Genomic DNA, 262536 nt, shown 5'->3' with positions numbered 1-262536 from the left:
CAGCATGATAGGGGGTTCATAATTGAATGCGATTATTGTGCGTGGTCAGTGAACTCACACGCGTGAACACTATTTAAGATGAACACTTTCAACGTTATACTTGATGTTTTTATACAATATCCAATTACCAGCAATGCCTAACTCTAAAACAATGTCAAAAAGCAGGATCTTGAGAACTGGGGATTCTCTGTCTAGCCAACATACTTATTACATACTTAAGCTGAAAAACAGTATTCTGCTCAAGTAATCAAAAAGCACTTTACATAACGCGCTATCGTTGATTAAAAGTTCAAAAAGATGAACTAGCGGGGGGTATTCATAATTTGTTTGTTTCTTGATGAATTATGTTGAAATTTTCAGAACTTGCTGGCAAACTCATCTTGATTGTGGTCCAATGAATTTGGAAATATGGACCAAATAGTTCCGAAGTTATTCCTGAATGTGTCATGGGATTTGAGAACCTCTGACTGCCCAAACCTACAGTAATAAATTAACCCATAGGCCATCAGCCGCAAACCGATCAATGCACTCGAAAAGTGCAAGAGAATGAAATTACATCCATATGCGACACTTATAGCTCAACGCTAGCAGCTATCCATCGTTCTTCCTTTGCCCCGCTTGCGATCCGTACCCAAGCGCACTTGAAACGAAAGGTTTCAAATTGCGCAACCCGGTAGGTCCCAAAATGCACCAAATGTGCGCCTGAATTAACTGACCTAGCAAAGAACATTTTTAGGTGTCACTCCTGCCGTCTCGCTCACCCATATGCAAACCATAGATTAGGAACAATTGCACGGGTAAAAATGCGGCACTCGAAATAAGGAGAATGAGTCATGATTTCGGGAGGAAAGTGTGTTTTTATGATATGAAAATACACCATGACCAAAAGTCATGAAATCATGAAGCATTTTACTGTAACGCCGGCTGTACGTTACGTTTTCAATTTAAGGCGATGAAAAAGGTCAGCTGGAATCCTCAAATCATGAAGCATGTATGCTGGAACCATGAATAAAATTCATGAAAGCATAAGCACTATCCATGTATTTAGATGGCTGTCATTTATGATTCCGATTTTGGTGCTGAAAAGTGGAAAGTTGAGTCATGAAATCATGAAGCAGGATCCCTGAATCATGAACTCATTTCATGAAAACGGAACATTATACGTCAATTTAGATCCCAGTCTATATTTGCTATTGGTAAACAAATGAAATGAAAATTAAAATCGTTGCGACTTTTGTGCCGATAGTTTCATAATAAACCGCGAACACATTCTACAATTGTCAACCTAACGAGTGCCAAATCTTTAGCAGGAACGCGAACATTCAGTGGTTAGGTTTGTACGCAAAATATTGTTTCGAACATCAATTGATTGGTCCCTGGGCTCACAAAATGCTGGTGGATTGCATGAGTAAAGGAACACTCATTAACAACACTGTGGATGTGGAAAGTGAACTCGAACATCCGGCTGCCGAAGGCTTTTTGTGAGCTGCACTGCTATAGGACACAGGGAAGGCATCACATTCGAGCAGTTAAAATCGCCGACGAGTTTGTGAAGCGAAATCTTCGATCAAAGTCAAACATTGCCCGGTTCTGCAAAATCAGGATGAAGGCTTGTAAGTATATTTTGGAACATCTAACAGCTCCGGTAGATTGATTGTGTCGTGACAAAATGTGGAAACTTACGGAAATCTCGCCAAGAATGTCATCGATACGATGTCAAGGTTCCGAAGAGCAGTGTCTTTAATTTAAAGTTTTTCAAAAACAAAACTTTTTTTTTATTATTTCACTTAAAAAAATCACCGATTGCCATGAGACGCGTTGACTAAGATGAAGAAAGTGACAGTTAGATTTGTGTAACGCCCTGAGCATACAAATTCTTGCATAGTACTCACGATTTTATGACATTTAGTCATGATATCATGAAACATAAAATTTTATGAATTCATGACTTTTTGTTCATGAATCCGGCAACCGATTTTTTTCCGTGTGTAAAACCCTATATAAATGAGTGACTTACTTGAATAAAAAACAATCTTTGACTGGAAGCTCACTCTAGCAGTCCTTCGGTCTGAACAGAAGGTTACTTTTCGAAGCCCTTCTCAATTCTCAATGATGAAAAGAAAGCCCTTCTCCAAATCAAAGAACCACGGCGCCCAACACAAATGTCTTGGGGTACAAAAATTGACTCAACGGAAATCTCTAGATGGACTAGATGGTTGGTATCATTGGAAAAGTAGTTTTTAATATCAAGGGCTATCAGACAGTGATGAATCCAATAGTGAATTCATTCGCTGCCCAAGTAACCACAAGCATTATAACATTGCACGTATTCTACTGCATATCAACACCATTGATGCAACATTGCTTTTATTCAACAAATTTCAAGAGCTGTCAAGCAATAAAGCATTAACCCTACATTACAAATGTACCAATGCACTAACATCACTTTATAAATTGTACTGCTGCATTAATATTACTTTATAAGTTGCCTCATTGCTTTATCGTCCTTTTGCATTAATTTAACTGTAAAAGTGCCCTTTTCCACTTTTAAACTACTTTAATGGTAGGCTTACGGCAATGCAGCTGCATTATATATGCAATTATATAATGCTCCAGACGAATTCCATCCAGAATGAGTCGAAGAAAATATAAATCGTGCTCGATAGTCTTCGATTTGGATTAAATTTTGCACATGTATTTGGTATGTTAGAATAAGTGTTTTCCATAGAATAATTGATCATTTTGGCTCAAGTGTAACTTTTGAAAATGGCCTATAATTTTTTGCATGCAACTTATTTGAAAAATTCTAACTCCAATACTGTTGTTTTTAGAGAAAAATATTCTATGAAGAAATTGTAGTGAACTATTTGGACTATAAGAAAAAATATACACTGAAAAAATATTTTATTTATTTTCATAAAATAATCAAAAATAAAACTAAAATTTTAAATTACACAAAAACCCCATTTTTAACAGTTTTTAAATTTTCACCATAGAATCTTGATAGTAAAAAGATGTTTGTGACATCGTTTCATGATGGAAAAATTTTTAATAAAAAAGTTTTTCTAAGAACCACTTTTAGTCGATTTTCAAATTTTTGATTTTTCGTCAAAATAAATACGTTCTGATGATACAGTAAGCATCCTTAAACGATTCTAAGCCATAATGACTATATGAATAATTTCTCTACAAGTAGCCATTTTCACATTATATCGAGTTTAATGCAAAAAATATTGTTTAAATATTAAAATAGGCCATTTTCATTAGTTATAAGCGTCGGCATTCTAATTTAGTGCTTCGCTTTTATTGGTGCACAATATAGGCAATGACATGCCGCCTTTACCTAAAATCGGATCGCCGTTGACAAAACTTCACAATTCAGAAAAAGTGACGCATTACTATGAAGAATTGGGAAAATGCTTACCTTTAGACGAATTCCGCAGTCAAGGGTGTTTTTAATTTTAAAATATCTCGAGAAGGATATGACTTCTAAGAGTTTGGCCTTCATATTTGGCTTCAGAGGCTAGAGGAATCTTTACATTGTCAAAACAAAATTTTAAGATGTACAAAACAGGATATACACTGGAAATTAAAGTTCATACAAACATCTTTTATCTGCGATCTTTCACTTCACTTCACTTTAGTAATCACCCTGTATTTCACCATATATGAAAAATTAAATGTTTCCGTATTTTAGAAGATTTTATGTATGGTAGCAGTAAGGTTAAAGATATATCTTGATGTTGAAATATTTAATAGATTAAAAATGTGAAAGTAAACGTAATTTCACATGTGGCCAAACAGGGAACCACTATGGCTATAACTGGAACACTTTCCCTAATTAAAACACCTTTACTGGTAGGTGCTTGACAAAATAATGAATAATTTTATTTTCTATCGAATCTACATCTAGATAGCGTAGGTACTTAAAATCCCGCCTCAATTGATCAATCCCAGCATCGATCGCAACTTACCAAATCTCAGTGCGGGAAGCCCTTTCGTCATCAGGTCCGCTATTTGATCTTCGGTTGACTGATACTGTAGTTTGATTTGCTTCTGTTGAATCAGGTCTCGTAGGGGAAAATACTGGATATCGATGTACTTCATTCTAGGGTGCTTCCTTGGTTCTTCACAGATGGCTATACGTGGCTGATTGTCCTCATGGATGATCACCGGTTAGGTAACTTCCACATCGATCATCTTCAAGAAATTTACCCCCCACATCGCCACGTAACTGGCTTGACAAAGAGCCATGAACTCCGTTTCAGTGGTCGACAATGCTACCAAAGTCTGTTTCCTTATAGCCCACGAGAATCTCACATATTCCGCTTGAATCCAATGCTTTTGATGAACGTGTGAATCGCATACATTCCAACTCCTGGATGCTTGCTTCAGCCCGTAAATTGCCTTGCTGAGCTGGCAAACCAGATCGTTTCCTGCCTCAAAGCCTGATGGTTGCCGCATTAGACTGATGCAAATTTTAAAGTTTTTGCTCCCCTATGCTTAAACGGTGTCAATTATGATGAAAATCATTCTCCCAAAATATGAATTGATTTGGAAGAAATTTGGTTATGCACACGCCATTTGAAGTTTATATGGAAATTACTATGGAAAACCCAAACCTTTTGTGTTCAGTCCTCCATCTGCTCGTCATAATAATATATGAAAAAGCAAACACACTCTACCCATGTAAAATCTTCCCAGCTACAACTTTGCCTAAGACGCCATCTTTCTAATTGGTCAGGCTACTGAGCTATGCGCAAAACAAAAATTCCATGCTCACTAGCGCCGCCTGGTGGCGTATTTCCTTATCAGAATGACCACCGCATGTCAGCCCTTGAGCTACTGAACAACTTTTCCGAAGAAACCAACCTTCCAAAACATCAGGATCTAGAAATATCATATGTTACATAATTTTGCATTCTGATCCCTCATGGTTCATATAGTGCAAATCAGAAAAAGTGCCCCTACCGGCCAAGTTATCAACTAAAAGGATGATCCTCAACTTCTAGAGGTAGATCGTACTTAGCACTGAAACTTCGCCGAAGACAGTACTGTGCTATCTCTTTTGGCATACGAGATATTCAACAACACCCCCAAAGTGATGAAATCCCATAAGCCCTGGGTCTCCTATAACGTTCTGGCGTGCCTTAAAGGAGTGAGCGTAATAGGAGTGCACGTTATAGGAATGCGTTTAATAGGAGACCCGACTGTACTCCCCAAAGCACGGTCCTCCGTGCGGCGTCTTCTGATGGCTGGACGGGTTTTTTTGTGGAGGGGCTGGGAATCGAACCCATGTCTTTCCGCTTATGAAGCGAAAGCGTTACCTCAAGGCTACGGACCCCCTAGTAGTAGAGCCACTCATCGAAAAAAAAAGCATTCGATCTATATATATCTGTATATATTACAGAACACAAACTCAGTGCAACTGCGATCCAAATGTCCATAGAGGTAGCCATAAAAAAAAAACAACTTTTACTGTGGTTCTAGAAGTAGCCATGTCAGATTTATGTCAGGTTTAGTGTACTTTTTTTATTTAAATAATAAAATAGTCTATTTCCATAATTTACTAGCAATTCTCCATCCAAAGTACAATTGACTCTGAACAACAGCGTTTACTCGTGAGCACGGCATATGCAAGTAAATCATCACTCTGATACTCGAGCATTTTGTAGTGTTATTGTTCCGGATCAACAAACATGTTCAATACTTCCCATCATTGCATAAACATAAGAAATGAATGCTTTTTACTTCGTTGTATAATGGTAAATGCCTATTAGTACGAAGAAGCGACTAGATAGCTGTATTATACCCAACATAAACATATGAGTAGATTAATAGATATAGAATGAATAGATATATCCTGATACCAACAACCTAATTTTCAGAGTCACGTATCACGTATGACCTCTAGATATGCCTGAAGAAAAGCATTCCATTCGTTCATAATTTGGACGCTGGTGGAAATGGTCGACCTTTATGCATGCGTTGTCTGCTGATAGTTTTCAATCTTGAATAATATCTCTCATCACCAAAATGATATATTCCATCCATCATATAGCATCAGTCACCTGGGGAGATCAGTAGCACTTGATTTAATTAATATCGTGCGAATAATCTTGTGGCATTTTTTGCCGTATTATATAATGGTTCAGGAACTGGTGACAGAGCTTTGTAGAACAGTTATGCTGCCGTTCTACGCATATTTGTCCCGTGGTACATAAGGTTTACACAGAACATGGGACAAGTAAGCGTAGAAGGGCAGTATGCTACGTTTCGAGAAGTCGAGTGGTTTCTTAGATATTTTTTGCCACGTGGATACTGACGAGCATGTAGAATCCACAAGAGCTCCCAGTATTATTTATCCTCTGAAAAAAAAAACGGAAAATGTTTTCCTTTTTCAATGAATTTCTCCTGTACATTCTCCAAAAGTTATTTATGGGATTCATAATATTTTTTTAAGTATTTGGATTTTCTGCTATAATCATGAGATCTGAACCATGCTGGATGATAACCTTCAAGCATTCTTTGGTCACAGCCGAGGAGCGAGAGAGACGGCCATGAAACAAGTCAATCAGCGAAATATTGTGGGTGAAGTTTTCTTAAGGTTATTGAAACAAAATAAAAAAAATAATGTGTTAATAGCTCCAGAAATTCAGCCAGGTTTCATTATTTAAAACGCCCATTTCACACCATGTGCATCGAAGCCTGCAAGAGGCGGTAGTACCGTTTTATCTCAAATTCAGAACAGACTCATATTCCGAACACTCGGTTTTTGTATGTCAATTTGGTTGAAATGTTTCGCTGAAATATGTCACCAAATAACAAGGAAATGGCAGTCAATTGCAATTCAATTTTAACGTCTCCAATATAATTTATACCACTTGAGTAATGATGATTCTCTAGTTTGAGACCAGTAGAACAAGCTCAGATCAATTTGTTTGCGAAATTACTAATCTGATTATGATTTATATGAGACAGAATAAACACAGTGTTCGGCATTTGAATCAAAATGTTGTTCCATACTTTTACGTGAAAACAATACTAAAACTAATTAAATCAACATTATTATTGGTACACCCAAAAGCTAACAGTTAGAAATTGCGAAGAAATTTAAATTTACACAAATATCAGCCAATTTATGCCAATCAGATGCATTTGAAGTCATTGTTATCCTTATGTGTTCGGAATATGAGTCTAAACGGTATGAATCGTCAAACACGAGAGAAAACGATGCGTGCGCCACTGGTTAGGGTGTATGGATCATTAAAAATTTAAGAAGATCGCTTAACGGCCGATAGAAATTTCGTCAGTGTTTCGTCCTTTTAAGTAATTAATGGTGGTGCCCTGGACGGAACTACTGACAAAAATGAATCACTCAAGAATGTGCGAACCCTCCAGGCAATTGATTGTCACGAAATGATAGAATAATCGTTTTGTATACTTTATTGTTCTTGTCTTATTTGATAAGTACCAATCCACAAACAATGTTTAAGACAATCAGATTGATTCACTGAATACTAGCTGATAAATACAGATAACTTAGCGAAAGATGTAGACATAGGCATTCAGCGAATTGATGATTTCCTGAAGATTACGCTCATCCTGCTTTTCGTTCATTTGCTTCTCTATTTTACTTTATTTATATCTAAGATAATCCTGACAACTACCACACTTTGACTCCATTTATTTGATAGAACTGTTTCACCATGCCAATTCCCAATTGTAGAGAGAAAATTTGATTTTAAGTCGATATTACCGTTTTGTCTCAAATTCCGAACAGACTCATATTCCGAACACTCGGTTTTTGTATGGCGATTGGGTTGAAATGTTTCACTGAAATATGTCATAAAATTACAATGAAATGGTAGTCAATTGCAATTCAATTTTAACGTCTTTCAATCTATTTTATACATCGGGAATAGTGATGAGTCTGTAGTTCGAAACCAGTAAAACTAGCTCAGATAAATTTATTTGCGAAATTATTAATCTGAATACGATTTATTCGCGCTGTTCGGAATTTGAATCAAGGTGTTCGGAATATGAGACAGAATGAACACAGTGTTCGGCATTTGAAGCAAAATGTTGTTCCATACTTTTACGTTAAAACAATATTACACAAGTTTAAATTAACAATTTTATCGGCACACCCAACACCTAACAGTTAGGCTTTGCGGAGAAATCAAAATGTTTACAAATATCGGCTAATTTATGCCCACCAGATGCATTTGAAGTCACTGTTGGCCTTAAGTGTTCGGAATATGAATCAAAACGGTATATGATGTATGATATGCACGGAACACGCAATTTAATTAAATTGTTTCCAGGATCTTGGTCGTGAAAAAACATTACGCTTCAATCGCTATCACTAAATAGAAAGCCGAAAAATCCCCCGGTGATCTTGTTAACTTGCATCCATTTTCGTCATATATGATGTGGATAAATTTCGTCAATGTATGCAAAACAACGGCCAAACTTTTCGATAACACATTCAATCATCGTTGTTCCACTTGACACCCGGTACAATAGATTAACGAAAATCCGTCCGGTTACAAGATTGTTATCATTGTTGGTTTTCTGATTAACATGCTTCCGCCGTCACCGGAACATAGTGTTGAAATTGAAATCAAAACATTCGCACCAGCTGTAGCTGGAGGCAAACCGTCAATCGAACGTCAGACATTTGGCGGCACTTGTTCCATCAGTACTTAAATGTCCCACTGTACCTATAGAGAGAACCCACCGGGCATCTTATCTTATCGAGTTGAGTCCACAGCAAGCGATGAATCACCTGTATAACCCTATATCAGCAATTTATTGTCCATATACTCGCGGAAATCACATGCACAAATATCGCCCAATCGATTGATTGAACAGCTCCAGAGCGCGCTTTGTGAATGTATGGCACTGCGGGGTATGTGGCCTTCCCTCAACTTTATAACAGTGTGTAATTAACGGAATCTCCTCTTGGACACCGTCTTGAGAAAAAAAAAATCTGTTTAAAGGTTACTTCTTCTTTCGGTTATTCACTGAACATGATTGCAACCACGAATAAAAAGAAGGTTGAATCTCTGAATTCACAACTTCCTTCCAATAAAGTGGGTTTTAAAACTGTCACTAGTTGTTCCAAATTTGCAGAATTTAGGCAGGAGATATTGAACTTCAATAGGGGTATCAAGGTTTCCTTCCAAATAGCAAAAAAAATAGTTTTAGATGAATGTCTTTTTTTACATAATAGAAATAAACAAAATCACATTGTACACCTGGCCACGTCCTAACAATCGCTGGGGAAGGGAAGGAATGTTAGTTCAACGTCTACTTAAGAAAATACAGGGAACCCAAACTATCTTCATAGACGTCATGGGATAGGGATATTGTGTTAGTAGAGTAGGGTGCATAGGAGGATGTGCTCGATTCGACAATTTAGAGTATTATTGGCAGTTGCGCTGCTAGGGGGATGTGGTGGGTGTGGTCCGCACCTGGCCCCGAGTTCATAAGGGCCCCGAAATCGTCGAAAGAATTTCCTTTAATATTATAAATTTGATTTCCAGAAAACCAACACGTTAACAAACAGATAAAAATTCAGTTTGAAGGTAAAGCTTCTTCTGACTGGAAAGGGAAGGATGGTGTACTGCGTTACACTTACAATGCGTGTGAATTACTGCCGCCGTTAGCGCACGGTCATCGGTTTTTCAGTTCTGGCGCCTAAACGGTAAAAGATACCACTTTGACAACTATGGACGAAGTATGGATTAATGAAACAAAAAATACTTTTTCGAATATTTTTCATGATACAGACAATATTTTTTCCGCTATTTTTCCGACAATTTTCTCCATGGTGAAATTTTTTTGGGAAATGTTTTTATTTTTATATTTTTAATGAATTGCTGAGGAAATTTCCTTTCGATTTCACCAATAGACATTTGTTCTACAATGCATAGTTCAGGAGATATGAATTTTTAATGTTTGAGGTATATATGGAAATCGTGAAAATTAATCTAGAGTTTTCTGGGAAAATAGGCCACTATAATTGTTTTGACGTAGAACTACGTCTTTCATCTCTATACAGAAGTGAAATTGGAATTTCAAAACCAAGAGCGTTACGTTGGCCCAGATAGCCGTAGCGATAAACGCGCAGCTATTCAGCAAAACCAAGCTGAGGGTCGTGGGTTCGAATCCCACCGGTCGAGGATCTTTTCGGGTTGGAAATTTTCTCGACTTCCCAGGGCATAGAGTATCTTCGTACCTGCCACACGATATACACATGCAAAAATGGTCATTGGCAAAGTAAGTAGCTCTCAGTTAATGACTGTGGAAGTGCTCATTGAACACTAAGCTGAGAAGCAGGCTCTGTCCCAGTGGGGACGTAACGCCAGAAAGAAGAAGAAGAAGCGTTACGTTGGCATGAAATATTTAAAATGTTTATAACTTTTTGCTGGTTTAACGAGATTCCTTGATTTTCACCTCAATCGCAAGACTAGACATCAAAGGTTCATGTCGTTCACTTTCTGAATCCCACATACCTGTCCAAATAGTTTAATAACTGTTTCAAAAGAGAACGTTGATTTCAAACAAATCTATAAATAGGGGTGCTAGAGAAAAGTTGACGTCATTTACTTTTCACTCTCCACTTAGATCGCATCTCAGCAGGCAACAGATCGGCTTGCTCTGACCGGGCGTGCTTCTCAGGCACAGACATCGATAGCGAAGGAACCTCCCGTTTCTCTTGCTTCGCTCAAATCAAACTGTCGAGCAAGCGAGAGAAGATGCCGTCCGTAGCCAAAGCCAACACTGCTGCCGCCGCCAAGAAGAAGAAGAGGGAGCAGTCCACCAGGAGAATTTGCGGTCGGGCGAGTTATTCTCGCTTTGTGGTTCACCGCTTGTTTGCGTTCACCCAGCCATCGTCATCGCCGCCGCAAATTTCATCGGCCGAGGAGTTGTTGATCCGCGCTTCAAGATTTCGATTCGTGATGAAATCAGCATTGGTGGTCAAGAAACAATCCCGTTAGGAACAAATACCAGAAGCCCCCTGAGTTTTGCTGGTCCGAGGAGCTGCTAACCGAGCGTTGGACTAGTGAAATCGCTCAAGATTTCAGACGAGAGCAACGTTTCCAGATTTCGACCCCACACCGAAAAAATCTTAGATTTGCACGTAACGTAATTTTAGCCTCAATCATGCAAAGCCATTTATCATGTATTATTCAATGATAAAACCTATAAACACATCTATTATACACAACATTGTTACCAGAATCCTTAATATTGAACGCGAAACGTCTTCTCTCGAAGAATGTTGCATGCAAAACGGCTCGGTTTACATGATTATCACGCTGAAAATTAAATCATAAATAATGCACATCACATGACAAGCCGTCGATTCATCTATGTGCTTTTTTTGACAGAATATTCAGCGTAGAATCATGTAAACCGAGCATTATTGTTTGCAATTTCACTTTCAAGGTGCAAGAAAGCATGCTGTATTGGCGAATGTTGGATGCAAGATCATGAAATGTTTCAATTTCACTCAAGATTGCAAGCATTTTCGAATGCAATAAGACAGTTTACATTAATTATCGTTGAGTGTTCAATTGCAACTCCTCTTACATGATTATCATAAAAAATTAAGTGCCATGTAAATTTGAGTTTTTTTTTTTTGCTGTGCATCCAAGCCACGAAAGATTCAGCTGGTTCGTCGTATGAGCAAATACCCGAGTAGCACACATGTTATAATTGAAGAAGATAACTCTTATATGACCAGATTTGGTCATATAAGAGTTATTCTGCCTCAATTATAACATGTGTGCTACTAGGGTAACTTGCTCAAATTTATACATTTGAGTTAAGGATTCCACGTTTGACTATGACATTCAACTGATAACATCCCGCAGTGTTATTTATCTGTAAGAGCATCAAAGCTAACAAATCCATCGGCCCTTTTCAGGGCCATCAAATTAGTGGAAAAGAGTTTAAAGAGAAATATTTCCGACTTAATTCCTAAATCAATTTCACAGTTTCATACAAAATTTAATTTGTCATTTGTAATTTATGTCTCAACATTTTGAGACAGTACTCGCGGGTGCTTCTGTAGTGCCGTCGGGGTGAGTGCTCAACATTCCACAACAATTGTGAAATAGAGTGGCATTTCCAACAGCGTCTATGATGTTCCATATTTTATTGGAACACTTTGATTAGCAAAATTATCACATGTAACAAAATTGCGACATATTAATAATGCTTTTGAAAAGACATTCTCATTCAACAATTGTAATAATTTTGGCACCCATGGATCAGAAATTTTCCTTCATAATAAAGAAAACTATTGATTATCAATAGCTCGTATTGAATATTTAGGGAATGTCAACCCTTCCAACAACTCATGTTCGACCAATTTCTTACGCATTAGCATTCTCCGCAATTTTCAAGTAATTCTAAGCCCAACACATTATTGGCACATACCCATTTCCCAGATTGGTCGATCAGAAAGCGAAGAGCACAAAAGGGAGGAGCATCATTTGCTATTCTAAGGTTATAAAACATGCTTCCTTCGTCGGATTCAGTTTCATTCTATTTTCGCTTTCGAGCTGGTAAGAGCTCCTCCGAACTTGTTTAGCGAGAAGTACCTCGCTGCTAGAAACCTGCTGAGCTGTTAATCTTCAAGCTGCCAATCCAGCATCTGGTTTGTGAAATCGCTAAAGATTTCTAGGTTGACGGACCCGCGCTGCGGAAATGCACTCAAGAAACAAGCCCTCTACGCACCAATACCAGAGTCCCCTGAGTGGTTGATCCGAGGAGCTGCTTATCACTGGCTTGTGAAATCGCTCAAGATTTCAAGATTAAGCAACGTTTCCAGATTTCAACTAATTCCCTGTGATCCGGTACCCTGTTGCTGTTGTGAACCCATGAAATATTCAGCTGGTTTGTCGTATAAACAGAGAACTTATTCACATACACTTTCGTTGGGGTTTCCCTGTTTAACCATGGAAATCAACTGACAACATCCCGCAGTGACAGCATACAAGCTCAATCGGCCCTTTTCCGGGCCAACAAACGTTGTTAAAAGGGTTTATCAAATAATATTTCCTGATTTATCTATCATGATCTTAATCTAGCGGTATTGTACAAAACTTGATTTGGTTTACATAATTTATTCCACATAATCTCATGAAATTTAAGAATTAACTCGTGCAGCGTCGTTGGACCGTAATAACATCATAGTACTCAGCATTCTATGGCATTTCTAACAGCATCGTTGATCTATCATATAATGGGGGAACACTTCCTAAACATTCTAGTACGGAAAGTGGGAAATGTATTGAAATTGCAACAGATTTTAAATACTAAGCATAAGCATAAGCATAGATGACCGTACAATTCGTAGTTGCTACTCCGTGATTGACCAGAATAATCAAAATTGTACAGGGAACCAACAGGTGCAGCTTGGGAGTAGCTTACATCTTCAATGTACAATTTCGAGAACTCCAATAATAGTAATGTCAATAACGGCGCCGGCCACGTCCTTACGGCCATCGGGGAAGGAAAGGAATGATAGTGTGACGTCCATTGCTACTAGAGACCGAGATCACCTCTGCATCTCCATGGTTTTCACAGGAAGGAGGATTGTTAGTGGGAGGGTTAAAAAGCTACATAATCAGGATTCACCTTGGTTAGTGATGCGATTAATGTAGCCTCAATTTGAAAAAAGTTATCTATCTGTCGTCGACAATTTTATTGTCGAACTATTCAAAGGTTATTTTTTGGTTATTGCGACCAATATATAAAATAATATGCTCGTGTAGCTCAGAATTTTTAAAACAGGGATAAGGCCTTATGCCGACACTTACAGTGACGAACCATCCATAGTTTGTTTAGTGATTAAATAAATGAAGCAATGCCATATAAATATTAATGAAGCAATGCCATGATACAAATTTATGTTATCACAAGCATGAAACGAACTGAAATGCGGAATAATAAAAAGGTTTTGCCAAGGGATTTGCAAACAATACAACTAACTTCTTCAAATGCTATAGAGTAGAATGATAAAAGGAAAGTTCTCACCGAATGTCAGAGCATGTCTTCATGGGAAGTTCGTCCATTGAAGCGGCCGGAGCTACTCCTCTTCAGCTAGTGAAATGTAAAAGAAACCCAACTCGAATCCTGCTCTTCTTTATCTTGCGAAGACTTCGATTTCACAAATCTTGACCGATGAGAAACACTTTTTCTTTTCTCAGTTTCAGTTTCTTCAGATTGGAATAGTTGATCTTTTTCCCTGCAGATTTACGGCAGAGACGTTTCACTATCTTTACAAACTTTTTAAATGACAACAATAAATGCTTCTTTAACAAAACTGGAAAACCAAGTCACTTTTAAATGGCACAATCGTCAGCCAAATATCAGCCAAAACGCTAAAATTATAGAGTGAAAATTCGTGACAGGAACAATTTTTCTGGAATAGTCGAAAAACATTTCTGTGAACAAAGTTAGAATGTTTTCAACCAAGTTTTGTATGCTCATGAACAACACCCAACTGTAAATGGCAACTGTATTTGCCTTTCTCAACTTTTTAATCTTTAGTTAGGATTAGAGTGAGTTAAAAAGTTAAAATAAGGATGCAATTATCTGTACATGTTTTGTGTTGGATAAATATAAATCGTTTAAAAAATTGAGGACCGGACAATCGAAAATATCCAGTAACTTCTTGACAGCGGCGCAGCTGAAAATTTTTATGATTGAAAAGATTTTCTGTCACAAAAAGGACATATTCTACCTTGTTTTACTGATTCAAAAAAATTTCCCTGATTATGGCCGAAATTCCCTGAGAATTCCAGGTTGAATAAAATTCCCTGATAGTTCCAGTCCAGGTTTTCCAGGTTTTCCGGGTAGTAGACACCCTGTAGAAGGCAGCCTAAACTGTTCCTCTATGTGAATACTGATACTCGATACCCCGCTAACTCTATGATCCCTTCAATATCGAGTTATGTAGAGTTTACTGTATTAATGATTCCTAATCATGCCTTGAAGTGGTATATTTATTCAGCTCTATATTATTATTAAATGAATTTTTCATAATTTTCTTCAAGAATGTCCCTCATGCTCTCCCAAAATTTCATTCAGACACACTGAAAAAAAGGGACGTATGAGGGATATACGATTTCTCTATGAAATGATGACGTAAGGAGCATTTTGTTTTCAATTCGAGAATACCATAAATACCCTCAACAGACTTATGAAATAACAAGCAAAATTTAAAGAGACATAATTTCATGAAAACTCTTCAATGTAATCAAACGTATTGGTCATTTATTCTAATAATACAATCCAATGGTACTGGTTTTTTGTAACAATTTCGTATAGAAAAAGAATGAATTACGAAATTTGATTTTGTTAAGATGAAGATGCAGTGAAGCCACAGCTCGAAATGGAATGGAAAATCAATGGATCTCTAATGAAAATGACAAGAATTAAATGCGAACATCGTACGTTTTGTGTCTCATGAGAACCTTACGAAGGAGAAAAAACTAGTCAAGAAATCAAGTCACAATCGTTTTCACATGAAATTCTTACGTAGCTTTTGCTTCAATGTATTTTCCAATAGTTCATTAAGCGATTTTGTTTTACGGACTTCCTAAGTAATTCCTCCAAAAATTGCGTTCAAATTATCTGAAGAATTAAACCTACATTTTTTTCTAGGATAACCCCAGAAATTACTCGAGAAAGTCTCAAAAAATGTCTAGCTCTGATTTTGGTGCTGGTCAGCGTTCCTTTCAGATATGGGCAAATAATAAATAGGCCTAATGTATTGCTACTAGTTTTGGACGATTTTCGACCGGCTATTAAATCATTTGGTGATACCAAAGCGATAACACCAAACATCGATAGGATAGTTAACAATGGATATTATTTCACCAACGCTTTTGCACAGGTAAGTTTTAATTAGATTAGTTTGAGGAAAAACTTTTGAAAAATGATTCCATTTCGCATTGCAGCAATCGATATGTGCACCGAGTAGAAACTCATTTCTCACCGGCCGTAGACCGGATACTACAAAACTGTATGACTTCTACAGCTATTGGAGAGAATCTGCAGGCAATTTCACAACGCTACCTCAATATTTTAAGCAAAACGGTTATCTAACTAAATCGATTGGAAAGGTATTTCATCCTGGAGTATCTTCAAATTTCACCGATGATTATCCCTTAAGTTGGACCGATGAACCTTACCATCCTTCAACAGCGGAATACATGAATGAACCAACTTGTATCGATATGGCAACTGGAAATATGACGAATGATTTACTGTGTCCTGTCGTACTACCACTACAGCCAGAAGGAACTCTTCCTGACATACAGAGCACCGAAGAAGCTAAAAACTTTTTGAAATCTCATCGAAACTCCAGTTCACCATACTTTCTTGCTGTAGGATATTATAAGCCCCATATTCCTTTCAAAATACCGATGGAATATTTGAAGCTACATGAAAACACTAATTTTAGAACTCTGGATTTGGACTATCCGCCATATGGACTACCGACTGTAGCATGGAACTCCTACTTAGATGTTAGGAGTCGGGATGACATGATGGCTTTGAACATTAGCTATCCATTTGGCCCGATTCCAGAGCTGGTCAACACTACTATGCTGCTGTAACTTACATTGATACATTGATCGGAGAACTGTTGAAGGATGTTAACTTCGAAAACACTATAATCGTTATAACATCAGATCACGGATGGGCACTCGGTGAACATGCCGAGTGGTCAAAATATAGCAACTACGACGTTGCTTTGAATGTGCCTCTCATCGTATACAATCCACTTGTGAAACTGAGATCCGAGAATAAAATCGAAACGGTAGTTGAACTGCTAGACCTATTTCCCACTTTGGTGGACTTAGCTGGACTACCACCGATTCCAATTTGTAAGACCAATCGGATAGTTGAGGAAACATGCGTGGAAGTCCAATTGCAACAGATTTTAAATACTGTTCACTAAACTGATTCTTGACCAGTTGTAATAAGCATCTATTGATCTGAAATTTTTCTACATGTTAGTTTCAATTAAAAAAATCCATTGCAAATGTCATATTATAAAGCAGAGCATTCATATTAACGCTTGTATTGGGTTTAGAATTCCGATTTTCATAACTTTTACGCACATTGATCAGAAATATTTAAAATTTGCTTCGTGTTTTTTCATTTATTGTAAATTATTGAAATAATGTTTTATTGTCCATCCGAACGCGTTCATGAATTTTGAAAGATATGTGAATCCCTAACCAAGACATCAACTTCATATACCTTATACCCCAGATTGGTCGATCAGAAGAAGGCGAAGAATACGAAAGGGAGGAGCATCGTCTGCCATTCAAATTGTGTAAAACATTCATTTAAACTTTCGAGCTAGTAAGAGCTCCTCGTGATAATCGCAGCATCGGTACAGTCAAGATATAATCCCATTAGGCACCACTACAAGAAGCCTCAGAATCGGATGATCTGAGAAGCTGCCAATCTTTGGGAACATGGAATCGCTTAAGATTGAGCTACGTTTCCAGATTTTGACTCAATCCCTGTGGTTGTCATATAGCCTATTTCCCAGATCGGAAAGCGAAGAAATAAGCTAAATAGGATATAAGCTATATGAAATTGATGTCTTCGCAACGGATATACGAGATGAGCATTATGCTGTTATTGCATCCCGACGGCACTGCAGCAGCGTCCTCGGAAACATCCTAAATTATCGTCGATTATTAGTAATAAATCAGATATTGTATGATGCTACGAGATGAATTAAGAGATTAAAGCAAGTATAGAATTTACACATTAGGAAATATTACACAAATAACTCTTTAGTACACACTTGTTGGCCCTGAAAAAAGCCGATTGAATTGTTGAATTCGAGGAACAAATTTTGACGGAAATTTAAAATATGTCATGCCAACGGTACACTATTGATTTTGAAATTCCAATATCGCTTCTGTATAGAAAGCTATTATTTTAGTATCAAACTGACCGGCATAATCAAATGCAAACGCATTCAGTTTCCGGTAGTTAGTACCTGACCCAGAATTGATCGAAGTTGTGTCCATAGTAGTTCTACGTCAACCCCGCGGTAATGTAACAGACATTACCCACCCCATTTTTTTTTTAATATAACGTTTGGTCATATATCCACGAGCTTTATCTTTGGTGAAAATTTCATTCAAATCTGGAAACCTCCGGTTGTCCGTAATTTAAAAAATTCCCTATATAAAATTGATCTAAATAACAGTAAAGCTTTAGAAAAAAGCAAGACTTATGTTCGATGTCCGTGTGACTATTTTTAAAACCTGGAGGAAATTTCCAGAACACCATTCAGTGCCGTCGGTGCCGAAAGTGGGGTCACAGTACCAAACGTTGCCGCATGGATGCCAAATGCATGGTTTGCGGAGAATCTTCTCACGCTGAGGACATCTGTTCCAAAGAAGGTAGCAAGTTTGTATGCGCACATTACGATGGCAGTGAAGGTAATAAATTTCCCTTAGCGCAAATGAATCGTCGAGGCTCGTATCATGAATGGCAATGTGTTTCATAGTCGGGACTCTCCAGGCAGAATATCCAACGATTATCATTTTAAGTTAACGATCGCTTGCTTAATCATACCGGTAAATTATAATCATGCTCATTCACCAGCTAATTTTCTTTCGTCGGGTAACCATCAGAATATGTTGAATATGAATGGAAATACCCAACAAATTTATTTTCTTCGGGTAACCGCTTAAATTGTTGAAAATACCCCTGGCGCCGCAGGCAACGTCTGTTTCGTCTCTTCATCAACGGAAAATCCTAACAGGAAACCAACAACCTACATTTCAATGGCATAAAATGACAAGCATCAAGGAGGAAAAAAATGAGAGGCTGAAATGTTTCAGTCTATGTAATATTTCAGATACAGGGATAGTTCAATTTAATACCAACATACTACCGGCCACCTTTTGCAAACTATTTGCGATAATAAACTAAACGTAGCTCAAAACTATTGCTTATGAAAATATTATGTTCATTAGACCTGTTCACTATTTGAAAAAGTTCTCCGACATGCCACATCTAATTCTGAACTTTTTTATCGAAACAAGATATCTGTCCAAAAATGAGCCAACTTTGGTAAAGTTTTAGAGGTGTATCAAATCGATTTTGTGTTTTTTTGACCTTTCCATCGAAATGCGTTCCTAAAACCCAAAAATATCTTTGACAAGCCTTTTGCTAAGATAATAATCTACCACTTTGCCGAAGACACTAGGGTGTTTTTACCGCTTCTTCATTATGCTATTAACGTAATTAGTCAAAAAATCTCGAAAAAAGGCAATATATTTTTCCGGTTTGCCGTATAAATTCCGATGAAAATCTTATTATATTTTGTATCCAACTCAACTATCTATTTCATCTGAGTGTTACGAACATACCGTTCATACATCATTTTCATGTTGAAATTATTTCCCACTGTGAAATAGTTGAAAGTGTATCACTCTATAAGCCACGACGTCAAAATCATCATAAGAGACTAAACGCTCAGGTTGGCCAAGAGGAGGAGTTCAGATAGATTATTGGAAAGTTCAGCGCCCACCGGCTGACGAACGAAAACGGCTTACGACTAATCGATTTCGCCGCCTCCAAGAATATGGCCATTCGTAGTACCTACTTCCAGCACAGCCTTCCATACCGATACACCTGGAGATCACCACAGCAGACATAATCACAAATCACTATCTGGTGATGGTTAAACTGCGTCCAAAACTCTCCATCGTTAACAACGCACGGTACCGACGGCTGCTCCGGTATGACCTAGAGCGGCTTAAGCAATCGGATGTCGCAACTGCATACGTGCAGCACCTCGAGGCTACATTACCGGAAAAGGGTGAACTGGATGAAGCCCCTCTTGAGGACTGCTTAAAACAGTGGAAGCAGCCATCAACGTTGCAGCTGAGTGCAATGTTGGGTACGTGGGACGGTAGCAATGGAACGATTGGGTCGACGAGGAATGTAGGCAGATTCAGGAGTTATAGTTGGAAGCGGCAACAGACCCGCCTCTTTCGGGAGAATAAACTCCGCCTGGAGGCGACGGAGTGCGAGGAGATGGAACAACTGTGCCGGTCTTACGAAACATGTTAGTTCTATCACATACTCAACGCATCTCGCAACGGCTTCGTGCCGCGAGCCGAGATGTGCAGGGATAAGGATGGGAGCATCTTGACGGACGAGCGTGAGGTGATAGAAAGGTGGAAGCAGCACTTCGACGAACTGAATGGGGCTGGGAGCACAGGCAATGAAGGTTGAGACAACGGAATAAATGTCTCGCCTTCTTTCGTTTATTCACTAAACATGGTTGCAACTACAAACAAAAAGAAGGGTAAATTCTGAATGCACAATTTCCTTCTAAAAAAATGGGATTTAAAACTGCACTAAACGTGGCAAGAATGGAAGAGAGGACGTTTCTCTTGAATGTGCGCTTTCTTTCAAGGGTGAAATGAATAATGTTGATAATTGCATCGAAATGAGCAATCAGTTCGACGCTCTAGAAAAATTTTCCGAACACCAAATCGAAGCAGCCTCTAGCCCAGGCTCTTTGATTCAAGTAAGGAAACAAAGAATGCCGTCCATCGTGGATCTTGAACTCCATTATGGTAATCAAGGTTTTCTTCCAAATCGCAAAGAAAGGATACTGTCACGTATTGCCGGAAATTCTTAAAGAACGCGAACTTCTCCTCAAACATCTTGAAGAGAAAAAGAACTATTTTTTACTAATGACGACAAAACTTCAAAGACGTCTTGACAGGTCTCTCAAGTGACTATAAGTCACCTGAAGACATCAAATATGCACTAAACGATTTATTTGGATTTCCCCAGTCCAAGCAATCATTATGAAAAAGAGAACCTAATCTGGCGTTCCACTTTCTCAAGAATATTATATAGTTCAATTTACCAAAATTTGTTTCATTTGTTCGATGTCCATGTGACATGGGAACATTTACAGAAATCTGGAGGAAATTTCCAGAACTCTACTCAGTGTCGTCAGTGCCAAAAGTGGGGTCATTGAATCGAACATAGTCTCATGGCTGTTAAATGCATGATTTGCGGAGGTTCTTCTCACGCTAAGGACGTCTGTCCTGTGAATGAAGATACAGAAAAGTTTATCTGCGTAAACTATGGGGGCAACCATAAGTCTAACTTACGGTATTGCCCTTCGCACAAATGTAATTCCCCAGGCAGGATCTCCAACAATTTTCATTTTTAATTTAACGATTGCTTGCTGAATAATCATACCCATAGGGTAAATTATAATCATGCTTATTCAAAAGCTTTTTTTTTTTTATCTTGAGTAATGTCAAGTCATACCCTCTCATTTTTCCCTACGGGTGACTGTTCGAATTGTTTCAACTAAAATGGTAATACCCAAGCTTATGCCGCCTCAGGTAACTTCTATTCCGGCTCTTCATCAATGGAAATTCCCATCAACATAATATCATCAGAACATGTACCTACTTGCAGTAAAATGTCTCCTTCTGATTTTGCTTTTTTTCTAATTGAACAATTGAAATAAACGATTGATGCAATGTTAAAAACCATCACACTGGCTGGAGCAGTCCAAGTTGGTGTAAAATTTACTAATAGAATTGTAATTGCATTACGTTTCTCCAAAGGATCCAAATAATAATTTATTTAAATTGGAATGCTCGTTCTTTGAATGGTAAAGAGGACGACCAGTTTAATTTTCTTACAGATTGAAATTCAAAAAAGATCCAAAGATTTTTGTTTATCGTAAAGATTGACTTGATGGGGCATGTTGGGGGAGTTGCAATCATCATTCATAGGCGTATAAAACATCAACTTTTTTCGTCATTTGAAACTAAAGTTTTTGAAACTTTAGGTGTTTCTGATGAATCACAGTTTGGTAAATATACTTTTATAGTTGCCTATAAATATTTATAATTTCATAAACTATTTGCCTTTTTAAAGCACTGGGCAGCAAGTTAATTTGCTTCAAACCGACTTGCGGAAATTGATTCGCAATAAGTTAAAATAAATTGTCTTTGGTGACTTTAATGCAAAACATCGCTCATGAAATAATTTGCAAAGCAATTCTAATGGCAGAATTTTATTTGATTAATGCTCTTCAGGATATTCCTTAATTCAAAACCCTGATAGTCTCTACTTGTTTTTCCTCTTCTACAAACTCTACTACGATTGAATTGGTCTTAACCTAACTCTAGTCACCTTTGTAGCCGCTGATTTTGGTTCTGAGCATGTTACATTTCAAATATCCCATGCAACGATGCTCAATCCTGTCAGCTCCGGAAAAAATCCTCAACCGGTGGAATTCGAAACAGCCATCATCAGCATCGTTTTGCTGAATAGCTGCGCGTTTATCGCTACGGCTATCTGGGTCAAGATCAATTCAAATGATGAATTAGTTAAATTATCTCGTAAAGTACTGATGACACAGTAAATCATAAGAGTTCGCACCAAACTACCAAAGGCTCCCTTCTCTCAAACCATTCAGCTTGTTCAGGCAATTGAATAGGGAATTTTATCAACCCGCTGATACGGAGCCACTAGATCGATCGAGATTACGGCCTTTCGAATGGGGGAAATGACGACGACAGACAATTTTGATTGAACGTCTCATTCGCCAGTCGAGACGGGACAGCCGACCAGGAATCCTGCTCTGATCGAAATTCGCAGTTTTCTGTTTTGTTTTTACGCGTAGACAACCGAATTGTAATCCTTCCGTCGCGTTTCTGTCGTGTTGGACAAGTTTCTTGGCGAGGCGTTTAGATTGATTGATGGACAGTTCTCAGGCGGTAAAGGCTATTGTCGTGTCGGAAGACATCTGGGTGAAATCGATAGCACATGCGTGATTAGTGACAGCTGTAGTTTTGTGAGATAAAAGTTGAATTTGCTTGAAAATGCTTGATCTTAATATTTTTGCTTTTTGAAACAAGTCACAATAGAAGTGAATTTTTTTACTGACCAAGAAAGGCAAACTTTAAGTAAAGATTATTCCAAGCCACCTCAACTTTTCAAGAGCACAAATCTAAAAAACTAAACAGCCCTTCAAGTTGCAAACTTGAACGATTGGTACCTCGGTGGTAGTGACCAATCGATCAAATTTTCAGTTGGATCCTCTGTCTAGTTCTATAGATTTATGCTCTTGAAGATTTTAGGTTTTGCTTCGATTTATCTTCACCTTAAAAGTATATCAAAAGTTTGTTTTTCACTTTATAATTTAAAGCTAAAATTGTTGTTTTCTATATCACAAAAAGATTGTTATGATGAGATCTCATAAAACTGGAAATGATAGTGGTATTTTGAGAGTATTTTTTGCTAAAACCTCAAGATTGTTTATCTATTATAACGAATGCCCAGAAACTAAATAATTACTCATATTCTTCAACCTACCGTAACTACTCAATACTTTGTTTTTTGCAATCAGTGGGACAAACTACAAAGAAACTCTGCTCAAGTTCGACAGAATCAGTTCGAAAGTTTCAACAACATGTACTCCTATCTCACTCGAGTACTTCCGATTGGGATCGCTGAAAGTCGAGGAAGATAGCAAATATTGACCAGTTTGGCGTTTGATTGGGCTATTTGTTCAATACGGAGTCAAGTGTACGGCGGTGCCTAGAGATAAGATCAAACCATATCAGCCGAGATAAGGGCGGAAGGTACCCACTGAACGATTGTGTACTGGACGTAAAAGCATTCTTTGCCGTTGATGTGTCCGATGAGCGGTTCGCCGATAGTTGTTGAATAAGAGTGTTGTTGAATTTTTTTAAAGCAATAAGTTAGGAAGATCCTAAGGGATCGTTTTGGCAAAGAAAAAAAATTAAAAAGGTGCATTATAAATCGGTGTCGAATGTATTGATTTCATAAGTGCTTGAAGAAAATGAAGACGTGCCTACGGTAATGTTACAGAACTACAATATCTGTGAAAATTATTTCTCTGTAGAATAACTCATCAATGAAGAAAAATTTGAAGAGGTGATGCAAAAGTATGCTGTGATAATAATCTACAGATTACTTGAAAACATCAAAAAGTGCAACTAATCAGAACAATCTGAACCAAAAGATCTTAACGGTGCCTCATGCTACATTCCATTCGTTATGGATAGGATGATGTGTAAAACTATGGTGAGTTACATTGTCTGTACTTAATGGTCAATAGGTATATAACTTCAAGTTTTGCTACCGATCTTTTAATTATTATTCATAACTGTTGTTTTCTGTTTTGACGTAGAAGTACGTCTCTCTTCTCTATACAGGAGTAAAATTGGAATTTCAAAACCAAGAGCGTTACGTTGGCATGAAATATTTTAAACGTTTATAACTTTTCGCTGGCTTAACGAAATTTCTTGATTAGCATCTCAATCGAAAGCCAAGACATCAAAGCTTCATGTCGTTTACTTACTGAATCCCACATACCTGTCCAAATAGTTTAATAACTGTTTTAAAAGAGAACGTTGATTTCAAGCAAATCTATAAATAGGGGTGACTAGAGAAAATTTGACGTCATTTGCTTTTCACTCTCCGATTGGCTCGCATCTCAGCAGGTGACAGATCGGCTTGTTCTGACCGGGCGTGCTTCTCAGGCACAGACATCGATAGCGAAGGACGCCCCCGTTTGTCTTGCTTCGCTCAAATCAAACTGTCGAGCGAGCGAGAGAAGATGCCGTCCGAAGCTAAAGCCATCACCGCTGCCGCCGCCTAGAAGAAGTAGAGGAAGCAGTCCACAGGAGAAATTGCGGTCGAACTGTGAACACGGTCGGGCGAGTCATTCTCGCTTTGTGGTTCACCGCTTGTTTGCGTTCACCGCTTGTTTGCGTTCACCCAGCCATCGTCATCGCCGCCGCAAATTTCATCGGCCGAGGAGCTGTTGACCCGCGCTTCAAAATTTCGACTCGTGATGAAATCATCATTGGTGGTCAAGAAGCAATCCCGTTAGGAGCAAATACCAGAAGCCCCCTGAGTTTTGCTGGTCCGAGCAGTTATTCGTAACAACATCGAAGCTAACAAAGCCATCGGTTCTTTTCAGAGCCAACAAATTTGTGGAAAAGAGTTAAAAGAGAAATATTTCCGACTTTATTTATAACTTCTAGTATTCCTAAATCAATTTCACGGCCTCATACAAAATTTCATTTGTCGTGAATAATTTATGACTCAACCATTTGAGATTGTACTCGTGGACGCTGCTGCAGTGCCGTCGGGGTGAGTGCTCAACATTTCACAACGATTGCAAAATAGAGTGGCTTTTCCAACAGCGCCTTTTATGTTCCATATTTTGTGGGAACACTTTGATTAGGAAAATTATCCCATGTGACAAAATTGCGACATATTTAGAATGCTTTTGAAAAGACATTCTCATTGAACAATTGTAATAATTTTGGCACCCATGGATCAGAAATTTACCGTCATAATAAAGAAAACTATTAATTATCAATAGCTCGTATTGAATATTTAGGGAATGCCAATCATTCCAACAATTCATGTTCGACCAATTTCTCACGTATTAGTATTCTCCGCAATTTTCAAGTAATTCCAAGCAAAACACATTATTGGCACATATTCATTTCCCAGATTGGTCGATCAGAAAGCAAAGAGCACAAAAGGGAGGAGCATCATCTTCTATTCCAAGGTTATAAAACATGCTGCCTTCGTTGGATTCAGTTTCATTCCATTTCCGCTTTCGAGCTGGTAAGAGCTCCTCCGAACTTGCTTAGTGAGAAGTACCTCGCTGCTAGAAGCCTGCTGAGCTGTTAATCCAGAATCTGGTGTGTGAAATTGCTCAAGATTTCAAGATTGAGCTACGTTTCCAGATTTCAACTAAATCCCTGTGTATGTACTCTGTTGCTGTTGTGTACCCATGAAATATTAGGTTTGTTTGTCGAATAAACAGAGAACTTATTCACATCTTCTTCTTCTTCTTCTTCTTCTTGGCATTAACGTCCTCACTGGGACAGAGCCTGCTTCTCAGCTTAGTGTTCTTATGACACTTCCACAGTTATTAACTGAGAGCTTTATTTGCCAAGGTTTCCATTTTTGCATTCGTATATCGTGTGGCAGGTACGATTATACTCTATGCCCAGGGAAGTCAAGAAAATTTCTATTACGAAAAGATCCTGGACCGACCGGGAATCGAACCCAGACACCTTCAGCATGGCTTTGCTTTGTAGCCGCGGACTCTAACCACTCGGCTAAGGAAGGCCCCAACTTATTCGCATGCATTTGCAACTCTTTCGATTTTCCATACAAAATGACCAACTTTGGTAAGTTAGATCTCAGTTATTTATGGAAATATTTTCGAATGAAACATTCACAGAACATCAGATGTAACTTGAATTTTAACATATATTTTTGAAAATTTTTCCAATCACAAGTTTATAAGTAATAACGGTTTGACTAAACTGTAATTTTCGACGAAAAATTCAAAACTTTTTATCTTAAAATCTGATAGCCTTACACAAAAACTGTCTTCAGCAAACTTATTCATCTCGTCAAAATCTACAACTTTTCTGAAGATACCATGAAGCTATTCCTTCAATATATTTAGTTATGTCAATCATAAAAAATCGTCAAAAAATTCGCTTTAGTCAAACCGTTACTGCTTTTCAACGTGTGATTGGAAAAATCACTCAAAAACATATGGTAAAATTTAAGTTATTTCTGATATTTTGTTAAAATTTCATTCAAATCAGTCCATAAATAACTGAGATATAGTTTATCAAAGTTGGTCACTTTGCATGAAAAATTAAAAGAGTTGAAGTTTTTATTTCTCAGCGAAGAATCACACCATCAACGAAAATAGCGCGAAAGCAATAACCAATCGCGTGCGAGTAGCGAACGGAGTGACGAAACAACCAAGCGAGAGCCCCACCACTCGCCATCGGTGAACGAAGCTCGAGCAAATAAAACCACTGGTTGTTCTGCTCCCAGCTCATTCACAAATCGAACGGCATAACGAACGGATCAAGCAGCGGAGCAGCAAAGAAGAGCGCGTGAAAGCCACAGCAGTGTGCGAGTAGCGAACGGAACCAGAGAGCGAAAGCAACAACTGAAAATCATTCAGTGGACGGATTAGCAGTCAGCGCCAACCGGCGACCTGTTGGAAAGTAACGCCAGCAAAATATACACCATCTGCCTCTCCTTACCATTCATATTCTTGTACTTGATTAATTCAATGAAATGGTTTGGTTTGGCGATGGAGCAAAGAGTTATTAAGGATGATTTTACTTAACAAAGAGTTGTTGATAAATATTCCATGGGCCCAAATAGCCGTAGCGGTAAACGCGCAGCTATTCAGCATGACCAAGCTGAGGGTCGTGGGTTCGAATCCCACCGGTCGAGGATCTTTTCGGGTTGAAAATTTTCTCGACTTCCCAGGGCATAGAGTATCTTCGTACCTGCCACACGATATACACATGCAAAAATGGTCATTGGCATAGTAAGCTCTCAGTGAATAACTGTGGAAGTGCTCATAAGAACACTAAGCTGAGAAGCAGGCTCTGTCCCAGTGGGGACGTAACGCCAGAAAGAAGAAGATGATAAATATTCCAATCAATAAGAGTTGTTTTGAAAAAGTTCACTTTTATCAGAAATTTCTGCTTTACCAAAGAGTTGTTAATGAAATTCCTGCATCAAAGGGTCGAGTTTCTCCCCACGAATATTTCCAGCCAGGACCAGTCATGGAGGACAATCCATCCCGAGCATCACGGCCCCCGCTTCCAAAATTCTCGAGTACGGAAATTGGAAAATTAATACATAATGCTCATCTTGTACATCCCTTGCCAAGGCATCAATTTCATATAGCCTATTTCTCAGATTAACGCAATAGACTAACATGTAGAAAAATTTCAGATCAATAGTTGCTTATTACAATTGGTCAGGAAACAGTTTATTGAACAGTATTTAAAATCTGTCGCAATTTTAATACATTTTCCAATTTAATACTCGAGAATTTAGGAAGTGTCCCCCATTATATGATAAATCAACGATGCTGTTAGAAATACCATACAATGCTGAGTAGCATGATGTTATTACGGTCCGACGGCGCTGCAGTGGTAAATTCTCAAATTCATGTAATTATGTGGGGTAAATTATGTGAACCAAATTGTAGTATACCGCGATATTTAGATCATTATAGATAAATCAGTAAATATCATCCAATAAACCGTTTTATGAACGTATGTTGGCCCTGAAAAGGGCCGATTGAGCTTGGATGCTGTGACCACGAGTTTACCACGAGGCGAAATCTAGAAGCGCGGATCGGTCAACCTAGAAATCTTGAGCGATTTCACAGACCAGATGCTGGTCGAAAGCGGAAATGGAATGTAACTGAATCCAACGAAGGCAGCATGTTTTATAACCTCAGAATAGCAGATGATGCTCCTCCCTTTTGTGCTCTTCGCTTTCTGATCGACCAATCTGGGAAATGAATATGTGCCAATAATGTGTTGGGCTTAGAATTACTTGAAAATTGCGGAGAATGCTAATGCGTGAGAAATTGGTCGAACATGAATTGCTGGAAGGGTTGACATTAACTAAATATTCAATAAGAGATATTGATAATCAATAGTTTTCTTTATTATGACGGTAAATTTCTGATCCATGGGTGCCAAAATTATTAAAATTGTTCAATGAAAATTTCTTTTCAAAAGCATTCTTAATATGTCACAATTTTGTTACATGTGATAATTTTGCTAATCAAAGTGTTCCCACAAAATATGGAACATCAAAGACGCTGTTGGAAATGCCACTCTATTTTACAATTGTTGTGGAATGCTGAGCACTCACCCCGATGGCACTGCAGCAGCGTCCTGTGGACTGGTTCATATTCTTCTTCTTCTTGGCGGCGGCAGCGGTGATGACTTTGGCTTCGGACGGCATCTTCTCTCGCTCGCTTGACAGTTTGATTTGAGCGAAGCAAGACAAACGGGGAGGTCCCTCGCTGTCGATGTCTGTGCCTGAGAAGCACGCCCGGTCAGAGCAAGACGATCTGTTGCCTGCTGAGATGCGATCGAAGCGGAGAATTGAAAGCAAATGACGTCAAATTTTCTCTAGCACCCCTATTTATAAATTTGCTTGAAATCAACGTTCTGTTTTAAAACAGTTATTAAACTATTTGGACAGGTATGTGGGATTCAGTAAGTAAACGACATGATTCTTTGATGTCTTGTCTTTCAATTGAGGTGCCATTCAAGGAATTTCGTTGAACCAGCAAACAGTTATAAGAGTTCAAAATATTTCATGCCAATGTAAGGCTCTTGGTTTTGAAATTCCAATTTCACTCCTGTATAGATAATTTTTATTTTACTTTCAAACTGTGCGGCATAATCAAATGCAAACGCATTCAGTTCCCGATGGTTAGTGCCTGTGCTTTAACTGTTCATAAGTCGCAAGGTGGAACTTTCCCCGAGGTCGTGTACGACTATGACAAAAGCCAGGATCAGCAATTGGTATATGTTGGTTTGTCGCGGGTTACATCACTGCAAGGACTATTTTTGACAAACTCTACCAATTCTTCCCAGTTCCATCACGCCAAAGGCAGCAATTCCAAGGGTTGACTTGAGGAATGAGCTGCAGCGCTTAGGCAATCATCGATTAGTGACGCTTTGAGACGAACTGCGTGAAATACTGGATCATAGCGGCCAAGCCTGCATATTGATGAGTATCAATGTACAGAGCCTAAATGCTCATGCAATGGATATTGCTACAGACCAAAGCACTGGACCGATTCAATCGATTACCACGATCGAAGCACCCGAGCTATCAAACATCTAATCTACTGGAGGAGTTTGGTGAACTACAGCTGGAGCCAGAAACCGATCACCCAACCAAGCAACACAAGGAAGCAACGACCAAACAAACAAATTCAATCATCTGGCATTATTCCTGGAACACCATACACTGGTTCTCGAAACCACAGAACGACAAATGGTTCTTTTCAGGACTACCAAAATGAGTCCAAAAAGAGTTAACTTCTGAAAACTTCATCCGATCAATAACAACACAAAACTAGTACACTTACAAATTCATGCACATGACAAATCAAATTACTAATCATCGTAGTTCTACGTCAACCCCGCGGTAATGTAATAGACATTACCCACCCCAATTTTTTTTTTGAGTCATAAATAAAAATGATGTGCGCTTTTAAACTGCATCGGAAGTGTTTTAGCTTTTTCACAATTAGTTAGTAAAAATTTGTTTTCCTTTTCAAGACTGGAATTGGCTTCTGAGATTTTTTCAAAATTTCTGATAATTTCCAGAAGGGTTTAGAGCCAGGGTCCAATTAAGAAACATTATTTAATTTTTTTTTGGTTCCTACTTGTGAAAATCGTTTTTTAATTTCTTTTTGCAGATCCTTCTCTATAAATTTCATAGCAGGATCGTGAGTGCGTTGAAATTGCCTTCTTCTCACCTTTTTAAGACGGATCAAGAGTTTAAGATTATCGGCTATAATCACAGATTCAAATTTCACTTCACATTTTGGAATTGCAATGCCCCTGGCTTCAACAATGGAATTTGTTAAAGTTTCAAGAGCATCCAAACCTGGGGGACACTATTGCTACTGGAAGTTCGTGGATTGTTTATCGTGCCAGTAAAGAAAAACACCTATCCCTAACGGTAAACAAGCGAGAGAAACGGATTTTATCATCGCTCTCTCTTTGGGGCTCTCGCTCGCTGCTTCCATTTTTTTTTTTTTTAATTTCTTTATTAGTATCATTCCAAACATTACATTCATTTCTTATATCTAGGTGTTCTGTGTTATTAGACAACACTATCATCCTAATTTGGTAAAATAAATTTAAGATTTATTTAACATTTTGTTAACAACATATTACATTTCATTTGCCGTAGCAGTTCAGTTTTTTTTACAGGTGAGTTGCTTCCATTTATCAGACTTGTTACACCTTGCGATACAATGACGATCGTGGACCGCAACAGATGGGATGTTTTTCTTTGCTTGCTTTGATCGTGCTTCATACTCAAATGAGAGCGAATTCTACAATGCCTGTTTATATGTATTCCAGTCGGGGCCTTCCTTAGCCGAGTGGTTAGTGTCCGCGGCTACAAAGCAAAATCATGCTGAAAGTGTCTGGGTTCGATTCCCGGTCGGTCCAGGATCATTTCGTAATGGAAATTTCCTTGACTTCCCAGAGCATAGAATATCATCGTACTTTCCACACGATATACGAATGCGAAAATGGCAACTTTGGCAAAGAAAGCTCTCAGTTATTAACTGTGGGTGTGCTCATAAGAACACTAAGCTGAGAAGCAGGCTCTGTCCCAGTGAGGACGTTAATGCCAAGAAGAATAGCGATTGATGTGTTGTATTTTGACCACGCACAATATCACAGTGAGCCGTAAGTTGTGAGACGAATCTGAAAACTGATTGCGACAGAAATGAAAACGATACGACGAAATGAGAAACGGCAAGATGCAATTTCATTGCATTATTTCCAATAAACGATTGATATTTGCCGTTTTGGGAAAGAATTGTTTGGCATCGGTTTGTTTTAGCATCATTCATTGCAATACTGGAAAAAAATCAGGTATACGATGGATACTAGCACATCATTCTATACGGCGAATCACACAGCTAAAAAATATGTTGTAAATTTCAGTTTATTTTCATGCACATATTTGGAGCATCAAAATAAACTGAGATATCAACAACAAATCGCTTATTTTTCAATCGAATAGACTTTAAATTTACACGAACATGTAACATTCAACCATATTTAGTTGAAAACTAAACGTGATGCTGTAACAATACATGAATTTGGTTTACTTTTACTATACTGAAATTTAAATATTTTTATCTATGCAGAGGAAGGTTTGTGTTATCAGAACTTTTTGCTGCGATTCGGATGGCCGTCCGCGCTGTAAACTGTGCCGCTAGAAGGTTAAATGGTAAAATGCCCGCTTCGGCCATGCCGAGTTAATTGGACTGGTCACGAACGCTCCGGAAGCGAACCGGACCATTTTGTTTTACGCCGGGGCGAGGATCTGTAGAGATGCTGGTCCTCCTCGGCTTACCAGTCCGATCCCGTTGATTTTTCGGTTTCGGGATTGGAACGACGATGGCATTCCACCAGCTGACGGGGAACTCGCCATTTCGCCACATTTTATTGAGGAGCTAAGGAGTGCCATCTTCACAGACAGAGGGAGACGTTGAAGAAGGGGGTACCCTATAGAATCAGCAACAGTTGAGGCACCTCGCCCTTTGTCGAGAGCCCACCGAAGTTCGGCTAGGGTGATGTCGATGATATACACATCGCTGATGTTAGACGATTGCTGCTTTGCTTGGGTGACTGCTTTTTTTCGCCGCTGCTTCAGCTTCCTGGAAGCTTGCCAATGCTTCGGGTCGATTTGGATCGCGCTTTTGAAGACATCAAAGGGATCGCAAACATTTTCTCCGCCTACGAATTGCCGCCTTTACTTCAGCGCACCACCACGGGACCGATTTCTGTCCAATACGGCCGCTACGGCCAGTACTCTGTGGTATAGACCACTTCGCTGCTGCTACTATCTTCGCCGTGAAGGTCTCTACGTCCTCCTCGACATCTGGATGAATGATTTCCGCTATGAAGCGATCATACAACGACCAATCAGCTTGGCCGTACAGCCGTTTCTGTCGTGTCGTTCGACGATTGGGTATGGACACCGTTATCGGAAAGTGGTCGCTGTTGTGGGTGTCCGACAAGGTCCGCCAGGTGAACCTTCGCGCCAGACTCTCAAAGCATATTGTAACATCGATTGCTGAGGTGTTGCCCGTTGCCGGGTCGCAACGAGTAGGGGAGCCTTCGTTCAAGATCACCAATTGTCCAATTGTGTTGTTTTGGCAATGAATCGGTCAAGCGCGTTCGACTGGTGAGACCCCCATGCGAGATGATGCGCGGTAAAGTCCTCCAGAAGAAGAACCGGGCCTTCTAGCTGCTCAAACGGTTCTCCCAAAGCGGTTTCACATTGGGTTGCTGTCGGCAGGATACACACCGAAACCACGGTCAACCGGCTGTTTGGGCACGTCAGGAGTTAATCATCAATGTTAACTTCCTTTTCCCTATCAGCCTAGATAGCCGTGTAGTGTCGGTAGCGGTTGTTTCAACTGGCTAAGAATTAACACTACGGACTGCCTGTTCCGGTGGTAAAAGTCCACCTCACAGATGCGGCTTTAAGCTTACCGTGCCTAAGAATGAATGGTTAGGGGGTCTAATTAAAACCTAACCGCAAACGGAGCCTGTGGAGTACCAGGGCGCCCTCTACAGTATTATGCCCTTCCTGTGCTACCCGGAGCAATGGTGCAGGTGACCTTGTGTTTCTCCGAGATAATCGGCTGCCCTTCTTCAGTCTCAAGCCTGAGGCTAAATAAGGGTGGGTTTATTAATACGTTGTAAGTTAGTTTAAAATTTCCACCTCTATGGTTTCGCATTATGCGTATTACACAGTGCAGTCTGTGCTTTTCGCCTTTGGCGACTTTTAAGAGATACCGATCTGGTTTTCTCGCTGCTGGTCTTTTTCGTTCTGAGATTGCGAAAAGCTTAATCCTGCCTAGTTTGGGTAGTGGCTACGGTTAGGATAGCTTAGTCAGACCAATCTTCAGCATAAAATATCAGCAACGATTAATCTTTGTAGACTAATGCAAATGGTACAGTTCAAATGGCGCAAAAACCTTACTTTTGTGAACTTTTTTCTAGGTAACCTTGTGGAGCCAGTTTTTGTTACTTTCATAAACATGAAATGGCAAACTCGCGTGCCATACCTCGTGCATGCGTGCTCGTAAATAGCGCTGACGTTGCTACACTCATTTCTGAATTAACAACCTGAGATGTATGTGCTGTCACAATTGATATTTATGTTGGTGACCTCAATAGAAAATACGTCTTTCGTTTTGTGGTGTATTTACCACATGATGAACCATCCCCAATGGATGATTTCAAACGAGTTGTCGTTCACTGCCTATGAAAAGGCCTTCTGCTGATTTGTGGGTAGTGATGCTGATACTCATCACATCATCTGGAGCAGCTCAGATATTAATTTGAGAAGCTCCAGTCTGATGGAATGCTCAAGTAGTTCGAATCTTGGATTACTTATTTTAGGGAATCGCCCAACCTTCATGGTATCTGCTAGAGAAGAAGTGTTAGACATAATGCTCTGCTTGAACAGAATCAGTCACGAGTTGACGAATTGTCATGTATCAGATGATGAATCATTATCTGATCATCGCTACATTTCTATATGAACATATGAATGTAAATTTGCAGACTTTGCATTTGTTATACTCCACAAACTGGAAATTGATTGTGACCAAATTCTATGAATTCTCTCCGTCCATTGGAAATCCTAGTGATTTGAATGTTTCCATTTCCGGTGAATTGGGACACAATTGTCCTTGATTCGAGTAAAACCCACAATTGCTTGTCACTTTGTTACTCACAACTCCCTTTGCGGAACTAGTTGACGTCTGGCTATTTGTAAAGGAATATGTCAGATAGTCAGGCTGCTTTTAAAGCTCTTGCTTAGGCCAACTCAAGGTCTAAGCTTGTTATCGCACGTCGAACTCAATTTGAGGAACTGAATTCAGTGAACTCTGTTAAACTTATATGGGTCCTTGCTATTCTTCCATTGCTGGGAATGAATTGGCTTATGAATTAGCTCGCAATGGAGCATCGCATGACTTTATTGGCTCTCAGGCAGCTATTCCAATTTCGATGTGCTGGGTGAAGCTTCAGAAATTCTTGGGCGGCAACTCAGCACAAGCAATATTGGAATAATTTTGAGTCATGTCGTCAAACAAAATTGTACATTACTGAGCCATCCCAAACGTGGCTAAGTATTTAACAAATCTGTCAAAGCAGAATTGCAGTCTCTTGGTAACAACCTTGACTGGCCACTGCCGACTCAACTATCACATGGCAAATATTCAGTGTGCTGATACATTTTTTGTGTGATAGTTGTGATTCCGATTATGGAACTTCTTATCATCTGATATGTAACTATCCAATCTTCGCGTAATTGCGATTCCAATTACTTGGTTAACACTTATTAAGTGAAACTGATTTCAGAAACCTGAATCTTTAGGACATTCTGTTATTCTTAACCCGCTGTGGTAATGAGCTATAGGCTCTCTTTACGCTCATGCGTTTTTGCAGTGTCCTTTTTAGGGCAACCCATTGTGGTATGGAGCTACATGCTCTCAATTCGCTTATGCGATTTTCCCTCTTCAAGGGACCCCACTCCTATTTCCTCCCATCTTTCCCTTCCCTTTCCTCTCCCTTCGGGTAGATGATGAAATAGGCTCAAATATGGCGATGGCACAAATCTCCCAAATGGCGGGGAACGTGCCTCTGGAGCCGGCCTTCTGATACGGTCAACCGGATTGGTGCGAAGATACGTGCAGCGACGAAATGCAGGGCGGTGTCGATCTGTCACGCTCGAAGGGTATACAGTGAGAGGCAAAATAAAGTGCCCACCTTACCAGTTTTCGAATTTCTCTCATTGATTTGGTTCAAATTAAAGTTAACACACCTAAATCTTTTGTGATATTTTATTTTTGATGTTCTTTTAAAGTTGCACTTACGAAATTTTGATTAAAAAAAGAATTTTACTTAAAGAAAAAGAAAATCAATTTGTATTGAAAAAAAAGTAGTGACAAAAATAAGTGCCCACTTCCTTCTTGGCCCCAGAAAAGATGATTTAAGAAAAATAAAAAGCAATTTAATAGTTAATGTGTCCTCCTTTGGCCTTAAGGACTTGCTGGAGGCTCTTCGGCATGCTTTTCACCAGGTTTTGTAGGTGTTGTGGATCTAGTTCTTCCCAGGCGCGCTCCAAGGCTTCAAAATAATTATTTTTGTTGGTAACACCAGTTTTTTCAACCCTAGCATCGAGAATCGCCCACAAATTCTCGATGGGGTTGAGGTCTGGGCTTTGTGGAGGCCATTCCAGCGGTTTAATCCGACAAGACCGGAAGAAAGACTTGGTCTTCTTTTCAGTATGCTTCGGGTCGTTGTTCTAGAGAAATATGAATTTCTCTTCAAGGCCCGTCTGGATCAGCGAAACCTCCAGATTTTCCAGCAAGATGTTAATGTAGGAATCTGCCGTCATTATTCCGTCGATTTTCACGACGCTTCCTACTCCACTCCATGAAAAACACCCCCAGACCATCACATTTCATCACATCACACTTCCATGCGTCACCGTTCCTTGGATGTGGCGCTCCTGAAGCTCGAGCTGTCTAACCGAGAGCGGCGGGCTCGTGTGTGATGCAGAGCACCACATCCAAGGAACGGTGAAGCATGGAGGAGGAAATGTGATGGTCTGGGGGTGTTTTTCATGGAGTGGAGTAGAAAACCTCGTGAAAATCGACGGAATAATGATGGCAGATTCCTACATTAACATCTTGCTGGAAAATCTGGAGGTTTCGCTGATCCAGACGGGCCTTGAAGAGAAATTCATATTTCTCTAGAACAACGACCCGAAGCATACTGGAAAGAAGACCAAGTCTTTTTTCCGGTCTTGTCGGATTAAACCGCTGGAATGGCCTCCACAAAGCCCAGACCTCAACCCCATCGAGAATTTGTGGGCGATTCTCGATGCCAGGGTTGAAAAAACTGGTGTTACCAACAAAAATAATTATTTTGAAGCCTTGGAGCGCGCCTGGGAAGAACTAGATCCACAACACCTACAAAACCTGGTGAAAAGCATGCCGAAGAGCCTCCAGCAAGTCCTTAAGGCCAAAGGAGGACACATTAACTATTAAATTTCTTTTTATTTTTCTTAAATCATCTTTTCTGGGGCCAAGAAGGAAGTGGGCACTTATTTTTGTCACTACTTTTTTTTCAATACAAATTGATTTTCTTTTTCTTTAAGTAAAATTCTTTTTTTTATCAAAATTTCGTAAGTGCAACTTTAAAAGAACATCAAAAATAAAATATCACAAAAGATTTAGGTGTGTTAACTTTAATTTGAACCAAATCAATGAGAGAAATTCGAAAACTGGTAAGGTGGGCACTTTATTTTGCCTCTCACTGTACCTTCACGGATACCAAGTCCTACACCGTGTCGTCAGTGAGTATACCCCATTAGGCATAAGGACGTTAGGCATAAGTATGTTAGGCATAATGGACGTTAGGCATAAAGACATTAGGCATAATGGTAATTGTTATCATTCTAAAGTCCAGTTCAATCCATTTTTGTAAGTGTCCATTTATATTGACGATGTGCAAGTGTTATTTATTTCTAGCGATGTTTAGTTTGATGAGTATATGACATTTTCTGTTATATTTCTCTTACATAATTGGGTTAATTCTAAAGAAGGGAAATCTTCCATATAATTATTAGTACCTATAATAAAAATGATTAACTTGAATACAACAATCTAGAATCAATTCAAAATTTCATGTCATGGTAGGTGACATTATCTTCAACAATAATATGCTGGTAGTGTGACGTCCATAAAAGCGTCACATTTTCACTCCGAGTCTGCTCAGAAATTTAATGTGGTGGTCCTTTGGCTCGTCTGCCAACAATTTTCAATAATTTTCAAACATTTGCGATCAGCCACGTATGAAAGCATTGCCGAAAGCACCTTGTAAATATTTGATATTCGTCGAGTTTGTCAAGCTCAAATTTGACATAGCATTTAACATGACGGGCATTTTTTATGGAAATATTCCAATTACAATTTCAATAACTATTAGAACAGCAAGAATTCACAAAACAGCATATAATTGTAATAAGATCCCATTCTTACAGTCATTAAATTGACCGAGTAAGTATAAAGAAAAGCCTATGATTTAAAGAAGGAAAAATGTATGATGGAAGTATTAAGAGCAATAGTGATATACATTTTTGAATAAGTTTGTCTCGAAAGCATAGTTTAATTATAAAAGAAGACAAATTTTCTGTTTGAAAAATTAGCAGCACTAACTCCAATAATAATGTTTATAACTATAAAGAACAGCCTTCAATTTAAAGAAGGGATAATCTCTGATGAAAAATTTGCCAATAATATGTGTACAACCAAACTTAAAAGATGAGCAGCAGTTACAGCGTCGTTCATATTCTTGGCATTACGCCCCACCCAAGCTCTTAGCTGAGTGTTCTAGGAACACTTCCACAGTTATTAATCAAATGTTTGCTTTGCCAATGTGGCTATTTTGCATTCTTATTTGTGTGAGTACATTTATACTTACGCAGGGCTTTACTCTATGGTCACAGAAGTTACCACGAAGCTAATGAAGGCAATTAACAGCATTTTTATGCTAATCATTTAATCAATTATTGTCCTATAAATTGACCTCAAAAGATTCACAACTATGGGACGACTGCAGGGCAATCGTATTTTAAAGGACACACTTTAGATCTTTGATGCCCTCCACAATTACCAAAAAAGTCAGCTCACTTTTCATAAATAAAACTAGTGTATTTTTTTTATTTTGGAAATTATGCCAATCGTCCATTATGCCTAATGTCCATTATGCCAAACATCCATTATGCCAAACGTCCATTATGCCTATCGTATTTATGCCTATCGTACTTATGCCTAACGTCCTTATGCCTAACGTATTATGCCTAACGTCGTGCACCCGTCGTCAGTAGTGTACGGTGTTCTAGCTTCAGTGTATATTGCTTGCCTATGAAGTCGGGAGGTACCATGACCCCACAGTTATGGATCAAATAGTGTGGAGTCCAACCTATAAAATTCAATAAAACGACATGTAAAACGTAAAATTGTAATTTAAAAGCACGAATTGAATCGTTTCAAATTGGAACTTCGGTTAGTAAACTGTTTTGAGTGTAATAGTTACACAGGACAGCATAACAATTAAAAATTGTATCGGTTTCTGAAAACCATATTATGGATCAATTTTCATATTATGGATCAAATTGTGACACATTACGGATCAGTGCGCAAAACCAAGAGATTTTCAACTCAATGCATCTGTATTGCATAATTTGGCGAAAATTAACAATGTGTCACATATTACTGCAAAAAAATACCAGTGTTAGAGCTGAAAACAAGGGTAAAAAGCCCTTTTTTTGTGATGCTGCATTGTAGTAACTGAGACATGAACTGTTTTCGCTCCACACCAAGTTTTCCTCCCATTTTTTTCTGCTAAAATACGAAATTGACAAACCGTGATGTTGTATTAGTTTAATCCTTAGTGCTATTGTCTGAAAATGTCGAATCCAATGCTTAAAATGGCAGAAATTTACATTCTTTGGAAGTGATCCATAACCGTGGTAAACAATCATTTCCTGGTCCATATTATGGATCACTAGTTAGAAGTGCTAATATTCGGTATTTAGAATCAACAATCAAGAAAAATGTTTTCCAAAGATGAATTCATACTAAATCGAAGCGAACGAGCATGTTTTATGCTATAACATTTGAATTATGCCACCTGTGAGAGCTTATGAATGCTGACGGCACTTCTTACAGAAAACCACCATATAATGAAAGCTTTGTGGTACCAACTAAATATTTGTCAAATACACCGTAATATAGCGGTTGAATGTTGTGCTTAACATTACAAAGGGTAGAAGACAAATAGTGAAACATGGGAAAATATGTTTTACGTCAACGTTTATGTTTTGAGCGAGTTATCCGATGTTGAACGCCAAAGTGATCCGTCACTGTGGGTGATCCGTAACTGTGTGGGCATGGTACCACGTGCTGGCCGACTTTGGTTTCTTGTAGAGCTATCACGCAAGGTTCAATGTTGGCGGTAAGGAGCATCAGTTCACCGATGTTGGCCCTGAGACCACGAAGATTCCATTGAAGGGCAAAGCAGCCGTCGGAGCGACAGTCAATGTGTTTTTACCAATTTATTTATTTATTAGGCTCAAATGTTCAATTAAGACTCTACGGAGCCGAGGGTCTGAACAAAATAATTTGTCAAAAAATTACAAACTTTAATAATAAGTTTTCCGCGAACATTTTTTTTTTCTCGGTGCTGAGTTCGAACCAGAGCTAGAGCCGGAACCTGATGCTGCTGATTGAGCACGCCGCTACTTCGTCTGTGGATTAACCATTGCTCCCTGGATGGCTTGTGCCACCTCCTCTAATATCGCCACGCTTTCTTTTCTACGCCTCTCCTTATCTGATTCATCCGTTTTCTTATAATCGATATGCTGATTCTGGTTTGATTCTTCTACGTCCGTGCAATGGTCCATATTCCATATCCACTTCCAGAACTTCAATGACGTCCTCCTCGAAATCTTCCTCATTTTGCACCAAAAACGGTTCCATTTCTTTGCCAGCGTACGAAATCGATTTTTCTTTCTGCTTCCTCGCTGATTCCTGAACTTTCTTCTGCGGACAGGAGGCTTTCCGATGCCCCATTGTTTGACAGGAAAAACATGTTTCCTTGAGTCCATCGTAGAAAATATTTCCCTTCCAACCAGCAATATCGATCGATGGCGGAATCGTTTTTTTCATTTCCATATGAACAACCCCGAACACCAGTGTACAGGTGATCCAGACCTAATTCCGGTGGAATTTTTTCTCTGGTCACGCATTCCACCTTTCCAAAGTCCTGAAGCGCCAGCGATAAGGTGTCATTGGTTATTTCTGGCGGGAGATCAAACACGCGGACATACTGTATATTGGTACCCGCGGTTGACATGCGAACTTCAACCGACTTTCCACTTGAATACACGAACGGTTTCAGGTTTTTCTTCAATATTTCCTAACTTAACCTAAACATATAACGCATTAATCGTGGCAATAGAAGATTGTAACGATTTTTGCCTGAAATTATTAATTATTTTATTTGACATTTGTTCCAATGTTTCAACATTGGATATTCTATGTAACTCATACTATACCAGGGAGGAAGCCTCAGAATGATTTTCAAAATTTTATTTTGAATTCTCTGCAGAGCTTTCTTCCTGGTATTACAACAGCTAGTCCATATTGGTACAGCATACAACATGGCTGGCCTGAAAATTTGCTTGAATATCAAAAGCTTGTTCTTAAGACAAAGTTTTGATTTTCTATTAATAAGGGGATACAGACATTTTACATATTTGTAACATTTGGCTTGAATGCCCTCAATGTGATTTTTGAAAGTTAAATTCTTATCTAGCATGAGTCCTAGATACTTAACTTCATCTGACCAATTTATTGGAATCTCTCTCATCGTGACAACATGTCTGCTTGAAGGTTTCAAATTAAGAGCTTTTGGTTTATGTGAGAATATTATTAGTTGAGTTTTGGAAACATTAGGAGAAATCTTCCATTTTTGCAAGTATGAAGAAAAAATATCCAAACTTTTTTGCAATCGACTACAGATGACACGCGGACTACGTCCTTTGGCGGAGAGGCCTGTGTCATTCGCAAACAAGGATCTTTGACATCCCTGAGGTAACTCGGGTAAGTCAGATGTGAAAATATTGTATAATATTGGTCCTAAAATGCTGCCTTGAGGAACACCAGCTCTTACAGGAAGTCTTCCAGATCTGTAGTTCTGATAATTAACCTGAAGTGTACGATTTGACAGATAACTTTGAATTATTCTAACAATGTATGTTGGAGAATTAAAGTTTTTCAATTTTACATTCAAACCTTCATGCCAAACACTGTCGAATGCTTTTTCTATGTCTAGAAGAGCAAGACCAGTAGAATAGCCTTCAGATTTGTTAGAACGGATCAAATATGTTACACGTAAAAGTTGATGAGTGGTCGAATGTCCATAGCGGAATCCGAACTGTTCATTGGCAAAAATTGAATTTTCGTTGATGTGGGCCATCATTCTGTTCAAAATGACCTTTTCAAAAAGTTTACTGATGGAGGAAAGCAAACTGATTGAACGATAGCTAGAAGCTTCTGCGGGATTTTTGTCTGGTTTTAAAATTGGAACAACCTTAGCATTTTTCCATTTGTCAGGAAAATATGCTAATTGAAAACATTTGTTTAATATATCAACTAAAAATGATAAGCTACTTTCTGGAAGTTTCTTGATGAGGATGTAGAAAATTCCATCATCGCCAGGAGCATTCATATTTTTGAATTTTTTAATAATAGTACTCACTTCTTCCAAATCAGTCTCCCAGGCATTTTCGAAAACGTTATCTTGATTGAGAATATTTTCGAAGTCCTGAGTAACTTGATTTTCAATTGGACTAGTAAGTCCTAAATTCAAATGGTGCGCACTTTCAAACTGCATAGCAAGTTTTTGAGCTTTTTCGCAATTAGTTAGTAATAATTTGTTTTCCTCTTTCAATGCCGGTATTGGCTTCTGAGGTTTTTTCAAGATTTTTGATAATTTTCAAAAGGGCTTAGAGCCAGGGTCCAATTGAGAGACTTTATTTTCAAAATTTTTGTTTCCTAAATCTGCAAAAAGTCTCTTGATTTCTTTCTGCAATTCCTGCCATATAATTTTCATAGCAGGATCACGAGTGCGTTGAAAATGCCTTCTCCTCACGTTTTTAAGACGGATCAAGAGTTTAAGATCATCGTCTATAATCACGGATTCAAATTTTACTTCACTTTTTGGAATTGCAATGCTTCTGGCTTCAACAATGGAATTTGTTAAAGTTTTAAGAGCATTGTCAATATCAAGTTTAGTTTCTAAAGAAATGTTAACATCAAGATTAGACATACGTTTCATATATATTTCAGTCGGCTCGTAAATAATTGAAAGTGGAGCTGATAAGATTGAGAAACGCTTCATGGGATATTTGAAACGTAACAGAGACATGATCAGAATCAAAATCAGCATGAGTAACTAATTGGCTACAAAGATTACTAGAGTCGGTTAAGACCAAGTCAATCGTAGATGGATTTCTAGAAGAGGAAAAACATGTAGGGCTATCAGGGTATTGAATTGAGAAATATCCAGAAGAGCACTCCTCAAATAAAATTCTGCCGAAGGAATTACTTTGAGAATTATTCCATGACCGATGTTTGGCATTAAAGTCACCAATGACAAACAATTTTGACTTATTCCGAGTCAATTTTCGCAAGTCAGTTTGGAGCAAATTAACTTGCTGTCCAGAGCATTGAAAAGGCAAATAGGCAGCTATGAAAGTATATTTACCAGACTGTGTTTCAACAGAAACACCTAAAAGTTCAAAAACTTCAGTTTCAAATACGTTTCGGTAATAACTGATATATGCACGTTATTAACTGTGAGAAAATTTAACAGCTCGTCCTCTTTACCATTCAGAGAACGAGCATTCCAATTTAAAATATTTAAATTATTATTTGGATCCATTAGAAAAACGTAATCCAATAACAATTTGATTTGTAAATTTTACACCAACTTGGACTGCTTCAGTCATAGTGGTGGCTTTGAACATTGCATCAATCATTAGATTGAATTGTTCAGTTAGAAAATTTAAATCAGAGGCAGACATATCACTTGAAGTGGGTACATTTGGTGATTTCCAATTAGAATTTTCAGTAGACGAAGAAGCTGAGTTGGAGTTACCTGTGGCGGTAGGGTTTTTTTCCATTTGATTTGAAGTTAGTAGAATGGGTACTCATGGAACGAATAGGGCAGGAGTTCAAATTACCTGCTACGATATCGGCAAAGCACAGACAAACAGACGTCACACTCTCACCATTGTCCATCGACCACCTTTTTAACGGTCGATACAAAAATGTGGTAGGTGGCCAATCCGCCACCCGCAGCGCTCCCATCGTTTCTGTTCGCGTTTGACGTTTACACACTACCGCCATCTGTTGGTCCGTCGGCCATACACACTAATTTTAGCATTGGGCGTACATGTCATCGTGACTATGATTTTGACTGAGATTTGTTCGAAGTGTTACGTCTGTTTGTCTGTGGGCAAAGGATTTACCGTGGGTAGATACATTCGGAATTAAAAGATTCTAACGGCTATCGGCTATCGGATTAAAATTAGTTTGTGAATGAGCATGATTATGATCTTCCTGATGGGTATGATTCATGATCAAGCGATCGTTAACTGAAAAATGAGTATTATTCGATACTCTTCCAGGCAAATTCCGGAAACGACCGTTATCGTAACGGATATTATCTTTCATCTGCCTGGCACGAGCCTCAACGACTCTCTTGCGTGAAGGGCAATTCCAAAATTTTGACTTATGATTAGCCCGGCAATTACAGCATATAAACTTGGTGGTATTTTCTTTCACTGGACAGACGTCCTTAGCGTGAGAAGAACCTCCGCAAATCATGCATTTAGCATCCATGCGACAATTTTTTGTACCATGACCCCACTTTTGGCACCGACGGCACTGAGTGGGGTTCTGGTAATTTCCTCCAGGTTTCTGAAAAAAAAACCCAAGTCACACGGACATCGAACATAAGTTTTACTTTTTCTAAAGCTTTAATATTATTTAGTTCTTTTTTGTTAAAGTGAAATTTATAATATTCTTGAGAAAGCCCTTTCCGAACAATGCCAGATTGGGTTCTCTTTTTCATAATTATTACTTGGACTGGGGAAAATCCAAATAAATCATTTATTCCATTTTTGATCTCTACAGGTGGCTTATAGTCACTTGAGAGACCTTTCAAGACAACTTTGAACAAACGTTCAGTTTTGTCGTCATAAATAAAACATTTTTGCTTCTTCTCTTCAAGATGTTTGAGAAAAAATCCGCGATCTTTAAGAGTTTCCGGCAAAACGCGACAGTCTCCTTTCTTTGCGATTTGGAAGGAAACCTTGATTCCCCTAATGGAGTTCAAGATCTCCTGCCTAAATCCCCCAAATTTGGAACAACTGACCACGATAGGTGGCACTCTTTGTTTCCTCACTTAAATCAAAGAGCCTGCACCAGCGGCTTCGATTTGGAGATCGGAAAATTTGTCTAAAGTATCAAACTGATTGCTCATTTCGATGCAATTATCAACATCAACCACTTGCTTTCACTAAATCGAAGAGTCTGTTCTGTTCGCTTCCAAACTGTCCGCTCCGGAAACCTAACTCGTGGCAACGTCATCAACATCAACAAATCATAGCAACTGGAGAGGAATTCAAATTTGACATTATGCACGGTGTACTATATTGAGAAGGCGATATATTCAGAAAACTGACAAATACTTGACGACGTCATTCCTATCCATCTAAAACAAATTTGTGAAAAAAATGATCTAGTAGTCCGGATGGTATACGGTACGATAGAAGCTGAGAAAGAGGAGACAGCTCACTGACAACTGGCTTGTTTTTTGGCTTCTTTGATTTCTTCTTATCATGTTTGGGTTGCGCACAATGGTTCGGAGAGCACAAACTGGGCCAAAACCATTTTCATATCCTACTTGTTATCAAAAAGATCATAAAATTAAACAATTTCAATAGCAATTTGAGTCCAATCGACAATATTTAAATAATCAGCGATTCTATATGCGAGAGCACAGAAAAACAACCTGAATATTCAATCACATCCAGTTTAAGTTTGACCAAATTTTGTCGGTTTTTCACGCTCTGCCCTTCGAATGTGCGGTTTTCCAGTGACAGTTGATGACAGGTTCCCTTGACTTTTCGGAACTCGCAATCTAAGCCAGCTGTCTCCTCTCTCTCAAGAAAGAAGTGTCAAATTCTATGTTTACACCAATGAAAAGCCTGTTTTGTTAAACTTTATGCCGTGGACATTATGTATATCCATCCGTTGTACATAAGAAGCCAATCATCTAGGAATCGACGTCGTCACCATTGCAGCATCCTTCTAAAAGGGTCCAAACAACTGTTTTGGGCTATAAAACCCCCTTAAGATTTCCCTTGAGAGTTATTAGAGAAATAGTACTAAAAAGCACTGTTTTTGTAGTACTGATTTATTGTTTTACTTACTTGATACTTGATGGGCTACAATTCGCTAAGATGAATCTGCGCCGAATGGATGAGTCTTCTCCACTGGGCTCGGTCCTGGGCCAATCGCTTCCAGTCGCCCTGAACGTTAAGTGCCCTTAAGTCCTCCTCAACCGCAAAAAGCCATCGTGTGCGCCTGCCACGAAGTCGGCGGCCTCGTCCGGGTTCTCTTTGAATATTATCTTTGCCTGTCGTTCTTCCGGCATACGGGCAACGTGACCAGCCCAACGCAGCCTGCCGTGTTTTATGCGCTTGACAATATCCACCTCTTTATACACTTGGTACAACTCGTGATTCATGCGACGCCGCCAGATGCCGTTTTCTAGTTTACCGCCGAGTATTGTTCGCAGCACTTTACGTTCAAACACCCCGAAAGCTCACCGGTCGACTTCCTTCAATGTCTATGATTCATGGCCATATAGGACAACAGGAAGGATCAGTGTCTTGTATAACCCGAGTTTTGTTTTCGTTTGCAGGCTACGGGACTTCAGCTGGTTACGGAGCCCGTAGAAGGCCCGACTCGCAGCTGCAATACGTCTTTTCACCTCTCGGGTAACATCATTATCGCATGTCACTAGTGTTCCAAGATACACAAATTCTTCCACCACTTCAAACTTTTCACCACCTAGCACCATTTCGCTACCACTAACACGTCCGGACCCACGTTGACCACCAGCTATCATGTACTTCGTTTTTGTTGTGTTGATCGTGAGCCCAATCCTCGCTGTCTCCCTCTTGAAAGGCACGAACGCCTCTTCCACTGCCCGACAGTCAATCCCGATGATGTCGATATCGTCCGCAAAGCCAAGGAGCATATGAGAACGTGTGATAATGGTACCGCTTCTCTGCACACCTGTTCTCCTGATAGCACCTTCGAGCGCTACGTTAAACAGCAAGTTAGAAAGAGCGTCACCCTGTTTCAATCCATCTATGATTACGAATGATGACGAAATCTCGTCCACCACCCGCACACTTGATTTCAATCCATCAAGCGTTGCACGAATCAGTCTAATCAGCTTCGCCGGAAAGCCATGTTCGGACATAATTTGCCACAACTCGTTTCTCTTCACTGAATCGTACGCTGCTTTGAAATCTACAAACAGATGATGAGTCTGCAAGTTGTACTCCTGGAATTTATCTAGGATTTGACGCAGGGTAAACATTTGATCCGTCGTTGATCGGCCCTCTCGAAAACCAGCTTGGTATTCGCCGACAAAGGACTCCTCATACGGTCTCAATCTGTTGAACAGAATTCCAGACATGATTTTGTACGCCGAATTAAGGAGTGTTATCCCTCGGTAATTGGCGCACTCCAGTCGATGCCCTTTCTTGTACAGAGGGGAAATGAGGCCTTCCAACCAACTAGTAGGCATTTGTTCTTCCACTCACATCCTCAATATGATACGGTGAAGGAGTTCGTGCAGTTGCTCACTTCCGTGTCTGAGAAGTTCGGCCGGGAGCTCGTCCTTCCCAGCAGCCTTGTTGTTCTTCAGCCCATTGATAGCTTTTTTTTACCTCATCTAGCGTTGGAGGTTCCACAGCCTGTCCATCGTCATCGATTTGAATTCTGCTAACAGATCTACTTCCATTATCTCCGTTCAACAATGACTCGAAGTACTCTTTCCACCTGGCGGCCACCATTGTTTTATCCGTCAGCAAGTTTCCTTCGCGGTCGTTGCACATGGCGGGAGGCGACGCTGTTTTTCTCCGCACACCATTTATGGACTCGTAGAACCGTCGCATGTTATTCTGTTCCATAGCTTCTTGCGCCTGAGCAATTACTGCCTCTTCATGCTCCTTTTTCTTTCTGCGATGGATCCGTTTTTTGGCTGCCCTTACTTCCTTGTACCGCTCTCTGCTCTGACGGGTACCAGACACCAGCATCCGGCTTCTAGCCAAGTTCTTCTCGTTCGTCATTCTCTGGCACTCCTCGTCGAACCAACCGTTCTTTGGTCTCCGTTGAGCAGTGCCTACCACTTCTCGCGCTACTTACTGTGCTCACCGCTCCGTAGACTGACTCCCACAGATCGCTGAGGTTGACGCTTTCGTCGATTTCGCTAATCCGCTCGTCGAGCTTTTGATGGTAGTCCGCTGCTACACCATCTGCTGACAGGCGTTGGACATTGAAACTCAACGATTGTCGATTTCTAGAACTCGAAACGGTTGACAATCGCGCTCGAATTTTGCTTACAACGAGATAGTGGTCTGAGCCGATATTGGGACCCCTGAAAGTTCTAACATCGATGACATCGGAAAAATGTCCGCCAAACTACCAGAAAAATGTCTACCAGAACATGGTCGATTTGGTTGCAAAGTTCGCCATTTGGGTGTTGCCAGGTGTGCTTGCGGATATCCTTGCGTGCAAAGGAAGGCTCTCTTTACCAATGATAGGGCGGAAGAAGTCCTCTTTTCCGACCTGCGCATTAGCGTCGCCGATAACAATTTTCACGTCGTGTTTTGGGCATTCTCCATAGGTCTTGTAGAGACATTCGTAAAACGCGTCCTCCACGTCAGCGGGTTTGTCGTTAGTCGATGCATATACGTTGATCAGGCTGTAGTTGATGAACTTGTCCCGAATCCTCAATACGCAGATCCGCTCGTTGATCGGCTTCCACCTAATAACGCGCTTCATCTGCTTCCCGGTCACTATGAAACCGACTCCGTGTTCAGCTTTATCGCCACCGCTGTGGTAGATGTTGTATTTGAAAGCGATGTTAGCGATGGGGTCTACCGCTCTGAATTCACGTTCTCCATATCTTAGCCAACGCACTTCCTGAATTGCAGCCACGCACACGCCAACTTTTCGCAATTCACGAGCCAAAAGGCTCACTCGTCCAGGTTCATTTAAGGTCCTGACGTTCCAGGTACCGAGTTTCATAGTCCTTATTTCGTTGCCAGGTCGGTTGCCGAAAATAACGTTCGTTTCTTCTTCTTTCTCCATTTTTCGTGGTGGATAATGAATTCGGTATGCTACCTTACCGGGGTCGCGCTACCTACATCACGTTGATGGGACTGCCATCTTAGGTGTAGCTGACGTGATACAGCGTTTCATACTCAGCCGCTGGATGCCAGAACAGACGCTCAGAACGCACCTCCTCACTCTAGCTGATGTCAGAAGGACAACAGTTCCCAGGCTACACTACCAGCTAAGTACGCAACCCTTAGCTGGCGGTCTTTGTCATCATTTGACCCGTGGAAGCGCGAGGTAGGAACTTGTGAGGACCAAAGCTGTGTTGGTCGCTCCTTCCTGATTGTCGACTCATTATTTTGCAGCCATTTGTTTTAAGTAGTTTCAAAACCTTCTAAGAGCCTGATACAGCAGTTGCTGAGATGCGTCACAATGGTTCAGGTTCAGTTGCGTTACCTGCACTGTGACTTTTCGTTTATGGCTCTTTTGAAGGTCGGGCACCTTGAGCCTTCCGTTGGATGCTTGTTGTTCACGGTCTTCCCAGAACGAATCAAGCACTTGGGAGGGTTCTTGCAGCCTAGTGCCTTATGACCTTCCTCACCACATCACCTACACAACTTGGTCCTATCAGGGCCTTTACAGCCCCAGGACATGTGTCCCGGTTCCTTACACCTAAAGCATATCACCGGTTGCTCGTATATCGTCAGTGAGCATACTGACCAACCAACCTTGATCTTACCTACCTTAGCGGACTTATTTGCGTCCGTCACAGGTAGCTGTACTAAGGCCACCTGAGTTCCTGCCGGACTTTTCCGTAGCCGAACGGCAGCGGTGGGCACTTGTACCTCGCACTGTTGCCGCAGTGCCGTGACGAGCTCTTCTGCGTCAGTGATCTCGTCAAGGTTCATCACCTTCAGAGTCACTGCCTGCGTTAGAGCCCTCACCTCGACACCACCGCCAAGGACCTCTTCCACCAAGCTTTTGTAGGCTGCGCCCTTGCGCTCCTTGTCGCGCTTAAGCTTGAGGATCATTTCACCTGTACGAGTGCGTCTGACACTGCGTACGTCGGCTCCTAGATCTGCGAGCTTCGCGTGTCCATCACTGGTACTATGTGCACTGCTGCCTCCTCCTGCTTCCGCTCTCCTCAACGGAGACCTAGCTAACCCACTTCTTGCGAAGGGGTTCACTTCCCTACTACTGCTATTTTGGTTTGAATTTGTACTCATTATGGATCCCACGAGTAGCACGGGAAAAGAGGTCCACCACGCCAGAGCCCTGCATTAACGCGGTAAGGGACAAATCCCAAGTAACCACTACCCCGCTAATTCGCCTTTTTGGGCTTATAGGGCTGTTATACGGCTAATATAGGGCATGTTAGCTCTATAATAGCCCTATATTAGCACGGAGGGCGAAACGCTGCTCGAGGAGGACTTGCAAGCACTTGGAGTCTTCGAACGTCGGGTGCTTTTGACGATCTTTGGCGGTGTGCAGGAAAACGGTGTGTGGCGGCGAAGGATGAACCACGAGCTCGCCCAACTGTACGGCAAACCCAGTATCCAGAAGGTGGCCAAAGCTAATGCTTTTTTGTTTGACATATCCTATCATGACCTGCTATAATGCCTAAACTAATCTTCGCCTACAACACTTGGCCCGCCGGTTATTTTTGTACACTAGCGCACTGAGGGAGCCGAAAAAATCTTCAATGGGATGGAATTGGGGCAAATTGCTCGGGTTCCTTTCTTTCGGCATGTAAGCTGCCGTTCTACGCATAATTGTCCCACGTTACTTTTCGTCATTTTTGAGTTTTTGTAGCCAAATAGTCTATTTTATCCTATATTATTGGAAAACAATTTCAGAAAATATACTTTGTTCGAAAACTCTATGAAAAGCGTACCAAATCAATTTGTCCCACTGTTGAATTTCTACGCATAACTGTCTCGCTACTGAATTTCTACGCATATCTGTCCCACTATGTATTTCCCTGCGTCCAGCTCAAATAAAGTGATAAATTTGGAGGATTTATTGTGCTGTGTAATATTGTGTTCATATCATCTTTTTACTATGACTTTACATCCTATGTAGAGCTATACCTGTTTCACACCATAAAAGCACTGTGGTACTGTTCAGGGGATAGGCAAAATGTTTGAGATAGGAAAAATTTTGCCTGATTTTAAATGCTAATAACTTTTTGAAAAAATGATGAAATTGGGTGCATCCGGAAGCAGTTGACGGAAAATTTGGTTCAGTTTTATTAACTTGCTTGACCATGCATATAGGCCACCGAAAACCGAAGATGTTCAGGATTTTCCGAGATTATGTCCAAGTGGCATTTTTTCTGTTGTTTGTATTTTTGTACGGTGTGAAATAGTATAAATGTTTACAATTTTCCTAGAAACTGGAATCAATAGGAAATAGAATGCCGGCGGACACATTAAAATTCTTTGGAAATCTTCAGAAATATGACAGCAAAACTGGTTCGGGAAAATATTATCAGTCATGTTTGTATTTCCAATCAGGTATATTTTATCCGGAGCTGGCCAATTAGGAACAAGTTCGGAACCATAACAATATGGGCATCGAACTTCACGATTTTTGAATGACATGATTCCCGAAGCATTTCCAAAACCACCGACTACCGTGATCACTGTATAGTAGGTTCCAAGGCCCCCGGAAGATGTGGCCCTTGATTTGGAATTGCATCACCTGTCTGGAATTACATCAATATGAGTATCAAATATCAAGATTTTAAAAGGAGATGCTTCCGAAAGCACTTCCAGAACCATTGGCTGCCATGACCACTGTATAGTAGGTTAGAGTTACCCCGATGGAAGTGGCTAATTTCTCACAAGGAAGAATCATATCAACAATCTACAATATTTTTGATTTTCATGCTTCCGGAAGCAGTGAACAGTAGGTTCCATGTGCTTTGAATAATGATGAGCGGTCTCAGAACCACAATAATGTAATAACCACCACTCCATAGCAGATTCAAGGGGCCCCTGGAACCTTCTATACAGTGGTATGGCAGCCAGTAGTGGTTCTGGAAATGCTCCCGGTTGTATCACCTTCAAAAACCTGGAAGTTTGACCCGTATTGATATGGTTCCTGGAATGTTCCTAATTGGTCACTTCCTCCGAGGGCGCCTGGAACCTAATATACAGTGGTCATAGAAATAAGTTACTCAATAAATGCTTCCAGAAGCATCACCTTCAAAAATCTTGATGTTTTACACCCATACTGATGTGTTTCCAGACAGGTTTTGATTTGGCCATATACTCCGGGGCAGCTGGAGTAGGTTCCAGGTATACCATATAATGGTCATAGCAGTCGGTGGCTCTGGAAATAAGCATAACCTATGAAAAACCTTGAAGTTTGATGCCCATATTCATATGGCTTCAGATATGTGCCTAATTGGCCATTTCCCTCAAGACAGCAACATTTTGAAGTTTTATGCATAATTCGAATAGCTCCGGACAATATTTACTTGGTTGAACATATTTTCCGGAACCAGTTTTGGTCACATTTCTGAAGATTTTCAATGAATCTTAATGCGACACACGGCACAAAAAAACAAGCGACAGAAAAAATGACATTTGGACATGACCAAGCAATGGCATGGTCAAGCAGGTTCCTGAAACTGGACAAAGTTTGCCGTCGATTGCTTCCGAATGCATACAATTTCATCAATTTTTCATATCGCTATCAGCATTTGAATTTAGGAAAATTTTGCCCATCTCAATCATTTTGCCTATCCCCTGTACATACCCTCATACGGCTGCACTTTGCCAAATGCCACCTGAGCCTTCATACGGATCCTCAATATAGGCTTTACAATCCCTTTCAGTATAATACTCACGTCAAAGCTACCATCTAGAGCAGTGTGCTTGGTCAAATCGGTCTGCTACAGTTAGTGGGACTCTTATGCGTAGAAATTCCCCCAAAACTCCGTATTTCTAGGCATAACCGTCCCACTTATAATTTCATAGTAAAATTCATATTTTTTAGTTGAAACTAACTCTTGACTCTAAAGAACACCCATTTCCTAATATTATTGTGAAGAAATTTTTCAAATTTATCATAACCTCTATCAATTTAGAGCATAAATGTGCCAAAATCTTTAATCGCGTTTTTCTCTGCTTCATATTTTGGAACATGGGACAATTATGCGTATAACGGCAGTACGGTAAAACCGAAAAGCCGAAGGGTAAATTGGTATGATGCGCCCCAACCGGGCAATACGCCCCACATTTTCAAGGGATTGAGGCTTGTTTAACACGCAAATATGATTACATATCTTAAATATCCGCGGAAAAAATGATGTTGCGCATATAAGATCTTTGGGAAGTATGAACAACCAATAGAAATACCAAAAATATCGAAAATCAGCTTTTTGGCGTAAAATTTTGAGTCCGATAGGCAAGCCTCGTTGTAAATGAAGCTCATCCTTTACTATTGTATTTATTACAAAAACTGTTACCGGAAGACGACTGCTAATGGACCCCTTTAAGGTGAAGATGAATCGAAGCCAAACCTCGAATTTTCAAGAGCACAAATCTGAAGAACCGAACACCCATTTGAGCTGAAAACTTAATCGATTGGTCACCACCAGCTAGTGACCAATGGATTAAGTTTTCAGCTTAATCGTATGATTGGTACTCCAGATTTGTGCTCTTGAAAATTCGAGGTCTGGCTTCGATTCATCTTCACCTTAAGCTTAGCAAGTGGTGGAATTCTCCTTGGAAACATTTCTACAACGCTGCGGAACGTTTTTTACGGGAGGGGCATATTGCCCGGTTTGTTTTGAAACGTCAAAATTTGGATCGTTTACAGAAAACGTCTTTAGAAGCTACCTGGCAAGAGAAAGTTGCGTGCAGAGCGTGACCAACTAGGTAAATGACACTTTGACACCAAAAACTATAGAAGTAATGCATTTGCCACTGCGATAGAGCAGTTTTTCCTTAAGGGGGCGTTTATACCTGTTTACCCTACAACATGCTCGAGGAGTATTTGATGTTTTGACGTCATCTTCGATTCAACTGACTACCCCCGAGCAAATAGAAACATGCCACCCATTTTTAAGGGAGTCCAGAGAGCAATTCTCTTGGAAAGAGAAAACAATATGTTATTAATTACACAAAGGTGTTGAAATCATTCCCATTTTTTAATAAACATCCTTTATCTTTTGATGCTTTGAGTTTTGGTTTTCTTCCGATTTTTCAATATCAATGAATTTACTTAAATTTGCGTCTTCCTTTTCTCCACTTTCTTTATAGCGGTCACTATTCCTGCTAACAATCTTCTTCTGTGCGTCATCCGCTCAATCACCTCCTCCAGGGGAATGGGAGCAGCCGTATTTTGTCTCTCTAGTCCCGGAAAAGGTCACCGTAGGTGAGTACAATTCAGTTCTTCGCGAACAGGAAGTTTCAATGTGGGAAGAAATGGAAACGCCGGTTCGGATAGCGCAGATTAACTACAAAGGCAAAGACCTGCAGATTCGTGTTCAACCCGCCCATATGGGAGCCCAAGTAGTTCATGAAGATGGCAAATGGTACTTCGAAGTTAACAATCGTTTGGATTTCGAGCAAGTTTCTCAACGGCTTTCGGTAATAACGCTGGTGGTGGAAGGTGATGTCCGAAATACGGTTGGGATGGCTATAACACTGATCAATATACTGGATAACACGCCATCGATGTACAGTGAGGGACTTTGTACAATACCGGAGCATGAGGATGACTTTCTCTCCGACTGTAAGTACATGGTGCATCACGACGACGGTTTTGTAACCAATGAAATAGAAGGAAAGTATACAAATCGGTTGGAATTCGAAATGCCTGATGTTGAAACCACGTTTGTGATGGAACTGGCAAATGTTGTGGATACCTATAATCGGCAGTACAAACTGAGGTAGGTTTCTTACCCTAACGATACACACTAAATGAGAATAAACGAAGTATCCATCAACAGGGTTCTGCAAGCTCTAAACTACGCCCAACAAGCGGTGTACAACTTCGCCACCACGGTATATGACTTGAACCGTACTCATGACTTCACCCTGAATATTGTTGTTCAGGTCCGGAACGTTGAAAGCCGAGTGCCGATCTTCACACGGCCATTCACAACGCAGCGTATCATGGAGAAGACTGCTTTCAGCACAACGATCACGGCGATCGACGGAGACACGGGACTCAATGCTCCCATTTGCTATGATTTGAAAACGGAAGTGGCTGCCTGTAAGTATAAAGAGATCACTTTGTATGGGTCACATAGATGAGAAAGTTTCTCTTCAACAGATGCTAAATACTTCAGCATAGAACTGGACGAAAGTGGCAAGAACGGTGTACTGAAAGTGAAGGAAATCGATCGAGATGCTGAAAAGAACGAGTTCTATGAGTTTCAGGTATTTGAAGCAAAGGTCCAAAATATATCGCTTTGACCAACGTTCCATTTCCATTTATTAGATAATGGCATACAAATGTCACAACGAGCTATTCAACGTCACCAGTGAAGCTGCGATCATTCTCGATGATAAGAATGATCACATGCCAACTTTCGATGTAGAACCCAGCACTTTGGCATTCTGGGAGAATACCCTCATGGAACTGCCATTCGAACGATTTAGAATCGAGGACATTGATTTGGTAGGTTTAAATATGAACAATGCAACAACAAAATCATACGACAATTTGAATAAATACTTCTTGTAACAGAAGAACCCCTTTCGAATTCGGTAAGATACGATAAGATTTGGTTTTTGATTTGATTTCGCAGGAATCCCTCCTGGGATTCGCTGGAATCCCTCCTGGGATTCGCTGGAATCCCTCCTGGGATTCGTTGGAATCCCTTCTGGGATTCGCTGGAATCCCTCCTGGGATTCGCTGGAATCCCTCCTGGGATTCGCTGGAATCCCTCCTGGGATTCGCTGGAATCCCTCCTGGGATTCGCTGGAATCCCTCCTGGGATTCGCTGGAATCCCTCCTGGGATTCGCTGGAATCCCTCCTGGGATTCGCTGGAATCCCCCCTGGGATTCGCTGGAATCCCTCCTGGGATTCGCTGGAATCCCTCCTGGGATTCGCTGGAATCCCTCCTGGGATTCGCTGGAATCCCTCCTGGGATTCGCTGGAATCCCTCCTGGGATTCGCTGGAATCCCTCCTGGGATTCGCAGGAATCCCTCCTGGGATTCGCAGGAATCCCTCCTGGGATTCGCAGGAATCCCTCCTGGGATTCGCAGGAATCCCTCCTGGGATTCGCAGGAATCCCTCCTGGGATTCGCAGGAATCCCTCCTGGGATTCGCAGGAATCCCTCCTGGGATTCGCAGGAATCCCTCCTGGGATTCGCAGGAATCCCTCCTGGGATTCGCAGGAATCCCTCCTGGGATTCGCAGGAATCCCTCCTGGGATTCGCAGGAATCCCTCCTGGGATTCGCAGGAATCCCTCCTGGGATTCGCAGGAATCCCTCCTGGGATTCGCAGGAATCCCTCCTGGGATTCGCAGGAATCCCTCCTGGGATTCGCAGGAATCCCTCCTGGGATTCGCAGGAATCCCTCCTGGATTCGCAGGAATCCCTCCTGGGATTCGCAGGAATCCCTCCTGGGATTCGCAGGAATCCCTCCTGGGATTCGCAGGAATCCCTCCTGGGATTCGCAGGAATCCCTCCTGGGATTCGCAGGGCAGGAATCCCTCCTGGGATTCGCAGGAATCCCTCCTGGGATTCGCAGGAATCCCTCCTGGGATTCGCAGGAATCCCTCCTGGGATTCGCTGGAATCCCTCCTGGGATTCGCTGGAATCCCTCCTGGGATTCGCTGGAATCCCTCCTGGGATTCGCTGGAATCCCTCCTGGGATTCGCTGGAATCCCTCCTGGGATTCGCTGGAATCCCTCCTGGGATTCGCTGGAATCCCTCCTGGGATTCGCTGGAATCCCTCCTGGGATTCGCTGGAATCCCTCCTGGGATTCGCTGGAATCCCTCCTGGGATTCGCTGGAATCCCTCCTGGGATTCGCTGGAATCCCTCCTGGGATTCGCTGGAATCCCTCCTGGGATTCGCTGGAATCCCTCCTGGGATTCGCTGGAATCCCTCCTGGGATTCGCTGGAATCCCTCCTGGGATTCGCTGGAATCCCTCCTGGGATTCGCAGGAATCCCTCCTGGGATTCGCAGGAATCCCTCCTGGGATTCGCAGGAATCCCTCCTGGGATTCGCAGGAATCCCTCCTGGGATTCGCAGGAATCCCTCCTGGGATTCGCAGGAATCCCTCCTGGGATTCGCAGGAATCCCTCCTGGGATTCGCAGGAATCCCTCCTGGGATTCGCAGGAATCCCTCCTGGGATTCGCAGGAATCCCTCCTGGGATTCGCAGGAATCCCTCCTGGGATTCGCTGGAATCCCTCCTGGGATTCGCTGGAATCCCTCCTGGGATTCGCTGGAATCCCTCCTGGGATTCGCTGGAATCCCTCCTGGGATTCGCAGGAATCCCTCCTGGGATTCGCTGGAATCCCTCCTGGGATTCGCTGGAATCCCTCCTGGGATTCGCAGGAATCCCTCCTGGGATTCGCAGGAATCCCTCCTGGGATTCGCAGGAATCCCTCCTGGGATTCGCAGGAATCCCTCCTGGGATTCGCAGGAATCCCTCCTGGGATTCGCAGGAATCCCGGGTCCCTGGGATTCGCAGGAATCCCTCCTGGATTCGCAGGAATCCCTCCTGGGATTCGCAGGAATCCCTCCTGGGATTCGCTGGAATCCCTCCTGGGATTCGCTGGAATCCCTCCTGGGATTCGCTGGAATCCCTCCTGGGATTCGCTGGAATCCCTCCTGGGATTCGCTGGAATCCCTCCTGGGATTCGCTGGAATCCCTCCTGGGATTCGCTGGAATCCCTCCTGGGATTCGCTGGAATCCCTCCTGGGATTCGCTGGAATCCCTCCTGGGATTCGCGGAATCCCTCCTGGGATTCGCTGGAATCCCTCCTGGGATTCGCTGGAATCCCTCCTGGGATTCGCTGGAATCCCTCCTGGGATTCGCTGGAATCCCTCCTGGGATTCGCTGGAATCCCTCCTGGGATTCGCTGGAATCCCTCCTGGGATTCGCTGGAATCCCTCCTGGGATTCGCTGGAATCCCTCCTGGGATTCGCTGGAATCCCTCCTGGGATTCGCTGGAATCCCTCCTGGGATTCGCTGGAATCCCTCCTGGGATTCGCTGGAATCCCTCCTGGGATTCGCTGGAATCCCTCCTGGGATTCGCTGGAATCCCTCCTGGGATTCGCTGGAATCCCTCCTGGGATTCGCTGGAATCCCTCCTGGGATTCGCTGGAATCCCTCCTGGGATTCGCTGGAATCCCTCCTGGGATTCGCTGGAATCCCTCCTGGGATTCGCTGGAATCCCTCCTGGGATTCGCTGGAATCCCTCCTGGGATTCGCAGGAATCCCTCCTGGGATTCGCAGGAATCCCTCCTGGGATTCGCAGGAATCCCTCCTGGGATTCGCAGGAATCCCTCCTGGGATTCGCAGGAATCCCTCCTGGGATTCGCAGGAATCCCTCCTGGGATTCGCAGGAATCCCTCCTGGGATTCGCAGGAATCCCTCCTGGGATTCGCAGGAATCCCTCCTGGGATTCGCAGGAATCCCTCCTGGGATTCGCAGGAATCCCTCCTGGGATTCGCAGGAATCCCTCCTGGGATTCGCTGGAATCCCTCCTGGGATTCGCAGGAATCCCTCCTGGGATTCGCTGGAATCCCTCCTGGGATTCGCTGGAATCCCTCCTGGGATTCGCTGGAATCCCTCCTGGGATTCGCTGGAATCCCTCCTGGGATTCGCTGGAATCCCTCCTGGGATTCGCTGGAATCCCTCCTGGGATTCGCTGGAATCCCTCCTGGGATTCGCTGGAATCCCTCCTGGGATTCGCTGGAATCCCTCCTGGGATTCGCTGGAATCCCTCCTGGGATTCGCTGGAATCCCTCCTGGGATTCGCTGGAATCCCTCCTGGGATTCGCTGGAATCCCTCCTGGGATTCGCTGGAATCCCTCCTGGGATTCGCTGGAATCCCTCCTGGGATTCGCTGGAATCCGTCCTGGGATTCGTTGGAATGGGGATTCGTTGGAATGAGGATTCTGGTTCAGCGGAAGCTCTTCGTTGGAACACAGCGATCCAACCTTGAATTCTGTGAAATCCCTCATTGGATTCAGTGAAACCCGAACTGGAATTCTTCGGAATCCCGCCATAGATTAAGAGGAATATCGGAAGAGATTCCCCTTTCTCCTAGAATTCAGAGGAATCCTCTTCTCGTGATTCAGCATAACATCGCTCCTGAGATTCAATGAAATCTTCCTTCTGGAATTCAATGGAACTCTTTTGTGATTTAGCGGAGTTTCCCTGATAAAGTATAGCGGAATCTGCCCAGGAACTCCGGAACTTCTATCCTGGGATTAAGTGAAATTGTGGAGTGGAGAATTTAAAAGAATTCTCTTTGAGATTCATCAGAATCTCCCTTCTGGAATGTATTTCTTTTCTTTTCTGCTACTTATTGGGTTCAATGAAATCTCTACTCTCCCGGTGATTCAAAAAAAATTCATCTGAGGTTCAGTAGAATCCTCCCTGAGCTTCTTCAACAAAAGTTAACAAATCATGCAATTCTATTCTATTACTCCATTAAACACAGGGCGCACATGCAACGTACAACGTTCATCTACAGGAGCGAGTTTCAGGAGAAGTTGTGTCTGCAACCGAGTCCTTCAGTATCATCCCAAACAATGGCTATCAGCTGGGTACCTTCACGCTCACGATCGTCAATGCAGCCAAGCTGGACTACGAACTCCCCGAGCGACGTCAGTTCGATTTGATCGTGACGGCTGCGGAGGTTGCGGAAGCATCCCACACAAACCAACAGGTCGTAGCCATTGAGCTTCGCAACTGGAACGACGAAGTGCCAGCATTCGACAAAGAAATCTACGAGGTTGCCATCGATGAAACCGTCGAAGGCGGTGTTGACCTACTGACGGTGACGATCACCGATCGAGATGTGGATGACGCAGTACAGCTTCGCATTTTGAGCCGCATCGGCAGTGATCTTAAGGTTACTGCCGTAGACACTTCCGAGCAGGTACACCCAGTGCCAACATTCGTTTACAAGATTAGCACGGCGAGGGACGGTATTTTCGATTGGGACGTTGCCCAGGAGGTTATTGTCCAAATGGAGGCCAAGGATACGTTGCAAACAGATAAAGGTGAACCTCTGCATCAGGTGTTCTCACAAATTGTAATCACAGTTCGGGATATCAACAATAAACCTCCATCGATCACTGTGGTAAGCAAATGTTCAACATTGTTTAGTTTTCTGCTAAATGTCTACTTTTCGCAGCCACGGGGAAGATTTCACATCGAGGAAAACTCTGAGCCCAGTACAGTAGTCCAGATTGAAGGTACCGAAGAGGCCGCGATCCTAGTCGGAACCGATCCAGATTCTGATGCCCTACTCAAATTTAGCATCAATTGGCAGAGTAGTTATGCTGTTAAATCCGGTGTACCTGTTGGTTCAGAAGTCTTTGAAGAGTAATATCAAACCGACCCTCAAAAACTAGAGTTCCCTAATGTCTACTTTTAATTCATTACCAGCTGCCTAATCATTGACGTGGATGCCTCCGATCGGAACCGAGTGACAGGTCGAATTCGTGTAAATCCGGCATTGAACCAAACCACGATCAATCAACGGTTGGATTATGAAGCCTACGAGACGCTGTTCCTCACGGTTCGATTGGTCGATGAGAACCAGGTTATCCCTCCAGGAGACACCGAGGCGATCGTAGTGATCCAGATTGGTAACGTTAACGACAACGAGCCGCAGTTCGTTGGAAATACGTTGGAAGTAGATCGGTTCGTCATGGAAGAAGCCGAAACAGGAAACATTGTCGGCAGTATAGCGGCTATCGACCTCGACGGAGACAAAATCACCTACTCGATCACGTGGGTAGTTTTTTTTTTCTAGAGATATCTGTTTTTATAGAACTTTTTTCATCTTAGCGCAAAGAATCCTGATCATGAGGGCCTATTTTCCATTGCACCCACTGGAATGCTGACGGTAGACGCTTCCGAGAAACCCATCGGCTGTGACGTACCGATCACCTACCAAATCTCGCTTGAGGTTTCTCTCTACGATGGATTGTTCACTACCAAAGGATCAATCGCCATCAACATAACCGATACAAACAACAAAGTTCCTACTTTTGACTCAACACTCCCTGCAGTAGTGGAGATATTCGAAAAATCCCCATCCGGTACGGAATTCCTTCAATTGAACGTCCAAGATCTGGATCGCGATGAACAGTTCCACACTGTGGCATTTGAGATTGACTACAAAACGTTTCCGGACTTGCAGAAATTCTTTGAAGTCGAACGACTAGTTGACGCAACCAGTGAACGTTTGAATCAAACAGGCTTGGTTCGAGTTAAGCAGAACAACGAATTACTGGATCGCGATACCGGAACGGCTCGTTTCACCATCAACGTCAAGGGTTACGACAATCCGAACGGATACGGCCGTCAAAACTCGGACGAGGTAAGCTTTACGTTGATCTTGCTGGATATCAACGATCACGGGCCGATCTTGCCCAACCTGGCCGATTTAGAACTGTCGGAGGATGCCAATAAAGGAGCTGTGATAGTGGATCGGTTTGAGGCGACGGATTTAGACGACCGAAGCACACCGAATGCAAAGATCAACTATCGGATCATGGAAATCAAGGCAGGTGAGTGCACGTGTTTCGCAAAGTTTAGCCGTTCACTAACAGTGCAACGAACATAACATAAGTGAAACAATTTTGGACAGGGCAAGTTAAAAGTCCAACGATGCGAACAATTTAAAGATTGATATATACATTACAGTATATTCCAATACACACTTATTTGAGAATTGTGTTACCTAGTTACTACAGCAATTCGTTCAGATGATCAATCAAGAATGACTACTAGGAATTTTCCATGGAATTCTCTAAGTGTTTCCTTCAAGAATTTTTCTAAGATCTCTGAAAGAACAACTCTAAGGACGCCTCAAAAAGTTTCTTTACCTTGTGCTAAAGAATTTAGTCTAACGATTACTCCTGATATAACTTCAAATATTTTTTGCTTAACACTCTTCGAGAAATTATTATGGAATTAATTTCCCGTAACGCGGGTAGATCATTTTCTCGAGGTGCGTTGCGAGGTAAGATCTACCATATTGTACTCTTGTTGTATCTATTCTTGTTAATACTGATAAGTTATGATCGGAAGAGTTTAAAAGAGTGAAAAGTCACTAAGACCCATCGTTTGTCCTAGATGATGAGGAGGTCGAAGTGGAAATATGACTCAATCAGCATCTGAGGCGGATTTTGATTAATATTAATTAAATAATAATTAAATTTCAATATGAAAAAAGACAAGTTCTTTCCAAGATCAAGTGCTTGTTTTTGAATATCTAGGAGGTAAACGATTCCGAAACAGTGGAGTAGCAGACCACCTACATTCTAAACAAGCTTCTTGTTTTATGGAATTTGAATGTCTAATGAGATGAAACCTGTTCACAGTTACAAAAAACGACTTTGAACCTTATAGGTAGAAGCAATAATGTGATATACTAGAGTGCCGATGCATGGTCAAAATCGGTATCATTCAACCAGCATAGTAGCCGAGCCTGATTGAGGGGCATGCTTTTGAAAGTTTAATGATGACAAACTGTTTTCTCCAAACTGTTTTTTCCAAAGAGGCTCTATGCAAAATGGTGAAGTATGATAATTGTTTAAAAACGACTACTTCTTTATTTCTCAATGGTATAGTAAAGGAGTAGAACGACATGCACTAAACAAAGAACATGGGTATACCACAAAAGATCACAGAAAACTGGTTGCAGTGGTTCATCCCGAACAGAAACAGAAAAAAAACAGGAAAAAATGGAATGAATTCTACGGATTTCTGCTACAGTCTTTCTAGAAATTTTCAAAGGATTTCTCCTAGAGTTCTTACAGCGCTTCCTTCGAAAGTATATATCTAGAAAATCCTAAACGAATTGATTTAGAAAACTCAAAAAACATCTAAGTATATTATAATCTTTATTATTATATTATGTTTTAGAAAGAGAGAAAAAGAGTCTTTTGCGATGAATATACCAACATTTATTGCAATATTTTTTATCTACACAGAATAAAATGAAATGTTCAAAATTATGTCTTCTATCTTCAAACAAAAAAAATAAAAAAAAATGTTTGCAATATGGAGCAATGATCAGTAGAGCGTTTCTAAATTTGAAAAAGTGTGAAAATCCAATCTCCCATATCGTCATTTCCATAAAAATACACGCAAAAAATTGTGCGGTAAAAACTACTATTTTAGGGGTTAACTTAAGCGCTCGCACCGGCAATTTTCAGCAGACCAGAAATACGCTTGATTTTACCATGTCTGTAGTCGAAATCAGATTGTTGTTAATTATTTCTGTCAAATGTACCAGTAATGTGGTTTGATGTACCGTAAACATAGTAAATTGGTCTGAAATTGCATGGCAGTTTCAAGAATGGGCGTAGTCAGCTAAAATAGTATTTTTTACCACAGTATTTTTTCCCGTGTAGTGTTCTGTGAAATTTTCAGCTTTCTAGGTGGTGATTTAAAGGTTTCCCAGAGACAATGTAATTATTATTATTATCTTTATTAACGAGATTTGCAGCCCGAGGCTGGCTCATCTCGGAGAGACAATGTAAACGATTATATGGAAATTGCTTTGAAAGAAAAATGTTCCAAACACGGTAATACTGTATTGCAAGTATAAACTTATCATCCAATAGAGAAAAATCACTTTTGAATCCTTAATGAATGATGTTGCTGAAGGAACAAATCTGTTTTGAGCTAATGTTGTTTGGGATTTTTGAAGATGTTTGCAGAGCTCTAATCCATACGAAGCTAAATAATAGAAAACAAACTCATGAACTTCTCCTATCCGTCGGATTGAGAATATTTCTTTATTATAGTAAGAAGAATTAGTTTTCGCTATGGGAAGATAAGTTTGTAGCATGGGGCAGGACACTAGATCCAGTATTAAAATATTAATATTTATGAATGATAATAATATTGATATTGAGAAGATTATCAAGTATGCATGGAGTTTTGCTGCTTGCCTGTTGCCGGAGTTGCTAAGGCAAATCGATTATTTATATGAAAAAACAAGTTGTGTTTATCGTCAGATCGTCTGAGCAAAAAATATGAGAAATCCATCCGATGCAACGCCCTAATGATCAGTATTTTAGTCTAATCGGTTAAAGTTTGTCTTTTCAGTGCAGTTTACTATTAATGAGGGGAAACATTTTGGAAAATGATACACAGTTTACGTCTTTTTTCTGCAAGATGGCAGTTCAGTTGTAGAGGTAATTGATGACTGTCTGCTGGTATTCAGCCAAATCTCTTCACTGGAATTCAATGTTTTTTTTAGCAGTTCAACGGAATTTCTCTCTATTGAGATTCAGCAGAATCTCTCTATTACGATCCAGCGGAATATTTCTTCTTGGATTCACAGGAATCTCTCTACTGGAAAGCAAGCTAATTTCTCACTGAGATCCAGAGGAGACTCTCTACGAAAATTCAGCAGAATCACTCTACTGAAATTGTGCAATATCCTTGGCAATATCTCTCTTCTAAGATTTGTCGGAATATCTCCACTGAAGTTTAGCAGAATCTTCTTACTTAAATTTCGCGGATTAATTCTGGCATTCTTTTAAGATTAAATGGAATCTCGATTGCGATCTTACCATTGATAATCACCTCTCTACTTCCCTTAAACTCATATCAAGCAGAAACTCTCCATTGGAATTAATCGGAAGCTTCTAATTGTAGGATAAATCTGTCTTCTGAAATACAGAGGAACCCTTTTTCTGAAGAAACCTTCTTTTTATGGATTTTCTGGTCAGACGTAGTGTAAGCGGGATAGTTATGTATCTTTCAACGTTTCGGCTCGTGGTTGGAGTATTTCTCGGGGAGGTAATATGTGTACCGCTATTTGTTCATCGTCTTTTGTTAGGCGTGGATTTATCACGACGTGAGCATTGGCGTAGCTACGATTTTATTCTATAGGAAGTCTAGGGTCTCACAAATTCTTGGTTTACTGAAGTAATGGTCGCAATAATAACTATTTTCACAATTTTCGTAGTTTGCATAGCTTTGTAGTTATTTCATTTGTTTGATATTTTGTCTCATTTTGCTACACATCAATGATAATTGTAAATTTCAGTTTTCACTACGGAAAATATTAATTCTAATCCAGCATAAAAAAAATCTTCAAGAATTAACTATTCTCCATGAACATAAATTCCAATTGTTAATTTAAAATATCACGAAGTGTTTCAATCATAAAGTGTTCAGAATTAATGAGGATTACTCCAAGATATAGTATAAGCAGTTCTAGGATTCTCACATATATTGTCTCCCAGATAACCAAGCAGGGATTATTGCCACGAACTCTTCACAGAATGTATCAAAAGTTTTTTCATCTTTGCATTTGAGATTCTTCCTAAAGCTTTCTTTCAGATTCCTTTAACAAATCATTCAGAATATTTCTCCGAAATTTTTCTAGTAATATTTGAATCATACATAGCAAAAATGATCCTGGACTTCCTGCAAAATGTTTTTTTTTTTTTCAAATATTTCACAACTTCAATATTTTCTTTACGAATGCCTTTACAGATTATTCTAAGAATGACTCCATATCCGGTTTATATCAGATTTATAGAGTACCACATACCAAAATATTTTGGAAGAACTTGATAAAAGAGGTTAACTTCAGCTTAAATTGAATTCGTAAAAAAAACTGAAATCTTGTAGGAAAATACAAATAGAATGAAACTTTTCGACGAAATTCCTGGAGATGTACCTCATAGAAAATGTTTTTTTTTGAGAATTTTGTAATCAAAAATAAGTAAATAAAGTAAGTAAAGTAAATAAGTAAATACATACAAGAAAATCTATCAAAATCTTATTTAAACATTATCTTTGAAACAGAATTTCTTCTTTGGCTTCTGGATTTCAAAAGATCCTTGCTTCATGAATTTTTAAGCAATTCCCTTTTCCCTTCCAAGTTGTTTTGCAAAATGTTTCTTCAGATTCCTTTACCGTTATGGCATTGTCGGAAGCGAAAGTATTCCTGGAGTTTTTCAACAAATATTCTCTGAAGATTCGAAGGCAAGAGACATATTTATTTAGCAATTCGTCTAACACTAGAGAACGATCAGCGTCTGGTGCGTTATATACGGTTTCTAGAAGCTTTTTTTTTTTTGAATTGACCAGAACAACTTCCACTAGGATAAATTAAGTATGGGTAACATTATATCACACCTCCTCATAATCAAACTCTATCGCATCTTATTGATTGATATCCAAGTTTCGATGGTGCAAATAACATCAACATTCGCTACGACAACTATTCTACGCAGTTTATACAATTTTGATAACCTATGGGCACAAATACTCTGGCGATTGAAACAGCGAATTGAAAGATTACCAGGGTAACCAGCTGATTTCATTACTATTCCTGGTGTACACCAATTCGTGGTAGTGACAATAGAGTTGAGATTATCCATTACCAAAAACATGAGCAGCAAACTGAAAAAGGAAAAACATTTTGAACACTATACTGATAGCATGAGCATGATTGACCACCCGAAGATGCTACTCCGTTATTGCAAGAACAGCTGTACTTATACAAAGAACCAACAGGCACTACTCGGGATCAGTAGCATCCTCAATGTGTGAGTACTGGTGCTCTCATTACACAGCGTAACAAAAATGACATTTTTGCGTGTCTCAAGAATCAAATAATGTGTCTCTAGTAGATTTGGGGTTGCTGAATCTGATACCGTTCTCAGAAATGTTCCAGCACGTCACAATTTTTAGCTACAGGTCGCCAAAGTTGTACAAAACATTGGTTTCATTGATGTTTACATAAAATTTAAACAATGATTTATCAACACACAATATGATCTTATCTACCAAGCATGCAAAATAGGACTTTAGCTTTCATTTCAGATATAATTTGATCGAAATTTTACGACTAAATTGAGTTTAAATCGATTTTCCACATGCTTGCAGTCTCCATACGAAATTCTTCGTTTCTCTTATATGGCAAAATACAATACTTTTCTAAACCAACAAAAAATAAGTTTTGAGCATCGGAAGTTTTATGAACATTGATGATAAGTATTGTTATACACATGAAGTTTGAGTTCTGAGGCAAATTAAGCAAATAAATTGCCATATAAGCTGGAAAACTTGCATGCAAGTTGGCTGAAATAGTCAAATTTAGCATTTTCAACAGCCAATATCTCAAAAACTAGACGTGCTATCATATTTCTGTAAATGGCAATGGATTCAGCAACCTTTAATTAAGTAAATAGCGGTATTTTGTGCTTGAGACAAAATCGTGTTCCGCAGTGTTATTATAACAAACAAGAACGGTGCCGACTGCGTCCGAATGCAGGTCAATTTAGGGATGGGAGGGAAATGTTGATGTGTTACTTGCTTTATGGAAGCCGAGAAGTCCTCTGCACTTCCACAAGTAGACACTGGGAGTTTGGATATGGGAAAGGTTTGGGTAAAGGATTCGATTTGGTAAACGATAAATATATAATTTCAAATGAATGCACCTAACTCGATAAAAGCACTGAACGCCGACCAAAAAGTGTTCGTCACTCGCCATACAGGGGATATACTATTCCACCGTGCTACGCGAATGACGCGTGACATGTTTGATCCTGCCCTCAACGCCCGGCCCCGCAGGAGCAAGCGTCAAGGTCGATGGATCAAACAGAACTAATCGATCGCGGCACTTTTTTTCACTTTACTCGACCGACGCACGACATGTCATTTTGACCACTATACTGATAAAATAAAAAACTCAATAAACAAAAAAGAGATCCTAACTTTTTTGTTTATCGTAATGATCGACTTGATGGGGCATGTGGGGGAGTTGCAATCATCATTCATAGGCGTATAAAACATCAACTGTTTTCATCATTTGAAACTAAAGTTTTTGAAACTTTAGGTGTTTCTGTTGAAACACAGTTTGGTAAATATGCTTTCATAGCTGCCTATTTGCCTTTTCAATGCTCTGGACAGCAAGTTAATTTGCTCCAAACTGACTTGCGAAAATTGACTCGCAATAAGTCAAAATTTTTTTGTCATTGGTGATTTCATTGCCAAACATCGGTCATGGAATAATTCTCAAAGTAATTCCAACGGCAGAATTTTATTTGATGAGTGCTCTTCAGGATATTTCTCAATTCAATAACCTGATAGCCCTACATGTTTTTCCTCTTCTTGAAATCCATCTACGATTGATTTGGTCTTAACTGACTCTAGTCATCTTTGTAGCCAACTGATTACTCATGCTGATTTTGATTCTGATCATGTCCCTGTTGCATTTCAAATATCCCATATGAAAATTATATGGCAGGATTTGCAGAAAGATATCAAGAAACGTTTTGCAGATTTCAGAAACAAAAATTTTGAAAATAAAATGTCTCAATTGGACCCTGGCTCTAAGCCCTTTTGGATATTATCTAAAATCTTGAAAAAACCTCAGAAGCCAATACCGGCATTGAAAGAGGAAAACAAATTATTACTAACTGATTGCGAAAAAGCTCAAAAACTTGCTATGCAGTTTGAAAGTGCGCACAATTTTAATTTAGGACTTACTAGTCCAATTGAAAATCAAGTTACTCAGGAGTTCGAAAATATTCTCAATCAAGAGGACGTTTTCGAAAATGCCTGGGAGACTGATTTGGAAGAAGTGAGAACTATTATTAAAAAATTCAAATATGAAAGCTCCTGGCGATGATGGAATTTTCTACATCCTCATCAAGAAACTTCCAGAAAGTAGCTTATCATTTTTAGTTGATATATTTAACAAATGTTTTCAATTAGCTTTTTTTCCTGACAAAAAAAAAATGCTAAGGTTGTTCCAATTTTAAAACCAGACAAAAATCCTGCAGAAGCTTCTAGCTATCGTCCAATCAGTTTGCTTTCCTCCATCAGTAAACTTTTTGAAAAGGTTATTTTGAACAGAATGATGACCCACATCAACGAAAATTCAATTTTTGCCAATGAACAGTTCGGATTCCGCCATGGACATTCGACCAATCACCAACTTTTACGTGTAACAAATTTGATCCGTTCCAACAAATCTGAGGCTATTCTACTGGTCTTGCTCTTCTAGACATAGAAAAAGCATTCGACAGTGTTTGGCATGAAGGTTTGATTGTAAAATTGAAAAACTTTAATTCTCCAACATACATTGTTAGAATAATTCAAAGTTATCTGTCAAATCGTACACTTCAGGTTAATTATCAGAACTCCAGATCTGAAAGACTTCCTGTAAGAGCTGGTGTTCCTCAAGGCAGCATTTTGGGACCAATATTATACAATATTTTCACATCTGGCTTACCTGAGTCACCTCAGGGATGTCAAAAATCTTTGTTTGCGGATAACACAGGCCTCTCCGCCAAAGGACGAAACTTGCGCGTCATCTGTAGTCGATTGCAAAAAAGTTTGGATATTTTTTCTTCATACTTGCAAAAATGGAAGATTTCTCCTAATGCTTCCAAAACTCAACTAATAATATTCCCACATAAACCAAAAGCTCTTTATTTGAAACCTTCAAGTAGACATGTTGTCACGATGAGAGGGGTTCCAATAAATTGGTCAGATGAAGTTAAGTATCTAGGGCTCATGCTAGATAAAAATTTAACTTTCAAAAATCACATTGAGGGCTTTCAAGCCAAATGTAACAAATATGTAAAATGTCTCTATCCCCTTATTAATAGAAAATTCAAACTTTGTCTTAAGAACAAGCTTTTGATATTCAAACAAATTTTCAGGCCAGCCATGTTGTATGCTGTACCAATATAGACTAGCTGTTGTAATACCAGGAAGAAAGCTCTGCAGAGAATTCAAAATGAAATTTTGAAAATGATTCTGAAGCTTCCTCCCTGGTATAGTACCAATGAGTTACATAGAATATCCAATGTTGAAACATTGGAACAAATGTCAAATAAAATAATAAATAATTTCAGGCAAAAATCGTTACAATCTTCTATTGCCACGATTAATGCGTTCTATATTTAGGTTAAGTTACGTTAAGTAGATTCAAAGCGTTTTTATTTTCTCTTATAAGCTGGTGAAATCAACTCACCTGTAAAAAATCTGAACTGCTACGGCAAATGAAATGTAATATGTTGTTAACAAAATGTTAATTAAATTTTAAATTTGTTTTACCAAATTAGGATGATAGTGTTGTCTAATAACACAGAACACCTAGATATAAGAAATGAATGCAATGTTTAGAATGATACTAATAAAAAAAAAATAAACATACATTATTCACAAATCTATCTATATAAATAAAAATTGAGTGGTGTTTATATGTCACGACATAGCTCAAGAACGGGTCAACGGTTTGACGCAAGTTTTTTACTGTTGCCCTCCTCAAGGGATGCGACGTGTTCGTGCAAGGAAAAAGTTCAGGAAAGTCTCCGGAATAATGGGGAAAACGAAAGACGATTAAGGTATCATTTTGTATGGGGGATTTCTTGACGTTTTGATGGCAAGACGAAGTTTGCCGGACACTAGTAATCACACAAACCAGGGGTTTTCAACATTTTTGGCTCGCGGAGCACTTTTAAAAATAAAATTGCTGCGCGGAGCACCTATACCTCACCACCATTTAGTTGGAAATCTGGGCTTTTTACACGCTTAAATCAATCCTATAATTCCTACGAAAACCGCAATGTAAGATTTATGTTGGTCAAACTTTCATTAAGGGGAGATGAGCTGATAGAGACTCGCGAAGAGGAAAAATATCAACATCATATACAGCCCAGATTCGGTTGTCACGAAACGTTATATGTAGCCCATCGTTTTTATGGTTGGAAAAGTGAAAAGTATTGCATTCAAAACTAGCTGTCCCGGCATACTTCGCACTGCCCAGTAGGCTTTGGAGAAGGCCATGGAAAATCCCTGCACAAAATGTCAAATTTGTGTTCCCGGTTTCCCAATTTTCTCGGTAAGATTTTTCGCAAATATTATTCCATACAAACATGTCGCAACCCTTGAGGAACACAACTGCGAGGAAATCACATAAATCGGTTGGCACGTTCTCGATCCATTTCGTGACATACAAACACCATTCATTTTTTATTTATATAAAAGATAAACTATTTTGTAAAACCTCAGTCAGCGGAGCAGTTTTTCTAAAGATGCTGATAAATCTAAACACAAGACTAGTTATTTATAATGTCTGCTACGTTTGCTGGCATGAAATTTTACTCAAAATGCCGTTTATGCTTCGGTGTGATGTAAACGCAATAGTTTTTTGCTGAGATGATCATGTGAGAGCTTGAACGGCTTGCGCAAGATTGATATAAACACTGAGTGGAATTATAAAAAAAAACTCAGCAATCGCCGAAAGAGAAGACCGTCTCCGCGAGTCTCGTCTAAGGAGATGAATTGAAGCCAAGCCTGAAAATTTCAAGGACAATAATCTGGAGACCCAAACGTTTAAAATGAAAACTTGATCGATTGGCAAGATTTTTTATTTCAGGCTTACGCCGTGACAATAAGTCGCATAGTTTTATACATATTAACAAGTTCGCCATCCGTGAACTTCACTGTAACTCAAAAATAAGACATACATGGATTACAGAGAAAGTCTTCCGACAAGAGAGATTACTTGAAGTTTGATTATGAAGCAAAGAAATATGTTGATTTTACCCCAAATGAAAGTGTCGATCTTACCCCGAGTGGGTACATTTTTTTTTTTTCAATTGCGTTTTCAGCTGTCAAAAAACCTAAATTTACATTCTCTTTCAAGTTGTATCTACGAAATTATAGTAAAATATGATGTAGACGCAAAAAAACTAATGACATTTTAAACATTTCACATGCGAAATAGTTAAGGCATGAAAGCGAAATATTGCAACTACCGCTTCTTTTATGTTATCCAATATGATTTTGTTGTTTATTTTGACAGTTTATTGGTAGCGTCAGTTGTTATGTCATTCGAAACACAACATTTGACAAATAAAGATAGAGTGTGGTGGAAAGTGCATGAAAATCTGCTCAAAACATAAAAAATCCAAGGGTGTCGGTTTTACCCTGATTGCCCCTACCGAATGTTCACTAAAGTTGAAGGAAGCATTGGAAGCAGTACATTCTGCCGACGCACAAATGTTCATGTGGCTGCAAACACTGTTAAGGTGAAGATGAATCGAAGCCAAAGTTCAAATTTTCAAGAGCAAGAATCTGGAGAACCAAACATCCGTTTAAGCTAAAAACTTAATCGACTGGTCACCAGCTGGTGGTGATCAATCGATTAGGTTTTCAGCTCAAACGGGTGTTTGGTTCTCCAGATTCTTGCTCTTGAAAATTTGAACTTTGGCTTCGATTCATCTTCACCTTAATGAAAAAATAAAAAAATTAAAATCCCAATATTTGAGCGTAATTTAAAAAGAGAATGCTCAGCAAGATAAAAAAAAACTCTTTAATTGTAATCCAGATTTGCATGAAGACTTCAAAATTAAATGGTAGCTGGCAACACTACCGTTCTAAACATATTTGTCCTGCGTTCCATAAGGATAACATAAAACATAGGACAAGTAGGCGTAGAAGGGCAGAACAAGTAAAATCAATCATGCTCAATATATTGCTTTTTAACACAGTAACCAAAGGGTACTTAGCAACCATGATCCATATCACCGCCAACCTAGCAAAGAAAACTAAAATTTAACTTCGCCTTCCTTGTTGAAAATCTTACCGCGTTTGGTGTTCCCGTATTTGATATTTGCATTTCAAACACACACAGCAATATTAAACTTTCTGCCCGTTCTTTAAGTCGAACCTAGAGCAAAGTTTAAGTATGTATTTTGTATTAGACATTGTAAATACAATCATTTTTTATGCTGCTCTTACAAGACGCTTTGGGGCCCAGATAGCCGTAGCGGTAAAAGCGCAGCTATTCAGCAAGACCAAGCTGAGCGTCATGGGTTCGAATCCCACCAGTCGAGGATCTTTTCGGGTTGGAAACTTTCTCGACTCCCAGGGCATAGAGTAGCATCGTACCTGCCACACGATATAGAAATGCAAAAATGGTCAATTGGCAAAGAAAGCGCTCAGTTAATAACTGTAGAAGTGCTCTTAAGAACACTAAGCTAAGAAGCAGGCTTTGTCCCAGTTGGGACGTAACGCCAGAATGAAGAAGAAGCTAAGACACTTTAACAGGGGTGTTATAGGAATACGCGTTAAAGGACCCCTAGGGTCCTTTATGGGCTTATGGGGATTCATAAATTTCTGGGTGTTGTAGAATATATTGTATGCGTTAATAGATAGCACAGTACTGTCTTCGTTGAAAATTCAGTACTAAATACGATCTACCATTAGTCCTGCTGAAGATCATCTCTTTAGTTGAGAACTTGGCCGGCAAAGGCGCTTTTTTAAGCTTGCACTATATGAACCTTGTAGGATAAGAATATAAGCTTTGTAACGCATGTCTATCTACTAAAATTCACCATAACCTTTCTACTGGGAGTGATTGTTATTTTGTTATTATTGGTTTGCATATCACACGGAAAAAATCGGTTGCCGGATTCATGAACAAAAAATCATGAATTCATATAATTTTATGTTTCATGATATCATGATTAAAAGTCATGAAGTCGTGAGTACTATGCAAGAATATGTATGCTCAGGGCGTTACACAAATCTAACTGTCACTTTCTTCATCTTAGTCAACGCGTCTCATGGCAATCGGTGATTTTTTTAAGTGAAATAATAAAAAAAGTTTTGTTTTTGAAAAACTTTCAATTAAAGACACTGCTCTTCGGAACCTTGACATCGTATCGATGACATTCTTGGCGAGATTTCCGAAAGTTTCCACATTTTGTCACGACACAATCAATCTACCGGAGCTGTTAGATGTTCCAAAATATACTTACAAGCCTTCATCAATGTCAATGTCAATGTTTGACTTTGATCGAAGATTTCGCTTCACAAACTCGTCGGCGATTTTACCTGTTCGAATGTGATGCCTTCCCTATGTCCTATAGCAGAGCAGCTCACAAAAAGCCTTCGGTAGCCGGATGTTCCAGTTCACTTTCCACATCCACAGTGTTGTTAAGGAGTGTTCCTTTACTCATGCAATCCACCAGCATTTTGTGAGCCCAGGGACCAATCAATTGATGTTCGAAACAATATTTTGCATACAAACCTAACCACTGAATGTTCGCGTTCCTGCTAAAGATTTGGCACTCGTTAGGTTGACAATTGTGGAATGTGTTCGCGGTTTATTATGAAACTACCGGCACAAAAGTCGCAACGATTTTAATTTTCATTTCATTTGTTTACCAATAGCAAATATAGACTGGGATCTAAATTGACGTATAATGTTCCGTTTTCATGAAATGAGTTAATGATTCCTTCACATCCTGCTTCATGATTTCATGACTCAACTTTCCACTTTTCAGCACCAAAATCGGAATCATAAATGACAGCCATCTAAATACATGGATAGTGCTTAAATGCTTTCATGAACTGTGTTCATGATATCAGATTCTGCTTCATGATTTCATGACCAAAATTGCCACTTTTCGTATCAAAAATAGGAATCATAAATGACAGATGACTAAATCCATGAATAGTGCTTATGTTTTCATGAATTTTATTCATGGTTCCAGCATACATGCTTCATGATTTGAGGATTCCAGCTGACCTTTTTCAATGCTTTAAATTGAAAACGTAACGTACAGCCGGCGTTACGGTAAAATGCTTCATGATTTCATGACTTTTGGTCATGGTGTATTTTCATAACATGAAAACACACTTTCCTCCCGAAATCATGACTCATTCTCCTTATTTCGAGTGCCGCATTTTTACCCGTGTTTCAAATTCAAAATCACAATATCAATTATCAATTGAATTCTGAACGCTATTGTATTTCAACCACTGTTCAAAAGCACTATTTCATAAATTTATCCATTTTCAGTTCTCAAAAAATACCACGCAAGCTAGACCGCAAAGTTCCCGTTGAAACCGAATTTGTTGAGAACAGCGAAACAGCACATGTTCGTTCAAACATACCGGTGAATCTACCAAACAATGGAAACAAGTGAACGCTTTGTAGACGACAAGAGGAAAGTTTACAGCATTCTGTACAAAAAGGTAGTGAAATTGTCACGAAAAAAGCGACGCTTTTGTAGCTCCATATTAGGGTGTGGTTTAATATAAAAAAAATGATTTTTTTATGCATGTTTTTCTTCAAAGTTAAAGTTATGAAATGTTTTAGGAGCTATGGGTTTGTCTAAAACATCCACTATAATTAATTGGAAGTAGTTTATTTCCAAATTGTTCCTCATTTTCTAAAAAAAAACACTGCACATAACTTCACGCATACTCAATTTATTTGAAATCTTTTTGCACACTTTTGAAGATAAAGTTGTGTTTAAACACTTAAATTAGGAAAAAAAAAATATGGAGAAAGCCACTTTGAGCAAGTTTTAGACAAATTATATGCTATAAAGATTATTAATTAACTAAATTCCAAAGAGAAAAATGCAAAAAAGATTCAAAATTAATTAAATAATGACAAATTTGTAATAACTTTGCTGAAAGTTATATATTATAACAAAATAATACATTTCAAGTCTTTTGTTCTACTTCTAAATTTTAATATTTTTGGTACAACTTTCAAGACACAACTTTTTATAAGATTTGAATTCTATAGACAATACAAGCTTTTGGTTTTAAGAACTATTGGAAAATAATCCGCACCCTAATCCACATACGATTTTACAAATTGAAAGCACTGTCGTCGCTGTAAACCAGCCAAATGTGTGGTGTAAACACCATCCTCGGTTTTGGGAGGTGAAAACTCGATGCGACATTTTCCGGCACGGATCTTCGCTCTTCGAGTTGTACTGAGTGCACTTTTTTCTTTGAACTTTTTTTTCCAACCGGCTACGGGTTAGAATCAAAGTATCTGTATGCAAGGTAATGGATTCCAAGAAAAATAAAGTGACGCATGCACGACAGTCACTTTTTTTTTCAAGCCCGATATTTCAGCAAATTTTTCTTATTTTAACTATTTTTAACATATAAAAATTGATAATATTGTATTTGGAGTTGGTTTTAATTCCTGCTCATGTGAAATTTACTCCAAACTGCTTTTTATCCAGCTTCATTGGGTGAATGTTGGATAATATAAAGTAATTTTAATAAAATCATGATAGGCTACATTGAGTCCTTATTCCTAGAAAACTAATTGAAAAAGTTATACTTCTATACTAGTTTAACTTCACAACGATTGTTTGCATTTTTTAATTTCTCGCTAATACATAAATAATTGGAAGAATCCGTTACCTTGTATACACGCACTTTGGGCGGGAACAATGTGGACCCATCAGTAGCAGCACCCGGTTTCAATCCGCCAAGGAAAGGGCGAAATATCATCACAAAGGTTGTCGCGGAAGCGATGGAATGTGGAAACCAGATGGAAAAAGGCGGATGTTTGTTTATTGTGCTGCTTCGAGCTTCGAGAAAGTCATGACTGGAACGTGACGAAATCGAGCATGTTCAAATGAAAGCAGTTGATGCCGAATGAAAATGTTTTAACGATACACTGGTTTTAATATTTTATTCGCTAGCAGATGAGAATTTATTCTTAAAAAAAATCAAAATTCACAGGTTTGATTTTAAAATACAAGTCAGTTTTATTGGAGATCGACCACGTCCCATCCACATAATACTAAGGTTGAAATCAATCTACACTTTTTTCTCGGCATTTAAATCCAATATCGGTCCTCTTTTGTTTGAACCATATGATAAATCAGTGGGTGTCAAACGCGGAATCGAAAGAAAAGGCCGAAGCACATTTGGCTGAAGACAGATGATGAAAAGCAATATGTTTTGCTTCAACGCTTTTCCGCTCCTGACTTAGGAGCAGCTAAAATAAAAGAACGAAATTTGTTGGAAGCGTTTAATGAGACAGAGCTAGTGCTCTAATGGTTAGCGCTGATATGAGGGTGGGATCTTTCGAGCTTGCGCAACTCTACGGTGAACCCAGTATCCAGAAAGTCGCCAAAGCTGGAAGGGTACGGTGGGCGGGACACATTGTGACAATGCCGGACAACAATCCCGCAAAAATGGTGTTCACCTCAAATCCAGCCGGTACAAGACGAAGGGGAGCGCAACGAGCTAGGTGGTTTGGCCAAGTGGAGCAGGATCTTGGAAGTGTGGGGCGATCGAGAAATTGGAGGTTAGCAGCCATAGACCGAGTTAGTTGGCGTATCATTGTGGCGCAGGTCATGTCTTGAAGGACGTAGAGCCAGCAAAAGTAAGTAAAGTATCTTTCGTATGCAGACATTTCGGATTATTTTATGAGAGGGCGTATCGCATAGTTGACGTTAGGCTTTAAGGTGAAGATGAATCGAAGCCAAACCTCGAATTTTCAATAGCACAAATCTGGAGAACCAAGCATCTGTTTGGTATTAAAACTTAATCGATTGGCCACTAGCTGGTGGTGACCAATCGATTAAGTTTTCAGCTCAAATGGGTGTTCGGTTTGCCAGATTTGTGCTCTTGAAAGGTTTGGCTTCGATTCATCTTCACCTTAAGGTGACACATGTCAGAATCCTAACATCCAAAATTCGATGTTTGTGATACAATTCGGCCTTATGTCTTTCAGCCATTCGTCCCCAAACCAGTTGAAGAAGGAACCGGATGTTGAAAATACAAAAACAAAACTCATGACCAGTTCCTTCCGGGCTTCCACTCGCCACTGGTGTAGCGGAATTTGGGGCAAGTGTGCCACCTTAAGCAAATTGTTCTCTAACTTTGTCTAAAGCTCATAAAATCCATTAATTTAGCCTCATGACGTTAGTTTCACATTTTTTCATAACCACTGTGCCATTTAAAAAGAAAATTATTTCAAAAAGTATTAGTTTTGGAGCTTCTCAAATGTCATCCAAAATAACCTATTTTACGACACTATGGGGCAAGTGTGCCACCCATATGGGGCAAGACGGCCACCGAATGAACATCGCATGTAATTCTACTTGTAATGAAATTTTCTTAATTTCATATTAATATTACTTACAAAGCAGACGCTAATCGATAGTTTAAAAAATAATTTTATGTTTACCGTAATAAGGGGATGCTTTATAACAAGGTTCAACACATGCGTAACTCCCTATTATTCAATTCGAATAACTAAAATGGTTATTTTTGTCTCCATTCAATACAATATATGTATTACCCTTATATTACGGCGAATATGTATAATATTAAACTAGATCAGCACTAAATAACGGTAAAATATTGATGAAGATATGTAAAACGGTACTTAATAAGCCGAAAAACATGTTATTATTGAATATTTTGAGAAAAAAATCACTTTGTGGGCAAAAATGTCAGTTATTCCCCTACTATACCTCAGAAACTACTACTGGTGCCTCATTTTGGTTAATTATTATGATTTTGTTGATGACGTTTACATTTTTATAAATTTCACTCCAACATTTTTTGCTTATCAAATAGGTGGCACACTTGCCCCAATAAGTATACATTTCAACCGAACTGGATTTCGTATGTAAAACTAAATAATTTTTTCGTTCAAATGCCACAATAACTTACACATTTGAATAGTTTCACGATGTACAGAACGTTAGAAAAATCTGGTAATAATTTACCCTCCACCATGCTATTTTGAAACAACGAAATCTTATAAAAATTCACTCAAATTTGGTTATCTTTGCACAAGTCGATGTAAATACGTGAAAAATCGAGCAATTTTCATCATATTTTGATCATTGTATTGTGAACTATAAGGGAACATATTTTAAGCTCAAACAGAAAATAAATATTATAGTTTTTATAAAAAGCAGGGGTGGCACACTTGCCCCAAAGTCCGCTAGCATGTGATGTGGTTCCATTGATACTGGCGGAAGAACTTGCGGATGAATAACACGTGCGGTGAATTTAGAGCGCATTTGACACTTTGAAAATTACTCTTGCAGCGAAGATCTGCGACGGTGGAAGATTGGCAACTCTTGTTTTGTCCTTACGTGTGAATTTTATGGATACAAAGCGACGCCTGACCAAGGGTGGTGTATTAGTCTTGCAGCTGTTGTAATATGTAGTCTTTGCATTTAGGAAATGGGACGTGAAATGAGTACTGAACAGGTTGTACAGTTCAGTGATTTCGAGTTTCAAACAATTTCCGACAAGGTGGGATTGGACACTAATTGGAAGTAGCCGTTGAGGAAAATATGTATAAGTCGCTCAATACTACCAATCAGAGATTGTTTGTGTGATTCAGAAACGACGTGTTATAACCAAGAAATGGTAAACGACATCATAAGAAGACTATCTTTCTTTCCTAAAAAAAGGCACTAATCTTTCTCTTAGTTGAACGATCCTCAATTTACTTGATAGAAACGCATTTATAATGTGAAATACCTGGATCTGAATCCTGACAGAATTCTGTTTCATAATCCCGATAAGATTCTAGTTCACAATCTAGTTTTGATTAACAATCTCAAATCGAATCTGCATTTGCAATGTAAAATACCTAGATCTGAATTCTGACAGTATTGTGGTACAGAATCCCGATAAAATAAGGCAAGACGGGGTAATATGCGCCCCCTTGGGAAAACTAAAATTGAACTTTGAATTTCGTCGCAAAAGTCATTTGATTGAAACAATTATATGTGAAAATTTTGATTAAAAAGATATTAAACTATAATCAATGATTTTAAACATCGGTGTAGAATGCTCCACCCGGATTAAAAAAGATTTTTAGGCAAAGTCCACATATTTTTCAAATTTTGATGAATACAGCAGATATTATGCAGTGCTATGTCTCGATTGAGTTTGATTTCTTGCGTCATAATTTTAATTTCACCGATTGATTCTGAGCAACCATGAAGTATACGCATTCTACCCAACGCCATTTACTATCAAGGTTGCCAAAATTGTTTTTGATTTTTTAAATTTTTCAAAGTGGAATTTGGATTTGTTTTTAAGGGACACGTAATATTTACCTTCTAAAGAGGCACAAAAAGGTTTCATCTGTTTAACAACATTCCACATAAAATCTAAACTGGCATTAAAAGTTCAAGTGCTATAAGAAAATATTTTACCTTAAAACTACACCATTGATAAAAAAAAATTCAAATTTCAATCTTGTTTTGTATCGTTGACATACAGTATGGGGCAAAAAAAATGCACCAAAGCCGTTTTTCCATAAAAACTGGTCAACTTCAGAGAGCTATACTCCGCCGCTCCTCAACCGATGCTTGCAATTTTTGCTGAGATGAACTACAAATTACCTTAGTTTTTGATAACTAAGATGACACCAAGATTATTCGACTCAAAGTTTTTCTGCTATTTCAATTTGTGTCTTGAATTAATACTTTTATGCTTTTGAATTAATAGTTTTCACTCAACTCTATCAACTAATAATTCAAAAGTTTTAGTCTTGGTGAATTTGTATTGTCAAACCTGCCTTTTATCTTCTTCTTCTTCTTTCTGGCGTTACATCCCAACTGGGGCAAAGCCTGCTTCTCAGATTAGTGTTTTTATGAGCACTTACACAGCTATTAACTGAGAGCTTTCTTTGCCGATTGACCATTTTTGCATGTTTATATCGTGTGACAGGTACGAAGATACTCTATGCCGTGGGAATCGAGAAAATTTCCTTTACGAAAAGATCCTCGACCAGTGGGATTCGAACCCACGACCCTCAGCATGGTCATGCTGAATAGCTGCGCGTTTACCACTACGGCTATCTGGGCCCTAATTTGGGCTGCCTTTTATTGTCAAACCTTTTGAATCAATAGTTTTCACGCAACTATTTCAAAATTTATTAAAAATGTAGGTAATATGTATTTCTTTACAGCAAAAACTAAAAAAATCGGATGAGAAACGGCGTAGATATAGCTCTCTGAAGTTGATCATTTTGTATGGAAACACGGCTTTGGAGCATTTTTTATGCCCGATACTGTATATGTGTCAAGATCAATTTATTGTTTAAAATTTTACATCATTATGACAAAACCATTTTAAGTAAGTAGACACAGCTTTCATTAAGTGGAGTTGGCTTCTAAATTGCTATCATGAATATTGTATTACTTTATTTGAGTGACAAAACTATATTCTTATAATCAATTGCATTCTGGTTCAGAATTTAGATAAGATGACGTACAGCATTTTCACAAGAATCTTGTCATAATCTACATTGGTTTCTGTTCGGAATCCTTACAGAATTCTGTTTTGGATTTTTGTTCAGAATTTGATAGTTTTATAAAATCCAAAGTAAAACAAAAAATGGAAGAAACCTCAATTAAAATTTTGTGATTTTTCTTGGAATAATCAAATGGAATTTCAAGAAATATTTTGTCATGAATCTCTCATGAATTCTGGTTCAGAATCCTGACAGGATTAAGGTTTAAGATTCCAACAGTATTAAAATTCATTATATTACTTAATAAATAAGAATCCCAACAGAATTCTGATCAAGAATAGCAGCATAATTCTGATCAAAAATAGCAGCAGAATTCTGATTAACAATCATAACAGGACTTCCACAGTTATTAACTGAGAGCTTTCTTTGCCTAAATTGTCATTTTTGCATTCGTATATCGTGTGGCAGGTACGATTGTACTCTATGCCCAGGGAAGTCAAGGAAATTTCCATTACGAAAAGACCCTGGACCGATCGGGAATCGAACCCAGGCACCTTCAGCATGGCTTTAACTGCAACGCTGTTCTCAGTGTAGTCTGTATTTTTTTTGCATTGGCCCTTTCAACGTGTAGAACATAATGAGTGACGTTTAATTTCAAGCATTGTCAACAAATACAAAAAGTTACCAATACATAACCTAGTTTTTGCACAGTTTTGGATTGCCGAAGAGAACATTTTAGCTGCCGACAATAGTAATTGCATTGCCGACAAAAGAACAAGTGCCTCGTGACTTTGATGAGGAAATATAGATGATTTAGAGAACAAAGTAGTGTTTTGTGTACAATCTATATAAAAAAATGGAATGGTGTTTGACAACGCAATGGCTACCGAACGGGTCAACGGATTTGAATGATTATTTTTTCCGTTATGTTCGTCAAGTGTTCCGACGTGTTTGTGAGTATAAAAATCCCAGGGTATTCACCGGGAATGTCGGAAAAACGAGCGTGAACGGAACTGTCATTTTGTATAGGACGACTCATAGCGCTTTCCAACAGCCTACGATGGCAAGACGAAGTTTGCCGGGACCACTAGTAACCAATAAATGAAGAGTGTTTAAGTGTAGTTCAGGCGTCTCCGGCTAATTGTTGTGTTTTATTGTTCTGTATAATTGCCTTCTTAAAAGTTCAGCTGCTTAGACTGCCGAGAATACGTAAGTTCCCCTATATACATATTATCGTGTTTTCAGCATGTAAAAAGTATGCTGATTCATCCATTACGTAAGGCAAAATTGTTTAATTTTCGACCCCTTCTGTAACAGGTTGTGTATGAAAAAAATTGTGTGTGAGACTACACCCTTCCCCCTAGAGCGTTACGTAATTTGTGGAAGGCGCCTAAGTCTGCATAAATTCAGTGGTGTTGTGTATTTAATTTGACTCTCTGCTATACTAATTATAACTGCAACGCTGTTCTCAGTGTAGTCTGTATTTTTTGCATTGACCCTTTCAACGAGTAGAACATAATGAGTGACGTTTAATTTCAAGCATTGTCAACAAATACAAAAAGTTACCAATACATAACCTAGTTTTTGCGCAGATTTGGATTGCCGAAGAGAACATTTTAGTTGCCGACAGTAGTAATTGCATTGCCGACAAAAGAACAAGTGCCTCGTGACTTTGATGAGGAAATAAAGATGATTTAGAGAACAAATTAGTGTTTTGTGTATAATCTATATAAATAAAAATGGAATGGTGTTTGTATGTCACGCAATGGCTTCCGAACGGGTCAACGGATTTGAATGACTGTTTTTCCGTTTTTTCGTCAAGTGTTCCGACGTGTTTGTGAGTACCCATAAAAATCCCAGGGTATTCACCGGGAAAGTCGGAAAAACGAGCGTGAACGGAACTGTAATTTTGTATAGGACGACTCATAGCGCTTTCAAACAGCCTACGATGGCAATTGGCAAGACGAAGTTTGCCGGGACCACCAATAAATGAAGAGTGCTCAAGTGTAGTTCAGGTGTCTCCTGCTAATTGTTGTGTTTTATTGTTGTGTATAATTGCCTTCTTAAAAGTTCAGCTGCTTAGACTGCCGAGAATATGTAAGTTCCCCTATATACACTTTATTGTGTTTTTCAGCATGTAAAAAGTATGCTGGTGGGATGAAGTTTAATTGCAGTTTTGAGAATTTATTTCAAGGATACTCAAATGGTATTTCAAAAAATATTGTTCAAGGCACTTTCGTATTTTTGCAGGAATCATCGATGAATTTGTTTCTTACACGATTGGAAAATTATGTGCGGAAATAATTGAAATGTCTGTTTGAAAAATTAACAAGAAAAAAAATCTTTAAAACTCCCTCCAAGACAAGACTTTATATTAATCTTGCAGTTTCTTCTAGTAGAATGCCATGTTTGCATTTTGAATCCATATAATATTATAAAATTGCTTGTCACAAAAGGAGACAAAACAATCATTCTGCGCAAACCGAAAAATAAGAATAAATTGAAAACATAAAGAAAAATAATTAATTATTTGCATAAATAAAATTAAGGATTTCAAGCAAGTTATATCTTCTGATCCAGATAAGATAAAAAATTGGAATCTTGAATATCCAATGATTTAAACTCGAATCACTAGGAAATGAAGTGAATCACTGGAATGTGAAGTGAATCAGACCTAAAACTATTGAATATAATGTCATACCTGAATCTCTTTAATATGAGGTGAATCTGACATGATTTGTTAAAAATCAGTCTTAAATTATTTGAAGTGAATTAGTCCTAAACTGTTAGAATCGCTGGAAAATGTAGTTAAACATAAACTCGATATGTATGAGACCTGAATTACTTGAATATGAAGTAATTTAGACCTTTAAAGTTAATCATACTTGATGCACTTGAATACGCAATTAGTCCGACACGAATCACTTGGATGTGGAGCGAATCTAACATAAATCACTTGACTATGAAGTAAATCTGACCTGAATCGCTTAAATATGACGTATGACAGACCTAAAATAAATGAATAGAGCGAATCAGTCTCGATTATGAAGAGATTTCAATCTAAATCTTCGAAAATTAAAAGCATCAGACTTAATTACTTGAAAATATAGTACATCAAACCTGTATCAAATGAAAGGTATTCAGGACTAATGTACTTCAGCATTAGTCCTGAATACCTTAAATACGATGCAAATCAGATCCGAATAACTAAAATCAAACTTCAAACACTTGAGTGTAAAGCGAATCAGACATGAGTCACTTGCAAATTAATGAATCAGACCTGAATCTCTCAAAGATGAAGTGAATCAGTAATGATGTCCTCATATATGAAGTAAATCAGCCCTGAATCTCTAGTCCTGATCAACTAAAAGATGCAGTAAAACAAAACTAAATGACCTAAATTGAAAACGTGTTTTTCTCTTATAAGCAGGTGAAATTAACTCACCTGTAAAAAATCTGAACTGCTACGGCAAATTAAATGTAATATATTGTTAACAAAATGTTAATAAAATCTTTAATTTGTTTTACCAAATTAGGATGATAGTGAACACCTAGATATAAGAAATGAATGTAATGTTTGGAATGATACTAATAACGAAATTTAAAAAAAAAAAACATTTAGACCTAGACTTTAAGTGAACTAGACCTGAACTATTTGAATATCAAAAATTGTTCATACTTGCAAAAAAACAGATGAATATGAAGTAATGCAGACCTGCATCACTTGAATATCAAGTGAATCAGATCCGAACGACCTGAAAATGAAGTGAAACAAACATGAACCACTTGAAATCAACAGAACATTTTTTTTTTCTATCTTTATTAACGAGATTTTTAGCCCTGGGCTAGTTCATCTCGGGACCAACGGCTTTACTTCCCTTCCGAAGGAAGTCGTCACTGAATTTTTTAGTGACTATCTCGGCGGTGGGATTCGATCCCAGGTCCTCGGCGTGAGAGGCGTGTGTTCTAACCACTACACCAGATGAACATTAAGTGAATCAAACCTGAAACAGTTTAATATGAAGTGAATCTGGTATGAATCACTTGAATACGGAGCGAATTGAATCACTTGAAATTAATCATTTGAATTTGAAGTGTATCAGTCATGCGTCACTTGAACGTGGAGTGAATCTGACATGATTCATTTAATATGGTGTAAATAAAACCTGAATTACTTGATTATGAAGAGGTTCAGACATTCATTACTAGGGTATGGAATGAATCAACATGAATCACTTGAATATATGGACAATCAATCCTGAATCACTTGGGGATATGAGGAGCTTCTGACTTGAATAATTTGAATATGATGTGCGTCAGGTATGAACCACTAGAACTTGAAATAAAACATACCAGAATCCTTAAAAGATGCATCAGGTTTGGAACCCTTGAATATGCAATGAATCACTTGAATATGATATGATTCTGACCTTAATCCCTCCCACTTCCAAATGCAAAAGGCTATCTGAACAACGTTATGGACATTCCACTTCACGGTAAATGGCTGGGCATGGCATACCATTGGTACCTCGCGTACCTGCAGGAATAAAATAGACCCCTTTGTGCGGTCCTTAGCCTTTTGCCCAACAACTCCTACCCCTACCCAGGGTTGTTATTAGTCGCCGGATTCGACAGACAATCAGTGACGGTGACTGCCGTCACTGCCTCAGCTCAGCGCAACCATCGACACACAACTACCAGCAACTAAGCACCTCGTCGCGCCAAATGTCAGATCGCCTAGTCCCTACCAGAAAGCGAGCTTTTTTGTGGCGGCCATTAGCACTCGTAAAAAGCTGGATTGAAAGGCCGACCAGAAAAGGAACTCGCAAAAAAAATCAACGCACTTCCGGAGTTGAACAAAACACCTTTAGATTATCTGTAGCACGCGTCTACTGACAGGGCTAACACAACTTCTTGAGAATGGATTTGCCCAATTGCTAACACAAGACACCTTGTTGACTACACTGAGGCAAAAATACTTAGGTTTTCCATAAATCATGACTCATTAACCAGCCAAATTATGGTTCCATTCAACGCTTAACCGTTTCGAATATGAGATTATAAGTTTCATAAGTGAGAGCTTTGAATTATTTAAAAGCCATCACTTGAAATATTTTTTTCTAGCAATCGCTAGAGGAACTGCCCCGCTATAGATGTTGGTTAGTTTAATTTTTGAGCACGCCTAAAATGAAAGGCAAACATGATTAATTATTGATAAATTTAATTATGCTCACTGTCATTAAATTGATTACAGATTTTCATTGGTTGACTTATGAAATTCAGTAATGAAATTGTTTACCAAAATCATAAGTAAAACTTGAGAATTTCAACAACAATCGTTGTGGCGCCAGATCATAATTATTCCTTAAGAAATTATTAAGTTTTTTTGCCTCAGTGTAGTAGTTCGTAGCTCAGACTCTCTTTGTCTGCAATTGTGCGCTCGGTGACGTTTAGAAGCTCATGCTGGTTCAGTGCGGAGGGGTGACGGGAAGAGTGACGAAAAATATTACTCGTGGACTTTTTGTGGATGTGTCTCGTCGTAGTCTCCTGACTGACAAAGAAAATGACGATCTTTTACTCACTGAATATTTTTTTAAATTTTTCGTCATCGGTCAGTGACGAAACCGATGGTTACCAATCCTGTCCCTACCTCCTCGAGGTACTGGCCGGGGTACGAGTAACCTTGGAGAAGATCGGGTAACCAACCCCGCTGGGAACTTTGGTCGTATGCTGACAGGGAAAGGGAGGGTTGCTTTTGCTTCTGCAAACCTGGAGCGTCTGTACTCCATGTTAGGAGCGGCTCTTAACAGCGTCTGTTCCCTATGTCAGGGGCGGCTGATCATCGTCCGAGTGCCAGAGAAAGACTCTAAGCTAAGCTGTGCACTATGGGGTCTAGGGGGTTGGTGTCAGGCCCTGCAAGCCAACCGTAAAACGCCAACGTCAACGAGATAATACGGACCGGAACAATCGGCAAAGGCCACACCGACGAAATTGGACTAGCGATCGGAAGCACTCGCATACTCTCCAATGTACTGAAGATCCGCGGTTTCGACATCGTAGCGCTGCAGGAGGTGTGCTGGACAGGAGCAATGGTGTGAACGTTTAGAGGTAATCATACCATCTACCAGAGCTGCGGCAACACACGTGAGCTGGGAACAGCTTTTATAATGATGGGTGATATGCAAAGGCGCGTGGTCAGGTGGTGGCCGATCAACGAAAGAATGTGCAAGTTGAGGCTCAAAGGTCGGTTCTTCAACTTTAGCATCATTAACGTGCATAGCCTTCACTCCAAAAGCACTAATGATGACAAGGACGCATTTTACGCGCAACTCGAACGCGAGTACGACCGCTGCCCAAGCCATGACGTCAAGATCATCATAGGAGATTTTAACGCTCAAATTGGCCAGGAGGAGGAGTTCAGACCGACGATTTGGAAGTTCAGCGCCCACCGGCTGACGAACGAGAACGGCCTACGATTGATAATTTTTGCCGCCTACAAGAATATGACCATTCGTAGCACCTATTTCCAGCACAGCCTTCCGTATCGGTACACCTCAGCCACCTCAGCAGATAGAATAGCAAATCGACCACGTTTTGATCGATGGACAGCACTTCAAAACTATTAGTCATCAACGATGCACGGTACCGACGCCTGCCTCGGTACAATCTAGCGCGACTGAAACAACCGGATGTTGCAAATGCGTTCGCGCAGCATCTTGAGGCAGCGTTGCCGGATGAGGTCGAGCTGGATAGGGCTTCTCTTGAGGAGTGCTGGAGGGCAGTCAAAGCAGCCATTATTGGAGATCAAGATCAAGATGGGCCCGGACAGGTTGGCCGCTTGTCTGCATCGGCTGATAGTCAGAATCTGGGAAACGGAACAGCTACCGGAGGAGTGGAAGCAAGGCGTTATATGCCTTATCTGCATAAAGGGCGACAAACTGGAGTGTGAAAATTATCGTGCAATCACTATCCTAAACGCTGGCTACCAAGTGCTATCCCAGATTCTCTTCCGTCGTCTATCACCTATAGCAGACGAGTTCGTGGGAAGTTATCAAGCAGGTTTTATCGACGGCCGCTCGACAACGGATCAGATCTTTTCCGTGTGGCAAATCCTCCAGAAATCATTCTGAGTGACTAATACAACGTACTGCCAGGTGTGAAAATTTAGTGGTTATTATTTTGAGAATATCCGAGTGTTTTGCTGCTTGATATTTGATAAAGTGACATGCACTAACGGGTGAACATCTACCCTGTAAAGTGCTACTAAATTAGAATCGTTATAGTAGTTTTCTTATGAATTACATGTGAAAAAAGTTCGCTATCAATCACGGTACTTGGCGGTGAACGAAAGTGATAAGAGCGCTGGCTATTGTTCACATAGCAATATGCCTTGCGAACTCAAATCCAACGATGGTGGTGAAGCAGTAGAAGGAATGGGCAGAATAACGAGTGATATATGCGCGCGCTGCCATGGTGTAGTGTCTGAGTTGGACGAGAATACTCTCGAGTGCTTTAGTGGATGCAGAGAGACCGTCCATATGCGTTGCTTACCATGTGTCAACGAAGATGAGTGGAAGGTGCTAAAAGGAATAAAAAATGCGATGTATGTTTGTGATACATGTTTGGCTTTACACGAATATGATGATCGTATGAATATTGAGAAAAAAATTGACGTTATGCTGGAAAAAATTGGGGAGATGGAACAAAAGTTTAGTTTCTTCAAAGACTTTGACGGAAAAGTCCGAGCACTGTTTAAAGAAGAACTAAATAAATTGTGTACATCAACGAATGTGAGTGGTGAAATCTCATTGAGTGATACACCGCGATACAATTTGCGCTCAAATAAAAACAAAACTGGGTCAGAGAACACTGGGAGAAATATAGAAAATACGCCCAAAAGTGGAATCGTAAACGAGGGCATGGTTTCATATAGTGACGTTGTTAAAAATAATGTAGATTCTGTGGTTGAATCATCTTTAAGTGCCAGTCAAAAAGGTGAATGGAGGGCTGTTAGTAGGAAGGTTTATCGAAGTGCGGGTAAAACACCCCTGTCGGATATGCGACGTGAAAAATCAAGTACGAATATCGGTGTGGAGAATCACAAAGTGAATGGTCGCAATGCAATTCCAGGATCATCAAGCTCTTTTGCAACGAAAAATCGTATGAATGATTCAAATGAATCGAAAAAGAAACCAAACCCGAGAGTGATTATCAAACCGCGTAATTCGGACGATCAAAGAAATACGAAGAAAGTGTTGAGCGAAAAACTTAAGACGTGTTCCGTAAAAGTCAATGACGTAATCACTCGTCACGATGGTGCGGTAATTGTTGAGTTAAACGATGAAAATTCAAGTGAAACGTTCAAGCAAGCTGTAAAAAGCGCTATGGGAGATGGATATGAGGTAGAAATGTCTCAGCCATTTAGACCTATGGTAAAATTACTAGGTATAACTGAAGAGCTTAATAAAGATGAACTTAAGAGATCTCTCTTGGATCATAACGAAATATTGAATGATGTGAAGCACCTAAAAGTGTTGAAAATTTATTCAGTCAATGGGCTGTTCAATGCTATTATCGAAGTTGATGCTTATACATATGGTAAACTTATGGAGCGCGGAAAATTCATCTGTGAATGGGATCGTTGTCGTGTTGTCGATGGCATTGATGTGCTTAGGTGTTATAAGTGTTGTGCATTCAATCATAAAGGAGCTGATTGTAGTGCTAGAGGGATAACATGTCCCCGATGTGCTGGTTCTCATTCAATTCAACAATGTGATTCTGTAGAGTATAAATGTGCTAACTGTATCAGAATGTTGAAATCAGGTAGGCAGGGTATCTGTGTGGATCATGCTGTCTGGAGTGAGCAATGTCCAGTGTATCGAAGAATGAAAGATAAAAAGAAAGAAAAGATAGATTTTGAAGCATAGCAATCAAAAAGTGATATTTTGTATGCAAATTGTGCTATTAGTAGTCACATTGAAGAAATAAGATTGATAATACGACAACACAATCCAAATATTTTTGTCATTACTGAGACTCACTTGACAGATAAACATAATGTGAATTTGTTTGATATAAAGGGATATGATATGATCAATTGCTTGTCTAATTCGAGCCATACTGGTGGAGTGACATTTTATGTAAAAAATAATATTAAATGGGTTGTGCATTCTAATGAATCGTGTAGTGGAAATTGGTTTTTGACCATTTATGCAACAATAAGTGTTTTAGTGAGTAGCATAGCTGACAAATCGACACCTATTAGAACTAAAATCAGAAGTTGGAAAAAATATTCTAAAGTACGTTTGCAATCCGAGCTCCGTTGGAAATTGAGAGATTTTCATCAATGTGGTAATATTGACGAGTCTGCAAACATGTTGGCTGAAGCGCTAGAAGTTACTGTAAACAATATGGTAGAGCTGAAAGAGATTACTGTTACTGAGACAGCACCGTGGTACACGAGTTCATTACATGGAATGAAATTGTGTAGGGACGAAGCTCATTTTAAATTTAGAACATCGCGTAGTCAAGAAGATTGGAAAGAATACCAGAGAAAAAGAAATAATTATGTCAATGCAATTCGTGATGCTAAGAAGACGGCTATACAACAGGAGCTAAGAGCAAGTCAAAGTGACTCTAAAAAGTTATGGAAATCTTTGAAGAAATTAATAAACCCAGCTAAAGGCACGGATAATGGTGTAAAATTTTCAGATATTGATGAAGATCTTGGTGACAAAGCAAAAGCTGATAAATTAAATGAATACTTTATTGATAGTGTCAAGAAGATTCACGACAGTATTCTAGAGTGTGGATCAAGTGATACTGGAAACGACAGTCTAAATCCAAATTATAGGTGGTCTACTTTTAAACCAATCGATATGTCACGACTGAGAAACACAGTACTAAATCTGAAAAAATGTGGTGGAATCAATAACGTCAGTACATCAGTATTAATTGATGCATTCGAAGCAATCAAACATGAGTTTCTCATCCTCATTAACAAATCCCTTAGCAGAGGAGAGTTCCCATCGGGATGGAAAAAATCATTAGTTGTACCACTGCCAAAAGTTCCCAATTCTCAAAAACCCGAAGACAGAAGACCAATAAACATGTTACCAGTATATGAAAAGGTTTTGGAGGTGTTAGTGAAGGAAGACTTGATGGATTTTGTGAACAAATATGACATTTTGTTGCCAGAGCAATCAGGTTTCAGAAAACAACATTCTTGTGAAACGGCTTTGAATTTGCTACTGTTCAAATGGAAAAAAGCTCTAGAGGAAAAGAAAGTTATTATGACGATATTTTTAGATTTAAAAAGAGCCTTCGAAACAATTGACAGGAAAAAATTGATCAATACTCTAGGTAAACTAGGAATTGATGGAAAGGTTATTGAATGGTTTAGAAGTTATTTGACTATGAGAATGCAGTGTACCTTATATAGAGGACAGGAATCGGAGTGCAGAAGAGTTGACCTAGAGGTTCCACAAGGTAGCGTGCTAGGGCCGATTCTTTTTATTTTATACATAAACGATGTCAAGGATGTAGTAACGTTGGGTAATTTAAATTTGTTTGCTGATGATACAGTATTGTTTGTATTGCAGACAGCATTGAAGCAGCATACGCGGTAATGAGGGTTGAACTAAATAAATTAACGAAATGGTTGAAGATCAAGAAGTTGAAGTTAAATGTAACAAAAACTAAGTATATGGTGATAACAAACAAATCTAGGAACGGATATTTGGATACATTGTCTATTGATGGTGAGGTTGTGGAGCAAGTAAAACTGGTGAAATACTTAGGAGTTATAGTTGACGAGAAACTCAATTTCAACGAACATATTGACTACATAATACGTAAAGCAGCATCAAAGTATGGGATGTTATGTAAAATCAACAAATATCTGACATTCGATAACAAAATAATGATATATAAAACTTTAATCGCCCCACATTTCGAATACTGCGCTTCGATACTGTTTCTGGCTTCAAAACGACAAATGAGAAGGATGCAAACTGTGCAGAACCGGACAATGAGATTAATATTAGGATGTGACCGAAAGACTTCAAGTCAACTAATGAGAGAAGTTCTACAATGGATGTCAGTATCAGAGAGAATAACCTTCCGAACACTCACACTTGTTTTTAAGATAAGAAATGGATTGACACCGAAATATTTGACAGACAACGTGCAATACGGATCAGACGTGCATCGATATGCGACACGAAGAGCAAATGACTTTCGACTACCAAATTTGACAATGACGGGAACACAAAATTCATTATTTTTCAAAGGATTTAGACTTTTCAACTCACTTCCAGATGAAGTAAAGTATGAGACTAATGAGAATCGATTCAAGCGGAAATGTAAACCATTAATAAAAAATCTGATGGAAACTTAAGAAAACAAGACGATGGACATACGCGGGAGCCAGACGAATAAAAAATAAACGGATAGAAGTGGATGACACATGAGGACACTACGAATAAAATATCAAATTGATAAACCAAGTCTTGTAAGCCTCCCCTTTGCAAAAAAGCGTATGGGGTGGAGGAGTTCGAAAGTTAAAACTCCTATGGGACCATCAAGAAATGCCGTGAATACCAGGCCCCTACGCACCATTTGTTCATCGATTTCAAGGCGGCATACGACAGTATTGACCGTGTGAAGCTATGGAAGATCATGAACGAGAACAGGTTTCCCGGGAAGCTCACAATATTGATTTCGTGATGAATTTTCGTGCCTTTGAAGGTGTCATGCGGAGAGCCGGACTTAACAGTCGAGGCACGATTTTCACGATATCCGGACAATTTGTTTGCTTCGCGGACGACATGGATATTATTGGGAGAAAATTTGAAACGGTGGCAGATTTGTTCACCCGTCTTAATCGCGAAGCAACAAGAGTGAATGCGTCGAAAACAAAGTACATGCTGGTAGGCGGAACTGAGCGCGACCGGGCCCGCCTAGGAAGCAGTGTCACGATAGACGGTGATACTTTCGAGGTGATGGACGAGTTCGTCTACCTCGGATCCTTGTTGACGGCTGACAACAATGTGAGTCGGGAAATACGAAGGCGCATAATCAGCGAAAGTTGTACCTATTATGGGCTCCAGAAGAAACTGCGGTCAAGAAAGATTCACTCCCGCACCAAATGCACGATATACAAAACGCTCATGAGACCGGTAGTTCTCTATGAGACGTGGACTATCCTCGAGGAGGACTTGCAAGCTCTTGGGGTTTTCGAAAGCCGAGTGCTAAGGACGATCTTCGGCGGCATGCAGGAAGACGGCATGTGGCGGCGAAGGATGAATTACGAGCTCGGTATAGTAACCCAGTATCCTAAAGGTAGCTAAAGCTGGAAGGATACGCTGGGCAGGGCATGTTGTAAGAATACCGGACAACAGCCCTGTAAAGATGGTGTTCGCTCGGAACAAGAAGGCATGGGGCGCAGCGAGCTAGGTGGATTGATCTGGTGCACCAGGACCTGGAGAGCGTGGGTCGAAGTCGAGGAAGGAGAGAAGCGGCCACGAATCGAGTGAATTGGTGAAATATGCGAGGTTTTATCAAGCTGATTGATGTAAAACCAAATAAATTAAAATTGAAAAAAAATCGTGCAAACCTTAATTATTTCGCGGATAAAGCTTAAACTTCTACCTTATCTCATTTATTAGGATACGTGTGATTGTACTTAGTTTTACTGTAGAATATTGCGTGCTGTTCTTTTTATTTTTTTTATATTTGCTGAGTAGAATATAGTGTACTCTTTTCCAATAAGTATCGATAATACAATAAATATCCATTACCTCGAAAAGCTTGCGTCTCTTATACTTTTGGATGAAATCTCTTGCGCATCTTTACTGAAAGATAATTGTTGAGATAATTTTGTGGACCATGGATGTGAGTTCGTATGTGTCATTTCACAAGCAAACAAATATATACAATTTGTGAAAATATTCTTGCTACCTAATAAAGTGTGGAGGGGGGGTGAAATCCATACAGGCTCAAAATCCGTACACTTCATACAAATAGTAAGTGTTTCGTATGAAGTGGACTGATTCTGATTTATTTCTCAGATGTACGGAATTCGATCCAACAGTACCGTGAATTTGTTCTGGGAAAAAGAACATTTCACATAAAAAGTCAAATGGGACTTGATTTAATAATTCGACTCGTATAGCGTCAATGTTAGATACAGTAGGCATATATATTGCATAAATGACAAATTAAATTAACTTCCAAATTTGTTGAATTTTTAGATAAAATTTATTCATGCTGATAGTCAGCCAAACATAATATGTGATTATAATTATCAATTCGACCTTTTTTGCATAATTTTGGCGACAGCATTCCGTGATTGCTTTATTTAGCCAGAAACACAGAGTCAAATTAAAAAAAACATTTAAAGGTCAACGTAGGCAAATTAAAACATTTTGTCTTACAAAAATTTCCATGTTCAAAAAATTGGCTAAGTGCACTCTTTTCTACATTTTCAATAATACCCCTTTTACATGTTAGGTACGTATTCCGGATGAGAGCTAAAAGAAATAAATTTATTTTTGAATTTCCAACAGAGCTTGTGAAAGCCAATCCTTCTCTAGCAATAACTCAATCCATATCTCTGAATGAAAACCGTAATATTTTAATCCGTTTTCAACCTTTCACTTCCCGTTTCAGCTGGTGACAATTCCCCGGAGGTTGTAGAAGCCATGAACCGGCAGCAACAAGACGATACGAACGAACCACTCTTCACCCTGACTGCCCTGGACGATTTCACCGCCCGTCTTGCAGTTGGTCACGATCTGAAAACTTTCTACGGTCGCTGGACGGTTCAGATTGAGGTTAGAATTGGTTCGAATGCAGCCAGGCATTAAACCTTCGTTAAATTGTACAACCGGCGTGGTATATATTTTTCTTTGAGGGAAAAAGATTATCATGGCCTCGGAAAAGGATAACAATCAATAATCCATGAACAGCCAATGAAATGATACGGATCATGCAGTTGCTTATGTATAATTAATTTATTGGCTACTTTTTGATGAAAACACTGAGTGTCCCTTCCTTTAAATGCTTGATAATTGTGCTCCCTTTGTCTTGGCCTTCTTATTTCCAGGCTTGCGATCGAGGAGACGAGTACGACCGGCTGCCAGACAGTCCCCGGCTTTGCAGTAATGCTACCTACACCGTCCAGGTCCTTCCGGTCAACTACATGGCACCGAAGATTGAATTTCCCGGAGATGACGAACGGATTCGATTGAAGTGAGTACGGGGCGAGAAGCGGTGTAGTTGGTATAAGTGCTTTTGGAATAAGCTTCTTGGCAGGTGCGCTTTCATGCATTAGCAAGATGGACAATTTCTGGTCACGATTTTTTTTCTGTCGGAGAAGAAAGGAAGCATTTGGTTGGAACGATCCAATTAACAATCGATAAGTAGAAGTTGTCCTTCTGTGCGCCATTAAATTTCATATCGTCAGACATGGCATGGCATGAATACCCTAATTGTGATTTTCTAAAGTTAAATTTTTATCTAGCATGAGCCCTAGATACTTACCTTTACCTGAATTTATTGGAAACCCTCTCATCGTGACAACATGTATACTTCAAGGTTCCAAACAACGAGCTTTTGGTTTATGTGGGGATATTACAAGATATGTTTTGAAAGCATTAAGAGAAATCTTCCATTTTTGCAAGGATGAAAAAAATATTAATTATTGCCATTTTGAGTTACAATAATTAATATTTTCTTTCTGATCTATTAGAAGCATGATTTTTTCTACAAGTTTGTCCAGGTTGAAAATTGCTTTCAATTGAACATTTTGGAATCCAAGATAGCGGCCTAGAAAATAAGATGGCGATTTCCGGTTACCGAAAATCGTTGGAAATCTATGCATAATGGGTAAATCGGACCAATCCGTAGTAGCTGTCAAATCAACTTTGTTATCATAAATTAAGTCGCACAAGAGTACAGATTACTTCGTAATGAGAAGTATGCACTTCAACAGAAAAGTAGACGCCCATCTCGATGCGTGCGAAATTTTGTCAAGAAATGCTGAAGAAAATCATTTTTTTTTTGAACGCAGTACGCAGTTGAACTGAAATTTCCATTCAAATGGAACTCAGTAAAAAATTTCTTGGACATATCTTCAGCAGAAATTTTTACTTATCTTGAGCAGAACAGCATACCTAGTTTTTTTTTCTTTTTTTTCTATAAACCAAGATGGAGATCTAGAACTGATTGCGTCTTTGGCAAAGTTGTTCAAAGAATACATTAATACAAGTCCTAAGATTCAAAATTTCTTAAATTGGTGGCGTAGGTGAACATTAAACTCGTAAATTAATCAACTCATTACGCGTGGTAAAGATGAACAAATTATGGGTGAAATTCTGAAAAAAAATCCACGTGCCCGGCTGGGATTTGAACCCAGGACTCTTGTATGCTAGACGAGCGCTTTACCAACTAAGCTACCGAGCCACTTGGTGACCCAATAACTGAGTTGGTTACAAGTTTAGAATTCAAATCCCTACGGACCACGTGGACCCCTTTCATAACCCATATCGATCCATCCATGCGTATAAAATTTTCGGTGCTTACAAATTTTATAACTCGTTTATTCGAAGAGCTACTCGAAAGTTATATTCTAACGAAATGTTCACTGTTTCATTCTCTAAATAATCAGACAGGCGGTTTACTCATGAAGGATTTTCAAGACTATATCCGTTTTAATATTACAGTGGCTGCGTTGTTGTATTCTGTACTACACTGGAAGAAATACCTCGCTTATTGTACACAGCTTTAGCGTGCTGGAAATGTGCGCGACAGTTACAACACTAATATCTTTGATATCAATAACATTATACTATCATGCTATTGCTTCTCAGAGAAGGAGACCATTTGAACTAGAAGTAGCTGTAGTGGTTGATTGTTTGCTGTGAACAAACTGCCAATAATCCGAGCAGAACCATTTCAGTTTGCTATGAATGTAAGCTACATTGGCGACGCTTGAGCACATGTGGCTCCACAAATGCTTCGCTAAGAACGCAAAATACTCATGAGGATGTCAATAATATGAATGTTTAGAAGTAATCATACCAGAGCTGCGCGACACACTTGAGCTGGGAACAGCTTTCATCGTGACGAACGACATGCAAAAACGCCTGAAAGAAGATCGGATGGTCAATCAACAAGAGAATTAGCAGGTTGAGGATCAACGGTCGATCAACGAATGATGACAAAGACGCCGCTGGAACGCAAGTAGAATCGCAACCCATGTTTCCACGTCAAGATCATTATATGAGATTAGAACACCAAGACAAGGAATTGTCTTGACATTGGAATTGAGATGGACGATTGGGTAGATCAGTGCTCGCGGAGTGGCAAACATGAATGTCCAATGCTTCACGGATAAAAATCTGATTCCCACACCATGATTCACAAGTCATGAAATTCATAACGACAAATCATGGTTTCTGGAGTCATAATCATGATTCTTCATAAACGTAACATCCAGAGCGACAACACAAAGCGGTACATTTATCATTCATCACGATAGATTGGTACTACCAAAATACCAATGCACCAAAGCAATAAACTAAGTCGCCTCTTCACATCTCGATATCGAAGGGACCATCGAGATAGGGAGAGATCGAGACAAAGAACATTAATTTAATGAACACTAGATTGAAAAACACTCCGTTAAATAAAAAATAATAAACAAACAAGCTTCATTTCGAGTTTCCAAATTGTTTTGAATCGCTTAAATCTGGTCTAGTAACCTTCGATAATTTGATATTATATATTGGCTTTTCTCGGTGACAACAGACAAAAACAACATATTTTGTGCTACGCGTTTCGGCTTACTTCACTTCAGCCCTCATCAGACGCCTAAAATTACATTTATTAAACAGTTACAATTTACAAAGAACATTTAAATTTTCACATAAACACTTACAACATGCTGAACGCAACCTTACAGCTTGGTCTGTCACAACTATTCTACTGGTTTTCCCAAAACCCCAATTAACGAGCGCACCTTGCTCATCACCCAGTTTCATTTTCGTCAATGTTTCCTCTGTCAGTCGTCCATATCGACATAAAGAGAGAAAATTGGGAACAAAATATCAACAGCAACACATCGAGATATGGAGATATCGAGATATGGAGAGAAAAATCGTATGCAGAATTAAGGGACCGAAGCAATCATCGACATAGGGAAAGATATCGAGATGTAGAACATTGAGATGTGGAGAGTCGACTGTATTATCTTTTTACGAACAACATATATCGTATAAGTCGGTTAAAAACCTTCAGGAGTTTCGATTAGTACAATGTGGGTAGCAGGTTCTGACACAAAACTTTACTGTATATACATTTGTATTTCAAAACGATTTTTAATGTTATTAAGGTCTAACATCACCATGTATCACTATGGGGCCCAGATAGCCGTAGCGGTAAACGCGCAGTTATTCAGCATGACCATGCTGAGGGTTGTGGGTTCGAATCCCGCTGGTCGAGGATCTTTTCGTAAAGGAAATTTTCTCGATTGCCAGGACATAGAGTATCTTCGTACCTGCCACACGATATACACATGCAAAAATGGTCAATCGGCAAAGAAAGCTCTCAGTTAATAACTGTGTAAGTGCTTATAAGAACACTAATCTGAGAAGCAGGCTGTGTCCCAGTTGGGACGTAACGCCAGAAAGAAGAAGGTCACAATTGTAGTAACCGAAACCTAACTGGTCGGCCAAACTTGAGCCGAACCAACAAATAAACACACTATTCCTAACACCGTCCGTTCGCTACATAAGTTGTCACCAAACTGATCGAGTTGTTTTCAGAACTGGCTTCTTTCCCGCACAGTTCTCATTTCGCCCGTTTTGCTTTATCTGCTTTTCGTTCATTTTCGCTCGTTGTTTGACATCTCTTGTACACGCTTAGCATAATACAAGTAGAATCGAAAACAATTAACTTTGTTTTTTTTATATTTCAATCTAAACAACTCTATTTGCCACATTCGCCCTCTTCTTCACACTTATGATAATAAAGTAGTTAAACTTGATAAATTGGTTTCTTGCATCAAATTCAAATCCAATCCTTTTTTTAACCAACATTTGAGACTGATCAAATGAAAATTCATTTTTTAATTTCAATTTAAATATAATCAAAATTCAAACAAAATTCAATTCAAATTGAATTTAAATCCAAATTCATACAATTGGGTCCTAAAATGTTTAAAGCCAAGGGGTGTGACAAAATCTAAAATAAACATAGAAAAAGTTTTTTTGTACTTAAACTACCGGAAAACATTAAAAAATTGAGTAAACATGGGTTCTGATGATGATTTTTGATGATGATGATTTGGTTCTACCATCTATTGTAGCAAGGCATCTGCCTATAGCACTGGAATAATCTGAAAAGCGATTTGATCAAGATTGTATTGTTGTTTGTGATCAGTCAGTCTCCTGTATGAAGGGCCAAAAACGGTTGTGCGGACCCGCAAGCAGAGACACTTGCACGAAACCCGCGTCAGAGGAAGAGAATCTCCTTCCAGAAGAAAGTTTTCACGAACAACTGTACAATCAAGCCCTCGATTGACGGAATACTCCCAATAGATGGGGTCGAAGAGCCCGCCCTCAATCCACAAAATGTTAACAACAGGGAGGAGGCAGTCCCAAGCTCCCTGTCCAAATCGTTTCAATCGGGTGCCCTGATGGTCCCAACCCAACCCAAAATACATACAATAATAGAAGTATATGAAATATAAATATGAAATGAAACATAATCCAACATGAAAAGATCTCACCGGTTTTTTTTTCCTTGTGTGCTATACAGGAGCTCTCGTCAAAACTTTTGTCTGCTTGGGCAATCAATGATGTGCAAACCAGATAAGTAAATTCGTCAATTCGTAAACAAAGTCTCACTTGTTTTCGGCTCACTCTAGTTTTTCCTCTTCTTCATATATCACATTCGCAATGTGCACTTATACTCTTCCAATCAAAATTCATCAATTCATCGTTGATTCCACCCTAGCTGCTGATCATTACAAACGTTTTATATATTTTTTATCGTAGTTCCACCCTAACACAACACCGTTTTGGTTCTTTTCTTGTTCTTCATTTTCCATACACTTTCGCTACACGTTCTCAAGGTGGGCGCTCACTCTCAGCTCTCGCACCCTTTCGTTTTCTCGCATTATTCATTCATTATTCATTGACACCAACACACACGCACACACTATGCACGTTTCATTTCGTTACTTAAAACTTCTAGAACTTGTCTTTTTTCGTTCTATTCATTATCCATACGTGGTTCATTATTTAAAACTATCAAACATACGATTCCAAGAACACAATCCAAAACTGCACGCCATCCTCAGTATACATTCGTCAGTGTTGCACCGGCAGGAAAGTTTCACCAGTGCCTTCATCATCCATTTTCAGCTTACGTGCGCACACATCTACACCACATCCCGTATACAGCCCTTTTTTCGCATCATTTCTTCCACTTTTACATACACACACTCCAAGACGAAAAAAAATGCCTTGCGGTTTGCAAAAACGCGTCGGATGTTATACAATTGATGATCGAAAACAATCACTACAAGTATGAAAAATCTTCCTAATGCGTCTATTGCAAGTTTTTGGATCCAGAAATATATCACAGCACATTGCAGCGGAAAAACACGCCGTACTCGGGAGCACTTCACACACGCGTCCACTCGCAACCACATTTCAAACCGATCTTCATTGAGTAAACATGGGTTCTTGGCCTAAACTTAAGCGTTTGGCACTAAAATTGGGACAGGGCTTTAGGACCCTATTCTGAACCAGATGAAATCCAAATTTGATTTCACCTTAAACAAAATCCAATCAAAATGAAATACTTTCTAAATCACATTCAAATTCAATCTAAGTTGAACGAAAATCCAATCCAAATACAATCCAAATCCAATCTACTTTTTACACACGCTAAACTTCATCCGCTCAGAAATGAGTGCCGAGTACACAAAATCAGCCTCTCTTCATGCAGCACAGATTCTGTGCAAAGGGGGCTGTAGGGGAAGTGGTGGTAAAATGAACAGGGGTGGTAAAATGAACACCGTGCCTTTTACCGAGAAAAAACAAATTTCAATGAATTTTTATCATGCACGGACGATTTAGAGCATAAATCCGAGTGTTCGGATTGATACGGAGTTCAATCGTAGTGAAAATATTAATGAAAATTAAGATTTTAGAAAACCACGTTTGAAAATTGGAGCTGACGTAACTTTTGGCTCGGAGGTCTTGAGGTTTTTAAGTGATGGGAATATCGTTGTGATGTGATGTCAAATCTGAAACTTTTACATTTCTTTTTGAATGGGCTACAATCATTTATAGATATATTTTCGGGAATGTAGCGAAAATTGCTAAAAATATTAGTTTTGCTCACGTTTTTTGCATGATGTTCATTTTACCACCAACAGCTGTTCATTTTACCCACATAGTGCAGGTAAAATGAACATTTCAATTGGTTTTTGCTAGTGATAAAAATATGTGAAAATTTAGCTATTTTGGTCTGAATTCGTGTTGCTGCTTTAGCTAACATCCCTGTTTTTGATCGTGTGCGATAAAACTATACATATTCCTCGTTTTCTATCAGAAACAAGATGATACCCTTAAGGTGTTCATTTTACCAACCCTTCCCCTACACAGTTTTGTGCAAACGGTGGTAAACAAACCGAATGAGTGAAATGCGCACAGAGGAGGAACGCTTGGAATGCGGAATTCGCTTCCATGTTTGTTTTGCTTCTGAAAACATTAAAAAAACATTCCGATTTTTAAGTTTTTCAGAGATTTTTTCATTCGAATAGCCGAAGCGAAAGCAAATGGGGGAAAAACTTTCTCATTTTCGACCATCTTCCGGCTTTTCGCTGGAAAAAATCCCTGAAAACTCCCCATCTTACCAACACGCAGAAGAATTTCTGTATGTTAAGATTACAATCCTGTCAATTACTTTAACTTACGCACAAATAGTTGTTTCGAAATAAATTTAACTTACGCCAACACAAAATTAACGTCAAATCAAATACACACACTTCTTTGATTGAGCTATCCACTTGTATTTATAACAATTATAATTTAGATAATTATCACTATTCGGAAACATTCACCACCCTAGACTTCAAGTCATGCTCACGAATCTACTTACTTCTAACTTGCAAGGAATAGTGTAGGTGCTAAGATGACCACCTCTCACGCAGGAGACCACATATCAAGTTTGTCGACATGCCCTTTGTTTTCATTTTTGCAATGTTTTTTTTAGATCGATAAAGCAGCACCGAATCTTTTTAGATATGTTGATACAGCAGAACAAAATGCTGAGTAAACATTGCAAAATATTGTAAACTCAATAAAATTCTCTTTGAGTCAACTAAAATATAGTTAAATTTTGACGTTTGACGTTTGTAAATTCAATCAAAAATATAGTTTTCAACAACTATATGGTATAGTTATGTTTAACAATATACCGTCAATTCAACTATATTTTTAGTTATCTCCAAATTAATCTTAAAATATAGTTAAATTGACCGGAAAAATGATTACGAACACTATATTTTGTTCTCCGTGAACGGCCAACTGTTTGCTGCCGCGCGGGAGATGACTGACAGTTCCATTTCCATCGATCCGCGCACAGCCAATGGCCAACACATCGGTCACACATAGCATGAGTGCGACTTACACAGAATTTTCACTCAGCCAGAGAGTCCTGCATTGTTTGCCTCATTCTGTGTAATTTTAACACATGCGTTGCGTTGAGCAGGCTAAGCGTGTTTAATATTTAATAATCAACATTTAATATCTTCCCAACAATAAAAATACATTCGATGTTTATCTCCTGTAGAGATTCTAATTACATTTCCGACCATAGGGTGCGCTATATTTGATTAGTGTATTGATGTTTCGATTTAAAGATTTTTAATTATTAAATAGAAGACTGCAACAAATTGGAAGTGCTGTCTTTAAAAAAAACAAAACTCAAATGTTTTACCTATGAGAACTATAATTTGGTTTTTCCTCGAATTTAAGTTAAATGTGCTCATTATTTACAATTTACCATTTACCTGGATTTTGACAGTCCAAAAATCTCTTGTATTTTTTTTTTCTGGGGAATGGTTTTCTGCGGAATGGCGTTCTGGGGAATGTCATTCTGGGAACGTCATTCTGGGAAATGTCGTACAATCAGGTAATCATCGAAGTACAACAGTTCGCATTGCGTATAAAGTGTATATATGGACCAGTATTACTCTTCATCTACCAGGAGAATAATAATGCAACTTCTCATGAACGGGTTGAAGAAATTTTAGCCGTTACTATTTAAAGAAAATTGCTTCACATATTTTGGTGGCGATTAATAGTCAAAAGCAATTAATATGATTATATTCGTTTTTTCATAGAAACATTTTTCTTTTGCATAAAGTCTGGTTTGCTGCTGACAAGAAAAGTAATCGCCTATCTAGATGGGTGGAAAATTTCTTCCAAGAAATGGTCAAGAAAATCTCATTTCTCTGATCGCAGTACGCAGTTGAGAAGAAATATCATTTCAAATACAGCTATATGTAGGAAATTCCTTGTCCCATTCCGTCAAGGATTTTTTTTCACTTTCTTGAGCGAAACAGCATACTTAGCTTTTTTCAAGAACCTCCAATTAAACTCAATGAAATATAAGTAACACCCTCCCATCAATTTAACCCACCCCACTTTACATTCTTTTGTGTTCTTTCTTCTTTTTTTTTCTTTTTCCTTTGGTCTTTTTTCCATTCTAATAGCATAGGAGTACTCTCCAACTACCGTCGATGGGGGTGACAATGGGTCTAGGGGGTGAGATTGGGTCAAAACGGAAAAATATTACCTATGAAATATTTCAGCTATAAACGCTGATATTACTAAAATTAATAATTCATATGTTAGGGAACACATAATAACACGTAATTCATCACAATATACATTTTTAGAAATAGTAGTTTTTGTTTACTTTATCAATAAACTTGTACGTTGAAACAAGATAAAAATTACAACATTAAATTTCTCTTTTGCAAAGTATCACGCATGAACTTTAACTTTTATCGTTATATTAGTAGAAGATTGAAAGTCTTTTCATTACACTTCACACGTTTTTTCCGGAATCTATTTGATTTTTCCACGAAAATTTCATTTTTTTCGGTACGGTGACTATAACATCTAAAATGGGGGTGAGATTGGGTCAAGCAAGAACAATAGTAAACGAAATTGAAAGTCCACTTTTTTACATTTTACGGTGCCGGGTGTTCTCTTTTTTCATTCAGATGTGTTTATGCTTTCTAAATACAGCATCTCAGAAACATCAAAAAAGTCTACTTGAGTATTCCGTGTATTGAATAACAATGCAACGCATTTTGACATCTTTTCAAACCAGCAACTGTGTTTCGTGCGCAGCAACATCGTAAATTTTTATCAAATGGATTTTTTTTTTTTTTGAAATATAATTGTTTATCAGTGTTTTCATATTATAGAAACATCACACAGAAGTACAAATGAGTTAGATCGCTGAAATACTGGGTTTATGATGTCAATATCTGCCTGAAATGTATTGATCGTGGAATGTCGCACCGAAATTCAACTATTTGCGAAGGTTTCAAATAATTACTATTTCAGTACATCTTTGGGGAAACTGAAGTGGCTCGAGACTTTGAAGACAATTTGAGGGAAAAAACAAGAAAATTGATGTAAACTTGACGATAAATGTTGGGTTTGCATATTTTTTTCTCATAGCTCTTCAATTGTTTTGTATAATCGTTCTATTAAGTGGGCTTAGCATACCTGTGAAACATCTTAGATATCTTTTCGCCTTGTTTGCATCTTATTTTATCAATATTTTTCAGCTGTGAATGGTTTTGCAATCACATTCTCAAAAACAAGTTATTTCAATTACAGTGACCCAATATCACCCCCTCTATGGGGTGAGATTGGGTCATTTTTCATTCACTTGTGGTGCCGTTGTGAATAAATATTTTTGTTTTGATTTTTTGAACAGTTGTTAATGCATTATCAAAGAACATACACATCAAATTTGAAGTTAATTGGATTAAAATTGCGATAGTTCTTCAATAAATAAATCGTACATATCTCTTTTTGACCCATTCTCACCCCCAACGACGGTATTCATATGGTTATTCAGGATCATGGTAGTCAGTTAGTGTAACCTACCTAATGGCCAACAATCTTATGCGTAGAAGATATTTCGTCAAATTTCACCCTAAGGAGTTAAATATCGCAACTCTGAGCTGTTTTTTGCCCTTAAGAGCCTAAAAATCACCAAAACAAGCTTAAACGTATACATAAAATTATGAAAGTACACTAAAAAGGGTAAAACCGCTTACGTCCTATGCACCACCTCTAAACTTTTACTAAAAATTCTCATTTTTTCACAGGATGTTATTTTGGGACCGATAATGATTTCCCACGTTGTAAATTTTGACTACGAAAAATTTTGGAAAATAAGCCACACCCTAGATTGATGAAGTTTATTGAAAATTAAGCCATTCAGCTGGTTTGCCTCAAAGCATTTACTAGAGAAATTTATAAAGATATGACTAGCTACATTCTTTGATGAATATTTCGAAGAGTTTTGAAAAACTACGGAAATTTTCAACAATTCAATAAGAATTTTATGGCGGTTTATAACAAGACAGCGCCTTCCATAACTGTTTCAATGTTAGCTCTCGTTGACCAGGATATTGATTTATATGGACAAAACGAATCTTCAATTCTATAAAGAAGCTGCCCATTAATTACTAAAGATCATTTTTACTCCCTCTCATATCTTCGTGTGATTTTTGTATGAAATATGAAAATAATTTTTCATCAATTTTTCGCATAACAATCTGAAAGTTCCCTCCCTCAATGACCCCTCAATTAATGAAGTGATGGGGAGCTCTACAGTTTCTTTCAACTTCAAGAGCAGAATTTCAAAATCTGATTATTCCAAACGATCATTATGGGAATCGGACGGTTCCAAACCAATCCATATCTCATTCCCTTGCAAAAATACAAGTAATTCAAACCGACAAAGTGTCGATTGTAATTGATTTTCCATTTGCGGTTGCCCACTCTCTATCTCTCTCTCTCGTCCCAACAGGTTTGAATCGTTGACCAACGGCCAACCACTGGTGGACACACAGGGCAACACGGTTCAGAACTTCCGGGCCACCGATACGGACGGAGGAAGCTTCGGGGTGGTCAGCTTCAGCTTGCAAAGCCAAGACGGTACGAAGGGCGCCCTCGTGAGACATGAGCCAAATTGATTTATTTCCTGAATTTGCAGTTTCGTTCCGACGGAATCTGCTATATGGACATGATTTCTTACCTTTCGCAATTCGTTTTCTTTCTGTTTCCGCTAGATTCACAGGAACCCCAGGATCATGTGTACTTCCAGCTGACGACAATCGACAAGCATACGGTGAGGTTGGAGTTGGCCAACGCTGTCGCAATCCAAGCCCGCTCCTATCGGGTGAGTAGTTGCAGTTATGGATATGTATCGGACTATTTCAATTGCGGGTGATGCTCTTTCTGGGGGTGGGTTTAGAGTGGATTATAGTTGGGTCAAGGTAGCATACGGAATTCAAGAGATGGAGAACAGAGTCCCTTCCGAAAGACAGACAAGCTTTAATAGATGTCACGTTTACATGACTTTTATCAGCTATGAATGAGAGTATATGTGACTCGAATGTGCAAGGTTCAAATATTCTTAACTATTGATCTGAAGTAAAATTCACGAGTACTTGAAACAGTTCAGTAAGCAATATTCACAATATGCACTTGGAAAATTGAATTATAACTTTATATGAACCATAATAGTAGGATGGTACCTAATGGGTTCGCATTATAAGTCTTACATTCTGCTCTTTTAATGGTTATCATCCTTCAACAACAACCGATCTATACAAGCTTCTGGAAAAAAGCTTCTTCAGAAAAGTTTCTAGAAAAAAGCTTCTTCTGAAAAGTATCTGGAAAGAAGCTTCCAAGCTTCTGGAAAGAAGCTTCCAAGCTTCTGGGAAGAAGCTTCCAAGCTTCTGGGAAGAAGCTTCCAAGCTTCTGGGAAGAAGCTTCCAAGCTTCTGACAAGAAGCTTCCAAGCTTCTGACAAGAAGCTTCCAAGCTTCTGACAAGAAGCTTCCAAGCTTCTGACAAGAAGCTTCCAAGCTTCTGAAACCAAGGAAAGCTTCCAAGCTTCTGACAAGAAGCTTCCAAGCTTCTGACAAGAAGCTTCCAAGCTTCTGACAAGAAGCTTCCAAGCTTCTGACAAGAAGCTTCCAAGCTTCTGACAAGAAGCTTCCAAGCTTCTGACAAGAAGCTTCCAAGCTTCTGACAAGAAGCTTCCAAGCTTCTGACAAGAAGCTTCCAAGCTTCTGACAAGAAGCTTCCAAGCTTCTGACAAGAAGCTTCCAAGCTTCTGACAAGAAGCTTCCAAGCTTCTGACAAGAAGCTTCCAAGCTTCTGACAAGAAGCTTCCAAGCTTCTGACAAGAAGCTTCCAAGCTTCTGACAAGAAGCTTCCAAGCTTCTGACAAGAAGCTTCCAAGCTTCTGACAAGAAGCTTCCAAGCTTCTGACAAGAAGCTTCCAAGCTTCTGACAAGAAGCTTCCAAGCTTCTGACAAGAAGCTTCCAAGCTACTGACAAGAAGCTTCCAAGCTTCTGACAAGAAGCTTCCAAGCTTCTGACAAGAAGCTTCCAAGCTTCTGACAAGAAGCTTCCAAGCTTCTGACAAGAAGCTTCCAAGCTTCTGACAAGAAGCTTCCAAGCTTCTGACAACCAAGTTAAAGCTTCCAAGCTTCTGACAAGAAGCTTCCAAGCTTCTGACAAGAAGCTTCCAAGCTTCTGACAAGAAGCTTCCAAGCTTCTGACAAGAAGCTTCCAAGCTTCTGACAAGAAGAGAAGCTTCCAAGCTTCTGACAAGAAGCTTCCAAGCTTCTGACAAGAAGCTTCCAAGCTTCTGACAAGAAGCTTCCAAGCTTCTGACAAGAAGCTTCCAAGCTTCTGACAAGAAGCTTCCAAGCTTCTGACAAGAAGCTTCCAAGCTTCTGACAAGAAGCTTCCAAGCTTCTGACAAGAAGCTTCCAAGCTTCTGACAAGAAGCTTCCAAGCTTCTGACAAGAAGCTTCCAAGCTACTGACAAGAAGCTTCCAAGCTACTGACAAGAAGCTTCCAAGCTACTGACAAGAAGCTTCCAAGCTTCTGACAAGAAGCTTCCAAGCTTCTGACAAGAAGCTTCCAAGCTTCTGACAAGAAGCTTCCAAGCTTCTGACAAGAAGCTTCCAAGCTTCTGACAAGAAGCTTCCAAGCTTCTGACAAGAAGCTTCCAAGCTTCTGACAAGAAGCTTCCAAGCTTCTGACAAGAAGCTTCCAAGCTTCCGACAAGAAGCTTCCCAAGCTTCCGACAAGAAGCTTCCAAGCTTCTGACAAGAAGCTTCCAAGCTTCTGACAAGAAGCTTCCAAGCTTCTGACAAGAAGCTTCCAAGCTTCTGACAAGAAGCTTCCAAGCTTCTGACAAGAAGCTTCCAAGCTTCTGACAGAAGCTCCAAGCTTCTGACAAGAAGCTTCCAAGCTTTCTGACAAGAAGCTTCCAGCTTCTGACAAGAAGCTTCCAAGCTTCTGACAAGAAGCTTCAAGCTTCTGACAAGAAGCTTCCAAGCTTCTGACAAGAAGCTTCCAAGCTCTCCGACAAGAAAGCTTCCAAGCTTCTGACAAGAAGCTTCCAAGCTTCTGACAAGAAGCTTCCAAGCTTCTGACAAGAAGCTTCCAAGCTTCTGACAAGAAGCTTCCAAGCTTCTGACAAGAAGCTTCCAAGCTTTCTGACAAGAAGCTTCCAAGCTTCTGACAAGAAGCTTCCAAGCTTCTGACAAGAAGCTTCCAAGCTTCTGACAAGAAGCTTCCAAGCTTCTGACAAGAAGCTTCCAAGCTTCTGACAAGGAAGCTTCCAAGCTTCTGACAAGAAGCTTCCAAGCTTCTGACAAGAAGCTTCCAAGCTTCTGACAAGAAGCTTCCAAGCTTCTGACAAGAAGCTTCCAAGCTTCTGACAAGAAGCTTCCAAGCTTCTGACAAGAAGCTTCCAAGCTTCTGACAAGAAGCTTCCAAGCTTCTGACAAGAAGCTTCCAAGCTTCTGACAAGAAGCTTCCAAGCTTCTGACAAGAAGCTTCCAAGCTTCTGACAAGAAGCTTCCAAGCTTCTGACAAGAAGCTTCCAAGCTTCTGACAAGAAGCTTCCAAGCTTCTGACAAGAAGCTTCCAAGCTTCTGACAAGAAGCTTCCAAGCTTCTGACAAGAAGCTTCCAAGCTTCTGACAAGAAGCTTCCAAGCTTCTGACAAGAAGCTTCCAAGCTTCTGACAAGAAGCTTCCAAGCTTCTGACAAGAAGCTTCCAAGCTTCTGACAAGAAGCTTCCAAGCTTCTGACAAGAAGCTTCCAAGCTTCTGACAAGAAGCTTCCAAGCTTCTGAACAAGAAGCTTCCAAGCTCTGACAGAAGCTTCCAAGCTTCTGACAAGAAGCTTCCAAGCTTCTGACAAGAAGCTTCCAAGCTTCTGACAAGAACTCCAGCTTCTGACAAGAAGCTTCCAAGCTTCTGACAAGAAGCTTCCAAAGCTTCTGACAAGAAGCTCCAAGCTTCTGACAAGAAGCTTCCAAGCTTCTGACAAAGAAGCTTCCAAGCTTCTGACAAGAAGCTTCCAAGCTTCTGACAAGAAGCTTCCAAGCTTCTGACAAGAAGCTTCCAAGCTTCGACAAGAAGCTTCCAAGCTTTCTGACAAGAAGCTTCCAAGCTTCTGACAAGAAGCTTCCAAGCTTCTGACAAGAAGCTTCCAAGCTTCTGACAAGAAGCTTCCAAGCTTCTGACAAGAAGCTTCCAAAGCTTCTGACAAGAAGCTTCCAAGCTTCCTGACAAGAAGCTTCCAAGCTTCTGACAAGAAGCTTCCAAGCTTCTGACAAGAAGCTTCCAAGCTTCTGACAAGAAGCTTCCAAGCTTCTGACAAGAAGCTTCCAAGCTTCTGACAAGAAGCTTCCAAGCTTCTGACAAGAAGCTTCCAAGCTTCGACAAGAAGCTTCCAAGCTTCTGACAAGAAGCTTCCAAGCTTCTGACAAGAAGCTTCCAAGCTTCTGACAAGAAGCTTCCAAGCTTCTGACAAGAAGCTTCCAAGATTCTGACAAGAAGCTTCCAAGCTTCTGACAAGAAGCTTCCAAGCTTCTGACAAGAAGCTTCCAAGCTTCTGACAAGAAGCTTCCAAGCTTCTGACAAGAAGCTTTCCAAGCTTCTGACAAGAAGCTTCCAAGCTTCTGACAAGAAGCTTCCAAGCTTCTGACAAGAAGCTTCCAAGCTTCTGACAAGAAGCTTCCAAGCTTCTGACAAGAAGCTTCCAAGCTTCTGACAAGAAGCTTCCAAGCTTCTGACAAGAAGCTTCCAAGCTTCTGACAAGAAGCTTCCAAGCTTCTGACAAGAAGCTTCCAAGCTTCTGACAAGAAGCTTCCAAGCTTCTGACAAGAAGCTTCCAAGCTTCTTGACAAGAAGCTTCCAAGCTTCTGACAGAAGCTTCCAAGCTTCTGACAAGAAGCTTCCAAGCTTCTGACAAGAAGCTTCCAAGCTTCTGACAAGAAGCTTCCAAGCTTCTGACAAGAAGCTTCCAAGCTTCTGACAAGAAGCTTCCAAGCTTCTGACAAGAAGCTTCCAAGCTTCTGACAAGAAGCTTCCAAGCTTCTGACAAGAAGCTTCCAAGCTTCTGACAAGAAGCTTCCAAGCTTCTGACAAGAAGCTTCCAAGCTTCTGACAAGAAGCTTCCAAGCTTCTGACAAGAAGCTTCCAAGCTTCTGACAAGAAGCTTCCAAGCTTCTGACAAGAAGCTTCCAAGCTTCTGACAAGAAGCTTCCAAGCTTCTGACAAGAAGCTTCCAAGCTTCTGACAAGAAGCTTCCAAGCTTCTGACAAGAAGCTTCCAAGCTTCTGACAAGAAGCTTCCAAGCTTCCAAGCTTCTGACAAGAAGCTTCCAAGCTTCTGACAAGAAGCTTCCAAGCTTCTGACAAGAAGCTTCCAAGCTTCTGACAAGAAGCTTCCAAGCTTCTGACAAGAAGCTTCCAAGCTTCTGACAAGAAGCTTCCAAGCTTCTGACAAGAAGCTTCCAAGCTTCTGACAAGAAGCTTCCAAGCTTCTGACAAGAAGCTTCCAAGCTTCTGACAAGAAGCTTCCAAGCTTCTGACAAGAAGCTTCCAAGCTTCTGACAAGAAGCTTCCAAGCTTCTGACAAGAAGCTTCCAAGCTTCTGACAAGAAGCTTCCAAGCTTCTGACAAGAAGCTTCCAAGCTTCTGACAAGAAGCTTCCAAGCTACTGACAAGAAGCTTCCAAGCTACTGACAAGAAGCTTCCAAGCTACTGACAAGAAGCTTCCAAGCTTCTGACAAGAAGCTTCCAAGCTTCTGACAAGAAGCTTCCAAGCTTCTGACAAGAAGCTTCCAAGCTTCTGACAAGAAGCTTCCAAGCTTCTGACAAGAAGCTTCCAAGCTTCTGACAAGAAGCTTCCAAGCTTCTGACAAGAAGCTTCCAAGCTTCCGACAAGAAGCTTCCAAGCTTCCGACAAGAAGCTTCCAAGCTTCCGACAAGAAGCTTCCAAGCTTCTGACAAGAAGCTTCCAAGCTTCTGACAAGAAGCTTCCAAGCTTCTGACAAGAAGCTTCCAAGATTCTGACAAGAAGCTTCCAAGCTTCTGACAAGAAGCTTCCAAGCTACTGACAAGAAGCTTCCAAGCTTCTGACAAGAAGCTTCCAAGCTTCTGACAAGAAGCTTCCAAGCTTCTGACAAGAAGCTTCCAAGCTTCCGACAAGAAGCTTCCAAGCTTCTGACAAGAAGCTTCCAAGCTTCTGACAAGAAGCTTCCAAGCTTCTGACAAGAAGCTTCCAAGATTCTGACAAGAAGCTTCCAAGCTTCTGACAAGAAGCTTCCAAGCTACTGACAAGAAGCTTCCAAGCTTCTGACAAGAAGCTTCCAAGCTTCTGACAAGAAGCTTCCAAGCTTCTGACAAGAAGCTTCCAAGCTTCTGACAAGAAGCTTCCAAGCTTCTGACAAGAAGCTTCCAAGCTTCTGACAAGAAGCTTCCAAGCTTCTGACAAGAAGCTTCCAAGCTTCTGACAAGAAGCTTCCAAGCTTCTGACAAGAAGCTTCCAAGCTTCTGACAAGAAGCTTCCAAGCTTCTGACAAGAAGCTTCCAAGCTTCTGACAAGAAGCTTCCAAGCTTCTGACAAGAAGCTTCCAAGCTTCTGACAAGAAGCTTCCAAGCTTCTGACAAGAAGCTTCCAAGCTTCCGACAAGAAGCTTCCAAGCTTCTGACAAGAAGCTTCCAAGCTTCTGACAAGAAGCTTCCAAGATTCTGACAAGAAGCTTCCAAGCTTCTGACAAGAAGCTTCCAAGCTACTGACAAGAAGCTTCCAAGCTACTGGGGAGAAGCTTCCAAGCTTCTGGGGAGAAGCTTCCAAGCTTCTGGGGAGAAGCTTCCAAGCTTCTGGGGAAAAGCTTCCAAGCTTCTGGAGAGAAGCCTCCAAGCTTCTGGAGAGAAGCTTCCAAGCTTCTGGAGAGAAGCTTCCAAGCTTCTGGGGAGAAGCTTCCAAGCTTCTGGGGAGAAGCTTCCAAGCTTCTGGGGAGAAGCTTCCAAGCTTCTGGAGAGAAGCCTCCAAGCTTCTGGAGAGAAGCTTCCAAGCTTCTGGAAAGAAGCTTCCAAGCTTCTGGAAAGAAGCTTCCAAGCTTCTGGGAAGAAGCTTCCAAGCTTCTGGGAAGAAGCTTCCAAGCTTCTGGGAAGAAGCTTCCAAGCTTCTGGGAAGAAGCTTCCAAGCTTCTGACAAGAAGCTTCCAAGCTTCTGACAAGAAGCTTCCAAGCTTCTGACAAGAAGCTTCCAAGCTTCTGACAAGAAGCTTCCAAGCTTCTGACAAGAAGCTTCCAAGCTTCTGACAAGAAGCTTCCAAGCTTCTGACAAGAAGCTTCCAAGCTTCTGACAAGAAGCTTCCAAGCTTCTGACAAGAAGCTTCCAAGCTTCTGACAAGAAGCTTCCAAACTTCTGACAAGAAGCTTCCAAGCTTCTGACAAGAAGCTTCCAAGCTTCTGACAAGAAGCTTCCAGGCTTCTGACAAGAAGCTTCCAAGCTACTGACAAGAAGCTTCCAAGCTACTGACAAGAAGCTTCCAAGCTACTGACAAGAAGCTTCCAAGCTTCTGACAAGAAGCTTCCAAGCTTCTGACAAGAAGCTTCCAAGCTTCTGTCAAGAAGCTTCCAAGCTTCTGACAAGAAGCTTCCAAGCTTCTGACAAGAAGCTTCCAAGCTTCTGACAAGAAGCTTCCAAGCTTCTGACAAGAAGCTTCCAAGCTTCCGACAAGAAGCTTCCAAGCTTCTGGCAAGAAGCTTCCAAGCTTCTGACAAGAAGCTTCCAAGCTTCTGACAAGAAGCTTCCAAGCTTCTGACAAGAAGCTTCCAAGATTCTGACAAGAAGCTTCCAAGCTTCTGACAAGAAGCTTCCAAGCTACTGACAAGAAGCTTCCAAGCTACTGACAAGAAGCTTCCAAGCTTCTGACAAGAAGCTTCCAAGCTTCTGACAAGATGCTTTCAAGCTTCTGACAAAAAGCTTCGAAGCTTCTGACAAAAAGCTTCGAAGCTTCTGACAAGAAGCTTCCAAGCTTCTGGAGAGAAGCTTCCAAGCTTCTGGAGAGAAGCTTCCAAGCTTCTGGAGAGAAGCTTCCAAGCTTCTGGGGAGAAGCTTCCAAGCTTCTGGGGAGAAGCTTCCAAGCTTCTGGGGAGAAGCTTCCAAGCTTCTGGGGAGAAGCTTCCAAGCTTCTGGAGAGAAGCTTCCAAGCTTCTGGGGAGAAGCTTTCAAGCTTCTGGGGAGAAGCTTTCAAGCTTCTGGGGAGAAGCTTCCAAGCTTCTGGGGAGAAGCTTCCAAGCTTCTGGGGAGAAGCTTCCAAGCTTCTGGGGAGAAGCTTCCAAGCTTCTGGGGAGAAGCTTCCAAGCTTCTGGGGAGAAGCTTCCAAGCTTCTGGGGAAAAGCTTCCAAGCTTCTGGAGAGAAGCTTCCAAGCTTCTGGAGAGAAGCTTCCAAGCTTCTGGGGAGAAGCTTCCAAGCTTCTGGGGAGAAGCTTCCAAGCTTCTGGGGAGAAGCTTCCAAGCTTCTGGGGAGAAGCTTCCAAGCTTCTGGGGAGAAGCTTCCAAGCTTCTGGGGAGAAGCTTCCAAGCTTCTGGGGAGAAGATTCCAAGCTTCTGGGGAGAAGCTTCCAAGCTTCTGGGGAGAAGCTTCCAAGCTTCTGGGGAGAAGCTTCCAAGCTTCTGGGGAGAAGCTTCCAAGCTTCTGGGGAGAAGCTTCCAAGCTTCTGGGGAGAAGCTTCCAAGCTTCTGGGGAGAAGCTTCCAAGCTTCTGGGGAGAAGCTTCCAAGCTTCTGGGGAGAAGCTTCCAAGCTTCTGGGGAGAAGCTTCCAAGCTTCTGGAGAGAAGCTTCCAAGCTTCTGGAGAGAAGCTTCCAAGCTTCTGGAGAGAAGCTTCCAAGCTTCTGGAGAGAAGCTTCCAAGCTTCTGGAGAGAAGCTTCCAAGCTTCTGGAGAGAAGCTTCCAAGCTTCTGGAGAGAAGCTTCCAAGCTTCTGGAGAGAAGCTTCCAAGCTTCTGGAGAGAAGCTTCCAAGCTTCTGGAGAGAAGCTTCCAAGCTTCTGGAGAGAAGCTTCCAAGCTTCTGGAGAGAAGCTTCCAAGCTTCTGGAGAGAAGCTTCCAAGCTTCTGGAGAGAAGCTTCCAAGCTTCTGGAGAGAAGCTTCCAAGCTTCTGGAGAGAAGCTTCCAAGCTTCTGGAGAGAAGCTTCCAAGCTTCTGGAGAGAAGCTTCCAAGCTTCTGGAGAGAAGCTTCCAAGCTTCTGGAGAGAAGCTTCCAAGCTTCTGGAGAGAAGCTTCCAAGCTTCTGGAGAGAAGCTTCCAAGCTTCTGGAGAGAAGCTTCCAAGCTTCTGGAGAGAAGCTTCCAAGCTTCTGGAGAGAAGCTTCCAAGCTTCTGGAGAGAAGCTTCCAAGCTTCTGGAGGGAAGCTTCCAAGCTTCTGGAGGGAAGCTTCCAAGCTTCTGGAGGGAAGCTTCCAAGCTTCTGGAGAGAAGCTTCCAAGCTTCTGGAAAGAAGCTTCCAAGCTTCTGGAAAGAAGCTTCCAAGCTTCTGGAAAGAAGCTTCCAAGCTTCTGGAAAGAAGCTTCCAAGCTTCTGGAAAGAAGCTTCCAAGCTTCTGGAAAGAAGCTTCCAAGCTTCTGGAAAGAAGCTTCCAAGCTTCTGGAAAGAAGCTTCCAAGCTTCTGGAAAGAAGCTTCCAAGCTTCTGGAAAGAAGCTTCCAAGCTTCTGGAAAGAAGTTTCCAAGCTTCTGGAAGAAACTTCCAAGCTTCTGGAAAGAAGCTTCCAAGCTTCTGGAAAGAAGCTTCCAAGCTTCTGGAAAGAAGCTTTCAAGCTTCTGGAAAGAAGCTTTCAAGCTTCTGGAAAGAAGCTTTCAAGCTTCTGGAAAGAAGCTTCCCAAGTAACACCGAAAACATCTTTTCAGATAGCAGATAGCAGCTCTTGTCATATAAGAGTTATAATGGTGAATATCATAACATCTTATGTTATATAAATGTTATAAAATAGCTTTCGGCAAACAAGTCATCCCAAAACATTAAAATGCAAAAATGACAACCTGACTTGGTTGATTGGATGCTCTACAAACGTACATAATAAAATGTATGTTGTAATAATGCATTTTAAACTATTTTTTTACAAGATTCAAACATCAATATACCCATCATTGTCGATACATGTTGTGTGTCATGCTAACATCGATTATTGAAGTTGGGACAAAAATGCCATAATCAAACCCTGTGGAGAAAAATTTAACGTAAGGAAATCGTTAGCGGGTGGTTTTGTAAGTTCGGTTGCTTTTCATTATCACAAAAAAAACAATCGGTTTGATACTATAAACTTCTGAAAGAGTGGTTTCAGAGTGTACTGCGAATTGACAAAATAAATATTTTTTTTAGGTGAACAAAACTTCTGCCAACTGCGTTTGCTTCTTCAACTAGAATTCGGTGTTTTACACATGCACATAACGAATTTTGATATATTCACATTAGAAAATAAACGCACGGTTTTAACACCGTGATTGGCACATCACGTAGTCCAGAGTGTTTTGTGTATATCGGCACCATAATTTCAAATTTGTTTTGGTAGCAGAAAACACATGATCCAAATGATGTATATTTCACTAGTGTTAAAATAAAGCAGGTTTCTTCTGTGCGGGCCAAAATTATTGTAGTCGAATAGGCTCTCAAATTGATGAATATCGTCGAAAATGACTAATAGTTACAGACCTCAACATTACTGCAATTTTCACATTGTTGACATTTGTAGAGTAATGTTTGACGTTTGACAGATTAAAATCTATCCACTAAGCAAGAAGCTATATTTAAGTTATTTCTGTGTTATAAACATTATTGAGAAAACAATCAAATGATTTTTCAGATAATATGTTTAAAATATGTTCTTATGATGTATTATGAACGTTATTATAAGTCAATCTAAATCCTCTAGTTAAGATGCTCTGGAGACGTTATTACAACGTAATTTCAACTCATATCTGAATCAACATACACGAACATTTCACATTTTGCTAAAAAAAATAATAAGGCTTACAGTACCGGTTGAAAGCTTGAATCACCTTACTTCGAATCTATTTAATTTCCATATCGATTATATTAAATTAAATAAATTGATTAGAAATCATAATCAATTTGATAAGTTGCGTCATTGACAGCGATATAAAACAATTGAGTATGAAAAATTTAATAAAATAATCGAACCGTTCCAATATTTTTGGACGGCGCTGTAAGCCATATTAAAAATCTGCCATCTTATTTTTTCGTGAGAATTGAAGAAAATTATACAAAACTGCTCAATTTTGGGTGGCTTCGTTATACAATTAGAAATAATTATAATGGCCCATGAATTATTGAAAAGTGAAATTGACAGTTTCACCATTAATTTTGATCCGCATAATAAACTTCTCAAATATCGTTGAACACCATCCTTTTTAATTTTATTCATCTCCGTGATGAAAAACAATCTTAGATTTTTTAGTATGGAAATATTTGTCAGGTTATGGTAGCCATGTATTTTTGGAGGCCATTTTGTGTTTTTTTTTTCTGTAAGTTCCTTCGTTTTGCAGATTGGACATTTCAAGCAGATAGTATGTAATATGATTGTGTTTTGCAAGTTATATAGCTTTCAAATAACGTCACAATAACCAGAACATTGGTCTGTAGTATAATCTAGTCATCTTGTGCCATATATATGTAGTTTGTTCTTTAAAATAGTTCAATTACAGCACATGAAGTATGTCGTTATATACACTTGAATTGTGAGTCTTTAATGCTGAAAAATAACCTAATTATAACAACAGTTCATTATAGCTTTTATTCTCATCTTTATTATGTTGAGAGTATGTTTATAAATCGTCAATGGTATGTGATTATGAGTGGTTGTCAGACCTATGAGATGTTATAAAAGCCGCCATTTTTTGCGCTGTTTTAGCTATACAAGTGTAAGGTATAAAGTAAATATCACTAGAAAAATACAACAGAATGTGTTAAAAACTGGAATTTTTAACTCTTGTATAACTAGCTGTGTTACTTGGGTTCCAAGCTTCTGGAAAGAAGCTTCCAAGCTTCTGGAAAGAAGCTTCCAAGCTTCTGGAAAGAAGCTTCCAAACTACTGGAAAGAAGCTTCCAAGCTTCTGGATTACATTTAAAGTTGATGAATATCCTTGGAACCAGCCTTTTAATAACTGATATTGCAAATATAGAATGGAAAACTTTATTATAACTCCTGCCAACCATTTCAACCCCAATCCATTGTTCTTCCCGCAGGTAACCGTACACGCCATTGATGGCGGTGGAAAGTCAGCCGAACCGGTTAATATAGTAATTGCTTTCATCAACATGACCGGTGAACCCGAATTCCAACCGGAGGATTCGCCCTGGGACACAGATTTCACCGGTAAGTTGAAAAACAACCTCAATCTTTTTCCAACAACCATTGAAAGATCATAAATCTCAAACCGTTGCCGCTCGAAACTTCTTGCAAGGGTCACCGTAAATTACCATCCTTCAAAAGTTGAACAAACCCCTCAGACAAACCGATAATTTGTAAACCAGTGTGGTCACCCGAGTAAAAAAGTTATTAATCAAAATGAGGTTGAACATTTGAACACTCCATAAGTGCGTTTGAATCTTCAGAAAGGAAACTAGCAATTCTTAATGACAACCAGAATGTACGTATAACAAAATCATCAAATTCAACTATCAAACATCACAATTGGGCCCACCTTTTACCCGGGCAGCAATGGAAGTGTACACGATTCGAGGGTCTCCGGTAATAAATAAGTTTAATGAGTAAAGTTTCCCATCCTGTGATGCGAGAGAGTGACTATGCAAAACGAGTTACTATTCGCGCGTACACCTCGGCTGTAATTAATTGAAAACTTTTTTATGCGTGCAGATTCTTCCTATTTCAAGCCTTTTCCTTCGGGTTGAACATTGAGCTCTAGCGAAGTGTTGGCTGTGTTAGCTGATTCGTGGGCTGTCGTGTTTTCATGGGAAAATAATTGCCGCAAATTGCACCGCCAAAGGCTGGCGGGTTAGGCTTGAAACTTGCGCTTCGCAAAGGAGAGTAGGGTAGAAGCACTAGATTTCGCCCCCCTAAACCATGTAATCGCAGGAATAATAAATTTCTGACTCTATTAATCAATATTAAATAATGTTATTGGGTTTACTCAACTATTCATCTGTTATTTTAGGATGATCAAGCTGCAAAGTTATCCAAAACAAAGTTTTACTATTGAAAAAAGTATAATTTTTGGATTGATGGTGTGCTTTAATTTTCGTCCCCCCAAATTCAATCTTCGCCCCACCCATGCTCTAATCTTCGCCCCCATTAATTGAAGTACAGGTTTTCGATAGTTTAATCAAGTACTTATTATCTTCTCACTTTTCATCTTCACTGGTACTTATCCTGCCTATTTCCACTATGTCTTTTTCTTTTTGGCATTACGTCCACACTAGGACAGAGCCTGATTCTCAGCTTAATTTTCAAAGAGTACTTAGTTCATAACTAAATGGTTTCTTTACATAGATTGCCATTTCTACAGTTGTACCGTGTGGCAGGCACGATGGCACTTCATGGACAAGGAACTCAAATAAAAATTCCATCACAAAAATATCCTGAACCGATAGGTAATCGAACTCAGACACCTTCAGCATGGATTTGCTTTGTAGCCGCCTACTAACGAAGGCTATGGAATGTCCTGATTTCCACTATGTATTGTTTTTATTTATTGCAAAGTAATTATTTATGCTCTTGTAGCATTTATGTGATATATGCAGGGTTCTGAATTTTCGTATCAATGATGCGAAATCTACGATTTTTCTCACGTAAGGAGAATGCTTTTTTCGCTTCCTCACGTGAACATCTTTTATCGCTCACACTAATTTTCCCTGGAGCTACGATGGTGGATAACCGAAAACTACTTCACTCCGGGGATAATTTATTTTTCACTCCATCATATTTTCGCTCACCAACTGCTCCCGAGAATTATCACTATGTGGATAAACAAAAACTAGTGCCGGCGACGGGATTCGAACCTAGAACATTGCTAAAAACAACCACGATGCGTGCACGCTAACCATGCTACCACCCCAACTTGACGAAAGGAGTGGTTAATTTGGTGCATAAAAGCAACTGCTGCTTGTGGCGATGGATACAGGAAAAGTTCTTCATGGATCGGAGAAAGAGAAAACAAACTTCTCACAGCTGCGGAAATGTGCAATTATCTATTTTCGCTTTGTTTTGTGGACGGATAAAATCGCAAGGCAGCTAATCGCTGAAAATTGCTGTGAGGGATAAATCCATTATCGTGAGAGTGAGTGAGAATTCGGAAGCCTGGATATATGTTATTATTCCCAGGAAGTCGAGAAATTTCCCAACATGAAATAATCCAATGTCAGAATATCGGAATCAACCCCGATATGTCATACATTAAAGTTCTCCAATATTTTTTAAATAATTATATCAAGTACCGTTATTTCGGGAGAAATTTATTATATTCAGCGTTTTCAATAATGTTAGCAGTGCCAAAAACTGAATGCGGAAAAAAAGTACTGCGGTAAACCCATTAACTCACGTAGTGGTAAAAATAATATTTAATATTAAAAATCGGTTGATCATATTTCGTTTCTATTCCATTCTTGCTGAATATGGTGGGTTATTTGATTGACAATAATAAGTTCAATTTGTTCTTCGTCACAGACTATCTGTATAATGATGAGCAACAAATATCATACACTGAAATGAATTTTATTGTAGAAACTACTGAATGTATGGTAAAACTAAGAACTACACCAACAATTTTCAAGACTACATAAATCTGTTAACTTTTTTGAAGTGTAGTCAACATCAATACACAAGAAAATTTATTTATTTAACCAGAGTTGCAATATTTATGACTAGAAATAAACTTGATTTGAACCACACTGTGCTGAACGGTAGGTGTCACGGATTGAAATGCTTTGTAGTGAATGCTACTATGGAAATGGTCACATTTACTGCACAGGATTTTTACCAGATTATGGTAAACTAAACAGATTTTAGTAGTCGGTTGAAAAACGTTAATGAAGTTCTTAATCCCACCTAATTCTAGTGGTAACGTCCGCGTCTACAAAGTAAAGCCATGCTGAAGGTGTCTGAGTTCGATTCCTGGTCGGTCGAAGATCTATTCTTAACGGGAATAATATTGACTTCGTTAGGCATAAAGTGTTTTTGTGCTTACCACAGAATAAAAGAATACGAAAATGGCAGCTTATGCAAAGAAACCTCTCAGCTAATAACTGTGCAAGTGCTCATATGAATACTGCTGAGAATATATAGCTAAGAACAGGCTCTGTCCCAGTGAAACGTAATAACAAGAAGAAGGAACTATTCGGTACATTTAGAAAATCCTTTAAACTTCCTGTAACCTCCTGTAAACAGTTAATAAATCAATGAGTTTGTTTTGTTTTTCGAACAATTTCGAGGAGGGGCGAAAATTAATGCACGCACCACTGAAAGAACGTTACAGGTAGTTTCGCCAGGGGCGAAGATTAGAATCGTACGAAAACGTGCTTTAGTTTTCGCCACCCTGAAAAAATAGTTTAAAACTGGTTATAATTGCTGGAATAGTTGAAAAAATCTATTCGTGTCTCTTGCTGATGCATGTCTTATCAGAACTATTCATTTTTTAAAGATGAAATAGTTATCTTAATATGTTTTCCTTGCCTTTTAAAATAGACGCTTTTCTCAACGAACGCAAAAAATAGCGTATCATTTTTTCCACATTTTTATATGTGATTATTTGGCGGTTTAGAAGATTACTTTAATTAGTAACATTTGGAAACTAAGTATATTTTATTCCAATCTTTTATATAAGTTAAAAAGTAAAACATTTTTATTTTATTACAATCTAGAACAAGCTAATGTTCTACCAGGGGGGCGAAAACTAGGGAGGGGGCGAAGATTAATACATCTACCCTATATTGTTTTGCATTTTTAATTAAAATATCCGTTTCAGTTCAGAAAATGAAAAGTGTTGGGGAACCGAGATAACTCTTATTGTTTGTAATGGGGATAAGAAATATATACGCATAGACACCCAATTATTCAACACCCCTAAAACTGAAAGGAAACCTTTCAATGGTGAGCTCCGTTAAGAATTACTCATGAACCATACACTTAAACAGACTGTGAGTGTCCGGTAAACAAAACTACCGAAACTGATCGGTAAAACATCAAATTACCGATGTTTCAGTAAACGACTACATTTTGACAGCGCGTCGTCATTGAAATTGCTGATTTTCGGTTAATCTTGATATATCTGTCAATTTTACCGACGGATCTGTGAATTTTCAATGTTGCCGAAAACTGTAAAATATTGAACCGAAATTTCGGTAATCGGTTTCATAGATTACCGACATCGGTAGTGGGGTAATTGACAGCATAAAACCGTCACGAATTTAGTTTTCCTGTTGTCGTAAGATTGTTGATGGTGTTTATTCGTTATTAATTTACTAAAGAATGTTACAACGATGAAGGTACGACATTCTAGTTTATGCGTTCTTAATGTTATAACTACAGATATCAACGACGGCAGGACGACAACCAGGACGATGGCAGTTTGTGTTCGCTAAATGCAATGTTTTCGATTGCGCTGGCACTGGCATGGCGTCAAGCAAACATCATCGGCAGCGTCCCTTTTCCTTTTTGGTGGATCCTGCGATTTATTTATGATTCTACAAAGCACGTTGAATACAAATATATCATTTATTCGCTAAAATAAAGCTTTGTGATTGGTAAAATTTATCAAGTTCGGTCTTTGTCTGAGTGAGAATATAAATTCCGAGAACAAAAACATGTGCAGACAAATTACCGTTCTTCGGTAAACAATTACCGATGCGTCGGTTGCTTTTGACAGCTGAGCTGCAATATCCGAATTACTGAACGTTTTGTAATCTATTCGTTTACCGAACGGATTACCGAACGTTCAGCTGTTGAGATTTCGTTAAACGGATTACCGACTTCGGTGATTTGAGCTGAGTGTGCAAGTGGAACTACTTGAAGGATTTTTAAAACTCATCATCGTCATTTTTTGTGTGTGTCTGATGAATGATCCTTTCTCATTTTTTCTTATCATTTATTCCAGAAAACGAAGAAGGCATGAAAGAAGAACGAATCATCCCCGAAGCCATTGATCCGAAGAATGCAGAACTTCCTCCAGGGGAGCACAACAATGTGTTTTATTTCATCGACGGTAAGTTATACAAGAACATCGCAATAACTTATTTCAGTTTAGAAAGAAAAAAGTAAGTAACATTATTCTTAGTCCTCAAATGACTTCATGGAGTACAGGACTTAGGATCTACAAGTGTAACCAGTTGTCTATTGGTATTTTTTGTCTATTAATATTTTTATGTGGCACAGACCCTTAACCATTCGTAAAAGTACAAGGATTATTATTTCAATTTGTACCCATTTGGAATATCTACCTCAGGACAGCCCTGTCGTCGTAAAATTTGAGCTTCTTAGTCGCCCTTTTTTGAGGGGGGCATTACTATAGCTCAGAGGGCGTTTCTATTCCCAGGCGTTAATGATGTCGTCTCATAAGAAATAAAACAAATTGTTTAATATATTGATATCAACTGTGATGGTGGTTATGTTGCTATCGGTTTTAGAATTTCAGTTTATACAAATCATAAACGGAAAACCGAAAACCCTTAGCAATACTTTAGTATACAAAAATTACAATTATCACAAATACTTCAAGTCAAAATTGTATATTTGACTCATATTCCTAACACGTAAGACCAACAGTAACGTCAAATGCATCTGATAAATTACCTGATATTTGTGAAAACTTAATTTCTTCACAAAGTCCTAGTGTTAGCTATTGTATGTGACGGTTAAAATATTTATTTAAACTTGTATAGTATTGTTTTTACGTAAAAGTATGGAACAGCACGAATAAATCGAATTCAAATGAATAATTTCGAAAATAAATCTACCGAGTGTTCGGAATATGAGTCAAATTTGAAACAAAACGGTACATTCCTAACAAACGAAAACCAATATGTATTTGCACGTATTTAGTTTGTGTTCCATTTATATTGAAATATGAAACGATAAGATCAAGCACATGGGCTGAAACATTATTTAGAAAAATTTGCTCATGTTAAAAGTCAATTTTATTTCGTCCTTGTATCTACCATAACAATGCCGTATATATTACTGTATACCCGACTAAGGGTACATAACAAAATTATATCAGCATATGTTATTATGTTATAATTTTTTTTCGAACATAGGTTGTTACAAACTTGATGCAGGATGTTGTTAAAATAACTAAAATTATAACAAAAAGTGTATGAATAGTAACATAAACAAAACAAAATGTGTTTTAATTCTATCAAAAACATATCAAACCAAGTTATAATGTTTGATACAAAGTATCAAAATTATAATATTGTTCGATATACGATAATATTGTATATTATTGAAATGCACAACTATCCATTTATTTTGTTATAAAGTTGTTAAAAATGAACAAAAAAATATCTTATAGGGAAACAAAACACATTATGTTATATTTCTGTTTTATTATGTTGTATGGATAACGGAGCCTAACAAAATTATATCATAATATGATATGCATATCATATTCTGATAAAATTTTATTATACTTTTGTTACAAGCCTTTAGTCGGGTATGCTATGTGACTATTTCCCAGGTCTAACCACTAATACTGTTACGATGTGCCCTTTAAAAAGAAATCTCAATCCATGAAATAAACTCAGTCTTGTAGAAGCTATCACTCAGTGTAAAACGAAGCGTCTAGAGCCAATCCTAAAACCCCATCTACATCTTTCCTCCATGCGATGCCCCTGAAATAGCTTTGTGTTTCAGGGTATAAGGACTGTTCATTTTATAAAGTGGACAGCTTGTGCATGCTGTATATTTTTAATTTATCGATGAAATTTCAATCAGTTTTCTGTACATCGTTCGACTAGTATTGTACAATGTTGTGATAATAAAAAAAACTCCAAAATAATTAAATTTCACACGAATATGGAACAACGTATAGAACGGTCGATATTTGGAGGTTATCAAAATCAACAATTATTAGAAATTGGCTGGAAAATTCGACATTATATTTCTTTTATTTTCAAAAAAGGCTTGATCTTCGAAAGCATCATCAATCACTTGCCTGATGGAAGAAATAAAGTTATTTTTGGAGCAACAATTTTACAGATATAATAAAATCATTTTTCCCCGATATTTTCAGAGGAAAATATTTTAAATTTGGAGTGAACTGATATGAGCAGAGTTTTTTGGTTTAAAGTACATCCCTGATAGAAGTTCTAATATAGTATTAATATAAAAAACCTATTTATCGGGTTACTTATTTAGCCCCCACGTCACATTTAAAGCACAATAGAAAAACGATTGCTTTTTTGTAGAACACTTTTCAAAGTACATGACAATCATCAAAATTGGCAACACTGCTGTAATAAAATCCATTTTATTTTCCGCATATAATTTTCATAATGTGTTTTTTCTGAGATTACCGATTGAAACATTCGAAGAAAAATCTTCACAATTTGATGTTGATCGATAAATATGCGTACAAGATTTTAAAAGTATAAGACTTTTTAGTAAAACGACCATAAAGAGTAAAATTTATATATTGTATTTTTACCTATATATACCTAAGACTGCGGTTTAAACTCACTATTTTGCTTTCGTCTATACAAATGTAGTTTCGTTAGTAAACTAAACTAGTTTTGAATACGCTTTTTACTTTTCTTTTTTGCTGGGAGTGAAAGGATGGTGTATCAGCAAATTTAGCCATAAATGGATAAATCAGTAAAGTTACCTAATGTCAGAGGATGGTGGAATATAATTGATTTTTTGAAGCTATACAAACATACAATTTATTCATAAATATGAGAATTTTGGTTTTGCGAAAAATAATGTTAAACTTCGACGATCAACTTTTCTTAGGAGTTTTTGGAAAAACTATTTAGCTCTTCAACTAAAAGTATTTTCTAAGATCTTATATTCACATAGCATTGTAGAATAATAGTTGAACGATGCACAGAAAACCGATTACGATTTTAGTATCCGACCGGGGAACAAACAGCAGTGGACGAAAGCAGCAGAGTAGAGTAAGGGTGAACCAAGATGAATTGTCTTTCTTAGACTCGATTAAAACACTTTAAGTTTTTGAAGGCTGAAAGCCAAAAGAGACCACTCCGATGGCAGCTTTTATCTTTTATAGTTTTCATGATCGATACAAGGCGTTATTAATTTCACATTTGATATCTGATTGATTGTATTGGTGATCAGAGGTTTACATAATTTATAGCAAGCTACACTGAACGAATTCTATTCGATGAAGTCATTACATTACAACTCCTTCACCTTTTAGATATTTCTTATCCTAGTATTGAAAAAAAAAAATAAAATAATTCTGATCTGTTTTTACTTGACAAAAAATTAGAAATTATTGTGAATTCGATGGAAATGTTTTTTCCTTAAATATTCATTCTGATAGGGTATTTACCTCACTTAGTGTACACAAATGCATTATCTCTTTTTGTTTTTCTTTCTCTTTTCGAACGCCGAAGTGGTTCGTCCACACAGTCGGCAGGGTTTTTCCTTTTCTTAGAAGAATTTTCTTCTTTCTGGTGGTATTTATCACTATTGCACTCATTCATTTCAAAATCTACAGGGTCGGAAACTTGATCTCTCGGCCTCTCGTCCACGTTCATAGATTTTTGCTTGGATACCACCACGTTCGGCCTTATCTCTCCTCGCGTTACTCCAGTAGACCTAATCTGTGCCCTGTGTGCCGTGGCCACAACGCTTCTAATTAGCACCTGGAATAAGTTTTGAGAGATTTGTTTTAAGTAAATTGCCTTAACCCATTTGGCTAGATGGCCAGGCTTATGATTCTGATACCAAATAGCATCGCATTCCATCAGATCATCTAAAGGATCTTTTCGTTTCAACTTGGAAACGACCTCTAGTTGATTATCGTCATTGAAAGTTTTAGCTGGTTTTAGTAATAGCTTTTTAAAATGCTTTTTTGGGTTTAAAAGGTCAATTAATGTTTTTGGTATATATGCAAACACTTTTTTGGATGGAAAATGTCCATCTGCCGATATAGAATTATTTCTGTAATTGATTAAAAATAAATTAATCTGATCCTCCAGTTCAAGATTTAGGAACTCTGGTTCCAATAAGAATTTTTTCAATACATCTTTTACCGTTCTCACAAACCGTTGCGCTTGACCATTGCTGGCTGGATGGTATGGAGGGCTTTTGAAAACTTTAATTCCTTGATTTTCTAGGAAACAAACAAATGCAAATGAGTTGAATGGAGGACCTCCGTCGGAAACTAACACGTCCGGGAGACCGAACCTGGCAAAAAAGGCTACCAATTTTTTGAGGACTTTTCCACACTCAGTACCGGTTTTCATCCATTCTATTTCCACCCACTTTGAGTAGCTGTCAACTATCAATAAAAATGTGAGACTGGAGAAATGGAAAAAGTCCACATGAATCCTACTGAAAGGCCTTGTAGTAGGAATCCATTCAGATTCTACTTTTCGTTTAGAAACAACTGCCATACTATTACACACTTCACATTCTTTTACAAGTTCTTCTATCTGTGAATTGATACCGAACCAATAAACGGATTGTCTGGCCAGTCTTTTCATTTTAACAATTCCTGAATGGTTCCCATGCAAAAGATTTAAAACTAGTTTTTGTAACTCTTTTGGAATTACCACACGGTCCTGATACAATAAGCAGTCATCAATTATCTCTATATCGTGATGATTAGCAAAAACGTTGAAAAAATATTTGTCTATTCTGTCAGGCCAGCCATTCTTCATGTAAGAAATCACTTTGAGCAAAAATTCATCATTCTTGGTTGCATTGGCAACTTTAACATAATCCAACGGAATGTTTTTACTAAAATTAATGCTTCTGACAAAGTCTGTGTGTATTTCATTAGGAATCAATTGAGGCAAAGGAAAACGGGAGCAGAAATCTGCATTACCCATTTTGGCAGAGGGCCTATAGCGAATTTCGAAGTCGTAAATAGATAAATCTAAAACATATCTTTGAATTCGCGTAACAAAAATTGAATTTTTCCCTCTTTGCCGAAAATCCCTACAAGTGGCTTATGGTCTGTGAAAACTAGAATTTTTTTTCCATAAAGGTATTTATGAAATTTTTTTATTGTGCAAACTAAAGCAAGAGCCCCCAGATGTAAAATAGGGTACGATTTTTGACATTTATCAAGAGAAAATGAAGTAAAACTTACTGGTTTTTCAATACCGTCTACTATGTGGGCAATGACTCCTCCAAGACCATACCCCGAAGCGTCAGACACTACAATTATAGGTTTGTTTGGATCATAAAATTCAAGAAGATCGGTTTCCAAAAGTGCATTCTTAGAATCATTAAAGGCTTCATTGCATTTACTGTCCCAGACAAATTTCACATCTTTTTTCAATAGATTGTACAAGTGATACAGTTTAGCTGAGAGATTGGGTATAAATTTGTGATAATAATTAATCAATCCCAAAAAAGATTTTAACTCGGTTACATTTTGTGGCACATTTGCGTTTTTGATTGTAGAAATTTTGTCGGGACATGGCTTCAAGCCCTGTTCACTTATTACATGGCCAAGGTAATCTAATTTGTTTACAAAAAACTTGCATTTGTCTAAATTTATCTTAATATTAGTTTTAGATAATCTTGATAAAACTTCACGTAATTTGGAAGCACAATCTTCAAAGCTTTTTCCGGAAATCAGCACGTCATCCAAGTAAACGTAAACCCCCTCAATACCATGCAAAACTTGATCCATTATTTGTTGAAATATAGCAGCGCTTGATGTTGCACCTTGTGGTAGTCGATTATATGTGTACAACCCTTTAGTTGTATTAATTACCATAAACTGTTTTGAACGATCTGTTAACTCTAACTGGGTATAAGCGCCTTCCAGATCAAGGGCACAAAACATTTTACTCCCCGCTAATTTTGCAAACAAATCATGTGCCGTTGGAAGTGGGTAAGTGTTAGGTATCATCATTTTGTTAATCGATACTTTGCAATCTATCACAAGTCTAATTTGATCGTTCTTCTTTATAACAACTATCACTGGGGAAGCCCACTCACTAGTTTTTATTGGAGTTATCACTCGCTGATTTTCTAACTTATCCAAGTAATCGTCAACTTTTTGTTTCAATCTGTATGGTACATCGTACGCTTTTTTGAAAATAGGAACTTCGGTTCTCAAAACTAAGTCAGCTTTGAAACCTACTATGGGTGTTGAAAAATCCTTAAAAACTGTTGTTTCAAATCATTAATCACTGCTTCTTTGCTTTCGTTCATCAAATTGTTTATCAAGGTATGATTCGAGAAAAAATTTCGCCAGTTTGGGAACAAAACGTCCAACCAAGAACGGCCCAAAAGTGGAATGAAATTATTGTTACAATCGAGTACTAAAAGCTTCAAATTTGCTTCTTTCCCTCTCAATTTGACCGAAACAATCACTTCTCCGAGCACATCTAATTTTAAACCATTAACAACTGCTAAGTTTTTATTGCATCTCTTCAAAGGTTTGTCAATTATAGAAAAATATTGTCGCTTGTTTATCACAGTCACAGCAGACCCACAATCTATCTCCATGCTAAGTAATTTACCCTCAATAAATATGTCTAACAAACAGGGATTATTAATGTTGTTAATAGAGGTGATGTTCATGCATTCAAATTCTTCACTACCGTTCTCGCCTTCGTCCATATCGTCGTCTTCGGAATCTGAATCATTTGCAGTCATCCTGTTCATTAGCTCCTGCAGGTCCTCATCTACCGTTGGAATAGGGTTCAGGTTCTGCACCATGTTGACGGCATTTCTTTTCAAATTCTTCAGTTTGAAGCAGCGTTTTTGACGTAGAAGTACGTCTTTCTTCTCTATACAGGAGTGAAATTGGAATTTCAAAACCAAGAGCGTTACGCTGGCATGAAATATTTTAAACGTTTATAACTTCTCGCTGGCTTAACGAAATTTCTTGATTAGCATCTCAATCGAAAGATAAGACATCAAAGCTTCATGTCGTTTACTTACTGAATCCCACATACCTGTCAAAATAGTTTAATAACTGTTTTAAAAGAGAACGTTGATTTCAAGAAAATCTATAAATAGGGGTGGCTAGAGAAAATTTGACGTCATTTGCTTTTCACTCTCCGATTGGCTCGCATCTCAGCAGGCGACAGATCGGCTTGCTCTGACCGGGCGTGCTTCTCAGGCACAGACATCGATAGCGAAGGACGCCCCCCTTTGTCTTGCTTCGCTCAAATCAAACTGTCGAGCGAGCGAGAGAAGATGCCGTCCGAAGCTAAAGCCATCACCGCTGCCGCCGCCTAGAAGAAGAAGAGGAAGCAGTCCACAGGTGAATTTGCGGTCGAACTGTGAACACGGTCGGGCGAGTCATTCTCGCTTTGTGGTTCACCGCTTGTTTGCGTTCACCCAGCCATCGTCATCGCCGCCGCAAATTTCATCGGCCGAGGAGCTGTTCATCATTGGTGGTCAAGAAGCAATCCCGTTAGGAGCAAATACCAGAAGCCCCCTGAGTTTTGCTGGTCCGAGCAGTGTTATTTATCCGTAACAACATCGAAGCTAACAAAGCCATCGGTTCTTTTCAGAGCCATCAAATTTGTGGAAAAGAGTTAAAAGAGAAATATTTCCGATTTTTTTATAACTTCTAATATTCCTAAATCAATTTCACGGCTTCATACAAAATTTCATTTGTCATGAATAATTTATGACTCAACCTTTTGAGATTGAACTTGCGGAAGCTGCTGCAGTGCCGTCGGGGTGAGTGCTCAACATTTCACAACGATTGAAAAATAGAGTGGCTTTTCCAACAGCGCCGTTTATGTTCCATATTTTATGGGAACACTTTGATTAGGAAAATTATGCCATGTAACAAAATTGCGACATATTTAGAATGTTTTTGATAAGACATTCTCATTGAACAATTGTAATAATTTTGGCATCCATGGATCCGAAATTTACCTTCATAATAAAGAAAACTATTGATTATCAATAGCTCGTATTGAATATTTAGGGAATGCCAACAATTCATGTTCGACCAATTTCTCACGCATTAGTATTCTCCACAATTTTCAAGTAATTCCAAGCCAACACATTATTGGCACAAACCCATTTCCCAGATTGGTCGATCAGAAAGCGAAGAGCACAAAAGGGAGGAGCATCATCTGCTATTCCAAGGTTATAAAACATGCTGTCTTCGTTGGATTCAGTTTCATTCCATTTCCGCTTTCGAGCTGGTAAGAGCTCTTGATTAGCGAGAAGTACCTCGCTGCTAGAAGCCTGCTGAGCTGTTAATCCAGAATCTGGTTTGTGAAATCGCTCAAGATTTCAAAATTGAGCTACGTTTCCAGATTTCAACTAAATCCCTGTGATCCGCTACCCTGTTGCTGTTGTGCAACCATGAAATATTCAGCTGGTTTGTCGAATAAACTGGGAACTTATTCACATCTTCTTATTCTTCTTCTTCTTGGCATTAACGTCCTTACTGGGACAGAGCCTGCTTCTCAGCTTAGTGTTCTTATGACACATCCACAGTTATTAAGTGAGAGCTTTCTTTGCCAAAGTTTCCATTGTTGCATTCGTATATCGTGTGGCAGGTTCGATTATACTCTATGCCCAGGGAAGTCAAGAAAATTTCCATTACGAAAAGATCCTGAACCGACCGGTAATCGAACCCAGACACCTTCAGCATGGCTTTGCTTTGTAGCCGCGGACTCTAACCACTCGGCTAAGGAAGGCCCCAACTTATTCACAAGCATTTGAAACTTTTTCAATTTTCCATACAAAATTACCAACTTTGGTAAGTTAGATCTCAGTTATTTATGGAAATATTTTCAAATGAAACTTTCACAGAACATCAGATGTAACTTGAGTTTTAACATATATTTTTGAATAATTTTTCCAATCACAAGTTTATAAGTAATAACGATTTGACTAAACTGTAATTTTCGACGAAAAATTCAAAACTTTTTATCTTATTATCTGATAGCCTTACACAAAAACTGTCTTCAGCAAACTTATTCATCTCGTCAAAATCTACAAATTTGTTGAAGATACCATGAAGCTATTCCTTCAATATGTTTAGTTATGTCAATTATAAAAAATCGTCAAAAAATTCACTTTAGTCAAACCGTTACTGCTTTTCAACGTGTGATTGGAAAAATCACTCAATAATATATGTTAAAATTTCAGTTATGTCTGATATTCTGTGAAAATTTCATTCAAATCGGTCCATAAATAACTGAGATATAGTTTATCAAAGTTGGTCATTTTGCATGAAAAATCAAAAGAGTTGCAGTTTTTTTTCTCAGCGAAGAATCACACCATCAACGAAAATAGCGCGAAAGCAATAACCAATCGCGTGCGAGTAGCGAACGGAGTGACGAAACAACCAAGCGAGAACCCCACCACTCGCCATCGGTGATCGGAGCTCGAGCAAATAAAACCACTGGTTGTTCTGCTCCCAGCTCATTCACAAATCGAACGGCATAACGAACGGATCAAGCAGCGGAGCAGCAAAGAAGAGCGCGTGAAAGCCACAGCAGTGTGCGAGTAGCGAACGGAACCAGAGAGCAACGAAGCGAAAGCAACAACTGAAAAACATTCAGTGGACGGATTAGTAGTCAGCGCCAACCGGCGACCTGTTGGAAACTAACGCCAGCGAAATATACACCATATCTGCCTCTCCTTACCATTCATATTCTTGTACTTGATGAATTCAATGAAATGGTTTGGTTTGGCGATGGAGCAAAGAGTTATTTAGGATGATTTTATTTGACAAAGAGTTGTTGATAAATATTCCAATCAAAAAGAGTTGTTTTGAAAAAGTTCACTTTTAGCAGAATTTTCCTCGGAAAATTTATGCTTTACCAAAGAGTTGTTAATGAAATTCCTGCAGCAAAGGGTCGAGTTTCTCCCCACGAATATTTCCAGCCAAGACCAGTCATGGCCCCCGCTTCCAAAATTTCGAGTACGGAAATTGGAAAATGTATTAAAATTGCGACAGATTTTAAATACTGTTCAATAAACTGTTTCTTGACCAATTGTAATGAGCAACTATTGATCTGAATTGATTTTTCTACATGTTGTCTATTGCGTTAATCTGAAAAATAGGCTATATGAAATTAATGTCTTGGCAAGGGATGTACAAGATGAGTATTATGCTGTTATTGCATCCCGACGGCACTGCAGCAGCGTTCTCGGACCATCCTCAAATTGTCGTATGGTCGATTATTCGTGATAAATCAGATATTGTATGATGCTACGAGATGAATTAAGAGATTATAGCAAGTATGTGGTAAGCACATTAAGAAATATTACTAGCTATACTGTGTTTATCACGAGAAGTTCTTACTAGCTCGAAAATGTAAATGAAATGAACCGAATCCTGTTGTTGTTACAGAGGGATTTTAATCCGAAGGTCATTCGTCTCTTAAATGAACCGAATCTGTCGAAGATAGTAAGTTTTACAAAATTTGAATTGCAGACGATGCTCCTCCCTTTCGTATTCTTCGCCTTCTTCTGATTGACCAATCTAGGATAAGATACATGAAGTTGATGTCTTGGTTAGAGATTTACATATCTTGGAAAATTCACATGCGCGTTCGTATGGACAGTAAAAATATCAACATTATTTTAACAGCGCACAATAAATTAAAATCACGCATGTTTTGGTTTCGTGCAAATTTTAAATATTTCTGATCCATGTTCAATGTGTTCTGATTTATATACTATGACATTTGCAATAGACTAACCTGTAGAAAAATTTCAGATCAATAGTTGCTTATTACAATTGGTCAGGAAACAGTTTATTGAACAGTATTTGAAATCTGTCGCAATTTTAATACATTTTCCAATTTCCATACTCGAGAATTTAGGAAGTGTTCCCCCATTATATGATAAATCAACGATGCTTTTAGAAATACCATACAATGCTGAGTAGTATGATGTTATTTCGGTCCGACGGTGCGCAGCGATAAATTCTCAAATTCATGTAATTATTTGGGGTAAATTATGTGAACCAAATTATAGTATACCGCGATATTTAGATCATTATAGATAATTCAGTAAACATCATCCAATAAACCCTTTTATGAAAGTATGTTGGCCCTGAAAACGGCCGATTGAGCTTGGATGCTGTGACTACGAGTTTACCACGAGTCGAAATTTAGAAGCGCGGATCGGTCAACCTAGAAATCTTGAGCGATTTCACAAACCAGATGCTGGATTGGCAGCTTGAAGATTAACAGCTCAGCAGATTTCTTGCAGCGAGGTACTTTTCGCTGAGCATGTTCGGAGGAGCTCTTACCAGCTCGAAAGCGGAATTGGAATGAAACTGAATCCGACGAAGGAAGCATGTTTTATAACCTCAGCATAGCAGATGAGCTCCTCCCTTTTGTGCTCTTCGCTTTCTGATCGACCAATCTGGGAAATGGGTATGTGCCAATAATGTGTTGGGCTTGGAATTACTTGAAAATTGCGGAGAATGGTAATGCGTGAGAAATTGGTCGAACATGAATTGCTGGAAGGGTTGACATTAACTAAATATTCAATACGAGCTATTGATAATCAATAGTTTTCTTTATTATGAAGGTAAATTTCAGATCCATGGGTGCCAAAATTATTACAATTGTTCAATGAGAATGTCTTTTCAAAAGCATTCTAAATATGTCGCAATTTTGTTACATGTGATAATTTTCCTAATCAAAGTGTTTCCTTAAAATATGGAACATCAAAGACGCTGTTGGAAATGCCACTCTATTTTTCAATCGTTGTGAAATGTTGAGCTCTCACCCCGACGGCACTGCAGCAGCGTCCGCGATTACAGTCTCAAAATGTTTAGTCATAATTTATTCATGACAAATGAAATTTTGTATGAAGCTGTGAAATTGATTTGGGAATATTAGAAGTCATATATAAAGTCGGAAATATTTCTCTTTTAACTCTTTTCCACTAATTTGATGGCTCTGAAAAGGGCCGATGACTTTGTTAGCTTTGATGCTCTTACAGATAAATAACACTGCGGGATGTTATCAGTTGATTGCCATGGTCAAACGGGGAATCCTCAACTCAAATGTATAAATTTGAGCAAGTTAATTGCTTATACGACGAACCGAAAGTTTCGTGGCTTGGATGGCGCACAACAGTAACAAGTAGTGGATCACCGGGCTTAAGTCGAAATCTGATGATGGCGGCGATGACGATGGCTGGGTGAACGCAAACAAGCGGTGAAGCACAAAACGAGAATGACTTGCCCGACCATGTTCACAGTTCGACCGCAAATTTTCCTGTGGACTGCTTCCCCTTCTTCTTCTTCTTGGCGGTGGCAGCGGTGATGACTTTGGCTTCGGACGGCATCTTCTCTCGCTCGTTCGACAGTTTGATTTGAGCGAAGCAAGACAAACGAGGAGGTCCTTCGCTATCGATGTCTGTGCCTGAGAACATGCCCGGTCCGAGCCAGACGATCTGTCGCCTACTGTGATGCGATCCAAGCGGAGAATGGAAAGCAAATGACGTCAAATTTTCTCTAGCACCGCTATTTATAAATTTGCTTGAAATCAACGTTCTCTTTTAAAACAGTAATTAAACTATTTGGACAGGTATGAAGGATTCAGTAAGTAAACGACATGACCCATTGATGTCTTGTCTTTCAATTTAGGTGCCATTCAAGGAATTTCGTTAAACCAGCAAACAGTTATAAGAGTTCAAAATATTTCATGCCAACGTAAGGCTCTTGGTTTTGAAATTCCAATTTCACTCCTGTATTTTTATTTTACTTTCAAACTGTGCGGCATAATCAAATGCAAACGCATTCAGTTCCCGATGGTTAGTGCCTGTGCTTTTACTGTTCATAAGTCGCAAGGTGGAACTTTCCCAGAGGTCGTGTACGACTATGACAAAAGCCAGGATCAGCAATTAGTATATGTTGGTTTGTCGCGAATTACTTCATTGCAATGACTATTTTTGACAAACTCTACTTTTTTCAAGTTCTGGCGTGATGGAACTGTCAGCAATTCTCCCAAGAGGGTTGACTTAAGGAATGAGCTGCAGCGCTTAGGCAATCATCGATTAGTGACGCTTTGAGACGAACTGCGTGAAATACTGGATCATAGCGGCCAAGCCTGCATATTTATGAGTATCAATGTACAGAGCCTAAATGCTCATGCAATGGATATTGCTACAGACCAAAGCACTGGACCGATTCTATCAATTCTAACGATCGAAGCACCCGAGCTATCAAACATCTAATCTACTAGAGGAGTTTGGTAAACTACCGCTGGAGCCAGAAACCGATCACCCAACCAAGCAACACAAGGAAGCAACGACCAAACAAACAAATTCAATCATCTGGCATTATTCCTGGAACACCAAACACTGGTTCTCGGAACCACAGAACGACAAATGGTTCTTTCCAGGACTACCAAAATGAGTCCAAAAAGAGAAAACTTCATCCGATCAATAACAACACAAAACTAGTACACTTACAAATTCATACACATGACAAATCAAATTATTAATCATCGTAGTTCTACGTCAACCCCGCGGTAATGCAATAGACATTACCCACCCCAAATTTTTTTTTTAATATGCCCCTCAATTCCGCAGTAGTCACACGTGAAGTTAGCAAATCGTGATGGCCTTCTGTATTCCTGGTTTCACCATTTTTCTAGCTGCAGTGGCCTAGGTCTACCCCATTCATCACGCCGTCGCTTAAAATGTCCATGACGCTCCGTCCATTGTCTGTGACCTAAACGGCTTTTAACAGGACCTCTAGAGTGCTCACCTTGCTTTGCAAATTCAAAAGTACGAGCTATTTTTCCCATGGTGGCTCCAACTGTGTTGGGGTCTGCCATTTTCAAAGAGGCAATTTGATCCCAGCTGTTTTCCCTGTTTCCCAAAGCTTTGGCATTGCTTTCGGCAATTTGCCACGTCGTAATAATCTTTTCAGCCGATACGTGCAGTAAAGAATCAAAATATAAAATTCCAATTAGAATTCCGTTAGATTGGCAAGGAAAAAAATCGTAAAAACTCACCAGATTACTGTTCACTCACACACTGTTACGTCGGCCGGTCGTTGATCCAGTGAAGTACGATGACCTCGTTTGTTGCTTGGCTGATTATTCTTAGCGATGCCCCTAGCAACGACGCTATAGCGAGCACCGATCACTTTGCCGGGTGTGTCAAATTTCACTGAATCTGCGTTGACGCTATGGTTTTCACTATGCACTTAAACCGGATTGTGATCGCCGGCCCTCTAGCGTTGCCAATCCTATGTGGAACGGAAGGGATTTCACGAACTCCTCGAACTTTTCGGACTCCGATAGACACTTGTAGGATTTTTTTTTACGCCACCAGACCAACTCCGTATTTCTTTCTGCCGCTGTTTGCCGATCGCACGCTTTATTCGCACCGTTCTGTAAGCCGACCGCACTCTAACTGAGCTGGAACACTGACTGACAGCTTTTACTTACAGCACTGGTGCGTTGATGTCCGGTTGCCTCGTCGTCAAGTTTTAGTATCCGACCGGGGAACAAACAGCAGTGGACGAAAGCAGCAGAGTAGAGTAAGGGTGAACCAAGATGAATTGTCTTTCTTAGACTCGATTAAAACACTTTAAGTATTTGATAGCTGAAAGCCAAAAGAGACCACTCCGATGGCAGCTTTTATCTTTTATAGTTTTCATGATCGATACAAGGCGTTATTAATTTCACATTTGATATCTGATTGATTGTATTGGTGATCAGAGGTTTACATAATTTATAGCAAGCTACACTGAACGAATTCTATTCGATGAAGTCATTACATTGCAACGATTTAATTAATATATAGAAAATATATAGAATAAACAAAGTGTCCACTTTATAAAATGAACAGTCCTTATATTAGAAGAAAGATACGTGAAGAAATTCATAGAATTCATCAAAAACTGAGCTTTTTACAAAGTTTCAAGCTAGGGTCCAGCAATTTATCTTCTAGTTTTTTTTTTTAATTCAAGCCAACTACGACGCAACCAGTTATTCTAATTGTATATGCCGATGGTGGTCCCGTTTCAGCTATAATTACTCAACCATAACTCGAAATATTGTTTAACCAAATATTATGCGTATTCTCAGTCATGTCAGACTAGAAAAATAAATGTAGACTGGACTGGAATGCAAAGAAAAGTTTTAAACTTGAACATAAATAAATTGCTACCTAAGATTCCGAATGTTTGATTGTGTTTAAACGTAAAGATATATATGAAGCATACATAGAAAATTATATGATCTTTGAACTGTTCTTTTACTTTTACTTCAGCCAAATATATGGCTTGAATTCATTAAAAAAAAAATATCGCTCTTGAAAAAAGTAAGAGGTTGTTTCCGAGATACGACCGTTAAGTTGACGTTGGATAACGTTAGCCTCTTCTATTTCCTGGTTTGAGACCGTCACAAACTTATGAAACATTTCTACTGCTAAAAATCCAATTAATTTTCACACTATTTGTTGCATGTCAATTCTGATTTATTATAGACATTGTGTGTTATTATTTTGTGTTAATACAAAATAATCACTTTGCATGTATTCAGAAGCTTAGGCGATTATATTGAAGAATTGATTTTTAAGTGTATACTTCATCATTGCTAATTTGGTGCGAATAATTCAAAATAACTCTTTTGCATTGATTTTGTGGCCCTGAAAAGGGCCGTTTGGTTTGTTTGTTGGTTGGTTAACACTTCAACACTGATAGAACCGGTCGATGGAAGAAGAAGCCAGAGCGGTAAATCTTGCTCTCCAAACAAATATTCCGGGTGAACGTTAGATCCACGCATGATCCACTAAGATTGGTTGCTTTAGTGGGATCCGAAGCCAGTTTGAGGTTGAGGTACTTCTCCATGAAGTCCGCAAACTCCATGTTCATCTCTTTGCTCATATCGATGTTGAAGTTGCCTGTCACGATGATTGGCATAGTCTCCTTGTGATACTTGAACAAGTTCCGCGCCATGAAGAACTTCTTCTGCTTCTTCGTTGTATCCGGGGAAATGTAGAGACAAACCAGTAGTGTCCGACAATTCATTGTAGTGATCTCGGCAGCGCAGATGTCACCATAATCATCTGACAAGCCCAGCTCTACATTATAACTGGTGCAGAGTTTGCGGATCGTGTGCGGCACAGCCATCGTTGTTGCTGAGTTGTTTTGATGTATAGCGACACCTGCAACTCTAACGTTATTACGCTTAGCAGTTGTGATACAGGTGAATCCATTCAATACCGTGTGGCTTTGAGCACCATCCCATGCCTCGGAAAAGGCCAGGATATCCACCATCATCAGCACAGGATCGGCAGAGATATCGGATGCGTGTTCCACGAGGTTTTGAACGTTTAAGCTCATCAATCTGCAAGCAGACTTGCAGCGTTCGATGGCTTCAACGATTTCCAGGATGTCAAAGACCTCAGAAGGGCACGGTTCCTTCTCCCAAACTTCGGACATGATTGTTCACAAGTACAAAATGCAGTACACAAGCCACTTGATTTTAGATGTTGGTTCATTAATTGGCTGGATATATTGATTTGATGTCTGTGTTAGGGAAACCAATGGTATAAAGAGTGTAAAACTTGTCCAACCCTGTGTATGTTGACAATTCTCACAAGCCGAAATTTGACGATCTTTTCTTTAAATTGAGTGCATATATAGATTTAGCCACAGGTACCTATTTTCAATTTTACCAAAACCATTCTCCACGTCGAAGTGGAGGATTAAAGTGATATTTGTGATACATATAATAGGAAATATCGTTTAAGCTAACTCTTTATCAAAATGTTGGTGGCCTTGAAAAAGGCCGTTTGTTGTGAAAGATGATGTTGACGGTGTGACCGAAGGAAGGTCGAGGCCCATCAGATGACTCGACAGGACGGATTCGTTGTTGACTCTGAAAGAGTGGGAGAAAAGAGTTATAATATAAAGTTTTGCGTTAAATTATATTCACCAGATGGTTGAGCCTTATATCACGGGTTGCAAAACATCCATGATATTTTGAAGAATGCATCAACAAAAGAATCAAGCATAATATTGCGATAGGTTGGTAGCCATGATCTGATATCCAAAATTAATCGGTACTTCGTCACAGAAACAGACTGTGCACTGGGCAGAGCTCAACTGAAGTTTATGAAACCTTCGAATAGACGATGTTCCACTGTTGGTGCTGAACGATTTGGAAGAGAACGACACGAATCACATATTATGCAAAACTTACATCATCAAATTACATTTACCAGATTATCGAGCCTTGAATCGCGGGTTACGAAACGTCTTCTCTCACGATGCAAGGATTTGCCAAAGAAAGCATATCGATGGACGGGTTGGAGATTTCAAAACCAGGCACAGCAAAACGGGAGGAAAGCCGACACTCTACCGTCATGAATGCACTGGCTGCAGGAATAGTTGTCGATGGGAACCATTTACTGGACAATGTTTCACTGTTAACGCTGAACGATGTAGAAGAGAACGAAAATAATTAGTTATTTTGTACATCTTAGCCTAAAAGACTATTTACCAGATAGTTGAGCCTTGTATCGCGGGTCACGAAACATCATGAAGAAAGCGTATTGATGGACGGAGTGAGAACGAAGTCAACGACGGGAGTAGAACTCAGAATAAGGCAGAGCTCAACTGGAGGCAGGCCGAGATTCTCAATTTGCAGACCGTTCAAATCTCAAGCACTGAGAGTATCGGTCGGTGGTATGAGAAATACGCACAGTATCTCTTGCACTGTATGCGAATGTTCCGGGTGAACGTCAGATCCAGACATGACCCTCCCATGGTAGTCGCTTGAGATCGATCTGAGGCCAAATCTAGGTGCAGATATGTCCTCATGAAATCGATGAACTCAAGGTTTTCCGGCTTCAACACGTCGATGTTGAAATCCCCCGTTACGATGATTGGCATGGACGTTTTGCTGTACAGGACCAGATTACGCGCCAAGAAAAATTTCTTTTGCTTGATCGTGGTGCCTGTAAAAGAAAAGAATTTATTATGAAAATGAGAAACACAAACTCCGTTTTAGTCATACCTGGTGAAATGTACAACGAAAACAGTAACGTGCGAGTACCCATAACCGAGATTTCGGCGGCGCAGATATCACCGTACTTGTCTGCTTCACCCAACATTGCATCGTAGCTAGCACTGAGCTTGTCGATGGCGTGAGAAACGGCCGCGGTGGATGCTGCTGTGTTCTGGTAAATGGCCACACCGCCTGCTCTTGTTTCGTCACGTTTCTCCTGGGTGATGCAGTCAAATTCAGCCAGGACCGCCTGTGTGCCATTGTCCATCCATGTTTCACTCAGTGCAAGCAAGTCCACGGCACTGAGAACACGGTCTGTTGTAATGTCTAATGAGTGTGCGTTCAGGCTTTGCACATTTATACTCATCAACATAACAGCAGACGTGTTTGATGCTATTGTTGCCATAACATCCTCGCCGATGGTACGCAGACGGTGGTTATTTAAACGTCCAAGCTCTGTTCGGAGATCTCTGATTCTTGGCGTTACAGCGGCTTTTCCGTGGTGAAACTTGAAATCGTTGCTCTGGTTCGTCAGGTACAGTCCTTCGATGGAAGTAACCCTTGAAAGGCCAACGTAAACCAATTGCTGCTCCTGGCTTTTCTCGTAGTTGTACACAACTTCTGAGAATGTGCCTCCTTGCGATTTGTGTACCGTAAGGGCACAAGCGCTCACAACCGGAAATTGAACCCTCTTGCACTTAACTCCACCATTGAGGCTAATGTTCGCTGATCGCTTGGCGATTGGGGTCCACTCAGCTTTCAGAACACCAGGCTTGGAGTATACCAGTGGTCTGGCCTTCACTCTCAACATTCTTCCAATGGAGTCGTTCTCAAATTTTATCCACAACCTAGTAATCTGCTGCTGAGTATCGTCTTCGTCGCGTTCGACGAACATTAGTTCTCCGATCGCACCGTTAACGATTCCGTCTTCAACGTCGACATTGGTCGTCAACATGTACGGAGTACCCACAGCAAGCCGTAGTAGGTACGGCAGGCAACCAGTCTCTGCTACACTCATCTTATGCACCTTTGTGCGAGCACCAGCCAGCTGAGAGTTGTCCTTGAAACCGGAATAAATGTCATCCGCCGTACATTCAGCTGCCTCCCGATCCACTAATGCGATGGAATTGTATCGCTCCACGTCGACGTTTCGATGGAACAAGCGGATTGCACGCGGCACGTGTTGCTGACACCACTCCGCTGTACGGAATCTGCTCTCAATGATGACGACTTCGTCCGGAGACAACTGCTCTCCATTACCGATTTTGGTAAGGATGGTGGAGAATTGCTCATTGGTTTGTCGCATAACCTGGACCAACGGGTAGAACTCGAGAGACTGCCATAAGACGGCACCGTGCATTGAGTTGACACTCGGCTTGAAGACTGGGCGTGCGTTTACTGGAGGTAGCTGACGAAGATCACCGCAAAATACAATCTGCATTCCACCAAACGGATCATCATAATTCCCGGTGATTTCCTGGAGTCGAACGTGGACGGTGTTCAAAACATCAGCACCAAGCATGCTGGTTTCGTCGATGATGATAGCTTTCACGTTTGCGAAAGCGTTGCGGTACAACTGCAATGCCTCAAAGCTTAGCTTCGAACTTTGCCTCCGAGACATGGTGATCCGAAAGGCGGAATGCACTGTAGTTCCTCCGATAGCCACAGCTGCTTTCCCAGTTGATGCGCAAGCAACATACGCATTATTCTGGGAATTGTGTGCTTGGCTAAAGCGATTCACGGTCTCCATGAGTATTCGCAAAGTGAACGTCTTGCCACAACCTGCCGGGCCTGTGAAGAATATCTGCACGGGTTTGATACTGTCATCGAAGCTGTGCAAACTGTGAATGATGTGCAAAATCAAATCACGTTGCTCCGCATTTGTTGCACGTACCATCTCACAGTACTTCTGCTTGGACATGACGTTTGCACGCTGCTTGACGACTGCCGCCATGGGTCCATTGGGCAAGTTATTTATGTCGTCATCGTTCGGTTCCATGCTGATGGTGCGAACGTACTCATCGCGCTTCTTGTTAGCAACCTCTTGCTGTACGTCATCTTCATCAGACAGACGGATATACTCGGCTACGACCTGGTCCAAGTTCAGCTCGCAGTCGTACTCCTTGTGTTTGGCGAGTATAGCAGCCTCGTTGTCTTCATACAACATGAGGAACTTATTGCGATCGAGTACATCGCAGACTTCATTTCTGAATGGCAGAAAGAGCAGCACCATCTCCCGTTTGTACTCAACTAGTTCCGACATGTTGTATCCACACCAACGCAATATACGGGGAAATCTGCGTATCTTCCGACATCGGTTGCCTGAGCAAATACCACGCAGCTTCCTGGGCGGACATTTCCACGCTGTTGAGCATTTTGATGCTAACTTTCTTCAGCAATCCATTATAGTCGTGATCGGGATGCTCTTCCTGAAGCTTTATCAGCTCGCGGTGTAAACTGCTTATGCCCCTGTTTGTTTTGTTGACATACTCAACAACATAAGCAGCACACGAGAACTCCTCCAAGACAAACTGCAGGTCCATGTTGGAGCGCAGAATCTTACCAATCCAGGGATTGAAAGGGTTGGTCCAGAGTTCTGACATGGAGCGTTTCAGCATGACTGTCGGTCGCGGAATCGAGGAACGGATCACGTCAAGGTAGTACTCGTACGTGCAGTTGCGGTCAACAAGGAACGCTTCCATGCTATCGTATGCCTTGGTTTCGAGAGCATCCCGCATGCTCACAGCAGCTCTGCGCAACTGATCAAGTCGGCCATCTCCTGTTGTGATCGGGAGTAGTACTCTGGTCTGATCCATCGGCCAATATGGTATATTGAACCGGCACCGCTTATCATTGCGTTTGAAGCAAGTAAACGTATGCTTATGGACCTAGAAAACATTATACTCATAAGTAATAACTCATCACACTATACATACTTTCAATTTACCTGATTGCCATAAGTTTCAGTTAGGTCATCTGCACGGACGGAGCAGAGCATGTCGATCAGTTGAACAGTGGCAGGCATATTCTCTGACATGTCTTCCCGAGGATCGTTAGCCAACCAGAGAAGAATGTGAGCGTGCGGACTGCCACGGTGCTGGAATTCTATGCGTTTGAAATAATCAACAACATAGTACTTCCCAAACGGACTGTATCGTGCGGACGAGAGCAGCTGCATGATCACATTCACCAGTTTGTTGAAATATACACAACAGGTCACGGGATCCTCGCTTACGAGGGTAGCACGCTGTAGCACAGTCAGCTGCTGCATGATATCTGCTACACCGGCGTCACTGGATCCGTTTGACAGCTTATGCAGTATGGTGAGCAAATGCGGCCATCGAATTTCATTTGCGCTCAATGTGAGGAACATGGTTGGCTTCCCCAACTGGCGGATCATGGCAAAGACATCCCGCTTCCTTTGCTGCCAGTACTGGATCGAGTTAGGGATGGATTTAAGGAAGGACAGATTACGCTCGATACATGTCTCCAAAAACTCCCGGTCTTGCAGCTGAGCGCGAGTTATGTTGGCCGTACCCATGCATTTGAAAGTGTTCTTCAATCCCTCGGAAACTCGCAAGCGCATGATCTTCATCGCCATGAAGAGGATATGCTCCGGCTTTGCTCCTCGTCGATCACGGCGTCTTATTTCGCTAGTAGCCATCATGAATGGCGTTACGCGAACTTCAGGATTGAAGGATCTTGGATATCCCAGATATATGTCCGGGAAGGACAACTCTTCCGCAAATTCATCATAGATGATGGATAGTGGAGTTCTGTTCTGGCCTGGCGCAATTTCGAGACATTTGTCCTCATTCCACAACAGGGTATGCTGTTGACCAATGAGAAGCTCAACCTCGTTCGATGCGTCGATAACCTCCAAATCGAAAGATGTATTTGCCGTTTGGGGTATTCCAAGTTGCTGTACTGGCTCGATGGCCGCCAAATGTTCTTCACTAAACGTAATGCCGTTTCGCCTATACAGCGGTGTGGCGACAAGGTAGTTAAGCCAGGCCTTAACCGTACCTTTCTTGACGTACCCGGACAAATAGCTTGACTTGTGTATCATGTGCTTCTTGATGCACACATTGAATGCACAGTCGTCGTCAAGCTGCCGTGGAAGCTCCTTCACCATCGCAGACACATCCACCGGAACGTTGATAATTTGACCAATAATGGCCAAACTACCTATTTAACAAAAATTATACAGGGAAATGAATAAAATATATCTATAAATAAAAATACCACTATAAACTACAAACCTGCTGCATGCCGCAGACGGCGCAGCTGCATAAAGCAGATTCTTGGTGAAACCAGTCTGGTGGTGATTGGATCAAGTGGAGGTAGATTTGACGGAAATTTTGGATATGTAAAGCCATTCGTCTGGGACAGTGTAGGGATCAGGCCACGTTTTAAGCTGCTTCGACAAGTAAGACACGCTGAGAATCCATCAACAGTTTCGAAATAGTTCGCTGCCATCAACACGGCACCATCGGCATTACTAAGTGGTTTGAGATCATTCTGAAACCAAATTCGTGCACACACGTCACAGGCATAGCCGAACTCGTTTTCGATGAAACGTTTCTCGAATTCTCGATCAGCACGATCCAAGTTGGGTTCTTCCTGAGTTAAATACAGCGAAGGATCCTCATCTTCATACCGATCATCGCCATCGTCTTCTTCCGGGATAACAGGAACATCATTGGCTTCTTCTTCCATGGGATACGATGAGGAATCACGAAATGCGTCAAGCACTACTGGAATATCACCGACGTTTGATTGTTCTCGAACATAACGTGGTGATGGGGTGCGTACCGGAATCGTACGAGTGGTGTTGAATTCTCCTCGAGTAGAACGTGATAGGAGAATAACTTTTAGACACAGTTTTTGACAGCACAATAAATATGATAAAATTTAAAGCAATTTTTAAGAAACGATGTTATACGATGCAGACAAAACAAGCCGCATCTTCTTGAATATTTTATTTCAAAATTACTCGAATAGCTGATTAACTGAAAGTATTCAACGGCTAATGGGAGTAAGTGGTATAATCCGTGTTGTAAGCAATCACTGTATTCGCCACGTTTTCACTGATATTCGGCAGCGCTTTCCTTAAACATTCACGACACAAGCGATTAAACGGATGTCGGAAAGAAAAATGTCAATTGAATGCACCGACCCCGACCATTTCGCTAGGAAATGTTAAGGTTTAGTTTGTTTCTGACATTTTTCGTAATAGGCTGTCGTGTGTTTCTCGATGTTCATTCTACCGCTCGTGCTGTGTGTAAGAGGTGACGGTAGCGGATGAAAGTAGCAAAATAAAATGACTGCTAATCATGGCAACGAAACGAACGTCGCGCAAAGTGTCGAATGTTTGCAGCACTGGTAGGGTACAATTCAATTGATAAATTAAACAGATATAACTTTAAGAATTTATTCAGCTCTGACCCCAAATATTAATAAAATATAATTGGAATAATACAATATTTCCAAATCATTTATTCAGTATTTATATAATATTTATTCAATAAACTTATTATCCTTTACCTTTTATTACATCAGAGTGAAAACTGTGGATTGATTAGAAAGACGTGTAAATGTGAAAAGTTTTTAATCGATTGCAGCAACTAAAACAACACCTAATCGGTTGTTCCAGTATATGGGTTTCGTGATCAAGCCTCTCACTCTTCATTAACCACCCATAAGTATGTGTTCCGAAAATAGAAACGTCAAATCAATCAAAATCAAAATAAATATTTGAAAATAGAAAATATGATTGAAATTATCGCAAGTAAAGCACTTACAGACCGTTACCAGACACAGGAAAGAAAGTAACAAATAATATCGAATTACAGGGTCCTACAGTAAACAAAAAATTACTTAAAAGAAAATCCTTCAAAAATGTATATTCTTATATCATAATTTCAGCGATTAAACTTTTAACGCTTTGAATGAAACGCAAAAGCCGGAAACCCAGATTTACAGAATAACATTACACTTCAATTCAGTGAAACGAACATAAGATATATCCTTATTTATTTCTATATAATTATTAATTATACTTTTGAATATTATATGCTAGATAGAACTAGTCGGGAATTCTCAACTACCTTTTAGCGGTACGAATTATTAATAACAATTAATGATAAATAACACTGCGGAACACGATTTTGTCTCAAGCATCAAAATACCGCTATTAACTTAACTAAGAGTTGCTCAGTCTATTGCCGTTTTCAAAAATATCACAGCACGTCTAGTTTTTGAGACATTGGCTGTTGAAAATGCAAATTTTCCTATATCAGCCAACTTGCATGCAAGTTTGACAGCTTGTATGGAAATTTATTTGCTTAATTTGCCACAGAATTCAAACTTCATGTGTTAAACAATACTTATCATAAAAAATCATAATATTGTCGGCGCTCAAAAATTATTTTTTGATGGTTCTGAAAATAATTGTATTGTGCCGTTTCAGAGAAACGAAGAATTTTGTATGGTGACTGCAAACATGGCTTTACATGTTGAAAAAATCAATTGAATCTAAAATTAACCGTGCAATTTCAACCAAATTATATCTTAAATGAAAGTGAAAGTCCTATTTTGCATGCTTGGTGGATAAGATCACAAAAAAGTTTGATGAATCATACTTTAAATTTTATGTAAACATCAATAAAACCAGTGTTTTATTCATCTTTGGCGACCTGTAGCTAAAAATTGTGACGTGCTGGAAAATTTCTGAGAACGGCATCAGATTCACCAACCACAAATCAACAAGAGACACACAATTTGGTTCTCTTGACAAGCCTAAATGTCATTTTTGTTACGCTGTGTAATCAGAGTAACAAGCGAATTCCCTACCTTGTCGCGAAGTCCCTTCACCAGCATCCCAAGCAGCAGATGAAGCAGCGTCGTCCTTGGCCATTCTCATTCTGGCTCGATAACACCGAGCCCTTTCTGCATCAGTTTTCGGTTGTTTCTTCGGTGCTTCGTCCGGTTGCTGCTCCTTTATACGCTTCCGCGAACTGCGCATATACTTCGCAGCCAAATGATCAGACATAGTTTTCTGAATTCACTACTCACAGTTTCACAAAACTACACTTGAAAAAATATCACGCAACTTTGAATGATACTATCACGAGAACATTCGCAACAAATTGTACGAAATAAGGTGAAATACAAATCCTTTATTGATATGGTATGTGAATTTGATGTCTGTGATAGGGAATATGCCTTTTGCGTGCAATAGATTATGGTAAAATAGTTCTACTTTTATGTTATTTATTGTTCAAGAGAGGCAGATTTGGGAGCTGTTAATAATCACATTGAACTTTTAGGCAAGAAGAGGAATGTATGACATTTTTATGATTCGATCCACTACGAATTTTATGAATGATATCAATATTTATTCAGTAATTTGATAAATGCACCATTTACACTGGCTCTGAGTGAAAAGCAGCCAAATTGGCGCTTCGCGCTAGGGGAAGATTCAAATTTGACGGCCATCGTTTTTCGGGGTTTCACCCTCCCTCCCCCAAATGATTGACATCATTTTTGAATGACCCCTAGTGAAATTATTAAATTTTATGGTCGCATAAACCAAATTGTATTTGTATTGTACGCCATGTAAAAATTCCATCAATGATCACTATTACCAAAATTTTAGCAATTTTCAATAGTGTACCTATAACAAGTAATCCATAGTTTTTTGCATTGGCATTGACACGTAGATAAATATGCAATCAATTTGAAGGATTAGTTTTCTAATTAACAAGGTAACAAATGCATTTGATATTTTTTTTTTTTTTAAATACAAATAAATCGCACTACCAAAGATTCAAACTGGAGCAGTGTTATGTGATCAGAATTCTCAGTTATGTCAATAGTAGAGAGAAATTTGCAATAAAATTGGCTTCCCCGTTTTTGCCCGTGTGCCTTAATGCTAGCGGATGAGTTAAATCTGCTTCTCCGGCAATTGATTGTCTGCTGGTTCGCGCCGGACCGCAATTTAGTCAGTTTCTCGTCGTCGCGATTGGCCAACTCAAGATGCGAAGAGTGATGCTGGTTTTCTTGTCCACACACTAAGGGTGAGTCACGAATTTCGATAATAACTCAGCAGCGGAACGTTCGGTAAACAAAATTTGTAGATATTGTTGGAATTTTACTGATTTTGGTAAAATGTTTACCGCAAATCACTAAAAATTTCACCAAAACTATTATTTTTGATTCACCGACAGTTCTGTTGCTGTGACTATTGCCAATAATGTTGCGTGAAATATTTTCGAAACTCTTTCAAAATTAAATTGTCGTCCTGAAAAGGACGGTTGGGTGAGGATATCGTCGATCGCCATTTCATGCTCAGGTTTTGTGAATTCAGTGGTAGTTTTGCTGTCGGTGATGGGGACGATTTAGCTTCCAAATCTGTACAGCGTATGGCCCTGCCACTTCAGAGCGTAGCCGACAGAATTCTGGATGACTTCAGCTCAGCACACCGCGGGTTTCCTCGTAGATGAGACCGGAGGTACGATTGACGTCGCCACGGCGAGCCAGACGGCGGATGGCGGGCTTGGTGATGATGCACTGGATGTTGTCACGCTTGGCGCTTCCTTTTCCGAGGCCGGTCTAACTTCGGCAACGATTGTAACAAAACTGATGCTCGGCCGCCGGCTCGGCTGCTTTTATGCGGTACGCGATGGATGAATTCTTCTTGCTCGCTCGCTGTTCGCTGTTCGTCTCGCTCGCTCGCAAGAGAAGGTCATAAAAGGGACCGGCAGCCGCGCAAATTCAATCATTCGTTTGTTTCAATCCGTCCAGAGAACACTACTACGACGATGGCTGGAAAGCAGTCCCTCGCAAGCAGCCGGTCACGAAAGTCGCTCGCAAGAGCGCCCCAGCCACCGGAGGAGTCAAGAAGCCGTATCGCTATCGGCCAGGAACGGTCGCTCTGCGTGAGATCCGTCGCTACCAGAATTCTACGGAGCTGCTGATCGACAAGTTGTATTTCCAGCGCCTGGTCCGTGAAATCGCTCAGGACTTCAAGAGCGATTTGCGATTACACAGCATGGCGTCATGGCCCAGCAGGAAGCGAGCGAGGCCTATCTTTGAGGGTACTAACATGTGCGCGATCCACGCCAAGCGTGTCACCATCATGCCGAAGGCCTTCTAGCTGGCTCGTCGTATCCGTGGCGAACGAGTTTAAATTGAATTAGGACGCAATTTCAAGCAAAACGGCCCTTTTCAGAGCCACAACAATGAATTCCACGTAAAAGAGTTACGGCTTAAGATATTTCACCTATTATTAATTAATTAATTTATTTAATTGCCAATTTAAATTTCGGATGATTAGTTTTTCAACGGCAAACAAAGTTTTAGCTAGGTTCCCGTCGGGCGGCGGTAGCATTTTTGCAGTTTTCTCTGTGCGCTTATTTGGTTTCGATCGACAATTTATTACCAAATCAAATCATCAACAAAGCTGTTGCTGATAAGTTTTAGCTTTCAATTCGACAAGTTTATACTGATTGCTTTGGCATGCATGTGACAAATGACTGACCGAAATATGAATCCATTCACCAGTAATGTCGCTCTTCACGGTGTAAAATTCTCATAACTCTCTTTCAAAATTAAATTGTCGTCCTGATAAGGACGGTTGGTGGTAGTCACAATCCATCGAACAGGGTTTTCATTCCATTCTTAGACAGAAACACACCAAAAGATTACCGAAGACGATTGAATTAAAATGCGGTCGTGCGCGTGCGCGTGAAGTGGAATTTGATTGGCTTCGACTGAACACGAGATAATAAAGAGAAGTAAGAAGAAGATCGAAAGGGGCGTTTCCCTTTGAATGACGAAAGTGGTTAAGATATCGCGCAATGATGTCTGTGTCAGGAATACACAAGAAAAATGTGCTTTTCTAGGAAAAATAAGACATGCTTCGATATTTCTCAATTTTTCAATAGTTTAGCCATGAGAATCAATAGTTTTCATTGTTGGAGTAGATTCGAAGAAAGATTTTCAATCGATTGATGCAAGAATCTAGAAAATCTATCCGGGCGTTAGTAAGTCATAAACAGTCAAAATCTAACACTTTTCGCGACACGAGCGATTTTCGCCTTTCGGAATTGTACCCCAGTATGTTTCCGTGAGACGTCATCCTACGTCAAAAGATATAGCTTAAACAAAGTGTCCGCTTTAAAACGTGAACAGTCCTTAACTGATTAATAATATAATCACTGAAATCTGTCCAACACAACTCTTTGATCGTAATTTTGGCCCTGAAAAGGGCCGTTTTTGAAAGCTCTTCTTAGACTCTTCCGTACGTGATAGTAACAAGGATGTTACTACCGCGTCGGAAGACTGTCCTGTCGATACTTACAAATTGCATTTGTAAGTATTTCTTCCTTTTCCGTTGGCGTGCCTTCCTTTTGATCGTAGAAAGATTTCTACGATCAAAAGTCACGCGCTTCTTACGGACGGGACCTCCAGGTTGCGTCATCTCGGACGCTTGAAACGAAACTGATGGCAAACAGATGATGTCTGTATCTTTTATACACCCAAAATTTGGACCTAGGCTCCTCCCCTTCTATAGCCTATCATAGACATCATTAAAGAAGATTAATTGGCGAGATGGACCGTGATCGGTCTTAGCCGTCTAACTAGACACCCCAATGAAAAAAAAAGGAGATAACTTTTGCGTCTGCTAAGAAGAAATTGCATCTGGCGGTACTGAGGAAAATTTTATCTTGGCTTTGGCAATGACGGCGCATCACAACGGAGATTGGAAAACATGCGAACGCAGTGACGACATCAGGCCTTATCGTTCAAATATATCGTTCCGTCACAGGGGGAGGGAGAGGGTCTTCCATAGTGTTACAGCCCTTATACACAATTTAAATCTTCCATACAAAAGTTGTTACGTGGGGAAGGAGGGGGTCTAGAACTGGCACATTTTGGGTTATGTAATATTTGAATCATTCCTTAACAATAGAAAATATATTTATTGCATTCCGACAGCACGACTCGGAAACATTCTTGATTTGTCGTTTTGTCAATTATTCATAACTAATCAGATATTGTATGATGCTACGAGATGAATAAATGTAAGAATATGGTAAACTCATTAGCAAATATTACACAAATAACTCTTTAGGACACATTTGTTGGCACTGAAAAGGGCCGATTGAACTGTGAGAATCGAGTAACGCGGACACATTTTGCCAGCGAACAGGTTGAAATCCTCCTCGCCCGATAAGATTTGCGGTGGCGATGATGATGGGCGCTTGAACAAGCGGCTTGAGCTGATTTTCTTCAGCCATCTCGTAGCCAGCGATTTCACAAACCGGACACTGGATTTGCAGCAGCTTAAGGTGAAGATGAATCGAAGCCAAACCTCAAATTTTCAAGAGCACGGATCTGGAGAACCAAACATACGTTTAAGCTGAAAACTTAATCGATTGGTCACTCGCTGGTGGTGACCAATCGATTAAGTTTTCAGCTCAAACGGGTTTTCGGTTCTCCAGATCCGTGCTCTTGAAAATTTGAGGTTTGGCTTCGATTCTTCTTCACCTTAATGATTGTAAATTATTGATGCTGGTTTTCTTGTCCACACACTAAGGGTGAGTTACGAATTTTGATAATAACTCAGCAGCGGAACATTCGGTAAACAAAATTTGTAGATATTGTTGGAATTTTACTGATTTTGGTAAAATGTTTACCGCAAATCACTAAAAATTTCACCAAAACTATTATTTTTGATTCACCGACAGTTCTGTTGCTGTGACTATTGCCAATAATGTTGCGTGAAATATTTTCGAAACTCTTTCAAAATTAAATTGTCGTCCTGAAAAGGACGGTTTGGTGAGGATATCGTCGATCGCCATTTCATGCTCAGGTTTTGTGAATTCAGTGGTAGTTTTGCTGTCGGTGATGGGGACGATTTAGCTTCCAAATCTGTACAGCGTATGGCCCTGCCACTTCAGAGCGTAGCCGACAGAATTCTGGATGACTTCAGCACACCGCGGGTTTCCTCGTAGATGATTCATCAATGATGATTGATGATGAAATCAGTTGGCGCTTCCTTTTCCGAGGCCGGTCTAACTTCGGCAACGATTGTAACAAAACTGATGCTCGGCTTTTGTTGTTGTTGTTGTTTGAGAGGGACTTTAACCCGAAGGTCATTCGTCCCTTGATGCTCGGCCGCCGGCTCGGCTGCTTTTATGCGGTACGCGATGGATGAATTCTTCTTGCTCGCTCGCTGTTCACTGTTCGTCTCGCTCGCTCGCAAGAGAAGGTCATAAAAGGGACCGGCAGCCGCGCAAATTCAATCATTCGTTTGTTTCAATCCGTCTAGAGAACACCACTACGACGATGGCTGGAAAGCAGCCCCTCGCAAGCAGCCGGTCACGAAAGTCGCTCGCAAGAGCGCCCCAGCCACCGGAGGAGTCAAGAAGCCGTATCGCTATCGGCCAGGAACGGTCGCTCTGCGTGAGATCCGTCGCTACCAGAATTCTACGGAGCTGCTGATCGACAAGTTGTATTTCCAGCGCCTGGTCCGTGAAATCGCTCAGGACTTCAAGAGCGATTTGCGATTACACAGCATGGCGTCATGGCCCAGCAGGAAGCGAGCGAGGCCTATCTTTGAGGGTACTAACATGTGCGCGATCCACGCCAAGCGTGTCACCATCATGCCGAAGGCCTTCTAGCTGGCTCGTCGTATCCGTGGCGAACGAGTTTAAATTGAATTAGGACGCAATTTCAAGCAAAACGGCCCTTTTCAGAGCCACAACAATGAATTCCACGTAAAAGAGTTACGGCTTAAGATATTTCACCTATTATTAATTAATTAATTTATTTAATTGCCAATTTAAATTTCGGATGATTAGTTTTTCAACGGCAAACAAAGTTTTAGCTAGGTTCCCGTCGGGCGGCGGTAGCATTTTTGCAGTTTTCTCTATGCGCTTATTTGGTTTCGATCGACAATTTCTTACCAAATCAAATCATCAACAAAGCTGTTGCTGATAAGTTTTAGCTTTCAATTCGACAAGTTTATACTGATTGCTTTGGCATGCATGTGGCAAATGACTGACCGAAGTATGAATCCATCACATCCATTCACCAGTAATGTCGCTCTTCACGGTGTAAAATTCTCATAACTCTCCTTCAAAATTAAATTGTCGTCCTGATAAGGACGGTTGGTGGTAGTCACAATCCATCGAACTGGGTTTTCATTCCATTCTTAGACAGAAACACTCCAAAAGATTACCGAAGACGATTGAATTAAAATGCGGTCGTGCGCGTGCGCGTGAAGTGGAATTTGATTGGCTTTGACTGAACACGAGATAATAAAGAGAAGTAAGAAGAAGACCGAAAGGGGCGTTTCCCTTCGAATGACGAAAGTGGCTAAGATATCTCTCAATGATGTCTGTGTCAGGAATACACAGGAAAAATGTGCTTTTCTTCGAAAAATAAGACATGCTTCGATATTTCTCAATTTTTCAATAGTTTAGCCATGAGAATCAATAGTTTTCATTGTTGGAGTAGATTCGTAGAAAGATTTCCAATCGATTGGTGCAAGAATCTAGAAAATCTATCCGGGCATTAGTAAGTTATTAACAGTCAAAATCTAACCACTTTTCGTGACGCGAGCGATTTTTCGTTTTTCGAAATTGTACCCCAGTATGTTGCCGTAAGACGTTATCCAACGTCAAAAAAAGTTAATAATTGCTCTGGATTTCAATATATTTTAACATGGTTTTATCTTTTGCAGTTTTACGTTAGATGTATTAGTGAATCTTGGAATTGCCAAGTATTAATTACAGAATTACAATAACAAACTAATTCCATCAAATTTAAAAACACGAAAATGAGTCTCTTGGTGCATACTTGATTATGAATGATTTTCATTATCACATGGAAATTATTGGTCCAAAACAAACACATAACCTGTCTTAAGAACACATGAGTTGAAGATATTTTCAGCGTTAAACTTTAACATATTTTATCAAACTTCGAGGCCCCTTAACGATCAAGTGCTTTTATCGAAGGATCTCTCGAGATAATTTGACCAAAATTTCTTTAAAAATACCGCATAAAGCCGTGTAGACAAATGCTTTTATTTCGTGATATCCATTTAATTAAGGGATTGTGCTACTTTGCCCTAAATATTGATTCCCCAAATGTCGTCTCCTTAAACGCCAGTCCCTTGAATGTCTGTTCTTCGAATACCCCGTTTCACAACTTCCTACAATTCAGGGTCGTGAACGGACCAATCATCTGGTAGGCACCCTGTCATTGAGAACTATTCTTGCATCTTTATGAGCTGCATCACTTCTCGAAGAGACAGGTCATTCGAAAAATAAAAGGCATTCGAGGAAAAGAGTCATTCGGGGAACAGTCGTTCGCAGAAACGACATTCGAGGAAAACTAGCACAATCAGTAGTTGAAAAAGGTAGAATTTCCAATTGATGTCCTAGAGGACGTTAAGATGTACCTAATATACGTGAGATAGGAACAAATTAATCCAGGGCGTTGATACATCTTGACAATTTCGATGACATCAATCAGAGGAACAAGATGCATCCGCTTTTCATAGGATGAAGTTAAAATTACTCCAGGGCGTTGATACTGCTATATTAAAATGCAGCTTATTTACATGGAAAAAAGTCAAATCACTCCAGGGCGTTGTTAAATCTTGGAATATTCAATTGATGTCCTACAGCGCGTTGAGATGTACTTGATCGATATTGGATTAGGTCAAATTACTCCAGGGCGTTGATAGAGCTTGTAGTTTCTATTAATTTTATACAGGGCGTCAAGATGCACTTGATTTACATGAGATGAGGTCAAATCAATACAGGGCGTTTATACAGCTTGAAATTTTTGAATAATGTCCTACATGTGATGCAGCTGATCTATATGAGATCCAATATTATGGATCCGGTAGAAATAAGGACAAACATTTTTTTCAAATGTATTTTTTCTCAATCTCCAAGCGTCGCGACTAATATTTGAATAGTGCGCTGTGTTCATAAACATCGTAAGAATGCAGCGCTACACTTAGAAGCTGATTTCAGAATCGCGCGAGTTGAGGCGCGTCGCGAGTCTCTCTGGCGCGATCCGGTTTGGTGGCGGTGCGACAATATCTAGTGAGCAGGGCTGTTAAATGTCATGAATTCCACGTGACTTTGACATTTGAATATCGCTAATATCATCGCTCCTAGTGGAAAAAGTCATCGGAAAATGTTTTTCCCGGTGACCTTTTCCGCACTACTATCGATTGCCAATATTTGCTGATGCTGTATTTCGCATTCTAGGTTGCTATAAATGTTTCAATTTTTCAAAAATTTTGACATTTAACAGCACTGCTAGTGAAACAAGGTCAAATTACTCTAGGGCGTCGATACAGATTTCAGTTTTCAATCAAAGCAGGGCATTGAGGTGCACCTGATCTACGTAAGACAAGGTCAAATCAGCCATTTTTTTAACTTTGAATTTATAAAAGGGAAAAGCCCCTTTGAGTGATAATTTTTACAAATCGTTCTCAAAAAGGCAAAACACCTCTTAATCTTATCAAAGGGCGTTTATACATCTTTACATTTGTCCCACAGGGCGTTAAGATCTAGATGATTCACATGGCATGAGTCCAAATTACTCCAGGGCGTAAAGATGCACGGTCTACATAAGGTGTGGTCAAATTACTCTAGGGCGTTGATAAAGTCTGGAATGTTTAATCGATGTTCTACAGGCCGATAGATATGGTGAAATTACTCTAGATTGTGGATACAGCTCGTAAATTTCGATTGATTTTCTACAGGGCGGCAATATGCTCCTGTTCTATGAGCGTTAGATTGTTGTTGATTTCGCACATAGTTTTCATATGACTTCTGGTCAAAAATTCTAAAAACAATCTAAGAAAAGCTTCTTAGTCGTCGACTAAGCGCGACTAAGCAGGACGACAGGGGGTGCCTCAGGATCAACGAACGTAGGTAGCTGTAAATGTATATTTTTCAATAATATAGACTATCAACCCTTCATTTCAGTAGGCTCTCAAAGATCCGCGAAAGTCCTTAAAAGTCCGCGAAGATCCGTAAACATTCGCGAAAGTCTATCCGTGTGGATCTACGAAGATCTGCCAGACGTCCTAGTCACATGTTAAACAAATTCTCCAACAACTTCTAACAATATCCCATTAAGCTCTATATCAGCATCAACAACTCTAGGCCTACATATATCTCTACCTGTAATCATGTACTTCGTTTTCATTGTCTCCCTCTTTAGAGCCTCGAAGCTCTCGTCCACTGCAATTCGATCGATTCCAACGAGCTCAATATCGTGCACAAAGCCAAGGAGCATATGTGGCCGTGTGATGATAGTGCCGTTTCTCTGCACGCCAGATCTCCTAATAGCGCCCTCGTGTGCAATGTTGAACAGCAAATTCGAAAGTGCTTCTCCTTGCTTCAATCCGTCTAACGTCATAAACGAGATGGACACCTGATCTGCAATCCGAACACTTGATTCCGAGACATCCAGCGTTGCAGGTATCAGCCTAATTAGTTTCGCCGGAAAACTATGTTCAGACATTATCTGCCACAGCTAAGTTCTTTTCACTGAATCGTACGCTGCTTTGAAATTAATAAACAGATAGTGGGTCTGCAAGTTATACTCCCGAATTTTATCTAAGATCATTCGTATGGTAAACATCTGGCCCGTTGTCGATCGACCCTTATGAAAACCAGCCAGGTATTCCCCGACGATGGACTCCTCGAGAAGTCTTAGTTTGTTAAACAAGATGCGCGACAGTATTTTGTACGCCGAATTCAGCAGGGTATTTTCTGTGTACTTGACACATTCAAGTTTGTGTCCTTTCTTGTAGATTGAGCTTATACGGCATGCAGAGCCGTAGCGTGGTCTCATGGCGCCCTTGGCGAACAACCATTTGAGCGCCCCTTATTCAAAGCAAAGTTCACAAGGTTTTCCTTTCTCTTTTTCTTCTCGGATTATCTGCCGAAGGCATGTTCATCTCAGCAAAACATTGTAGAAGTAAATGTTAAAAATTTCAGAAAAACATCAAATTTTGAAAGTTTATGGAGACTTAATGATAAAGCTTAAGCATTAACTGAGAATTAGATAATATAGAGAACCAGACAACCGTTTAAGCTAGTGATGACCTATCGATCAAGTTTCAAAACGCTGAAGTTTTAAAGTATAGCTTTAAAACATCTTAACCTTCAATAAATAGCTAATAAAATCACCGTTTATATGGTTAGAAGTGAATTCGTAACAACTATTGCATTTTTATCATCGTTAAAATCTCGGTAAAACTCTTCTTCTTAAATAAATTATTGTAGGCATTTCCAAACCATTTATTTTGCATAAGTATACCTAATACATTTGGTCAATATTCCAGTTTGAATGTTCTTAAATTTTTTAATGTGATTTATTATCGACATTTTGTTGATATGAAAAAAACTACAAGAATATTATCAATGAATTTCAACTTCTTGAAGAATGAACAATAAATAAATTAATTTCAAGATTTTGATTTTTATGAAAGTTGTACAAAGAATTTGTGCAAAAAAAAAGATGAAGTTTTATATTATATGACATACTCAAAGCGAATAGAAGGATTCTACCCTAAATTTCACAAAATTATCATTATAAATAGAAGCATGGAATTGAACAAAAAGTTTTGAAACTAATCAGTAAAACCTTTTTTAAATGTTAGAGAATTTAGCTCTGATTTCTAGAAAATTCTTGTTGAAACATTTCGATAGATTCGAACTGTTATCAGTCAGTTTGAAGCATTTGTTTGGATAAACTTAAAAGAATGATTGTTGTTACGAATAATAACCAACTTTATGTTCTTTTAATGGTAAACAATTCTCTGAGAATTATATTTACGATTCGAATATAATTGTGCTCAGTATTTCATCTAAATTTTGGCTAAGACTCCATGAGAATTTTGTACAAGTTCCATGATACTAAAGTAATACTAAAGCATCCTGTTTAAATTTATATTTTTTTATTAGGGTTATGGATTATTTGACATGGCTTTCAATGGGAATTGCATCTCGGATTGTGTGAAATTCAAGCCAAGACTTCTGTGGCGTCCGCTGTATTTAGCTTCGATTTGCCTAATTTTTGACACAGGCACCATGCGTAAACTGATCTACAAATAAATTTCATAAAGAACTATTTTAGGAAATCTTTAATACATTTGAAATTATCTTAAAATTCCTTTCAATTAAAGAATCTTCAGCGTCTTGTCGGATGCTTACAATATATTTTGTTATAATCGATTCAGAAATTTCAGAGCTTGAAATGTTCATGTTTTCAAACATTTTATTTAAAGATGTCGTTACTTTATATGTATTTCCAAAACATTGACCAAAGCGTCATTTTGGCGCCCCCCTGATTGCTTGCGCCCTTGGCGGGCGCCAACCTGGCCAACCGCACGCTACGGCACTGACGGCATGTTGCAAAGTGCCCGGTATGGGGTAGAGCAGAACTACCCAAGCGAACCACAAAACACACTGAAAGGCTAAGACACCAACAAACCCACAAAACGCAAGATTCATTTTAACAAACTGTATTGCCAAACATTTTCTTCTCACCTGTTCCTAGCCCTATTCTCTGATAGGGCTATCAACTTTGGTTTCTTCCCAAGTAACAATATTAGTTTTACGAATTACTTCCAGGGTGCTATAAATAAACGCCCATAAAACCATGGTCAAGGCACTGTTGTCTCCATCACAACCCCCAAAACCTCTTGTAGATTAGAACGTGACTAATTGGCCCACTCTGAAAGAGGCTATGAAGTGAATAATTATGTCACACGAATAAAGCAAAATAGCATTTATGGTAGCTATTTTGAGGCCACCTTTTCTAGATGAATGTCGCTTCATCTTGAAAGTGATTTTATCATAACATTGATCTTGCCGGATTTATTCCAACGTAAACAAAAGAAAATAAGATTAAAAACACGGCATGGATAGTTCGTTTCGTAGTGCTTTTTGTTTGAGGTGATTTATTTGAATCTTTAGTGCCGAGTGAGATTTACCACTACGCAATGAGAGGACTCATGAACGCAGAAGTTAACCTGAATTCGATTTCAGCTCAACAATCACGTGGTCCTTTTTCGCAAAGTGCACCTCTAAGGGAAAATTGCGAAAAAGGACCACGTGATTATTGAGCTGAAATCGAATTCAGGTTAACTTCTGCGTTCATGAGTCCTCTCATGGCGTAGTGGTAACGCGCCCCAACTAGAGATCGGGGAGTCGTGAGTTGGATTCTCACTGAGAAGACGTGTAACTTTTTTGAAAATCTCCACATCAATTTGTCCATCTAATCCAATTGCAAATTATATGTAATGTTTAGCTTTTCGGTAGTTATTAAACTTCCACTCGGCTGGTTAGCCGTAAATCAAGATTCATAATTAAAAACAAGTAATTAAATATGTTATTAGTACGAAAGTTTAGCTATTTATCGTGCATTGGTATGTGTAGGTAGGATTTAATATTTAATTTAGTAATTTTCAGGTAGAAGGAGAGGTATTTCTACAGAATATCCTGTAAGGAATAGGATTAAAATTTCACGGAGTTTTTTTATCAGTACTATCATAATAAATTTGTACAGGAATTTTCTAAGTACATACATTAAAATTTTAAATATCGCCAAGATGTCATTAGCAAATATTAAAATTAAATCTGAATTTTCTCGGAATTTAGCCAGGAAATTCTTCAATTATAATTTCAAAGAAATTTATGGGATTTTTCCTGCAATCCATTCAGGTATTAATCCAAAACTTATGGTGATCCAGGTATTTTTTCACAAATTCTTCAAGGAATGTTTCCAGTAATTCTTCAAACATTTCTCTAGATATTCCTTCATGGATTTTACTAAGATTTTTTCCTAGATTCCATAAAAAAAAACCTTCGAAAATTTGTAATTTCAAAAAAATCTTCAGGGGTTCCTTAAAATATTCTTCTTAAATTCCTCTAGGAACTACTTCAGAGGTTAAACCAGGATGTTTTCCTAGAGATTCACTAATTAACTCAGATATTTTTTCATAAACTGTATCATTCTTTTCTCAACCACATTTTCAATAATTTTTTCTAAATTTTTACCCCGGTATTTATTTAAAAAAATCCGGATAATTCATCGCAAATTCCTTCACTACTTCCATTAAAGTTTCTCATGTGATTTAAAGGGTTTCTTCATAAGTTTATTCGGGAATGCTTCCAATGATTCATTCAGGAATTCTAAGAAATGTGTAAGAAATCATCCAATTATATGGGATTCATCCAGATATTCCATAAGCAATTCCACCAGGAGTTTCTCCAGCGACACCTTCAAGAATACTTCTCAAAATTTCTCCAGGCATTTCTCCAGGGATTAAACTAGAAATGTATGTTAGATTTTTTTCGGGGATTTCTCCAAAAAAATTCTATCCGGAATCCTTGAAAGTTTTCATCAGGAATTGCTTTAGTGGCTCATTGAAATTTCCCAGAAACTCTCCCAGAACTTCTACATGAATCTCTCCAGATACTCCATTGCTAATTACTCCACCATTTTGCATGAAGCTTTACCAAAAATTTCTATAGAGATTCTTTCAACAGTCTATTTAGGGATCCTTCCAGGGTTGCTTCCAAGGGTTCTTAAAGGAATACTTCCAGGAATTCCTCCAGAGATTCTTACCACTTACCAATTCCTCCGATAATCCCTTCAAAAATTCCCCTTGTGATACTACCGGCAAATGGTGAACATTTCTTTTAAAGTTTTGCCAAGAATCCAATCGGGTATACTTCTAGGCATTCTGCCAAAAATTTCTTAAGGAACTTCCCCAATGGTATTCCAGGGATTTCACCAGGAATTCTCTAGAAAGATTCCACCAGGAAGCCTAATGAGATTGAACTAGAAATTCCACTAGAAGCATCCCTAGAGATTCCACCAGGAATTTATGTAGCGATCACACCAGGAAAATAAATCAAACCAAAAGTGATAAATAAAACCGAAACTTAGAAAAAAATATTTGAAGAAGTCCAGAAGAAATCCATGTAAGAATTCTTGAAGGAATTACTCAACAAAATTCTTGAGGAATCCTCATGAGAGTACTATGAGTATTTTCTGGTAGAAATCGTGTAGGGAATTTTTACAGGAGTTCCACATTTCTACAATTCCTCTTGGAATACTTGGAAGAATTTCTGGTGGGAACCTGTTTGATGTGGAATGCTTGGAGAAAATCCTTTTGGAATCCATGACCGTAAAGCAATGCCTATCCCTACAGGAATTCCTGATAGTTCATGGTGTGTTCCCCGAAAAAGTCTCTAAAAAAAATCCTGGTGGATTCCTTGGAGAAATTCTTGATGAAATCTTTTGAAGGTATCTATTTGTTCTTAATTTTCCGGCAACGCAGTCTTTATTAAAGTAAAACGAGGTGCTTATATTTGATATAGGTATCTATTTGATATTCATTTCTCCTCTTCTTCTTGTTATTTCTGGCGTTATGTCTCAACTGGGACAGAGCCTACTTCTCAGCTTAATGTTCTAATATGCACTTCCACAGTTATAAACTTAGTTTCTTTGCCGATTTGCCATTTTGCATCTGTCTATCGTGTGGCAGGTACGAAGGTACTCTATGCTTCGGAATTTAAGAAAATTTTCAACACAAAAGATCCTCGACCGATTGTATTCGAGCCCACGACACTTAGCTTGGTCTTGCTGAATAGCTGCGCCTTAATCACTACGGTTATCTGGTTCCGTTTGATGTTCTTTTAAAATTCTTGAGAAAAATCTTAATGGAATCTCTGCAATAATACCTAGTAGAATTCCTGTATAAATTCCGGGTAGAATGTCTGGTGAAATGAGTAAGAGAATTGCTGGTGAAATTCTTGGATGAATAACATTAGTGGAATTTCTGGAGAAACTACAGGTGGAATCCCAGGAGAAATTCGTCAGAGGAATCTCCATAGAAATTCCACATGGAATTGATGAAGGAATTCCTGGTTAAAAAAAACAGCTTCTGTTGAAAAATACGTTCAAGGAATGACGGATTCCATGTCAAATCTGTCAGTCACAGAACTCGACCATCTTCGATTTGAATCAAATTTTGCACATGTTTTGGTATGGAAGTGTTTTCCATAAAAAAAATTGATCATTAGGGCGGTTCAAAATTAAAAAATGTTTGAAAATCCAATCTCCCATATGCTCCTTACCATAAAAAATAGTGTTCTGTGAAATTTTCAGCTTTCTAGGTAGTGATTTAAAGGTGGCCCAAAGACAATATAGGTTTGTATGGAAATTACTATGGAGAAATTTTGAGATATGTTCCAAACACGGTAGTTCTGTAATATTAATATAAACTTATCATCCCATATTGAAAACTCGTTCTTCAAACCATAATGAAGAAATTTGCTGAAGAGAGAAATTCAATCCGAACGATAGCAGAAGAGATATCCATGAGTTTGATTGCTATTATTTAGCTTAATATGGGATTATAGCCCTGTAAACATATACAAAAATCCCAAACAAAATTAGCTCAAAAGGGATTTGTTCCTTCAGCAACATTCTTCATTAGGGTTTGAAGAATGAGTATACAATATGGGATGATAAGTTTCTACTTACATTACAGTACTAGAGTGTTTGGAACATTTCTCTAAATTTCTCCATAGTAATTTCCATATAAACCTATATTGTCTTTGGGCCACCTTTAAATCACCACCTAGAAAGCTGAAAATTTCACAGAACACTATTTTTATGGTAAGGATGGTAAGGAGCAAATGGGAGATTAGATTTTCAAACATTTTTAAAATTTGAATCGCCCTATTGATCATTTTGACTCAAGTTTAACTTTTGAAAGTGGCCTATAAATGTTTGCATGCAACTTATTTGAAAAATTCTAACTCCGAAACTTTTGATTTAAGAGAAAAATGTTCTATGAAGAAGTTGTAGTGAACCGTTTGGACTATAAGAAAAATAAATACACTGAAAACATATTTCATATATTTTCATAGAAAAATCAAAAATAAAACATGAATTTTAAATTACACAAAACCCCTTTTTTAATATTTTTTAATTTTCACCATAGAATCTTGATATTAAACTGATGTTTGGGACAAAGTTTCATGATGGAGAAATTTGTAATAAAAAAGTTTTTCTTAGAACAACTTCTAGTCGATTTTGAAAATTTTGATTTTTTGTCAAAATAAATACGTTCTGGTGATACAGTGAGCATCTTGAAATGGTTCTAAGCCATGATGATTTAATGGATAATTTCTCTAGAAGTAACCATTTTCAAATTTAATTCTTAATAATTCTTTAATAATTATTTAATTTAATTTATTTATACCATAGCAAAAACATGTGCAAAATTTAATCCAAATCGAAGACTATCGAGCACGATTTTTTTTCGACTCATTCTGGATGGAATTCGTCGAATGTCTTAAGTATATTTGAATTATTTTCAGATGCTCCTAGAAGATATTCCTCCTTGACACCTCCGATACTTTTCACAGAAATTCTTCCGTAACAACATCTCTCTAATTAGTTTTTAGAAGTTCATCCCCTAAGATTACTGTAAAATTCTTTCAGAAATTCTTCAAAGATTTCTCCAACGTTATTCCTGAAGATTCATCCAAAAAATCATCAAGGAAATTCCTCGTTGGTTTCTCCAGGGATTTGACCAAGAATTACCACTTAAATTATTCAATAAATTCCTACAGGAATTGCCCAGGGAACTCTCAAGAACTTTATAAGATTGAACCCGGCGAGATTCTACACCAGAAATTTTCACAACCACCGGGAACTTCACAGGAGAATCCATTGTTCCATAGATTCTGCCTCGGGAATTCCTACAGAGATTCTACCGGTGGTAGGTCATTTGGCATAAAGTCGTTTGGCATAAAGCCGTTTGGCATAAAGTCGTTTGGCATAATGGTTGTTTGGCATAATTGTCGTTAGGCATAATGAGTCTAAAACCAAGAATTTCTCAATTTTCGTTTTTCCGTTTCTACTCAATCTTTCTGATGACACAAGGCTTGTTTTGGAGTCTATTGGCACTCTATTCAACAATCATTCGCTCTTGAATAAATTTAAGCACATTAGGAAAGTTATTGCCAATAGTATTTTATTATTTATCCAGAAATTACCCTTCTTTTATATATTAATTCTTCTTTTGAGTTTCGGTATTGGAACAAATTTTTGCACTGAAGATTTTTATGTATTAAGCACACATTTACCCTTCTATTAATTGTTCTATTTTTTTCCTAAATATAATGTTACCATTATTATAGGTATGAAAACTGTTGATTTTAAATTTCAATAAATTTCTCCTTCTTTTATGCATAGGCTGTTCTTTGGAGCTATAATTTTTTAAGTATTTTTGTATAGAACTGACAAAAGGGCGGCAATCGATAACATTGATCTGCTCAAATTATCAGTGAAAAGAGAAATCGATTACTGCAGTTACTTTGATGGGTTGTGCTACTTTTCCCCGAATGTCGTTTCCCCAAATGCCATTTCCCGAATATCCCGTTTCCTCGACTAGCCCACTCCCCCGGAAAATTTTTAGCACCCATAATTGTCGTTATTATATACATTTCAGGGGGGTTAACGAACTGACCATCTAATATGCACCCTTCTTTATTTAATTGGCGGTTCTTTCGAGTTTTACCGTCTTCAGCATTTTTGCCAACATGTGTATAGACGAGTATGACAGAATACTTCCTTCTTTTGACTGTTTATCGTTCTTTCTCGTCACCACTTTTCGGGGGAACCAGTCATTGCCGCAATAATTTTTGGCGTCAATTTTTGTATTGGTTTAATTGTAAATTTTGCCTTCTTTTAAAAATAGGCTGTTCTTTATGTATGCACTGTTATATATTTTATTATTTAGTAAAGCTTATTGTGAACCATTTTTATTATCAATTCTTGCCAGATGTATTGTTAGAATTATAATTATTTCGGAACCTGCCAATATTCAATATATACTTTTTTTGGGGCAAACGCGTGATCTCTTTACGAGATATGCTGGAAAATATATTATTTCAATCACAAAATTTCCCTTTTCTCGATATTAGACGGTGTTTTTGATGTACACTTCCAAATTTAGAATTTATATTGAACCGTTGAAAAGTTTTGCCACAAATATTTTCTTTAAAAGATGTGTTGTTCATTTGAGCTGTGTTGTGAAAAGATTTTTTTTCAGACTCTTTGGCGCTTATGTTACATTGTGCATGTTACGACAGTACACTTGGTACCCAAGTTTGACATTCCGCAGTACACATTTCACAGCATTCTAGATATTGCTCTATAGCCTCAAGTGCCATATATTTTTGGGCATCTGCAAGGGACATGAACGTCTTTATTTCACCTTTGAAATCTTCAGCATTTCCAATTCTACCAGGGATTTCACCATTGTTTTCTTTAGTGATTTCTCTGAAGTTCCTACATAGATTCCAGTTAGAATACTCTCAGGAATTTAACCAGGATTTTTTCAACGATTTAACCAGGTGTCATTCTGATATTTCCTCGAAGGAAACCACTTGGAATTTCTATAGAGATTCGACAGGAAAGACCTTCAGGGATTGTACTAGGATTTTTCCAGGAATTCCACCATGAACTCCACAGGAAATTCCTACAGGGATTCTACTAGAGGGATTTCACCTGAAATTACTACCAGCAATTATTTCAGAGAGTAACATTAATACATTAATGAGTATGAGTATGAGAGTATGATGGGAAAACATTAAGCAATTTGTAGCAGCCGTCTTTAAGTAATGAGCATTTATGTTGCTGGTACCACGCTGGCCAAATAAAGATCTTGAAAACTTCAAAAAACCTCATATCGTAGTTTTCAGATATCGCTAAGAATTCTTAACCATTTTGCATGATTTTTTCAGAGTAGCTCCTTATTACATGGCATTGTATAGCCCACATTTTACTTCTTTGATAAGTTGACGTAAAACAAAATGGCCGCCAAAGACATTTTATATGGAAAATGTCGGTCCCCAAGGAACTTTGGAATATCTTTAAAACCAGATTACCAATGATCAATATCGACACGGATTCTCAAACAAGAAGAGTTTTTTGAGAACTAGTTAATAAAAAGGTGCAAAAATACCGAGAAACAAAAAATTATAACGATTTGAATTTTTTTTCTTGCGATAAAAAATTAAGCTACCGGAAGAGGGGTTAAATTAATTGTAATGTATTCTGATACAATCTTGTTATGCAAAATTGGAAATAAACTATGTCATGTCTAGATTATAACAATAGTAGATAGTTGTGCCTCAACATGGTACATTTGTGATATAATTTTAATATGATTTGCTTCTTTCCAGCCACCTACGGCAACGCGAGCCTCCTCTTCCAATTGGACAAAGAAACTCGAGTCCTACGTCTCACGCAAGAGCTGGACCGCGAGAAAATACCTTCGCACGAAATCCGCATCATCGCCACTAACAATGCTAACGGTCCGATAGCATCCCTAACGCCAGACTCGCGTTCACTGCTGATCGTCCGCATCAAGGTCAACGACGTCAACGATAACCCACCCAAGTTCCGTCAGTCTTCCTATTCGGCCGGTATCACCGTGAACGACTACCCGGGCAAGATTCTTTTCGAAGTGATCGCTGACGATCCGGACGAAGACGACGTGATCAGCTACTCAATCGATGAATCTACGCTGGAAACGCATGGTGAGAACCTGCCAACGACTCCATTCCCCTTCGGGATGAACCGCGAGAGTGGACAGCTGTCGTTGAGCGTCCAGCTCCAGGATCGCATGAAGGGCTACTTCACGTTTACGATAGTAGCCAAGGATCTGGGTAAGGTTCTATGTTTAGTGGAAGGTTTATTGTAGTTTACGTTAATTTTGATAATATTGTACAGTCGACCACACCGATACGGTTCAGGCGAAAATCTACATAATAGCTGAGTCGAATCGCGTCAAGTTCGTGTTCTTGAACAATCTCAATGACATCAATACACCGGAGATGCGAGAATTTGTAAGTTGAGTGAAAAACGAAATGCTATGGGAATCTCTTGTCAATTGTTTTGCTTTATTTTCTAGTTAAAATCTGAGTTCACAACGCACTATGGAATGGAGTGCAACATTGACGACGTGGTTCAGGGTACCATTGAGGAATCCGGTGCCGCTAGAGATTCGGTGACAGATGTTCGTGCTCACTTCATTAGCAACGACGAGGCCGTCGAAGCCGTTGTCATCCAAGAGTGAGTGACTTATCAAGTCTTAACCTAACTATAGTGGTTATCACGCTCAATGGTATGGGTGCTCTAGTGTAGATGTAGTTGTGAACCTTAGAGGAAAACAATATGCACTCTGTCTCGAAAAATCCGGGTGTAAATTTTTCAAATTGGTTAATATTTCCATATGAATTTTGATGAGTCTGGAAAGCGTGTGCAAGTTTCTTTGAGGAAAACAAAAACAAACTGTGTACGACGGGCGTATGCTAGTCTACGTGTGTTCAAATGTCACTAAGCTCTATATAACGCAATAATCGAGGCAATAAAAGATTGCAACGATTTTGTGTAAAATGATTATATTTTTATTTGTCATTTGTTCCAATTGTTCAACATTGGATATTCTATGTAACTCATCAGTACTATACCAGGGAGGAACCTTCAGAATCATTCTCAAAATTTTATTTTGCCCCTCTGCAGTGCTATCTTCCTGATGTTACAACAGCTAATTCATATTGATATAACATACAACATGGTTGGCCGGATAATTTGTTTGTTTGTTGTAAGCAAAGTTGTAAAGTTAGACAAGATGAACAAGTTTGCTAAAGTCCATTTTTGTGTAAGGTTGTCATATGTTTATAATTTTATCATAAAAAAAATCACTTTACTCAAATTGCTATTACTCTGAGACAGAAAAATGTTCCGCATCAGTAATGGTAACATGGATATTTTAAACCGTTTGTAATATCTTGGGTTTATATAAAACTTATATTGACATTGTCCCCATAATTCAATGCATTTCCAGGAAATCCAACGACCGTGTCTTCGTCACTAATCTGAAAACGGCACTGTCAGCGCGGCAGCTTTTCCTCCAGGATGTACCGGTAACCAGCATAACCGAGCAAGTGGAACAAAGTGGACTTCTGCAGAGGATACTGATTGTAGTTGCGTCGGCGCTGGCCATTCTTTGCGTCATTCTCTTGGTAGCGTTTTGTATCAAAATAAGAAGCCTCTATCGGCAACTAAAGGCCATGTCGGCTACCGATTTTGTATCAATTGCTTCGGATATGAACGTCGCTGGGGGTGGCCGGAAGGTTCCAACTAGTAACGTGTTTTCCATCGAAGGATCCAATCCGGTGTTGAACGATAAAGAGTTCACCAGGGGAGCATATGATGACGTTAGGTAAGTTCAGTAGAGTAATCCGGGGTCAAATTGATCACTGGGGCGAATTTGATCAGGTAGAAAGTTCGACAAATTACTGTTACTTTCAATGTCAGTAGTACTGACTCACAGTGGGACGAAATCAAAAAAAGTGGGACATGTGTGTTTGTGCTGAAACTATTGGTTTTAGCGTTTCGACATGTTCTACAAAGTTTCATCATTTATTGAGTACTTAATTTAGACACCGAAAAAAAATTCACTTGAAGTTACCTTTTTTATTTATTGTCAAAATTGAAAACTGTCTAAGGAAGTATTGTAAGCTACATCATTTCATGAAAGTTTGTCGAAGACGGAAAAGCTCTATCTCCTACACTGACGAAGTTAGGAGGTAAAAATGATGGGTACCCCCTAAAAACTCATATTTTCTCCATAACTTCCAAATTTGAATTTCTACATTTTTACAATGTTCTACAATGTTTAAGGTGCTGTAAAAATACACATTTTTGCCAAAGACACTAAAGTGCTAGCTCTTCACGTTGAAGATTTACGAACGATTTTCTGATTTTTTCACATCAAATTTAAGTGTGCATATGTTGTAAAGTTGCAAGTAGTAGCAGCTAATTCTAGCATCATGCTGTTCCTCAACCTATTCGCTTTTTATATGTGTATAAATGATTGCGGGGTTAAGCGGGGCTCATCGCATTTTGTTTAATTGAAAATTGTATTTCATGAAATGATGTCGCCTACAATACTTCCTTAGACAGTTTTCAATTTTGACAATAAATAAAAAAGTTATTTTTTTCTCAGTGTATATCACTTCAAGTGTTTTTTTTTTCTGTGTCTAAAATAAGTACTCAATAAATGATGAAACTTTGTAGAACATGTCGAAACGCTAAAACCAATAGTTTCAGCACAAACACACATGTCCCACTTTTTTTGATTTCATCCCACTGCATTTTTTTTTTTTTTTTTCAAATTAATGTATTATTGCTGTTTGCGTTTGACGTGCAATGCAAAATCATTTGGACTGAGCGTCAAATGCGGTAACACAAAAGCTGTGTTGTTATATTTACCAAAAATGGTTTTGATGAGTGAATTTGACGAAAAGCGCCGACAATTTTTGTTGATATAATATTCATCGAATGTAACGCGGTTGTTGCACTAGGACCTGATTCATTTCTTGAGTGAGTACACGGTTGAAATAATATTAAGAAAAAAACAGTCATTAAGTAACTAAAGTTTATGCAATAATGACTATTTTTATTCCTCTTTCATTTATTCTGGGATTCTTCCAGAAGATCATCTAAGATTATGAATAAAATCACATTAGGATTCTTCAAGAAATTCTGAAAAATCTCTTGGAATTTTTCGGTAAATATCACTGAGATTCTAATTGGAATCCCTCAACAATTCTTCCGTTAATTTCTCTGAGATTATCCCAAAAATCTCTCTGAGGTTCTTCCGGGAATTGTCATGGAAACCTTTACACGAAATCCTTCTGAAATTTATCAGGAAATCTCTCTGTTGCTCATTTATAAACCTATCTTTAGCTGTTCCGTCTAAAACCCCTTTTAGATTATTCTGGAAATGCTTCTGCGATTCCTCTTGTAATTCCTTTATAAAAAATCATTCAGAGAATCTCCCAAAAATCCCTTTGGAATTCTTCAGAAAAACCCTTCTGGGATTCTTCCAAAAATCTTTCGGAAAGTTTTCTTAGTTTCTTTCGGAAATCCGTCTGAAATTATTTAAGTTTTCTATTTGATCGCTCTATGATTCCAAAAAACTTCCTGGGACTTTCTCTTGGATTATCCCGTAAACTCCTCTTGGATTTTTATGGAAAAAAAATTTCCCTAGAATTCTGCTGAAAATGCTTCTATGATTGCTTTCCAGAGCGAAGGAATTCTTCAAAAAGATCTGGGATTTTGAATGTTTTTTGAAGATTTTCTCAGAAATCTTTCGGGGTTCCTTACAAAAATCCCACAGGATTTGTTCCGGAAATCTATCCAAAAATTATTACATTGAACCATCTGATTTTTTTCCAGAAAACCAGCAGTAATTCTATTGTGAATGTCTTGGATATTTTTGGATATCTCTCTTAGATTCTCTCAGGATTATTCCGATTCTTCTGGGATTCTCCCGGAAATCCGTCTGAAACTATAGTTAAAAATCTTTTCTTTCACCTTCCGATTATTTCGTTCTAATTCTTGGGCTTCTTCCGGAAATCCCTATGGAGTACTTTCGGAAATCATGTCCGAAAATTCTTCCAGATATCTCTCAATGATTTATTTAACAATCTTTTTTGTAGAAATCCATCCGAAATTTTCCAAAAATGTTCTAAGAAATTCTTCCAACAACTACTCAGAAATTGTTCGGAAATCCTCATAACCTTTTTCTAGAAATTCCTGTTCAATTCTAATCTTTCTGGGAAATTCTTGAATATCCGTTTGGAATTCTGGTATTCTGATTGGGAAATGTGATTCTTTGGGAAATGTTCTTGATTTTTTTTTTTTTTTTTTTGATTAATCAGGAAATTTTCTGTAATTCTTGATGAAATTTCCAGAAAATCCCTCTTGAGTTCAAATGGAAATATCGTAAGAAAACTTCGTGACAGCCTTCAATAATACCAGTGAGATTTTTACGAAAATCTTTCTACTATTCTTATAAATGTTACTTTGCTATAGTTCCGGAAATTCCGTTTGAAATTCTTCCATAAATCGTTCTGGAGTTCTTCCGGATATCGTCCTGAAATTATTCCGGAAAATTTTCAGGAATTTATCCGGATGTCTTAGTAAATTATTCCAAAAACTCTGTGAATTTCCTGAAAATCTTACAGCGATCCTTCCGAAATAACTTCTGGAATTTGTTGAACGTCACTATGAAATACATCAAAAAATCCATTTGTTATTCTTACATCTTCCCTCATGGGACTCTTTGAAGGTTTTCACAGAAATCCTAAAGTAGGGTGCAGAGCTACTTGGGCACTTCCATGATTTACTTTGGCAAAGGGGTTATTTTTCGGCCAAATTATGTGAAACTTGGCAATAAGAATCACTTTGGTACTCAATAGCTATCAAGAAACTTCACGGCCGAAGTGAATCAAAAGTGCTAAGAATAGGATCCGGTTCCATAATTCTTCCAGAAATTCCCCCAAAATTCATTCAGAAATATCTCTCTGTGATTCTTTGGCAAATTATCGCGGAAATCCTTCTACAGTACCAAAGAATCCCAGACGGATTTTCAGAAGAATTCCAGGAAGATATTTGATTCTGGATGATATGGTATTTCCGGATAAATCTCAGAAGCTCTTCGGAAGAGCAGGAATAATTTCCCAAAAAACCGGAAGAATCTTTGAAAGATATTATGAAGCCTACCAGCAAGATATCCGGATGAAATCCAGAAATATCCCAGTAGAATTTCCGAAAGATTCCTAGGGAGATACTCTATAGTAAAAAGTTCAGTAAGAATGCCCAGAAGCATCGTAGAAGTCATTCCGGAAGAACTTAAGAAACAATCTTCGAAAAAAATCTAGTAGGAAGTACAGAGGCATTTTAGAAGAATTCCAGAAGGATGCTTCGAAAGATATCCGAAAGTATTCTAAATTCAGATGATTTTTGTCAGAATCCAGATGCATTCACATAAGAATCCCAAGATATAATCTTAGAAAATTTTTCGAAACAATCTCAGAGTTCGAAGGAATTCCAGAAGATTAGAGCCCTAAGAAAACTTTGGAAGAATCCTTTAAATATATCCGGTAGAATTGATTTAACAGGATTTTCGGTAGAAACTTCCATAATATTTCCGAAAAAAATATCCAGGATTTTGATATACTGGATTTTAAAAGAAATCCCGAGAAGATGTACGCAAAAATCACAGAGGGATTTCTGCAAGAATCTCGAAAATAGGTTCAGAAGAATCACAGCTATTTCAGCAAAGTTGTTGAGCAGCTCATGGACTATCATTGATTGAGCCATGAAATTTGAAATTTTGCACCAGGTGGCGCTATTGAGCATGAAACTTTTGTTTTGCAAACATCCCTGAACTGATGGATCCCGGCTTCTCGAAGTTCGATTGACCTGAAATTTTCACCGCAGCTTGAAAATAACTTCAAATATACTAAGCTGACAACTCAGAGTTTTTCATAACCTAACTTTCAAGTTTTTGCGAATCTCAATTTTTGACAAAATTGATAAAAATTTAAATCTAAGTATATAAATAAAAATAGAAAGCTGTTTGTATGTCACGAAATGGCTTGAGAATAAGTCAATCGATTTACTGTTGCATTTGTCAAGGCTTCCGACGTGTTTGTATGAGGAGAAAGTTGTGGATTAGTCTCCGGAATAGTTGTAAAAGCGTGAGAAAACTGATCTGTCACCTTGTTTCATAGCGTTTTCATAGCGTCTTTCAACAGCCTACTTAAAGGCAAGACAAAGTTTGCTGGGACCTGGGAGGGAGAAACCCTTTACAAAATTTATGTACGTCATGTCACTGTGAGCCCAGATCTTAAAGCATGGACAAACATGATAAAAGCGCGTAATTGATCAAAACATATTTATGCATTTCAACAAAGATGACAACAATCGGTTGAAAATCAATTCCTTCATATACAATAGCAATGCCTCGAGAGCACCTTTTAATTTGGTCTAATAAAAAGTATTGAAACACGCATCTTCTTACTCTTTTCCAATCAAAATTAAAATTCAATGCACATAAAACTAAGGCCCTTTTTCCAAGTTAGTCCAAAAAAATCGAAGGTACATAACAAAAGAAAACTAGCGATTTTTCCCAAGCCTGCTGTTAATTCCACAATAATGCACTAAGTCTGAGTCGTCGGATATACGCACTTAGTTAAACTCGCGATTTTGCTACTACCGACTAGATCGAAATTTATTCGAGACACTTCACAATGCTACAAAGCATGCACTTTGGAACGGGATGAGGTTTGCTCTGATCTCCGAGATGGTTTATTTAAGACTAAAGAGGTAATACAATTCGCTTCTACTGCTGGCCGAGTCAGGACCATTTCGCTACCATCGGCCGATACTACAGTTGATCTGGACACGATTGGTAGTATTGTGACTGATGAAAAAGAAGTATATCATACATTGGTTAGAAGAGCACAACTGATGGTCATCTTCTCGGACACTAATGGTCGAGTTAGTGATCTTGTAGAGGTAACTGATAGATATAAGTATTACTAGCTCTATACATTTGATGTCTGGCGCAAACATACCGGCCGCCTTGAAATGATCTAATTTCAAAACTTCTAGCTACTTATTTCCTAGTGTGTTGGCATACATCTAAACACAAAACGGTTCACTGGTTGCTTTCCGGAATCAACGATCGGCTACTGGTGTGGGAATTTCTGCTGCTGATCTTCGTCGTCTCGTAATTTTTCGCATTCGTCTAGGCATCTATTGATCAATCGTGACGACCGTCCACGGATTCCTCCACGACTCGTCTCCGGTGGGACACTTCGACCTCGGCTGAGGGATCCCTCGAGAGGTAGCTATGAAACAGATGAGAGGCGATTTTTTAACAATAAACTAGAAATATAGAATGACTTCCCTGGGTTGCGGAGGCCGTCCGCCTCCGCAGGCGCCAAAGCACCACCGATGACCCTGTTGACCTGCCCCAAGCGAAGAAGTGATGTTCATGGCACTGCACCGTTTTTTGCTTGATGCTCGATGCGCGAACCAAAGGAAAACTAGCTCTCGTCGTCTCGGGCTCACTGCAGACGTAGGGGGTTCGTCGGATTGACCCAGTAGCGATGATATTCTCCACAAAACCTGCTGATCAAACGGAATGGTGTTTGATTGCACGAATTAACGAACAAAATACAGGACACGTAACTTTGTGTGGGGATTCCTCAACCCCCACAAAATACTTGACGCAACAACTTCTTTGGTAGACAGGTAGACTGGAGATTTGTTGATTTGAGGAACTTCTCAATTGGACATAAATCATCGGTTGACATACGGAACTTCAGGAGATCGGGTGGACGGCCCCGGCCGCCGTGGATGGACTATGGAAGATACAACATTCCCTGAGCTTTTTGATCATAATGTAAAAAACAAAAACTTAACTGGGACGCGGAGGCCCGAAGGCCTCCGCAGCGCCGGATGACGCTTGATGGAACATGAATCAATCCTCCTCGCGCGCTGCAGATCGCGCTCCTTCGTTGTCCTGTATTGGAAGGACACAAACTTTGGAGATTGCTCGCAGAAAGTCTCCATCCTTCGTACGAACTTTGACGCGGATGTTGCCGTCCTTCCCTGGGTGAATCTCGGTGACTCTGCCCATTCGCCACTTAAGAGGCGGCACGTTGTCCTCGCAGAGCAGCACCATGGTGCCGACGAAAAGATTATTCCGCTGTCTGGTCCATTTCGTACGGGCTTGCAAATTCGACAAATACTGGGTTGACCAGCGATTCCAAATGCGTTGGAGGAAGTACTGCACGCGCTGCCATTTTGAAAGCCTCGATTCGTTGATGTCTTGCAGAGATGGTTCCGGGATTAATGTGAGAGGCCTACCCACCAGAAAGTGACCGGGGGTTAGGAATTCCAGGTCATCAGCATCGCTTGAAAGTGGCGTAATTGGCCTCGAATTGAGGCATGCTTCAATTTGGGCCACAAGAGTGACCATTTCATCCGACACGAGAACTGTATTGCCTAGGGTACGCTTTAGATGTTCCTTCATCGACTTCACGGCGGCCTCCCAAAGGCCTCCGAAGTTTGGCGACTTCGCAGGGATAAATTTGAAGTTGATGTTTTCCCAGGATGTCTCCTCAGTAACCGCCTTGATGAAGTCTTGATTGTTGAACAATTTACGAAGCTCATCTAATTCACGCCGTGCTCCGACGAAATTTGTTGCGTTGTCGCACATCAGAATTTCAGGTCGACCTCGGCGAGAGACGAACCTTCTCAATGCCGCAATGAAGGCTTGCGTCGTGAGGTCTCTAACCACTTCCAAATGAACAGCCTTCACAGCAAGGCACACAAATACTGCGACGAAGCATTTTATTGGGCCGCCCTTGCTCGTGAGCCGTCGGTCGTGCGCGAAAACATCTGACGCAACGATGAATGACCTTCCGAGCCAGGTTACGTGCTGACAGTGGCCAATATCTTTCCCGCATACTGGCCACTAGGAGTTGTTGTCCAGCATGCAGATTCTTCTGATGATAGTGAACGGCGATAAGGATCGATAGTGGGTGATGATTGTCTAGGATGACAGGATGCTTCCGCCCTGCTGAAATGTTGGCATTCTGCAATCGGCCACCGACCAGGAGGATTCCATTCACTATGCGTGGAGCTAGCTTCCTCAGCCTTGACGTTGACTTAACTTCGCCAGTTCTGCGCAGCGCTTCAAGATCTTCAGGGAAGCTCTCTTGTTGCGCTAGTAAGAGAAGAAGATGCAAGGCTTCTGCTCGTTCCTCGTGTGTTAAGAAGCCAATTCTACGATCGCTAGTGTTTCTACAGTTATACGTGAATCTCCGAATAAAGGACACCGTACGAACTAGATCTTGAAGTGAGGATCGTAGACCAAAGATCGGGCTGGGTTCGACAACTTGAGTTGGAGCTGATACCGTTGTTCGTTCTTCGAGTAACGCAGGATCTAAATCGTCAGAGTTGATGGTTGCAGTTTTTGGCCAGGAAGCTTTGTCCAAGCACAGCCAAGGTGGTCCTTGCCACCACATTCCGTAGTCCTTTAGCTGATCTGGAGCCATTCCCCTTGACAGAACGTCCGCAGGATTATCTAGTCCCGCGATATGATTCCAGATGCCTCCACGGGTGATGTGTTGGATTTCGGATACTCTGTTGGCCACGAACATAGCCCAGCGCGACGGAACAGCAGCAATCCAGCACTTGACGATCATTGAGTCAGTCCAAAAATACGGTTGTGCCGTGATCTTTATGCTTTGCACGATCTTTTCGTACAAATGTGCACCAGTGAGTGCAGACGATAATTCTAAGCGAGGAATAGATGTTTGTTTTCGCTTTTTTTCTAGGTCTTCGAGTGGTGCCACTCGAGATTTTGCCGTAAGCAGTCCTGATGTAACCTTTCCGTCGAACGATGTGCATCGCAGATAAATGCAGGCACCATACGCCTTCTTGGACGCATCACAGAACATGTGGAGTTCGGCGGATATTGTGTCACTTCCAAAAGCAATCCAACGAGGGACTTGGAGATGAGTGAGGCCCTCTAAACTTTCTCGAAATTCTCTCCACCAAGTTTGAAGCTCGTCCGGTAGAGTATCGTTCCAGGAACACTTTGTTCTCCAAAGGTCCTGGAGAAAAACCTTAGCTGGAACTAAGCTAGGTCCAACCAGACCTAGTGGATCGAAGAGCTTCGCGAAATCGGACAGAATAATTCTCTTAGTAATCTCAGTAGCGGCGTTCCACTGAGGTACAGTGAACCGAAAAATGTCCAATCGAGGTTCCCATTTGATTCCAAGGGTCTTAACGGTGGGGTTTGAGAGTTCGAGATCTAATGACGAACGTTCATCTCGTAAGTAAGGCGGGATCTGATCCAGTACTTCTCGAGAATTGGAGCTCCACTTCCTTAGCGTAAGTCCGGCTGTTCCCAGAACGTGAATCAGGTCTCTTGAAAGCTGCCCTGCTTCCTCAACGCTGTCGACGCTCTTCAGCATATCGTCCACATAAAAATCGTAGATAATTGTCTCAGTGGCAGCAGGAAAGTTAGCCTTTTCATCCTCCGCCAACTTCTTCAGACAGCGCGTTGCTAGGTACGGCGCAGATGACGTGCCGTATGTGACGGTAGTCAGCACAAAAAATCGAATTGGCTTTGCAGATTCTTCTCTCCACAATATACATTGCAGTGGATGGTCCATAGGGTGCATCTTAATCATCCTATACATCTTCTCGATATCGGCTGTCATCGCGTACTTCCGCAGTCGAAAACGCAATGTGATTGAGGTGAGATCCTCCTGGACTACAGGACCCACCATTAACGCTTCATTCAATGAAACTCCAGAGGAACTCAAGCATGACGCATCGAACACGACACGCAATTTAGTAGTCGTGCTGTCGGGCTTGAGCACCGCATGATGTGGTAAAAAGTACGTGACTGGAAAAGTGCTTAACTCTCTTGGTGAAACCTCGCGCATGTGCTGCATCCGGAGGTAGTCGTCGATGAACTCGATGTACATTTTCTTCACGGCTGGATCCATGTCCAATCTTCTTTCGAGTGCCAAGAATCGACGAGTGGCGATGGCTTGCGTATCTCCCAGACGCTCAACCAGAAACTGTTTCTTCGGCAACTGGACGATGAATCGGCCGCTTGGATCTCTTTTCGTTGTTTTCTCAAAATGCGTTTCACATGCTGATTCTTCCAAAGACAGCGTGCTAGTGGTGCGACACGATTCCAGCTCAAAGAACCGCGCCAACTCTTCTTCAATTCTTTCGGTAGCGCATGCTGACACGGATGGCAGGGTGATTGAATCATTCGGAATCCCACCGGACACGATCCAGCCCAGCAGCGTGTTCTGCAGTACCGGACCGGAATCGCCTAGCTTGATATGGCGTTCGGCGATCATCAGCTCTAGATAAACTTCAGCTCCAATTATCAGATCCACTGCTCCAGATTCGTGGAATGTTGGATCGGCCAAAATCAACTCCTTCGGGACGTTCCACGAACGAATATCGATGCTTCTTGTTGGGAGATCGACAGTTACTCGAGGCAAAACGTGAAATTTAAGGTTTGTCACGTATTTTGAAACGAGCGAATGAACTTCAGCGAAAACTGCTTTAGTGGATGCAGTTCGCGCCCCTCCGATACCAGCGATCGGTAGGTGCTCACGAGTTCGTTTGAACTTGAGCTTTTGAGAGATAGCTTCAGACATGTAGCATCGCTGAGACCCAGAGTCCAGCAACGCACGAGCGAGTATTGTGTTACCGAACTGATCGCAAAGGTTTACGACAGCGGTAGAGAGCAAAACAGTGTGTGGAACATGGCGTGTTGATGAGAGAGGTGCAGTGTGGTAACTTGTACTGGGGCAGTCTGTGGCGGAAGTGTGTGAATGAGCATTACTAGCATTGGTGGAGTTTTCTGGATCTGTGCGTCCATTTTGTGTAGGCTGAGTGTTTGTTGACTGACCGTTTGGTGTTGGCTTAGCTTGTGGTGGTTGCGAGTTCTGTCCTTGTGGTTTCTTTATCGGTTGATTCCCATTTGACTGTCCAGATTTTGTTGATGAATTCGCGGTGGTCGACGAGTTCGCGTGAAGCAACGAGTGGTGACGTTAACCACAATGGAAGCACGATCCTCGAGTGCAAAAACGAGCGATGTGTCCCGATGACAGGCAATTCAAGCAGAGCGAGTGTTTCTTCACGGCATCAACCCTTTCCGCAATTCGCATTTTGGAAAACTTTGCACACTTAAAGGCGGAGTGAGCAGATTCTCCGCAAAATGGTCAGCAACTTGATGATTGCACGCCAGCATGACTAATCGACGGTCGTACAGGTTTCCTCGATTCAGCTTGGAACTGCTTTCCAGGAGTGATAGACTGCAGCACCGAACAGTGACTCTTCAAAAACTTAATCAGCTCTTTATACTTGGGAACTTCTTTAGAGTTGTAATGCGACTCCCATTGCCTTAATGTTGTGGGATGCAGACGCTTGCAAAGCATGTACTGCAACAGCGTGCTCCAACCTTCCGTGTCTTCACCAATCTTGGTGAGCATCTGAAGGTTTTTCTCAAAACCGTTCACTAGCCTACTCAACGATTCGAAATTTTCTTGTCGAAGAGACTCGAGTGCAAATAACGAATCCAAATACGTCATTACCAGCAGCTTCTTATTCTCGAATGCATTTTCCAATGCCCCCCACGCAATGGCATAATTGACAGCAGACATCTCGATCGATGCGATCTCTTGTAGTGCGTCGCCCGTGAGAGAGGTTCTGAGATAAGTGAACTTATCCATATCGGAAAGGCAATTGTCGTTGTGGATTAAGTTCTTGTAGGTGTCACGGAATGTAACCCAATCCGACATCCTTCCGCTAAAGGTAGGCAGTTTTAGCTCTGGGAGCTTGACCTTAGACTGTGGCACAGCTGCATTTTGGTACTGCTGAACCTGTTGCACGCAGCTTGGACCAGCCTGAAGTAAACTGAAAAAGCTTTCTTCAGCTGGTAAACTTCGTTCTCGAAATCCTTAATGATTCTCGCATTATCACGATCGTGCTGTTTCTGCAACCTGATGTGACGTTGCAGTTTGGCCTCCTCTGACTCCTCAGTATCAGTGGAAATATCACCATCTCCAACGTCTTCGGTCAGCATCTCGATCCTCAGTCGCACACCAACAAATTTCTCCCATATTTCATCCAGCTTGGCGATGCGGAGATCGACGTCATGTCTGTCGGCCCCTGCTTGATGGACATGAGCAAACTCCTTCATGTTCTCCAGAGAAATCCGCAGAGAACGCTCCTGCTTACACAGCAGTCGGTAATCATCATTCACTGACATAATGGAACACTATTGTATCTCACTTGCACTTCACTCGAACGTGACACTCGGATCGACCACGCGGTTTGACTGGACAATGGGGGTTTTGACTGGGAAACGGACAAAGCAAACCAACCAACGAGGTGGACAAAGCCTAGAGAAATGGTGGACTGGTCAGGGCTCAGCTCAGCGCAAAATGATATGGACGACACAATTTGATCATGCAAGCAATTGAAATAATCTTTATTGAAGGCTTGAATTCTACTCCGCTGCTCAATTCACTTTCCATCGGCTGCGGTCTCACATGCAACAAAGACCCGCGCCACAGACCCACAGTACTTATCCTGTTATCCTGGCAAATCCGTCCGGTCTCGTCTGGTAGCTCCAATGGTGTCCTTGATCCGCCGCAGCTCTTCGCATAGGCAAAGGGTAATGATGAACGAAGACGAAACACACTTAATGTTGAAGACGCCCGTGTCCTATTGTTCTCCCTCGTGGAGAATAATCAGCGACCACGCGGCAGCTCAGTAGACGGCAACTTTTTCACTTCACTTTCGCGTTTTCCGACGATCCGGTTCGATTCGGACCAAAAATGTTAATTCCACAATAATGCACTAAGTCTGAGTCGTCGGATATACGCACTTAGTTAAACTCGCGATTTTGCTACTACCGACTAGATCGAAATTTATTCGAGACACTTCACAATGCTACAAAGCATGCACTTTGGAACGGGATGAGGTTTGCTCTGATCTCCGAGATGGTTTATTTAAGACTAAAGAGGTAATACAATTCGCTTCTACTGCTGGCCGAGTCAGGACCATTTCGCTACCATCGGCCGATACTACAGTTGATCTGGACACGATTGGTAGTATTGTGACTGATGAAAAAGAAGTATATCATACATTGGTTAGAAGAGCACAACTGATGGTCATCTTCTCGGACACTAATGGTCGAGTTAGTGATCTTGTAGAGGTAACTGATAGATATAAGTATTACTAGCTCTATACATTTGATGTCTGGCGCAAACACCTGCCTTGATTGGTGTTGGTAAGCGGGAGTTATCTTGCAATTTCGAAAAGTGTTGTGTCATGTTTCGTGTGTAGAATCTGTGCCTCCCTCCCAGGCTGGGACCACTAGTTAGGAATAATTCTTAAATGAAAATATTAAAATCAATGTGTCCTTGCGCAAGAGTTTGCAAGTTGATAAGGCACACAAGTTCGTAGAATTACACTTTTCAGTAAATCTTATGGTTTTCGAAATATTTCCAAAATAAATGTATGCCTTTTTTACAAAATTAAAGATTTTCAATAATTTTAAGATTGATGATCCAAATATTGTGATTTTTCAGTTGAGTGGAATTCTTGCTATATATGAGCTGTTGTGAAAATTTTAGATCAATCCGACTACTAAAAGCCGTGATCCAGACCTCCAAACTTTTTCAGCATTCAAATCATTGCTATTGAAACATAAAACCTCAAATTCTCGATGGCATGGCGGACTGAGTTTTTTTTTATTCAATGCAAACATACTACCTATCCAATGTGACATTTCATGCTAAAAATCCTACACTAAGGGCCTATCAAGGAAAAGGGCCTATTTGATAATTTTACAACTCAAAACGGTGCATTTGATAACGATGGTGTCTTTGAAGAAAATTCAATAAAAAACATATATAATAATCTTCAATTTGATTATATTTTCTCGCAACAGTGTTCAATCCTACGAATCGGACTTCATCGGAATCGACAATGACTTGTTTGCCAATACACGGCCACAAAAGGTAGGCCCATATAAAAACCCTAAAAAGTACTAACTCAACTTTATGGCCATTTTCGCTATTTTGTTTCAGGACGATGGGCTTAGCCCCGCTATGATGGAGCACATCCGGCAGAGGTCGTTAAACCCGATGGTGAACAGTGCCGGAAACGATGATACGGAATCCACTTCGAAGCCCGAAATTCCCGCTCGACGGCAGGCGGATAACAACGATGAACTGACACATCGATTCTGAGCGATAAAATTTATCCGAGGGTGGGCAGGTTGGGGGGAAAATGCCGTTGTAAAACAGGAATCAGAACATATTGTTAGACATTTTTTATCCGTTGCATGTATATTTTCATATCTCAGGGCTCTCCACAGTTGTGTTCGATTCGGGAGAGGGTTTTATGTTTTGGCTATGACGCCCAAAAGCGAAACTCTGTGGAGGAAACATAAAAAAACCACATGATCTTTTGTTCATCTAGTATTTTACGACTTTAACTGTTATTTCATATTTATATGGCATTGCTGGGAGAATTATTAAACAAGTAATATGAGTAAGAGAGGAACGTAGTGTTTTATTGAAGTAAAAAGGAAATCCTTCTATATATTTTGAAAACTCAATGTCTTTATGAATACAAGGCAAGATTTATCATGCACAGTAAATTTTCCAAAATAATTGCACTATGGTATAAAAATCAATACACGAGTTTTGGAGCATATAAAGATAATCATAAATAAGGGGCTGGTCATAAGACACTTTTCTTCGTATGAAAATCAAAAATAAATTGTATAGCGCATCAAAATTCTCCAAACTATTTTTAGGCATTGATGTAGAAGTAGTAGAAGAAGTAGCGTAGGTGTACCAGTTATGGACATTATGGTTTCCTATTTCGCCATACGTGATAGTTTATGTTGTTTTCAAATGTTTAATTATTTTGTGTGCTTCAGTAGATTGATATCAAATAAACCTTGATGTTAAAACATTCAAAAGAATTCAAAATGTTAAGGTTTTCGAGAATTCACATTCGACCAAATAGGAAACCATTATATTATATATTATATATATTATATATTATTATAGCCATAACTGTTACACTATTATTAAAATATTGAAAGAGATGAAAACCCACAATGATGATGGAAGTTTTCGCAACCCCATAAAGATGATTCCAGAAAGTAGCGTATCAATCGTGGGTAATATACTAAAAAAAATGTTAGTGGTCGAAAAAATGAAAATGTTAAAGGTAGGAGTACCGATACAAAAAGTATATAAAAATCCTGCTAAAGCTTCTATCTTTTGCACCATCAGTTTGCTTTCGTCTATCAGTAATTTTATGAAAAAGGCTTATTTTGAACAGAATGACGCATCCGCATAATCACAAATTCATGTTTTGCCAATGATCGGTTCTGGTTCTAACATGAACATTCGACCACACATCAACTTTTACTCGTAATGATTTTTGGGCTATTGGGTCACCAAGGTGCTCGGTAGCTTAGTTGGTAAAGCACTCGTCTAGCATGCAAATCTCATGGGTTCGAATCCCACCTGAATATATGTGTCAATATTTGTTTTTCAACTTAGAACTAACGTCCTTCGTCGGTAATTCCTGGTGATTCCAACAGCTTTTTCTTCGTTATTGAGTTTTCAGCACTAGGCTTTTCACTTGGATTTCTTCATGGGATTCCATCAGGGGTTCTTCAAGGGAATCCATCAGGAATCTCAGAAGTTCTTTCAGTTCCTTCAATTATTCCATGAGGAGTTCCTTCAGGAATATCTTTAGAAATTCTTCCAAGGATTATATCAGGAGTTCCTCCAGGGATTTCGTCAGGAGTTCTTCTGTGGATTTTATCAGGAGTCACTCCAGGGATTCCATCAGGAGGTCGACCTTTTGTAATAGATTCTCCCTAGAAAGACTTCTAATGTAATATCTAGAGGAATTCCAGTTGGAATTTCTGAAGGAACTTCTGATGGAATCTCTAAAGGAACTTCTAATGGAATATCTGCAGTAATGTCCTCCTCGAGCATCGTTCACGTTTCATGTTCGTAGAGGACTACCTTATGAGCGTTTTGTACATGGTGCATTTGGGGGCCTGAATCTCTTTTGACCGCAGCCTCTTGTGAAGGTCATAGTAGGCCCGACTTCCACTGATGATGCACCTCCGTATTTCACAATGTCCATATCATCCGCGAAGCAAACAAATTACCTGGATCTCGTAAAAATCGTACCTCGGCTGCTGAGCCCGGTTCTCCGCATAACACCTTCTAGCACAATATTGAACAACAGGTACCGTAAAACGGGGTAACTTTGATAGTTTTTTCGAAGAAAACTTGAATATTTATGCATGCTGTTTCAAAGAATTTTAATTCATATTTTTAAAACAAGTACTGGTATCCTAACTATCGATTCCAGTTGATAGATTTCCAAAAGATTTATTCGTAATGGATTTATAATTTTCCATATAATCGAAAGTCGGTTTTCTGTTTTGGGGTAACTTTGATAATGGAGCATCACTCGAACAAAATTGAATGAATTACTGAACATTTGTAGGGCGTTGCATATCTTTAGGCGTTTAACGCTATATGGAAATTTCTGACTTAGATTACAAAAATAGTCCCAGTTTGTAAAAATAGTATTCGCTAAGAGTTTTGAGACCGAATTCGAGTTCTACTGTAACTAGGCTATCATGTATAAGTGACGAATTCATTATGATTTCATCAAATAGTGATCGTAGAACAGATTGTTTGAAAGCATTTCAAAATTGCTAAAATCTTATAAATTTTCCATATATGCATATAAATCCTCAAATGTACTTGATTCCAACGGAAATGGCTTTAAAATGAAGTGTCATACTAATACTCTTTACTTTTGCATTCGTTTTGCTTAACAGATTAACAGGAACTTTGTTATTTCGTTTAGTATGTTGAGAGTCTCGCATTATCAAAGTTACCCCCATTATCAAAGTTACCCCGTTTTACGGTACCGTAAAATCGGGTGTAATTGATCAGAAGGGTGAAATTGGGTCCTAAAATGTTTAATGAATTCTTGTTTTTATTCAATAATACGAAAGAGCATGTTCTTGCAACTACTTTAGCAATTTTTCCAGCTCAAATAACGGCTATAACATATTTAAAACTTAATTTTAAAAATTGTTCCAAACTGAACCTTGACAGTTTTGATCATTTTTGACGTTCACTTTGTCGACAAAAATGCCACAGGGCTTTTAGTTTTAACATTGGGGTTGTTCCTATCTGACATTTCGGAAGGGACACGGAAAACAAAATAAACCCAAAAATTTTAGTTTAAACCAAGGGGTGTGACATAATCTCAAAAACAATAAAAAAATGTTTCATTGGCTTTAACCAACGAAAATCATTCATAAATTGAGTAAACATGTGTTTTTAGCCTAAACTAAAGCGTTTGGTATCAACATTGGGACAGGGCTTTATGACCCTATTGATCATCGTATCACACGATTTTATTTATTCGTAATGGAGCACAAATATCAATGTAAGCTGCAGTAAATAAACGCTGCAAGTCGTAACTATTGTAGAATTGTATGTTGTGAAATGTTTCGCGTTAAGGAATGTTTATTACTATGAAAATAATGTAAAATTTCAAAATCATGCACGGTGCAGTATTGACAAACAGCTCATTCATTTATTCATTTATTTAGTTAACATCTACACAGATAACACTGAATCAACAATTTCACGCCACAATACTCGGTTCGTGGCCGCATCTCTCCATCCTCGGTTCTGCCCCACGCTCGCCAAATCGATTCGCACTTGATCCGCCCACCTAGCTCGCTGCGCTCCACGCCTTCTTGTACCAACCGGATCTGAAGCGAATACCATCTTTGCAGGGTTGCTGTCCGGCATTCTTGCAACATGCCCTGCCCATCGTATCCTTCCAGCTTTGGCCACCTTCTGGATACTGGGTTCGCCGTAGATTTGGGCGAGCTCGTGGTTCATCCTTCGCCGCCACACACCGTTCTCCTGCACACCGCCGAAGATCGTCCTAAGCACCCGACGTTCGAAGACTCCAAGTGCTTGCAGGAGGATGAGCATCGTCCACGTTTCATGCCCGTAGAGGACTACCGGCCTTATGAGCGTTTTGTACATGGTACATTTGGTGCGGGGGTGAATCTTTTTTGACCGCAGCTTCTTCTGGAGGCCATAGTAGGCCCGACTTCCACTGATGATGCGCCTCCGTATTTCACGGCTAACGTTATTGTCAGCCGTCAACAAGGATCTAAGGTAGACGAACTCGTCGACCACCTCGAACGTATCCCCGTCTATCGTAACACTGCTACCTAGGCGAGCCCTGTCGCGCTCGGCCCCACCAGCTAGCATGTACTTTGTCTTGGCCGCATTCACCACCAGTCCAACTTTTGCTGCCTCGCGTTTCAGGCGGGTGTACAGGTCTGCTACCTTTTCAAATGTTCGGCCGACGATGTCCATATCATCCGCGAAGCAAACGAATTGACAAATTGATAGATCTCGTGAAAATCGTACCCCGGCTGTTAAGCCCGGCTCTCCGCATAACACCTTCTAGCGCAATATTGAACAACAGGCACGAAAGTCCATCACCTTGTCGAAGTCCACGGTGGGATCCAAACGAACTGGAGTGTTCGCCTGAAACCTCCACACAATTTTGCACACCTTCCATCGTCGCTCTTATCAATCTCGTGAGCTTCCCGGGAAAGCTGTTCTCATCCATGATTTTCCATAGCTCTACGCGGTCGATACTGTCGTATGCCGCCTTGAAATCGATGAAAAGGTGATGCGTTGGGACCTGGTACTCACGGCATTTTTGGAGGATTTGCCGTACAGTAAAGATCTGGTCCGTTGTCGATCGGCCGTCAACGAAGCCGGCTTGATAACTTCCCACGAACTCGTTTACTACAGGTGACAGACGACAGAAGATGATCTGGGATAATACTTTGTAGGCCGCATTTAGAATGGTGATCGCTCGAAAGTTCCTACAATCTAACTTGTCGCCTTTCTTGTAGATGGGGCAGATTACCCCTTCCTTCCACTCCTCCGGTAGCTGTTCTGTTTCCCAGATTGTGCCTATCAGCCGGTGCAGACAAATGGCCAGCCAGCCTTTCCGGACCCATCTTTATGAGTTCAGCTCCGATACCATCCTTACCATCAGCTTTATTGTTCTTGAGCTGGTGAATGGCATCCTTAACCTCCCTCAAAGTGGGGGCTGGTTGGTTTCCATCTTCCGCAGTACTGACGAAGGCATTTCCTCCGTTGTCCCGTCCTTCATTGCCTGTGCTCTCAGCACCATTCAGGTGCTCGTCGAAGTGCTGCTTCCACCTTTCGATCACCTCACGCTCGACCGTCAGAATGCTCCCATCCTTATCCCTGCACATCTCGACTCGCGGCACGAAGCCGTTGCGGGATGCGTTGAGCTTCTGATAGAACCTACGCGTTTCCTGAGACCGGCACAGCTGTTCCATCTCCTCGCACTCCGTCTCCTCCAGGCGGCGTTTTTTCTCCCGAAAGAAACGGGTCTGCTGTTGCCGTTTCCGTTTATAGCGTTCCACGTTCTGCCGGGTCCCTTGCTGCAGCATGACCACCCGCGCTGCAATCTTCTCCTTCAAAACCTCCTGGCACTCCTCGTCGAACCAATCGTTCCGTCGACTCCGTCCCACGTACCCGACGTTGCTCTCAGCTGCATCGTTGATGGCTGCTTTTACTGTTCTCCAGCAGTCCTCAAGAGGGGATTCGTCCAGCTCACCCTCTTCCGGTAATGCAGCCTCGAGGTGCTGCGCGTATGCCGCTGTGACATCCGGTTGCTTGAGCCGCTCTAGGTCATACCGGGGCGGCCGTCGGTACCGTACGTTGTTAACGACGGAGAGTTGGGCGCAGTTTGACCATCACCAGATAGTGGTCAGAGTCGATGTTAGCGCCACGATAGGTCCTGACGTCGATAATGTCGGAGAAGTGCCGATCATCAATCAGAACGTGGTCGATTTGCGATTCTGCCTGCTGTGGTGATCTCCAGGTGTATCGGCACGGAAGGCTGTGCTGGAAGTAGGTGCTACGAATGGCCATATTTTTGGAGGCAGCAAAATCAATTAGTCGTAGGCCGTTTTCGTTCGTCAGCCGGTGGGCGCTGAACTTTCCAATCGTCGGTCTGAATTCCTCCTCCTGGCCAACCTGAGCGTTTAGATCTCCTATGATGATTTTGACGTCGTGGCTTGGGCAGCTGTCGTACTCGCGTTCGAGCTGCGCGTAAAAAGCGTCTTTATCATCACCAGTGCTTCCGGAGTGAGGGCTGTGCACGTTTATTATGCTGAAGTTGAAGAACCGGCCTTTGATCCTCAACTTGCACATTCTCTCATTGATCGGCCACCACCCGATCACGCGCCTCTGCATATCACCCATCACTATAAAAGCTGTTCCCAGCTCATGTGTATTGCCGCAGCTCTGGTAGATGGTATGGTTACCTCTAAACGTTCGCACCATTGATCCCTTCCAACACACTTCCTGCAACGCTACGACGCCGAATCCACGGTCCTTCAGCACGTCGGCGAGTATGCGTGTGCTCCCGATGAAGTTGTGAGATTTACAGTTCCACGTACCGAGCTTCCAATCGCTAGTCCCTTTACGTCGCTGTGGTCTTCGCCGATTGTCCCGGTTCGTATTCTCTCGTTGATTATTCGTTGCTTGATTTTTTTACGGCTGGCTTGCAGGGCCTGACACCAACCCCCTAGATTTCCGGAGGACCATTCCCCCTAAATGTTCGGAGGACCATAGTGCGCAGTTTAGCTTAGAGTCCTTCTCTGGCACTCGGACGATGATCAGCCGCCCCTGACATGGGGAACAGACGCTCAAGGTTTGCAGAAGCAAAAGCAAAAGCAAACCCCCCTTCCCTGTCAGCATACGACCAAAGTTCCCATCGGGGGTTGGTTACCCGATCTTCCTTAAGGTTACTCGTACCCCGGCCAGTACCGCGAGGAGGTAGGGATAGGAGTTGCTGGGCAAGAGGCTAAGGACCGCACAAAGGGGTCTATTTTATTCCTTCAGGTACGCGAGGTACCAATGGTACGCCATGCCCAGCCGTTTACCAACCAGGAACTTCTATTTATAAGCAAGGATTTGAACATGGTTTAAACCTGAAAGTTTGTGAGGATGCTTGAGATATATCCCCAAACCAGATTTCATCACCAAAACTCGTACAAATTAGCTCATATGGTTGAAATAATTGAATTTCTGTTAGATATCATTGAATTCCTAAGGAAATTGCGTGTATTTAGGCGTTTTCCACGTAATTCTTGAAATTTAACTATTCGTTATTTATATAAATATTGCATTGTTAAGAACTTCACAAGCATATTCGGATTCAGGGTGCTCAAATTTATCATATAGAGTTGTTTTGGAAACTAACAACAATGGCATTAACAAGTGATCAATTTCACCCCGAAATGAGATCCTCAGATTTTTTATTTTAGAGGTATTTGTTACCACTAGAATGACATTTGTTAGAAAATTTCGGTACATAAGTCGATGAGGCTCACCTTCGTACTTGTTTTCCAGCATTTAGTTGTTTGGCATTGTTAACATTACATAAAACAGACTAGAAAAACCATGAAAAATGATCAATTTCACCCGAAATTACGGTACGAAAGTCCATCACCTTGTCGTAGTCCCCGGCGGGATCCAAACGAACTGGAATGCTGGCCTGAAACCTTCACACAATTTTGCACACCTTCCATCGTCGCTCTTATCAGTCTCGTGAGCTTCCCGGGAACGCTGTTCTCGTCCTTGATTGTCCATAGCTCTACGCGGACGATACTACCGTATGCCGCATTGAAATCGATGAAAAAGTGATGCGTTGGAACCTGGTATTCACGACATTTTGGAGGATTTGCCGTACAGTAAAGATCTGGTTCGTTGTCGATCGGCCGTCAACAAAGCCAGCTTGATAACTTCCCACGAACTTGTTTACTACAAGTGACAGACGACGGAGGATGATCTGGAATAATACTTTGTAGGCCGTATTTAGAATGGTGATTGCTCGGAAGTTCTCACAATCTAATTCTTGTAGATGGGGCATATTACCCCTTCCTTCCACTCCTCCGGTAGCTGTTCTGTTTCCCAGATTGTGACTATTAGCAAGTGCAGACAAATGGCCAACCTCTCCGGGCACATCTTGATGAGTTCAGCTCCGATACCACCCTTACCAGCAGCTTTATTGTTCTTGAGCTGGTGAATGACATCTTTAACCTCCTTCAAAGTAAGGGCTGGTTGGTTTCCATCGCCCGCAATACTGATGAAGGCATTTCCTCCGCTGTCCCGTCCTTCATTGCCTGTGCTCTCAGCGCCATTCACGTGTTCGTGAGAGTGCTGATTCCACCTTTCGTGCACCTCATGCTCGTCCGTCAAAACGCTCCCATCCTTATCCCTGCACTTCTCGGCGGCACGAAGCCGTTGCGATATGTGTTGAGCTTCTGATAGAACTTACGTGTTTCTTGAGACCGGCACAGTTGTTCCATTTCCTCTGACTCCGTCTCCTCCTGGCGGCGTTTTTTCTCCCAAAAAGAGGCGAGTCTGCTGTTGTTGTTTCCGTCTATAACGTTCCACGTTATGTCGAGTCCCTGCTGCATTCTTCTCCTCCAGAATCTGCCTACATTCCTCGTCGAACCAATCGTTCCGTCGACTCCGTCCCACGTACCCGACGTTGCTCTCAGCTGCATCGTTGATGGCTGTTTTCACTGTTCTCCAGCAGTCCTCAAGAAAGGGCTTCATCCAGCTAACCCTCTTCCGGTAATGCAGCCTCGAGGTGCTGCGCGTACGCATTGGCGGATATCGCCTTAAGCCGCTCTAGATCATACCGAAGCGGCCGTACGTTGTTAACGACGGAGAGTTTTGGGCGTAGTTTAACCATCACCAGATAGTGGTCAGAGTCGATGTTAGCGCCACGATAAGTCCTGACGTCGATAATGTCGGAGAAGTGCCGCCCATCAATCGGAACGTGGTCGATTTGTGATTCTGTCTGCTGTGGTGATCTCCAGGTCTATCGGTATGGAAGCTGTGCTGGAAGTAGGTGCTACGAGTGGCCATATTCTTGGAGGCGGCGAAATCAATTAGTGGTAGGCCGTTTTCGTTCATCAGCAGGTGAGCGCTTAACTTTCCAATAGTCGGTCTGAATTCCTCCTGACCAACCTGAGCGGTTAGATCTCCTATGACGATTTTGACGTCGTGGCTTGGGCGGCTGTCGTAATCGCGTTCGAGCTACGCTTGAAAAGCGTCTTTATCATCATCAGTGTTTCTGGAGTGAGGGCTCCGCATGTTTATTATGCAGAAGTGGAAGAACCGGCCTTTGATCCTCAACTTGCACATTCTCTCATTGATCGGCCACCACCCGATCACGCGCCTCTGAATATCACCCATAACTTTTTCTGCTTCTTCTTGGCATTAACGTCCTCACTTGGATAGAGCTTGCTTCTCAGCTTAGTGTTCTTATGAGCACTTCCACAGTTATTAACTGAGAGCTTTCTTTGCACAAAAGAAATATCCTGGACCGACCGGGAATCGAACCCAGAAATCTTCAGCATGGCTTTGCTTTGTAGCCGCGGACGCTAACACTCAGCTAAAGAAGGTCCCACCCATTACTATAAAAGCTGTTCCTTGCTCTGGTAGATGGTATGGTTACCTCTAAACGATCGCACCATTGATCCCTTCCAATACACTTCCTGCAACGCAACGATGCCGACCAACGGCTTTACTTCCCTTCCGAAGGAAGTCGTCACTATAACTTTTTACGTCATAAGTGACTATGTCGGGGATGGATTCGATCCCAGGTCCTCGGCCATGAAGTTGAGAGATTTGCAGTTCCACGTACCGAGCTTCCAATCGCTAGTCCCTTTACGTCGCTATGGTCTTCGCCGATTGCCCCGGTTCGTATTCCCTCGTTGATTATTTGTTGCATGATTTTTTTTTATGGCTGACATGCAGGGCCTGACACCAACCTCCTAGATTTCCGGAGGACCATTCCCCCTAAATGTTTGGAGGACCATAGTGCACAGTTTAGCTTAGAGTCCTTCTCTGTCACTCCACTGTGTTTTATTTTCTCAATTTCATGCGCTTTTTGAGTAGCGCCCAAACCGTTGAATTTAGCGATATAGTTTGTTCGGAGAAGTTTCTTGGTACCGTAATCCGGGGTAACATTGATCATTTTTCTGAATTTTTCTTCAATATTTCGTTTAAAAATGCAAATGTTGCAGGTTTTATATTTTTAAAACAAGTACTGCCACCCATAGCTCGAGACTATATACTGTATTTTGTTTATTGAATGATTTAAGCATGTTAAAAAAAATGTTTTAGGCAATTTTTTGATTTAGTTGATATGGGGTAACATTGATCACCTATATAAACAACGTTCGGTAATACTGAAAATATCGTTACTTACTTAAATCATGGCCCCTGAAGCCGAATATGAAGACCAAACGCTTACAAGTCATTTACTTTTTGAGTTATTTTAAAATTAAAAACACCTCGAACGACGGAATACGCCTAAAGGTATGCAATTTCCTATGGGAATTTTACATTGCTAACAGTAATTCAGTAATGTTGCCTAGTTGAGCATACTTATAAAAGTTTTGACAACGGAATCGTTTTCGGCGATGTCATTTTTAGTAAGAACCACATTTTGCTTGCTTATATCGTTTGCAGAACTCATGTGAGACACGAATCTTCGGTAGTGTCATCCTTAACAATTAAAATAATTATTTCGAAAAGTTGACAAATTCACGCATAAGGTAAACGCAATTTTCACAAAAATATTAACTTTTATTAGCTTATGAATATAAGAAACAGAAGCACCGTTCATGATTTGAAAATGTTTCATCAATATTTGATAATACAAACTTTTGATGAGGTGAGTCATTCCGATCAATGTTACCCCGCTGATCAATGATACCCCGGATTACGGTATATTAAAGCGCAACTTTTGACGAAAAAAGTTTTGTGATAAATCCACCTAGCAGTGAGATAGAAAAACTATTTTTTCAAAACATTTAGATAGACATATGGTGTCTTCAGCAAAGTTGTAGAATTGGCAATTTGAAACAAATTTGTCGAAGACACGTTTTTTCTATCTCTTATACTTTTTGAGATATATGCCGTTGTATGTGAATGGCCCTTAAAAAACATATATTTTATCATAACTTTTTTCCAAGATTTTTAACATTTTATGTGTTTTCTACAAAGTGGTTTGTCATGAAAAAACCCGTTTTTTTGCTGAACATATCATTACCCTATCTTTTTAAGTAACAAAGTTATTCATGAATTACTCTTTTTTCAAGGGGTAGTTTAGGCCCCTATAACTGGCTTCGGCGCAAAATGGCGCAGACAACTCTTACAAATCATGAAAGTACCATGTCTCTCCTTTCGGCAGTTGATAAAAACTTTGGTCTATAAGCGTCTTTGCATGGGTTTTCACTATCAAACAAATAAGCCTTATCAAAACGAATTCGACTGATAATTATTTTAATTTAAGAGATAGAGAGGAACAATGTTCAGCAAAACCACGCGTTTTAAGATGTTAATCAATTTTGTAGAAAACATGAAAAATGTTAAAAATTTAAGTAAAAAGTTATAAACAAAAATTATTTTAAACGATTTTTTTCATACAAATTTGTGTACTTTATGTTGAAAAATTCGTAACTTTTTTTACAGATTTCGAACATTTTTTATGTCTTCTAGAAAGTTGTTAAACATCTTAAAACGCGTGTTTTTGCTGAACATCGCACCTCTCTATCTCTTAAAGTAAAATAATTATCAGTCGAATTCCTTTTAATAAGGCTTATTTGTATGATAGTAAATACCCATGCAAAGACGCTTATAGACAAAAGTTTTTATCAAACTGCCGAAAGGGGAGATATGGTACTTTCATGATTTGTAAGAGTTGTCTGCGCCATTTTGCGCCGAAGCCAGTTATAGAGGCCTAAACTACCCCTTGAAAATAAAGAAATTCATGAATAACTTTGTTACTTCAAAAGATAGAGTAATGATATGTTCAACAAAAACACGGTTTTTCTATGACAAACAACTTTGTAGAAAACACAAAAAATGTAAAAATCTTGGAAAAAAGTTATGATAAAATATATGATTTTTAGGGGTCATTCACATACAACGGCATATATTTCAAAAAGTATAAGAGATAGAAAAATTGTGTCTTCTACAAAGTTGTTTCAAATTGCCAATTCTACAACTTTGCCGTAGACACCATATATCTATATAAATGTTTTGAAAAAAATAGTTTTTCTATCTCACTGCTAGGTGGATTTATCACAAAACTTTTTTCGTCAAAAGTTGCGCTTCAATATACCAAGAAACTTCTCCGAACAAACTATATCGCTAAAATCAACGGTTTGGGCCCTATTCAAAAAGCGCATGAAATCGAGAAAATAAAACACACTGCACTCGGACGATTATAAGGGGGACCTGACATGGGGAACAGACGCTGTTATGAACCGCTCTTAATATGGAGCGTATGTCTTCCAGGTTTGCTGAACCAAAAGCTGAATCCCCCTTCCTTGTCAGCATACGACCAAAGTTCCCACCGGGATTGGTTACCAGATCTTCCCTAAGGTTACTCGTACCCCGGCCAGTACCGCGAGGAGGTAGGGATAGGAGTTGCTGGGCAAGAGACTAAGGACCACACAAAGAGGTCTATTTTATTCCTGCAGGTACGCGAGGTACCAATGGTACGCCATGCCCAGCCATTTACCGTGCCCCATTAGAACTTTCTCCAGGGATTCCATTAGGAGTTCCTCCAGGGGTTACATAACAAGTTTTTCTAGGGATTACATCAGGAGTTCCTCTAGGGATTCCGTCAGGAGTGTTGGCTTACAAAAAACTCAACGAGGGATTTCACAATCGAAAGAATAAAACACCTACGCAAGAAGTTCCTTAACGATAACTTTTTTATTAGATGTGTCTCACAAGACGATCGAATTCACACTATAACAAACATAACACATAAGCAAATACCTGGAATTCTTACAAGGGTTCTTTCAGCAGTTCTTCTAGGATTCCATCAGGAGTTCCTTCAAAGATTGCACCTGGAAATTATCTAGAGATTATATCAGAAGTTCATCATGGAATTTCTCCTAATAATTTAATAACAAGTTTCTCCAAATATATTATCAGGTATTCCTCCAAAGATTCTTTTAGGTATCTCATCCCAAGAAACATAAGTAGATGAATAATAGTTTATTCAGCTGAAGTATGCTTAAGAGTCATTTGCTCAACTCTTATTCAGCAAAAATGTTTGTTAGCATCAGAAGTTCTCCCAGAGATTCTCTTTGGAGTTGCTAGAGAGATTACATCAGAAGTTTTTCTAGGGATTACAGAAGGAGTTCCTCTAGAAATTTCATCAGGAAATTTCCTAGGATTTCATCAAGAGTATCATCTGGGGCTCCGTCCGAAGTTCTGTCAAGGATTCTATCAGGAATTCTTCTACGAATTTCTTCAGGAATTCCTCTAAGATTATTCTGGTTTCCATCTCGAAAATTATCGATGAATTCCACCATCATTTTCTCCTAGGGATTCTAGCGAAAATGTATCCAGGGAATTCTTAATTTTTGGCTCTTTTCGACATAAATTGGCACCACCCATCGCAATTAATTGTCCGATCTGAGCAATGTTTACCTGAAATGAAAGCTTGGAATTATATCTAACTAGTGATCCCGGCAAACTTCGTCTTACCATTAAGTAGGCTGTTGAAAAACTTCAAGAATTCCCCCATACAAAATGAACCTTAGTCGTTTTCCGTTTTCCCAATTATTCCGGAGACTTTCCCGAACTTTTCTCTCGCACAAACACGTCGCATCCCTTGTGAAGTGTAACGGTGAAAAATTTGCGTCAATCCGATGACCCGTTCTCAAGTCATTTCGTGACATACAAACACCACTCCCTTTTTATTTATATAAAAGATAGATAAATTGATTCATATATCAATGTTATTGCCTTGGCTTAACAGCATCTTTAGCGAAGAGTTTGATATAAAGTGAAACTTTTATATGAGGGATTATATAGATATACACTACCGTCGATGGGGGTGACAATGGGTCTAGGGGGTGAGATTGGGTCAAAACGGAAAAAATATGATTTATGCAATATTTCAGCATTGCTGATATTACTAAAATTTATAATTCATATGTTAGGGAACATATTATTAAGCATAATTCATAACAATATATATTTTTAGAAATATTATTTTTTGTTTACTTTATCAATAAACTTGTACGCTGAAACTAGATAAAATTTACAACATTAAATTTCTCCTGTGCAAAGTATTACGCATGAACTTTAACCTTTTTGTTATATTAGTAGAAGTTTGAAAGTCTTTTCATTACATTTCACACGTATTTACCGGAATCTATTTGGTTTTTCCACAAAAAAAAAATCATTTTTTTCGGTACGGTGTCTCCAACATTAAAAATGGGGGTAAGATTGGGTCAAGCAAAACGATAGTAAATGAAATTGCAAGTCCACTTTTTTGATATTTTACGGTGCCAAGTGTTATCTTTTTTCATTAAAATGTGTTTATTCTCTCTAAGTACAGCATTTATGAAACATCAAACAAGTCTACTTGAGGATTCCGTGCATTGAACAACAATGCAACGCATTTTGACAACTTCTCAAACCAGCAACTGTGTTTCGTGCGCAGCAACATCGTAAAATTTTATCAAATGTATCGAAGCCAAAGTTCAAACTTTAAAGAGCACGGATCTGGAGACCCAAACATCCGTTTGAGCTGAAAACCTAATCGATTGGTCACCACCAGCTAGTGACCAATCGATTAAGTTTTCAGCTTAAACGGATGTTTGGGTCTCCAGATCCGTGCTCTTGAAAATTTGAACTTTGGCTTCGATTCATTTTCACCTTAATCTAATATTCTTAATTCTTAATCTCTGGATGATTTTTTTGGTGAAATTCTTGAAGGAAGAATTACTGAAGAAATCCCTTGGGAAGTTTGTGGATAAATCCCTAAAGGAATCCGTAGAAAAATTACAAGAAAGAATCTCTGAAGAAATTCTTGGTGTAAATTCATATGGAATTCCTAGTGAAGTTTAACAATGAATTCTAAGTAGATGAAAAAACCGAATTTAGTACTATACCATTTAATTCCACTAGAGTTTGTATCCTTTGACAGATACGCGTATTTCGACCTCAACTGTAAGGCCGTCTTCAGTGTCGTGTACTAGACTCGACTCTCGAGTCAAGTACACGACATTGAAGACGGCCTTACAGTTAATGTCGAAATACGCGTATCTGTCAAAGGATACAAACTCTAGTGGAATGAAATGGTATAGTACTAAATTCGCTTTATTCATCTACTTATAGGTATTCTACTAAACAGCTCGAAGATTTATTATAATGAATTCTAGGAGGAAGCCCTGGAAAAAGTCCTGGTGAAAACCCTGAGAGAATTTCTGGTGATAAATTTCTTGGGGAATCCCTGGAGAAGTTTCTGAAAGAATTCGTGATGTGATTCCTAGAGTAATTTGTGATGGAGTTATTGGAACCAACTCCTAGAGGAATTCCTGAAGGAATCTTTAAATAATTTTTAGAGAAGTCTCTGGAGGAATTTTTTGAGGCAGCCTTGGAGTAAGCCCGATAATTACGATATAGTTCCAAATTTAGTTTGTTTATAGAATTTAATTACTGATTATTACCTTATTTCGCTCACTGTAAATTGTTGTGAGCCATATTAATGGATTCCGTTCTCAAATGTTTGATTGTACAAGCAAACGGCAAGACAGCGACTATACTGTCGCATAACCACGCGGTATCGCGATGCTCCTCCACGTGATACTTGACGCGACACAAACTATTGTTGCGTTACAGACACCGCGTGCTGTGTTGCACACAGCATATGCGAGAGGAAAATCTCGTAGCACGCCTCAATGTGTAGCATCCATCCGTGGTTGGTATCGATTTTTCGTACACCGAAGCGACTCACGTACACATGTTGCCGCCTTCGCTCGCCGGTCTTGTGCTCAAAATCCAAGTGCAAATCAAAGGCAAACCATGCTTCTCGTCAGTCAGTGCGCGAATAAGTGACCGAAGTCGACGCTAGCCGAAAATTTTCCCTTCTGAGTGAGTGCTTGTGCAGTGGAAAATTGCACCATTTCCTGCTCCAGAAAGACGGTCTTTCATCCGGTGAAACTACGCAGCAGTTTGATTAATTTCAGGCGACAAGATATTCGTGAACGAATTTTAATTGGTGGACACGCCTGAGGTATGTTCCTCCAGCTGAATAAAACGCCTGAACAAAATTCCATTCCCGCATGACGATCGAAACGTGATCGGAAATCGTTCATTCATTCATGACTTTGCGCTTAATAGGGATCGGAGGGTTTCGGAATAAAAAAAAATAGTGTGCCGGGGGTTGGATCGGATGCGAGGAGCGGAGAAAACAAGCCGGAGTGAGAACGAAAACAAAAACAAACGCGAGTTATGCGGCGGCGATCGATCGCACAGTGGTTTGAGGGCGGCCTAAACCTTAAAAATGAGAGTAGTTTTCTCTGATCTATAATAGTTTTCTCGACTTTCATAACGCTTTTGTGGCTTATAAATCAAAATTTTGAAACATAGGGTAAGAACTACTTGGGCATTTGAATGATTCACTTTGGCCTAGGGGGTTTTTCTCGGTCGAATTGTCTGAAGCTTAACAATAAGAAGCGCACTTCAATACGACGCATCTTGTATCTAAATATGAGCACATTATCACACTTTGAAAACAAAACTAATATTACATAATATATCGTAAATTGTTCATAAAAGCATAACAGTCCCATATGGATTTTTGAACCAACATCATTTTTGTCGCAACTTTTATTTTTTCATATATGCATTACTATGAATATACAGTCGACTCTCCACATCTCGATGTTCTACATCTCGATATCTCTCCCTATGTCGATGATTTCATAAGTCCCTTCAGTCTGCATACATTTTCACCCTCCATATCTCGATATCCTCCTTATCTCGATATCTCCATATCTCGATGTGTTTCTGTTTATTTTTCGTTCTCAATTTTCTCTCCGTATGTCGATATGACCAATATCGAAGGTTACTAGACCAAAGTTTTGGGATTCAAAACAAATTAGGACCGCAAATTGACGTTTGTTTGTGTATTAATTTCTTGGCAACGGAGTGTTTTTCGATCTAGTATTCTTTAAAATTTTGTTCTTTGTCTCGATCTCTCCCTATCTCGATGGTCCCTTCGATATCGAGATGTGGAGAGGCGACTGTAAAAGCTAACACACTTTGAACATGTTGTGAAACAATATGAAGATTGTGCAGTCTCATATTGTAAAAAAAAAGACATAACAATCTATATCTCGCGTTAAGTATCATACAGACGTATCAGCAGTGATCGATTTCTCTTCGTCGATTTTCTCTTTCGATTAGTACATGTAATTCAATCGATTTTTCTAATATTTTACGACGCTGCATGATGAAGTACGATGAGTTCTTTCTACTGACTAAAAAGAAAATAAATGAAGAAAAAATCAATCATTGCAGTTATATCCTTATGATACTCTACAGTTGGATATGATTCAATCCATTTGAGAAGCTTTATCTCCTATTTTACTCAGTTTGAAAATTAACATTGAAATGTCAAGTCTATCATATCATTTACTGAAATCAGTGTAAAGAGCCTCTACGTGGTTACCTTTATCCATTGCCATTAGGGAATAATCAACAAACTTCAGGAGGTTTGTGGTAGTTGAACGGCCTTTAAAGAAGCCATGCTGTGAATTAGTTATTCTGTGTTTAATTTGACCAAAAAATACATTTGTTAATAATTGATTCGAACATTTTTGAAATGCATGAAATTATGGCAATCCCACGATAGTTCCTGATATCAGATGTTTTGCCTGATTTGTAAATAGGTACCAAGAAAGACTTTTTGATGTTCAGCAATATTCATCTTATATTACTGAACTCGGTAGCTGTTATTATTAATCATTTAGTGATATTCCGTGATTAAGTGATTCCGAAAATGACTATTGCAATGCTCATGAGTGATTCCAAGCAACAGCACCAAAATTTGGTAAATTTTTTTAATTCATTTTTTTCTATTGAGCTGAAACTTTGCACAGTTTTCCAGTTCCATCTAAATCGTCATTTTCCGATATCAAATCTTCAAGTTGAGTCACGACTAACTTTTGAGTGATTCCAAGCAACAGCACCAAAATTTGGTAAATTTTTTAATTCATTTTTTCTATTGTGCTGAAACTTTGGACAGTTTTCCAGTTCCATCTAAATCGTCATTTTTCGATATCAAATCTTCAAGTTGAGTCACGACTAACTTTTCAAAAGGGTGTATGTGAAAATGGTTCAAAAAATATTCAAAAAGCTGCACAGCAAAAACGGTTCGTTCGATTGTTAGACAACTAAAGAAACAAAGTTAGACAACTAAATAAAGATTCCAAAAAAAAAATACACACAGTAAAAAAAATTTGTTTTTTGCATTAAAAAACATAATTTTTGACACAAAAACTCAAATATCTCAAAACCCTATCGGAATACCAACGTAATTTTTTGAGGGAAAACGGTCCATTATATTAGCTATCTACCATAAAAATTTGGTGATGGTAAACCAATAAACAAAAAAGTTATGACATTTCAAACATGTCACAATTTTTACATTTAGTAGAAAAAAAAATTTTTTTCGGTGTAAATTATTACGGGAACCGCAGTTTGTTGCTGATTTTATTGTTAAGGACCTTGCGTGAATTAAACAAGTCGTTTTCATGTATTTATTAGTATTATGTATATTATATGTATAAATATTATGTATATGTATAAATATTATATGTATATGTATATACAGTCGACTCTCCATAACTCGATATTCAAGGGACCATCGACTTATAGAATTATCGAGTTATAGAATATACCAACGCAAAAAATCCCAAAATCGAAGAAACAAATATCTGCATTTCCAATACATATATGATTACTACTGTAAGAAAGCAATAATATTTTGTTGATATTATTTTACAATCGATTATTTGAAAACTTTTTTCGAAATGTTCGAAAAATCGCATTTTTTTACCTTCAATACTTTTTTTATTTTAATGTTTTTAAACATTTATTAAAACTTGCAAGTATTTATTCACTCCCAAACAAGAATTAGTTCAAGTTTCCCCGTATAAGAAGCATTTTGAAATGGATATCGAGTTATGGAGGGAAATTTTCCTATCACGTGACATCGACTAATGGAGATATCGAGTTATAGAAATATCGACTTATAGAGAGCACGATGTATGGGAATTTGAAGGGACCGAAAAATCCATCGAGTTATAGAGTAAATCGAGTTATAGAATATCGAGTTGTGGAGAGTCGACTGTATGTATAAATTAAAATGAATTAACAGATTACACGAAAATAATTTTTTTTTTACCAGGATATTTTTTTTAGAGTTTGATCGATGAGTTTCTAAATGTTATATATAAACTTTAAAAGTTTTGGATTTGGGTATGCGTTATGAGATCATGAAAACATTTTATTAATACTTATTTATTTATTTATTGTTATTCAATTTTTTTTACAATATCGAACACTTTTGCATCATTATCAGTACAGTTCGAGTATAGTTTTGCTTTAATTTTATTTTCTGACAATGGAATGAAACAGTGAAATTTTTGGGTTCCTTGGATCGTTTTCGCGTTATTATATTGCTCGCTGAGCTCTGATGCCGTTAATTCGTACTCTTCAGTAGTAGTAAAACAAAATGATAATTTTGTTAAATCTTCTTCTTTTCTGCGATTCGCCCAATCAAATAGTTCTTTTGCAGTTTTAATTGGATGCTCACGTTCTTTGGCTAAACTTGCTCTTGTGGCCATGCGCTTTATGGTTCCTCCAATAGCATCACAAGGACCTTTGCCATGTGACGTAGCAAAGAAATGCCATTCTGCATCAATTCCGTACTTTGATTTAAATTGACATAGGCTCGAAAAATTCTTACGGTTTTTGTACTGCGATGCTGCTCCATCAGACATGAAATATATCTTTCTGATTTCTTTATCCTTATCAACGCGTAAAAAGTTAATCATTTTGGCAATGAACAAATTTACAGATACTGAGTCGTGTCTTAAATCTTCGGAAATTACAATAAAACTAAAATGTTCAATTTGCGTACTTCCATTGAAATAAATAACGAATGGATGAATTGTAGCTTGTTGTACGTTCCAGTGATGGGACTGCACTTCATCTTGCAATACAAAGCTATAGTTTTCAGAAAAATCACAAATGACTAAAAAATTCACCATCTTGTAATGTATTTTACGTATATTTTAAAAAGCGGGATTGCTCTGTTTTGATAAAGTCGTGAGGAATTAAACTTTCTAATTTCAAGCAAAAAAAAAAAATGACACAAACTCATCTACAGGTTTTACAATAGTTTCTAGGTCACACCTATCCGTGGTCACCCATTGCTCAAATGATAACTGATCAATATAATTTTCTTCAAACTCAGCGAATAAAGTATTTTCCAATGATGAAGAATCTGGACAATCCGAACAAGATCGTAGATAGCAATTTGATGTTGTATTTTCACACAAAAGACTACCAGTTAACATTTTAATATCCTTTGATAAATTGATTCTTTTCAAACTATGTAAGATTAGGTTAATATTTTCGTGTGTTGTGCACACACAAACATTATGTGTTCCTGAATTGGATAGAAGCTTGCATTACCTTGGACGAAGGCTTGCAAATGAGGAAAAAACCTACCTTAATATTTTCGTTAATTTCCTTGAAGCGTGTATACGCTTCTTTCAAAGTAGTCATCATTAATCGTTTTTGGATTGCTTGACGCTTTCCATCTTTTTTTTACAAATACATAATCTTTTTGGCCAGGCATAGCTCTACTTACTTCATCGTCTTCAAAATATTGAATTATTTTTTCTTTTGTCTCATCTGTTAATGAAGTACTCGACCTAGCATTTTTGGTTGCAAGACAGTTATTTTTGAATTGTTTTGCCTCTTTTGCTGTATTTCTATTGGTTTTGAAGTCATCAATGGCGTCTTGAATAGACCACGAGCTTGGCAGCATCGACAAAATCAATAATTTTTCTTTCCTTGTCGTGGCTAGATTCGAGAACCTTTCCTTCATATTCATAATTACCTCATCGTAGTCTGTATTTCCACATCCTCAGGTCCTAATTTGAAGAGGTTTCTTCGTACAGCTTCGTTCATTTCACGGTATATTTTCTCGGGATAATTGACGTAACCCATCTTCGTCCATTTAATCGGAGTCACTTTTATTCCAGCTATCCCTTCGTTGAAGCGTTCGATGTTGACCTTCTGGATGCACTCATCTTCTGATTGATTTGTTGAAACAGATGTCGCTGATGGTAGCGTGGCAAGACTATCTGCACTTGGTACTTCTGGTAACTCCTCAGTTGTTGTCGGTGCATCTAGTAATTCCTCAGTTGTTGTTGTTTTCGAACTTCCTGCAACCTGATCCACCGATGATGTACAGATTGCCCGTTTGTCAACGTTTAAACGGCAGGACGTACAAATGCGTAAATTTGTATTCAATGTAGACATTGGAGCATAACCAGCCGCTTTCAGTTTATCTATGGTGCTTTCGGTGAGATTTCGTAGCTCTTTCGAACACTTTTTTTTCTGCAAACGGCCTGCAACAGTTGAGAAAGCGACTACTCATGTTGCTCGTTAGATTTTAATAAACAAAATCACTTTTAAGTTTTTACTGACTAGTTTGGTGTCGTTTGCTTGACTGAAGAAAAATTTTACAATTAAATCTTTTATAACCATAGTGGTAGTATATTTTTAGCTTATTCGTGAGTATGTTCATGGTATGTACCCAGTGCCGTAGCGTGCAGTCGGCCAGGTTGGCACCCGCCAAGGGCGCCAGCCATTGGGGGGCGCCAAAATGCGTCGCACATTTAGTAAATTTTGAGCGCGATTTATTAAATAAGGGCGCCGTTCAAGTTATAATTTTAAAAGATATTCCTTTACGTAATAATGGAAAATTGAAACATTTCATGAATAGATTTCGAAGTTTATTTTATATTTTGGATGATAACATAATAGTTATTTATGCAACAAGTTGCAAAATGATGATTTTTTCAGCACGAATTGTAGATTTATAATAACCAGTGGCGCAACCAAGGGGGGGTTTTGGGGGTGAACCCCCCCCAGAGCAGATTTTTTTTTTTCATAAGAATTATCAAATATATTTTTGAAATTTAATACTAAAATCCACAAAACTGGAGCAGTTAGTTGTGTTAACAATTATTTTGTTCTAAGTTGTGGCTTTCTTATTTGAAGACCTTCGAGGAGGACTAAATTTTCTCGCTTTTTCTGATAAATAAGCTACAGGTTTTTGAAGAGAAGTTTGTCAAACAAACATATCGAAACTGATTTAAAATATGCATTTTTCATCAAAATTCGATCTTGAAAAAAAAAATCAGTTGGCTCAGCATTTAGCCGAATTTTATGACTTTCAGAGAGCACGTGAATTTCCGGATAAGCAATTCATTAGTTTTTAATGATTACAAATAAAAATCCTAGGAAAGATTAAGGCTCAAGAATCCATCATTCAATCATCAGCAATCATCAAAAACGAAAAAGCAGTTTTTTCGTTCAAATTTAAAGCAATCTTCATGAAAATCTATCATTGCAATCCAGATAGCAAGTGTAATGCAATGATAAATTTTCTCGAGCATCGCATAAATTTTGAGCAAGAAACTGGTTTTGAATATTTGTAAAACGATGATGGTTATTTTCCTCTTCATGGTTCCGTTGCTGAAAAATCACAAATTTTCGTCTGCAATCTGAAAATGCTTCAATATCTGCAATGCTATTTTACCTTCGGCAAACTGCTAATGATAGTCGCAATGCTTTTACTGCGACTTGCGCTGAAAGATCATCCTGTTTGTTGAAAAACTTGAAAAACGTATGTAAGGAACAGAACAGACGAAGGGTTATTTTCAAAGCCAATGTATGTGCGTGCCTCCAAATGTAGCCTGGAAAAACTTCAGAACAAGCTACGAAAAATGAAGATCTGAATGATATAAGAATATTTTAATCCAGTTTTGTCATCCCTATTTGAAAAGTAGAATCTAAGATAATATTTGTAAAGAACGAAATGTTCTTTGGAACCCGAAGGTTTTTCCGTGACTAACAAACGTATTTCGGAAAACTTTTAATAGATAAAACAGATTCCCTTTGAGTAGCGTTATAACTCTATTTAAAAATGTATGTTCGAGGTACAAGAGAATAGCCTAATTTTGCAAATGGTGTTAAGTTTTTTGTTTAATCTAGCAATATGTTTAATCTAGCAATATTTTGCAATTTTTCTCTTCGAATTTTTTTACACTCGTTTCATTTTACCAAAAACACATTATCTTCATGTTCACAAAACCCCCCCTAGAGCCAAATCCTGGTTGCGCTACTGATAATAACTATAATATAATAACTCGTTGGATAAATACAACGAGTGCTGAAAAAATTGAGTTTTGCAACGAGTTGCATACAACATTTTTTGCTATAACGGAAAATTCCGTTTAAGCTGGATCATTTCCAAAAGCACAAACAAACATTTCAACAGAAACCACGTGGCCATACATCCTACTACGTCATTTCAGTATTTTTCAATCGCGTAGGCTGCGACTTAGTAGTATATATCTACGAATGTCACAAATTTTCTCGCTCACCGACATATATTTCCTATGACATAACAGGTACAGTAATAGATTCTGCTGCCATTTCTACGAATCCTCTACCAGGACGATCCGTTCCCGAACCAGTATTGTTGATTAATCGTTAGAAAATGCAGTTCAAAGGTAACGGATTTTTCTCGGTATCCATGCAAGATACCCTGCATCGTAAGCAGAGTGCATTAGTGCATATCCGGATGCGAATCGAATGCACTACTTCCGATGTTAGGTATCTCGCATAGATTCTGAGAAAATTCCAACTCCGGCGAGAAATCGATTCTAACTTTTTATCACGCCGACAATATCATCAGTCTTGCATCTGTATCGCGCATCAGCTATAGAATCAGATGCTATGGCAGAATCAAGGGCAGAATAGACTGGAATATTTGACTGACGCCTCCCAAACAGTACTGAAAAGTGCTACTTTTCAGCACCGAAAACAGTGCTGAAAAGTGCTACTTTTCAGCATTGTTTTTTTGGTAGGAAAAGCAGGCCATTATGTAGTGCAAATTGTCAATGAAAAGTTGATTGATTTGCAACGGAATCGCAAAAATCAAGTTTGTAGCGTTCTGTTCATATTGAGAAGAAATGAGAAAATTTTCAAACAAATTTAAAAGGATGAAATTTAAAAAAAATGGATTTCTGAAAACACAACACAAATCAAAAGTTCTATTAAGCGTGTTATTGCTTTATATCTTTTTTTAAAAAGCAATCTTATATAGCAATCACATAGGTTGCATTCTCACCAAATCCTGAAAGAAACTTACAGAATCATTCACAGGGTTATCGTTGCACAAAATTAGCTTAGAACCCTTAATATGCTTTTCACATTATGTATGGAATGGATTTATTTTGGTAACTTCTTCACAGCTGGGCAAAATATGAAAATAAAAACAATCCGGGGAAGAAATCTCACTTAATCCTAAACAACATTTTCGGGGAATTTTGTGTCAGTGAAGATCAAGCACGAGTTAAAAATAATGAAATTATTTTTTCTCCATAGTATGACCATATTCCACACTGACTGACAAAAGTTTTTTTTTTAATCGAAAATATTTGATTTACTGCAGATGATTTAACACTAACCAATGTAGGATCACCTTATAACATTACACGGAATTTAAACCCCAAGAAGGGGAAGTGTTTGGGTTAGTAAATGCCCCAGGCTATTGAATATGCAGTGTTTAAAAACTCGTAGTGAATACTGCGCTTATTTCGAAGCATTTTTGTTCTATTTTCTGATGTTAGTATTTAGGAATTGAACTTCTAAATGATATCTTAACAAAAAACTTTTTTTTAACACTTCAGTCGTCGCGCTGTTGTATTTTGTACAACACCGTTGAAAAAACCTCGCTCTTCGTTCACAACAGCAGCGTGGTGGTTTTGACGGTGGCAAACCGCGCGACGACTGTAAGGTTAACTTTTTTTCTGATTCCACTAAAAAAATGCTTTTTTAATATTTCCATTTAACTTTATCGAATGATTTGACGAATTCGCTTTTATTTATTAGAAGCCACTTGAAAAATAACTCAAAATAAATCTTGTAGAGTCTTTCTTAGTCCGCGGCTACAAAGCAAAGCCATGCTGAAGGTGTCTGGGTTCGATTCCCGGTCGGTCCAGGATCTTTTCGTAATGGAAATTTCCTTGACATCCCTGGGCATGAAGTATCATCGTACCTGCCACACGATATACGAATGCGAAAATGGAAAATGGCAACTTTGGAAAAGAAAGCTATCAGCTAATAACTGTGGAAGTGCTCATAAGAACACTAAGCTGAGAAGCAGGCTCTGTCCCAGTGAGGACATTAATGCCAAGAAGAAAAAATCCGGTGGAGTTGTTAAGCAAAATTATAAAAAAAAAATACTGCTGAAAGTGAAAATATAATTAGCACATTGTATTCAGGAAATTAAAAAATAAATAAATAAATGGTTCAGCGGTTTCAAGAAAAAAATCTTACTCAGATGTTTCAACAGATGCGTCTCATGAAAAAACATTTTTCTAATGAATCTCTTCGAAACATTTTCTACATAATCTTCAACAGCTTCTCAAGAAAAACTCTCTTATACACGTTCTATAGATATTTACCAAATATTTTAATGTACTCTAAATCAGTGAAAGCTTAAGTCTCGACATAATGTTTTTTTTTGTCGATTTATAACAAATGTGTTATACAGTAGTCGTGCTATTATAAAAAGAATAATTTTCACTACATACAATCATAGAAACAAAATTAATTTAGGGGCGCCCAAAAGGATGTTTGCCAAGGGCGCCATGAGGCCACGCTACGGCTCTGTATGTACCTATCATGTTTTTGATGTTGTTGAAGTTACTCGCTTTCTCCCAAATATGATTAACAAAGTCTATTCTCTACCAAGGCGGGTCTATACCCAGGTGTAATCAGATTTTAACTTTGTGGAGAAAACCAGCGCCGAGAAAACCGACCTGCTTTACGTATATTAGATCACCTGGGTATAGACCCGCCTTGTTCTCTACGAGGTAAACTTTTTGCAGGTAAACTAGTCGTATACCTGTATAGAAAACTTTTTTTGTAGCTTTTGTCTTCAATATTAGATTTCTTATAGGTTTCTTTTATCAAAAGGTTTCAACACTATTGAGAGAATTTTTCTTCAGTTACGTACAATAAAAAATATGACACTATCAAGACTTTAGATCACAACACTGGATCGCGTCTGACTTTCTAATAGATGCTATAATAGTTATGAATAATTAAATAAAATATCATGAAAACAACTTGTTAACCTCATGTGGTACCCTTAACAAAAAATTCAGCAACAAACTGCGGTCCTAAAAAAAATTAACAATGAAAAAAAAAAATTTCACTAAGTGTCAAATTTGTGAAATATTTGAAATGTCATAACTTTTTTGTTTATTGGCTTACCATTGTTTATTGGTAGATAGCTAATATAATGGACCGTTTTCCCTCAAAAAATTACGTTGGTATTCCGATAGGGTTTTGAGATATTTGAGTTTTTGTGACAAAAATGATGTTTTTAATGCAAAAAAAAATTTTTTTTTACTGTGTGTATTTTTTTGGAATCTTTATTTAGTTGTCTAACTTTGTTTCTTTAGTTGTCTAACAATCGAACGAACCGTTTTTGCTGTGCAGCTTTTTGAATATTTTTGAACCATTTTCACATACACCCTTTTGAAAAGTTAGTCGTGACTCAACTTGAAGATTTGATATCGGAAAATGACGATTTAGATGGAACTGAAAAACTGTGCAAAGTTTCAGATATTTTTGAAATGGTCGATCAGAATCGACTTGCATGCCTCCGTGGAATCCCTCTCATGGAACTTGAGATTCGGATTTGCGGAAAAAGAGACAATCATACAAGTCGAATCCTTTATCACATGAATGCTATGCCTAAAATAAACAAGGATTATATCTCCACCAGTTCTTAATTTCGAGATGAATGTGATTATTATAAACAAAAGAAAAATAAGTGTAAAAGTATTATCAATTTCCAATGATTTATTCAAATTTTAGCCCTGTTCATGGAAGTAACACATAGATGACGTTTAACATTTTAATAAAAGTATATAGGGGACGTTTGTTCAGAATGCCATACGCCTCACGATGAATTCATAACTGTGTCTGACACATTTAATAAACACATTCCAAAAAAAGTAAGAGGTTGTTTCCAAAATACGACCGGCCGACCGAAGATGGATAACGTTAGCTTCTTTTATTTTAATTTCCTAGTTTAAGACCGTCACGAACTTATGAAAGATTTGTACTGCTAAAAATCTAATCAATGGGTTACATGCTAAGCCTGATTCGCTACTCACCACATAGTAACGCACTTGCGCTAGTGTCTATGCACAAAAAAAACCGCTAAAAGGCAACGCGTAAAATATTTGTATGGCGATATGCATCTAACGAAATATTTCTCAAAATTGGAAACTATTTTCGAAAAAATATTTGGTGCCAGTTGTACGTAATGATAATGACTATCACGTCTACCAAATATTTTTTCGATTAATGCTTACATTTACGAGAAATTTGAAGTTAGATGCCTCTCTCCATACAAAATTGAACGAGAAAACATCTTGAGGTACTTCTCCATGAAGCCCGCGAACTCCATGTTCTTTTGTTTGCTCATATCGATGTTGAAGTTGCCTGTCACGATGATTAGCACACGGAAAAAAATCTTATTCCCAAATCATGATTTACAAGTCATGAAATTCATAATTTGGCTAGTTCATAATATCAGGACAAAAAATCATGGTTCAAATCAAGTCATAATCATGATTCTTCAAAAGCGTAACATCTAGACTGACAACACTAAACGGGGTGCATTGCATAAATTCATTCGTTCCGATCACCTTCATCTTAACATGGTAAAATGGTAGTGTGGTATGGTACGGGACTTTCAATCAGAAGGTTCTTGGTTCGAATCTCGTTCTAGCTTATAATTTTATGTTTTTTTTTTAAATATTGTCGATCATAAACGGATTGTATTGTACCCCAGTATGTTGCCGTAAGACGTTATCCAACGTCAAAAAAAGCTTATTTGTATAATTGAATTACAATCACATCGAAATTTGGGATTGAGAATTTATTGTATGGGGAATCAGGTATCAGAAGGCCGGCTCCAAAGGCACGTTCCCCACCAGTTGGGAGATTTGTGCCATCGCCATATTTGAGCCTATTTCATCATCTACCCGATGGGAGAGGAAAGGGAAGGGAAGGATGGGAGGAAATAGGAGTGGGGTCCCTTGAAGAGGGAAGATCGCATAAGCGAAATGAGAGCATGTAGCTCCATACCACAATGGGTTCGAACAGCGCCCTAAAAAGGGCACTGCATATCGCATGAGCGTAAAGAGAGCCTATAGTTCATTACCACAGCGGGATAAGAATAACAGAATGTCCTGAAGATTCAGGCCTCTGAATTCAGTTTCACTTAATAAGTGTTTACCAAGTAATTGGAATCGCATTTGCGCAAAAACTGGACAGTTACATATCAGGTGATACGAAGCTCCATAATCGGAGTCACAACTATCACACACAAATGAGTCAGCACGCTGAATATTTGCCATGTGATAGTTGAGTCGGCAGTGGCCTGTCAACGCTCTGACCAAGAGACTGCAATTCTGCTTTGACAGATTTGTTAAATACTTCGCCACCCTTGGAGATGGCTCAGTAATGTACAACTTTGTTTGACGGCATGACTCCAAACTATTCCAATATTGCTTGTGCTGAGTTGCCGCCCAAGAGTTTATCTGAAGCTTCACCCAGCACTTCGAAATTGGAATAGCCGGCTCAGGGCCAATGAAGTCATGCGATGCTCCACCGCGAGCTAGCTCATCAGCCAATTCATTTCCAGCGATGGAAGAATGGCCAGGTACCCATACAAGGTTTACAGAGTTGACTGAATTTAGTTCCTCTATTTGAGTTCGACATGCGATAACAAGCTTCGACCTTGAGTTGGCCGAAGCGAGAGCTTTTATAGCAGCTTGACTATCTGAACAGAAGTATAAGACTTTACCCATTACGCGCTGTTGAAGTGCTGATTGCACTCCACACATAAGAGCAAATATTTCCGCCTGAAAAACGGTGCAGTTTCTACCAAGTGAGTAAAACTGATTCCGCCTTAGCTCACGAGAATATACTCCTGCACCAGCTCTACGTTCAAGAAGGGAGCCATCAGTGTAACATACTATATTGTTTGATTTACTTCTTTCCAAATAGCCAGACGTCCACTCTTCCCGTGAAGGGAATTGTGTGATAAATGTCCTGTAAGGAAAGTAACAAGCAATTGTGAGATCACTTGGAGCAAGGACAATTTTGTCCCAATTCACCAAAAGTGGAAACAACGAAGTGTGTTTAGATCTACGATTCACTGGATTTTTCTCCAGTAGATCCAGTACCCATAAACGGTAAGAGCAAGAAAGTGTTTCTTGTTTAAGATATATGTGTAGTGGCGCAACGTCGAAAATGGCCTCGAGCGCTGCTGTGGGAGTTGTAGAGAACGCACCAGACATCGCCATCAAGCACATCCTTTGGAGATGGCCCAATTTTGATTGGATTGTTCTCACTTCGCCCTTTTGCCACCACACAAGACATCCATATGCCAATATTGGTCGAACAAATGTTGTGTAAATCCATTTGATATATTTGGGTTTGAGGCCCCAAGTTTTACCAAAGGTTCGCCGGCATTGACCGAAGGCCATGCAAGCTTTTTTGACTCTGAAATCAATGTGAGGTGTCCATGAAAGTTTGGAATCTAGAATGACTCCGACATATTTTACTTGATCAGTCACATTAATCTCAGTGCCAAAAAGACGTAAAGGTCGAATTCCATCGCGGTTTCGTCTTTCCGTAAAAAGAACAATAGATGTTTTATTCGGGTTAACCGAAAGGCCATATTGGCGACACCAACTCTCGACTACCTGAAGAGCACTCTGCATCAGGTCGAATAGGGTGTTTATGCACATACCAACTATCAGAGCTAGATAGTCGTCGGCAAATCCATAAGTTGGAAAACCGCAATTATTGAGTTGCCTCAATAGCGTATCTGCTACGAGATTCCACAAAAGTGGTGACAAGACTCCCCCTTGGGGGCATCCGCAAACACTCAATTTTCGAATCGCTGCTTGACGCAATGTCGAGAAGAGATGTCGGTTTTTGAGCATTTGATGAATCCAATTGGTAATCATTGTAGGTAGCCCATGGTTTCGTGCTGCTTCCAATATGGCATCGAAAGACACGTTATCAAAGGCACCCTCAATATCCAAGAAAACACCCAAGCAGGATTGCTTCTTAGCGAATGCTTTCTCGATATCGTATACAACTTTGTGTAAAAGAGTCACAGTGGACTTTCCAGATTGGTAAGCATGTTGATTCACATGAAGAGGCATGTTTGCAAAATAAACATCACGGATGTGATGATCGATAATGCGTTCCAGACATTTCAGAAGAAAAGAGGTCAGACTGATTGGTCTAAAACTCTTCGCTTCTTCATACGACGCACGTCCTCCTTTCGGAAACTTTACAGTAATATCACGCTAGGATCTGGGAATATACCTGGTAGCAAAACTGCTAACAAGTAGCTTTTTCAAAACATGTTTGATAAACTCAAATCCCTTTTGGAGCAGAACAGGATAAATCCCATCCGCTCCTGGAGATTTGAAAGGAGCAAAACTATTAAGTGCCCATTAAATCGATTCAGTAGTTACGATACTGCGAACCGATGCCAGAGACTCGTAACTACATGAAAAGACATTTGGTTCATCCGTAGATGCTATGTCCAAACATCCGGGGAAGTGTGTATTGAATAAACATTCTAAAACTTCTTCATCGGAAGAAGTAAAGTCACCATTAGGTAAGCGAATTTCGTTCACTTGGAAATCCTTAGATTTTGCAAGAATTTTGTTCAGCCGACTGACTTCACTCAAACTGGAAACATTTGTACAAAGGTTTTTCCAGCCGGATCGTTCAGCAGAACGAAGAGCCTTCTTATAAGCTTTGCGAGCCGACTTGAACGACTCTGATCCAGCTGAACGGCGTCTGTTCCAACTCCTTCTACATTGTTTCCTGAGTCTATTCAGATCGGAATTCCACCATGGGGTCCCTCTTGTAGTCTTTACAGACCGCAGAGGACATGCTTCTTCAAAAGCTTCCATAATGTAGGATGTTGTAGTATCAACGGCATCATCCAGATCACTTGGATTTTCAATGGACGGAAAATATCCATGAAATTTGGTCGCAACCAATTCAATATAGAGTTCCCAGTTTGTTGACCGGGAATTCCTAAAACCCAAAGTCTGTGCAGTTACATTTAAATGTTCAAAGAAGATGTAGCGATGATCAGATAATGATTCCTCATCTGATACATGCCAATTCGTCAACTCGTGACTGATTCTATTCGAGCAGAGCGTTATGTCTAACATTTCTTCTCTATTAGAAACCATGAAGGTTGGGCGATTGCCTATGTTAAGTAATCCAAGGTCTGTACTACTTAAGTATTTCATCAGACTGGAGCCTCTCAAATTGATATCTGAGCTGCCCCAGATGATGTGATGAGCATTGGCATCACTGCCCACAATCAGCGGAAGGCCTTTTGTTACGCAGTGTACGACAACTCGTTTGAAGTCATCCGTTGGGGATGGTTCATCATGTGGTAAATATACCGAACAATAGACGTATTTCCTGTTGAGGTCACCAACAGAAACATCGATTGTGACAGCACATACATCTCTGGTAGTTAACTCAGAAATAAGTGTAGCAACGATTGCTTTATTAACGAGCACGCATGCGCGGGGCATGGTGCGCGAGTTTGCCATTTCAAGTGTGCTGAAAGTAGCAAAAACTGGGTCCACAAGGTTACGTAGATAGAAGTTCCCTCTACGAGTCTGCAAAGATTGATCGTTGCTGTTCTTTTATGCTGAAGATTGATCTGAGCTATCCTAACCGTAGTCACTACCCAAACTAGGCAGGATTAAGCTTTTTGAAATCTCAGCATGAAAAAGACCAGCAAGGAAAAAACCAGATCGGTATCTATTTAAAGTCGCCAAAGGCGAGAAAGCACAGAATACACTGTGTAAAACGCATAATGCGAATCCATAAAGGTGATAATTTATATTAAATGTCAGCATATTCATAATCCCACCCTTATTAAGCCTCAGGATAGAGACTGAAGAAGGGTAGCCAATTATCTCGGAGAATTTTGTATGGGGAAAGGCATCTAACTTCAAATTTCTCGTAAAGGGAAGCATTATTCGAAAAAATATTTGCTGGGCGTGATAGTCATTATCATCACGTACAACCGGTACCAAATATTTTTTCGAAAATGGTTCCCAATTTTGAGAAATAATTTGTAAGATGCTTTTCGCCATACCAATATTTTTTCGCGTTACCTTTTAGCGACTTTTCGTGCATAGACTCTAGCGCATGTGCGTTACTGTGTGGCGAGTAGCGAATCAGGTCATGCATGTAACCCATTGGCGAAATATTGTTGGCGAGGTTTTATCAAGTCACTGAACGCGAGAAGTTAAATGATGTTAAACCAAATAAATAAATAATAAGCATTTCAATGATAAGTGCTTGAGGTTTCGGTCGACATTTGTACCAGTTCGAACCACTGTGAATCGTGAGACGCGCGGTGTCTTGAACGACCTTGACCAGCAAATCGACGCGCGAGTATAGGTACCGTTTGGCCGTTGGAATGTTTACATTTTTTCTTCATTGAAGTTGAACGAGGCGTTACTCATTCTACAATTCTGCTCGTTTGAATTGATGAAAATCACAATAATGGACCAGAAAGTGGCTGCGGTGGTCCTGTGCTCTTATTTTGGGTTTGATTGAATTCGCCTGCTGAGGTCGGGTTTTCCCCCTTGAACGACCTTGGAGGGTCGAACAGCTGCAAGTTTATAAGGTGTATGATACAAGTTTGTAACTAAATTAATTACTGCCGATTAACGCATAACTGTCCCATGTTCCAAAACAGGCAAACGAGAAAAACGTGATCCAATATCTTAACATAAAGGCAGAGGGTGTCATCAGAACCACGAGATGGTTTTCAGATGGGAATATTAATTTTTTTGCTGTGAAATTTGAAGTGATACTGTATGTCCTAAAAAGGATGAACATTGGGCTAAGTTAGAAAACCAGAGCATATGACTGAACTTCTTTGAGCACTTTCTCTGCAAAAACATTCAAATTACAGACAGTCATATGAACTATATACAAACATAGAGACAAACAGACAATACATTGATTGCGAACTTTTGTACAGGGTATTTATTTGAATTTACAAATTAGAATAACGTGCAATGATTGTTGGTAGGAAATGAGATGCACGTGTGTAAAAGCATTTTTTTGTGTTCGAATGCCACAACATCTTACACGTTTGAACAGTTGCATAATACACCGTACATAAAAATATCTATTCATTATTTCACTTAGACCTTGCTAACTGAAAATAGCAAATATTATAAAAATTCACTGGTGTTTGGTCGTTTATACAAATATCGATAAAGAAAAGTGAAAAAATTATCAACTTTCTTCAGACTTATTAGGGAACATGTTGTTACACTCAAAAAAAAAAATTCAGTCATTGACGTAGAAATTAGGGTAGCCTACTTTTCCACATACTTCTTAGTACACTTGCCCCAAATTCCGCTAAAACCAAGGCCACATACCATTAGAAAATGCATATTCATTGGTTTGTTATGGTTTTAAAAAGATTCCGAACAAAGTTTGTTTTTTTGCGAATGTTTTCTAAAATTGTTCGTAAAAATGAACTATCTGGTGATATAAAATTAATATCGACAAAAAGTAACATAGGGCAGTTATGAGAATACGGCAGCCTGCAAGTTTATTAGATTTATTGTCTCTAACTGAATTAGGTGATAGGGGAAGACGGGGTAAGAGCGCTCACCGGGGTAAGACGGACCACCTTCAGTTTGGCATGAAAATGGCGGTTTTTTAAAAAGTTCACCAAGCACTTTCCATAAACACAAGATTTTTGACATTACGCACCATTTATGGTGGTATTTACATTAAATTTTTCATAACAAACATCAAAAACAAAATTTCTGCTCGTCGATATTGAATTTGATCTAAATTTAACAGATGCTCACTTAAGCGTTTCGAAAGGATTTTTTTTTGTAAAAACATAACTAATTACCCGTCCATGCATCAACAGAAATGTGAAATATGCCTCAGTGAAGTGAAATATGAATTGTAAATATTTAGCTTTGAAATGAGGTCATAGTTGTGAAAGTTGCGTAAGCGGGGTAAAACCGACCACTGTTGATGGTGTAAGACCGCCACCCCTTTTTTATTCCAAATAAAAATTTTATTTAATGACATTTAATGTCCAAACCATTTTGAAAGTTGTAACTACGATTTACATTACTATTGAAGTAAAATGAAATCAATTTGGTTATAAATACAAGCCAAATCCGTATATTTTACAAAAATATGGGTGTCTCAAGGTAAACATAAGTAAACATCTAAGCTTTTGAAATTAATTACCCCTAAAATGTTTCAATATCCCCGTTAATCAATTTAGAATTCATAAAACATTATACTTTTCAGAATCATAGGGAACTGATATATTTTTTCCCAAAATTGTGTAAGAAAATCGTGGTGGTCGCTTTTACCCCGTGGGTGGGCGGTTTTACCCCGTCGCTAAAAATAATCGTGATAAGACATCACTTTTTCAAGCGTCAAGAAATAAATATTTTTTTACAAATACAACACCTGTGATATTCTTTGATCATGCCTAAGGCTTCAAAAAACGACATGCTGCGTTGAAAAAGGATTTATTAATTCTTGATTTTGACATATGAATTAATATGCTTAGGCGGCCGGTCTTACCCCGTCTTCCCCTATGTAAAACGCTTGTTAACAACTGACAACAAACTGATTGTCATAGATGTAGACACTCAACGAATTGATTTAAATTATATTGATAGACGTAACACGTCATCACCAACATGAATAAAGATGACCGACTCATCTTGTATGCAGACGTTTGGTAAACAATGTACAGTCAACTCTGAAAAAATTCGATTCTCTATCAGTTAATGCAACTACGGATATTGAGGCTACTACGGTGGGCACCGTATTCCGCTGATTCTCAATGATAAACCCAACATGCTGTAAGTAGAAGCTCCTTTTAGCATCGAGTTAGGACGATTTTACTCCATCCGCTACGTCGCATCGTGCGTCACGCCGTTTTGGGCCACTGAGTACAGCTGCCCTCACGAGCTACAGCAACATCAAATGTTTGTCACGGTTGTTTATCTTCGAGCGGCTTCCACTGAGCCAGAATGCAACCCATGAATATGCATCATTTTGGGGAAGTGAGCTCATAGCACAAAGGTTTCACGTTTCAAAGAAACCTGTTTTTTTTTTAAATGGCGCGAGACAACTACGACGGAGGCGCCACCACGTTGCATTCTATTCTAATGTTTTTGTTTACAACTTTTCATTCATAAACGTCACACAATTAGGCCGGGTCTGAATGGTGTGGCTGGAGGCTTGGTTAGAATGGAATTTCCGAACATGAATCATCAGTGCTTTGTGGGAATGATTGCGAACAGGTTTCAGTTCCTGATTGCTGCGATAGAGATATAGAACGACATGTCACAGAGCTATGACAGAACATCATGAAGATGCTACGTCCATTATTAAATTACAGACTTGTATACTGAAACCAGATTGACAGCAACCAACAAAGAGCTATCGGCCATTATGTGGATTGATACCAACCCACATTAGCGAATCTAAGAAGATTAAAATGTTTACGCCTAAATCGTCAGTTTTAGATATACGGATATAAAGGTTGTTTACCCCTAAATTAGAACTACTTCACCGGTGGTCCAAATCACTGCTTGGTTCCAATTTTTTGGACTATGTTGAAAATTTGAGCTTGCACCGGTGTTGCATTTAATGATGTTCCAATCTTATTTTATACCTATTCTATTTTTTTGGAACAGGCTAACTGCCTGGTCCATTTTTGGTCGGATTTGGAACAAGATTTGAGCTGTTCCAAATCTGATTTGACACATGCGTTTGTTTACCAGTTCGGATTTTTCTCCCTGAGCTTGGTAGTCAAGTGAGGGTTCAAAAGTTTTCTAGGTATGTAACAGGGTTTCCACCAGGAGTTCCTCTCTGGATTTCTTCCGGGGATTTTTTTCAGGAATTCATTCAGGGATTTACTGCAGGAATTGCTCCAAGGACGAGAATATTTCCTCCAGGAATCCCTCCCAGAAACCCTACAGGTATATCCATCATAAATTTCTTCGTGGATTTCACCCAGAAATTCCTCCGGGCAATTTCTCCGGGGTTTGCTTCCAGGAATTCCTTCGGGGTTTTCCTCCGGGGATTTCGTCCAAGAATTTCTCTGGAGATTTTCACCAGTAATTCCTCGGGGATTTAATTATTAAATTCCTCCAGGCATTTTCTCCAGTAAATTTCGTCGGGAATATTTTCACAGAATTTTTCCGGGAATTTCCTCCAGGAATTTCTCTGGGGATTTGCACTAGCTTTTTGTCCAGGAATTCTTCTGGGAATTTACTCCATGAATTCCTGCTGAAAATTTGCTCTAGAAGTTCCTCCGGGGATTTTCACCAGAAATGCTTCAGGAATGTTTTTCCATGAATTTCTTCTGGAATTTCCCCCAAAAAATTCCTTCGGAAATTTCATTCAGAAATTCATTAAAAAAATCCTCCGCGGATTTTCTACATGAATTCCTTTGGGTTTTTTCAGAGAAGGGATTAAGGGATTCCTCCGGGGATTTGAAGGATTCAACCGGGATATCCCGCAAGAGCTCCACCTGGTATTTTCTCCAGAAATTCCACCGGGGATTTTATTTTTAGATAATTCATTCGGAGATTTCCTCCAGGAATTTCTGTGGGGATTTGCAAAAGGAATTTCTCCGGAGATTTCCTCCGAGAATTTTAAGGGGGTTTTCTCCAGAAATATCTCAGAGGATTTCCAAAACCAACTTCTGCGGGGATTTCGTCCAGGAATCCTCCTTTTTTCGGAGAATTCATGCAAAGATTTCCTTCAGGAATTTTTCTGAAAATTGCACCTAGAATTTGCTACAGGAATTCCTTAGAAGATTTCCTCAAGGAATTGGTCCGAGGATTTCCTCCAGGAATTCTTTCGGGAACTTCAAGAATTCCCTCGGGGATATCAAGAACTACTTTTTTCCAAGAATTCCTTCGGGATTTCAATAATTCTTCCGGGGATATTCCCCAAGTACTCCTTCGGGGATTTTCTTCAGAACTTATTCTAGGGCTTTCTTCCAGGAATTCCTCCAAAAATTGCTCCGTAGATAACCTCCAAAAAATCTTTCGAGGATTTGCTCCCTTTGAGAATTTCCCCCCAGAATTCCTGTAGGGATTTCGTCCAGGTGTTTCTCTGGAGATTTTGTGCAGAAATTCTTTCGGAGATTTCCTCTAGGGATTTCATTAAAAAAAAACTCCTCCGGGATTTTGTCTAGAAATTCTCCCGGGGATTTTTTCAGAGAATTCATCCAGGACTTTCTCTGTAAATTGCATCTAGAATATCTCCGAGAATTTCCTCCAGGAATTCCTTAGGAGATTTTCTCAAAGAATTGGACCGAGAATTTCCTCCATGAATTCCTCAGGGAACTTCAAGGATCCCCCCTACTTTTTTCCAAGAATTCCTTCGGTGGTTTCATTGATTCTTCCGCAGATATCAGACAATAACTCCTCCAGAGATTTTTTCCAGAAATTTCGTCCTGGAATTCTCCCGGGGATTTTTTCAGATAATAGGGTCCTAAAATAGTTAATGAAATCTTGTTTTTATTTAATGACACAAAAGAGCATGTTACTGCAACTATTTTAGCATTTATTCCCGCTCAAATAACGGCTACATCATATTTAAACTTTGGGTCCATAAATTAACCTTGACACTTTTGATCATGTTTGACGTTCGCCTAGTCGACAAAAACACCACAGGGCTTTTAGTTTTAACACTGGGGTTGTTCCTATCTAACATTTTAGAAGGGAAAGCAAAATACACCCAAAATTTGAGTTTAAGCCAAGGAGTGTGACAAAATCTAAAAAAAAATGTTTTTTTGGACTTAAACAAGAGAAAAACAATAAAAAAAAATGAGTGAACATGTTTTTTTAGCCTAAACTTAAGCATTTGGCATTAAAATTGGGACAGGCCTTTAGGACCCTATTCATCCAGGAATTTCTCTGGAAATTTCATCTGGAATTTCTCCGGGAATTTCCCCCAGAATTTCCTTAGCAGATTTCCTCAAGGAATTGGTTCGAGAATTTCCTTCGGGAACTTCAAGGATTTCCCCGGGGATATCAAGAACTACTTTTTTCCAAGAATTCCTTCGGGATTTCAAGGATTCTTCCGGAGATATCCTCCAAAAACTCCTCCTTGGATTCTCTCCAGAAATTATTCCTGGACTTCCTCCAAAAATTGCTCCATAGATTATCTCCAAAAATTCTTATTGGGATTTGCTTCCTTTGAGAATTTCGCCCATGAATTCCTGCGGGGATTTCGTCCAGAAATTTCTCTGGGGATATTATCCAGAAATTCTTCCGGGGATTTACTCTAGAAGCACCTCCAACGATTTCTCCAGGGATTATTATTGAGAAATTCCTCCGGGGATTTTATTCCGAGAATTTATCCGGAGATTTCCACTCGAAATTTCTCTGGGGATTTCCTCCGGGGATTTCGTCCAGGATTTCATCAGGGTGTTTCGTCCAGAAGTTTATTAATAAATTCCTCCGGGAATTTTCTCCAGAGATTTCGTCCAGGCAGTTCTTTGTAGATTTGCACCAGGAATTTCTCTGGAGATTTGCTACAGGAATCCCTCAGGAGATTTCAAACATTCCTCCGGGGGCATTTCCAAACATTTGCTTCGCGAATTTTCTCCAGGAATTCCTCAGGGAATAGCAATTCCTGAGGGGATTTCTTTCAGGAATACCTCCAGAAATTTTTCCGGAGATTTCCTTCAGAAATTTCTTCGGAGATTTCCATCAGAAATTCCTCCGGGGATTTTCTCTAGAAATTTGCCCGGAGATTCTTTCAAATACTCTTCAGGGATCTCCCAAGAACTCCTCTTAACGTATTCCATAGTTCATTAAGGATTTTTTTTTCGAAATTTCTCCAGGAGGTCTCCAGAGTTTCTCAAGTACAGTCCAACCTCCATGAGTCGATATTTGTAGGGACCATCGACTCACACTTCTTCTTCTTCTTTCTGGCGTTACGTCCCCACTGGGACAGAGCCTGCTTCTCAGCTTAGTGTTCTAATGAGCACTTCCACAGTTATTAACTGAGAGCTTACTATGCCAATGACCATTTTTGCATGCGTATATCGTGTGGCAGGTACGAAGATACTTGATGCCCTGGGAAGTCGCGAAAATTTCCAACCCGAAAAGATGCTCGACCGGTGGGATTCGAACCCACGACCCTCAGCTTGGTCTTGCTGAATAGCTGCGCGTTTACCGCTACGGCTATCTAGGCCCCTCACAAACTGAGGCTAAAAAACTGAATCATTCCTTAAGGAATAATTATGATTTTGCGCCACAACGATTATCGCTGAAATTTTTAAGATTTACTTATGATTTCGGCGAAGAAATCCATTAAAAAATTTCAAAACTCAATCAAATAATAAGCGCAATGATAATTGATTAATAAATATTACAATTGTTTATATTGTTTGTCTTTTATTGAGGGCGTGCTAAAAAATTGACGCGTTTCAATAACATGTGATCTGCTTTCGATTAACTTGTATTATTCGCACATTTGAAAACCGGAATTTTCGACACGCGAAAAACTGATTTTCTTCAAAACCATGCGTTGGAGCTACGTCGGTCAAGGTGCGCTGTGTAGCACAGCACTATTGTGCTCTGCAAGATAAATCCACGTAATGCGATTATCTGAAAATGTCGATATACCGTCGCAGTGATAATGAAAATCACCAAATGTTTCAGATTTAGCAAATTTGAAACATTTGCGTCCTTGAAGAACGAAAAAATCCAAGCCTACTTGAATTTTTACGTTGCGTTTGAATTGCGCGCATATCATCTGCGCGTTACCGCTGCCGCTGGATGTGGATTTAAAATGAGCGCCGCAATATGCCCGACGTTAGGTTCAACGCATAGATTTAGAGAAAAATCAGTTTTCGCGTGTCGATGATTCCGGCTTTCAACTGGAGACGCTATACCCAACATCGAAAGCGGAGCAATTTTTCTAGTGATTGCGATAAACATTATTTTTTTTCAAAAATAATTCAAAGCGCTCACTTATGAAACTTATAACCCCATTTTCGAAATGGTTAAGCGTTCAATGAAACCATAATTTGGCTGGTTCATAAGTCATGATTTATGGGAAACCTAAGTATTTTTAACTCAGTGTAGAAAAATCGAGCAATGAAACAGAAATGGTTTGGAAAGTTGTTTGAGTGGATTATCATAGCAGCGGAAATGCTCCGGTGTTCCTCTGAAGTTGCTTCGAAAAATTCAGTACATTCCCTCCAGGAGTTTGTCCACAGTTCCTCAGGAAAAAGTTCTCTCAAAAGTTTCTCCGGGAATTTATCAATACTTCCTCCAGAGTTCCTCTATTTTTTTTTTAATCCTATAAGAAAGGATTTCCTCCGGCAATTCTACAGCGATTCCTCGAGAAATTCTGGAAAGTTCCTCCAGAGTTCCTTCTCAACGGTGGGAATTGCTTTGAATATTCTTCTTAGTTTCTCCAGGAATTTCTCCAGAGTTCGTCAAGCAATTACCCCGGAGTTTCTCCAGAAACACATCTGGAGTTTCTCCATCAACGCTTCCTGAGTTCCTCCAGGAATTACTTCGTAGTTCCTCCAGGAATTCTTTGAGAGATTCTCTAGGATTTTGTCTAGAGTTCCTACAGGAATTCCTTTAGAGTTTCTCCTCCTGAGTTGCTCTAGAAATTCCTCCGGAGTTCTTTCAGCAATTCTTTTAGATTTTATCCAGCAAATCATTCGAAGTTTTTTCAAAGCTCCAGGCAGAACTCCGGAACAATTGCTGGACTGAGGAATTCTGGACAAAATCCCTGGAGGAATTTCTTGAAGAAATCTCCAGAAGAATTCCTGGAGGAAATCCCAAGAGGAGTTGCGGGAGAAAATCCTAGGAGGTGCTTCTTGAGGAAATCCCCAAAAGAATTTCTGGACAAAATTCCCGAGGAATTTCCGAACGAAATCTCCGTATGGTAATAGCTTATGACAATCCCCTGAGAAATTTCTGGAGAAATTTCTAGGAATATCGCCGGAGGAATCCTTGAAATCCCGGAGAAATTTCTGCAGAAATTCTAGGAGAAATTCCTGCAAAAAATCCCCGGATAAATTCCTGGTTTAAATCCCAAAAGAAATTCCTGAAGGATGTCTCCGGAAAAATTCTATGGGAAAAATCTCCGAAAGAATTTTTGGAGAAAATCCTCAGAGGAATTTCTTAACGAACTTCTGGACGAAATCCCCAGAAAAAATCCTGAACAAATCCCCGGAGGAATTGCTATCGGGAATCCCCTGAAGAATTCCTGAAGGAAATCTCTATGGAAAAATTCCTGGTGGTAACCCGCAGAGATATTACTGAAGGAAACGTCGGATAAATTCTCTGAAAAGTCTCTGAAGGAATTTCTGGAGAAAATCCTTGAGAGAGCATCTCTTGGAAAAATCTCCGGAGGAAATTCCTGCCGGAATTTCTGAACGAAATCCATGGATAAATTTTTAAAGGAAATACATACCCGAAAGAATTCCTGGAGCAAATACCCGGAGAAATTCCTGCACCAAATCCCCGGAGGTATTCCTGCAGTAAATCCCCGCATCAATGCCTAAAAGAAATTCCTGGAGAAAATCCGCGGATTAAATGGGAGGAATATCCTTGGAGGAATACTTGAAATGCCCAGAGAACTCCCTGGAGGAAATCTCCGGAGAAATTCCTGGTGCAATCTCCAAAAAGCTTCCCGTAGAAATTCCTGTTTTGAATTCTCTGAAAATCCCCAAAAAAATTACTGTAGAAAATGCTCAGAGATATTTCTTAATTGAATCCGTATAACTATTTATTGATGACATCTTTGGAGATGTTTCTAGAATAAATCCCCGGAATAATTGCTAGATGAAATCCACTGAGAAATTCCTGAATGAAATTCCGAGGGAATTGCTGTTGGAAATTCCCTTTAAAATTTCTGGAGAAAATACCGGAGGGGTTCTTGGGGAAATCCCCGGGAGAATTCTTGGAAAAATCTTCGGAGAAATTTCTGGAGAAAATCTCTGGATAAATACCTGGAGCAAATCGCCACAGGAGTTTTTGGAGGAAAAATTCCTGGACGAAATTCCCAAAAGAACTCTAAGATAAAATCCCCGGAGAAATTCCTGGTTTAAATCCCAAGAGAAAATCCTGGAGGAAATTTCTGAAAAAATCCCCGTAAGAATTTCGAAGAAATCCTGAACGAAATTTCTAGAGGAATTGCTGTTGGAAATCCCATGAGAAATTCCTGGAAAAAATCCCAGAGGAGTTCTTGGGGTAAATTTCCGGGGGGATTATTGGAAAAAATCTTCCCATGAATTTCTGGACGGCTCCACCGGGAATTCTTTTCGAGCCCCACTGGAAGCTCCTCCGGAAATTCCTTTGAAGCACCACCAGGAATCTCTTCGGATTTTTTGCCACAGTTTTAGCCGGAGTTTTTCCCCGGAATCCTCCTATGATTCCTTGGAAATCCTCCGGAGTTCCACTAGGAATTCCTTCTTACTCGGATAATTCCCCTAGATTTGCTCCGGAAAATCCTCCAGAGAAATTCTCCAAAGTTCCTCCGGGAATTTCTCACGAGTTCCTCCTAGAATTTTTCCAGAGTTTCTTAAAATTATCCAGAAATTCCTTACTTCTAAAAATTCCTTCGGAATTCCTCCAGCAATTCCTTGGAAGTTCCTCCGGAGTTCCACCAGAAATTGCTGCAAAGTTCTTTTATAACTTCCTCCGAAGCTCCTTCGAATTTCCTTCATGAAGTTACTCTAGAATTTTGTTTAGATATCCTCCAGAAATTCCTAAATAGTTCTTCCAGGATATCCTTGGGAGCTCTTTTCTTTATGGTTCCTCCAGTAATTTCTTCGTTGTTCCACCAGAAAATTCTTCCGGGGTTTCTCCAGGAATTCCTCCGAATATTTCTTCAGACTTCCTTTAGGAAATACTCCTAGACTTCCTCCGGGAAACACTCTCAGACTTCTTCCGGAAATCCTCCAGTTTTTTTTATGAAGTCCCTTTAGTAATTCTTCCGACGTTCATCTGCAGCTCCACCGGGAATTTCTAAGCAGTTCTTCCAGAAAAGTCTACAGCAGTGCTGTAAACATTCGACACTTTGCGCGACGTTCGTTTCGTTGCCATGGTCAGCAGTCACATCACGAGCGGTAGAATGAACGTCGACAAACACAAAAAGGGTCAATTGAATGTCGTCTGATATGATGAAATTTGCATAAATCATGAGTTTTGCAAAGAATTCAGACATCGGATCATAAATAACATGGATAGTTTGATCTTGTCTGTTATGTCGAATGTGACACACATAGAGTGAAAGCAGAATAAAAACAAACAAAACCAAAACGCTTCCAAAGCGAAGCTATCATGGCCAGTGGCATTCAATTGACATTTTTCTTTTCGACATTCGTTTGATCGCTCGTGTAGTGAATGTTTAAGGGAAGCGCTGCCGAATATCAGCGAAAACGTGTCGACTACCGTGATTGCTTACAACACTGAGTCTACAGAGCTCCACCGAGAACACCTTCGGAGCTCTGCCGGAAATTCTTTCGAAGCTCCGCCGCGAATTCTATCGAGATTCATCCGGGAATTCATTTGCAGTTCATCCGTGTACTCCTTCATAGTTCCTTCAAAAATTTTCAGGTTTAATCAATTCTGCTGTTCAAATCACTATTTGTTTGTTTTTTTGATCACATCCGAAATGGATCGAAAAAATACAACAACCTGTGCATGAACGTGCGTTTTGGTATATTTTTACTGGTCTATGACAGGTCCATTTTTGGTATAAATTTGGACCAAAAACTGGACCACCGGTGAAGTTCAAAATTTTCAAACGGTGACCGAAATCAATCAAGCATTCCGTGTGCAGCGGATCTTGTATGTTACAAAGAGCGATTACTGAGGGGTAGTCTCAATTTTCTCAGAATTAAACCCTTGCTTATATTGAACGGATATACGTATCAGACATCGAACTATTAGCTATGTAGTTAAAGTGATTATCCCCTTCAGAAGCTATTGTTAAAGTTTGGTTGCAGCTTAGTTGCAACTATGTAATTCAGGATTCCAGACGACGATTTTATTAGATTTATTTTGATATCTGCTTGTGGATCTTTTCAAGTCAATTCCGTTCGTGTATTAGATTATCATGGGATTATTATCCCATTCAACAAGAACAAACTTATCGATGCACCAATGAAAACACTCGCTTTTTTAAAGACTTTCATAATACGAAATTGAACTCACGTGAATAAAATAATGATTCAATTTAGGCGTTGATAATGAACCGCTCTCCTATAGCAGTCCTGACCTACATTTTTCAGCTCTTATCATAAGTTGATTGTACCTTTTCTACACATGCACAGACATGCTACCAGCGCCGGCCAGAGGCAGAGCAATAAATCGTCATTTTAATCAGAGCGCCACACTAAAGATTCAGCTTCTATAAACTCAAGCACCGAACTATTGTTTGCTTTTGCTGTAGGGTGATTTTCGTATTCTCGGCAGCCTAAAACCTTGTTTTGAACCAAATTTCCCAACGCTTCATAAGAACATCGACTCAACTAGAAGTTCTAATCAACTGCAATTCAACCGCATTTTACGCTGTACTTATTTCAATATTTGTTCAGGATGAAGGCAACAGAGCAAAGAATTATCTGAATGTTTTCATTCTAATGTTTTTGACCGGAAAATACTGTAAATTCAAAGTTTCAATTTCCGATTGCCGATAACATTCAATAGTGCCGAAGCCATGAACTACCCTATGTACTGTACATGCGTATGTCGCTTCAGCGGCCGAGTTTACCGTGAACCGTTGTGTGCATTTGAATTATCAGCTTTGATGGTGTCAACTACACAGCTGGGGTTAATAATCATTGGCGAATATCAGTGCTTGTTATGACTTCTAGAAAAATAACAACATTCTTGAGTTTGACTGGATCGGCATGCGACGGATCAATTCGCGGAGATCGCATTCCTGGCTTTGACAATCATAAGCACACGTATCAGATTAGTTATTTTCAAACATCTTCGATAACACTTTGCATAACAATAACTAAATTATAATATCGTGATATATCAGATGCACATCAATCTCGTAATCAGTACAATGTGAAATTACATGTTTTAAACGAAAAATTACCAACTGGTAGCAGTTGAAAATTAACTAACCCAGTGATCAGGGCATCACAAAGGTCGCAGAACATGACAGGCAATATGTTTATTTTGACGAATCCCAATGAAAGGTTAAATTTATGGATTCTTTGTAAACCTCAAGAGGTTCTCAAATTTGAAGAAACGCATCAATAATCTGTGCAATATTAAAGCTAAGGATAAGATAATACAACATTGGCCGAATTTTCGAGCTCTCCAGATTCCACCACGAGTTCTATCCATCATAGAAACAACAGTGCTATAGCACGCCTACAATACTTTAAAAGAATGATCCCTAAATCACCACAAATAGATTTGAACTCGGAACCCCTTGGTATTCTTCAAAACTCACAGAATGCTAAGACAGAAATCAGACACGTTTCTAGAGCATATCTATCTATCATTTATTAACTAATTTACCCCATGCACAAAGGAGAAACAAATTCGCAATGCACAAACTAGAACAAATTTGTATCCATAATTTTCATAATTCACAGAGCAGATGTATTTGATGAGAGTATATTTCGAGCATACCTGATAGATTCCTTCATATGTGGCATTATTAATAGTCGTCAAATTTGGGTTGGAACTTTTGTGCTAAATTACGAAAATTAGACATCTTTTAAATTATGCTGAGCTTTTTCAAAACACGTATTATGAAACATCCTTTTATGTTTGCAATCCAATGTTTCAACAGAACTATTTTTTATAACTATTGGAATAACTTCGGAACATATTTTGAAGAAAAAAACACATGATTTTGTTTTCTGATGTTTGAAGCAAGCCAATAAAGTGTTATTTTTTCTTGGGACTGCAAAAGATCCGGAAAAAAAATCTTTAGCAGTAAAGAGATGGATTCAAATATTGACGTCCATCGTTTTTTGAGATTTCTAGAGCCCCCTTCCCTCTTGTCACGCTTTTCCAATACCTTCTACACGTACTGTCACACTTTTGTAGACACGCCCCAAACCCTTCCCCTAAATGATGGACGTAATTTTTCAATGATCCCAAAGATTAAATATATTTACTCTCCAATACATGTTAAAACCCTTTCGTATCCGTCCGCACTTAAAATTTTAGGCGATTTGCATTTATTATCAATTGTAAGCATTTTTAGCGTGCATTACAACAAAACTGATATGTTTCCACAAATATGGCTTTTTATTCAAAGCGCTCAAAATCATAACATAGAGCGTTCTTTATTAATTTAGTAGAGGGTTGAAAAAGGACATACATTTTGATAGAGAGTAAAAGCGTCTGAACAGGTATACAGTCTAGGCAATAAATGAATTTATTGAAACGATTATAAATGCCACGCATACTACACTTACATCCCCCTAACAACTTCCGGTCTTCTCGCAGCTTTGGGTGAGGATGACTGCCGCTTGAAGATTGGGAGCCAAATGTTCCAGCTTGATCGCTTTCGGCTCTACTTGCTCACAAACGACATGGTGCATCACATCGATGTGTTTCGTTTTTGCTGAATTGCCCATTTCCTTATCAGCCTTTTATTGTCGCATTTGATAACCAGAGATTCGCCGATGTCGTCTAGCTAACGGATAAATCCTCTCCCACTTTATGTGTATACAAATCATGCGCAAGTCGTTCAATCTCTCACATGATCCTCTCAGCAAAAAATGATTGCGTTTGCATCACACCTAATCATAATAGCCTTTTGAGTGAAGTTCCATGCAACGCAAACGCTGCAGATATTAGAAATAACTAATCTTGTGTTTATTTTTATCAGCAACTCTGGAAAAAAAAACTGCTCCGCCGACTGAGGTTTTTAATAACAGTTTATTGTGAATACAATACTTTTCACTTTTGCAGCCATAAAAACAGCGGGCTGCATTTGACATTTCGTGACAGCGGAATCTGGGCTGCATATGACGTTGATATTTTTCCTCTTCGCGATTCTCTCTCAGCTCTCCACCAGACAGCCCTCTTGAGTGGCCATCGAAAGTGCCATGTAGTGTGCTTCTGTGGTCGATAAAGCAACCGAATCTTGCCTCCAGTAACTAAAACGTAACCGCTCCACCACACTCTAGAACAGTGATTCTCAACCTTTTGCAGCTGCGACCCCCTCTAAAGTTCTACAAACATCCCGCGGACCCCTAAAATAGATGGTCTCGAAATGTAAGCTTTCCAAGGATGTCATTATGAATCAATTCAGATACCCTGGCAAACACACCCAAAATCCACGTCTGTAATTTATTAAAAATAGTATTGAAACTGAGCAAATCACAGAAATTCGTTAGTGGTACATTTTTAGACAGATGTATGAAAGTTGCCCCTTTCCCTTCTGAAACTTAAGTTAGCGATTTGAGACTAAACTTCTTACTCCTGGTGCCTGACTGCTTCTAATGAAAGTTGTGCTGGCTTCCGTCCGACCATTCCGTGCAAAAGGTTGGGGTTCCCCCCTTAAAAACACATTGTACATATCTCCGTGATTATACGTCCAATTGGAAACACTCTATGGCGCAATTCGAAAACATAATGAGATATTCTTACTTTGTAGGCGTATTGTTAGTCCAAAAACCACAAAATTTGTACTTAAAGTTGGTGGCATTTTTCAAAAAATTCACTGAAAAAACATGGTCATATTCTCAGATTGACCACAATTGACAATTGATGCGTCATTAGAACCGTAATCTTATATTCTTTGAGGAGCAATTGCAAAATTTTGGGGGGAAAATCTGAAAACTATTTAAAATTAATGGAACAGTCAATCAAGTCATCGTGCAAAAAGTTTGGGTACACTCAGCCACACGCAAATAATTTTTGTCAATTTTTCTGAAATTTTCCATTTGATTTTAATAGTTCATAGCTTTTCCAACACCAAATAATGGCGCGTACATGATTGATTTGAGATTTCACAGAATGTTCGTGGGTTTTAACGTAAAGCTCAGGTGAACCCAATTTTTTGCACGATACAGCATACTGAGGGGTGAATCTAATCGCTTGCACGTGGACTTGAATGACTGTATATAGTATACTTCAAAGAATATAAAAATTATGATTGTAATGACACATTGATTAAAACTAAATTTTGTCGCATGTTTTTAGCATTCCTTTCAACTAGTACGGAGAGTTTTGAAACCAATATATTTAATCAAAATCCAAAAGAGAACATGGCTAGAGGTTGGTAAAGTATATTTGATGGGATAATAACACCAATTTTAACCAGCACAAGTATGAAAATGAGTTTGTTTGTGATGGAAAATCCGAAAATCTTGCAACACTATGTGGTCTCGGACTCAACCAGACATTACAACCAGAGCAAGTTTATGCTTAAAATAATATATTTTCAAAAGTAGTTCCAAGATTTTAATCAAATTTTCATATTAAAAAACTGAAAATTTAAAAAATGCGATTTTTTGCATAAAGGCGTATAAGCCATTTTGCAGCTAAGAGTGATAAGAGACATATTGCAAATAACTTCTTACATCATTATGAGCGTATATTATATGTCATTTATGCAAATTTTAGCTCTTTTGACCCAGAAACAACTTTCCCTTCCATTCAAAGGTGCTCAAATGGCTTAATCTTCTACCTTCGATTTTTTGTCCCGGCAACTCCATATATTCAACGTACTGTGCGACGTCTCGATTCTCAAAACTTGATTTTTCTTCGTGCGTACATACTATAGGCCTTGGAACACCGTCTTGAATTGGTGGTAGTCCGTCTTCTGTTTTTGTCACGGACATGTTTTCAGAATTGCTTTGAAGGCTTCTTGAAATTATCACTCAAAACTTAAAAATATCACTCTTCGGTTGATTGATTGGCCAATTTCTAGGTTACACCAGCTGTGACATGCCCTTTATCAACTGCAGCGATATGCAGTAGTACAGGATCTCCCGAGTTTCGATCCATCTGACAAGCCAATCGAGCCCTCTGTCACCATAGAAAATGGTGTCTCCATCGATGTCGATAGCCTGGTTACACCAGTTTGCAAACCAGCAATACTGGACCGATAACCTGATAGTCGAGAATTGAATAAATTTGTTGATAATCTGTTGTGATTAATTCAAAGAAATAAAGAAGTTATGTAAATTTGTTTGAATTTGACATGGAGTTTAACATTTTGACGTAGATAAATCGTATTAGTTGGAGCTTAAATTCTTAGGAGTTTTGAATTTATTTTTTGAGGCCAAAGTATGATGTGATGCTCTCTATATTCAGAAAACGGTTTCTCACGTTTAATCTAGAAATGCTCTTTTAGCATTCGTTAATGAATGAGTTTTGAATAAATTATTATTATTATTGTTATTTGTTATAGAGGTTTTAAGGTGAAGATGGATCGAAGCCAAACCTCAAAATTTTCAAGAGCACATAACTGGAGAAACAACAATCTGTAATAACTGAAAACTTAATCGGTTGGTCACAACCAACTAGTGACCAACCGATTAAGTTTTCAGCTTATACAGATGTTTGTTGTCTCCAGATTTGTGCTCTTGAAAATTTGGGGTTTGGCTTCGATTCATCTTCACCTTAACTAATGTCGATTCGCTTCTGGTAAAAAAATTGAATAAATGAAAAACAAAATAAATAGGATATGAAAGTCTGCCATAGCTGAAACTCATTTCAATTTGTATTGCTGCACTCGACAAATTTATGAGAGAATGCAAAACTGAACGGCGGGTACTATGTGCAGCTTAATGCTCCAATGAGATGAGATGCTCGATGAGATGTTTAAGTTTATGGAGGATGGAACTTCCAGGAAGAACCCCTGTAGGAAAGCTTAGGAAGATCTCTATAGTTACAACTGTGGAAATCATAATGGTCAAGAAAAGCTTTATTTATATAATTTATTTTAACCAAAAAATTTGGAAGAGGGAAAAACCGCCTTTGAGTGATTTTCTTTCAAAATACTTCTCAAAAGGGGGGCAAAACCTCTTCATCTTTTCATAAACGTTATAAATAAGACTAGACTACTTATAAAGTAAAGGCTCAACCGGAAATAATCCGTAACAGAGCCAAGATCTTGAAGGAGAACATTAATAGCTGTGGGGGCCAACGTAAAAAACGATGAGATAGATTTCTTGAACTCTTGAACTAATTGAAAAAGGCGGTATCATACAACATACCAAATTTTATTTAAATACTCAAAAATATTTTTCATCATAGAAAGAGATTTAATGCCAACAATATTACGAATGGATGAAGGTACAGAGTGGCCTAAATGTTTGACAATGATCAGAAATTTTCTTTCTAGGTAAAACATAATTCTTGCAATGAAAAATAATGTGGAATCAATAACTGAATAAGACTCGCCACAGTCACATAAATTAGAATCTTACAATATTAATGCGATATAAATGGCTATTGCGAATATAATGATTAGATATAAGCCTAGAAAAAAGGTAAATTAAATTTATACCAACAGATAAATACTTAAACCAGGGATTTTTACTTGACATTTGGGCAAATGGAATGAACACCAAGCGACCTTTAATCACTAGAATTCCAATCAATTTGCCAGAAGTTCATTGTGGACTCTTTTCAATTTTGAAAAATTATTCTGAAATAAAAAATATCACGATTGAAAATAATACCACGAGTTGCACCTATCTTAGCTGAAACAATCGGCTTGCTCGTTACCAAATATTTGACAATGAGCTGTAAATCCCAGACAAATTTTATTACGAATCCTTGATTATGTAAATTATACAACAAACTTCTCAACAATAATAACAAATGGTGTGTCTTATAAATAAAAATTAATGATTTAATAGCATTTATACAACTCATCCTATCAGTACATATAATGAAAACAATTGGAGAGCACTCTTTAATTAAGTTACATGTAAAATACAAGCAATCAATTCGGCAATAAAAAATGGAACAAAGGAGATTGCAATTTGAAAAAATGTGTAACGTCTACATGATAGACACCAAAACCAGCATTATTATTAATGAGCAATCCATCTGTATAAAATATTTGCTTTCTATCAAATCCATTAAATTTGAAAAATGATTATGAACATGTTTGGAATGTGTAAAGATAAATCAATCAAAGCATAGAAAGAGTGGATATTTATGTTACAATCATAAAAATATTGGAAACAATTGGAACAATATTTTCTGTAATTGGTATAATTAAATGAGCACAACATTTTACATGTGGGGTTTATTTCACGTATATCTTTCAAAATTCCCAGTTTATTGGATGATTTATTACTAAAGCTTTTGTAGTGCTTATGTATTTTCCAAAAGCAAATTACGAGGATATGGAAGGTTTTTGGGGAGACTTGGTGTTGGAATCAATAGAGAAATTTTTTGAAGGAGGTTCCAGAAGTACTACCTGAAGAGATTTTGTAAAATTCACTATCAGGATTTTTCAAGTTTTTCCTCGAGGAATCTGAAAGGAAATTCCCTTAGAACCTGTGAAAATATTTTGCTTCAACATAGGAGGACTTTTCAAGATCTAAAATAGAGCCTTGCATTATAATAGAGGCTAGCCTCTAAAAAAAGATCTCATACCAGCCCTTGATTGGGTACAAACCATGTCCCATAGATGTTTATACTGATTTCTATTTCTAAATTATAATTGAAATGAAATACGGCGAGGTCTGTAATATACCTCCCAATCAGTTTTCTGATACGATTATAGCCCCCTCACATTTAGAAAGATCCGTATGAATTACAAATTTAAACCGAGTTATCAAATAATGAATTTGTAGGTATTTAAGCTTTTCTAATCACTAATACCATTGATCTTGAGGCCCTACACATTGCGATCAAGATCACCGTTGAAACTGAGTTTTCATCTGCTTGTAACCTGTTATGTCTTCTAAGAAATCAAAATTTCATTATGTTTAGAATGAAACTGTTACCCCACGATTTGGGGGCCCCTATGAACTCGGGGCCCGGTGCGAACCGCACCCACCGCACCCCTAGCTACGCTACTGCTTACCACGTATACCTAAACGTGGTTTAACATTCCTTTAGAAGTATTTTAAAACTATCTTCCAACGCGTTTGTCGTGTACAAAAAAACAGATCTTCACTTATCGTGTCAACTGAGCATTCTGAGCAACTCCATTCCAAACAACAACAGTGCTATCAAACGTGACGCGTCACGTGCTTCCCCACCTTTTATGTATACCAACGCGGACCTTATGCAACATCTTAGCATGTCACGCTACGTTCATTGAGCGTATCGCGCAACATCAATCCACCCGGCTTTCATCTGTGACATAATTGCATCACACATTCGTAAAACATTTACCAAACTCTACGTCTCGTCGGTTTCCTACAGTTGTGTTCAGAATAATAGTAGTGTCTCTACTGTAGGGGAACGCTGGCTTTCACACAAAAGCTCAATTTTGCATGCTGTGAATTAGTGTCTGTATGAGCAATCACCATGATTTTTTGTCTTAAACTACACATATGCTCAATTTTATTAACACATAATTCTTTAATTTCATAGTTTTCAGCACTTTCCACTCTTGCATTTATAATTAACAAGCGATTTTTAACAAAATTGTGGCGGAATAAAAAGTGTTTCCCTGGTGCTTAATTTATTTCACGGTGATTTGAAAACCCTACAAATTTTGTGATTAATAAAATTAAGCATATTTGTGAAAGTCTATGCCAAAACTTCATGTTGTTTGCTCATATGGAAACGCAAGTACAGTATGACAAAGTTGAGATTTTGTATGAAAATCGGCTTTCACTACAAATTATTCTGGACACAACTGTACAACGTGTGCGCCGGCGCATCGATTCTCAGACTTCCGATCCGATCCGATCCCTTCGTCGTCGTCGTCATCATCGCGCATTCAAATCACAGATCAGAGAGAGGTAGCTATACAAAAGGGAGTAGTTCTATAGCCGCGGGCGCGGGCAGGTTTTTGTTTTATATTTAGCGAGTGGATCGCGCCGTTGACGCTCTCAGTCTTTCTAGCGCGATCAATCCACGGCGGGTCTTCGATAGAAACAACTCTCGACAGGATTCTCTAGTTTCCCGGTTCTCGGAAGAAAGTGCGCATTGAACGATTTCTGTTTTTATCGGTAGTAGTTGTTCTAATCGGTGGTAAATGGTGTAATTTTGTTTTCAGGTGCTTGTGAAGATCATTGGCATTGATCGTTTCGAAGATGACTGAACCACTATCTGAGTTGACGCCGGCCAAACGGTGATCGTGTGCAGAAAGCTTGGGACATCATCGCCAGCGAGTGGCCAGTTCAGAAGACAGTTTGCAGTCCGAGAATAAGATCACTTCCCTTTGGGAGCCAGTGCGATACAACGGCAAAGTGGCTAAGACAGTACAGCGTGGCTCCTTTACTTCGCCACGGCCCGAGGAGCGAGGTGGAACAAGGATGAACCTCTTTTGCGGTTGGACCGACCGTCGGTCTATCAGCGAAGAAGGTAAGCCGCAATATCCAAACATCTTATTACAATCCGAACCAATTGTATCTAGCCTGGTATTTGACCCTTCCCTTGTCGTGGCAAAGGTTCGGACATCACAAGCGTCACCTCTAGGGCTTTGTTACCGACAGGTTTGGAAGCACAAAGTGCTCTGAAAATATTTGAAATGTTAACTCATATCTTGCTTCTTCTACTTAATACGAAGTTCCAGTTCTGTTTCAAAAACTCCAGGTTATGAGTTCGTAAACCCCTTATGGTATTTGTTTCGTGAGTCATCCCATGCAAAGGGCTCACACGGTGGTAATTTAAGACAGCCCAGTCCGAAACTGGAACCAAACCAAGCTCAATTAAAAAACAAGCAAAAAACGAACTCAAGCGGATGACGAATCAATGCCCCTATAGCTACGAGAAGCCCGCTTTCGCGATCTATATCTATCAAACTGCGGCTGTAGTATTTTTAAAACTACATGATTGTTTTGATTGGAACGCGAACACTTTTACACTTTATATCGTTTTGGTTCTGCAGCTTTATCTTGGTGGCTACAGCAGTCACGGGTGGCCCCGACAGACCGTTATTATGTAAAAAATTGTCCATCAAATCTGAGTACAGGGCGCGATTCCTGAGGTCATTCTGCACCTCTCGGCCAATTTTTAAAAAAATCCCTAGGCGGAATCTCGAGAAATCCTGATTTAAAGTTTTTGACTTAAAATTGCAATAAATTTACATACAAATTACACAATAGCGCCGGGGAAACCAAAAATAAATGCTCAAAAAGACGCCAAAACTGTTCGTAACTAGTATATAATTGTTATAGATGTATATTTATAAATCTTTTTTAAACTAAATTAACTAACCAGAGTGGTTTGAGTATGATTTTATATGGCTTAAACCAGTAAGTTTAGTTCAATTGAATGAAATCTAATAAATTTTTTTTTATATAATGTTGATGTTTATGTTCGATAAGAATAAACTTTCAATGATTAATAACATTTATTCACAGCCTATTTTTCAACTTTCATACTTAGTGACCAGCCCACTGAAGTCTGCCGTATTTATTGTGCTTAATAATATTAACTCTTATACATATGGTACTTCTCTTGATGCATACGTCTAGTTTTTCCACCGAATATTGTCCTTAGTTCTTTACGTTACAATTAACGTATTCTGCATTATTAGCCACAACAGAGTTTTGACTACACGTAGAGCATCATTCCAACTTGTCAAAAGTGTTCCAATATTAACATAGTTTTCAACAACTTTTCACAAATCCCATAATTACTACCAAGTTTCAACATCACTGGGAGTCCTAGTTTTTGTCTTCCTTTACTTGCTTCCATGCACTTTGTTTTATAGAATTCATGGTCATCTGTATTCATTTCAAGGTCGCGTTCAAATCAGTGACGCAAATCTATCTGTGTCAGGAAATATTTTAACATTAACTGGGAATGCTGATTAAGGTGATATATACAATCAAGCGTATAGATTGCATACGAGGTGTAAACTTCGTTTAAGATATTACATGAATTATAAAAAATGAATTTACTAGTCACCATTACATTCTGTTGTCTATACTTTTGCAGGCTTTGTAGGCGATGACTTTATTGGAGTCGAACGCAGCGCAGTTGAGCGGGCTTTCACTATCTTTAAGACAGACAACTAAGATAAGCTTGTGCTTCCATTTAATCTATCCAAACGTTCATGCACAGAGAAACAGACGTAACACTCAGAACAAATCTCGATCAAAATCATAGTCACAAGGGCATGTACGCCTAATGCTAAAATCGATGATGTTTGGCCGACAGGCCAACAGATGGCGGTACTGTGTAAACGTCAAACACGAACGAAAACGATGCGAGCGCTGCGGGTGGCGGATTGGCCACCTACCATATTTTTAAATCGACCGTTGAAAAGGTGATCGATGGACAATCTATCTGCATCTGTGACGTCTGTTTGTCTGTGATTGAACTATGCTTACTGGTGCAAGCCATATAAAACATACTCAAACCACTTTGGTTAGTTAAGTCAGTTAAAAATATTTATAAATATAACTTCTATAACAATTATATACTAGTTAAGAACAGTTTGGACGTCTTTTTGAGCGTTTTTAAGTTTTTCCGGCGCTATTGTGTAATTTGTATATAATAATTTCAAATCAGGATTTCTCGAGATTCCTAAGGATTTTTTTTAATTGGTCCAGAGGTGCAGAATGACCTCAGGAATTGAGCCCTGTACTCAGATTTGATGGACAATATTTTTACATAATAACGGTCTGTCGGGGCACCGTGGCAGTGTTACGTCACGCCATTGCTAAAGCCTGTTCATCTAAAAAAGTGGACATGTGTTTTTTACAGTAAACTGTTTATTTCCGAACAAATTCATAAGTTCACCTAAAATACATGGAATCAACGTAATTTCGACCAAATTCACATAAATTTGAAGATCTATTGAGCATTGCTGGAGAATGCTTTTACTTTTCTCTTGATACCTCCCATAAGGTTCTGCATAACTTTTTCCGTAACTTTTCGTTGTGCTGCTGACCACATTTTTTTTTTTTTTTGAAAAAACCGATGAAGCTTGCTTCTTTCCATCCTTCTTAAGATGTCGTTTGATCATTGCCCTATATGTTTCAATGGGGCGTAGTTCTGGGCAATTTGATGGATTCTATCATTTTTCTACAAATTCGACTTTTTTCTTCTTGAGCATCTCCAAAGTAGCTGAAGCATAGTGAGCCGGTGCTAGGTCTGGCAAGACAATGGAGGCATGTAATGCTTTCAGTAGATGACCAGAAGCCATTTTTCAATGCATTCAGTTGTGTAATTTTCGCCGTTGATTGAACCCGTCGTGAAATATGTAGTATTTTCATACCGCATGAACAAATTGCTTGCCATACCAAATCATTTTTTTTTTCAAATTTTTCAGTTGAGATATATCGTACGTCGTCAGGAATATCTGTTTTCGCCACAGCGTTGAAAAAAATCAATTTAGACACTTCGCGATTTTTTGGCCAAATCTCGGAACGACAGTTTTTCTGTACACCTTTTGAGCAGAAAAAAATGCGTGACGCCATGTCAATCAAACCCATCGCTTGGAATTTATATTTTTTTGATGTCAACTTATGTCTACTGTCAAAATAAACTTAAAATTTTATTTGTTTTAATGGAATTTTTACACCAAATTGTTAATATTTAGGTGTCCACTTTCTTAAATTCCAATCCTTAGGTGTATTGCAGAGCTCCATCTTTGTCGATCTTGGGCGACACTACCTAGTTCCCGGAAAGTTTAGGGTCGCCAGGTTCTCTTCACGTGCATCTTTTTCTTCTTCTTTTTGGCGTAACGTCACAATTTGGACAAAGTCTTATTCTCATCTTAGTGCATTTCCACAGTTATTAACTGAGAGCTTTTTTGCAGTTTAACCATTGTACGAACAAGTACAAAGATGTTCAATGCCCTGGGAAGTCGAGAAAATTTCCTTCACGAATAAAAATCCTCGACCGGTGGGATTCGAACCCACGACCCTCGGCTTGGTCTTGCTGAATAGATGCGCGTTTACCGTTTACCGGCTATCAGGACCCTTTCAATGGATACAGCTAGCGTATTCGTGGTCTTTCACTTGCAGTGGAAATGAATACGTGTTGAATTTCAGTATCTGAACAAGTAGAAAGCCGCATCATATTCTTGGCACTTTTAATTCACTTCGGCAGTAGGAGTTTTTGGAAGCTGAGCGGTTCCACGCCGTTTCGCAAACACGATTATTTTTGTATTTTTTGAATCACCTGAAAATTTGCATACAGATTCTTTATGACCAAAAATGCCATTATGCACCTTCAAACCGCCATTTTGAACCTTGCCTTATTTTTGAGAAGGACGTATCGGAAAATGCATGGCAAATCTTTAAAAAACTGTAACTCGAAAACGGTTTGTCCGATCGATTTGAGATCTTCTACAAAGTTGTAGGTATTGCTTAGGACTATATGGAGAAAAATATGCACGGTAAAAAAAATTACAGATTATTTTTTATTTCAAAAACAAAATTTTAAAATCGATTTTCTCCAGAAACGCAGTTTTGATTTTTTTTATTTTTGGATATGTTTTAGGGGACAACTTATGTGATTTATTGCACAATGTTTCAAAATGGAAGAATTATGGACAAAAAAATTATGACTTTTAAAAAATTACAGATTTTGAAAAAAAAATCGAAATAGAGGAAAACAATAATTTTTATATGATTATTTGAAAGTACAGAAAAATTGCAATCGAAAAGTACTTAGGTAATTTATTTCTAGGTTGCATCAATTATCGAGATATACTCATCACGGTGCCCCGACAGACCGTTATTATGAAAGAAAATTGTCCATCAAATCTGAGTATAGGGCTCGATTCCTGAGGTTATTCTGCACCTCTGGGCCAATTTTTAAAAAAATCCCTAGGAGGAATTTGGAGAAATCATGATTTGAAGTTTTTAACTTAAAAAATCAATATAATTCATATTAAAATTACATAAAAGCGCTAAAAAAAAGCAACAAAAATGCACAAAAAGTTGGCCAAACTTTTCTCAATTCGTATACAATTATTACCATTGTTATAATTAGATTGTTTTTTTTTTGACAACTGACTTAACTCACCGGAATGGCTTAAGTATGTTTTTTTCCATAATGCACTGGTTTAAGTTTAACTTGTTGTTGTTCTCTATGTTGAACCGATTGAAAGGTCAAACAAATAAATTAACAATTCACATTGTTGTTATTTTGAGAAAAAGGACCTTCGTATAAATGTACCACAATAATAGTTAGAAGATAAATCATGTGGTTACGGTTATAGCAGATTAGACCATGGACCAAACGCTTGTTTCAAATCTGGACTGATTTGGTTGCTCTGGTACGCTCACGTCAATATCATAATAAACATACGCGGGTGTCTTCCACAGGCCCGCTGACCTTCATCTGATTGATGCAACTTTTTATTCCGGCATTCGCACTAAATGACCAACCCACTGAAGTTTGCCGTATTTTATTTGCTTAATAGTCTTCGCTCCTGTTCTTAAGTAAATGTGGTTAGAGAGCCAAGCATCAACGTTTTATACATGGCAAATTGACAATGATATTTCATTTGGGCACACTTGCATTCATCGTTGCCTTCTTTGCATTATTATTGAATATGGATTTACTTTTCGAAAAACTTTTCCATGTTGTACGATAAAGGATCGCGAGGTGCTTTGTTATTAATGAAAGAATGGATCTATGAAGTCAGATGAGCCTTTATCAAGCAATAGTGTAGACATTTCGTTTCCCTTTGTAAGTTGCGAGACCTTAAGCTGGTTAGGTATTCGCAGCAAGAACACGTGTTTTTACTATACGGTAAACATCTTTTTCATACGTAACAAGTGTTCTATGGCTCTTCAACTACATTCCCATCAAGCACTGCCTCAGCACCAACAAAACTGAAGTAAACAGGCAGAGTAAACGGCATTACAAGCTTATCCCAGTTGTCCTTTTTTAAAATAGTGAAACCCTGCCCTATAACACTGCGATCAATTCAAATAAAGTCCTCTTCTGCAAAATCAAGGAGTATATGCGACAAAACGCAATATTGAACAGTAAATTCGGAAACTCATCTCCTTTTCATTCCATGTAATTTTCCAAAAAAAGAAGTGGGCACCTCGTCTACAATTCTCACACTTGATTGTATGCATCAGCTTAATCACCTTTCCCAGTTTATGTTAAGATATTACCATCTACTAGTTAAGTATATGAACATGCCACAGCTAGATTTTCGTTGCTGACTCGAACAAGACATATGACAGATTGACGATGAATTCTATTATTAACGAAGTGAGTGGTTGCAGGTATAGAGAATGGAAGTCCTAGTGATGTTAATAGTTAAGTAGTACTTATTGGGGATTTTTTTGCAATTGTTAAAGAATTTGTTAAACTTCGAACACTTGTGACATATGACAATCATGTTTTCCGTCTAGTTAAAACCCTGTTGTGGCTGAGAATATGATAAGTTTTACGTAAAATGCTGAGGGTAATACTCGGTGGAAAACTTGACGTAACATCACAGTAGTACCAGATGTACAAAGAAGCAAATTTTTATTAAGTAAAATAAATTCGGCAGACTTTAGTGAGCTGGTTACGTAGTGTGAAAGCCAAAAATAAGCTTTAAATAAATAATATTCAGCATTGAATGTTTTACGTTCATCGAACATAACATCAATATAATACTGAAATTTATTTTTTAGATTTCGTTCTATCAAACAAAGCTTACGGGTTTAAGCCATGTAAAAACATATATAAACCACTCTGGTAATTAAAGTCAGTTGTAAATATTTCTAATAATAACAACGGTTATAATTATATACCAGTTGAGAACAGTTTGGCCAACTTTTTGAGCGTTTTTGAAGGTTTTTTTCAGTGCTATTGCAAAATTTTAATATGGATTATATTGAATTTTTAAGTAAAAAACTTCAAATCAAGATTTCTCGAGATTCCTCCTAGGGATTTTTTTAAAAATTGGCCCAGAGGTACATAATGATCTCAGGAATCGATCCCTGTGCTCAGATTTGATGGACAATTATGTTGCATAATAACGGTCTGTCGGGGCACCGTGCTCATATTTACATAAAATTTTCAAATAAAAAAAGAAAAATAGGCCCTTTTCAAGCATATTTCGTGTTTCTCCATTCCAGAAAAAAATATTTTGATTGAGCGAATCGTAGCTTAATCGTTTATCGTTTGATCAAAACATTTATGCTTAAGTATTGAAAGTACCGTGCACTATGGTAAAAAATATAAACGATATTTTCAAATGAAAATTTGAAGCTAATAGTTCTTAAAAACCGCAACATTGATGTTTTTAATTTTTGGATATATTTTGCGGTTGTTGTAGGTATTGTTTAGGACTATTTGGAAAAAAATATGCAAAAAAATAATGACAGATTTTTTAATAAAAAAATTAAAATCGATTTTCTATGAAAATTCATCTGTGATTTTTATTATTTTTGGACATGTTTTAGGGGACAACTTATGTGATTTATTGCACAATGTTTCATAATGGAAGAATTATGGACAAAAAAGTTATAATTTTATAAAATATTACAAATTTTGAAAAAAATCGAAATAGAGGAAAACAATATTTTTTTATGTGTTTATTTGATAGTACAGAAAATGCATTGGAAGAGTACTTAAATAAAATTTTTCTAGGTTGCATCAATTTCGAGATATACTCATACTTACATAAAATTTTCAAATAAAAAAAGAAAAATAGGCCATTTCAAACATATTTCGTGTTTCTCCATTCCAGAAAATTTTATTTTGATTTCAACAACACAAACCAAGTCAAGTAAAGTACACAACACTGAAGAGGGCTTTACAGTTGAGGTTGAAATACGCGTATCTGTCGAAGGATACAATAGTAGAATTAAAAGGAACAGTACTACTCATCTTTTTGTATACTTACAGGCATTCTACTAAACAGGCTCCACAAGGGTTTTCATCACTTTTGCCTGTGTTAGTAGGTATGATGAACAAACACGTTTTTCCCATACCCATACATTTGGACATGGTAAATGAATAAAAGAAAAACGATGCTTTTTTTTAAACGTACTTCATGGGTACAAAAATAATGCGCTATGTTGTCAAGTTTTATCACTGTAGCAATCATCATTGAAAAAAATGCGTTACAAAAACTTCGTGGTGTGAAGTACCTATGTAGTATATAAGGTAAGTCTGAAACCGTGAGAACATTAGTGTTGTATCAACAGTGATTGTAGGTGACGTTTATTTGCCTGTGAAATTGACGTGCTACGAAAGAAGATACAACATTATATTGTGGATTAAGGAGGCGTTTTACAGAGGTATTTATTTTTGTTGTGCGTGAAGCTGTACAAATATCATTTTTTCTCAATGTGTTATATCAGTTAAAGATGTATTAAAGTGTTCAAACAAAGTTGTTCTAAACATTGTCGAAATCTTACGGAAGATAATATTCAGAAATTGGTTTTGTTGGGAGTTGCTGAAAAAAATAAATAAATAGTAAGCTTAAAATTTGTGATACTTGTCGTTTAAAACTGTCTAATTGTACTCAACTATCTAGTAGCGATGACTCATCGAGCAGTGATGAACATGTAACTTCTGAAATGAATGTTCCAAGTCTTTGGTAACTGTACCGTCAATGACCTCGGTTAATACGACTGATTCTGAAATAGGTGAATGTTCACAAAGTGTAAATATTGAAATTTTTAACAAATCTATTTCCAGTATTTTAACATTTCCAATTGATCGTAAAAAAATGAATTCAATAAATTATGTAAAGCGAAAATATGAAGAAGTTTATAAAAAAAAATAGCCCTGGGGACCAAAGGTACCCCGTTGTGATAGAATCACATTTTTAATGCCACGTTTAGATTTACCGTGTATATCTCGGAAGTGATGCATCTCAGCTAAATTTTACTTATACTAAAAAAAACGCACCAAAAATATCGTTTTACACAAATTCGTTTTATTTATTTTTTTAAATAATTTATTTTTTATCCAAAAATTTTCCGTTTTGAGGCATTGTGCAAGAAATTACAAACAATATGCTGCAAAACATATCTTAAAATTAAAAACATCAATTTTGCGGTTTTTAAGAACAATGAACTTCAAATTTTCATTTGAAAATTTCGTCGACAATGACTCCAGATGAGTCACATGAAACCGCTCGATATACAAAATAGACCCCTATGATTCACTTTGGCATGTTTTTTTTTTTTCGGGCGAATTGTCTGAGGGGTCTATTTTGTAAAACGAGCGGTTTCATGTGACTTATCTGGAGTCATTGTCGATCAAAGTAAGCATGCATATTACAGATGTCACCCGTCGCCTCCTATAGTAATCTAGTCACATAGAGTGATAACTGTCGATAAACTCGAGTGACAGAGCCGCGTCGAGCGAAATTTTTTGTCGACAGTGACTCCAGTCGAGTTGATTTTGATCGACTCGACTTATAAAATAGGGCCCATAGAAATGCCCAAGTGGTACTACACCCTAATGAATTTATTTTTCGAACTATTTACTCACTATAATCAAACTTGGTTGTTAAGGACTAACTAAAGCAATACTCCTCCTCAGCCTGCGATACCTATCATCCTCCTCCTCATGCTTCACTTTCGACAAGGGCTTTGTAAATCCATCCGCTGGTTGTTCCTTAGTGGAAATGTAGCCTAGCTTGATGTTGCCACTCTCAATTTTGTTCTTAACGAAATAGTAACGATTAGATACATGCTTCGGGGTTTGAATCCATTATTGTGTGTGATACAGATTGGTGATTGGTTGGCACATAATACTGGTACCACCTGCTTGCCATCGATTTGTTCCAGTAGCTGTTGCCACCAGAGAGCCTCTTGAATTGCTGCCAATAGCGCCATGAATTCCACCTTGTAATACGATAAAGCCACGGTTGCCTGCCGTTTAACGCTCCAAGAAACAGCTCCTCCCATCTTTATGAAGATATAGTCAGTTGTCGATTTCTGAATATCCACGTCTCCTCCTCAATTCGGATTGATATGTCCAGAATATTTCCGTCCACAGAATATTCCAATCGAGCTTTAGTAGTTCCACGAAGATACCTAAGAATTCGTTTCACGGGTTTCCAGTGTCGTTGTCCTGGGTTGCTGCAAATAGGCTTGTCGTAGAATACGGTGATGGGACGGTCTTCGAAGATTTCAGAACGCAGTTTGTTCCACCGCATGGCTTCCTGGATTGCACGGGAGAGGGCCATGTATTCCGCTTCACAAGACGATAAAACTACTGTCGGCTGTTTCTTGACATTCCATTGATTTTTGGGTGCCATCAATTGGTCCATTTTAATACTTCCCTCGGTGGGGGTAGTTACTGGATGGGAATCGGCCTTGCCGAAACGCTTAATTACCTCTTCGACGTACCTCTGTTGATCCAACCAGAGCTTGCCTTTCGCACGGTTTCTCGATATTGTAATTCCCAAACAATACCTCGCTTCTCCTAAACCTTGTATTTTGAATCTCGTACATAGATAATTCTTCAGCTTCATCTTCAACTTCGGATCATTGGTGTATATGAGAAAATCATCAACGTACATGGTGATGAACATCATCTTGCCATCGCGAATCATCTAGTACCTACAGACACGAATCCAAGGATTTGCGTGTTCCATACGCGACTCGAATGTTTGAGACCATATAGCGCTTTCTTGTTCCACTCTGCAGAAGAGATCCTTCTGAAACGGTTGTCATACTTGCTTATCTTCCAGACATGATACACAGCTGGCCAAGATTGCATTACCGAAATTGATCTCGCAGTCCTTTTACTTTAACTTCTTCAAAGTTACCTCGTTGATATGTCCTAAACGCCTGTGCCAAAGTTCAATCTTGTTTCTAAGGAAAACATTTTCTTGTCGATTCACACGATACAAGTCACCGTCTTCAACACCAGTGATAATCAGTTCTCCGTCCTCATTCCAACCTTCGCATTTGTGCGCCGTAAAAATCAACTTGTGACCTCGTTTGCAAACTGTAGTCACGGATAATAAATTGGTAGACAAATCTTGAGCACAATTCCGCCGTTCACAGAACCTTCACTGCCATCCAGCGATACAGAACCTTTCGCAACTGCCTTTAAAACTTGCATTGTTTGAAGTTCCGACTTCATGATTCATTTTCTCCTCATCAACGAATCTTTGATCAGCCCTCGCCATATGACAGGTTGCGCCGGAGTCAAAATACCATTCGCTCGTCTTCACATTTCCAATAGCAAAAATACTACATAGCCCTTTAGATTTTCTCGTCCACATCGTGGGTTTCTTGTCTGGACATTTAGCGGCAAAGTGACCTGGCTTCTGAATTTCTTCATATTTCTTTTGCTGTACAACGCTTCAAAGTTCCTGCTTATCGGACCTCGCTCCAGCTTCACATCTTGCAAAATCTTGGCTTTTACAGCGTCTGCCGTCAGTCTGGTATTGACCAGATGCTTCTTATATTGATCTGATGGGACTCAGAAGTATTGCAGCCAACCAGGTATCATCCACCTTGAACCCGATCGATGCCAGCTTATGGCTCGTACTCATGAGCTCGTCACCGTCAGACATACCGACGTAAACTTCCACAATAGTCCAACCTTCCTGATTAGTGCACTATCTTGAAAAGCAGCTTCCAGCTTCTTCCAAGCTTCTTTCGCGTTTGCCGCATCCTGTACCAGGCTGCAGGTAACGCCACGGAACCTCCGTTGACTTGTACACCTCCAGTTACAGTTGCACTTCCGTGACCTGATCCATCTCCAAGCAGACCGGAACGAGAAACTACTGCACTCGCCATTTGCGTATTTCGTACACGCAAAAAAAAAATGTGCGGTAAAAACTACCATTTTAGGGCAACCCGGTGCTAGGCAGCCATGTTTTCGTGGTCAGAATCAAACTCAAGAGCAACAACGTACATTGGCCTAATCATATAAGGAGATTTTTCCTCCAAAACAAAAATGGGTTTCTAGCTAACCACATCAACCCAAATTGACTTGGTGTATTGCAATCCAATAGTTTGTAACAGTTTATTTGTTCGAATAACTGTTTTTTTGCGGAAAAATAAATTTTTCGGAGAAAAAGATTTCGCCATCATCGATTGTTATTCCTCAAACGGTTATTTGAACATGAGCATGAGCATGAGCATGATTGACCGCCCGCAGTTGCTACTCCGTTAGGCGGCGTCCATTTATTACGTAACGCTAAAATTGGAAATTTTTGACCACCTCCCCCCCCCCTCCATAACGCTTTTTGTATGATTTTTTTTTTAATTTTTGTATGAGCCGTAACGCTTGAGCCTACTCCCCCCTCCCCCTAGAGTGTTACGTAATTTGTGGATGCCGCCTTATTTCAAGAACAGATGTACTTACACAGAGAACCAACAGACGCTACTCGGGATCAGTATCATCCTCAGTGTGTAAATACTGGTGCTCTTATTATTATAATAAACAATACCGGCGCCGGCTGCGTCCGAATGCAGGTCAATTTGGGAATGGGAGGGAAATGTTGACGTGTTACTTGCTTTACAGAAGCCGAGGAGTCCTCTGCACTTCCACAAGAAAACACTGGGAGTTTGGATATGGGAAAGGATTCGTTTTGGTAAACGATAAATATATAATTCGAAATAAATACGTGAGCATATACACGAATGACCGCAATATCCAAACCAGACACGATACTGATTTCGTTGCTCGCTCGGCAGGAGCATACAACAGGTTCAACGTATCAAACTCTAAAGACGCGTTTTTTTTTTCACCGGCGCATTTCGTTTTCTCTTCCGCGAACTGGACACAATGGATCCGGATTCTGTCGCTCGCCCACAAGGAGCATGCAACAGATTCAACGGATCCAACACTACTGACGCGTTTGTTTTTTTTTTCACCGGCACACTTCGTTTTTTCTTCCGCGCAGCGCAAACTGGACACAATGGATCCGGATTCCGTCGTTCGCCCACAAGGAGCATGCAACAGATTCAACGGATCCAACACTACTGACGCGTTTGTTTTTTTTTCACCGGCACACTTCGTTTTTTCTTCCGCAAAGCGCAAACCGGACACGATGGATCCGGATTCCGTCGCTCGCTCACAAGGAGCATGCAACAGATTCAACGGATCCAACACTACTGACACGTTTGTTTTTTTTTCCACCGGCACACTTCGTTTTTTTCTTCCGCGCAGCGCAAACTGGACACAATGGATCCGGATTCCGTCGTTCGCCCACAAGGAGCATGCAACAGATTCAACGGATCCAACACTACTGACGCGTTTGTTTTTTATTCACCGGCACACTTCGTTTTTTCTTCCGCGCAGCGCAAACTGGACACAATGGATCCGGATTCCGTCGTTCGCCCACAAGGATCATGCAACAGAATCAACGGATCCAACACTACTGACGCGTTTGTTTTTTTTTTTCTCACCGGCACACTTCGTTTTTTTCTTCCGCGCAGCGCAAACTGGACACAATGGATCCGGATTCCGTCGTTCGCCCACAAGGAGCATGCAACAGATTCAACGGATCCAACACTACTGACGCGTTTGTTTTTTTTTTCTCACCGGCACACTTCGTTTTTTTCTTCCGCGCAGCGCAAACTGGACACAATGGATCCGGATTCCGTCGTTCGCCCACAAGGAGCATGCAACAGATTCAACGGATCCAACACTACTGACGCGTTTGTTTTTTTTTTCTCACCGGCACACTTCGTTTTTTCTTCCGCGCAGCGCAAACTGGACACAATGGATCCGGATTCCGTCGTTCGCCCACAAGGAGCATGCAACAGATTCAACGGATCCAACACTACTGACGCGTTTGTTTTTTTTTTTCTCACCGGCACACTTCGTTTTTTTCTTCCGCGCAGCGCAAACTGGACACAATGGATCCGGATTCCGTCGTTCGCCCACAAGGAGCATGCAACAGATTCAACGGATCCAACACTACTGACGCGTTTGTTTTTTTTTTCTCACCGGCACACTTCGTTTTTTTCTTCCGCGCAGCGCAAACTGGACACAATGGATCCGGATTCCGTCGTTCGCCCACAAGGAGCATGCAACAGATTCAACGGATCCAACACTACTGACGCGTTTGTTTTTTTTTCTCACCGGCACACTTCGTTTTTTTCTTCCGCGCAGCGCAAACTGGACACAATGGATCCGGATTCCGTCGTTCGCCCACAAGGAGCATGCAACAGATTCAACGGATCCAACACTACTGACGCGTTTGTTTTTTTTTTTTTTTTTCACCGGCACACTTTGTTTTTTTCTTCCGCGCATCGCAAACTGGACACAATGGATCCGGATTCCGTCGTTCGCCCACAAGGAGCATGCAACAGATTCAACGGATCCAACACTACTGACGCGTTTGTTTTTTTTTTTTTTCACCGGCACACTTTGTTTTTTTCTTCCGCGCATCGCAAACTGGACACAATGGATCCGGATTCCGTCGTTCGCCCACAAGGAGCATGCAACAGATTCAACGGATCCAACACTACTGACGCGTTTGTTTTTTTTTTCTCACCGGCACACTTCGTTTTTTTCTTCCGCGCAGCGCAAACTGGACACGATGGATCCGGATTCCGTCGTTCGCCCACAAGGAGCATGCAACAGATTCAACGGATCCAACACTACTGACGCGTTTGTTTTTTTTTTTTCACCGGCACACTTCGTTTTTTCTTCCGCAAAACGCAAACCGGACACGATGGATCCGGATTCCGTCGCTCGCTCACAAGGAGCATGCAACAGATTCAACGGATCCAACATTCTGTTATTCCTCAAACGGTTATTTGTTTACAAACATTGAGCTGTCAGTGGGAACCACTTCCCAGTGGGAACCAGATATGTTTGCTCGTTATTTTTCAATGGGGTTGTATGGGCGGTATCAGGAGGCTGTTTTAGGGGGTTAACTTAATCCGTATAAGTAAGAAAATAACGGCTTCCTCCAATGGGTTGCATGCATGCTTTGATTCGCTACTCGCCAAAGCGCCGTCTATGCACCTAAAATCACTAAAAGGTAACGCAAATAATATGTGTATGGCGAAATGCATCTAACGAATTATTTCCGAAATTGGGAACTTTTTTCGAAAAAATATTTGGTACCGGTTGTGCGTAATGATGATGGCTACAACGCCTACCAAATATTTTTTCGCTGAAATCTTTCATTAACAAGATATTTGAAGTTAGATGCCTTTCCCCATACAAAATAAAATGAGAAAACTCCTGCTGATCAACTATTGACGTTATTTCAACGGTCCCATACACGTCCGCATGTACTAGATCCAGAAAACCTTTTGCTCTAGAGGAACAAAATGAATTTCCCCGCCTGTTTGTATTTGATGCACGATACGCACTCCATCTTTGCTTCTTGAGCTCGATTCCATCCATCATCGTTGCCAATTTGTTCAGCTTCTTGTGCCATATTCGGAGGTATCGGAGCTTCAACGTTCAAGAAGGATTTCTGGGATTACGTTTGGTTCAAATGATACAGTCCATCTACCGCGGTTCCTGACGCGATTACATGTCCTCTTTTATGCACGACTTCAAACTTCTTTGCATTAAAATCCATTGTTAGACGTTTCTTGCATATTTTATTCACAGATAAAAGATTGGTTGCCAAATCTGGAACTTACATTAATTCATTTTAAGCGATGGAAGAATGTACCCTTACAAGGTTTACAGAGTTGACTTAATCCAGTTCCTCAATTTGAGTTCGACATGCGATAACAAGCTTAAACTTTGAGTTGGCCGAAGCAAGAGCTTTTATAGCAGCCTGACTATTTGAACAGGAGTATATGACTTTGTCCATTACGCGCTGTTGTAGTGCTGATTACACTCCACACATAAGCGTGTGGTTATAACACACATCCCCGAGATAGTCACTAAAAATTTCAGTAAGGTCTTCCTTCGGAAAAGAAGTAAATCCGTTGGTCTCGAGATGAAGCCAAGGGCTAAAAATCTCGTTAATAAAGATAGAAATAAAAATAAGGGCAAATATTTCCGCCTGCATTTCCGTGTGCAGTGTCTACCAAGTAAATCTAATTCAGCCTTAGCTCACGATAATATACACCAGCACCAGCTCTACCTTCGAGAAGGGAGCCATCAATGTAGCATACTATATTGTTTGATATACTTCTTTCCAAATATCCAGACGTCCACTCTTCCCATGAAGGAATTGTGTGGTAAATGTCCTGTAAGGATTTAGAAACAAGGATCTACACACTCGATTACCAATGGCCTTTAGAGCGAGCTCACAAGTTATGCAAGATATAATCAAATCATACTTTACATTATTTGTAACGTTTTTCTTTCTCTACCATCCTCATCCAGGTGAATGGGACGCTTTGGAAATTTCGGCCGCCTCACTGCGGAGAGAAAACTTCACTTTCGACGTGGCATTCACGTCCTGTTTGCGCCGCGCCAACCAAACCCTCGAAGTCGTACTCCGAGAGCTGAATCTCACCCACATCCCGGTCCATCAGCTGTGGCGTCTGAACGAACGCCACTACGGTGCCCTGACCGGCTTCAACAAACGTCAGATGGCCGACATCTACGGTGAGCCGCAGGTCCAGGTATGGCGCCGTAGCTTCAACGTACCGCCACCACCGATCGAAGCGGACAATCCGTACTACAGTGCCATCCGGAACAATCCCAAGTTTCGGCACATCGGTGAATCGGACTTCCCGTTGACGGAAACTCTGGAAACAACCATGCAGCGAGTTGTCCCGGAATGGACGGATACCATTATTCCGGAGGTGCGCGCTGGCAAGAAGGTCCTGGTGGTGGCCCATGGAACCAGTCTGCGAGGGTTAGTCAAGCACATTCAAGGTAAGTTTGTGTATTGGTGAGAAGTGGTGTTGGTATTCAGCATTTTATGAGCTTAGAAATTGAGACTTTGATGTTCATTCAATGTACCCAAGTAATCACTAATCCATAAATTATGTATCAATTATCATGCTAAAACGTCGCCAACGTTCTTTCACTAATTCACTCGGTTCATGGCTGCCTCTCTCCATCCTCGACTGCTACTCACGATCTCCAGGTTCTAGTACGCCTGGTCAATCCAAACCTAGCTCGCTGCGCCCCACGCCTTCTTGTTGTCGGCTGCAGTTTCTTCTGGAGCCCATAGTAGACACGTGTTTCCCAGATGATGCACGAATCAGACAAACTGACCGTATCTCCTGAAAATCGTACCTCGACGGTTGAATTCACTTCTCCTCATGACACCTTCAATCGCAATATTGAACAGCAGGTACGAAAGTCCAACACCCTGTTGTAATCCCCGGCGGGTTTCGAACAAACTGGAGTATTTGCCTGAGATCATCACACAGTTTTGTACACCGTCCATTGTTGCTGTAATTAATCTTGTGGGAAATCTGTTCTCGTCCATGACCCTTATAGCTTTACATCATCAATACTATCATATGCTGCATTGAAATCGATAAACAGGTTGTGCGTAGGAATCTGTTACTCACTTTATTTCTGGAAGATGTGCCGCATGGAAATTATCTGTACCGTTGTCGAGCAACGGTCGATGAAAGATGTTGAAAGATAATCTGGGCTAACACTTTGAAGGCGGCGTTCCGTATAGTGATTACACGATAGTTTCACACTCCTGTTCTTTGCCCTTTTGTAGATATGTCATGTAACGCCTTGCTTCCACTCCTCCGCTAGTTATTCCGTCTCCCAGATTATGACTCAGCCGATACAGGCAAGCGATCAACCTATCCGGGCCCATCTTGATGAGAGGCTCCGACACCATTCTTGCATGTGGTCTTGATGTTGAGCTGTCGAATGACATCCTCATCTTTCCCCATCGTGACGGCTGGTTGGTTTCCACTTTTCGCTGTGCTGATGTAGCCTTCACCTTCATTGTCATTCTGCGTCATTCAGGTGTTCATCGTAGTGTTGCTTCAATCTTTCGATTACACCACGTCCGTACGTCAAGATGCTCCCATCCTTATCCATGCGCATTTCAGCTCGCGACATGGAGCCTTTGCGGAATGTGTTGAGTAATACAGTGCTATTTGGTTACTTGGGTAAGCTCATAAAATGCTATATTTAGTTAAGAACTTTCTAGTAATAATGGTGGTGGTGATTCTAATAATTTAAATTTCTTCTTTTTCTCTATTTTTATCTATCTGTATGTCGGTCTTTGTAAATGTGTCCCAACCAATGAAAAAAAACTGGATTTCAAACGATAAAAATTGGTCGATGCCTGCAAATTCTCCTTCCCAACTTCCAAACCCAAATCCGTACTCTCCGTGGTCACTTGCTAATCGCTACAGATATTTCAGATGCCGACATTATGAAATTCAACCTACCGAACAGTATTCCGTTCATCTTCGACTTCGACGAGAACATGAAGATGGTGGGCGGGATCCGTTTTCTGGCGAACCAGGACGATGTCCTCAAGGCGATGGAGAAGGTTGCCTCGATCGGGAAGTAGGACCAGCGGACGCATCTTCAAACAAAAAAAAACTCAGACAGGGAGAGGCAGAGCGCGAGTGAGAGAGAGAGACAGAGACTGTGTCTTTTGGGATGGTGGATTGAATGCAAGCGCAACGGGAACTCGACCTACCTCATTTTTGTATCGCTGCATGGAAAATGGTCCGAATTTTGATTGATGCTAACTGGAAGCTAGCGTGGAATAGGTAATAGAAATGATCGTAATTAGTGCCCTTAAACGGTGTGTAAATCATTCATCGGAAACACCTTGATTAACTTATTTTCAAGTTATTGAAATACTGAACCCATGCATGCTTTGTTAAGTTTGATTCTGAAGTGGGTTAGAGTTTAATTTATGTATAGGAATCTACGTATATTATTTCCATATTTATTATTATTACTATTAGAGCTTTCTTCAAATAAAGTTTAGTAAATCAGAACGCTTCTTCAGGGCTGCATTTATTTTTATAACCATATCCAATTCCAACATGAATCTAATGTTCCATTCACCCTCTTTATAAGTATGCAACATAATGTGAAGGTTTCAGGCGAACATTTCAGTTCGTATGAATCCAACCGGAGACTACGACAAGATGGTAGACTTACATGCCTGTAATCCAATATTTAATATTCCAATATCCAATATTCCAAAATCCAGATAATATAGAAACATGGGGTCTTTAGTAAAGTTGTTCTGGAGGTGAAGCGCTATCTGATGGTACCTCATTTAATTCGGAATTTGACCGGTAGGTGGCACTAGTGGGCATGGAAGTTTTACTTTTGTTTTGCAGATATTTCAGGATCCTGACCATTGAGAAGGATGGCGTCTTCTGCAAAGTTGTTTAGTAAGTTAAGGACTATTATTATTCGAACTAGTTGATTCAAAATTTTGCCACTAGGCGGCGCTAGTGAGCATGAAACTTTTGTTTTTGCAGATATCTCAGGAACCTGACCACTTAGAAGGATAATGTCTTCGGCAAAGCAGTTCAGTAGCTTAAGGGCTATCATTGATTGAGCCAAAAAATAGAATATTTTGCCACCAGGCGGCGCTAGTGAGCATGATTTTTTGGTTTTGAGGATACTGCAGGATCTTGACTTTTTAGACAATTACCTTCGGCAAAGTTGTTCAGAAGCTCAGGAACTATCATTATTTTACAAAATCTCGATCTTTAAGGATTAAACATAGAAAGAATTTGAGCTACTGAACAACTCTGCGAAGACGCAATCTTTTTAAGTGATCAGGCTCCTCAGATATTCGCGAAACAAATGTTTTAAGCTCACTAGCGCCGCCTGGTGGCAAAATGTTGAATCAACTAGCTCAAACAATCATAGTCCATGAGTTACCGAACAACTTTGTCGAAGACGCCATCTTTCTAAGTGGTCAGGTTCCTGAGGTCTGCGAAACAAAAGTTTCATGCTCACTAGCGCCGCCTAGTGGCAAAATCCCAAATTTCTTGGCATATATTATGATAACCCTTGGGCTACTGAACAATTTTGCCGAAGTCGTCATCCTTCTAAATGGACAGACTCCTGAGATATTCGCAAAACTAAGGGTGTTGTACAAAGTACAACGCGCGACTACTCGCGTTACAAAAATTGGCGCGACGACCGAAAGGTTAAGAGAATTGTGATTTTTGAAAAAAAAAATCAGTTTTGCTCGTAACTTTTCGAAATAATGATTTGCATAATAGGGTAGAAGTTTGAATTAGCTTGAGCTTAAGCATGAGCCCGTGATTGCTACTCCATTATTGCAAGATCAACTGGAACCAACCAAGACTGCTTTGAACTAACAGACACTCTCAATATTATTATTCAATGTATGTATATATTTGCATAACCTTGCCAACAATATATCGCCAATTCACTCGGTTCATGGCCGCCTCTCTCCATCCTCGACTTCGACCTACACTCTCCAGGTCCTGGTGCACCTGCTCAACTCACTTCACTCGCTACGCCCTTCGCCTTCTTGTTCCGACCAGATTCGAAGCGAACACCATCTCTACAAGGCTGCTGTACGGCATTCTTGCAACATGCCCTGCCCAGCGTATTTGTCCAGCTTTGGCCACCTTCTGGGACCTGGTTCGCCGTAGATCTGGGCTTGCTCGTGGTTCATCCTTCGCTGCCACACACCGTTTTCCTACATGCCGCCGCAGATCGTCCTGAGCAATCGGTGTTCAAAAACTCCAAGAGCTCGCAAGTCCTCCTCGAGCAAAGACCACGTTTCGGTAGATAACTACCGATCTTATGAGCGAATTGTACATCATGCATTTGGTGCGGGGGTGAATCTTACTTGACCGCAGTTTCTTCTGGAGCCCATGGGTAGTAGCCACGACTTTCACAGATGATGCGCCTTCGTGTTTTACGACTAACGTTGTTGTCGGCCGTCAGCAACGATCCGAGGTGAAACTCGTCAACCACCTCGAAAGAATCTTTGTCATTCGAGACACTGCTTCCTGGGCGAGCCCTGTCGCGCTCAGTTTCGCCTACCAGCATATACTTTGTTTTTGACGTTTCGACGTTGCTTCGCGTTTCAGGCGGTTGAACAAATCTGCCACCGTTTCAAATTTTCTCCTAAAAATATCCATGTCGTCCGCGAAACAGACAAATTGTCCGGATCTCGTGAAAATCGTGCCTCGACTGTTAAGTCCGGCTCTCAGCATGACACCTTATAGCGCAAAATTGAACAGCAGGCACGAAAGTCCATCACCTTGTCGTAGTCCCCGGCGGGATTCAAAAGAACTGGAAAGTTCGCCCTAGATCTCCACGCAGCGTCGCATGTCACCTATAGCAAACAAGTTCGTGGAAAGTTACCAAGCAGGTGTCATCAATGGCTTTGTAGGCGGCGTTAAGGATAGTTTTCACACTCCCGTTTGTCACCCTTTTTGTAGATAGGACATATAACGCCTTGCTTCCACTACTCCGGTAGCTGTTCCATCTCCCAGATTCTGACTATCAGCCAATGCAGACAAGTGACCACCTGCAAGCGCTAGGAGTTTTCGAACAACGTGTGCTTAGGACGATCTTTGGCGGAGTATGTGAGAAAGGCGCACGGAGAAGAAGAATGAACCACGAGCTTGCACAGCTCTACGGTGAACCCAGTATCCAGAAAGTCGCCAAAGCTGGAAGGGTACGATGGGCGGGACACATTGTGAGAGTGCCGGACAACAATCCCGCAAAAATGGTGTTTACCTCAAATCCGGCCGTTAAAAGACGAAGAGGAGCGCAACGAGGTAGGTGGTTTGACCAAGTGGAGCAGGTTCTTGAAAGTGTGGGGTGATCGAGAAACTGGAGGTTAGCAGCCATGGATCGAGTAAGTTGTCGTAATATTGTGGCACAGTTCATGTCTTGAAGGACGTTGTGCCATCAAAAGTGGCCAACCAAGGGGAAGACAGCTTTGCTCTGAGCAGGCTATGCACATCGAGCAAACTCTGAGGTACTCACATTTGCTCAGAAATCAGCAAATCCCTTTTCCCTAGGATGGATGTTTGGGGTTTATAGAATGTCGTTACGATAAAGGGGATTAATTGTTAAAATGTTCAAGAATTTCAGATGCAATTTAAATGATAAGACTAGTCGTAGTGATTTCGTTGGCATTGTTAGTTTATGAATTTCTCATTGATATTGGGATTTTACAAATATATGGAATACATTACGCGTTGCAAGAAAAATTTTGAAACCCGGAAAAACCAAAGTAATCAATCGGGAAATTTCCCACCACAATCATCGTAGTAGCCACAGAGATTTTCATATTCTGTTCATTAGGGGTCGTCCATAAATGACGTAGCTTTTTAGGGGGGAAGGGGGGTCTTCACGAATTTGTGACGATGTGTGACGAGGGGGAGGGAGGGGTCCTAGCTAGTGGACGTAGCATTTTGAATCAAGTCGGTAAAATGAAAGGCGCTGAAAAAATGACGTACAATTATTTTTTATCAAACTTCTTTTCTCATTGTTTGACTTATAAAATTGGGTTCTAAAATGATGATTCCCCGCATAGATAATCACAATTCGCCATACATTCAAAACAATTAATCACTTGTATCTGGTAAGGTTAATGTACAACAAACAGTTGCTTTTATGTTGAACTGTATTTAGTCTAAGAATTAGAACTTTTAAAAATGGTTTGCGTAAACCATGCCAAACAGTAACAATATTAGATACTGTGCAGACATTGTCGAATTATAGTGGTTATCACGCCCAATGGTATGAGTGCCCTAGTGTAGATGTAGTTGTGAACCTTAGAGGAAAACAATATGCACTCAGTTTAGAAAAACACCCAGAAATCGGGTGTAAATATTTCAAATTGGGTAATATTTCCATATGCATTTTGATGAGTCTGGAAAGTGTGTGCAAGTTTCTTTGAGGAAAACAAAAACAAACTGTGTATGACGAGCGTATGCTAGTCTACGTGTGTTCAAATGTCACTAAGCTCTATACAGAAATTCAAACCCCCCAGAAATGGTAAAACTATGACTGGACCGATTGAGAAATTGTTGTTGAATTTATCGTTGCAATACACAAACACATATGTATTTTACCAAATACAACAGTTATTTAACAGTTTCGCAAACAGTGGTACGCTGTTGTGTTTGTGAGCGAAAATTTTCACCGCCTAGCTGTGCACGTTTAAAAAATAGCACACTGATCGTAGTAACAATTCAAAAAACTGATCGAAATATTTCCGTATTTCAAAGTATTTCTACTAAAATAATATGAAACAACACAATTGTTATTTTGTTCTAAACATTTTCGTTCGATATGGGTGGAAATTTGATGAAAATAGAAATATATTTTACTACCGTTGAAACCATGAAGTTGCATAGAATTGTTTTAGAGTGCCTTTTGTTTTGTTTGTTGTGAATTGAAAAATGAAAATTGTGCGGAAACAAGAATCGTTATTCTAGCACTTCAAAGCTTCTTCCCGTTGTTTGGAGGGTAACATCCGAATCCCAAGTGGCCTGTTTTACATCCGGAATTCATTGGTGAGTAAAATATATTGTATTATTGAGTTGAAACTAAACTCTAACGGGCAACATTTCGTTCCTTCCAGAGTGGGTTGTTGCAGTAATCCAAAAATGGAACCATCAAACCCGGATGTCCCCACACTGAGACAGCAAGAAATTAGAACGGCAAAAGCGGTAATGGATAAACCGAAAAATGAATTACGTGTACGGCAACATATCGAAAATATCGAAACTTTCCAGTATATTATGGTAATGTAAATAAATATGCATAAAAATTATTTAACTCATCTTTCATTGTTCAATCACAAGAGGGGTAAATCTTGGGTTAAATACTATATCGCACTGTAAAATGACAATTACATATACAGTATTAATTTCAATTCGAATTATATGGGTCAACCATTCTCTACCTGTTTGGTGTACAGTAGATTGATCTAAAAATGGATGGTATTTGAACCGTTCGACAAATTGTAATGTAAAAATTTTGTTCGACAAAATCGGCGTTTTTAAATGGTAACATAACTTAACCGCCTATTCCCCACATGGTAGTTTGCTCAATTACAATTTGTCAAACTGTAAAAACTGTTCACGGTACGGTTGGTTTATTGTTATTTTAAATGTTATACAGAATTATTTTGATACTGTCGTAAATTGTTGTGGATTGAATGGGAAACAGTAGAAGTATGGTTTATAATTATGCGGGTCAGCTTCAAAACATTCATATGACAAGATTGAAAAAATTGTAAGAAATTTTAGATTTTTTGTAGTGCAATCAAACAGATTTTTTAATGCTTTAATTAATTATGTGAACATTATTTTCATGTAATAATAAATTAATTTATAAATTAATAAATTAAAAGATACATAAATTAATTTTAAAACAAAGCTTTAACAACTTGGAAAACATTGTTTTAGTTTTCACATATTTTCTGTTAGAGCTTATTTCCAAAAAAAACATATGTTCGTTTTAGCAAATATTACATTAAAACAAGATATTCATTCCGTGAATTATGCTCTCAATGTTGCAGAAGATCTCCACCCAATCAACTTATCGATTTGTTTTGATATATCAATGCTCTTGATGGAATAGCCTGAATAAAACTTGATGGAAAAGCCTGGGCAACAGATTCGAGTGTTATCGAAATTGTTCTATCATTAAATTTTCTAAATAACTCGGTAATTTGTAGAAAGATTATTTTTAAGTATTTAATTGTTTCGTTTTAGGTTGTGTAAGATTATTTCAGTATGGGGAACGATAATGAAGTTAAGCTGAAATATTAATAAAGTTGAATAACTTGTACAATAATTACTAAGATTTTCTGAACATTGTAAATATTACAAGTGTAATCTATTCCACATCTGCCACCTGATTGATAAATGGATTTGAATTCGAATAATAATATATATATATATATCCATTTCAAATCAAATATATCCTATCCTGATCATTTTCAATGAAATCTATTTCCTAACAACGAATAATTAAAAAAAAAACAATCCTCTAATATAACTAAATTTCTTTCCAACATATTATAAAATCTATTGTACCCAAACTCGTTACTGTAAGCTTCATCTATCCAATCAAAGATTTTCCCTTCTTTTCTATATTTTCAGCTGTAAACTAATTTTTCATGGTAACAACAGTAAAAGTAATACAATTTAGCCAACAACTTAAAGAGGAAAGTTCATTTAAAACTGTTTTCCAAATTACTTTTGAGCGCTACTGCTAATCAAACATTCATTCGTTAGATTATCCTTACGTTTCAGTCAGTAATTAATATCAAAATCTGTATTAAACTTTTGAATTCCAATTTTTTGGTTTAATCCAATTGCTAAGAAAAACAAATAAAAAAAATTAGGGGAGGGGGGGTTGCTTGATATGCTACGTATTTTCCAAGCATTTGTGACGAAATGCTACGAGGGGGGAGGGGGTGTAAAAAATCAGTGAAAAAATGCTACGTCATTTATGGACGGCCCCTTAGCGATCTTCTGTCTTGGTGTATCTTGTGTAACCATCAGTCAAACCAGTTGAACAAGACATTTTGCGATGGATTTGTCACACGGTTTCGACGAGTTTGAAGATTCGTGGACAAATCTTTGTTTGGGTCCAGAGGATAGTGGATCCTGATGTTCAGGATAACGGGATGCCTTGCAGCAGTAGAAAAAAGGTAATGATAATCTACTTATTCTTGGACTTTTCTAATAATATTTCTTATTTTTAAGGCTCGGACGACCGTTCATGCCGACCCCAATCATTCGGATGAAAATGGTGGCTCAAACAAAGACAATTTTCAAGAAAGGAAATTTAATTTCTAAGCAGCGGTCCACGAGAAAAATTTCAAGGGTCAAAAGTCGTACCGTAAAACGGGGTAACTTTGATAATGCGGGTAACTTTGATAGTGTGAGACCCACAACATACAAAACGAAATAACAAAGTTTCTGTTAATCAGTTAAGCAAAACGAATGCAAAAGTAAAGAGTATTAGGGTAGGTGTACCAGTTATGGACATAAAGGTTCCCTATTTCGCCATACATGATAATTTGATTATTTTCAAATTTTTAATCATTCTGTATGTTTTAGTAGTTTGAAATCAAGTGAATCTTGATGTTGAAACATTCAAATAAATTCAAAATGTGAAAGTTTTCGAGGAAACACATATGGCCAAATAGGGAACCACTATAGCCATAACCGGTACACTTTCCCTAGTATGACACTTCATGTCAAAGCTATTTTCGTTGGAATCATTTGAGGATATATACGCAAATATAAAAAAAAAATATAAGATTTTAGCATTTTTGAAACGCTTACAAACAATCAGTTCTACGATCACTATTTCATGAAGTCATAATGAGTTCGCCTAGTTGTAGTAGAACATGAATTCGGTCTCAAACCTCTTAGCGAAAACTATTTTCACAAACTGGGACCATTTTTGTAATCTAAGTCAGAAATTTCCATATAGCGTTAAACGCCTAGAGGTATGCAACGCCCTACAAATGTTCCGTAATTCATTCAATTTTGTTCGATTGATACTCCATTATCAAAGTTACCCCAAAACAGAAAACCAACTTTCGATTATATGAAAAATTATATATCCATCTAGGGTTGTCGCAAAATCTCAATTAATCGATTAGTTGGTAATCGATTACAGTCCAAGAATATCGATTATCGATAACCATTAATCGACTAGTATTTTTCGATTAATCGAATTAATCGACATTTTTTCTGTAAATATGAGTTCTTACTGCTATAATGTACACCGGAGTAGGCTAAAACGGGTGTGGCAAAAT

At 39.3% G+C, this 262536-nt stretch overlaps 2 protein-coding genes and 1 long non-coding RNA gene across 8 annotated transcripts; all 3 read left to right on the top strand.

Annotated features, from left to right (window-relative positions):
• The first annotated feature begins 22634 nt into the window (after positions 1 to 22634).
• LOC5569240 (cadherin-23) lies at positions 22635 to 182905 on the top strand. 5 transcript variants are annotated; one of them, XM_021857581.1, is made up of 22 exons: positions 22635 to 22832; positions 23984 to 24165; positions 54010 to 54641; positions 54702 to 54967; positions 55028 to 55134; positions 55196 to 55375; positions 59387 to 60031; positions 60086 to 60276; positions 60340 to 60687; positions 60745 to 61469; positions 94631 to 94794; positions 95067 to 95212; positions 106103 to 106230; positions 106365 to 106474; positions 117887 to 118016; positions 122749 to 122856; positions 167104 to 167589; positions 167654 to 167769; positions 167835 to 167995; positions 168771 to 169148; positions 182292 to 182361; positions 182431 to 182905. In XM_021857581.1, exons 2-22 carry the CDS (start codon positions 24139 to 24141, stop codon positions 182590 to 182592), a joined length of 5280 nt encoding a protein of 1759 aa, XP_021713273.1. In that variant the 5' UTR covers positions 22635 to 22832; positions 23984 to 24138; the 3' UTR covers positions 182593 to 182905. The 5 variants fall into 5 exon arrangements, with proteins under 5 accessions (XP_021713273.1, XP_021713274.1, XP_021713272.1 ...); XM_021857582.1 differs by having other exon boundaries at positions 23909 to 24165; XM_021857580.1 differs by having other exon boundaries at positions 23813 to 24165.
• A 15392-nt stretch (positions 182906 to 198297) lies between these two features.
• LOC5569239 (2,3-bisphosphoglycerate-dependent phosphoglycerate mutase) lies at positions 198298 to 254734 on the top strand. Of its 2 annotated transcripts, XM_001652750.2 has the most exons (4): positions 198298 to 198610; positions 236023 to 236330; positions 252171 to 252668; positions 254129 to 254734. In XM_001652750.2, the coding sequence occupies exons 2-4, from the start codon at positions 236282 to 236284 to the stop codon at positions 254287 to 254289; spliced, it is 708 nt and encodes a 235-aa protein (XP_001652800.2). In that variant the 5' UTR covers positions 198298 to 198610; positions 236023 to 236281; the 3' UTR covers positions 254290 to 254734. The 2 variants fall into 2 exon arrangements, with proteins under 2 accessions (XP_001652800.2, XP_001652801.2); XM_001652751.2 differs by lacking the exon at positions 198298 to 198610 and having other exon boundaries at positions 236215 to 236330; positions 254138 to 254734.
• A 4084-nt stretch (positions 254735 to 258818) lies between these two features.
• LOC110674613 lies at positions 258819 to 259527 on the top strand. The gene is made up of 2 exons (XR_002499039.1): positions 258819 to 259267; positions 259336 to 259527. It is a non-coding gene; the product is annotated as an uncharacterized LOC110674613 (long non-coding RNA).
• The last annotated feature ends 3009 nt before the right edge of the window (positions 259528 to 262536 follow it).

The sequence above is a fragment of the Aedes aegypti genome, chromosome 1, assembly GCF_002204515.2.
Source record: "Aedes aegypti strain LVP_AGWG chromosome 1, AaegL5.0 Primary Assembly, whole genome shotgun sequence".
Classification (NCBI taxonomy): Eukaryota; Metazoa; Arthropoda; class Insecta; order Diptera; family Culicidae; genus Aedes; species Aedes aegypti.
Note: the sequence above shows the minus strand (reverse complement) of the source record. Positions and strands in the feature narration are given on the sequence as shown.

Excerpts from the sequence above, each read along its gene's own strand:
- LOC5569240 (XM_021857581.1), top strand. The coding sequence starts at position 24,139 with ATGGATAGGATGATGTGTAAAACTATG. Across the intron at positions 54,642-54,701 it reads AATCGGCAGTACAAACTGAG|GGTTCTGCAAGCTCTAAACT; the intron begins GTAGGTTTCTTA and ends ATCCATCAACAG. Across the intron at positions 106,231-106,364 it reads CAGCTTGCAAAGCCAAGACG|ATTCACAGGAACCCCAGGAT; the intron begins GTACGAAGGGCG and ends TGTTTCCGCTAG.
- LOC5569239 (XM_001652750.2), top strand. The coding sequence starts at position 236,282 with ATGAACCTCTTTTGCGGTTGGACCGACCGTCGGTCTATCAGCGAAGAA. Across the intron at positions 236,331-252,170 it reads TCGGTCTATCAGCGAAGAAG|GTGAATGGGACGCTTTGGAA; the intron begins GTAAGCCGCAAT and ends ATCCTCATCCAG. Across the intron at positions 252,669-254,128 it reads GTTAGTCAAGCACATTCAAG|ATATTTCAGATGCCGACATT; the intron begins GTAAGTTTGTGT and ends TAATCGCTACAG.